This window comes from Notechis scutatus, chromosome 4, assembly GCF_049901735.1.
Source record: "Notechis scutatus isolate UNSWTSFEM ecotype Mainland chromosome 4, rNotScu1.2, whole genome shotgun sequence".
NCBI classification, from domain to species: Eukaryota; Metazoa; Chordata; class Lepidosauria; order Squamata; family Elapidae; genus Notechis; species Notechis scutatus.
This window is the reverse complement of record NC_142012.1, coordinates 12,730,317-13,018,674: the sequence shown is the minus strand read 5'-3', so window position 1 is coordinate 13,018,674 and position 288,358 is coordinate 12,730,317. Positions and strand designations below refer to the sequence as shown.

Here is a 288,358-nt window from a genome sequence, read left to right as displayed (position 1 = left end):
GTTCTTTGATAGTACAAGGTGGGCCATTATTAATCTGGCATGATTTCCTCCCTCCCTTCTTTTTGTATATTTTTTTCCCTCAGAAGCCACCACATTATCTAAGTTTTAGCCTATTGCAACCCAAATCCTCAGTTTATTAAGAAATGTCACATAAAAAGACAGGTTTTTTTTCCTTCTTCTTTTAAAGCAGTACGCATACTACCTTTGCAATGGCTGACAGTCAAATATTTTGCCTGTGAATTTTTTCATAGTGATATTTACTAAAACTCAAGAGACCTACATGCTTAAAAGAAAAAGAAAAGAATCTTGTGGGTGAAGTGAGATTAGAAGACAGCTGCCAGCAAGGCTAAACTTTCTGGGTCATTTTTTGTTTCTTTGAAAATATTTCTCCTGGACAAAAAAAAAGTGACCGAGAAAATTGTAGCTTAGGTCACACTGCCACAACGGGCATTGTGAGTTTCTCTTTTCAACCTTGGAAATTTCGGCAACTTGCCAGTAATGGAGGTGTATTAACACTGAATGCAACTTAATGGAATAGGTGTCACGTTCACAATTTACAGAAGCTCTTTCTAAAGCATTAAATTCAATTAGCCTCCTTAAGAGCTATTTGAGGTTGAAGTTAGTTTGGCTCTGAGGGGGTCAGGGGGTTGAGCAAGAAAGTCTGGAGGAGGAAGAAGAGGAGGGGTTATTTTTAGGATCAAAACGATATATAAATGGTTAACATATCTAAATGCATCCATTAGTGTATATGAATGCAATAAATGTGCCAAAGGAGCAATAACATGATTGAGAAAAGTCACTCTGCTGATATGGTCATTAAGGCTGAAAGGATCCCATTTATGGCCACAAGAAAAAAAAGTGCTATAAAACAATCTTTTCCCCACTATGCGTTTTTGATTGCTTACTGCGAACACAACTCCCTCATCTGTCTGTAAAGTGGAAGCATTGATTAAAATGGCATGACTTAAAAGATGAAGGAAGGTGTTTTGAAGATACTGTGCAGATTCAAAAGATACACAGTTTGGTCTTCAAACTTGACAGCTTTAAGACTTATGGACTTCAACACCCAGAATTTCTGGGAGTTGAAGTCCACAAGTCTTAAACTTGCCAAGTTTGAAGACTCTTGGTCTAGAGGTTAAGGCACCAGGCTAGAAACCAGGAGATGGCGAGTTCTTGCCCCACCTTAGGCATGAAAGCTGTCTGGGTGACTTTGGGCCCAATCACCAAGAGACGGTGAGTTCTAGCCCCACCTTAGCCATGGAAGCCAGCTGGGTGACCTTGGGCCAATAACCAGGAGATAGTGAGTTCTAGCCCCACCTTAGGCATGGAAACTGGCTGGGAGACTTTGGGCCAATCACTAGGAGACGGTGAGCTCTGGTCCCACCTTAGCCATGGAAGCCAGTGGGTGACCTTGGGCCAATCACTAGGAGACGGTGAGATCTAGTCCCACCTTAGCCATGGAAGCTGGCTGGGTGACCTTGGGTCAATCTCTCTCACAGCACAACTCACCTCATAGGGTTATTGTTGTGGAGGAAATAGGAGCAGGAAGGTGCTCCTATTGAAAGTTTACCACAGTGGTGGGATTAAAAATTTTTTACTACCGGTTCTGTGGCCGTGGCTTGGTGGGCATGGCAGGGGAAGGTTATTGCAAAATCCCCATTCCCTCCTCACCCCACTAACCTGCTTCCCAGCTCCGTTCTCCTGAGCAGGGCAACCAAAGAAGACCCAGCTGATCAGCTGGGACTCGGGAGGCAGAGAATAGATGAGTGGAGGAGCCAATCAGAGGTGGGATTTGCCGGTTCTCCGAACTACTCAAAGTTTCTGCTACCGGTTCTCCAGAGCTGGTCAGAACTTGCTGAATACCACCTCTGGTTTACCACCTTGAGTTATTTATCAACATAATAAAAGTGGGAATAAATAAATAAATAAATAAATAAATAAACAAGTGGCTTGATGGGTTAGGATGTTTGACCTGTCATCATAGATCTGCTCTTGAGCCTTATTGAGGTGTGGATGTAAGTATCCATAGGCAACGTAGACACTTCATCCAGAGATACGCTAGCCTCAAGTCTCACTACACAGGGGTTGTCCTTGTCTAAATAAATCATCTGACCGGTCAGAATTCCTTTAGAAATTTGAAAACTTTTGTACCGGGCTGTTTTTTGGGGGTTGTTTTTTAGGAGAATTCACTTAAATTCACCTTCTCCACAACTCTCAATAATGGGCAATAAGAATCCTTCTTTCAAAAATGTTATGCCGCCACTCAGGATGACCTACATAAGTTTTCCCATCCAGACGTGGCCATGCTTAGATGGGTTTTGTTTCAGAAATGTAACATCTGGTAGCTTCAGTCCATTGAATATGAATATCAGTCAGCAACCAGTTCTGATCTGTCCATCAGGAACAGATTAACAGAGTTGGAAGGGACCTTGTAGGCAGGGGTGGGCTTCAAAAATTTTAGCAAGGGGTTCTCTGAATGGTTGCTGGGTGGGCATGGCCATGGTGTGTGTGCCTAGTCGGCCTCCTGCACCATGGGGGTGGGTGGTTTGCCCTCCCTGGGCTCCGGAGGCTCTCTGGAAGCCGGAAACAGGCCCATTTCCGGCCTTCCCGAACTTCCGGGAGGCCTGTTTTTCGCCCTCCTGGAGCCTCCGTGTGCATCCTGCACTTACCTCCAAAATGGGCCACGTGGGGACACCTTGGAGGAGCAGGGCAGGGCGGGTGGGGCCAGCCAGGAGTGGGATTTGGGGCTTCTCCAAACTGCACAGAACCTTAGCTAGGAGCTCTCCTGAACCCCTGCGATCCCCCAGCAGCCCACTCCTGGTGTAGGTCATCTGGTCCAACACCCCCCCCTCCGCCAAAGCAGGAGACCCTACACCATTTCTGACAGATGGCAGCCCAATCTCTTCTTGAAAGCCTCCAGTGATGAAGTTCCCACTATTTCCAAAGGCAACACCTGTTCCATTGGTTGATTGTTCTCACTGTCGGAAAATTTCTCCTTACGTCTAGGTTGAATCTCTCCTTGATCAGCTTGAACAGGTTACGCTAATGGAATATGCAGGGATTCTCTACGAGAAGGAGATTCTGGATCTCCATAAGGAAGAATATGTAAAACACAGGAGGTACATGGACCATATCATGAATCTGAACTGCATGAACACATCTTGCCTGCACAAACCGCCATGCCGTGTCTGAATTTGGGATGTGGGCCAGGGCCTGCAATATAATACAGTTTAATTGCCAGTGTTAACAATGCACTTGGCACACTGTGCAACCTAAAATGATTTCACCGCTTTATTTTCTAATCTATACCCTTCTCCTTTAGCCTACACAGGATTAGCGCACCGCTGATTGGAACAATCAGACAAGAACAAAGCTGGCCCTTCCTCATTTAGGCTGATGGTTACAAATTCAGGCTGACCTTCATGCTAGGTTAAATGTCTCTCTTAACAGATCAACACGCCCGGGAGGCAGGGGGGCAGCTCAGGTATCGTGAACAGCCTCCAGAAATTGCAACCACCATGCAGAACCAACCCCACAAGATCAGAGAGTAAGTGTATCAAACAACCTGTAATTAAGTCATGTCATGCAAGCCCGGTTCCACTTGGAACATGGGGGGCTATGGGCAAGGGGGGGGGGAGAAATGGATGCCTACAGTAATTGCATTTAGTTCATTTCCCGATCATAACCGCTAATTCAATTGTGCACCCGCTCTGCCAGCTCATTGCCATTAAGCACACATTTAATTACTTGACGAAGGATTAATATGCAGCACACAAAAGAAAGAGACATTGTCCCGTGCCAAAGCACACAGCTGCCTAGCCATTTAGCTCCGAGATAAAAGAAAGAATATCAACCGGGCAGCAAATCCATGTTTCGCATCCATCATTATTAGATGAACATTTGAGACTTTTATTTTCGTGCTTGTTATTCTCCGCTCGGTGTGCCCGTATTTCTCTGGCCCAAGAAAGAGCCCTCGCCCGGGCGAGTGACAGCCCTGCTATTGTTATCTCAATCATACCGCCAAGCAAGATGCTCCCCCCTTCTCCCCTCCCCTTCATTAGCCTCCCTCCATACTTGTAAGGGTGTTCTTATCTTGTCTGCACGCAAGAGGCTGCAGCTACATTACAACATCCTGAGATAAGGAGCCTGTCCTGACATTATTCCAGCTCACCCAGCGAAGGTCTGACAAGCATAGCAACCGTAAGCTTTTGAAAGAGGAGGGGGGAGAGAGAGAGACAGAGACAGAGAGAGAAGAGACAATAAAGCCAACCCCCCCCTCCGCCCCCTACCCCTTCTATCATCCCAAGACAGCCCATCAATTCTCCAGTTTGTACACAATCATTATTGTAAAGGAAACAAAAGCCAGTGTCAATTGTGCCGTGTTAGAAAACAGTCCCTCAAATTAAAACCATGTACCTAACTGCATCTGATGGCAGAAGCTATTTAGTGGTGATATTTTACAAAAAAAAAAAAAAAAAGGTAATGAAAAGCAATAACAGCTTTATTTAATGTATCTGCTCGATCCAGCTGCCTTGCATGGGCCTTAATAGAAGCTGTCGATCAATGTCGGCGTCTTTGAAATAACGTTTATTGCAGGCTACAATAAACCCACAAAAGAAAAGAGAACTAAACCGGCCGATCTGCCCCTTTCTTACTTTCTTGGGCAATGAGATTGTCAGTTCTTTGTATGGCTCCTAACAGCAGTGGCTGATGGTTATCATGGTGGCCGTGTGCGGAGTTGCATGGATCAGTAATCTGGATTTCTATGGGCATGACATGGTCCTAATTGTACAAAGCACACCAACTCCATTGCACGTGGCTGGCCAGCAGGAAACAGATTCTGAAGACATGATCTATCCAGACACAAAGATTATGTTTGGGCAGATAATGGCTTTGAGAAGAGTACTCTTCCTGGTCTTGTTGAACTTCTCAGTCATGATATTGTTGATATCACTGGTCATGATATTCCTAACCTGGACCACTTTCAGGAGTTGGAGATGGAGGCATTGCTTATTAGGCTTCTGCTCTGTCCCCAGTGGGAAATTCCAATCAGTTGGCTATGAGTGAGAAGAGATTAGAGATTCTTTCTTTTGTAAAAGGCCAAGGATTTTTCTCTCCACTACTACTTTTATTTTAACAGAGTTGGAAGGGAACTTGTAGGTTATCTAGTCCAACCCCCCTGGCCCAAGCGGGAGACCCTACACCATTTCTGACAAATGGTAATCCAGTCTCTTCTTGAAAGCCTCCAGTGATGAAGCTCCCACAACTTGTGAAGGCAACTTCTGTTCCATTGGTTGATTGTTCTCACTATCAGAAAATTTCTCCTTATTTCCAGGTTGAATCTCTCCTTGATCAGTTTCCATCCATTATTCCTTGTCTGGCCTTTGGGTGCCTTGGAAAATAGCTTGACCCCTTCCTCCCTGTGGCAGCCCCTCAAATATTGAACACTACTATCATGTCTATCCTGGTCCTTCTCTTCACTAGACTAGCCATGCTCAGTTCCTGCAACCGTTCATCATATGTTTTAGTTTCCAGTCCCCTCATCATCCTGGTTGCTCTTCTCCGCCCTTTTTAACATCTGCAGGAAACACCTGGAAAAGTCATCTATACATTTGGGGTATGGTGTCTTCCAGTGGTGGGTTTCAAAAAATTGTATTACCGGTTCTGTGGACATGGCTTGGTGGGCGTGGCAGGGGAAGGATACTGTAAAATCTCCATTCCCTCCCCACTCCTGGACTTGAAATTCTAGACCTAGAAAACCTAGAACTACGCCGCCTTCAGTCCGATCTAAGTAAAATATATAAAACTATACGTTGCAATGTCCTACCTGTCAATGAATACTTCAGCTTTAACCATAACAATACAAGAGCACACAATAGATACAAACTCAAGGTAAACCTCACCAAACTTGATTGCAGGAAATACGACTTCAGCAACAGAGTGGTCAATGTCTGGAATACTCTACCTGACTCTGGTTTCTTCCCCAAACCCCAAAAACTTTAACTTTAGACTGTCTACTATTGACCTCACCCCTTTCCTAAAAGGTCTGTAGGGGCCGTGCATAAGTCAGTTCTCTGAACTACTCAAAATTTCTGCTACCGGTTCTCCAGAACTGGTCAGAACCTGCTGAATACTACTATCTCTGGTGTCTTCAATACAGCATGCTGATAATACTGAATTGTACATTGACAATTCCATATGGTGCAGGAGATAGTCATTTCACCCAGTGTCTAGAGTAGAGATGTCCAACCTTGGCAACTTTAAGATCTGTAGACTTGAACTCTCAGAATTCTTCAGCTAGCCCCCCTGGATCTAGAGGCTATGAAAGTCTGGATGAGATGAAACAAGCTGAAGCTGAACCAAGTCGATATGAAGTTGCTGATTGTCTGTTGCATTTTCTCACATCTAATGTTTCTTGAAAGGGTACCAGTGTCCTGAAGCAGCAGGGTCTACAAATTTATTCATTTATTCAATGCGGTTGCCACCCAACTCCGATAAATTCAGTGTCCTCCTGGATTCACACCTTCTACTAGAAGTACAGACAGAGGTCAAGACCTTGATGAATTTGGAGTAATGCTCCCATCACTACTTGCCTGGACTACTACAGTGTACTTTCCTTTTTTAAAAAAAAAAAAAAAACTTTATTGATTATAGAACTAAAATATCAAACAAACACATACACAATACACAGAAAAGAAAAAGAAAAAAAGAAAATGATTAAAAACTAACAATTCTACTATGGACAATCTATGGTTCCTTGTTTGTTATCAATATTGGTGATATATTTACAAATACATCTTATTGCGAATATATAATTACTACCTCTTCAGTGTACTTTCCTTTTAAAAGCCACCTAGAAGCTTCAATTAGAACAGGGTCTCCAACCTTGGCAACTTTAAGACTTGTGGACTTCAACTCCCAGAATTATGGGAGTTAAAGTCCACAAGTCTTAAAGTTGCTAAGGTGGAGACCCTGAACTACACCATGTCAGAGGATAGAACACAGAAAGTTTCCTAAATTACTGTGAAGTTTGTTACAGGGCTTGTAAGGAAATGTTCAATGCCATTCATAGTTACAATGGCACTGAAAAAGTGACTCCCAGCCATTTTTCACACTTACACGGTTGCAAGCATCCCCATGGTCACGTAGTCAAAATTCAGATGCTTGGCACCTGGTTCATATTGATGACAATTGCAGGGTCCCAGGTCGTTTGATCATATTGTGTGACCTTCTGTCAAACAAAGTCAATGGGGAAATCTGATTCACTTAACAACCGTGTTACTAACTTAACAATGACAGTGATTCTCTCAATGAGTGTGGCTAAACAAAGGTCGTAAAATGGGGCAAAAAAATCACTTAACAACTCTCTCGCTTAGCAATGGAAATTTTGGGCTCAATTGCAGTTGTAAGTCAAGGACTACCTGTATTTGTAGTTCTGGGCAGAAATGAGTTTTGGTGCTCTCTGAGCTTGGTTGTTTCCTTGCAGATGTTTCATTACCCAACTAGGAAGCTTGTCACTTCCTGTTTTTCAAAAATACCGGAAGTGACAAAACAGGCCTCGTTTGACCTGCAAAGCCTGCAAGCTTCTGCGAAGCCTTCCTCAAGCCTCTGGGAGGCCGAAAAAGGCCTCAAACCCGCCAAAAATCAGCTGTGAGGCGCAGTGCAGGTAAGGGGGTGGTGGGGGTGGGTGAGGATTGCACGCACATGCATAGGGGGCATGGGGGATGCGCACTGCCTTCTGGGTGCTGGCACACAAGCGCGAGCGTGCTAGCACGCGCACAATTTTTGGCACGTGAGCCCAAGAAGGATAGCCACCACTGACTTAGATCTATATGCCTATCAATCCTTAATATGTTCTTTCAAGACTCCCAAGTTCACTCATTACTACTGTCACTGAGCCCATCCCCAGATGAGCATTCATACAATGTGTCTGAAGTAGGATACCTGGAGCCTGATTATTTGTGCCTTGGGTGAGGTCAGTTTCTTCAATGATCGATCTGTTTTCTTGGCTGTCCTCACGGCGCTCAGGTGTCTTACCCAATACCAAAGTTCAAAGGCAACAGTATTCTATACTGACATTTTAACGTTGCCGTATTGTTTTATTATTTTAATTGCATGCAGCACTCTATGATCAATAGACCCAGGCTTTTATCTTTGGTTCCTTATTCATAAGTATGCACATTTTTGACCTTACATGTATAAATTTCTTCCAATGGAAAAGGAAATAGATTGTTCTATCATGTCTAAGTCTGAGCTGATACATATATTATATTTCTGTTATTTGAACTCTGCTGTGTCCATTACTACAACATGAGAGAGCTTTAGGTGACGGCACCAAAATGGCAAATGAGTTCAGAAGGAAGATAATCCAGATAACTGGAAGTGGACAGACATGGGGATTAGAGGTAGTAGTGTAAATGTGGGTAAAGAGCAGGCAGAATTGGCTTTATCAGGAAACTCTCAATTAGCCAATTTTGCCTTTGAAGCCCCAGTCCAATCTTTGCTTTCTTTCTGAAGATGTTCTGAGCAGCTCTCAATCAACGATTGGAATATTCTTATAGCATCTAGCTTGTAGCAATGGCCCAAGACCAGTGGTGGTATTCAAAAAATTTTATTACCAGTTCTGTGGGTGTGGCTTGGTGGGCGTGGTGTGACTCGGTGGGTGTGGTGTGGCATGGTGAGTGTGGTTTGGTGGGTGTGGCAGGGGAAGGATAAACTGCAAAATCTCCATTTCCACCCCACTTCAGGGGAAGGATACCGTAAAATCCCCATTCACATTTTTTTTACTACCGGTTCTGTGGTCGTGGCTTGGTGGGCATGGCAGGAGAAGGATACTGTAAAATCTCTAGTCAGAGGTGGTATTTGCCGGTTCTCTGAACTACTCAAAATTTCCTTTACCGGTTCTACAGAACTGGTCAGAACCTGCTGGATACCACCTCTGCTCCCCACCCCACTAACCTGCTTTCCAGCTCCGTTCACCTGTGCAGCGCAACAAAATAAGACCCAGCCGATCAGCTGGGACTCCGATCAGCTGGGATTCAGGAGGCAGAGAATAGATGGGGGCGGGGCCAACCAGAGGTGGTATTTACTGGTTCTCCAAACTACTCAAATTTTCTGCTACCGGTTCTCCAGAACCTGTCAGAACTGGCTGAATGCCACCTCTACCCAATACTCCTGGTTCCCTGAATCTAGCAGGGAACATTTCTGCATAGGTGACATAGCTTTCTACTTCCATGTAGAAGGGCTACTTTCTCCTACTAAGCAGTTGGTTTAGAAAAGAAAGAAAGGCTGAGAAAAAGAAGGAAAGGGGGAATGCAGATGAATATGGATAAAAAAAAAAATAGGCGGAATTGTCTTACAAACTGGTAATTCCGTAAAAGATTTAAGGAAGCTTCAAAACATTACAACAGAATAGAAGATAATAGGAGATATTTTTTTTAAAAAAAAAACTGAGCTAGTACATTTTTCAGTATGAAACAAAAGTTCACCTTGATGACAAAATCTTTCATTACTTGTAGCACTATTATGAAAGGATATTTCCAATTATCCATAACATGTCTTCTTACTGATAACACGAGTTTTTTCTCTATTTCTTTTCGTTCCCGCCCACATGTACAGCCTTTGCTTTTCCTTCAATCATTCTTCAGCTTTCCTGATTTTTTATCACATCAGAATCCTTCAAGGTTTGTATAGCATCCTATAATTCTAATTCTTCACCAGTTTATTCAGTACATCTTTTCTTTCTTTCTTTCTTTCTTTCTTTCTTTCTTTCTTTCTTTCTTTCTTTCTTTCTTTCTTTCTTTCTTTCTTTCTTTCTTTCTTTCCTTCTTTCTCAGCAGAATGAATGAACTTTATCCATCACCAATGAAAAGGCAGATTGCCTAGAAATTTATTCATTTAAGCACTCCTAACCCAGTGCTAAGGCCACACTTGCAATACTGCATCCAGTTTGGGTTGCCATGGTGTAAAAAAAGAGGTTGAGACTCTAGAAAAAGAGTGCAGAGAAGAGCAACAAAGATGATTAGGGAACTGGAGGATAAAACATATAAAGAATGGTTGCTGGAACTGGGTATATCTAGTCTGATGAAAAGAAGGTCTAGGGGTGACATAATAGCAGTCTTTCAATATCTCAGGGGCTGCCACAAAGAAGAGGGAGTCAATCTATTCCCCAAAGCCCCTGAGGGCAGGACAAGAAGCAATGGATGGAAATCAAGGAGAGAATCAACCTAAAAATAAGGAAAAAATTCCTATCAGAGAAAAATTAATCAGTTGAAAATATTGCCTCCAGAAATTATGGGTACTCCAATAGTGGAAGTTTTTAAAAATTGGATAATCTGAATTTATCTGAAATGGTGTAAGATTTCCTGCTTGAGTAATGGGTTGGACTAGAAGACCTTCAAAGTCCCTTCCAACTCTGTTATTCTGTTGTTTCCATTTTTAAAGGTAACAATAATAGTAATTTTTGTTTTCAAACCTCTGCTCCCTTCAGAGCCGTTTTAGCAGCTTTCTTCTTTTATTAGCTAAGATGGTAGACATTATGTGGAACCGGAACAAACCCTGGATTCTAAAAAAAGCACCATGGCCCTCTTCCATAATTTTTTCCATCTCCTCTTTAACACTGTTTGTCTTATAGCTGCAGTGAACTCTGCTCACATCTTCAGTGAACTGTCTTCAATTGACAGTGAAGTCTTTTGGTCTGAGTGACAAAAACTAATTTAGATCTGTAAACACAGACTCCAGTCAGTTTATCTTTCTTTAACAGGTATTTCTTCCTTGTTAAAATAGGGGATAATAAAATAGAGAGTCATCATGCTCAACTCTCAATTTGTTTACTTTGAGCTCACATTGAATATGATGTCATTACGATGATATTGATCCAATTTTTTTCAGATCATATTAGAATTCAGTTATACACTGTACCAGTTTTCTTTTTAAAATGTTGCAATTCACATACATATTTTTCATGTCTCCTTTTGGGGGAATCTTGTCTACCCTACCAACTGGGCAGCTATATTTTTTTTCCAAACAATATCTTTAAAAAAAATATTGTAAGGAAATTATAAAACCTTTGGGGCCATTTTTTAAAAATGCCTTACTTTTCCTTGCCTTTCCTGTTTCCCTCAGATCCCATGAACTACCAATCAGAGCATCTAACACAACATTTACCAAAATGTGTAATTTTAAACATGTTTTCAAAATATTTGTGTCTGGTTATTTGTTTCACAGGATATAAATTGTCCCACTCCATAAATTCTGGATGACATACAACAAGGGAAAAATAAAGGGGGGAAATCCAATACAATTAATAGAAATCTACCATACAGCCTTCAGAAACATTCAGTCCTGGTTGAAACCACGCTATTATTTTTATAGCAATCTTTATCCTATCTTCCTTCTCTTATCTATAAACAAATCCATAAAACATCATCATTTTAGTTCTAGTGTGGCAAAAGTCTTTTGTTGCCAGATATAGCAATATTGCCAACCATGAAGCTGGCCTGACTGAGGCCATTTTGAGACTTCAGTGCTAACACACTAGAGAAGAGGGATAGGTAGTGGGGAATAGAGATAGTTGGGTTGTTGTAGCCAAAACAAAATACTTTCTCATGAGAACCAAGAACATTCCTGCAGGTGCTCAGAAGGAGGAGACTGGAGTCACCTAGCAACTGGACAGTATCCTGATTGGACCATGTGACTGATTGTTTTGAGAAAGTGACAAACTTTCACTTTTTATTAGGTGAAAACCGCAGGAATATTCAGAGTAGGTTTTCACCAGCCTGTGCCAATTTGACATATCCAATAAACCTGTTCTTTGAGGAAGTTGTCTACCTCAGAGTTCTGTTTGCTATAGGTATGTTACTCGGAACCCTGACAAATATATTGTATCTGTTTTAATCTTGATCAAATAAACCAACTTTGTATTCCTTCCTTTTACTTCTCACGAACTTAATCATTAGTCCATTCAAGTAATATTGCAGAATTTAATTACTTTTCATTTCTTTTCTATCCTTCTCACAAGATTCATACAAGTTTTTCCAAATCTTTTTCATAAATTAAATATCAAAGAATTATCCAGTCACTGTCTTGGTTTATTTCCTTTTAATTTTTAAAGCATAATTTGATTTCTAATTAAATATCTTTTTTCCATATCATTCTTGCAGTTTGCCATTTGTACATCCATTTTTAGTGTTGTCTCTACCTTTGTTTCATCAGATAAAACTTGTTTCTGAAACAACTTTTGGACACAGTCTATCCATAAAAGCAAATATCACTATTGACATTGTTGAAATTCATTTCTATTCCACTTTTCAAAATTATCCTTTGGCATTTGCAATGTTATAATATTTTGCATCATTTTTTTAAACAAATTTTATTAATTTTTAAAAGCATACAAAACATACAAGATAAACATAAAACCTTTTTTCTAAAAATTTCTAAAAAATTATTTGAAAGTTTTACAACATTAACACATTTCCTTACAATCACATATTTTCCCTTTCTAACTTGCTTTATTTTCTTCTATCTTTCTCTCCATTGTCCTTTTCTAACCTTTCTCCAAGGTTTTATTAACTCATTCAAACATAAATACACAAGAACACAAAACATATAAACATAAAAAAAAAAATCTTTTCTGAAAGTTGCTTAATCCCGGGTCAAAACTCTTTGTACAGATACCAACTCAAATTCATATTCATTTTATATGCCATTCCATATCATTATTACCATTTTCAATTTTTTATATAGCTTCTTCTCTTTCTTAGATTCTCTTAATTTTATTTTATTTATCTCATATCAATTCAAATCATAATATTTATTATTCTTTGTCTGTTTATTTCCAGCTATCGATTTATTTTTCTTCTTTAAAAAAAAAAGCTTCTCCTGTACACTAATTGGAGTATGACGCCTTTACCTCTTTCCCCTACATTTATAATACTTAATATAAAATACCTAACTTACATTGGGATTCTATTTGGTACATTCTAAAATTATAATATTTTGCATCATTTTGTAGCTATGTTATTAATAGCTACAAAATGAAACAAAACATAACATTGGAAATGCCAAAGATAATTTTGAAAAATAGAATAGAAATGAATCCATGAGTTATATATTCTTCTTCTTAATTTTATATTAAAATCTTTAATTACCTCTAGTATTCAATTGTTAACATTGCTTAGCTCTTTTATGTTCAAAATAAGTTAACTTTCCCATGGGAAAGATTCTCATAATTAATTTCAAAATCTCATTTCAAATTTATCTGGATCTTTATATCCATTTATAACTTTCTAAAATCAAAGTCTTAATTAACTTTTCGCTGTTTATTTCAGTTCTTATTTTCTTTCATTACAGATTGAAGGCAGACTCACTCGGTGTTTTGTTGAGGCAAAGATTTCTAATAGCTGAAAAGTCATTAATTAGCAATGTCCGAACGTGATTAGAAAAGGAAGCATGTGATTGTTGTAGAAAGTTAGCACCCACCTCTCTCCTAGAAAAATGAAATATTCTAGGAAATATGAAAAAGGCAGAATGTTATATTTTCCCTAAAGGAGAAACATGTTTTTAAAGACATAAACTCAGAGTCTGAGCTCCTTGCCCACCCACCCACCCCCGGCAGATATTTTGGTGCCAACCTATCTACAAGAGAAAAGGCTGGGCCAGCTTATCTACAAAACAAAACACCTTCACCTCAAGACTGATAGGATTAGTCCTCACTCAAGATCCAAACCAGGACAAAGCTGTTAAGCCATAAAAGGCCCAACACCCTCTTCATTACATCATCACCCAGCAAGGTTCAACCAAGCCTGGCCCCATGAGAGTCTGACAGCCAATCAGCATACATGTCTTGCCACAGGAACAGAAAGCAAGTTCAAAGCCCAAGAGAGGGTATCTTTCTCTCTCACACACATCCATGTGCTTATTTGCCCAGGACCACAAACCATGTGGTCCTGTCCACCATTAAACCATCTTTCCAAACGGACTCCATTCCCAATGTCTTTCTCCCCACTTGGAACTGAACCCAGATGGGCATTCCTTCCAACACTGTATTGTCCTTTTAAAGGCACCAACTGTAGTTTGAGCAAGGTGACTGTTCCTTCATCACTTCCAGTGCTCAAATCCCATCAGAATCTTGCATTCTCCCCATTAAGAGCAGCTGTCTGGAGTCTTTATGAGTGATCTCCTGTTCTCTCTTTGTCCAGAGAAGTTTTAAGAGCTGGTCTGCTCACTGACTCTTCATTGTTCACTGTGATCATGGGCTCTGCTTTTAGCATATATCTTTACCCAATGGTTAATGAATTTCTGATGCTTACCATGGTCCACAAAGTGACAAATATGGAAAGGTTCACTAGAATTTAAAAGGATTGAATTCTTCAGGCTACCTAATGAGCCACATAGAATTGCTTTACCCCAAATTGCATGGACATCGAATTCTCTCTTCATATGTGTGTGTGTGGGGGGGGGATCAAATAAGGAAATAGGAAAGCATAGAATCCTTATGAATAGCAAGAAGAAACTGATGATATAATCCTTGAATGTATTTTGGCATAGGTTCCATTGAATTTAGTAGGGGTAACTTTAAATTATTATTTTTTTAAGTCAGTATTAACAATTTGCGTAACTATTCTTTTTTTTTTTTATGGATTTGATTTTTATTCTGCCTTTATTTTTACCACCTCGAGGTAAACTTAACCTATTTCAATACATTTTCAGAACTAAAACCATAATTGGAAACATAAAAACATAACAGGGCCTAAAACAATGCCTAACACAATGTCAACAAAAAACGCATGAGAATTATTGCAAACTCAAAATAATAATAATAATAATAGCCATTGCTAAACATATCACTGTATGCTCTAAGACATGACAGATACTTCTCTAGAAAGTTCTAAAAACATTTGGTTATTTTTTCACGTAAAGCCGAGTAAAGACATTTAACTTCTTGCCATCATCAAGACTGAATAAACTTCGAGGTGAAACAGTGAAACCATTTCTAAGCATAAAGCCAGATTTAGGTATTTAGCAGAAAAGAGAAATTTAGAGGAAGGTGACAGGCACAGAGGAGCGAGATTAAAATCACTTGAATGTTTGCTTTGGAAGGAAGATGGATAAGCAAGGTTGGGAACAGGGGATGCCATGTAATAGCTAGTGTAGGTGGTGTAAGAACTCGTTTATTTCTTTTCATTACACAAAAACAAGGAGATTTTCAAGGTCAAGAGAAGAGCACGAACACACCAGCAGTGAGTAGAAACACGTTTTCACTCAATTAACCTTGCCACAAACTTTCACCAAAGCTGAAACCTAAGTAGAATTTTTTAAAAAATGCTCAAAGCTTTAGCAGGAAACCTGTAACTATCCAAACTGTAGTTTTTTCACCCAAATTTAGAGCAGATTAACAATCCTTGTTTACCACCAGAGAATCCCAAATACTGTACCTTTATGAGGATGCTAGTCATAACAACAGCAAAGTGACTATTTGGAAACAACATAATTTGTTGGTACCTGTAAAGCAACAAAGCTGATGAAAAACAAGGTGATGGAAGGAACACAGGCCTTCAGGAAAGGGCTGGATCTTAATTAGGGCTTATTTGGGGGGTAGGCCTTATATTGGGTGCACATATAAAAATCAAGCTAGGACTTACTTTCAGGGTAGGTTGTATTTTTGGGTAAACGGGGTACCTGTACTGTCACAGATAGTAATTGGGATAGAAATATTTCAAGATAAATGTGTGCACATTCTTAGAAGTAAATTTAAAACTACTGTAAAAAGGAGCTCCTTGTGAATCAGAAATCCAGCTCAAATGGCTACGAAGATATGTAAGAAAAGGAACTTCTTCACTGTGCTACAATTGTACCATAATGATGTTCTGGCAAATGAACATAAGAAGTAAATTAAATTATTTTGAAAAGCAAAAGGTGCCTCCAAGAACTGATCATTTGAGAAACAAGAATGTAAGTTCTTTATTTTTCTTTCCTAAGAAGAAGCCACAAACTAATCAAACTTAATTCCCTTATTAATGGGGAAATTAAATACAAGCTTAACTATCCCTTGCTGAAATCAATGGGGATTTAAATTGCTTAATTTTACTTCCAAGAATGTTTGTCAGTTCATTTACAACATTCCAAACGAAATTAATTCAACACTTTTGATAAAAATGCTGTTTCTTTTCCAGCTATTTGAACCCTTTTGAAAAAAGAACGGCTTTTAGCCAGTTATTTTTGAGAAAAAAAGTGTTTTCAGAGGCATGCCACCTAGTGGTATTTGCTTCCATTTCACCTCAAAGGAGGAACAACAACAGACATTCCTTATCTATTGCAAGATACTACCTAGTCTAAACACTGATATCAAATGATTTCACACTTTATATTGAAGCTGGCTTCCAAATCTGGACAACCACAATGAAGAATTAGAGAAATCTAACTTTACCATTGCCATCTAGTGGTTAGGCAGATTTTTATGACTCCAGATCTTTGGATAGCACTCCTCCTCCTCCTCTTCTTCTTCTTCTTCTTCTTCTTCTTCTTCTTCTTCTTCTTCTTCTTCTTCTTCTTCTTCTTCTTCTTCTTCTTCTTCTTCTTCTTCTTCTTCTTCTTCTTCTTCTTCTTCTTCTTCTTCTTCTTCTTCTTCTTCTTCTTCTTCTTCTTCTTCTTCTTCTTCTTCTTCTTCTTTTTACAAAAATACCTTCCATTTCCATAAAAGACATTCCATTGGGGATCCCAAAGGTGCTTTTCCAAAAGGTAATTGGATTTTCTTGGGTTTTTTTTTCTTTGAAAACATTTTGCCTCTCATCCAAGAAACCCTCAGGACACTGCAATTGTCATAAGCACATGCCAGTTGCCAAGCATCCAAATTTGGATCACATGACCATGGGCAATGGAACAAACAAAATTTAAAAAGCTATGATATTTATGTAGAAAGGGAAGCCCCTCCCCTCCTAGAAGAATGAAATATTTTGGGGGAACATTAAGAGGCATTAAGAGGGGTGGGATTCAATTTTTTAAACAACTGGTTCTGTGAGTGTGGCTTAGTTGGTGGGCATGGCTTGGTGGTCATGTTATTGGCTGGGCATGGCCAGCTCAACACCACTCACATTGAGGCACACATCTCCTCGCCTGGCCTCTCATGACTGTGGGGATGCTGCAATAGTCATAAGTGTGAAAAATGGTTATAAGTCACTTTTTTCAGTGCCATTGTAACTTTGAATGGTCACTCCACACAAGCAAAGTACCAGCAAAGGAGGGGGGGGGGGGACTCCAGAGACGTTCCTCAGACCAGGTCTAGTCCTGCCAAGAATGTAATAAGGGTTAACAGAGAGGCAGTTTCTGTAAACAACACCAGAATGTTTCCTTCCTGCCTTCCTTACAGGATTAGGCCAATAATTTTTCTAACAACCGGTTCTCCGAACTGCTTAGAATGTTAACAACCAGTTCTAGCAAATAGGTGCGAACCTGTAGAATCCCACCCCTGTTTCCCCTTAAAGAGAAGGCAGACTCAATCTTTCTTATCCCAGAAGATATTTGTGCCCATTAAGAATGATTGGGCCAGCCTATTCACAAAATAAATGAACTTCAAGAATGGGATTAAAATTTACATTCTCCTCCACCCAAATTCTAAGAACCAGGACATGAGCCTTTAGGACATAATTGGATTAACTCACCACCATTTAGCAAAAGATACAAGCCCCTTCATTGCACAACCCCGCCCAGAACAGTCCAAACTTCAAAATCACAGAAACCTATAAAGATCTATCCACTCATTCAACCAGTTGTTCAGCTAACTGGGAATTGCATGCTGTCTTTGTGTGTGGTTCTGCTTCATCAACAAACCAACTTTTCCAATCAGCCTCCATGTTGTTTCCAGCATCTTTCTCCCAGCTTGAAACTGAACAAGATGGATTTTCCTTCCAACAGTACTGTTTTCCCAAAAATAAGGCCCTGTCTTATTTTATTCTTTTCCACCAAAAAGGCAACAGGTCTTATTTTTGGGTGGTACCCTGATGCTCCACTGTCTTTTACCCCTTCCATTTTGCTCACAATAATGTTCATGCCAAATGGACTTGGAAAATGCTTGGTGTTCTGCATGGACAGCACACTTGGAGCAAATATTTTGGGCAGAAAGCCGGTTTGGGATTATCATTCCACTGCAGAGAGAAATTAGCAGCAGCATTTCAGATTTGCTCAGCCGGGACCGCGTCTTGGAAAAGTCTTGGGAGACTGGTTGCATCATCTTCTCGGGTGTCTCTGCTGAGCGATAATAAAACATTATTTCACACTGTGTGTAATATTATGGCTGGAACCACCCCACACAATCCAAGGTCAACTGCAGTGTCAAAAATGGAATTGGAGTCTTGCTTTCTATTTCAGGAAGGGAGGGAACCAGCAGAGTGAATTAGGCACTGAAATTATTACAGAAAGGAGACAAGGAGACAGTGCTCCAGTGTAGAAAGAAGAAGTTGGCTTTCTCATAGTGATTAAGACAGAGAGGGAGGAAGGAGGAGGGAGGAGGAGGAGGAAGGGAAAGGGAAAGGAAATTAAAGGAAAGGAAAGGAAAGGAAAGGAAAGGAAAGGAAAGGAAAGGAAAGGAAAGGAAGAAAGGTGGGAAAGAAGGCAGAGAGGGGGAAGGGAAGAAGAAGGTAAGGGGAGGGAGGGAGGGAGGAGTGGGGAACAAAGAGGGAAAGGAAGAAAGGTGGGAAAGAAGGCAGAGAGGGAGGTAAGGAGGGAGGGGAAGGGAAAAGGAGGGGAGGGGAGGAAGGAAGGAGATAAATGGGGTTTGTGGAGAACTATCTAGGTCTAGAACAAGAGATTAGCCCAGCAGTTTGTGAGCTGAACATTCCTCTCAGACATAAAAATAAAGCTTATATAAATTCAGTACAATATTCAGCAAAGTCACGGTGGGACAAAAGGCTAAAATAATACTAAATTGGCACAAAATATTGCATCTTTTTTAATGCCTCTTTTTCTGACTCATCCCCATTTCTCCTTCTCTTTTTCTGGATCACCAGAGGTTGAGGATTCTGTGTAGGTGCCAATTCTTGATCCGTAAGTGACAGATTTTTCAGTGTTGTAACTCAAATCTTGTATATGAGAGGTTGGGGTTGGAAAGGCTCAGGTGTTGGATGGAGGGATAATTCTGCATGAGACCTCAGAACTCTGCTGACAGTCGGGATAAAAGTACTCTGATCTCACTCAACTAAACTATTTTCATGCATTCAGATGACCATATCCAGAGATGTCTACAGCACATGATCAAAAAGTATGGATGCAACACACACTAAAAAGAAACAAGTGGAGCTTCAATCACAGGTCACAGCTGCCATCTTGACTTATCTGACCATATGGGTATTCTTGGTAGAGTGAGTGGCAGAAAGCATATTATGTGTACATAAAGACAGGGACTGATTTATGTGCAAAATGTATAACTTGGTGCAATGTATACTGGTATTTTGATTTCTGAGGCTATAAATGTAGATGTATATGTAAAATATTACAAGCTTTGGCTTCTGGAATTCAACTGGCAATTAGTTCTTCTTGTAAAGCAGGGGCGTCAAGCACAAGGCCCGAGGGTTGGATCCAGCCTGCAATGTGGTCGGAACCAGTCCACAGGGCTGTCCTGGAAAATGTAATCTGAAGCACAGGGACTCGTCATAAAGTGTGAAAACTGGTCATAAGTTACCCTCTTCAATACTGTTGTAATTTTGTAGGGGCACTAAACAAAGGGTTGTAAGTTGAGGGCTACCAATTCCACTTAATTTTCCCTAGAAAATGGTTGGAGAAATATCTCCTCATCTGGATAAAGTCAGTGTTGGAATTCATTTTTGGAATGTATATGTATGCAACAACTACAGTTGTATTCAGCCAGTAGATGGCAGTGTTGACAAGTTTGGATCTATGATATATACACTATGCTCTTTTGTTCTAAGTAGAGCTTCCTGCTTCCTGTTACAGTTGAGAAGTAAAGCACATGGTGACTGTACTGTGTTTGTTCTGTGTGGTGCTGTATACAAACAGAATTTCTAACACAAAGATCTCCACCATTCGATTTCTCTGCCTGCTAACTTGATGGACAATATTGAAAGACTCCTTGTCCCCATTCTGCAAGTCAATATATGCCTGAATTGTGCTAGAGTAGCCTTCCTGAGGTGCTTTCCAACTCTTTCTCTTGCAACTTGAGAGGGAGGGATGAAATCAGAGGACAACTAGGCAGGTACAGAGGGCTCACTGAAAAGCTCAGAGGCAGAGTGGAAGGCAGAATAAAGAGAACCCTTGTTTCATCTCCTAACTAACAGTGCACAGTTGTTTCCAGACCAAGAACCACATCTGACAGTTAAGTGGAATATCCAGAGTCGTGCACTATGTGCTTCAATTTACATTAAAAATTCAATCGAAATGAAATGAAATGCAGTAAGATGACTCCCTGGGTATTTAATAATCCCCCTCTTCTGTCACACTGAAATATTTAATTCACTAGCTACTGTGAGATGGGCTTTAAAGGCTCCCCTCCTCCCAGTTTTCAGAGACTGGGCTTTGTACACTCTTGTGCAATGTGCAGAAATCAACACTTGCTGTGTGTCTGCATAGGACAAACATGTAGGTTCACAGTACATATTATTTGCTTAATCCCACTTACACAATCACCTTGGAAAAGCATTTATGGTGTAAAAAGGAAGTGGAAACACCAACTGAACATCATCATCTCTACTATCTCCCCATAGCTCTTCAGCCCCAGGGATGGAACTGGTGTCAAAGATTTAATGGGTTTTCATATTAGTGATGTCAGCACAAAATGGACCATCTTGTCTAAATAATTTATTTCCTCTCATGTAATATTCTTATTTTCCTTTCTCTCCCTTTCTTTCTCATTCTCTTTGGGCTTTTATGTCTACCTGTAAGGGAAATGACTGCTAGTCCTTTGAAATGAAGGGCCGAAAACCTTGAAGCATCCTTCCATCAATCAGTTAAAAAACACCTACCTTACCTCAAAATGTGTCAGACACAAAATATCAGGAGAACACATGAAATTTCAATTAAAGTGATTTATTATTACTCATACCTATGCACAGGAATCTACTCAACTAACGGGTAAGCAATATTTTGGCACTGGATAAGGGTCAATGAATTTCAAGAGGGGTTGAATTTGGTTCGTTTGTGGCAACATAGAAATTCTAGGCTGGTTCCTCTTTTGACTCTGCCCTCAGGTTCCGCACTCCTTCTCCTACAATCTGATTTGTATTTTGTTAATATAATTATCTCAGTGTATTCTTTTGTTACGCCCATAATGGCATTAGCCATTTGCTTAATGCTGCCTTCGTAGTTAGTCCTAGAAAGAGAAAAAAAGTTGGTTTAAGTGCAGAATTGCAGAATTGCCAATCTCGTGCTGGGAGCTCTCATTTTTAATTTCTTGATTATTTTATTTTATTATTTATTTATTTTTTATAGCAGCACCTAATGTACAACATTTTGCCCTTGAGGAGGTCCATAAGGTATTTAGAGTTTATACTTTTGCAAGTAAACTTGATAGTTTCTTCCTAAGTTTGCAATGGCAGGATAGTGAGTTGGATTAAAAGACCTCCAAAGTCCCTTACAGCTCCATATTTCTATGAATCTAACTATCTTTGGTTTCTTCCACAGCTTAGTTTCCAGGACATTATTATCATTCACAAATCTTTCATGTCCTCTCTTGTTGGTTTCTCATCTATGGATTGTCTATAGCGGGGGTCTCCAACCTTGGCAACTTTAAGCCTGGAGGACTTCAACTCCCAGAATTCCCCAGCCAGGCTGGGGAATTCTGGGAGTTGAAGTCCTCCAGACTTAAAGTTGCCAAGGTTGGAGACCAGTGGTGGTATTCTACCAGTTTGGCCCAATTCAGCCAAACCAGTAGTAAAAAATGTTACTGTTCAGCTGAACCAGTAGTAAAAAAACAGCTACTGGTTCGGCCAAACCAGTATTTCTTTTCTTTTTTTCCTCTTGACAATCAGCTGTTCCAACGATCAACTGTGCCAGGATCCCCCTTGCTGCCTTACTGCTTCACCCAGGAGGCTTCCCTGAGGCTGCATAACCCCACCCCAACCCCACGTTCCATTTTTGGAAGAAGAAGAAGAAGAAGAAGAAGAAGAAGAAGAAGAAGAAGAAGAAGAAGAAAGAAGAAGAAGAAGAAGAAGAAGAAGAAGAAGAAGAAGAAGAAGAAGAAGAAGAAGAAGAAGAAGAAGAAGAAGAAGAAGAAGAAGAAGAAGAAGAAGAAGAAGAAGAAGAAGAAGAAGAAGAAGAAGAAGAAGAAGAAGAAGAAGAAGAAGAAGAAGAAGAAGAAGAAGAAGAAGAAGAAGAAGAAGAAGCTATGCCCAGCCAGTCACATGGCCATGCCCACCTACCCATGCCCACAAGACTGGTAGTAAAAATATTTGCATTCCACCCCTGTTGGAGACCCCTGTCTATAGTCTCCAAATTCATGTCAACACATGGATCCGACCATAGATGAAATCTATCAGTAATTCATAATTTTCTTTCCGAATAGAGGTTATTGATAAATTAATTTCTAATTGATAAGGTATGAGCACCAAACATGAAAAGGTCAAGATAAAATGTCTTTTAGGTGCCCATTGCTGGGAATTGTAGTCTCAATTTGTTGAGAGTTATTATGCCTCCATTGAGAAAAGTTAACATATACTGTAAGGTAATAAATGCAGAGGACAAAAAACTACCTTCATTAGCAGAAGAGAGACCAAGCCAGTTTCATCGTTTATTTTTCATGAAGTCTTAGATAAACATGTGGAAGACCAAGATAATTTTAATAGCAAATATGCCATTAGCTCATACTGTAAACTTGATGATTCAAATTTGGTTTATGTTTTAAAATTTAGCTTACTGGGTAAAAATCTGCGGCAGAGTAAATTGGAATTACAGGAACTACTCTGAACATCTGACTGTTAATTTGTGAGTGCCTAAGATTAAAGCAACCAGCTTCACAATTCCTCTACTATGAATTTGGACATTGTGTGCCAAATAACAGAGTGAACACATAGCTACTGAACAGGAGAAGGAAGTGAAATACAAGGTTTGCAGAAGCGAAGAATGTTAAAAAACAAGCAGTTATATAAATAATGGTCCAAACAAACCACCCCTCAAGAATCCAATGAGGTCTGGACAAGCACGGTAGCCTTCAAAAATTATGGAATTCTAGATGTCAGCTGAAATTGAAAACAGAATAGCTGAATCACTAGGAAAAGTGAATCATTCTCCATGGTATCTGCACTGTTAGCAATACTAGTAGAAGATAATATTTATAGCTCAGGATTGAACTGCTGGTTCCTTGATGCCCTTTTGAGCTTGGTGATTACCTTACAGGTGTTTCATTACCAAACTAGGTAACATCATCAGTGTTAGCAATACCATCAGGAGTGTCCAACCATGTCAATTTTAAAACTACTGGGCTTCAACTCCCAGAATTCTGGAAGTTGAAGCCCGTCAGTCTTAAATTTGGCAGGTTGGACACCTCTGCTCTAGACTCTAGAACAGTGGTGACTAACATTTTTGGGCTCCTGTGCCAAAAATTGTATGCGCGCTTGCATGCTCGCGCTCGTGTGCCAGCACCCAGAAGGCAATGCGTGCCTCCCCACGCCCCCTACTCATGTGTACGCAATACCCACCCCTCCACCCCCACCGCCCCCTTACCTGCACTGCATCTCACAGCTGATTTTCGGCCGGTTTGAGGCCTTTTCAGCCTCCCAGAGGCTTGAGGAAGGCTTCTGCAGGCTTCTGCAGGCTTTGCAAGCTGAAAACTAGCCCCATTTTGTCATTTCCGGTATTGTCGGAAAAATAGGAATTGACGAAACGGGCCTAGTTTTTGGCCTGCAAAGCCTGTAGAAGCCTGCAGAAGCCTTCCTCAAGCCTCTGGGAGGCCAAAAAAAGCCTCAAACCTGCTGAAAATCAGCTGTAAGGTGCGCACATGTGCAGTGAGGTAAGTTTGCCTGCAGCTTGCATGCCGGCACAAATGGCTCTGCATGCCACCTGTGGCATGTGTGCCATAGGTTCGCCATCACAGCCCTAGAACAATACCATCAACATATTGGCCAGGGAATTCTGGGAATGGAAATCCACATATCCTAAAGTTGCTTTAAAAAAAACCTTAGGGAAAGGCTAAATGTTTGGAGTAAAGAGATACAGTATGTCTATGGAGATTCTCAGTCATCCAGGTCATGATTTTCCCAAAGATGCTTTTTCAAAAGGTAACCGGACTTTCTTTGTTTTTTTACCTTGAAGACATTTCGCTTCTTGGATGACAAGCAAAATGTCTTCAAGGGGGAAAAAAAACAAAAACAAAGTCCAGTAGCCTTTTGTAAAAGCACCTTTGGGGTTAATTAATTAATTAATTAATTCTTTATTGGCCAAGTGTGATTAGACACACAAGGAATTTGTCTTGATACATATGCTTTTAGTGTACATAAAAAGAAAATATACATTCATCAAGAGTCAAGAATCATAAGGTGCAACACTTAATATCGTCATATTGTACAAATAGACAATCAAGTCATACTAGGAAACAGTCAACATAAATTGTAAGAATACAAACAACAAAGTTACAGTCATACAGTCACAAGTGGGAGGAGATAGGTGATAGGAATGATGAGAAGATTAATAGTAATAGTAATGCAGACTTGGTAAATAGTTGGACAGCGTTGAGGGAATTATTTCTTTAGCAAAGTGGTCCCATTTACAACTATCTGTTAACCACCAATTTGCTGAAAGCACATTTCAAGGCAAAAAGAGATGTTCTGATAAGGCTAATCAAATCTCTTGAGAGAAAGAAAGGTTTATATATTTCTATGTTCTCCTTCAGTTCCATTGAGGAAATGCCTTGAAAGAAGCCCCTCCCCCCAAAAAAGGTTTTAACGTACACTCAAGAAACCATAAAGAGTTTAGGCATGATCCTAACTAAACATTCACATACTCTGGAAATCATCCTCCACAGTTTTCAGTTTAGAGGAGTGGTTTGTATTTCAATCATGTCTCAAGAAAAATCACCAGATGGTACAGGTAATCCTTAACTTACGACTCGATTGAGTCCAAAATTTCAGTCGCTAAGTGAGACAGTTGTTAAGTGAGATTTGCCCCATTTTATGACCTTACTTTCTGAATAACAGAGTTGGAAGGGACTTTGGAAGCCTTCTAGTCCAACCCGCTGATCAAACAAGAAATCCTATACCATTTCAGACAAACGGTTGTCCAATATCTTCTTAAAAACTTCCAGTGTTGGAGCATTTACAACTTTTGGAGGCAAATTGTTCCACTGGTTAATTGTTTTAACTGTTAGGAAACGTCTCCTTGATTTTAGGTTGCTTCTCTCCTTGGTTAGTTTCCACCTACTGCTTCTTGTCCTGCCTTCAGGTGCTTTGGAGAATAGCTTGACCCCTTGTTCTTTCTGGCAACCCTTCAGATATTGGAACACTGCAGTCCTGTCACCTCTAGTCCTTCTTTTCATTAAACTAGACTTTATAGGTTTTAGCCTCCAGTCCCCCAAATCACCTTTGTACTTACCCCAGTTGTTAAGAGATTCACTGCAGTTGCTAAGTTAGTAACAGGGTTGTTAAGTGTTAATCTGGCTTCCCCATTGTTTTTGCTTGTCAGAAGGTCTCAAAAGGATCACATGACCTCAGGAAACAGCAACCATCATAAATGGTTGCCAAGAGAATTTTGATCACATGACTACGGGGATGCTACGACAGTTGGAAGTGTGAAAAACAGTCATAAGTGTATATATATATATATATATATATATATATATATATATATATATATATATATATATATATATATATATATATATATTTGTTTTCTGAGGTTCTCGGGTATTTGTATGTGGATCTTTGGTTATTCGGGTTTCTCCGCGTAAGATTCAAAGTATCTAGGCAACGTTTGGCGAGGTCCCACTCGCCATCTTCAGGCTGGTGCTTTCGGCTTAGTGCCAGTGCAAGCAGTGTGTGACCGGAGCTGCCATCTCTCTATATATACAAGTGGTGGGGATGGTGTGCTGGGCTGGTTGGCTGTGCTGCAGCCTCTTGATTGGTTGATGGAGTTGATGTTGGTATAATGGGCTGTGTAATGGCCTTTTGTTGTAGAGATATCCTGGATCTTGTGCTGTCATCTCCTGGGTCGTTAGCCTCTTGTGTTTTAACGGCTTGGGTAATGGGTTGTGTGATGGGCTTGTGAGTTCTTTTGTTGTGGTATCCTGGGTCTTGCGTTGTAATCTCCTGGGTCGTTTGTGTTTTGATCTCTTTTCGATTAGCCTCCTGTGTAGTAACAGCTTGGATAATGGGTTGTGTGATGACCTTGTGAGATTTATTGCTGTGGTATCCTTGGTCTTGTGCTGTGATATCCTGGGTCATTTGCTGTGTTGTGACTTCTTGAGTTCTTGAGGTGTAATTTCTTGAGTTTTCTGATGTGATGTCCTGAGCGGGTGGCTGTGATGTAGCATTTTGGGTTTTTAATATGGCTTTGAGTTTGGGGTCTGGGTCTGTGTTCGTTTGGCTTCGAGTTCGTGGTCGTGCCACATCTTCATGGTGGGGGTCAGTTCGCTTCATGTATGGTTCAGAGGAGTTTGAAGTGGGTAGTGATGCAGCTGCAGTGCGGCTTCTGGTCTGTGGTCGTGTCTCATCTTCTGTGTGGGTGTGAGTCTGATTTTTACGTGGAAGTGTGGTGGTGACATCTTGTGTGGCCCTCATGGGTGTGGGTCTGGTGTCATTTATCATGTTGGGTACTCGTCTGTTCATGAGGGCGGGTTTCCAAATGGCTGGTAAGCGGAGGTGTCATCTCTTTTATTCATGCTGTGTGGGCGTTTTTCTATCTCTATGGCTTCTCTGATTATTCTGCTGCTGTGGTGTTCAGTTTTGGCGATAGTTCTGGTATTTTTAAGGTCAATCTCATGTCCTGTGGCTTTGAGGTGTTGGACCAGGGAAGAGGTTGGTTCTTCTTTTTGATTGAGTTCTTATGTTCTTCAACGCGTGCACTTATTCTTCTGTTAGTTTGTCCAATGTATGTGGTGAGGCAGGCAGTGCAGGGGATTTCATATACTCCTTGGTTTTCTAACTCGATTTTGTCTTTAGGGTTTCTTAGGATGGTGGATATTTTTCTGTTTGTGCAGAATGCTGTTTTAATGTTGTGTTTTTGGAGGATCTTGCTGATTTTGTCTGTAGTGCCTTTTATATATGGGAGGAGGGCTTTGCCGTTCTCTTGTTCTCTGTCTTGGATTTTGGTTGGGGTTTCTTTTTGGATTAGGTGGGTGATCTTCTTTCTTTGAAATCCATTGGCTGTTAGTACGTTGGTGAGAGTGTTTAGTTCGGTTTTAGGTGTTGTTCATCAGCTAAGCATTTTGTTCTGGAGATGAGTGTCTCAGCTACGGAATTGATCTGTGCTGGGTGGTGGTGTGAGAGTGCGTGTAGATAGCGGTTTGTATGTGTTTTCTTTTGGTAGATGGTGTGTCCTAGGGAGCCATTGGGTTTTTGTATACCAAGACATCTAGGAATGGAAGTTGATTGTTAGTTTCTGTTTCCATGATGAATTGTATTTTGGGGTGTAGGCTGTTGAGGTGTGTGAGGAAGTTGTTCAGTTTTTCTTTCCCGTGTGGCCAGATTATGAAGGTGTCATCTACGTATCTGAGCCAGAGTTTGGGTTTGTGATCATATTTTCTAGAGCTTGTGTTTCAAAGTGTTCCATGTAGAGGTTTGCGATGACAGCTACTAGTTAGCTTCGATGTCATATCCCTCTTCACCCAAGTGCCAATAAAAGAAGCCTTGACAGCCATCCAAAACAAATACAACCCCCAAGCACATCCTAGATCTGACCAACCACTGTCTATCCAATACATACTTCACCTACAATGGACAAAAATACAAACAAATAGAAGGAGCACCCATGGGATCACCCTCTCACCTGTCATCGCAAACCTCTACATGGAACACTTTGAAACACAAGCTCTAGAAAATATGATCACAAACCCAAACTCTGGCTCAGATACGTAGATGACACCTTCATAATCTGGCCACACGGGAAAGAAAAACTGAACAACTTCCTCACACACCTCAACAGCCTACACCCCAAAATACAATTCATCATGGAAACAGAAACTAACAATCAACTTCCCTTCCTAGATGTCTTGGTATACAAAAACCCAATGGCTCCTAGGACACACCATCTACCAAAAGAAAACACATACAAACCGCTATCTACACGCACTCTCACACCACCACCCAGCACAGATCAATTCCGTAGCTGAGACACTCATCTCCAGAACAAAATGCTTAGCTGATGAACAACACCTAAAAACCGAACTAAACACTCTCACCAACGTACTAACAGCCAATGGATTTCAAAGAAAGAAGATCACCCACCTAATCCAAAAAGAAACCCCAACCAAAATCCAAGACAGAGAACAAGAGAACGGCAAAGCCCTCCTCCCATATATAAAAGGCACTACAGACAAAATCAGCAAGATCCTCCAAAAACACAACATTAAAACAGCATTCTGCACAAACAGAAAAATATCCACCATCCTAAGAAACCCTAAAGACAAAATCGAGTTAGAAAACCAAGGAGTATATGAAATCCCCTGCACTGCCTGCCTCACCACATACATTGGACAAACTAACAGAAGAATAAGTGCACGCGTTGAAGAACATAAGAACTCAATCAAAAAGAAGAACCAACCTCTTCCCTGGTCCAACACCTCAAAGCCACAGGACATGAGATTGACCTTAAAAATACCAGAACTATCGCCAAAACTGAACACCACAGCAGCAGAATAATCAGAGAAGCCATAGAGATAGAAAAACGCCCACACAGCATGAATAAAAGAGATGACACCTCCCGCTTACCAGCCATTTGGAAACCCGCCCTCATGAACAGACGAGTACCCAACATGATAAATGACACCAGACCCACACCCATGAGGGCCACACAAGATGCCACCACCACACTTCCACGTAAAAATCAGACTCACACCCACACAGAAGATGAGACACGACCACAGACCAGAAGCCGCACTGCAGCTGCATCACTACCCACTTCAAACTCCTCTGAACCATACATGAAGCGAACTGACCCCACCATGAAGATGTGGCACGACCACGAACTCAAGCCAAACGAACACAGACCCAGACCCCAAACTCAAAGCCATATTAAAAACCCAAAATGCTACATCACAGCCACCCGCTCAGGACATCACATCAGAAAACTCAAGAAATTACACCTCAAGAACTCAAGAAGTCACAACACAGCAAATGACCCAGGATATCACAGCACAAGACCAAGGATACCACAGCAATAAATCTCACAAGGTCATCACACAACCCATTACCCAAGCTGTTACTACACAGGAGGCTAATCGAAAAGAGATCAAAACACAAACGACCCAGGAGATTACAACGCAAGACCCAGGATACCACAACAAAAGAACTCACAAGCCCATCACACAACCCATTACCCAAGCCGTTAAAACACAAGAGGCTAACGACCCAGGAGATGACAGCACAAGATCCAGGATATCTCTACAACAAAAGGCCATTACACAGCCCATTATACCAACATCAACTCCATCAACCAATCAAGAGGCTGCAGCACAGCCAACCAGCCCAGCACACCATCCCCACCACTTGTATATATAGAGAGATGGCAGCTCCGGTCACACACTGCTTGCACTGGCACTAAGCCGAAAGCACCAGCCTGAAGATGGTGAGTGGGACCTCGCCGAAACGTTGCCTAGATACTTTGAATCTTACGCGGGAGAAAACCCGAATAACCAAAGATCCACATATATATATATATATATATATATATATATATATATATATATATATATATATATATATATATATATATATATTCTTAAGTTTTCGTGGTACTTACATGTATGGTATTCGGCTTGTTCGGATTTTCCTCACGTCATTGTAGTTGTTCTTTTAAAGTTGTAGCAACGTTTCAGCAGAATCTCATTCTGTACAGAAGCCTGATGATGGCAGATGAGATTCTGCTGAAACGTTGCTACAACTTTAAAAGAACAACTACAATGACGTGGGAAAATACTATCTTTCAGTTATACAGTGTGTCAGTTTGGTACATATATGCTGTGCACAATATCTATAATCTTTTCCTCTTAACATTACATTCATATTATATTAATTAACTTTCCATATCATAATATATCATTATTGTACTATCATTAAAATTTTAATTTCAATTCCAAGGTATCTTTAAGAGCAAATCTCAGTTTTTACTAAATTGTGTTCATGACATAACTTATTCAGAAATAATCAGTTATAATATATCATTACATTAGGTTATATTTCAATTTCTTACTTTTCTATCTAACCATTGGTAAAATAAATCCCAATAATACTCGTTTTCTTTTTTATCTCTAATTGCTAGTGTTAATCTACTCATTTCTGCACATTCCATTATTTTCTTAATCATTTCCTCCTTCATCGGAATTTTCTCATTTTTCCAATTTTGAGCAAATACAATTCTGGCTGCAGTTAAAACATGAATAATCAGATACGTTATTTCTTTATTCACTTTTTTCAGTGCTGTTGTAACTTTGAACGGTCACTAAATGAACAGTTGTAAGTCGAGGACAATCTGTACCACCTTCTGGCATAATTAACATATCATGGAGCTTAGAACAATAATCTCAACCATATCATATTTACATAGATCGTAGTACCAACATAACCATTTCTGCCTCTTGGCTCATTGGTCATTAGGAAGACTCCTTAAAGCTAAACGAAGGATATTCACAATATAGTTAAGATGCCCAGAAGACTTAACGGTGCCCTTTATTCAATTGGCACACTGCATAGTTAGCAAAAAGTGGCCGCTGGAGAAATGAGATGCCAAGTTGTTATTGATTCACTTTCAAATAGTGTATAAACGGCCCTTTGCAAAGATAATTACCAAAATTTCTGTCCAAATAAAAGCCCAGCACTTCATCAATATCAGATTGCCTTAATCACTTAAATATATATGTGTGTATATGTGTGTCCCATTTGCCTTAAATTTATAAATATTATACCTTGAACACTGAATCCTCTGTTAGAGAATGTCTTCATGGGCCTGCCCAGATGTTGAGCTTTAAACACTGATCTTTCCTACTAAGAGTAATTCAAACAAACATCCCTCTTACTTCAGCCTTCACACATAAACAAAGCCGTGCCACACGCAGTCTCTGAGCAGCCCAGGGAAATGTGCAAACCAAAGATGGAAAAAGGGATTTTATCTAGTAGGGCGATAGACAGAAGACAAGGGAGTATCTTCTGACCTTGCTGATGGTGCAAACTAGGGATGTGTAAGATATACTCCAGCATAACATGGAATGGTTTTAAAAGGTAAGGATGCTAAAACTTATAAAGAATGATTGCATCCACTGCAGGGGTCCCCAACCACCGGTCCGCGGACCGTACCGGTCCATGGAACAAGTCCTACTGGGCCGCTGGCTTGCTGGGCGCCGCCATCTTGTTTTGATGAAAAAGTGCTTCGGTGAGCTTTTCCGGTAGAAAGCCATTTCTACCCGGAAAAGCTCACGAGCGCATGCCGCCATCTGTTTGATGAAAAAGTGCTTCCGTGAGCTCACCAAAAGCACTTTTTCATCAAAACAAGATGGCGGCGCCCAGCTGATGTCAGTACCGGGCCACGCCATAAAAAAGGTTGGGGATACCGGGCCGCGGCGTAAAAAAGGTTGGGGATCACTGATCCACTGGGTATGTCTAGTTTAGTGAAAAGAAGGATAAGGGGCGACATGATAGCAGTGTTCCAATATCTCAGGGCCACCATAAAGAAGAGGGAGTCAAGCTATTCTCCAAAGCACCTGAAGAACCAATGGGTGGAAGAACCAATGGGCGGAAACTAATCAAGGAGAGAAGCAACCTAGAACTAAGGAGAAATTTCTTGACTGTTAAAACAATTAATCAGTGGAACAACTTGCCTCCAGAAGTTGCCAATGCTCCAACACTGAAAGTTTTAAAAAAAGATGTTGGATAACCATTTCTCTGAAGTGGTGTAGGGTTTCCTGCCTAAGCAGGGGGTTGGATTAGAAGACCTCCAAGGTACCTTCCAACTTTGTTATTCTGCATTTCAAAAAAAAAAAAAGGAGGGTGCTATGTTTAGACTCTCTGCAGAAAGGGAGTCACACATAAAAAAGACATCACGTTGACCACAAACGTGCAGATGAAGCCTTCTTATTATTTTTTTTAAAACTGTGTCAAGATGGGAGTCCCAATCATTCAGTTGAGGCAAGCAAGTCTTCAATTGAAGGTGGTTATTAACTTATTACCATCCTGACTTTTCGATTTTCAGTGGAGAATCTATGTCTATGTTTATGGGGTTATGGGACCTATGGGGATTCATTCTTTTATCCCATTATGCCAGCTAGTCTTTTCTCAGGTGGCCATTTTCTGTGAGATTGCAGTTAATATGCAGGGTATGAGATATTGATTTTCCTACAACTTAACACCTGAGAACCTTGTAGTCAAGGATAGCCAGGTGTGATCATTACAAAATGTAACAACTGTTGCAACTGTTCGAAGTTACAACGGACATTCCCAAAAATGTTCTTGCAACCTGTTTCCAAAGTTCCAATGGCAGCACACACAAACCCACACACACTGTGCTCCCACGTCCACATTTGGAGCACTTGACAACTGACTCACCTTGATAGCCAGTTGGAGTGTTGCATATTTGCATGACTCAGTCTACTATATTTTTTTCCTCAAAAAAACATCTTTGGGGGCTGGTTTCACCCTTGTTCTTCTCTAAACCAGAGCTTTTGAAATGGTTTTTTTCATTTGGTACCGGTAGTGCTCAACTTATGACCACAACTGAGCCCAAAATTTCTGTTGTTGCTAAGTGAGTTTTGCCCCAGTTGTTAAGTGAATCACTGCAGTTGCTAAACTAGTAACCTGGTTGTAAGCAAATCCGGCATTCCCCATTGACTTTGCTTGTCAGAAGGTCATAAAAGGGGATCATGTGACCTTGGAACACACCAACAGTCATAAGTATGAACCAGTTTCCAAGTGTCTGAATTTTGATCCCTTGACCATGGGGATGCTGCAAAGGTTGTAACTGTGAAAAACGGTCATAAGTCACTTTTTTTCAGTGCCGCTGTAACTTTGAATGGTCACTAAATGAACTGTTGTAAGTCAAGAACTGTCAAGAACGACCTGTATTCTTTCCTTTGTTTTTTTTAATGGAATGTTTCTTTCAATAACTTTTATCACTCATCCAGGCTCATAAATGTGAACACCCAAATGGTTTTTACCTCAGACTGAATGGAGAAAGGAAGGGAAAGCAATGGGACAGCCATATTGATTCTCTGGCCATATTTCTTATTTAGACCAACAGATGTAAGTTTTGTTTGTTGTTTAATTTATTTTTGAAGAAAAAAAATTGTATGGACGAGAAAGAGAACGATTAATACGGGGTTTCCATACGTATGTATATGTGTATGTGTGTATGTGCACACGTGTGTGCACAGGTTCTGTGATGTTTCCTTTCTTTTTTTTTCTTTCTTTTTCTTTTTTAATTATTTCCACACCCTATGGCTTTTCTGGTGTAATCGTAGCAAAATGAAAGGACATTTCTTTCACCCCTGATCTATCATAACATCCCAACCAACCCATGGCTAGCTGGCCATGAAATTGTATGCATCATTTAAGACTTTGATGCTGAACTGACTTCATCGTTCAGAATGTCTTGGCAAGATGGCAACCCCTGCTGTCCAAATTGGAATTCCAATTTAAAAGATCTCTTTCAAAGGAGATTGTCTTTTTTCACTTTGACAACGTTCCTCCAGGTTTTTGTTTTTTTAAAAAAAAGAGGGGGAAAGACAGCAATTAAAAACACAGTGTGGATTATTCTCATAATTTAAACAGCCCAAAGACGAGCAGAGGTAGATGCAAGCATTTCATATTGACTCATCAGTACCTACATTACAATAACATGGTTAAAATCAGTCTCAAATATTATTATTCTCATAATGTCGGTCAAGGATCCCATTCCAGAGTTCCACTCGAGCTCTATGGAACTCACCTCTGTTTTCCTTCTAATCAGGGCTGGGCTGCTGGGGGTTCGCAGGGGTTCAGGAGAACCCCTAGCTAAGATTCTTTGCAGTTCAGAGAACCCCCAAATCCCACTCCTGGCTGGCCCCGCCCACCCCATCCCACTCCTCCCAGGAGTCCCCACACGGCCCGTTTTGGATGCAGGTAAGTGCAAGGCTCAGGGAAGGGGAAAAACGGGCCTCCCGGAAGTTCAGGAAGGCCAGAAATGGGCCCGTTTCCGGCTTCCAAAGCACCTCGGGGAGCCCATTTTCACCTTCCCGGAGGCTCAAAGAAAACCTCCGGAGCCCAAAGAGGGCAAATATGCCCCGACCCCCGCCGTGGTGAAGGAGGTCGACTAGGCTACGCCCACCATAGACACGCCCACCCAGCAAGCGGGCAGAGAACCTTTGCTAAAATTTTGGAAGCCCACCCCTGCTTCTAATCACAGATTCCAGCATCATTGCCTTTGTGGGTAATGCATAAAAAAAATTCCTCCATGGTGCCTGTGCTTATTTCTCCTCAAGGCAGCCAAAAAAGCTCAGTTTCTCGTGCCAACACTGGTATTTAAAAAACAAATGCAGGATAGTCCTCAGATAATGATTATTGGTTTAGCAAGCATTCAAAGCTACAACACAGCTAGAAAAAGTGACTTACGACTGTTTTTTTATTATTATTATTAGTTTATAACACAAAAATGCAAAAGAAAATAGTAGGAAAATAAGGGAGGAAAAAGAAAAGGGAAAAGTGTGGGGCAAAGGGAAAAAAGAAAGAAAAGGTGTTGACTTCTGATTTCCTTTGGTGCAGTAGAATAAGATAATAGCATCAAACCTCAATTTTTACTTTTACATGATAATATAAATTAGCCATTTCTATAACAATAATTTATTTTTTTATTTGCCTTTTAATGACCCCACAATCCCTTGCATCAGCGTGGAGTCGACGCAACTGAATGGAGCTGAGTGTTTACTGGCCGGATGCCCTTCCTGTTGCCAATGTGGAGTTCTCAGCAGATATATTCTCATAGTGCCCAGAAAGAGAAATACTTTCCTCTACCTAGGATTGAACTCACAGCCTCCTAATTGTGAGGCAAGAGCTCCACCTCTAGGCTACCGCACCACTCAACAACAAACTTATTAATCAGTAAAATCCAAAATCAACTTTTAATTTTTTTTTCTACCTCAAGCACTTGCAGTTACTTTGATTTTTAAAAAATGTATATTTGGTTCAGAAATTTTTATGGGGGGCAAAAGAACTTTTGGAGAAGTTTTCATGGGCAGAGGGTAGCTCCCCCTATTTAGCAAAATGATGTATAATTTTATGACTAGTAGTCACCGTTTTCTTGCCTTCTCAGATGCCTCAATTCGGTCCTAAAGGAATACCTCACTAGAAAACTCTTCCCGGAGGTTTTTTGAAAGGCAAATTTTCCTGACAGTAAGATCTGAAAAACAGAGGAATACTTTCCCAGTGGAAATTGCAAACTCCCCATCTCTGCAAGTTTTTAACGAAAAGGTTCAACAGTGACTTCTCAACGTGTCACCATAATTGAGCCAAAACGTTCAGTTGCTAAGCGAGACAGTTGTTAAATGAGTTTGATCCCATTTTATGACCTTTTGTGCCACGGTTGTTAAGTGAACAAGGGAAATTGTCAAGTTAGTAACATGGTTGTAAAGTGAATCTGGCTTCCCCGTTGACTTTGCTTGTCAGAAGGTCACAAAAAGTGATCGCATGATTCTGGGACATGTCACCGGTCATAAATATGCACCAGTTGCCAACCTCTGAATTTTGATCATGTGACCCTGGGGGTGCTGTAATCTATATATATAAAAGCGAAATACCACTCAGGCATCATCACAAAATCTCCAGAACCGTAAAGACTACAAACTTGAAATTTGGCTTCTAGGTGCTCACTAAGGAAGGATTTTTGGAAATGACCATCAGAGCGTTAGTATTTCATATATTATTATTAACATGCTCTGATGCTAAGGAGTTCTACTCCCCCTCCCCACCTGAAAAGAAATCTCTTCCATATGCAAAACACAAGCAGAGGAGAGAAGTTTCAGTTTTAGTTTCACAACAGTAACCAACTTTTGAGAACAGAACAGTTGAGCTAAGCCATGCCCAGGCGCCTTGCTGTCTCCTTCTTGCTCACACAGCAAATACTGTTTCACTTTCCAAACAGCCCTCAACTCTCTCACACACTGACAGGACGCTAACCAAATGAATACCAATTGATCCTGGTAGACAGAGGCATAATTTTCTTTTCCTTATTTTCCTCCCAAAAAACTAAGCCCAACCACATAGTTTCGTAGCAAAGGATGGGTATAGAGCTAGTGGTCCTATAAAAAATAGTCATAAGACTTTTTTTTCAGTGCCGTTGTAATTCTGGTCACTAAGCAAATGGTTATAAGCTGAGGAACTACCCTGTATTTTCTCTGGGATATTGTGAACAATTGGACTTAATGACCCTTGTGGTCCCTTCTAACTCTACAATTCTTCTTCAGTAGGGATCACTGTGGGAAAGTTCTACCTTTGAGGAGACGTTGGATTTCTCCCCGCCCTTCCTTTTCAAAAATTGGAAAAACCATCTCTACATTTTTTTTCTCCACATATTTGGGGGAGAATTTCAGATAAGTGTTTGAGTCTACCTATTTCAATGGCAGAATAGACCCATCTGGAGTGGGTGTGAAAGAGAATGTGATAAGAGACTAAACAGAGTAGAGATCTTCAAGGATGAAGGCAAATTCAACAAGAAAAGCACTGATGATGTTACCTAGTTTGGTAATGAAACATCTGCAAGAAAACAAGCAAGCTCGGAGAGCACCAAAGACCTCGTGTCAATCCTGAGCTCCAAATATTCTCCTTTATCAATAGGAAAAACCTTGGCTACAGAATAACAGAGTTGGAAGGGACTTTAGACTCTTTTAGTCCAACTCTCTACTCAAGCAGGAGACCCTATGTTGTTTCAGATATATAGCCATCCAATCTCTTCTTAAATACCTCGAGTGATGGAGCAACCACAACATCTCAAGGCAAATCATTCCACCGATTTAATTGTTCTCACTCTCTTATTTCTAAGTTAGTTCCCTTGATTAGTTTCCCTCTATTGCTTCTTTTTCAGGTGCTTTAGAGAATAGATTGACTCTTTGCTTCTTTGTGGTAGCCCCTTAGATGTTGGGGGACGGCTATCTGTCAGCCCTAGTCCTTCTTTTCATTAGACTAAACCAGCCCAGTCCTTGCCACTGTTTTTGGTTGCTCTTCTCTGCACTCTTTCTAGAGTCTCAACGTCTTTTTTACATCATGGTGACCCAAACGGGATGCGGTATTCCAAGTGTGGTCTTACCAAGGCTATTTTATTTCAAACCAACAAATATTGGATTTTACCTTAATTTTGCTTCAGTCATCATTGTCCTCTAATGCCGCTTGTGTAAAACTGACTACAATGTCTGTAGAAATACAGACCTTCCTATTTTTTGTTGGATTCCTGTCATTGCCTTATTTCCTAATCTGTTCAGTTTTTCATCTCTATGTTGCCTTGAGCTTGGCCAACCCCAAAGCAGATTTGCCAGGAACCACAGTGGCCTCTAGCGGCCAAGAGCCCCAAAATGCCAGCTGGGTTTGAAGGAGGTGCACAAAAGCTGTATTGCTTGATATACACAGCAGTTGCTTCTGTACTTCATTATATAGAATCATTCTGATTGAAGTGGTGGAAAGCATGCCTGATTTATTATCATTTTAGGCTCAACGATGGCTAAATAATTGCAGAAAACACTATCAATCACCAGTGTGCAAGTTAGCCTCCTCTAATTTTTATATTTTTTGAAGCAATAGCTACGGCAAAAATGATTTGCCCTTTGAATTTTTTCCCCAGACTTTCCAGCACAGTAAGAAAAAAAGCAAGCATCTTAAAAGAAAGCTACTCTCTTGCAATGCATATACTGTGATCATGAAAATAAGGTCTGAAAAAGACATGATGAAACAAAAACTATATCTCCTTGAAAAATTGCAAATGCGTTTTGAGAAAGGTAGGCCAAAAGAAACATATATTTTAAAGCAAGCTTTTTTAAAAATAAAAAAATTCAAATCCAACAAAAAAATTCAAAATCCAACTTGATAAATCTACAAAAATGGAAGAAAGCTAAAATGCATATATTCTTATTAGTCCTTGTAGCATTACGATGTAAACATTAGCAGATGGTCTACATATTTTTGTAGATTTGGTCTTTTTCATTACAATATATGCATATTGTTTACCACTACTTTATGCTTATTTGATGGTGTTTATATTTACAGAGTATCTTTATTTTTTATTCTCATGCTGCAAGCCAAACAGGTACTTTTCATGGAAAAATAGAAAAGGAAAAATCTCAATGAATTTCTCCAATAAAAAAAATATAATTTCTCAGTGGTAGGATCAACATTTGCAACAATACCAGCAGTCTCTCTTTTTCTATCTATATATTACAAAAATGCTTACAGTGTTTATCTGTTTTCTGTTTGTAGTTTAGGCCAAATGGTACATTATACCACACAACAGTTTTCGAATCAAGGTACCTCAAGTCTGCTGACTTAAAGAATGGAACGCATAAAAATCAGGGACTTATTACTCCAGCAAAACTGAAATGTCCACGATCTTCACATCAGGGTTATTCACAAGCTAGTAGCCACTGCAGTGTCCTCATAGTCATGTGGCCATGATTTCCAATGCTTCCCTCCAGCTTCCCACAAGCAACATCAATGGAGAAGCCTGCAGGAAGTCAGAAGTTGCTTCCATTACCATTCCTTTTTCTCTGCCCATGGTCATTCTGTTTAGGTAAGTAAATATTGTCTCATTATTAAGTGGAAGAAGGTGGGGACAAAACAACAGGAAATGGTCATGTAAACCAGGCCAGTTTAACAAACAATATTATACTAGGAAAACACTTGGAAATACTAGGAAAATCAACAGGTGAGGAAAGCAACCCCTTCCCAGAAGAATGAAATGTTTTAGGAGATATTAAAAAGGCAGGATATTATACTGTATTTCCCTAAAGGAAAAATAGAGAAACATGCTCTTGTAGACAGAAAGCAGCTCTTAAGTCTTTCTTAATAGCCCACAGCAGATATTTTGTGCCCATTAAGAAAAACTGAGCCAGCCTATCTACCAAACAAAAGATCTTCAGCTCCAGGATGATGGGATTAAGACATGATCCCTCAGGACATAATATGATTAACCCTCTATCATCTAGCAGCAGAGCTCACCATATCACACACTCTCCTGGGGACATTACATCATCCTCCAGGCTTCAACCAAACTTAGCTCAGACAACTTACAGAGCCAGCTATGACCCCTATAACAGTAGAATACATGTTCTTGCACAGGAACAGGAAGCTCAAGTTCAAAGCCCAAGAGAAGGTATAAAAGCCCCTCACTCTCAACTCCATGTGGTCAGCTACCCAGAATCACACATGCTTGGTGGTTCTGCTTCATCATTAAACCATCTTTCCAATCAGCCTCCATGTTTCTAGTGTCTTTCTCCTGGCTTGGAACTGAAGCAGATGGATAATTCTTCCAACAGAAGTATAACAAAACAAGCCCCTGTGAGGAAGTGAAATAACAGTCAAGTTACCCTTATTGAAGAAGCAACTTGCTTTATTTCTAAACATGGAAAAAAACCCAAGGGGTTTCTTTGAAGTTAAGTTGGTAGCCATGGTGAACATCACCCACAGGTTTCCCATAAGTCAAGATTGTAAGCAGGTAGTCCTCCAACTTATGATGTTGCATAATGACTGTTCTGTCCTCACTACACGTTAGTCTGTGTGCAGTTTGACATGCAGCTAAATCCACCTATCCTCCAATAAAACAGACCGTGTGTATAGATCTGAATGCTGAAAGAACAGGACATGGTGAAACTGGGGAAAATAGGGATACATACAATGAGAACCAACTACAAGATAGACAGTATTAAGTTACTGCTGAACATAACAATAAATACAAACAATTTAAATCCCACTAGTGATACTCTGTGGAATGTGGATTTGTCCTTGAATGACCATGTGCCACATATTAAGATGGATGTGTGCTTCTGCCTTCTCCAAATGTTAAAGGAAATGGAGTCTGGCTTCCCAGCATGCACTTGTTTTGAGAGTGCGGGATGATGGGTAAAAGGGTTGGATCAGCTTCAAAACAATATAAGTGGTGTTTGTCCCTCTGGCCACTAGATGGGGCTAGAGAGCAACAACAGTATATAAAGATTATATGTTGGGGCATGACAATGACAATTCAGAGTTACAATAGACACCCAAAAGTTACCTACGACCTGGTTCCAAAATTCCAATGGCCATCCCCTTCTCCATGGTCTCATGACCCACATTTTGGTTGCTTGGCAACCAGCCCTCATATATAGCCATTTGCAGCATCCCTCAGTCACATGACCCCGCTTTATGCTTTTGTCAAAAGCCGGCGCTGACTTCAGGTTTTCAGGAAAAACACCCCATGGTGAAGAACGGGTTTACTTTACAACGTTCACTTAATGACCATCACAAAATAAATCATAAAATTGAGTCCGATCATGTGATGACCTACTTTACGACTGTCATGATTTACGACAATAATGGATAGGCTGCATTGCAGTCAAAAGTCAAGGACTACCTGTAGAAGCCTGCTTGGAGTTTTCTTGGCAGCAGCGTAGAAGTGCTTTGGCATTGACCTCTTCCAGTATGATTTGTGTTAGGGATATACACCCTAGCAGAACGTGCAACGGCAGTCTAGCAGACAGGCAGATATGTGTGAGATAAAAACGTTGTTGTAGCTTACACTCAGTAAGACAGATACACTGTGCAAGTTAAATAGTTTTTATTCCAGCAAGAGTTATAGCATAGTCAAAACAGTCCATATATCATACACTAAGTTCAGTCCATCTGGGGGTTATTCAGTTTGCAAAGTCCAGTGTCGAAAAAGAGGTCAGTAAACTTACAATCAATCAGTCCAGTGATATATCTCTTTTGCAGTCAGAGATATGAAGAAAATCAAACCCCTTTTCTTCTTTCAGCAAACAAGCAGTTTATCACCATCAATCCTTCATTGTCAGCATTCCAGTAAAAGCCAAGCAAACAGTGAGCTCTCTTGCTCCCTCTTATGGTGATTTTACAACCGCACCCAAAAACTTGGTTTACAGTTTAAAGTGATACATACACTTAAACTCACTAACATAGTTTATATATTATTCTACCCAAACTAAGTTAGGTAACCAATGTTATCCCTAACAATTTTGACTTCTCAGTATGGCCTCCTGTGGTCTTTGGTATTGTCCCATCCAAAACAATCCTAGCCCAAGCCTGCTTAGCTTCTGAGCCTTAGTCAAAAATCAGCTGTCTGCTGCCACCTGCTGGTAAAAGAAAGAATAGCGCAGAAACAAAGAGGTCCTATCAGGATAGATGAGTTCCTGTTTGATCAGGATTAGGAATCCAAAATATAGGGTGTGGAAACAATAAAATATAGAAATAGAATAACAGAGTTGGAAGGGACCTTGGAGGTCTTCTAGTCCAACCCCCTGCTTAGGCAGGAAACCCTACACCACTTCAGAGAAATGGTTCTCCAACATTTAAAAAAAAAAAAAAACTTCCAGTGTTGGAGCATTCACAATTCCTGGAGGCAGCTTGTTCCACTGATTAATTGTTCTCATTGTCAGAAAATATCTCCTTAGTTCTAGATTGCTTCTCGCCTTGAATAGTTTCCACCCATCGCTTCTTGTCTTGCCTTGAGGTGCTTTGGAGCATAGCTTGACTTCCTCTTCTTTGTGGCAGCCCCCGAGATATTGGAACGCTACTATCACATGACCCCTAGTCCTTTTCATCAGACTAGACATACCCAGTTCCTGCAACCGTTCTTCATATGTTTTATCCTCCAGTCCCCTAATCATCTTCGCTGCTCTTCTCTGTACTCTTTCTAGAGTCTCAACATCTTTTTTACTTCGTGGCAACCAAAACTGGATGCAGTATTCCAAGTGTGGCCTTACAAAGTGGCACTAACACTTCACATGATCTTGATATAGGGAAAACAATGCAGTTTCTAGGCCAGAGGTGGCAACTTTACGACCTGTGGACTTCAAATCCCAGAATTCCTGAGCCAGCATGGTGTAAGAATTCTGGGAGTTGAAGTCCATAAAGGTTGCCATAATTGCCCATCCCTGGTCTAGGCTAAAACACAGGTGGCCCTTGACTTTCAGCGGTTCATTTAGTGACCATTCAAAGTTACAATGGCACTGGAAAAAAGTGACTTATGATCGTTTTTCACGCTTACGACCGTTGCAGCCTTCTCCCTCCCCCCTCCATGGTCACGTGATTTACATTCAGATGCTTGACAATTGACTCACATTTATGACGGTTGCAGTGTCTTGGGGTCATGTGATCCCCTTTTGCAACCCTCTGACAAGAGGTCAATGGGGCAACCTGATTCACTTAACAACCGTGTGACTAATTGAAGAACCACAGCGATTCACTTAAAGAAATGGGATGAGAAAAATCATAGTGGGGGGCAAAATTCACTTAATGACATAAATCCTAGGCTCAGTTGTGGTCATAAGTTGAGAACTACCTGTATTGAATTCAGCAGGTTCTGACCAGTTCTGGAGAACCGGTAGCAGAAATTTTGAGTAGTTCGGAGAACCGGCAAATCCCACCTCTGACTGGCCCCGCCCCATCTAGTCTCCGCCTCCTGAGTCTCAGCTGATTGGCTGGGTCTTCTTTTGTTGCCCTGCATAGGAGAACGGAGCTGGAAAGCAGGTTAGTGGAGTGGGGAAGGAATGGAGATTTTACAGTATCCTTCCCCTGCCACGACCACCAAATCATGCCCACCAAGCTACAGCCACCAAGCACGCCCACCAAGCCATGCCCACAGAACAGGTGGTAAAAAAAATTGAATCCCACCACTGCTTGAATTCCTGTAATTACACAGTACTTTTGCTCAACTTCGAGAAGGTCCATTTAACCTTTTCCGATGCATAGAAATGACAATATTGGTGAATGAAGTATATCTCAAAGGGAGGTTTATTAAATTAGCCTAATGCCTTAATGCATGATCAATGACAATGTGTTTATTTATTTTTTTTCCCTGGAGGGCCCAAAGTGACTTTTCATTAGGCATTCTGATAGGCTTAGGAATGAGCAGCTATCCATTTGAGCGTCATTCCTAGCTTTGTATGCTTATGGAAGAAAAACGACTCCTTACCAGTCCATAGCTGGGTCAGTGATTTGAGGGCGATCCGAAAAGCTTTGGCATCAGCGTTGGAAGAAACTGCACTTTGTAACGCTCGTCAATATGGATTGCTTGGCTTTTAAAACCACATGCCAATCGCTGTTAGGTAGTCCTGGCTCTATGTTACAGCAGGGCCTTTCGAAGGTTTCATCTCCTGGCCTTACATAAACGCATATTAACATTTGCTAGGTTCTACGGGTCATCCTCGGTTCACAGCCACAATTTAGCTCAGAATTTCTGTTGCTAAGTGAGACATTTGTTAAGAGAGCTTTGCCTGTTTGCATTAACAGAGGGACATGATCAGGGGTAGGCTTCAAAGATTTCGGCAAACAGTCCTCTGCCTGGCTGCTGGGTGGGCATGACCATGGTAGGTGTGGCCTAGTCAGCCTCCTGCACCATGGCGGGGAGGGTGTTTTTGCCCTCCCCAGGCTCTGGAGGCTTTCCTTAAGCCTCCGGGAGAGTGAAAACTTGCCTCCCCGGGCTCCAGAGGCCCTCCGGAGGCCGGAAACAGGCCCATTTCCAGCCTTCTGGAGTCTCTGAGAGGCCTATTTTCATCCTCCTTGAGCCTCCATGCAGGCCCTGTACTTACATGGCATCCAAAACAGGCCTCATGGGGACTCCTGGGAGGGGTGAGTTGGGGTGGCCAAGGCCCTGGGAGTGGTCGGGTGGGATTTACTGGTTTGCTGAACTGGTAATTAAAAATGATAAAATTACCTACCGGTTCATGTGAACCGGGGCGAACCGGTAGCAGGCCACCTCTGGGTATGATCAAGATCACCTGAGGTACTAATACCATTCTACAAAGCCTTAGTAAGACCATACCTGCATCCCACAGTCCCAGTTAAGACCCACAGAATACTGCATATAGTTTTGGTCGCCACACTATAAAAAAAGATGTTGAGACTCTAGAAAGAGTGCAGAGAAGAGCAACCAAGATGATGAGGGGACTGGAGGCTAAAACATATGAAGAACGGTTACAGGAACTGGCCTTGGCTAGTGTAATTAACAAATAATAGATAATCAGACTTGGAAGGGACCTTGTAGGTCATCTCCCCACCCAAGTGGGAGACCCTACACCATTTCTGACAAATGGCAGTCCAATCTCTTCTTGAAAGTCTCAACTGATGGCGCTCCCACAACTTCCGAGGGCAACTTCTGTTCCATTGGTTGATTGTTCTCACTGTCAGAAAGTTTCTCCTTATTTCCAGGTTAAATCTCTCCTTGTTCAGTTTCCATCTATTATTCCTTGTCTGGCCTTCAGGTGCTTTAGAAAATAGCTTGACTCCTTCCTCCCTGTGGCAGCCCCTCAAATATTGGAAGACCCCTATCATGTCTCCCCTGGTCCTTCTCATCACTAGACTAGCCATGCCCAGTTCCTGCAACCGTTCTTCATATGTTTTAGTCTCCAGTCCCCTGGAGTGAAGAGAAGGACCAGGGGAGACATGATAGCAATCTTTCAGTATTTGAGGGGCTGCCACAGAGAGGAGGGAGTCAAGCTATTTGTTTTATCTATATTTATATTTTGTATTTCTTAACTGCCTATCTCTGTCAGAGAGGAGCTCTGAGAAGTGTGCAATATAATCTGAATAACAGAATTGGAAGGGACCTTGGAGGTCTTCTAGTCCAACCCCCTGCTCAGGCAGGAGGCCTTTTATTATCTCAGACAAATGGTTGTCCAATCTCTTCTTTAAAAGCTCCAGTGACAGAGCACTTTAAATATTCATCAATAAAATTAACATTAAAATCAGAATTAATTGAAGATTTAAAAGTTATAAAGTTATTAAAATATCATTATGAATCCAGAGAAGGCATATACCATACCACTTGTCTATCACACTTTTTTCAAGCATCATTTCTTCTAACCACCTCAAACCTGAAGTTGTTATTATACCTGGTTTGGAAACCTATTTCCAGCCTTTGCACGATAAGATTCCACAAACCACAATGCACAATTTATGTGGTTATTTAGAATGTCCATTTTTCAAATGCAATGAGGCAAAATTCACCTGTCTTGCTTAGCAATAGAAATTTTGGGGCTCTATTGTGGTCATGTTGAGGACTACTGATACATTATACAGGCAGTCCTCAACTTATGACCACAATTGAACCCAAAATGTATATTGCTAAGTAAAACATTTATTGAGTGAGTTTTGCCCCATTTTACAACTTGTCTCGCCACATTTGCTAAGTGAATCACTGCAGTTCTTCAATTAGTAACATGGTCGTTGAGTGAATCAGGCTTCCCCATTGACTTCGCTCATCAGATGGTCCCAAAAGGGGATCACACAACTCCGGGACGCTGCAACCATTATAAATGCGAGTCAGTTGTTAAGCATCAGAATGTAAATGCTGGAAGTGTCATCAAACACTGGGAACATACTAGCATATGTGGTGGACTTGTATAGAAGCTAAAAGATATTGGACAGAAATATACACATGGTTGGAAAAAAGGATAAAGCAACACATAGACTTGAAACCTGAAATATTTTTATTAGGAATGGTACCTGAAGGTTACAGTAAAGAAAAAACATATTTAATCAAACATGTATTAACAGTAGCTACAATTGTATTTGCTCAGAATTGGAAAAGCGATAAGATACCAATAGAGGGAAAAGTAATTGAGAAAATATTTGAATGTGCAGAAATAACAGATTAACATTGGTAATCAAAGAAAAAGAAGAAATGGAATATTACATGGTATGGGATTTATTTTATCAATGGTTAGAAAATAAAATCAATTAAAATGGACTAGATGAATATATAAAGCAATAAGATAAGATTGTTAAAAAAATAGATATATTAGATAATACTTATAAGAAAATGTGACTATTGTTATATTGGTAAGAAAAGAATTAATTATAATTGTAAGCACACAAAATATGTACTTAGTCGACACATGGTTGAAATGGAATGGAATTATTGTATATATAAAATTTAAAAAAAAATGGGGGGGGGGGGAGAATGTAAATCACATGACCATGGGGATGCTGCAATGGTCGTAAGTGTGAAAACACGGACATAAATCCCTTTTTGTCGGTGCCATTGTAACTTTGAATGGTCACTAAATGAGCTGTTGTAAGTCGAGGGCTGTAAGTTGGGGTTGGACTAAATGACCTATAAGGCCCCTTCCAATTCTGATTATCTGTTATCTGTAAGACTTATGAACTTCAGATCCCAGAATTCCTCAGGCTACCTGTGTTGGAGAGAATGCCATCCAGATCTTTATTTGAGTCCTTCATTCTCTGAGTTCTCCCACCAGACCAGTGGTGGGATTAAAAAATTTTTACTACCGGTTCTGTGGACATGGCTGGGTGGGCAGGGCAAGGGAAGGATACTGCAAAATCCCATTCCCTCCCCACCCCACTAACCTGCTTTCCAGCTCCGTTCTCCTGTGCAGGGCAACAAAAGAAGACCCAGCCGATCAGCTGGGACTCAATGGGAGGCAGGGAAGAGATGGGGGCAAAGCCAGTCAGAGGTGGGATTTGCCAGTTCTCCGAACTACTCAAAATGTCCGCTAGCAGTTCTCCAGAACTGGCCCGAACCTGCTGAATACCACCTCTGCACCAGACCTTTGCCCGATAAGACATTGGTGGCTGCTCTCGGGGACGAAGAGCTGCCTGAAATCAGAAGCGAAGCAGTTAAAAGGGGGAAAGAGGCATGTTTACTAAAGTTGATAGCCCCAGAGAGGCTCGGCTTTCCATCGCTCCCTCTCTCCATCTTCTCTAAACCACACCGAATTGATGGAATGGCCCGGACTTGATCTTCAGGGCAATATGTCTGATGGCATTGCTGGATTGATAAATTGATTCAAAACTATTACCATGGTGAAAAAAGCAATAAGGTCATAAAAATTGCATCAGCTGGCTAAGTAAATCCAGGCATTTCATGACAAGTAATGCAGAAGAATCGCAAGAGGAGCCGGGCATGAGGCTGAATGAGTGAGCGAGAAATGACTTTGGAGGGCTCATCTTTGTCAATCTATTCTTCCTGCCGGCGATTCATGCCTTCGCATAGGGCCACTTCATTATGGGGAAATAACTGTACACTTCTAGCATATTCCTGGCCGTCCCTGGCTGCCCCTGGAGGACCCTTAGCTGCTTAATACCTCATCATGGGCTCCATTGAACACTTTAATCTGCACTTGTGTGATCAATAGAATACTGGTGTAAATTAAAAGGACCGTTCCGTGTAATCAAGACGGTTAATGCTCATTTTGAAAACCATTATTTGTGGAAGGCGTTTAGAGAGGAAATTACCACACGGCAAGGCCCGAGACCGATGCAACTCGGCGCTGATTTGAAAGGAAGCTCCCTTTCTTAGGCATCTCCCGGCCACCCCACCCCCCATTATTCTCCTTTTCATTTCTGTGATTTTTATACGGGCGTGGGGTGGAATGGTCATTAGAAATTATAGAGGAGGAGCGGGAGGGCAGGGAAGGGAAGGGAAGGGACCGAGAAGGCCCGAAAGAATAGATCTGCCTCTTTGCCGTGCGAAAAACCAGCCTTTGTGCCGGCAAGAAAATGAAATTTCCCACTGTTCTATTTCGGTGGCAAATTCAATTACTGTGGGGACTTGTTCAAAGGGGTATAACTTCCAAGAGGCAGAAATTGAAAACCTGGCAGCTAATGAAATGGCAAATGACTAGTAAGTTCAGACAAGGGCCGTCTGTCAGAGCAAATGACTGCCGAAAAATCACCCTCCCCTTTTGGTATCAAACCCAGTTTCTTTCTCTCACGCCCAGCACCCTTATGCCCTCCCCCCCCATATGTTGATCATTATTTAGGCCAGGTGCTACTTCCATCATTCTTTGTTTTACTGTAGGACAGGGGCGTCAAACTCAAGGCCCGTGGGCCAGATCCAGCCCTTGGGGTGCTTAGATCTGGCCCATGGGGCCACTCTGGAAACAGTGAGGGACCAGCTTGTGATGCCTCTGCCAGTGAAAACGGAGCTCGGGAGGGCCGCACATGGCCCTCCCAAGCTCCGTTTTCACTCGCAGAGGGTTGCAGGAAGCCATTGTAGTGTTTGAAAACTGCCCATTTTCAGCTCTAATACTTACCTTCTACTGCAGCCCCAGTGAGTAAAACAGCTGAGGCGCGGCAATTTGCTGTGCCGCGCAAATCCGCTGAGCTGCAAGACACGGAAATAAAGGACAGATTAGGGCAGGTGTAGGTGGGCAGGGCCAAATGATCACCGGAACTACTGGTTCACCCGAACCGATCCGAACCGGTAGAATCCCACCCCTGGACAAAACTGACTTAACAACTGTCTTTCTCATTCTTAAAGATCCATCTCATCCTGGGCAGCCATTTTTTGTTTTGAACTATTACCATCTGACAATAAAGATTGTCAGATCCAATAAAAACAAGGACAAATAGGGTGAAAAACATCTTCTATCCCAGGGCAGTAGCTCTATTGAATTCTACTGTATAGTGCAATATTAATGCAGTATCGGGTTTTCAATTCAATTGTATAGAATGTGAAGGATGTGTTCTGTTTTATTTTTTTAATGTGTAATGCACACTAAAGATGGCATTTAATTTCATTGTACAAGGTGCAATGACAATAAAGTAAACTAATTCTCTTAGGCTCTTCCCAGCCACCCCTGCCTAACCCCACCTCCATTTTGGCACAATTTTGGCTCAAATGTGATTGTAAGTTGAGGACTACCTTATCTGAAGACTTGGGCATGGTTCTTGCAGTGCCGTCATGCTAATGTTGCTCAGGAATAGCCCTACAAATAGAATAAATCATACGAATTAGCAGTGCATATAAAGCTTCCCCAAACAGAAAATTTGCATAGATAAAATGTTCTCTTGCAATGGACTCAGAAGTCTCAGGGTGGTTATGTGTTCTGACCTCGGCTTCCCCAAAAAGCACTAAGCAGACTAATTGTCCTGGCAAAACCCCTTTTATTAAACAAAGGTGAATTTCTTGCATTCATTTTCAGCCAAGGGCCTGGCAAACAGTCTTTCAAGGGTGTAATTAGGAGCACAGACCTTATCTAGCTTGGAGAGCTGCCAAGTAAATATTTTCAAATGCAGTGCTGACAAGGAAGGGCTCAGCACAGAGTCTCTGAGATGCACAGGCAGATCTTAACATTGCTGCAATGAACGAATTGTTCCCTGCAAAAGCCCCCTCCCTTTTTGCTCTTCTTTTAATCCCTATGGGAGGGGCCATTCACCGTCCACCTGTGGCCTTACTCCCACATCGACCCTTAGTTCGTAATTGTTCTTTTCTTTTGGCAGCTCTGCGCGTGCGCAGGCTGGGAACCAGCTCCAGCTGTTCCCCCGCCTCACTGCTGTCCAACTCTGAAGGCAGCTGATGACAGCCAGACTGCCCTGGCCCCATCTCTACCTCTGACACAGAGCCCTTGTCCGAGCCTTCCTCAGCCTCCACAAATGTTCCTCCTCAACCTCCTCACTGTCCGACTCTGCTGCCAGCTCTGCTATCCACTAGCAGGCCACAACTCTGCTGCCAGCTCTGGGGATAAAAGGGACGAATAGATGTGGACAGACTTGTTAGCCTGTGTTGAGAGAGAAACTTTTTTGCCAGAACTGCTGGTGTTCCTAATAAAGGAATCTTTGAGTTAACTTCAGAGAGTTTGTCATGTTTGGGGAGCTGGGTCAGAACAATAACATAACATAACAACATAATATAAAACATAACTCATACAACACAGCAGACATCTTGAAGAATAGAATCTTGGATTGCATTTTAGCATGGCTACTTTTTTCACCTCTAAATGTTTGTTTTAGTGCTTCCCTTCCCATTAACTGGTCCATTCTAAACTACAAGAAATAAATAAACTCAGAAAGGACAAGTATTTTGGAAACGCCAAGTGACCAGAGATCTCTCTCTTAGGTAGGCTTCTAATAGACTTAAAGTCGTGTTTTTATGGGGTCTTAAGAAGAATGATTCAAGGCAGTCCAGAAGCTGTTATGAGGATGAGGCATTAAGATATGATGACACTCCTCGAGGCTATGATAAATGTGTTTTCCAGCTAAATGATCCAGTTATTAGCATATTTTTCTGCTGAACTTCTTCATGTGCTTATAAAATCATTGATTTTTCAGTATAATATATACACCTTTCTGCCTCTGGCAGAAACCTGACGATCCACTTCTTGAAAATTCTCTACGAGTTAGAAAATGGCACAAATTGCAGTGGTGCATTTCTGACCCTTAGGTTGATGGACATCCTGCTGCCTTTGCTTGCTAAGAGCTAAAGCAGGGGTGTCAAACTCGATTTCATTGAAGGCCGCATCAGGATTGTATTTTACCTCGGAGGGCCAGAGTGGGCGTGGCCAGAGTGGGTGTGGTCAGCTCGACAACACTCGTGGTGGCCCGAGCCCTCTGCCAGAGAAAACAGGCTCCTGAGCTCCGTTTTCGGCTGCAACGGCCTCCTGTAAGTAACCCTCTGCCAATGAAAACAGAGCTCAAGAGGGCCGTGTGCAGCCCACCCGAGTTCTGTTTTTGCTGGCAGAGGCACCGCAGGCCAGTCTTTCGCCGTTTCCAGGGTGGCCCTGCGGGCCAGATCTAATCACCTCGCGGGCCGGATCTGGTCCCCGGGCCTTGAGTTTGACACCCCTGAGCTAAAGCAACCCTAACAGGATATGTAGAGAATGTGGTTTCATGCTGAAGGCACTGGCATCTAGATGTAATGCTAGAGAGCAGCTGCCAATCTCTATAATGATCAGCTAGGTTGATTTCATTGAGAGCCGCATCAGGGTTGTGCTTGACCTCGGGGGGACTGGGTGGGTGTGGCCAGGCTGGGCGTGGCCAGCTCGACATCACTTGTGTCAGGGACACCTGTGGTGGCCCTCGATCTCTGCCAGAGAAAATGGAGCTCGGTGCTTCCCCGTTTCCAGGGTGGCCCTGTGGGTGGTGGTGACAGAGGTGGTATTCAGCAGGTTCTGACCAGTTCTGGAGAACCAATAGCAGAAATTTTGAGTAGTTTGGAGAACCAGCAAATACCACCGCTTACTGGAGATTTTACAGTATTCTCCCCCTGCTACACCCACCAAGCCATGCCCACAGAATCGGTAGTAAAAAAAAAAAAATGGAATCCTACCACTGAGTGGTGAGATTCAAAAAATTTAACAACCGGTCCTCTGCCCTAATGATTTCTTCCAACAACCAGTTCGCCAAACTGCTCAGAAAGTTAACAATCGGTTCTCCCAAAGTGGTACAAACTGGCTGAATCCCACCATTGCCTGTGGGCCTGATCTAAGCATCCTGAGGGTCAGATCCAGCCCACCGGCCTTGAGTTGGACACAGCTGAGCTAGGTGGACAAAAGGCTGGTTTAAGACAAGTACCTATATTTGTGATTGGCACTGGCAGAAAAAGCCAGCTGTGGGCATAGCTGAACAACTGCTAAAATCCTAATATTTACCATTGGCATCTACATATTTTTTTTTAAAAAAAAAACCAACAAAAAGCAAAGCAAATCCAGTCCAGAATTGTGCAAGTTGAAGCTTCCTGGCAACGAACCCAGAACAATTGGCAGTCCGTGATTTACATGACTTCAGACCAGTCGCTTCATGATTGTTCAAAGTTCCAGTGGACTCAAAAAAGGGGACTCCGTGCAACCTGGATACAAAGTTCTGACGGTCACCCAACCTTTGGCAGTCACTTCAAGTGCTCAGCAACAGAGCCAGATTTACAGCCATTTGCAGCGTCCTGTGATCACATGACCACTTTTTCATTTTCTCCTCTCCTCTCCTCTCTTTTCTCCTCTTCTCTCTTCTCTTTTCTCCTCTCTCTTCTCTTTTCTCCTCTCCTCTCTTCTCCTCTCTTCTTTTTTCTCCTCTGCTCTCCTCTCTTTTCTCCTCTCCTCTCTTCTCTTTTCTCCTCTCCTCTCTTCATTTTCTCCTCTCTTCTCTCTTCTCCTCTTCTCTCTTCTCTTTTCTCCTCTCTTCTCTTCTTTTTTCTCCTCTCTCTTCTCTTTTCTCCTCTCCTCTCCTCCCTTCCCCTTGCTTGCTATTCAAAACATTCCATGACAATAAATGTCATGAAAACAGCAACTCTGCTTGAAAATAGAGTTTGGTGGCTGATAAGCCTCAGTGGCTAGGACAGTTTTAATCCAACAGCTCACGTCAACAGCCTAAGTCCTCCTTGTCATTCATACACTTGACTGGCAGGCCTGCTTCATCAAACTATTATCGTGCCGAAGTAATGAGGACTGCCATCTGACGGGGTTGGGGGGAGGCTCAACCACTGTCACTTTGGCAATGTCAGCCATTTCACCGTTACCTATCATAATCATAGCAATTGCAACAGAGCGACAGGCAGAGAGCGAGAGTGACTGGAGAGGAACAAGAAAATGAAGGCTGTATTCTCCAGTAACAACACAACTTCATTTAACCTTAACAGACCAGGGCCTGCTATCATTCCTTCCTGACACTTGGGTGTGATTATGGTGTCAGAACAGCTTCTCATTTGCAGTGTATGACAATTTCCTTGCATCTGGAAAGACACTGCCATAAGTCAATAGACTATAAATTGCCCTTTGAAATGGGATCAACTTCACTCAAGCTCGCCTGTCCTTCTCTGAAGATTTTCCAGCACTTTCTCTCTCTCCCTCCCCCCTCTATCCCTCCCCCTCCCTCTCTCTCTTCCCCTCCTTCTCTCTCTCTCCCTCCCTCTCTCTCCCCTCCCTCCCTCTCTCTCCCTCATTCCCTTTCTCTCTCCCCCTCCCTCCCTCTCTCTCCCTTACTCCCTTTCTCTCTCTCCCCTCCCTCCCTCTCCCTCCCTTACTCCCTTTCTCTCCCTCCCTCCCTCTCTCCCTCCCTCCCTCTCTCTCCCTCCCCCTCTCCCTCCCTCTCTCTCCCTCCCTTTCTCTCTCTCCCTCTCTCTCTCTCCCTCCCTCCCTCTCCCCCTCCCCTCTCCCTCCCACTCCCTCCCTCCCTCTCCTTCCCTCTCCTCCCTCCCCCTCCCTCATCCCCTCTCTCTCTCATGTTCTTCTCTTTCTCCCCTTTCTTTCAATAACTTTTATGTTTAGGCATTTCGTCAATTTTACTCTATACTTGTAACAGCTACAGCTGAAACTATCAGTCTGTGTTGGTGTCATGCTATGATAGCGCAGGTTATTAAACAGAGGGTGAAAAAAGTCATTAACATTCACTAGGATGTTCCATCTTTTGTGGATCTATATGCAAACGATTCATTTTATTTCTTTATGATTAAAGATAAGGAGACGCTGCACTCAATAACAGCAATAGCACTTAGACTTACTGTATATCCTGCTTCATGGTGATTACAGCCCTCTCTAAGTGGTTTTACAAAGTCAGCCTATGGCCCCCAACAATTTGGGTCCTCACTTTACCCACCTTTGAAGGATGGAAGGCTGAGTCAACCTTGAGCCTGGTGGGATTTGAACTGCCAAATTGCATCCTCAGGGTCACCTGAGTAATGTTCCTGCTTCCTGTAGTCCACTGAGTAGGAGCACTACTCAGGTGACCCTGATGACACAGATAAATCTCCAGGTGACCTTAACGACCTGCTAAATGGATTCAAATGACCAGTTGTCTGCAAGGAGTATAAATCCTCCCATTCCCCACTATCCTGTCAGAGCTGAAGAAGCTTCTTGGGTGAGAAGCAAAACGTCTTAAAAGAAACAAAAAAAAACAAGAAAGTCCAGTTGCCTCCTAAACAAAAAAAAACAAAAAACTTTGCGACAACCATGACCTGGAGGAATGAGAATCTCTACAGACTTTTAGTCCCAGGACAATGTTGCCGGATCCAATTTGGGTCTGTCAATGGGATCAGAGGTTTAGTCTTCCAAGTTTTTGGACTTGTGCTGGAGCCCATTCTCAGCAATGGAGGAATTCAAACAAATTTACCACCGGTTCTGAGGGCATGGCTTGGTGGGAGTGGCTTGATGGGCGTGGCAGGGGAAGGATACTGCAAAATCCCCATTCCCTCCTCACCCCACTAACCTGCTTTCCAGCTCCGTTCTCCTGTGCAGGGCAACCAAAGAAGACCCAGCCAATCAGCTGGGACTCGGGGAGGCAGAGAATAGATGGGGCGGGGCCAATCAGAGGTGGTGTTTGCCGGTTCTCCAAACTACTCAAAATTTCTGCTACTGGTTCTCCAGAACTGATCAGAATCTGCTGAATGCCACCTCTGATCCTCAGGGAATTTCTCTCTAGCAGAGTGTCTTTCTCTCACAGAAGTTAACATTTTCCAAAAAAAAAAAAATGGTGCACAAAAGAGGAGTATGTCAGGATCTGGTAGGAATGCAAAGTTGGGCTGAAAGTCTTGTAAGTAAATAGTTTGTTAAACAATATTAGCATAGCAGGAAAGAAGAACAACTTACATAGATATGTCAATAAACACCCTAGGAATTACACTCAATTCAAAGGAGACTGTACTTGCCTCGAAGGGTGGAGGGTTTTCAACATCTCTCTCTCTCTCTCTCTCTCTCTCTCTCTCTCTCTCTCTCTCTGATTAATACACAAACTAGGTTGGCTGCTCTTTCCTTCTCCTTCTTTCCTTTTTCATGCTGTCAAATCCTGTCAAACAGACAACACATGGTCAAAATTGGGAGCATCCTATCAAATTCTGTACCTGTCAACAGTGGTGTCCCCCAAGGCAGTGTTCTAGGACCAACTCTTTTTCATACTCTACATAAATGACCTTTGTGATCATATCAACAGCAACTGTGTTCTCTTCGCTGATGATGTAAAGCTATTCAACACCACAGGCAATACTGCTACCCTTCAAAATGACCTTGACTATGTATCAGAATGGTCAAACAAATGGCAACTTCAAATCTCAACAAATAAATGCTCTGTCCTACATATTGGCAAAAAAATCAGAAAATAAAATACAGGCTGAATAGTCAAGACCTTGTTGATGATCCAAACTCTGTCAAAGATCTTGGAGTACTCATCTCAAATGATCTAAGTGCTAGAGCCCACTGTAACTACATAGCCAAAAAGGCATTAAGAGTTGTTAACCTAATCTTACGTAGCTTTTTCTCTGGTAATATTACACTACTAACTAGAGCATACAAAACATTTGCTAGACCAATACTCGAATACAGCTCATCAGTCTGGAACCCACATTACGTATCTGATATTAACACAGTTGAGAAAGTCCAGAAATATTTCACAAGAAAAGTTCTCCACTCCTCTACTCGTTGCAGAATACCTTATGCCACCAGACTCGAAATTTTAGACCTAGAAAACCTAGAACTACGCCGCCTTCGGTCCAATCTAAGTGTAGTATATAAAATCATACATTGCAATATCCTGTCAATGAATACTTCAGCTTCAACAATAACAACACAAGAGCAAACAATAGATACAAACTCAAGGTTAATCGCACCAAACTTGATTGTAGGAAATACGACTTCAGCAACAGAGTGGTCAATGTCTGGAATACTCTACCTGACTCTGTGGTTTTTTTCCCCAAACCCCAAAAACTTTAACCTTAGACTGTCTACTATTGACCTCACCCCTTTCCTAAGAGGTCTGTGGGGGCGTGCATAAGCACACCAATGTGCCTACCGTCCCTGTCCTATTGTTTCTTTTATATATTTTTTATTTTTCTTATATGTATTTATGTATTCATAACTATGTTTTTACTTATACCTATTATCTTGTAAGCAATTGACAAATAAAATAAATAAATAAATAAAATAAATAAATAAATAAATGCAAGAACATCATCATCCAAAGATGTTAAGGCATAGCTCTAAATGTTCGGGGGATGATTTTTTTTTTTTTTAAGTGTAATTTTAAGGTTGGCTAGTTTCCGCCTGCTGTTAATTAATAGTAAAAGGTCACATTAGTTTTTACTCCAGGAAACATTAAAGAGGAGTCTTGAGCAGACAAGCTCTTTCAATAAAAGGGAGATCAGGGGTGGACTGCAGCGGGTTCGCATGGGTTCGGGCCGTCCTCTAGCAAAGATTCTGTGCAGTTTGGCGATCCCGCAAATCCCACCCCTGGCTGGCCCCGCCCACCACGCCGCTCCCAGGAGTCCCCACACAGCCTGTTTTGGGTGCCAGGTAAGTACAAGGAGCCTGGAGGTGGGAGGGAACGGGCCTCTTGGAAGTTCCAGAATTTCCAGAAGGCCGGAAACAAGCCTGTTTCTAGCCTCCGGAGCCTGGAGGAAGCCATTTTTGACCTCCCAGAGGCTCGAAGAAAGCCTCTGGAGCCTAGAGAGAGTGAAAAATGGGCCCATTTCTAGACTCTGGAGGGCCTCTGCAGCCCAGGGGAAGCCATTTTCATCCTCCCGGAGGCTCAAGTAAAGCCTCCAGAGCCCAGGGAGGGCAAAAATGTGCCCTCCATGATGTGGGAGGTCGACTAGGCCATGCCCACCATGGCCACGCCCACTCAGCAACTGGGCAAAAATTTTGAAGCCCACCCATCAGCAGGCCCTGCACTTGCATTGTGATTTTTCTCCCACCGTGAAATTTCTTTGCAAGGTAAAGGAATATAAAAGTTATTTGTTTGTTCATTCGTGAAATTTGTCGACAGCCTAAAGCGAAGTCACTTTTAGGAGAGGAAGACTGGAGAACTATAGGTAGTCCTCACTTAAAGACCTGAATTGGGACAGGAATTTCTGTTTGCTAAGTGATGGGGTCCCAAAGGTGCTTTTTCAAAAGGCAACTGGACTTGGTTTTTCCTTGAAGACATTTTGCTTCTCAGAGCTTCTTTAATTCTGAGTCAGAGTGGAATTAAAACTGAAGAAGCTTCTTGGATGAGAAGCGAAATGTCTTCAAAGGAAAAAACAGAAAGTCCAGTTGCCTTTTGAAAAAACACCTTTGGGACAACCATGACCTGGATGATTGAAACTCTCCAAAGAGATTAAGTGATGGGGTCATTAGGAAAAATAACACGGGACCACATAGCTTAGCAATGGCAGGTGAGTTAGTCCCTGTTGTGATCATTAGGCCAGGACTTCACGCTTCTCCTGCCATGCTCTGCTGGCCTCCACTTCAACCCACCTAAACCTACCTCTTCTCTGATTGTTTCCTAGGCAGCATCTCTTCCCTTCTTCCTCAAGGTCATTGTCATATTCCATTACAGGTGGGCTTACTACTGAGCTGCCTCTGTAGTTTTTGACCATGAGGGATGCAATATCCAGTTTGGTCCCATGTGTCACACAAATCCAACAAAACCACTTCCAGGAATGCAGTTGCCCTGAAAAATATGGAGCCAGCTGAATAGAATCAGGACAGAATAGAATTCAACAGAACAGAACATATAATAAAATTGGGTAGGGTAGGAGAATGGAATGGAAAGGAATGGAGTGGAGTGGAGTGGAGTAGGATAGGGTAGGGTAGGGTAGGGGAATGAAATAGAAATAGAAATAATAGAAATAGGGTAGGATAGAGAAATGGAATGGGATAGAAGTAGAAGTAGAAATAGAAAGAGTAGAGTAGAGTAGAGTAGAGTAGAGTAGAGTAGAGTAGAGTAGAGTAGAGTAGAGTAGAGTAGGGAACAGAATAGAATAGAATAGGGAACAGAATAGAGTAGAGTAGAGTAGAGTAGAGTAGAGTAGAGTAGAGTAGAGTAGAGTAGAGTAGAATGGAATGGAATAGAATAGAATAGAATAGAATAGAATAGAATAGAATAGAATAGAATAGAATAGGGAACAGAATAGAGTAGAGTAGAGTAGGGTAGAGTAGAGTAGAGTAGAGTAGAGTAGAGTAGAGTAGAGTAGAGTAGAGTAGAGTAGAGTAGAATATAGGGTAGAGTGGGAAAATGGAATGGAATGTAGTAGAGTAAGGTAGAGTAAGGTAGTGTAATATAGGAGAATGGAATGGAATCATAGGGCTGGAAGGGACCTCGGAAATCTAATCCAAATCCCTTGCCCATGGCAGGAGACCTTATATCATCCGGGACAGCGCCAGGGGACACTAGAAAAAGGCTGAGAATCATCTCTACCCTCTGGATCAAAGAAATTCTTCTAAATTCCAGCAGGTCCATTCTTCTTTTGTCTCCTACGCTATTTCTTTTCCTACGTGGATGTAGGGCAGACCAAGAAGGCCTCCCTCTCCTTATTAATGGGGCCTCACTGGGGTTTACTGTCCTTAGGGCACTGAAGAAGGGTGCATTTACGGCAATTCCGGCACTTAATAGAAAAAGGTCAGGGAGGGTCATATTCAATTTCCACACGGCAGAGAGAGGAAAACTGGAAGCCATTCATTTGCACAAATTTGAATAATTCTTTCTCTTCTTGGGCTCAGATCTTTTTTTTTTTTTTTCTTTTACCTAAGCTGGTCTCTGCAAGGCTTTTTCAATCCTGAGGGTAGCTCCTTTGGAAAGCTCTGTTGAAGGCCAAGAGGTCCTAAATATTCTAGGTGTGGCCAAGTGTTGCCTGTTGCTCCCCACCTTAGCTCTGCTCCTTCCTTCCTCCACCGTTCTCCTTATCCAAGGGATCAGCCACCGCCTCTAGCAAGCTCTTAAACTTATCATAAATGTATCAAGATGGCTGTGGGCCATGAAACAGCTGTAGACAATTAATCTTTCCACAATTCTCCGGCATCAGAATTGCTCTCCCCGCAAAGTAACATCTGTCGTGCCGAAGCGATTATTCACAGGCAATGGGTGACACCATAGTTTTATGCATAGAGGCATCAGTGGCAACGAAGCAAAATTTATAGTTTTCCCTGGTTCAGTAAGAATAACATTTCAGCTATATTAAAACATCATCCATCAGTATTGTCCCAAAGCATAGGGTCTCGTTTCATCTGGAGAAATTAAAAAGTATTTCTTAGCATGCTAAATTGTGACCATGTGTCTATGTGTGAAGAGATGTCTGTGCACACGCATTCCTCTGTGTGTCTGTGTGTGTGTCTGTGTGTGTGCTTGTGTGTGTGTGTGTGTGTGTGTGTGTGTGTGTGTGTTCAAAAGGATGAAACAAAGGTTATGCGGTGCAGTCAAGCTGAGGATTAAATGTTCTACCCAATAGTAATGATATCGGCCAGCGTCTTATTTATTCATAACCCTTGAATGCTTAATCAAAATTCTTTGAATCAAATATGGCAGCTAAAGAGGAAAAGTTATTTTACCGAGACAAGGCAATTCTTTGGATTGAAAGAAAGAACCCGAGGAAAGGAGGAGGGGTGGGGAAAAATCACACGAGAGAAATCATGAATCACTTTAGGCTCCAGAAATGCAGTAAGGCAACACAAGGTCTCTAAAAAAAAAATTTATAAAAAAAAAACAGGCTTTCTAAGGAAGCATTTCAAATTTCTGTTAAAATATTTATTATTCAGATAAAATGAGTTTTAGTAAAAAGAAAAGAACCAGCCAACCCCTTTTTTAAAAAATAAAATCAGTGTTTATTTTTATCAAAAGAAAAAGTGGCTTACCATATTTTTAAAGAATTAAGGGCAAGGGCTAGTTTTTTTAATAATAAAATTATTAAGGTGATTAATTATTTTACCTCCCCACTATACTGTTACATGGAGGTGTTTGCGCAAGAGTGTGCACATTCAAGCAACCACATGTAGATTTCTGTGCATGATCAGATTGATAGGTTTTATCTGTATTGACTGAAAAAAACTAATTATGAATCATCAGATCTGATTATCAAACATAATTGCTGTAATTTTAAACTGGGAAGCTAAATGGAGCTATATTTGTTCTGAAGTTGTAGAAGCCACTTTTCATTGTGGTTTGAAATGTTAAGTCTGGAATATAGAATGGCAGATTTTCAAAGCACAAGCATTGATTGATGTCAAAACTTCTTATATCTCATTTTTAAATATCCATGTTTTAGAACTATAATTTTGTTGCATTATATAATTCAACATTATATTGAAGATATATAAAAGGTAAAGGAGTCCTTACAGATTTTATTCCTCTAGTTGCTGCTGACTATAGAGAGTTCATATCTGTTTCAATGCCACTGAACGAGCTGTCTGAAGATATTTCACGTGGCCGGCATGACATCACAGAGCGCTGTTACCTTCCTGTTACCGAAGTGGTACCTATTTATCTACTTGCATTTGCATGCTTTCGAACTGCTAGGTTAGCCAAAGCTGGGGCAAGGACAGGAACTCACCCCGTCATATGGCACTCAGGTCTCGAACCTGTATCCATGCCAGTGTTTCATTCATCAGGCTAGATTTCTTAATAGGTTAGACCGGGGCTGTCAAACTCACGGCGCGCAGCCCTGATGCACCCAGCGCTGGCCACACCCACACCCACACCCAGTTTAGCAAAAGAGGGGAAAGTCGCGATACGTCACGTGACGACAATATGACGACGTGAGTTTGACACCCCTGGGTTAGACTGAGCAAGAATATTTGCACTACTGATTTATTCTTACAAAAAAAAAAGTCATTCCACAAAAGTGAAAGTAATCAATTCTTTTTTTTTCTTGGATAATTAGATGCCATGCATATTATAGAAATCGTTATTTCCAGTGAAGAAAGTTAGCATTTAGACAAATGCCATAAAGAATCATTTTATTAGAAAAGATAAAGTATTATTATACAAACAACAAAAAGAGTAACGAAAAAGCTGATGAAAAGCTGCAATCATGCTAAAGATGAGAGATGTTTATTTCGCAGTTGTGACTAAATACAATTGGACTAAGTTCCAAGACTGGGGACAACCCGCCCAATTTTGGAAGATCAAAAAAAAAATTAGGTCTTCAGAGTTCATGAAAGTTGCATTGTTGTAGCTGCTGGTCAACCTGTTCCAATGTTAAGCAGATGTCTCAGTTAATAAATCAGAAGGATCAATTGATGGTTTCATCAAACAAGAACTCATATGAATGGGGTGAATGTTAGGAATATAAGTCACCTAACAGGTATTTGGGTTAGAAATATATAAACCAAGATAAACATTTTAAAACTGTATCTTTAAGAAAATGAAAAACTGTAATTAGGTGTGGTTTCTCAAACGGCCATAAGATGGAGCCAGAAACCTGGTTTGTCTTAGTCTTAGTCTCAGAAGAGAGTGTGTCTCAGTGTATCTCTGTTTCCTTCTGTTGGAAAGTATTGCCATTCCTCCATTTTTCCTAATTGACTGATATTCCTGGATTTGATGTAAGTCTGATACTGAACTGTTTTTGACACTGGAATTTGATATTTGGATTATCCCTGGATTGAAAAACTGACTGATTTACTTGTGAATTATTTTGGACTGATTGTTTTGAACTTTGCCTAAAACCTTTATTGAAAGTTTAAAAAAAACCCTACTGTACAGTGCATCTGTGTGCTGTGTGTGTATTATTCAAACACTATTCTCTATACGTCTCCCTGTATGTGCTCGTTCTCCTAACAGGGAATTACCTCAACAGTGATTGCCTAACATGGTAAAATGAGAAAATTCAGTATGAGTCAGCAGTCCATATTCCTCTTACATACGGTATCTGGAGGTCCTGTATTGGCTAATTTCAGAAAGGCATTCAGAAAAGAGCCCTAGCTAGTCTTCAAGCAATGTTATATTTATTCATAAATGTTCAGTGGCATCAAGCATAATTCATAAGTATTGTCGAAAGGTGTCAAAATGCCTTTCTTTCGAGGATTCGATTTTCCTGCTGGGAGAGCTCCGGCGCAAGGATACGGACAACTGTTTGAAAGCTGGATCTTTTTATTTTTCAGGAAGGCGGAGAACAGCGAGAAGTCTGCATTCCTGGGCTAGCTAGCTTCTTATGGTAAGTCCCTGGTTTTTATACCCTTTTCTCCCTTTGTAAGTTGATTTTGTGTGAGTGTTTGTATTTGTGCCTAATGTTTAAAATCCTGTTTTTATATATATATATATATTTATTGGTTTTAAAACAAACATAAACAAACAAAATATAAAAACATCAAATCATCTTCCATATACAGTGTGCTGGTTGGTTTACAAATTGTTTTGTGCTTCCATTTCATAGTCTTCAATTATAATTACATTGTATATAATCTCGTATTTTCAATCAATATATTAAATACATTAATATCATTATTAATCAATCATTTGACTATACTTTTATTCATTCATGTTTTCCAAAATGATCATATTTTACTTAATTTGTTTTATAACAATTGTATCATCGTCCTGATCTATCCTAGAATCATTTTGTAGGTATAATAAGAAAAGAATACATCTTTATATATTTATTATTTTCTAAAAGTCTATTCTATTCTATTCTACCATTTCATTCCATTCCATTCTACCCAACCCTACCCTACACTGTTCTATTCTATTTTATTCTATTTCTATTCTACTATTCCATTCTACCCTACCCTACCCTACCCTACCCTACCCTACTCTACTCTATTCTATTCTATTCTATTCTATTCTATTCTATTCTATTCTATTCTATTCTATTCTATTCTATTCTACTATTCCATTCTTCCCTACCCTACCCTACCCACCTTAACCTGTTCTATTCTATTCTATTCTATTCTATTCTATTCTATTCTATTCTATTCTATTCTATTCTATTCTATTCTATTCTATTCTATTCTATTCTATACTATTCTATTCTATTCTATTCTATTCTATTCTACAATTCCATTCTACCCTTACTCTATTCTATTCTATTTCTATTCTACTATTCCATTCTACCCACCCTACCCTACCCTACCCTACCCTACCCTACCCTATTCTATTCTATTCTATTCTATTCTAGTCTATTCTAGTCTAGTCTAGTCTAGTCTAGTCTAGTCTATTCTATTCTACTATTCCATTCTTCCCTACCCTACCCTACCTTAACCTGTTCTATTCTATTCTATTCTATTCTATTCTATTCTATTCTATTCTATTCTATTCTATTCTATTCTATTCTATTCTATTCTATTCTATTCTATTCTATTCCTATTCTACTATTCCATTCTACCCTACCCTACCCTCTATTCTATTCTATTTCTATTCTACTATTCCATTCTACCCTACCCTACCCTACCCTATTCTATTCTATTCTATTCTATTCTATTCTATTCTATTCTATTCTATTCTACTATTCCATTCTTCCCTACCCTACCCTACCTTAATCTCTTCTATTCTATTCTATTCTATTCTATTCTATTCTATTCTATTCCATTCCATTCCATTCCATTCCATTCCATTCCATTCTATTCTACCATTCCATTCCATTCTACCCTACCCTACCCTTACCTTTATTCTATTCTATTCTATTCTATTCTATTCTATTCTATTCTATTATTCCATTCTACCCTACCCTACCCTACTATACCATACCCTGTTCTATTCTATTCTATTCTATTTTGGGTTTGCCAAGCATGTTCTAAAATGACTAGTCAGCCCTGAGAGACAGAAAGAGTTGCAGGTATCATATTTTCTTTCTCCAAAACAAATATTTCCCGAGTAAATACAAAGAGGTACCAAGGAGGGAGGCATATAGTATGGGATTATTAAAAAGAAATGCAAGCGATTCCTTTTCATTAAAGCTTGCAAAAGAATTGTTATTAGCTGCAGTGCAACCGCTAGAGCTTCTTGCAATAATGTGAATGAGGATCCAACTGTATGAATGAGCATTTCAAGTTAATTCACAACCGTGCCATTAATAAGCCCCGGAGGAGTCAATGGGACGAAGTGATGCTTTCCGCTTCCTCAGCTGAAATCAACAGGCTTCCCTTTGGGGTTCCCTATTCAAGGAGTCTTGTGATCATTGGGGTGTTCTCAAAGGGCTGAGATCTTTTCTGCTTGGTTTTAATAGATACAATGGTTTATTACATCCAGCGTGGTTGTAATCAAAACTCAAAGAGAATCTGGACTACCTTTTCGTCTAAAACATTACAATTGTCAATTCATGGGGCTTGTTAGGGATAACATTGTTTACCCTAACTGGTTTGGGTAAAAATAATAAATAAGGTATCATGGTTTGTTAGTTAAAGTGTGTGTAACTTTAACTGCAAGAATGTAATTAAGGGTGTGGTTGTAAAAGCACTATATAAGAAGCGAGGCATTTGCGGCTCGCTCTCTCTGGCTTACTGATGGATGGATTGATGACTGCGTTCTTGCTGAAACGGGGAGTGAAACAGGAGTGTTGATATTTCTCAACAGAGAGAAGATAAAGATTGATTTATTGTAAGTGTACTGACATTGGCTATTCAACACGGACTTTGCAAATAGAGTATCCCTGACTGAAATTGATATATGACTAATGGACCGTTACATTTGACTATGCTATAATTCTTAAATGGAATAAACTATATTTTTGATAGCACAAGCGTATCTGTATTTTTACTACGTGTTAACTAGAAAACTTATCTCACACATTTACCTGTCTTCCTATCTGACTTCGCTGCACATTCTGTTTAGTTTGTTTTCCTTAACACCTGTTGGGGAATCCAGGCTTAACAGGGCTATCTACTTTACATGCAGCGGAGGGCTGCTGGGGGCTTGCAGGTGTTCGGGAGAACCCCCAGCTAAGATCCTGTGCACTTCAGAGAACCCTCAAATCCCATTCCTGGCTGGCCCCGCCCACTCCACCCTCTGAGGTTTCCCGCAGCTTTCATCTAATTAGAAGTAAAAGTTTTCCCCTTCCTCCCGAATCACTGGTCACGCTGTCCAATCCAGGTGCTGGCTGGTTGCCGGGCTACCGGCTCCTCCTCTGGCCAGCCCCCTGTGAAAATGTCCTTGGTTCCCCTAGGAAGATTTTATTGTTTTGGCTACAAATCCAATCTAACATTTTCCCACCTCCCACCGCTGTGTGGCAACCCTGAAGCCTCCAAGATGGCTTCAGCCAGGCTCACTTCAGAGTTGACATGTAGCTCACCAAGGCTAATGCCTTTCAAAAACATTAATTAATCTGAAAAGGTGCTACCAGATTTCTGATTATTACTTCTGACATGAAAAATCCTAAACCAGCAGCTACTAAGTACACTCTAGTTTTTTTAAAAAAAACTAGTCCAAGTAGCTTTTGTTTGAAGAACATCTTTATGTCATGTTCAGGCTTTTCTGATATTAGAGCCATTGGTGGTGCAGTGGTTAGAATGCAGGCTAATTCACTGCCCACTGCCAGGAGTTCGATCCTGACCAGCTCAAGGTTGATTCAGCTTTCCAAACTGGGAAGGACCCAGATTGTTGGGAGCAATATGATAAACACAGATAAACCTCCAAGTGCCCTCAAGGACTCTCTAAAAGAATGCAAATCACCAGGTGTCTAAAAGGAATTTAAATTCTTCCATTCCCCATCATTCAGTCAGAGCTGAAGAAGCTTCTTGGATGAAAAGCAAAACGTCTTCAAAAAAAAAACAACCCAAAGTCCAATCGAAAAAGCACCTTTGGGACAAGAGATAACTAAAAATCCCCATATATGGTCTCAGTTGTGATCCTAAGTTGAAGACGTTCTTACCCCTTTGGGAAACTGCTGAATATCCTTCTTGATGAGATCTTTTTCAATGTCTTCTTGCTTTGTTAATTTTGTTTCTTTAAAAAAAGAATTTGGAGTTTTGTATTTTAACTTCTTTTGAATAAAATAAAAATAGACTAAAAACAAGATCTTTTTCTGTGCAGATGCCATGTCTCAAAAGAAAATTTTATTGATTGGTGGGTTGTTAAGACCACTAACTTCTACCTGATACCCATCCTTTTTCTTGTTATCCCAAAATGGTCATAGCTTAAACTACCATCTTTCATACAAGGAAAATAAAGGTGAAGAAGAAGGCCTTTGGATCTGTTGGAAGGAAAACCCAGTCCGGTTCCAAGCTGGGAGAAAAATGCTAGAAATAAAATGGAGGCTGACTACAAGGAAAGGTCTCTGTTTATTTGATTTTCCAGAAACTTCAGTGATAGCAGCACATTTCTGGGATGGCTGAGTGAGTGGATGGATTTTTATAGGGTTCTGGGGTTTGGTGATTGAGATGCTCCAGGGGGGTTGTGCAATGTAGTGAGCCTTGTGTCTTTTACTATTCTAATGGTGGTGGGTATATCCTATTATGTCCTAGAGGTCATGTCCTGTCCTTGGAATTTGGGGGAATGTAAATTCTTAACCCCATCACCTTCAGCCTTCTGTGGGAGCTGTGGCTGAAGGCATTTTATTTATGAATAGATTGGTCCAGTCTTCCTGAATGGATACCGAATCTCCATCTCTAAAGACTTTAGGTTTTTGCTTGAGGCCATGGTAGGAAGACGGGGGCTGCTTTCTGCTTTTGTTAAGATTTTCTCCATTTCTCCTTTGGGGAAATATAATATTCTTTTAATATTCCCCAAAATATTTCATTCTCTAGGAGGGCGGGCTTTCCACAAATCAAAATTTGGGACTTCCTTCCACAAAGGTCTACCCCATTATGCTTGCATAATATGATGCACAATAAATATTAGGAGCGTTGAAACATTGAGTAGTATATGTATTCATCTTTCTTCAGTTCCACTGTCAGACCATTCACATCAACAGTATGTACTTGGGTTTGCCTTCTATTTGGGATGCATCTGAAGGTGGATTTTGTAGGCACAATCAGCAACCAGCAACCAGCAACTAGGAATCGAGATGCCTAGTTCCACCCTTACATTCTGCCCATTAGATCTACCCATTTGGAATACTGTATCCAGTTTTGGTCACCACGATGTTGAGACTCTAGAAAGAGTGCAGAGAAGAGGAACAAGGATGATTAGGGACCTGGAGGCTAAAAGACATATGAAGAACAGTTGCAGGAACTGGGTATGTCTAATCTGATGAAAAGAAGAACAAGGGATGACACAATAGCAGTGTTCTGATATCTCAGGGGCTGCCATAAAGAAGAGGGAGTCAAGCTATTGTCCAAAGCCCCTGAGGACAGGACAAGAAGCAATGGATGGAAACTAATCAAGGAGAGAAGCAACCTGGAATTAAGATAGTGAGAATAATTAATCAGTGGAATGACTTGCCTTCAGAAGTTGTGGGTGCTTCAACACTGGAAGTTTTTAAGAAGAGATTGTCTGAAATGGAGGGTGTCCTCTTTGAGCAGGGGATTGGACTAGAATACCCCAACTCTGTTATTCTGTTAAATATGAAAGCTAAGTAAATATATTACCCACTTGTAAGTAGTAGACTTCCTCCCACAGATATTTTCACTCCACATCTAGTTTTCATAAAAGACGGAAACTTTTATTACAGACTTCTAATGTTAACTTCCCCTGCACATCTGTTCCTATTAAGATATTCCTTATTTGTCCTTTGTTGTTGGTTTATTTGGATTACAGAGGCAGCATGCTAATGAATTTTGATAAGATTTGAGTAAACAAAGCATCTCTATCTCACAGAAGACATTAGAGGGAGAGAAAAAAACTTCAGACTGTGTTTAGACCTGGACATGTATTGTTAAATGTGACATGCTCAATTTATCATTAGTTATGAAGTGAAAACGGATGAATACACATTCAATTTAGTTCAGCTGCTTTCTTCATTTATCACACTCTTTCATCGTCCATCATTCCTCTCTCACCCTTTTGATTTCAACAAATAACACACTTTCATAAGTTTAATCTAATTAATCATAATTGTAAGGTAATGTTCCCTTAATGAACCAGACACGGGGCTTTATAAAGTTTACTGCAAATTTTAATAAAATCAGCTTGAGATAGAATCTGCAAATGATTGTATTTTCACCCAAACTACCATTCCTCACCGTCCTTTTCTGTTATTGGTTCAGGCTGATAGTAGTAATGATGAATCAATCTCTCGAGTGAACAAGAGTTTCAGCATATTGGAAAGTGTTCATCATTTTATGAGACGAGATATATTTTTAAGGACAAGTTAATTGAAGCAGAAGCGGTGAAGATGATCTATCCAATGGATTTTTCACATTAGCACTGTGGGGGGAAAAAGCAAAACTTTCTTTATCTGAGGAAGCTGTCATAGCTGTGGAGGATTGAGGAACGGGGAAGAGAATGCAACTATTGGGAAAAAAAAGAAGGGTTGTAATACTTATTAATTTCTCATTCAATGAAATGGAAGGTTTAATCTCCTGATCTCCTAGGACTTTGATCCTGAAAAGCTGCTTATTTTAAAGGATAGTGAAAGTCGATGGGTGCTTCTTCATTTCCTATGAGATTAAAACATTTTATGAGAATAACAGAGCTGGGAGGAACCTGGGAGGTCTTCTAGTCCAGCCCCTGCTCAAGCAGGAGAACCTATACATCTCAGACAAGTGACTGTCCAGTCTCTTCTTAAAAACCTCCAGTGATGGAGCACCCACAACGTCTGAAGGCAATCTGTTCCACTGGTTAGTTGTTCTACTCACTGTTAGGAAATTTCTCCTTAATTCCAGATTGCTTCTCTCCTTGATTAGTTTCTGTCCGTTGCTTCTTGTCCTGCCTTCAGGTGCTTTGGAAAATAAATAGGTTGACCCCTCTCTTCTCTGTGTAGCATCTCAAATATTGGAACACTGCTATCATGTCACCCCTAGTCTTTCTTTTCACTAGACTAGACATACCCAATTCCTTCAACTGTTCTTCATATCTTTTAGCCTCCAGCCCTCTAACTGTCTTTATTGCTCTTTTCTGTACTCTTTCCAGAGTCTCAACGTCTTTTTTATAATATGGTGATCAAAACTGGATGCAGTATTCTAATGTGGTCTTACTAAGGCTTCGAAAGGATAACTTCATAAGGATGTGTATAAAACAGTTCCCTGGGCATCTTTATGGCATGGTTAGGGAAATGTGGAAAATAAATTTGACTTCTCGTATCTCCAGTTCTTACCCCTTTTGTTCAGTTGTTAAGTCATGTCCGACTCTTTGCAACTTCATGGACTATAGCATGCCAACCTCCCCCATCTTCCACTGTCTCCCAGAATTTACCCAAATTCTTGTTCATTGTGTCGATGGCCTTATCTAACCATCTCATCCTCTACTGTTGCCCTTCTCTTTTTGCCTTTCATCTTCCCCAACATCAGGGTCTTCTCTTCTCATTTGGTGGCCAAAGAATTGGATCTTCAGCTTCAGGATCTGTCCTTCCAAAGAACACTGTGGTGACTCGGAGTGTTAACACAAACGTAACAAAATCCCAAACGTAAATAAATGTCCTTTAATGCCTCCAACTTGGCCCCACTGTTCCATAATTCTCAGTTGGAGATAAAACTTACTCAAAAATAGTCTTTAATGAGCAGATAGAGGTGAAATAAAAAACCCAAAACAAACTACAATGAAGGAAATTCCACAACGGACCAGGATAAGTAATTACCAACTTCAAGGAGATAAGAAGGCACAGTTTGTTGGAAGGATGCCAACCAAGATAACTTCAGCCCAAAATAACAGGTCTCTCTTATATACTAGTCTCCCCAGCTGCAACTAATGAGGGGGATCATGGCCGCTTCCTCTCTCATAAGCCAAGTTGTTGCCTTTTCCGTTCCTCCCTGCGTGTCCTAGGATGAAGAGGGGATGAGCCTGGGTCTTCCTCTGACTGCCCAGCCGGCCTCTGCCCTTCCCCAGCCTCCTCCACAACCTCCAGAGCCACACCTCCGCTTCCTGTCAGCTGTTCCTCCTCTCCCTCAGCATCCGACTCTAACAAGGGCATGACAAACACTCAGGATTTATCTCCTAGATCTTATCCCTTTGTTTACTTTAATTCTGCTTTTCTGGTTACTTCAGTAATTTCCCCCCAACTTTATGCTAGGCAATCTTGTCGGTGACATTGCGCTGCTCAATTTGTCCTACATTTCTCCTTCTCATCCTTGGGTGGAACAGAAGAGATCCTTCAAATTCTCTGACGCTGTTACGTTCCTTGGGATGTTCGTGGTTTTGGCTCTGTAATTATGGAAGTATCATCCTAAACATGCTCAGATGGTATCTGTTTGGCATTGGTCTAGCCTTGGGAAGAAACTTTTTTGCAGAAAGGCCTGTGCTTCTAATTAGCCGCACCCACCAAGCCAAGCCACGCCCACAGAACCGGTAGTAAAAAATGTTTGAATCCCACCACTGACTGGATACAATGAAATTCTAGGTCGGTGATGGCTAACCTTTCTGTCCTCGCGTACCAAAAGTGCCAGCACCCATAAGGCAATGCATGCTGGGGCCCCACACACCCCATGCCCATGTGCGCATGAACCCCGTGTGTGGGGCCCGCGTCTCCCGCATGCACCCCACCCACCCACTCCCGCACATGTGAGGCAGCTACCCGATGATCCGCTGGTGGGCGGACGGCACACGTGCATGCGCTGTAGACCTACTCCGGGGTGACGGCTTGCATGCCAGCGGAGATGGCTCTGCATGCCACTTCCAGCCAACGTGCCAAAGGTTCGCCATCACGTTTCTAGGTAGTCCTCGACGTACAACAGTTTGTTGAGTGACTGTTCGAAGTTACTACGACACTGAAAAAAGTGACTTATGACCATTTTTCACTCTTACGACCATTGCAGCACCCCCATGGTCAGGTGATCAAAATTCAGATGCCTTGGAAACTGACTCATGTTTATGACGGCTGCAGCGTCCCAAGGTCATTTGATCCCCTTTTGCAACCGTCTGACAAGCAAAGTCAATGGGGAAGCCAGATTCGCTTCACAAGCGTGTTACTAATTTAATAAATGCAGTGATTCACTTAACGACTGTGAAAGAAGAAAGGTCGTAACAGGGGGACAAAATTCACTTCACAAATGTTTCACTTAGCAATGGATATTTGGGGCTTATTTGTTCATCGTAAGTTGAGGACTACCTACTGTATAGTTCAAAGGGGCCAGGGAGGAATTGAAAACTATGCTACTGCTTAGGATAGGACATCACATACTAATTGGAAAATATCAATAAAGTTTTTTTAAAATTTATTTATTAAATTTCTGTGCCTCCCTTTTCACTATCGAGCGACTCTGGGTGGCATACACATTTAATTTAAAAAATGAACAAGTTTTATTTTCCAATCATTGTGTGATAGCATAAAGGTAAAGGTTCCCCTCGCACATACTCGCTAGTCGTTTCCGGCTCTAGGGGGCGGTGCTCATCTCCATTACAAAGCCGAAGAACCAGCACTGTCCGAAGGCATCTCCATGGTCGTGTGGCCGGCAGGACTAAATGTCGAAGGCGCACGGAACGCTGTTCCCTTCCCACCAAAGTGGTCCCTACTTTTCTGCTTGCATTTTTCTACATGCTTTCGAACTGCTAGGTTGGCAGAAATACTATTTATTTATTTATTTTATTTATTTATTTGATTTGCCAATTGTTTACAAGATAATAAGTATAAGTGCATACATAGTTGTGAATACATGAAATGGGTACATATAAGAAAAATAAAAGAAGAATAAGAGAAACAATAGGACAGGGACGGTAGGCACGTTGGTGCGCTTATGCACGCCCCTACAGACCTCTTAGGAAAGGGGTGAGCTATCCCAAACAGTGGCATAAAAATGATATGTAATCATATTCTTACAAATATTGTACAAATTGTCCAGGAACCTCCCCTGGTTCAGAAAGCTAGGGAAATTGAATGGAAGTGGATAGTCCCACCACAAGCGGTACATTTTACGGTAAAGTAGATCAAGGTTTTTGAATAGAGGAAAGGTTTTACTTGCTATTCCATCAACCTTCTCTTCAAGCCAGCAGATGTACACTCTAAAGCTCACCCCATGGGACAGTGGGGTGATGACATCATCTAGGTCGCTGCCGATTGCTGAATACAAGCATAATTAATTTTTTTTTCCCACTCCAACAAAACAGCCCTGGATCTTACCACAAATCAATTGGCTCTCCTAGCCAAAAACGCACCGACTCTATTTTTGAGCTCAATGAAAACAAAATCGATGTAGGCCAATTATGGCCCATCTCATTAGAGTATGCAAATGCCGTGCAGTACAAATCTAAAGCTTCCCTCAACCTTCCCTCTTTTCACCCTTCATTGTAGCAGGACAGGACCCGATGTTGTGTTTCAGCAGCGGCAGAAGGAAAGGAAATGAGATGTGGCAAGGCTGCCCTCTAGCTGTGGTGGGTAATATTGGCGCATGCTGGCAAGTTTTTTCCCCTGCTGGATTCCAAAGAAATGACAAGAAGGTTTTCCAGAAAGAGTTGATGGACAAGCAAAGTTTGCTTTGCATTCTGTCCCTGGGTAATCCGGATATTTTTGACTCTTGAAATGTGTTTCAGTTGGGATTGTGTGTTTCCTCTTGTATGCCATTATCCTTCCACTGCCACGCACAAGTGTATCGGAAACATATTTCTGCTATTCTATAGTTAGGGGTGTCAAACTCAAGGCCTGTGGGCCAAATCTGCCCCAGAGGGTGCTTAGATCTGGCCCATGGGGCCACTCTGGAAACAGCAAAGGACTGGCCCGCAGTGCCTCTGCCAGCAAAAACGGAGCTCCTCCCAAGCTCCATTTTTGCTGGCAGAGGGTTGCAGGAAGCTGTCGCAGCCGAAAACGGAGCTCGGGAGCCCCTTTTTGCTGGCAGAGTGCCCCCAACACAAGTGATGTTGAACTGCCCATGCCCCCTGGCCCAGTGATGGGATTCAAAAATTTTTACTACCAGTTCTGTGGGTATGGCGTTGCTTGGTGGGCATGGCTTGGTGGGCATGGAAGGGGAAGGATACTGTAAAATCTCCATTCCCACCCCACTCCTGGGGGAAGGTTACTGCAAAATCTCCATTCCTTCCCCAGCCCACTAACCTGCTTTCCAGTTCTGTTCTCCTGTGCAGGGCAACAAAAGAAGACTCAGCCAATCAGCTGGGACTCAATGGGAGGCAGAGAAGAGATGGGGGCAGGGACAGTCAGAGGTGGCATTTGCCGGTTCTCTGAACTACTCAAAATTTCCGCTACCGGTTCTCCAGAACTAGTCAGAACCTGCTGAATACCTCCTCTGCCCTGGCCACACACACCCATACCACTGAGGTCAAACACAACCCTGATGTGGCCTTCAATAAAATCAAGTTTGACACCCCTGCTATAGGTAGTCCTTGATTTATGACTGTAGTTGATCACCACCCCCCAAATTTCTGTTGCTAATCCAGACAGTTAAGTATGTTTTGCCCCATTTTTCTTGCCACAGTTAAGGGAACCAATGCAGTTGTTAGGGGAATCATACAGTCATTATAAACAAATCTGGCTTCCCCCAGTGATCCTATGAGCTGAGACAATGCAACTGTCATAAGTACATGCCAGTTGCCAAGCTTCCTAATTTTCATTCTGTGTTCACGGCTAGCCGCAATGGTCCCAAGTGTGGAAACTGGTCGTTAGTCCTCTTTTTCTGTGTCATTGTAACTTTGAATGATTATTAAACAGATGGGTGTAAGTTGAGGATTACCCAGGATATTTAATTAGAAACCATCTTGCAAATCAACACATTACTGCCTATGTCCTGTAAGCAGGAGGTACATACAATCACTGATATACACTCATGGTGCACTACGCAGGTTTGGGTGTGTGTGTGTGTGTGTGTGTGTGTGTCTTTGAGTCATTGTTGACTCTTGCTAACTGCCTCGCCAGTTGCCAAGTGCTAAAAATGTGGTTTCCTGACCACAGACAGGTCAGCTGTTGGAACTGGGCTAAAAGTAACTTTCAAGGTACTTCAACAGTTGTAACTTCAACAGTTGCGACTTACAAGTCTCTATTATTGAAATCGTAGCTTTCAAACTACTTGAATGGAAGCTGGGATTGTGACCCAAATATCCAGCTGTGTATTGCTTAGTATCTGAAGAAGCAAATCGGAGAAAGAAGCAGTTGTCTATGAAATGCCATTTTTTTTGTCATCATGCTGCTCATCTTCATTGAACTTGACAATCCCTTAAGTATTGTAAGTATACACTTTTCATATGCGCTGTCTCCGACGTACTCTTGGCATCACCTGGCATGATAAAGTTTCTAATAGCGCAGTCTTGGAACATGCTGGAATTTCTAACGTGTATATACTATCGAAACAGCAACGTCTACTTTGGCATGGGCATGTCGTGAGGATAGCCGATGGGTGGACTCCGAAAGACCTCCTTGCATGGAGAATTAGTGCAGGGAAAGCACCCTAGAGGGAGACCACAGCTGCAATATAAAGATATCTGCAAGAGGGATCTAAAGGCCTTAGGAATGGACATCAACAGCTGGCAAACCTTGACCTCTGATTGTTCAGCTTGGAGGCTAAAGACACAGCATGGCCTTCTCCAATTCGAAGAGACACTCATTCAACAGGATGAAGCAAAGAGGAGGTCCCAGAACCAGCGAAATCTGGGGGCTGGACAGAGGGCAGACTGTATCTGTCCTCAGTGTAGAAGGGATTACCACTCTCAAATTGGCCTTTTTAGCCACACTAGATGCTGTTTTAGGACCTCTTTTCAGAGCAAGATACTATAGTCCTATTGTTTATTTATTTATTTTAATTTTTCTTATATGTATCCATGTATTCATAACTATGTTTTTACTTATACCTATTATCTTGTAAGCAATTGACAAATAAAAAAAATAAAAACAGTCTCTTGAGACTGAAGGATGCCAATTAATTCTTGAGTACCGTATTTCGCCAGACGACCCACCTTGAAAAGGAGTCCTAGGATGTTTTGAGCGCATGTCATCAGATTAAGCCCCACCCACAAAATTAGCCCTAGTTAAGATCCTCCCCACCCCAGGTTGCAGGGGGTGGGGCGAGGCACACAGGTAAATAAGCTAAGGTGTGGGTGGAGCTGCCCTACTTACCAGGCCTCACACACCCTGACACATTCCTTGCCTTCTTCTGTGGCCACTTGCCGCCATTCACACTCATTGCCCTGGCCTCTGTTTCGCATTCAGGTGCCTTCTGGCAGGCGAAACAGAGGCCAGGGCGATGCGTGCAAGTGGCAGCAAGCGGCCACAGAACAAGTGGGCCAGCAGCAGGCTCCTGCTGGGCAGGGCTGTCAGTGCCACCACCGCGAGGTGAGTCAATAATTAGAACCCTCCAAAAAGAAGGCTTAGCCGGGTTTTTTTTGGGGGTCCAAAAGAAAATAAGACCCAGCCTTCTTTTTGGAGAAACACGGTATGTGCATGCTCATCTTTGGACATGAATAAAATCAGGTTGCAACACCCCCATCTAGTGGATTTATTCATTTTTATGTCGTGCTGTGAGATTTCTACTTAAAACATTTGATCACGTGCTTTAATATCATGTAGATATTAATTCCTCTTTCCAAATACTGCATACATTTGTCAAATGTTAAACACACCCTATTGGTGAATTGTGTGCCAAATGTATAGCAATTTCAAAAGAACTCAAAAGTCTAGTTTATTTAGATCAAGAGTTGGGACCTTGTAGGTCATCTAGTCCAATTCCCCCACACATAAGCAGGAGACCCTACACCATTTCTGACAAATGGCAGTCCAATCTCTTCTTGAAAGCTCCAGTGATGAAGCTCCCACAACTTCTGAAGGCAATTTTTGTTCCGTTGATTGATTGTTGTCAGAAAATTCCTTATTTCCAGGTTGAATCCCTCCTTGATCAGTTTCCATCCATTATTCCTTGTCTGGCCTTCAGGTGCCTTGGAAAAGAGCTTGACCCTTTGCTCTCTGTGGCAGCCCCTCAAATATCGGAAGACTGCTATCATGTCTCCCCTGGTCCTTCTCTTTACTAATCATGCTCAGTTCCTGTAATCATTCTTCCTATGTTTTAGCCTCCAGTCCCCTCATCATCCTGGTTGCTTTTCTCTTCAATTTTCCTAGAATCTCGACATCTGTTTGATGAACAAAGCTTGGTTTTTTCCAACAAGATGGAACAAAATGGAAAGATTCATCTACAGGGTTCAATGATTATCTTTCAACTGTGTAATTTTCATTTCTCCTAGGGAAGTCAGTGGGGGAAAATTCCCCATTAACGCTGAGGAGGAACAGTGGGATGCAGCAAAACGGGTACCAATTATTTTAACTGACAGTAGCATCCATAGAACGCAGAGGTAATTGGTTAAAAGTTGGAAAGATGTCTGAAGCAATAGAGCTACCTTCCCCACCTTCACAATAACCGTAGCAGAAGGTTGACATCACGCAGTGTTCATCCTAGCCAGCAGTTCCAGATGCTGATGCTGCTGAAGGCCAAAGGAGTTGGCTATATTTAACCTGGAAAAGAGCCAGCCTTATAGTTGATGGCCATCTTCAAACATTAAGATGAGCTGCTGCACAGATGCCACACCCAGTTTGATTTCTGGACAGGACCCAACCATTGAGTTATACAACTAACTGTTGAGAAGAGTACCTCCAGAGCACTCATTCCATAGTAAGCATAAATGTTTGGAACTGCGATTCTGTTAGGTGTCTAGAAATTGGTAAATCATTGAATTTCCAGTTCAGTTTGTATCCAACAGTCTCCTTATATCCAGAAAAGCAGAAGAACACATGCCACTCAGCTACCCAAAAAGAGGTTTATTTATCAAAAATCAAAACAGTTAATTGGCAAAATGGGGCAGAAGGCAGGGAAGAGACATAAGTAACAGACAACAGATTAAAAAAAAATAGAGGACGATCACAACAATCTACATTACTATATCTATAAACCAAAGGGCACAGAACTTTTCAGAGCCATTAGAAACAACAACATGGACAATACAAAGGGAGTAGCTTTTGGTTATTTGAGATTTAACCTGTTTACAGACAATGCCATCTCATCTTGTTTCAGACCCCCTACGGATATCACTGGTTGTAAGTCACCAGTTCACACAATCACACACATCACACAAACTTTTTGTACGGACACATAAGCTCAATCCTAGGAAAAAACAAAGTTACTGCTAGTTAGAAATATAGAATTTATTTCAATGTACAGTAAGGCAACAAGTCATATTTCTCAAACAGTAAGTGACAAATATACATAAAGGCTGCCAACACAATCCAGGAAAGAAAAGCATTGCATTCAATATTTCTTTTGACTGGTATTACATGTATGTAGGCATATTCTATCCATCTTTTAATATTTTACTAATCAAGGGAGCAGATAGATCTGCAGCCTGGAGCTTGTTAAGTCCCCATTTTCTTTTTAGGCAAGATGAAAAGCAAAGAATTGTTCAGTTTTAGAAGCATCTTTTGAAAAACAGCTATGGGGAGGGAATTATAAGTTTCTCACTCCAACTTCTAAGCACACTCTTAATTATTCCTATGATTTATTCCTTCCCATGAACATTTCATTACCAATACCAGCAACAAAAACACAACTCAGCAAAATGAGTTTGGAAATGCCTGACCATCTATTCAAACAAACACACAACAGCCCAGTGTAGCCAGGGAAAACTATTTGTTCAAACATTCTCCAATCACTTAAAAAGATAGAACCATTATTTGTACAATTAAATAACTTGATTTTTAACATCGTTACATACATTCCCTTTGGACAGGAATTGCACCCATTTTAGCTACTGGGATTTTTGATTCTGATTCAAGCTGGTTTTCCAGACACCAAGAGTGGAATTCACTGGTGAGCATCAGAAAAGCAAGAAAAATGCTTATCGTTGGTTTTTTTTCTCTTTTTGAATTGCCCACGCTTTAAGTTTTCTTATTTATTTACTATAGGGGAAAATCCACCCTTTCTGACAGTGAACAAATATGAGACACATCCGCTGAGAGCTCAGCCCGAGTTTTTTGTGCCATTTGATGGTGTTCCGTTTCCTATGATGACCTTGCTGTAGTTTTTCTGCTCCTCTTCCTTAAAAGTTTCCTTCACTTTGGCTCTTTTCAATCCTCCATCCCTTAAAAGAATGAAAGGGAAAAGCAATGAAATACGGTCATCTACCTAAAACAATATGCTATTGAGGAGGTTTGGTTGGCGTCACAACTCTATGAAGAAGGCAAGTCTAGCTAAGATGTCGATCATCCATCTCCAGTTTGGTCACATCTGTACGAGTCTACTGCCATTTGTTGTGATGCCAGGCTACCCGAGAGGAGTGTTCAGTAACTGCAATTATTGCAAAAGAAGATGGCTTCCCGGTATGCTTTGGCTACTGAGATTAGCGGCATATAAATTAGACAGACTATAAATAGTTGGATGAAAGATAAATGGATGATAAATAGATGGATGATAGCCAGATGACTACCGGTAGAAGATGGATGATGGATGGATGGATGGATGGATTAGATAGATAGATAGAGATAGACAGACAGATAGACAGACAGATGATAAAGACAGTGATAGATATAGACAGACAGACTATACAGAGACAGACAGACAGAAATAGAAAAGGCAGACATGGATGAATGGGTGGGTAGATGGATGGATGGATGAGACACAGAGACATAGATCTGCCCCATTTTATGACCTTTCTTGATTCAGTTGTTAAGTTAGTAACAAGGTTGTTAAGTGAATCTGGCTTCCCCAATGACCTTATCGCAAGGTCAAAAAAAGTAAACATACAATCCCAAGGACACTACAACTGTCATGAATATATGTCATTGATCACATGACCCTAGAGATGTTGCAGCGGTCATAAGTGTGAAAAATAGTCCTAAGTCAGTTTATTCAGTGCTGTTGTAATTTTGAATGGTAACTAAACAAATGGTTGTAAGTCAAGGACTACCTGTACAGTAAAGTCCAGCTTTACCAGACCATACAGTCAGAGGACCTGTCTGGTTTTCCCCGAAGTCCAGGAAATATAGAATTACTTTGTTTACACCAATATGACATCATTATTGAAACTTTAAGAGCCGTGATGGCACAGGGGTTAGAATGCATTATTGCAGGCTGATTCTGCCCATTTCCTAACAGTTCGATCCTGACCGACTCAAGGTTGACTCAACCTTCCATCCTTCCGAGGTGGGTAAAATGAAGACCCAGATGATTGGGGGCAATATGCTGACTCTGTAAACCGCTTAGAGGGGGATGTAAAGCACTATAAAGCGATATATAAGTCTATGTGCTATTGCTATTGCAATCATTTGTATAGTAACGCAACTTGCAATTGTCTAATATGTTAAGTTTCACTTACAAATCTTAAATGCCTTATTTACTCTGCAAGTCTGTTATTCTGGGAGTGTTTCTGAATAAAAATGCCTGTGCTTCATACCTAAAATCAACTAAATGTGAATGTTAAATAAAGGCTTCTTAAGAATGATACAGAAAATACGAAGTTTCTTGACAGTGTCATTCAGATCACTAGATTAATATCCTTCTATCTGTAAGCAATCTTGATTTATGATCTCCTCATTTTACATCCTCCAAAGCATCTCTGGATTGTTCCACTCAACTCAGAAATGGTCAATTTATGATACACAAATATTGCTTGCTGGGTTAAAGTAAAGTTGGGTAAATACTGTACATACTATGTATGTATCTGCATTTCTAAATTTCTAATTTATAATTGTAGCCAAACCCACAAATAATTGGATGGCAGAGGGAGATTTGCATGAAAAGTTTCATCCCATCCTTCTACTGGTGTAATTATCATCACTGTCCCAAGATCAAGAATGTTTTTTTAAACAGTAAAGTTGATCCAGAAAAGGCTGTCCAACCCAGGGTAAGGGCATCACTCCTTCTCTAAAACTTCTTTGTTTTCCATTAAAACAGCAGAATCTTTTTCCTTACCAGGGTAATTCGGTAAGGCCTCCTTGGAGAGCAATAGCAGATTTCACCCGGTTGGCAAATTCAACAGCATCTTCTCCTTCCTATATATAAATGAACAAAAGACGATATAATCCAATTATTGATGCGATAGCAAAAAAGTAATTCGCAGCCAAGAGAAAGTAGAGCTCAGAAAGCAGAAAGGTTTCTGGATGGGTCACTCTCATAAGCTGTCGTGACCCTCAACAACAGAAATGGGACATACCTTTCTTGTCACGGGTGGCAGGTACCACACCTGGCACACAATGGCCCAGCTAGTCATAATTCGCAGGAGGTAACTCACAATGTTATACTTGCTGCTGTTCCAGAAGGCGTCACCAAACCGTGGGTCATACTGCAACAGAAAGGAGAGCTTGAAGGGTCCAACGTATACTCAATGCCATCATATAAGAAGCTGCTCCATAACACGTCCACCAACACGACAACTACAGCACTTCTGAACTGTGTGCTTGAGAAATAAACAAATAGCTAAGGGGTCTTTGGTGCTCTGTAAGCTTGGTTGTTTTTCTTGCTGACGTTTCATTACCCAAGCTAGTAATATCATCAGTGCTAGCAAAAGAAAGGGGTTTGCTCTCATTTTATATTCTAGTGGCTTGCCCTGTCACTGTTGGTGGGGGTGGTCTTGGAGGTACTTTGGTTGGGCTGTTTACTATAAGCATGTCTGGCAGCTCCTTGAACCTGCAAGATCACTCCTCCCACCAACACTAACAAGCCATAGAGTATAAATGAGATTGACAGGACCCGTAGCAAGCCTTGCATTCCTGGTGCACTAGGTAGATGTAATAGGCGAGAGAGGCAGTTCTTCTAAAAATCCCATGTAGGCAGGTAGACTAGATGAAGAAATGAACTCCACAGGAGGACTAAGATAGAGCCAAGGTGGTGCAGTGGTTAGAGTGCAGTACTGCAGGCTACTTCTGCTGCCTGCCGACTGCCTGCAATTTGGCAGATCGAATCTCACCAGGCACAAGGTTGACTCAGCCTTCCACCCTTCCAAGGTAGGTAAAATGAGGACCCAGATTGTTGGGGGCAAGAGGCTGACTCTGTAAACCGCTTAGAGAAGACTGTAAAGCACTGTGAAATGGTATATAAGTCTAAGAGCTTTTGCTATTGAGATTGGCTACAATAACGGAATCTTGCAAGTCTGATTGTGCAGTACCTCTTCCTCCTCCTTACATTTCAATGAATTAGGGAGATACCGTCTAAGTCACTTCCAAACTTTATCTGGACATTCCTAACTTTCAAACTGTTTTATCCTTCAGCCTGCATATTTCCCTCCTGGTCATCCTCCTTATTCTCTTCACATACCTTGATTGCTACAGGATAGATGGTGGCTCCTATTTCAAAGCTCCCCTTTTTGAACATCATAACTGAAGTATTGTTTATGCAGGTGCCTGGACAAGAGAGAGAGAGAGAGAAAGAGAAAACGAGATAAACAAGTGCTTCATGTCAAAATATATGTAAATAATTAATGGCATAATTTGAGACCTAGCTTCTCTCGAGATGCTGCATCATGCAGAATGGAGTTCAAACAAACACAAATTCAGTTTTCCTCTGGACCACTAACTGAAGGTGTGGAGGAGAGGGAGGGAGGGGGGAGGGAGGGAGGGAGGGAGGGAGGGAGGGAGGGAGGGAGGAAGGAAGGAAGGAAGGAAGGAAGGAAGGAAGGAAGGAAGGAAGGAAGGAAGGAAGGTTGCATGCATTTGTATTCCACTCTTCTACCTAGTTTGAAATTCTCCATACCTCTATATGAACTTCTAAACTGAACTCATGCTAACCTGCCAATATCCAGTGAAGGGACAGCAAGCACAAGATCAAATATAACACTACTAGGATGCTGAGTTAGTTCCTCATAGTTGATATCAGTTTTTGCCCCCTTTTGTGAAAAACCGACAGATAAATGTTTTAATTTTATCCTTGCCTCTAAAAAGCTGCAAATATTCCCCTTCCCCCAATCTTTTCTTTCTCCAAAGCACAAGTGATCGCATAACATTAAGGCGTGCATATGAAGGGGGGAAATCATTCACCCAGACTTGATTATAAACAACCACCCAGAAAGATGTGGAGGAGAAATGTACGTTCTGGTCTTTGGATTTTACCTTCTGGAAATATTAGGATGGGCAATTTGTCCTTGTTAGAAATGTGTTCCCTTAGTCTAAAAAAAAATGTGAGAAATATATTAGGCATTCCCTGAGAATACAGGAGAGACTTTCATAATTCAACAATCAAGAGACCCCAGCCCGTTCCAATTTCTTCTTCCTGCCTTTCAATTTCCATACAAGGCAGACAGAGAGAGAGAATGCAAGTTACAAAATGAAGTCCAACATATAACTCTTAATTTGGGAGATTAATATAGTTCTTGAGTTATAACCAGGATGAGAACTAGAAATTACAATATTAGAAGCAAAGAGATGAGACTCGTGGCTGCTGTTTACCATAACACAGAATGAGAAATCAGAATAACAGAGTTGGAAGGGACCTTGGAGGTCTTCCAGTCCAACCCTCTGCCCAAGCAGAAAATCCATTTCAGACAAATTGATCTTCTTGAAAACCTCCAGTGATGGAGCATCCACAACTTTTGGTGGGAAGCCATTCTACTGATTAATTATTCTCACTGTCAGGAAATACCTCCTTATTTCAAGGTTGGAGCTCTGCTTGATTAGTTTCCATCTTGTTGTTCTGCCTTCAGGTATTTGGAAAATAGGTTCACTTGCTCTTCTCTGTGGCAGTTGCTTAGATATTGGGAGACTGTTTTCATGGCACCCCTAGACTTTATTTTCATTAAACTAGGCCCAATTCCTATACCCAGGACTTACACCCAATCATTCTTCATATGTTTTAGCCTTTATTCCCCTATTCCAGGGGTGTCAAACTCAAGGCCTGGGGGCCAGATCCAGCTTGCGGGGTGCTTAAATCTGGCCCACAGGGCTGCCCTGGAAACAGTGAAGGACTGGCCCCTGAAGTGCCTCTGCCAGGTAAAATGGAGCTTGGGAGGGTAGCACACGGCCCCCTCCCAAGCTCCGTTTTCACTGGCAGAGGATTGCAGGAGGCCATCGCAGCCATAAACAGAGCTTGGGAGCCCTCTTTCGCTGGCAGAGCACTCGGGCACCTTGGACACAAGTGACGTCGAGCTGGCCACACCTACTCTGGCCACATACCTCCTGCCCCCGAAGTCAAACACAACCCTGATGTGGCCCTCAATGAAATCGAGTTTGACACCCCTGCCCTTTTCCAAAATTCCTTTTTTTTAGCACTTCAAAATGGGCAGTCTAACATGTCCTTCGCAACCTTTCCCTGGGCTTCCTGAGAGCATTTTCTGAGTTTGACGGATTAGCAGGGAGGGAGGGAGGAAATAAACTCTTTACCTTTTTGTCACCAGGTGGCGATCTTTCATTTCCGAACGCTCAAACCATACATGAGGAGAGGCCTTAACTGTGGCTCTCTGAATGACACCCATCAAACCTCCATGAGCCTGTCCAACCTGGAAATTCATCCATACCAAACAAAAACAAAAAGGAACAAATAAATAAAAATGGCAATTAAATAGCACAAGTTTCTTCAACTCCTTAAGAAGTACAGCTACATTACAGGTAGTCTTCAACTTACAACCTTAGTGACCGTTCTAAGTTAGAACAACACTGGAAAAAAGTGACAATCATTTTTCATACTTACAACCATTGCAGTCTCGCCATGGTCACGTGATCAAATTTGGATGCTTGGCAACTGGCATGTATTCATGACAGTTGCAATGTCCCGGAATCATGAGATCCCCTTTTATGACCATCACACAAGTAAATTCAATGGGGAAGCCAGATTCATTCAACAACTGTATTACTAACTTAACAACTGCAATTTAAAAATTATGGTTAAAAAGGTGGTAAAATGCGGCAAAACTCACTTAACAACTGGCTTAGCAACAGAAATGTTGAGCTCAATTGTTTGTGGTCGTAAGTTGAGAACTGCCTGTACTATACTTGAAGGCACCCAATTTAGAGAAAGTTGTAACATTTGGAGCTGCCTCATCTGGGAAGCTCTGGAGACAATAAATGGGATCGTTGTGGAATAAATAGGAGGCAGGAAGATTAGATGTTTCCCCACTTTGAGTTGACCTGTGTGTGTTTTTTTCATTTAGTGACCATTTCATGTTATAATGGCACTATGGTCTTCGCACATATGACCATCATAACATTCCCGATGGTCACATGATCCCAAAATTTCTCCAACTCCCTACATCTACTTAAGACAGAATAATTAAAAGGAACACATAGAACTCAACTGATCAATCTGTTAATCACTTTCAATGATAAAATCCTTAGAATTTGCATATAGTGCTCTAATTAAATTCCACACTCCTTACAACTGATGCTACCACCTCAATTTCGTTTGTATAAAAATGTTAAACTGTAATCAGGGCAGTCTGAACAATTCGCAAGGCACGCTGACAGTTGCTAAATATAAAATAAAGAGTCAAATATTTCTACCCAAATTGGCCAGCAAATAAAAACACAAAGTGGTATATTTCATATCATTGCTACATTTCCTTTACATAATTTATTTAAGCATCACTCCCTTTTTCCCCATATTTTCCCCTCAATTCTGCGCAATTCTTGGAAACCAGTAAATGATTAAGAGTTGTCGATTTTCTATTAAGTTTGCAGTGACAAGATATTGTGACATACCATTGCATAACAGCCATCATTTGTCAAGATTATAACATCTATCGGAGACGTGTGATTGGCTACACAAATTCCACCCTTCTGGGGTCGGTTCTCCCTGCAATGACAGGACATGTGATTCGCAACAGTGTAGTAAAACAGCCATCCCATAACTCCTCTACATTTGAGGATTCCACTGCTACTGCTCACTTAAAAAAGAAAAGTGTCATTTTTCATGTTTTAAGTAGTTTCTAATGCTTTTCCTGTGAAAAGAAAAATTTGAAGAAAGTAAATGAGTTCACTTTGATGATGTACAACTTTTCTTTCCACTTCTCAGAATACATAAATAATAATTTCATGAAATTTTAGATAACCGGATTCTAACCGGCAAGTCCAACCAGTACCAAGAATGAGAATTTCAGTGACTTTGGGGGGCGGGGGAGAGAAACTAGAGGAGGAAGTTTATGTATGTCACCTTAAACTCTTAGAGGAAAGACAAGATTTAAGCCAATAAATAACAAACAACAGATTAATAAATAAACTCTATTGAATTCTACTGTATAGTGCAATATTAATGCAGTATCAGGAGTTTTTCAATTCAATGTATAGAATGTGAAGGATGTGTGTTTGTGTTTATTTTTATAGTCATAATGTACACTGAAGATGGTATTTAATTTCATTGTCAATTGTGCAATGACAATAAAGTAAATTAAACTAAACTAAACCTGTTCAGCAAGTGATAGCCACCAAAAGAAAGATACAGATGTATTTCCTTTTATAATGAAGGTGAACTGTAACTAGATATATTGTTAAAGAAAGAAGTTCTGATTGAGCTGTTCAGGTACAGGTCGTCCTTGACTTACGAATTTTTGTTGTTAAGCAAGAGAGTTGTGCCCCGTTTTCTTGCTATAGTTGTTATGTGAATCACTGCAGATAGTCGCAACAGTTAAAGTGAATCTGGCTTCCCCGTTGTCAGGAGATTGCAAAAGGTGATCACATGACCCCTGGACACTGCAACATAAATTCATGCCAGTGCCAAGCATCCATAGTTTGACCACTTGACCATAAAGATGCTGCAAAGGTCATAACTGTAAACAGAGGTCATTTTTTTCAGTGCTATGGTAACTTCAAACGGTCACTAAGCGAATGGTTGTTAAGTCAAGGACTACCTGTAATCCAATGCAGCAGCGAAGAGGGAATTTTTCAGGACAAGTTCTGAAACAGCCCGGTCCATCGCTAAGAATATGTAATAATATAGAGCCACTGCCAAAAACAATCTTTTACATCACCTGCTTATACCTTCAATGAAGTAGTACACCACAGGTTCTTCTGAATGTCTCTTTTGCCCCAACTATCATTGCTGAGGAATTAACTTTCTCTCTCATTTCGCTAACCTATCACCGGAGGCGTGAAATGGGTTCTCCCAAGACACAGAAATACCAAATTGAAAGCTCCCATATTCAACTATAGGTAGTCCTTGACTTATGAATGGTTGTTTAGTGACTGTTAAAAGGTTAGGGTTAGGGTGAAGGTGAGGATACAAAGAGGTTGGATTTTCACTGTCTCCTCTGCAAGCAGAACAGACAAGAAGATTAGGGAACTGGAGGCTAAAACATACAAAGATGGTTGCAGGAATTGGGTATGCCTGGTTTAATTAACAGAAGGTCTAAGGGTAACATGATACCAGTGTTCCGATATCTCAGGGGCTGCCATAAAGAAGAGGGAGTCAAGCTATTCTCCAAAGCACCTGAGGGCAGGACAAGAAGCAATGGGTGGAAACTAATCAAGGAGTGAAGCAACCTAGAAATAAGAAGAAATTTCCTGACAGTCAAAACAATTAATCAGTGGAACAACTTGCCTCTACAAGTTGTAAATGCTCCAACACTGGAAGCTTTTAAGAAGAGATTGGATAACCATTTGAAATGGTATTTCAGGGTTTCCTGCTTGAGCAGGGAATTGGACTAGAAGACCTCCAAGGTCCCTTCCAACTCTATTATTCTGTTATAACAAGGCAAAAGTTGCAATGGACGCACTGGGGTGCCTACGACCTAGATTGTAAGTTCTAATAGTTGGCCCTTTCCCAAAATCACATGACTATATAATCAGACTGAATTTACAACCACTTGCAGCATCCCATGGTCACGTGGCCATGGTTTATGACTGTTTTGCCAAAAAGCGGCACGTATTTCCAGTTTTGGGCAAAACCGCACCCATAGATTCGCTTAATGGTTGCAGCCTTCACTTAATAATGGGTTTGCTTAACAACCAAGGTGATATGGTTAATAGCTATTGTACAAAAAGTTCAAAAAATTGGGTTGGTAGTGTCAATGATCCAATTTATGACCATCACAAGTTATGACTGCAATGGTCAGGCTTGAGGACTGTCTGTGTAGTGAGATAGAATCAGCGGACAGGCATCACCGTCATTCCATTGTAGCATCACACGAGAATCCTCTGCAGAGGCCCAGGAGGTGCCACAATACACCTGAGTCTCTACAACAGGAGTGGCAAACACAAGGCCCGTGGGCAGGATCTGGCCCGTTATGTAGTTGGATCTGGCCCACAGGGCTGTCCTGGAAAATGTAAAGGGCCAACCCGCGTGGCTTCGGCCCGATCTACCCAATGTGAAGAGGAAACATGCCAGCAGTTTGGGGAGTGGTGTGAAGCTGGCCACGCCCACCCAGTTGGCCACACCCACCCAACCCCCTGAGGTCAACCACAGCCCTGATGCGGCCCTCAATGAAATTGAGTTTGACACCCCTGCTCTACAATAGGCAAAGGAATGTCAGAGAGTAACTGCTCAATAGGAAAAGGAATTTCTGCAATTGGGACATCCCCATGATTTCAAACTGCAACATTTATTTATATATTAAATGTATAGGTCTATAAATCCTATTGACTGGGCTGTAATTCAAGAATAACAGCTTTTTTTCCCCCAAGTGGTTTTTCTTTTTTCAATATCGTCAAGGTCAAACTAGGAAGACTTTAGGTTTAAGAAACAGTGCACTAAACAAGTCTAGATGTTGTCACATCACATTACAGTGTTATATTTTACTTCTGAAGCCACATCTGGTCACTTGGTCACAACTGTATATTTGGGTGGTTTGGGTTTTTTTTTTTTTTTTAGTAAACAAGTTTTCAGAATGGAAATGAACCAACTGGAGGACCCCAATCTTTTCCCCTTCATCCAGAACTAAAAAATTTGAGCAGCCAAAAGATTAAGAATTTCTGCAGAGTTGTCACAAAACTTCATCTAGAAAGGAACTCCACAGGAAACTGAAGATAGTTAAAAGAGTGAGAAAAATACTCAAATCAATAGCTATTAATAGAGGCTCTAGTTCAAAGGTCGCCAACCTTTTGGATCTCAGGGACCACCAAACTCATAATTTTAAATTCCGAGGATCAGAGACTCTGGGAAAATCCTAAAAAAAGTCTGCAGGAAAATCCCCCATCCCATTTTCCTACCGATTAATCATTCTTTATTTGGGATCGCAGGATACCGTCTCCAGCTCCTTTCTCAGGGGGAGAGAGAGAGAAAGAGACTTTTGGCTTTGTGCAAGGAAAGCAGCAGAAGTCTGTCTTTCTCTCCCACAAACTCCACCAGAATGGCGCAGCCTCTTGGAGCAGGATGCCGTGCAGGGTCCCAAAGACTCATTTCTGGCAGAGTTTCGGGGAGAGAAGAAAGACTTTTGCTGCTTTCCTTGAGTGCAGCCAAAAGCAGAAGAAGCAGAAAGAAGCAGTCTGGTGGCCAGGCCAGGCGCATGGGGCGAGTTTTCCCCTCTCCACCCTTTCCCCCCTCCCCTCACTACCTCATGTTGTTCGCAATGCAAGCGATGCAAGCCTTGTGTTCCCGTGGGCCATGTGGGCAGCGCAGCCTTGTGTTGCTGCATAGCCTGGATTAATTGCTTTGGGGGGTGCTTTGAGGGTGACATTTCTCTGCGGATCACCAAATTTTTTTCACAGACCTGTGGTCCCCAGCCCTTTGGTTGGCGACCACTGCTCTAGTTTGACTCTGCTTACTCCAGCTTTTCCCCATCAAAACAATAATTTAAAAAAACAAAGATATTAAGTAGTATAATACGGGAGGCAAACATGAATTGCACTTTGATTAAACCAAATATCTAAATAAAGCTGGGGGGAATTAAAAAAAATAATCACCATGTGCCACTCAAAAATTTTTGGAATTGTAAGTGAGGAAGGCTATTCTTTAATATTCTCATAAGTAAACATGAAAGCCGTAACCTTTGAATAACAGAAGCCACCCTGTTAAAGAGAAATATGTCACAGGGATAGCCAAAGGATTTAATTATTGCATTTATTTTATCCCACCTTTATTGTAAGAACTCAGTGACCATATCTAGTATTCCTTCCTCTTCCTCTTTTCCCCACAACAGCCTGTGAGGTAAACTGGGCTGAGAGAGTGACAGGCCCATAATCCCCCAGATGGCTTTCATGCCTAGAACTCACAATCTCCTTCTGATTGGTCCAAGGTCACCCAGCTGCTGCACTGTCATGCCTAATATGTGGGACTAGAACTCCCAGTCTCCTGGTGATGGCCCACAGCCACCCAGCCAGCTCTCATGCCTAAGGCAGGATTATAACTCCTCCCAGTCTCCTGGTTTCTAGGCAAGCACCTTAACCCTCAGGATCCCTTGGCTATACTAATCCAATCCAATTTGCATAATCTGTTGGCTGGGTTTAATTCAACAACACAGCAAGAGAGCTTAGCTAATTACAGCACCTACGTGCTTCCACTCACCTGTTGTGATAACGAATGCTTCCAGAGAGTGCCCTGACAAGGATTCGGCAGCAGGTGAGATGGACAAGATCACTCAGCCAGTCTTTGGTTCTGCAAAACAGAACATCAAGCGGAACAGGTTTAGGAATCTCTTCATCGGCAGATTCTCCAAACCACAAATTCAGTTTACCGTCTAAACAACAACGGAGGAGCCCAGATGTATCAACTATTAGATTAGAAGGACAGCCCGGGCCTGAAAGAATCCTAAAATAAGAGGGGTGTGTGTGTGTGTTACAACTTTGCAACTTTAAGACCTGTGGACTTAAACCTGGAAACTTTAAGACCTGTAGAATTGAATTCTCCGTCCAGCCAACCATGAAAGGAATGAAATCAAATAATACAGGTAGTCCTCCTTAACAAGAGTGATTTGGACCAGAAATTCCATCACTAAGCCACATGGTCATAAGGTTGCCATTACAGATAATCTCGACTTACAATAGCAATAGCACTTAGACTTATAGACCCACTTACTGTCCATTTGGCAGCTGTCCTACCAAGGTAGTTCCCACAATCATGGTCATGATCCCAATGGCTGCCAAGGTAATTCTGGAAAAAAAAACACCAAAAGTCCAAATGAGATCAGTGCACTTTTTGTTCTGGCGTATCCTCTCTAGTAACTTTTTTTAAAAGCAATCTCCAGATCTTGTTTATTATATATAACATAGTAATATATTAATATACTACGTCAGTGAGTTTTTTCCAGGTAGAACTGAGATAAATTACATCAGGATTTTCAGAGGTCTCCTATCCAGGTATAGCTGAACAACTTCATCAAGGAGACTGGTAAAGAACATTTAAAATGAAGCTATGTGGATATGGTCTTTCATTTCTTTTCTCTTTTCTTTTGGTATCTTTGAGCCAGTCTTGGAAATGTTTTTCAGAAATGTTTTGCTGTTGTCCCCTTCCCAGGGCTGAGAGAGAGTGACTGGCCCAAGGTCAACCAGCTGGCTTTGAGCATAAGGCAGAATTCAAACCCACTGTCTCCTGGTTTCTAGCCTGATGCTTTAACCAGTACATCAAACTATCTCCTGTCTTTCTATGAATGTCAGGATTCAGTACAATTATTCAGATTACTCCAAAAGGCCAGCAAGCAATTAACAGCATTCCATATAAATTAGAACATGCCTAACTAGACAACTCCTACATAACATTTTTTACATTCTTTAATTTTAATTAGGCTCACTAGCATCCTATTTTTAATGACTTGTTATTCTGGATACAATTTTGTCTGCTTTGATCTGCTTGCAGAGTAGAAGCTGCTTAGCCAAGTCAAAGGGATACACACAAAAGGTGTTGTTTTTTTTTCCTAATTCACAAAACCCTAAAATTAAGAATAATCATCTAAATCACAGTTTCAAAGGGGGGTGGTCTAGAGATTCCTGGAGTCCATAGGTCTTAAAGTTGCCAAGGTTGGACACACATGCACACCCCCGATGTAAAGGGTCCTCAAGCCAAAATCTTTGACAAGCAATGACCCAAATCAGAGGTGTCAAATGCAAGACCCTGGGGCCGGATCTGGCCCGCGGGGGCTGCCCTGGAAACAGCGGCCTGTGGTACCTCTGCCAGAGAAAACGGAGCTCAAGGGGGCCATGGGCAGAGGGCTGCAGGAGGCCGTCGTAGCCAATAATGGGGCCAGGAGGGCTGCACGCATCCACCCCCAAGCTCCATTTTCATTGACAGAGGGCTGCAGGAAGCCAAAGTGGCTGAAAACTGAGAGAGCCTGTTTTCGCTGGTGGAGCACTCAGGCCACCACAAGCGCCCCCAACATGAGTGACATCAAGCTGGCCACCCTCACCCTGGCCACGCTCCCCCTGCTCTCCTCCCCCAGGTCAAACACAACCCTGATGCAGCCCTCAATGAAATCGAGTTTGACATCCCTGATCTAAATCAATGACTGTTTTTGCTTTAAGCTTATTCTGCCCCATCTGGAGAAAGCCAGCTTATTATACAAGCACCCTTTTCAGTACCTGACAAGCTATTATAAAAAATTAGAAATCGTTAACACAAAGGCATTCTCAATGAGAATTATGCCATCTGAACTTTTATGTTATAACCACAATGTTTGCATTTTGTGGCTCCCCAAATGGCAAGATGCTGACGCAAATACTAGCAACTGTGCCAATATAAACTTGCAGTTAGGTGTGGCATATCCTTAAAACTGTTAGCTGTGGCATAAACACACCAGCCGAAGTTTTAACTATTTCTCTAAAGGCATTCAAGGTGGGTTCTTTGAATGTGTCCCCTTGTGGAGGAGATGGGTGGCATATTTTATTTTTTCCAGATTTTGTTCAATTGAACTTTATTATTTTATTTGATTGTTTTGTTAGTTTTTTATTGTTTTTTATTTTTATTTTTTTGTTTTAAATATGGTTTTACATTGTGTAAACCACCTCGAGTCGCCATGGGCGAATACGCGGCAATATAAATTAAATAATAAATAAATATGAATTTAATAAATAATAACAAAATAATGTGTTCAATAGAAATGGAAGCTGGCTAAATTAGCGAAGAATGATCTATAAAGGAATAAGGAATAGCCCTTGACTTAAAACAGTTCATTTAGTGACCGTTCAAAGTGACAACGCCACTGAAAAAAAAACAATAGCAATAGCCCTTATATACCGCTTTCCAGTGCTTTCCAGCCCTCTCTAAGCAGTTTACAGAGTCAGCATACCGTCCTCAACAACATTTTACCCACCTCGGAAGAATGGAAAGCTGAGTCGACCTTGAGCCTGGTGAGATTCGAACTGCCAAATTGCAGGCAGCTGGCAGGCAGCTGAAGTAGCCTGCGGTGCTGCATTCTAACCACTGTGCCACCGTAGCTCAAAAAAGTGTCTTATGACCTTTCACATTTATGACAGTTGCAGCATCCCCATGGTCATGTGATAAAATTTCAGACACTTGGCAAGTGATTCACACTTATGACAGCTGCAGTTCCCAGGGTCATGTGATCCCCTTTTATGACCTTCTGACAAGCAAAGTCACTGGGGAAACCAGATTCACTTAACAACCTTGTTACTAACTTAACAACTGCAATGATTCACTTAAGCAAGCGTGGCAAGAAAGGTTGTAAAATGGGACAAAACTCACTTAACAAGTGTCTCACTTAGCAATATAAAAACATTGGGCTCAATTGTGTTTGTAAGTCGAGGATCACCTGTATTCAGTACTAGGTAACAGCATGCTACGGTAGTATATATAAATATACAGCAAATCCAACATTTACTCACACTGATGTTGCCAGTGTGGTAACTAAGCAGTGAAATATTTGACATGGACATTTTAAGTTGTAGTTTTATATTGCTGTAAGCTACCATAAGTCTTTCAGACTGGGCAGCATGCCAATTTAAACTACAAGAGTAAAAACAATCCTTCTCCTGATAGTTCACTTCAGCAAGATATGATATAGAAACTGCCTTTGATGGATTTAAAAATTACTTTTGATCAGTTCACGGAACTGCAAATATTAGAAACATGAAAGTGTGAGTTACAACACCACACCTCAAAGATGGCTCACTTCTGACCTACATACATGTTGGCTAATATCAGCATTCTTTCAGCCATTTGGAGTCAAACGTTAAGTTTGGAGGAAAAAAAGCAAATCGTACCCACCTAGATCACATAAAACTATGGACCTATGATAAGAAAAGCACAGTGTCAAGGCTCATGTTGTAGTAAACTAGGAGTCTCCAAGCTTGGCAACTTTAAGACTTGTGGACATCAAGTCCCAGAATTCCCAAGCCATCCATATCCTGGCTGAAGAATACTGGGACTTGAAGTCCACAGGTCTTAAAAGTTGCCAGGTTTGGAAACTTCTGTATTAAACCATTCCTGGCAGGGATGTACAAATAGTCTTCGATGTACGATCACAATTGAATCAAAAATTTCTGTTGCTAAGCAACGTTTTACATTTTCTTGCCACAGTTTTTAAGTGAATCACTGCAGCTGTTAAATTAGTAGTATGGTTATTAAGTAATCTGGCTTCCCCATTGACTTTTCTTGTCAGAAGGCCGCAAAAGGTGGTTACTACATGATACCAGGACACTGCAACCGTCATAAATACGAGTCTGTTGCCTAGTGTCTCAATTTTCATCACTTGACCATGCGAACGCTACAGCGGTCATTAAGTGGGAAAAATGGTCATAAATCACTGTTTTCAATGCTGTTGTAATTTTGAATGGATACTATGTGAACTGTAGTAAATCAAGGACTACATGTCTAAAATGCAACTACCTAAAGCAGGGGTGTTTTAAACTCAAGGCCCACAGGCCGCATCTGGACTCTGGGGTGCTTAGATCTGGCCAACAGGGCCCCCCTGAAAACAGCAAAGGACCGGCCCGCGGTGCCTCTGCCAGCAAAAACGGGCTCCCAATCTCTATTTTTGGCTGGGATGGCCTCCTGAAACCCTCTGCCAGTGAGAATGGAGCTCTGTTTTCACTGGCAGAGGGTTGCAGGAGGGCATCCCAGCCAAAAACGGAGATTGGGAGCTCGTTTTCGCTGACAAGATTATTCGGGCCACCACAGGCAACCCTGACACGAGTGACATCGAGCTGACCACGCCCATCCTGGCCATGTCCCTCCAGCCCCCCTGAGTCAAATACAGCCCTGATGCGGCCCTCAATGAAATCGAGTTTGAAACTCCTGATCTAAGGAAGGTGGAACATCCCTTTTACATCAGACCAGGATGTTTCAGTCATTTTGACGGTGGTCCTACATTAAATGTGCCAAATCAGGAAAAACCGTAGTTTGTGGGCTACATCCAGAACATTACAAACCCTACAACATTTGGTTTCCGCGGTCATCTATGTTGGTAAGTCTTGAAATGGAGCATATGTTTTGTGTACAAAAGATCTCTGGCATATTCTCTATGAAACTATGGACTTTCAGACCAGATGGAGAATGTCACTTTAAAAGGAGACCAACATTTGGGCACCCATAAAAAGCCACAAAGATGTCACATATATCATAACATCATCACACAAATGAGTGCGTAGGTAGGTTCTTGACCTGCAATTCTCAACCACAAATGAGAAGAGAATATTCCTTTTAAGTCATTGTGGTCATACGTGACGGGATCCAATCTGACAACAGTCCGAAGTCAAGTCATGCCGTTATAAAAGCAAATTCAGCTTAACCAATGGGGTTGGGTTTGTTTGCCTTTTTTTTTTGCTGGAAACTAGCAAAAAATGTCACAAAATGTGATCACTGTGGTATGATGCCACTGGTTAGTCGCCAAGCACCCAAATTGCGATCAAGTGACAGCGGAGGCAGTGCTACGGTCATAAGTTCGAATTTGGGTCATAACTTACTTTTTCATAGGCTGTTGTTAATTCAAACTATTGTTGAGTGAATGGTTTTAAACCGAGGACTACCTTTAATGGTGCACTTTGCATCCATTGTATCTTGATTCATGTCATTTGCATGACAGCACAATGAGGCATGAATGCTTCCCTTGCCTCTTCCTGCAGACACTGATGGACCAACAGTTCAATTCGTCTACAACTATTTCCTAATGCCACCAAAAACTTAAACTTACCGAAGAGGAAGCAAGAAACAGTAACGCATAAAGACGCCGATCACCCACACAATCGTCAGTCGTAAACTGATGTAATGGAAGTTGACATTGGTCCTGGTGAGGAGGTTCCAGGATACCAGCTCTTCCGAGGTGAATCTTTGGGTGACTTCATCTTCTACAATGGCTTCGAAGCCCTTCTTAGTAAAATAAAAGACATCTGAGAGCTCAAAGTCTCTGCAGCCATTGCCAGCAATCTCCTTCTCCATGGTGGTTTGCTCTCTCTGAATGATCACTTCAAAATAAGGGAAAAGAGAACGCAGCTGAGTGAGGAAGTAAAGCTAAAAAAAGGCAGATAATTAACAACAATTCACCATGCATGTCCAGGAAACAACGGGTGTGACTTTCATTGATGCAGAAAGTCCTCGACTTATGACCACAGCTTGAGCCCTAAATTTATTTTGAGACATTTGTTAAGCGAGTTTTGCCCCATTTTGTGACCTTTCCTGACACAGTTAAGTGAATCACTGTAGTTGTTAAGTGAGTCACACAGTTGCTAAGTGAATCTGGTCTGCCTGTTGGCTTTGCTTGTCAGAAGGTCGCAAAAGGGGATCACATGATCCGAGGACACTGAAACCATCATAAATGTGAGCCAGTTGCCAGTTGTCTGAATTTTAATCATGTGACCACAGGGATACTGTAATGGTCCTAAGTGTGAAAAATGATCATATGTCACCGTTTTCAGTGATGTTGTAATTTTGAATGGCCACTAAATGATGTTGTAAATTGAGGACTACTTGTACTCTAACAGAAGATAAATCCCAGTGAATACATAGGTTGTTGTGGTGGCCTCGGTTGCTATTGATATGGGAAGCTTCTGACATCTGGTTTGAGTTGACTCAACACTGATAAATTATGTAAACCAGGTTCTTGCGATAATATTTGCTAAAGAAGATGACTGACATTGCTGTAGGATGAGTCACTACCCCAGAAGTCACACAATTCACAATGAGAAGTGGGACAGGTTTTAGACAAAGATACCAGGAAAGTATCAATTACCTTACTCACTGCCTACTGTATGTTTAGTCCTGCGAGAGGGAGATAAGAAAGAAAAATACCACCAAAACGAAGTGTAAACTAATGGACAACCTTCTCAGCACCTAGATTTGGCTGTCCTGAAAAGCTCCCAGATTCTTAGCAATTTGTGGTTTGCAGGTAGCCTCTGACTTAGGACCTCAACTGAGCTCAAAATTTCCATTGCTAAATGAGACAGTTGTTAAGTGGATTTTGCCGCATTTTACAATCTTTCTTCCCACACATTTTAAGTGAATCGCTGCAGTTGTTAAGTTATTAAGTGAATCTGGCTTCCCCGTTGACTTTGCTTGTGAGAAGGTTACATGACCCCGGGAGGGTGCAACCGTCATAAATATGAGTCAGTTGCCGAGTGTCCGTATTTTGATCACATGGCTATGGGGATGAAGCAATGGTTGTAAGCGTGAAAGCTGTTGTTAACTTCAAATGGTCACTAAAGGAACTACTGTAAGTCAGGGAGTACCTGTACTGCTTTTTCATTGCCAGGAGTGTGCTGGCTTTTTGCCTCCTGGATTAAACTAGCCAAGCGGGAAATGATGTTTCTTGATTTGCATGAATTTCAAGCAATAACATCTCCAATTCCATTACAGTTCCTGTAAGAGCATAATTACTTTCCCAATTTCAACTATGGCCTACTTCTTAGTTACATAACATGTCTAAAGTGCAGACAGACAAACCCTTATTTCAACACCTAGATAAAAAAGAAGCAATGTTAGGCAATTATATATCAGGACAAAGTGATAAATAGTAAATATACTGTATATTAACAAAGAAATACTGGAGTAGGATTCACATAGTAATACAGAAGATTCTTAAATATAAAGATAAAACCAGCAGCTTTTCTTTTAGCCATAATGGCCAAAAAAAATGAAAAAAATGTGGAACTTTGAACTAATATATGCTGACATCAGCAAGAATGTTTTATGCACAAAAAGATGCTTTAATTAAAACATTTTAAAAGATTCTTTAATTTCTACAACAGAAGAAAAATTCTTCTAGATCACCAGATTTGGTTAATTGGGACTAGGTAAATGTCAGATATTGTTAAAAAAAACATGCAGATACCAAGCCCGTTGGCCATTGTGGCCAGGAGAGCTCTTAAACATTTTGCAAATTAAATAGAGATTAAATCTTTTGTAGTTTGATAGAACTAAAGGTGAACAATATGTAGCACTGAGGTCCCCATTTACAGAATATTCAGCAGTGTAGAATAAATCAGTGTTTCTCAACTTTGGTCACTGGAAGATGTGTGGACTTCAACTCCCAGAATTCCTAGGAGCTGAGTGGCTGAAGAATTCTGGGAATTGAAGTCCACACATCTTCTAGGAGGCAAGGTTGAGAGAAAGCACTCTAAAAGCATTTCTCAGGTCTTTATTTCTCTGAACAAAAAAAAAATACATTAAACTGACAATTCAGGGCAATTCCTTCAGATTCTTATTATACCGTTATCTATAATTTAAAACTGTAATCAAGCAACTTACCACTTGAAGTATGAGATATTTGTTTCTGTTCTCTTTGGATTCCTTTCTGAATTCGCAGTGTGGCCCACTATTTGGAAAAAAAATCAGAGGACACCAGCTTTTAAAGAAGTCTATGTGTACTCCTGCATTATTTTCTTTCATTTACTCTCTGAACGCTTGGCTTAGACAATTTTTGGGGCCAATTACCTGCCCTGAAAATTGCAGCCTTTTTCATTTTTAAAGTACTTCTATTTTAAAATACGGGTAGCCCTCCAATTACAATCACAATTGAACCCAAAATTTCCACTGCCAAGTGAGACAGTTAAGTGAATTTTGCCTTATTTTATCATCTTTATTGCCACAGCTGTCAAGTGAATCACTACAATTGTTAAGTTAGTAATATGTTTGTTAAGGAATGCAAGGCTAGAAAAAAACAGGAGTCTGTTTCATATCAGGGAATCCCAAACATTTTGCTTGGGGCACATCTGTAACATGACAACCTGTTCTGGGAGATGGCAAAGGAGATACTGTAGTCTTCACTCATTCAGAAAGCAGCTGCTGTAGGGAAATTTAACTTGTTACAATTGTACCTGAATGCTATCAGCCACCTGAGCTATTCTTGTTTCTAGCCAGACAGTCCAACAAAGGATTGGACTGCAGCCACTCATGAAGCTGATGGACTTCAGAAGCATTCCTGGATGCTAGAGGCATATTCTGTTTTGAGCATGCTATCTCTCTACTTTTTAATAAAAACATTGTAATGGAAAAAGTATCAGGTAAAGCAAATATTGCCTAGGAAAGTGACTATAGGTACACTCATGCCTTTAGTACCATCAAGGCAACCTCAGAGTAGGTAACATGATAAGAATTATGTCTTCTTACTATAAAAAAGCACAATGTAAGGAATGTAGTCTCTAATGCCATTAGATTTTCATATAAATTTAATAAATAAATATCAGCCTGTCATTGTTAACAGTACAGGTATTCTTGAATTACAACCATTTGCTTAGTGACTGAAGTTACAACGGCACTGAAAAAGTGACTTATGACAGTTTTTTACGCTTACAACAGTTAAAATATCCTCAGCTAAATAATCACATTAAATCTGTGACTTATGTATTGGCAAAATGGACACTGGGACACAGTATTAAAGGCAGGACACTATAGCACATTGGTGGCTAACGTTTTTGGGCTCCTGTGCCAAAAATTGTATGTGCGCTGGCGTGCGCGTGCTCACATACCAGCATCCAGAAGGCAATGCGCACACACCCCGCCCCCTGCGCACGCAATCCACCCATCCCTGCCCCTGCTTACCTGCACTGCACCTCACCTCTGATTTTTGGCTGGTTTGAGGCCTTTTTCGGCCTCCCAGAGGCTTGAAAAAATCCTCTGCAGGCCGAATAGGCCCGTTTAATCACTTCTGGTATTACAGGAAGTGATGAAACAGGCCTATTTGGCCTGCAGAGGCTTTTTTCAAGCCTTTGGGAGGCCGAAAAAGGCCTCAAAGCAGCTGAAAATAAGATGTGAGGCGTGAGGTAAGTTTGCCTGCAGCTTGAGTGCCGGCACAAATGGCTCTGCATGCCACCTGTGGCACACGTGCCATAGTTTTGCCATCACGGCTATAGCATATCTGGGGTTTTGGTATCACCACTCTTTACTGCGCATACCATTGGTGAACCCACTTCCAAACAAAGGAGGTTGCTGACAGTCGTCTTTAAAAAAAAAAAAGCCTACAAGTGACCAAAGAATTCCTAGGAAACAAGGTGAAAATGCTAACTTCCCATTTAATTTCTCAAAACCTGATCACTTTTTTTAAAAAAAAGAGGTCTGTAATCTGGCCAGATCCCAAAGTATTGAACCAAGATATTAAACACATGGCCCAGCCCACAATAGCTTATTGAGTGAATTATGACTTGGCAATATTGACCAGATTTCAAACACTTGGCAGGAGAGGCACTCTGGAATTAATACAATTCCCTATATCAGGGGAATAGTAGAATTCCCTCTATCAGGGATAAAACTATGGCTGGCTCAGGAATTCTGACACTTGAAGTCCACAGACTGTAAAGTTGCCAGAGTTACCCACCCTGGCCCTATATTCTTCTTCTGAGCTATTATCAGTGTCATGTCTCCAGTATAGTTTGTGTATTTTATGTACTGTTGTTATTCTCTGGCATGTATCGAGCCCCATATACTGGCCAGGGACAAGCTTTCATTTAGAACAGGGCTCTCCAATCTTGGCAACTTTAAGACTTGTAGACTTCAACTCCCAGAATTGCTCAGCCGGAGGTGAAGTCCACAAATCTTAAAGTTGCCAAGGTTGGAGAGCCCTGGTTTAGAATGTAGGCTTTGGTGGCATTTTTGAAGCCAGACTCCATTTTGTAACGTTCTGAGCTAACAGAAACATCCAGAAGAATCCAGATTAGTCTGAGACACATGTTCTTTTGAAGACAAAATCTATATCCCCTACATGGTATCGCTGTTTCACCCCATCCTGTTCTTTAATAAAGTATCAAGATCTACATTTACAGTCTGATTTATTGAAGGACAGGAGGCTTTAACTGCATGTCAAGCTACACACAGGATAGCATGGAATGAGGATCAAACAATCAGGTTCATTCTCTTATTCTTTTTAGCCCAAGTCAAGCTGCACAACAATATCTGCACTGATTAGCTGTCAGTGGATCCACGGGTGAATTATTCATATACCATTTGCTGTCTCATTAAACAAACAAGACATGAGAAGCCAGGGAATGAATCAGGAGGATCCATTCATTGAATGATAATCCCGCCACTGATTCTCATTTAAAGCTCTTTCTTTAAAAATAAATAAATGTCGTAAGTGTGAAAAAATTGTCATAATGGTCACTTTTTTCAGGACTCTTGTAACTTCGGACGGTCACTAAATGAATGATTGTAAGTCAAGGACTACCTGAATAGATAGAAAAACAAACACACCCAAGGAGTTCCATCTGTCTTACCTAAGGCTTGGAAAACCAATCATATCTTCAAAGGCTTTATATAGATCAGATTAGAACATCAACACAATGAGAGTAACCAAGATTTCACCCTGAAATCTGGCCCATACATATCTTGCTTAAGCATAGCTACTAGGTATCTGTTCATGCACTGCAATAATGCCAGAAAACATGGATGGGTTTGCATACCTCATCAACTATAGCTTTAACCATAGTTGATGCCACATTAGAGCTAATATGACTTAGTGTCATGTACTGTACTGAAAACTACAAATCCAAGAATTTCCACACAGCAAAGTAGTGGGGAAAGTTGAAACCCAACATAACCAAGAAAAAGGTCTATGCTATGGGTGGTTCACACTACACCCAAAGCCACAATCAAGCATTATTATTATTATTATTTTTGCTTAAATGAGTATCTTATTCCAGAATCTAGCTCTGAAATTCTGGGATGTTAATGTCTACAAATTCTAAAGTTGCCAAGTTTGAGTTGTCCTAGAATATTATTCCAGCCAACAGCCTCTGATAGCAGTGTTCCAATATTTGAGGGGCTGCCACAGAGAGGAAGGGCTCAAGCTATTTTCCAAGGCACCTGAAGGCCAGACAAGGAATAATGGATGGAAATTGATCAAGGAGAGATTCAACCTAGAAATGAGAAATTTTCTGACAATGAGAATAATCAACCAATGGAATACCTTGCCTTTAGAAATTGTGGGAGCTTTATCACTGGAATTTTTTAAGAAGAAATTGGACTGCCATTTGTCAGAAATGGTGTAGGGTCTCCTGCTTGGGCAGGGGGTTGGACTAGAAACCTAAATGACAAGCAAGGACCTTTTCCATTAATGACTTTGCTTGTCAGAAGATTGCAAAAAGTGACAATGCAATGGTCATAAATATGAACCAGTTGCCAAGCATCCAAATTTTGATCATGTGGCCATAGGGATGCTGCAATGATTGTAAATATGAAAAACGGTCATAAGTGGCTTTTCTTAGCGCCGTTGTAACCTTGAGTGATCACTAAACGAATGGTTGTAAATCAAGGACTTCCTTTAAATCTAAATGGAGGTTCAATTCTACAATAGCGCGTCGATGATTTTACGATCAAGACTATCAGAAGGAAAAAGAGGAATGTAAAATTGATTTGTTTGATCAGGATTACAATAAAATATATCTATAAAATTCTTGAAACCCTCTATTAACTTTTTGATACTTGGACAGAAACCATAATCATTTTGGGATTTGTGAAATGGGTGTTGTATTTATGGGAGGAAGTAAATTATGTATACACAGTAATTTTGTAGGGTGTGTGGAAATATTAAATTTGCCTGCACTTGTTGCAGAAGACAATTGTGAGTCTCTCTTTAAACATTTTTTCTATTTTTTATTTTTTGTATTCTATATTTCTTTCCTTTCTCTTTCTGATTTTAGTTTGCTTTATCTTTTTATATTATTAAACTCTCCAACAAAAAATATTCTAAAAACAAAGAAGTTGCTACTACACAGACATCAGCCTACACCAGTTCTAGGCATGGATTTTGTTTGACTCATACCATAAAGGATGCAAAATTTTGGGTGTCAACCACAGGAAGGAGAGAAGGCTAATTGGAAAGCTTGCACCATAAGCATTCTTCAGCTAGTGGAGTATGAGAAAGCAGGACAACTTTCTTGTGTTATGAAACAAGACTAAAAGTAATAGTGTACACAGTTCCTTGACCCATTTCACTGGATGTTGAATTAGTGGCAGGAGACAAAAAAGGAACATATAGGACAGAGTTTCTTAAAATTCCCCAAGCCCATCTCAAGGATCCAGAAAAGCCAGCATATGTTTTAAAAAAATATAAATATCAAAATCCCATCAAATAATTTGAGAAATAACAGCTGGAACAGTGGGGTTGTACCATGAACCAGAACACACAATTGTAGATTGATTGATTAGTTCCTGCGTGAGGCGATCTGTACTGTGATTGGTTGCTAGGGGTATGGAGGGGGATGTTCCGCCTTTTCCCGCCTTTTTTTCTTCGGTGTGCCATGTGTGCTATTCTGAGTTTCACTTGATGATTTACCTCATGATGTAGTGATGTGCCTTACTTTATTTACTGCAAATTTAAATATTAAATATGTATTTACTAGCAGGGTACCCGTGCTTCGCTACGAAACTATATAATCGGGCAAGTTTTGGGGGAGGAAAATAAGGGGGAGGAATTGTGCCTCTGCCTACCAACATCCATCGATGTTCATCTGGCTAGCATCCTGTCAGTGTATGAGAGAGTTCAGGGCTGTTTGGAAACTGAAACAGTATTTGCTGTGTGAGCAAGAAGGAGACAGCAAGGAGCCTGAGCGGGGCTTAGCTCAACTGCAGTTGGAAGATATTTCTTTTCAGGTGGGGAGGGGGAGTAGAACTGCTCAGCATCAGAGCATGTTAATAATAATATAGGAAAGACTAATGCTCTGGTGGTCATTTCAAAAAATCCTTTGTTGGTGAGCACCTAGAAGATAAGAGGAACATACGTGCCCAATTTGAAGTTTGTAGGCTTTACAGTTCTAGAGATTTTGTGATGATGCGGGAGTGCTATTTTGCTTTTATATATAGAGATTTATTTATATAAAAATTACAAGTTTGTATCAAGCTCTCTGAATTCATTTGGACAACTGCTATGCAATTCCCTGATAATGGCAATTGGCCATCTGCATTGGATGGACAACACTGGCGGAGAAAGTCCTTAACTGACCAGAAGACTTGGATGATGGATAGGGGCAGCAGGAGGGATAACTGACATGCGTCCTGTGGCTGACACCAGACCAGCCACATAGTCCAACGACCATCTCAGTTGTTTCCCCTTGGTGAAGGATGTGCAGCTGTGATCATTTCACATTTGCCTACATTGTACAACCATATTTTAAAATAAAATACAGGTAGTCCTCAATATACAACCATTTGTTTAGTGACTGAAGTTACAACGGCACTGAAAAACGGATTGGATGACCGGCTTCCACATGCATGACTGTTGCGGCATCCCTGTGGTCACGTGACCAAAATTAGGTTGCTTGACAACCAGCATGTACTTATGACAGTTGCAGTGTCCCGAAGTCACGTGATCACTATTGATAACCTTCCCAGCTGTCTTCCAACAAGCCAAATCAATGGGGGGGGGGAGCCAGATTCACTTAACAACTGCAAAATTCACTTAACAGCTATAGTAATTCACTTAACAATTGTGGAAAAAATAGGGCACAACTTACTTGTGCTTAGCAACAGAAATTCTGGGCTCCACTGTGGCCATAAATCTAGGACCAATTTTCATTTTTAATGCAGTCAATATCGATCACTATAACTCTCAAACAAAAGCTCTTTGGGAATCCTCCATAATCTTCAAAATTGGAAAGGGTTCCCCAGAGGGGGGAAAAGTTTAAGGAACACTGTGGCAGAAAAGTAGCTATTTTCATTAAATATATGAACACAAAGAGGTACTGTATTCTTTGTGAAGGAAATTCAATTTTCTCCAGATATTCTACCTCTCTATTTGGAGAACAGATCACCCTGGGAATTATTCTATCTCATCAGAACAAGGCATCTGGAAATTAAACAATGGAACAATTCCGTTTCCCAACAGATTTTATTTATTTTGAGAAGACTGTGTATTTTATCAAGGTTGAAGATGTAGCCAGCCTTGAATTTCAAAGAGAAGGCTGCGAATCAAAAACAGTATCAGATTTAATAGGAAAGCAAACATGTGTTATCTTTCCAATTTTAATCAGAGGTTTGCCTCATGTGTAAGACTGCAGGAAAAGGACTAACTATATTGTTATTGCCAGATGAAATAATCTGAATATATTACATAACAGCAACCCAACTATCTGTATGAAAAAGTCAAAGGTAATATATTTTGCAAGACAAGAAAGAAACAAAGGTCAGGATATGTTGGCTGAATGTAATCTCCTTTCCTTTCAGACCTGTACAATACCTGGACCTTACAGAAGATCCCAAAGGCACAGCATTTATTAGTCAGAAATGGTACTACCAAATTCCTGCTTTTTTTAAAACTAGGAACAAGGTGAACTCTTTTATCATACCTGGATTTTGAAACAGAAGCTCTATCTTCAAGCACTCTAAAAATATTCAAGAAAAGTAACTAAGAAAAAAACTGCTTGTCCAATGGAAGTTTATAAATCACCACTCTGGCTATAAGACACCCACTGAAAGGAAGTGTCCCCTTCAATGCAGATGGCATGGTCTCTCTTGAATAAAACATAGTTGACTCCATCACCAAAGACTTTCTTTGTATGAGAAGAAATCTGAATTTCATTACAAATAAATTCAGAGGTTAGATGGTGTGGTCTCTTGTGAATAAAACATAGTTGAACAACCATCAGTGCAGACTTCCTGACTGTAAGACAACATCTGAACTTCATTACAAATAAATTTGGAAGTAAATATAATCAACCTAGTTATTATAAAGCATATGGATTCTAAACTAAGATCTGTCAAATCATGAAACCAACTGATAGCATTTGTATGTCCCACAGAAACTTTCCACCATGGGGAGTAGGAGGGGTGTGGAGAGGGAATGGCCGAAGGGTCTGTTCATGTTGCTGGTTTTTGTAGGTCTGCCCAGATGACATCAGGGTAGCCTCCACAATATATAGTATAGTGGCCAAGATAACTCTGGTATGATGTATACATATTTTTTTTCTACATTGCATTGGTGCTTTTCAAACAAAATTTCTGTCATTCTTGTAGATTCTTTACTGCATTTTGATGAACTCTTTTAAACTATTGGTTGCCCTGTTAACTGCAGCAGGGGGAAATTTTTCTGCATTAATATCAGAGTTGCCCTCACCTCAGGAATGGAGTACTTGAAACATACTGTAATTGGAGCTACCCTTGAAGAGTGTCTGGAAGCTTCAACTACTGCAAAGTGAAACAGGAGTTATGTGTGCTCCCAGGAACACTTCTGTTCTGCAAACTGCATTGGTTCCCAGTTTGTTTCTGGGTTCAATTCAATATGCTGGTTTTCATCTTTAGAGTCCCAAGTGGCACAGGGTCAGGTTATTTGAGGGACCATCTCTCCTTGATTACATCTACCTATCCATCAGATCTAGCAGATCATGCTATGGGTCCAATCTGCTAAAGATTTTTATCTGAAGGGATGCAGGAAATGGACTTTTTTCTGCATTAGATTTGCCCTGTAGAACACCAATATCCCCCAACCCACCCAAGGTGAGATTAACCTGACCCTATAGTTCTTCCAGAAATCTCTCTCTCTATATATGTATATTTTCAGCAGGTGAGAATCCCATGGGAATAAGGAGCCACAAAATGGTTGTGAGATTTTGGTGCATTCTCTCATGAAGAGATTTATGTTATTTTAATTTCATGTTATTTTAATGGTTATGTAATATTTGTTTTGTTTGCTTTATTGTACACCCGGAATCCCATCAGGCAGGTAGGCAACTATATAAATTTATACTATTGTGAAGGTCACCTGGGTCCTTCTAACCAATACACATTTCTGACTGGATACTACCCTTTAAATAGAAATTTTATTTTTGATCCCAAGACTGACAGGTGGATAGGTTGTCAATCTTTACAGGAGGCAAACAATTTCACCAAAGTTATTCATGCAGCACTGATCTACAATGCAAATTCCAAACAACTCACACGTGTGAGATATTACTATGCTTGTTTGCACCTGTGTGGTGCAGTGGATTCACCATGCATTTCCCAGCAGTAGATTGCCATGCTTAACTTTTCAAAGAGGAAAACAACAACAATTCTGCACCTGATTTTTAACGCCTGGACAACCGCCCAAAGCAAAGCAGCAAATATTTCAGCAGGTCACAAATAAAAATCAATAACCCTAGCTCCTTAAAAGGCACTAAACCAGCTAGCCCAGATGAAATGCTTTCGAGATGTGCCAGGCAGCTTTGCCCTGGCACAACCCAAGCTTTTTTTGGCAGGCGTCTTATTTTAAAAGCGCCCGTTCCACCCGAGCTCCCCACCCCAAAATGCGCCCATTCTTCCACCTGGCCAAACCGCTTCCCCGGGAAAGAATTGGCCTAATAAATATAATCCTTCGAGAGCGGATTCCGTACTGAAGGGGTGGATTTTTTTTAACAATCCTTTTAAGTCCTCCAATGGGAGCAACGCAAAGAGGCTGCGGTTCGCCCCAAGATGGTTTGCAAGTCAAAACAACCTTGCTCCCGCAGTTCCTCTCCCTTACACGGAGGGCCCCGATCCCCCTCCCCTGGCCAGGCCCAGGACCCATTTAAGGTGTGTGTGTGGGGGGGGGATGAGTCTCGCCTCCCTCCGCCGCCGAAGAGATCGCTGAATCATGCGGGAAAGATCCGCTTTCGGCGAGCTTTGCAAGTGCCGGCAAAGCGTACCTTTGGCCAACCTTTCCTTCAACACTCCCCATCATCCCCTGCCGATTGGGCGGCGTCCCCCGGCTTATCATGAAATCGAGGCCGGGGTGGGAGAGAGAAATAAGCTGCGCCTTTGCGCCGCCCTCCTCGCACACCCCTCCGGGAAGCCCTCCGACTCACCTCGAGGATCTTGACCAGCACCTGGAGGTAGAACTCCGAGATGCCCAGCGACACGCCGAAGACGGACGGCAGCACGATGAGCAGGAACGCCAGGGCGAACCAGAAGCTCAGGAGCTGCAAGAAGGCGCTCAGCAACGCCTCCATGCTGAGGACTAGGGCCTGCGCGAAGTCCCCGGCTCTCTCGTTCGCTCGCCGGCCTGCACAGGGACAGCAACCCCCCTCCGGGCGCGCTGGCTCACTGGCAGCGCCTCTTCCGAGCTGGCTCCTTTTTCCTGACCTCCCGCAGCTCCACCCCCTTAACTGCTTCAGCAACGCCGGGCCGCCTCGGGTGCTGCCTGCAGCCGGGGACTGCGCAGGGTGGCTCCTGGCGGGGAGCCACGGCTGGCGCGCTGTGACTCAACGTGGCCCGGGGGACGGGCAGGCGGCTGGATCCCCAACGAAGCTCGGCCTTGCCTGCATCTGCCACCGAAGCCGCGGGTAAAAGGTGCCTTCGGCGCGCAACGCGGGGGCGCCAGAAGCGCCGCCTTTTCCATTGTTCGCTCCCGGCGGCATTATGCGCTCAGCTCCACGGGAGCGAACGCGGGGAGAAACGGATCAGCCCGAATTAGATGGACCCGGGGAAGGAGGGAGGAGTCCGGGGCGGCGGAGCTGTTCTGGAACTGTGTGTGTATGCTACTCGAGTTGGATGCTTGCCGGACCGAACCTGGAATTCGGACACGTCTGGACTGCAAAATCCGGGTGGCTCCAGTACAAGATGGGAGCAAGGAGATGGAAGAAACTTGATTGCCACCTAGTGCTCATTCAACTGTTTAACCGGGATCCCCGGTGGTTTTTTTGCACACATTTCATTACCCAAACTAGGTAAAATCCGTTTGGGTCATGGATTATCTGCAAGAAAATAATCAAGCTCAGAGAGGACCCCTCATTTCAACCCTGAGCTACAAATATGCTCCTTTATTTGGAGTGTTTACAGCCCAGATATGCCAGCTCTCTAGCCTAGGCAGGAGGCAACCCCAAAAAGAGCCTATTTCATGCACTGAGAATTAGTGGCTCATATATTTAAATAAGTACTGAAAGTAATACTTTTAGGTATGCTGCAAAGTGCAATAATTCATGAGCAAATAGTGTCATCCAACCAAAGCCACGTGTGTCATTTGGTGCAAAGTTGCAATTTGTGTGATGACAGAGGCTTAAGTAAACCTAAATGGATTTAGTCCTTAATTCAAATTGCCTTTTGCGTATGTTGGTGGTGGGAAATTTTAGCCCTTGTTCTGTATTCCTTAAAAGTATTTTCAGAAAAGAAACTATGGTCATCTGCTTGTGGCACCCAGTCATATGAATAAATTATATAAAGTCTAATCCCCAAAGTATAATGATCATATAAAGTGGCACTATAAATGGGTGGCACTTAGCTATGCGCACAAATCTGTACATCTGGCTGAGCAGAAACCTTTTACAATGTCATGCTGAAAGCTGATAGAACTCCTGAGAATGGCACAGGTTCACAACTGTTAGGTAAAAGGCAGACCAAGGAAGCCACATGAATTACAGGTAGCCCTTGACACAATCTGAAGGCTCTGGTGGACTGGTGCAATAAAATAAATAGCCTGGTTAATAAAACAAAGGAGATAATAGATTTTAGAAAGAGCCGGCATAGTCCTACTCCGCTCAGTATCAAAGATGCAGCTGTAGAGATGGTCAACAGTATTTAAGTATCCGGTGGTGCAGTTAACTGGTCTCTCCACACATCATCCTTAGTGAAGCATGCAAACCATCTGAATTTCCTGTGTTGGATGAGGAGAGCACATCTTTCCGCTGTCCTGGCCACTTTTTACAGCGGCGCGATCGAGAGCATTTTAACAAACTGCATCACTGTTTGATTTGGTGGCAACAGTGCCTCAGACAGAAAAACCATGCAGTGGTAAGGACAAAGGTTTACCTTCGGGACTATGCAGAGAAATTTGCAAGACATCTGATGGAGAAAATACATGCACATACCAATACAAAAAAATGAAAAGAGTGGCTTCAAATGAATGATTTCTACATGCAGAGCACTAAAAGGTACAAGGCCAACATCTGTTAAGAATTTTAACTTGGGCTGTAAGATGTCTAGTACACAGCTAGAAGAATGCTAATCTGAAGTTTTAATCATCCACTTGTTGGCAAAACTCTGCCATAGAAGATACTAAAGTTCATTACTTGTACATTTATCTGCTTCCTCATCAAAATATAACTGGTTGTAAAAACTGCTGATTAAACAAGCAGTTATTTCTGTACCTTGGCCTTTTTTCTCTCTCTCAGTGGCAGATTTTCTTCTTGTGATCCAGAATTTAGCCTCCCAATGACCTTCCACCAAGGAAAGACTGAAATTCCATGCTTCTTTCTCTGCTAAATATCACAGGATATCATTTCAAATAAATAAGCACACATGAAAGCAATTCCTATATACATGGTTATAGTAAATGCATTGTCCATTTTTTCCTAAATCTGCATATAGAACTCCAGAGTCTACTTCTTATGAGAAGATGGGCTATCCTTTTATTTCAAATAAATATGGGTAATCCTGGGCTTAAGACAATAATTGGGACTAGAACTTCTTCATTAAGCAATGCAGTCATTAAATGAGTCACACCCAATTCGGATCCCTGATATATACAAAGTTATAGGCTGATTTCATTGTTAAATACTGATTACAAAATATTTACTTCCATTATAGCAAGTAGACTAAAAAGAATGTTAAATGAGCATATACATGAAGACCAAAATGGATTTCTCCCGACCAGACAAATCAGGAATAATTTAAATTATATATTATCTAAAGATGTTACAATAGATGCATAATACATAAGTTAATCTTAAAGACATTCCTCTCTATTCTGCAGAATGTTGCAGTTCTATTGCAAAACTAGATATAAATGCTTGTTCTCAACAGATTCTATGGAGATTCTCAGTAATCCAGGTCATAGTTGTCCCAAAAGTGCTTTTTCAAGAGGCAACTGGACTTTCTTGGTTTTCTTTGAAGACTTTTCACTTCTCATCCAATCAGCTTCTTCAGCTCTGACTGGATGGCCGGGAATGGAAGGATTTATACTCCTTGAAGACAGCTGGTCCTTTGCATTCTTTTAGAGTCATTGAGGCCACCTGGAGTCACCTTAGTGCAAATGGGTTGTGGAGCCTTCTTGAAAGTATTGAAAGGACTGTGTTGTAGACTGGAGATAGATTATTCTCAACGAATTCATTTCCATGTATGTAGTAATTACACAGAATTGGGTATATAGGGACTCATTTTATATTATGCACTGTTATTGTTTGTTTAGTTGCTTTTCTTCAGTGAAACTCAATGTTCCCCAATTTTATTAGTAATTTGTAATGTATCTTCAAGACCTTGTTTCATGTAATGGGTTAAGGCAGGGGTCCCCAACCACCGGTCCGCGGACCGGTACCGGTCCGCAGAACAAGTCCTACCGGGCCGCTGGCTTGCTGGGCGCCGCCATCTTTTTTTGATGAAAAAGTGCTTCTGGTGAGCTTTTCCGGGTAGAAAGCTCACCGGAAGCACCTTTTCATCAAAAAAAGATGGCGCCAGCGCTTCCGGTGAGCTTTTCCGGGTAGAAAGCTCACCGGAAGCACGTTTTCATCAAAAAAAGATGGCGGCGCCCAGCTGATGCCGGTACCGGGCTGCGGCGCCCAGCTGATGCCTGTACCGGGCCGCGGCGTACAAAAGGTTGGGGATCACTGGGTTAAGGAACCAGTCTGGAAAACAGATAAGCACAAAACCACCTGGGTGTCTTTGGCCCACAGGCACTTTCTCTTCTGGCTTCAGTTAACAATGACAAAATGAAGTGAAAATCTTGAAAACTTCAGGAATTAGTTCAGACAAGTTCCCCGGGGGGTCAAAGGCATCAAACCCCACCACCACCAAAAAAAGGTGTTTTTGTAGATTCCAAATTTTTGCCAATTTGATTTGGGCGTTAGCCAGTGGTGGTATGCTACCGGTTTGGCCCGGTTCTGCTGAGCCAGTAGCGGCGATGAGCAGCAGAGACCAATCCGATTCTCTCCGCCACTCTGCTGTTGGGCCCACCTGCCCTCCCAGGCTCACCTTTATCTTCTGCTTTTGAAGCGCAGCTGCTTTGCGCGGCACAGAAGAGTCCCGTGTGGCAGCTGCTGAAGCGACCGGGAAAGTTCAGGCTTGCAGTTCAGTTGGAACACCTCTGCGCCTATGCAAAATGTGTGCATGCACGCAAGGCACGCCCACCAAAACGGTGGTAAAAAGTTTTTGAATCCCACCACTGGTGTAAGCTCTATTGAACCATGTGATTCACCTCTATGAAAATGTAATGCACTATGTTATGGACTGCATAAAAATCCAATATGGAAACCGTAAGACTTTTTTAAAAGTCCGATGACAACAAAGAGCTACATATGAAAGGCTTCAAACATGCAGCTGTGTCTACCATCTTGACTTGAATTTTGACATCTCTGCTCCTAAGCTGATCGTAGCATTTCCAGTCACTAGAAGGGGTTTGCATCCATGTGCTGGTGTAGGAAATTATCACCCACCCCTCTCCTAGAAAAATGAAATATCCTAGGAAATGTTAAAAAGGCAGAATATTTACCCTAAAAAGAGTAAACTCAAAAGCAGAAACTCACCTCAGAAGCAGAAACTCAGCCCCCCGCCTTTGCTAATGGGCCATTACTCTGGCCTAGGCCAGCCTATTTTACGTAACAAAGATCTACTCTAGGTAAAGCTATAATAGAAATTGCCCAAAGCCCTTTCATTACATCATCATCCAGCAAGGCTCAACCAAGCCTGGGACTTAGGACAGCCTACAGAGTTGCCCCTGCATGGCCCCATGGGAGTCTGACAACCAATCAGAATACAAGCTCAAATTCAAATCCCAACAGAGGACATAAAACCCAGGCACACTCAGCATATCAGCCCTTCCTTCTTTTCCTTCATCTTGAAGCATGCGATCGTCCTTTTCACTTTGGAGCTCCAAGCCATGTGGTCTTGTCCACCATTAAACCATCTTTCCAAGCAGTCACCATGTTTCCAGTGTCTTTCTTCCCACTTGGAACTGAACCCAGAAGGATATTTCTTCCAACACTGGTTTATTCAATCCAATGGGTTGCATTCAGATAACACATTCAGATAAAAATTGAGCCACATTGGATATGTTTGCAAACCACAGTGAAGCCCCAAACAATAATCTTTTACTTTAGCACTTGTACAAATCCAGCCAATGAATTCAGCTTAAGAAATCAGCAAAATTTACAAGTAACAGGCCTGAGCCATTTTATAACAGCAAGAGAAACATCACCAAATAGATTTAAAAAGCAAAACCTGAACGGCCTCTGCACAGAAAATTGGCATGACAGAAAACTAGCTCCGGACTTTATATTCCTGGACATGTTTGCAAATGATTCAGGCAAATGATGGATAAGACAATTGAAAAATTCTACCTCATTGGTTTCAGATCAGACAATCTAGGAAAAAGTTGCATTCTCTCTTTCTTGAGCCATATTTTTTTCTATGCTTTATCTTGAACTTTATAAACATTTTTCTAACCTTCATTCCCTATCCCTTCATGAGGAGTCCTATTTTGGAGTCATATTAATCACAACATACAGCTGATTCACCTATCACAGCTGAAAAGGATAATTCTGGATTGACAGAGTGACATATTATCAAATCAATAAACAACAGGGATACAAAACCTGTTAGAAACTAGAAGAAAGTTGAGTTGTGGTCCAGCTGGCACTTTCAGCCCAATCTACCTCACTGGGTTGTTATTCTGGGGAAAACAGGAGCAGGAAGGAGTATTAGGTATATTCACTACCTTAGGTTAGTTTTAAAAATAATAGTCGGGATTAAAATAAATAAAGACCCTCAGCTCATTTTCTCAGGGAGGGGGGGGCATTAAACATAGTGAACTAATAAATAACATGCCTTAAACCCTGACTAACATTACAAATAGTCCTGGTGTTGACCACAGTTGAGCCCAAAATTTATGCTTGCTAAGTGAAACATTTGAGTTTTGCCCAGGGGTGGAATAAGACAGGGTTAACTACCAGTTTGGGATTTACGAGCTTCTTTGCATGCTGCGAGCTGCACACCTGTAAATGGTCATCAGCACCCTGCGAGCAGAGAAGCAGCCTTTGAAACAGCCCTTTTCCTGCTTTTTTTAACTGCAGCTGTGCCTTGTTTGGCAGCTGAAGTTGAAAAATCAGGAAATAAAGATCAAGAGCCCAGGTGGGCGGGTGGGCAAAAACATCAGCAGACACAGAACCGGTTCTATGTCTGCTGCTCTTCAGAGCTACCGGTTCTACAGAGGTGGACAGAACGGGTAGAAACCCACCCCTGGTTTTGCCCCATTTTATGACCTTTCTTGACACAGTTAAGTGAATCACTGCAGTTTTAACTTAGTAACACAATTAAGTGAATCTGGCTTTCCCCACTGACTTTGCTTGTCAGGTCGCAATAACCCCAGGACACTGCAATCGTCATAACTATGAGTCAGTTGCCAAGCACCGAAATTTTGAGCACGTGTCCATGGGGATACTGCAAGGTCATAAGTGTGAAAAACAGTCAGAAGTCACTTTCTTCAATGCCATTGTTGTAAATTGTCCCAAAGGTGCTTTCCCCCCGCCCCCCAAGAGGCAACTGGACTTTCTGGTTTTTCTTTGAAGACCTTCCATTTCTCACCCAAAGAAGCTTCTTCAGCTCTGACTGGATGATGGGGATTTACACAAAGAATGCAAATGACCAGCTGTCTGAAAGGAGTATAAATCTTTCCATTCCCCACCATCCAGTCAGAGCTGAAGAAGCTTCTTTGGGTGAGAATCGAAATGTCTTTTTAAAAAAAAAAAACAGAAAGTCTAGTAGCCTCTTGAAAAAAGCACCCTTCGGGCAAACCACGACTTGGATGACTGAGAGCCTCCATAGATATGTTGTAAATAGAGGACTACTATCCTTATATTTCGTTCCTCGTTGCTTCCCTCGAAGTTATTCTTGCTCACATCGTTGCCTCCTTTACGGCTACGCGTAGCAAACCCCTAAAGTCCTTTTCCATCAAGGTTTATCGTTCGGTGAGATGTAATAAACCTAGACAATAGTAGTTCCCCAGGTTGAACCGTGGGTTGGTGGGCCGCCTCAGCCGAAGCGAGGACGGGGCGAAGCCAGTCTGGTGGGCCCTCGTACCACAAGCGCGAAGCTGGACGCGGAGAGCCAGCGGCGCCTTCCTCCCCAGCGGCGCGCAAAGGCGGCGGCGGCGGCAGGGCGCAGTGCTGCGCTCCCTTTGGGCGCTAGAGGTCTCTGCGCGCTCACCTCCTCGCTAGCGGGCCAGGCGCGGCCATTGTTGCTCCGTCCTTCTTTCCCAACGAAGGAAGGAAGAAGCCCAGCCGCCCGGAGAAAAGCCGAGGGGGGAGGAGAAAGGCGGCTCGCTGGGGATGGAGGGGGAGAGCACCACGGCGTTGCTGCCGGGCTTCCTCTTCGGCTCCCTCGCTTTCCACCACCTCAGCACCGACTCGGATTCGGTAGGTAAAGCGGCCCCTTGGAGAGGTTCCCATGCGCGCGCCTACGCCTGAAATCGGGGTCCTGCTGCGCCCCGGATTGAACCCGCCTCGCCCCGCGGTTTTTTTGGGGGAGGGGGCGGGGGAAGAGGTAGCGCGATCCGGATGCCAAAAGGAGACTGGACACCTTTCCAGCGCGCGTTATTCTTTTTTGGAAAGGCTTAGTTTCAGTTTCATTTCAGTTTCATTGGAGCCGGGTATCCCGCCGGCATTTCCCCAAAGTCTTCCCCCCCCCCCAAAAAAAATTTGGACTGGAGAGTGAGGGGGAAATGGTGGACTTCAGCCGGCTCTTTCCTCTAGGAGTTCCAAGCGGGCTCTTTGCCTACTATGGTTTCCCAACAACAACCCCGCGTGGTTAGGTGGGAAGGAGCGCGCAAGTTTGGCGCAGTCCCCCCTCCGCCCCAATCCATTCCCACGGTTGAGCGTGGATTTGAATTGGGATCCTGCCTGGTTTTCCATCCAAGATCCTCAATGCTCCCAACTTATAAATACGGCGGGTTGTTTAAGGCTTAGCCGCCCTGGCTGAGAATCGTGGAGGAGTTTTCTCCGAGGTGATTTTGCAAACACCGAAGAGCGTTGGCTCCAACCGAGAGTTGCTGCCAACGGACCCGGGGATTTGTTGCAAAAGTTGAACGCGTTAGGAAAACCTTGCGCGGGTGTTTCCAACCCGTGGAGGATTGATTCGTGCCCGCGCCTGGCGTCCCTGTTAAGATCGCCCGTTGTGAGCAAATTTAGTTTGTTGCTCTGTTCTCGGTCGCTGCTGCGCGCAGTGTTATTTTGAATTTCCCTCTCCTCAAATGCTGCTGAAGAACAGCCTCCGCCGACGCCAACTCTTCCCACTGAAGAGACGGGTTTGTTTCAGTGACTTTTTAAAAAAATAAATTTTATTCATTTCCTTTTTTACTGCATTTCTTAGTGCTTAATAAGCATGGTGTTGTCTGGGTCTTTTAAGTTGCTTAACAATACAAATTCCCTTCTGTAGAAAGTTAGAACCCATCCCTCTCCTAGGAGAATGAAATATTCTAGGAAATATTTAAAAAGGCAGAATGTTGTATCTCTCTGGTTGAGAAAAAGAGAAACATGCTCTTGGAAAGCAACCCCCACCTTTCTTAATAGCCCCAGAAAGACTGGTCCATCCTATCTACAAGACAAAAGGCCTTCAGTTCCAGAGTGATAGGATTAGCCACTCAAGATCCAAACCAGGACAAAGCCATAATAGGAATTGCCCAACACCCTTTCAGAACACAACCCTCTTCATTATATCATCACCCGGCAAGATTCAACCAAGCCTGGGACACAGACAGCCTACAAGGTTAGCTATAGCCCCCTAGGAATCTGACAACCAGTAGGATACATTTCTTGCACAGGAACAGGAAGCTCAAGGACTAGGCCCAAGAGAGGGTATAAATATTTCTCACTCCCCACTCTGTTCTGCTCCATTAAACCCTCTTTCCAAGCAGTCTCCATGTTTCCAGTGTCTTTCTCCCCGCTTGGCATTGAACCCAGATGGACTCTTCCAACAGTTCTTACTCTTCCCCCTTTTTTCCCCAACCATTAGTAAAATAAATTCCACATATGATAATATTCTGCTTCCTTTGCATGAAGCAGTGCAATGCCATACCAAGGCTTCAGTGAGTCGCCCAGCTTTCCTAACTAGGGCCCTTTTTATGTCACTCATTCCCCCCAATTCTCACAAAAGTTTAATTTACACAGAGCTGAAGAATAAAGATGGGTGATCCTGTCCTGTACATTTGCGGAATGTAAAACAAAATAGAATGAATTAAAGTGTTGGGCTTTTGTAGTTGATCCATCCGGCAAGGCTGCCAGGGAAGACCACAGAAAAAGGATGCTTTGACCAAGTGAGGCTGTAGCTAGTCTTCAACTTACCATCACAATTGAGTCCCAAAATTTATGTTATGTGAGAAATTCGTCAAGTGAGTTTTTGTCCCATTTTACGACTTTTCTTGCCAAGTTTGTTAAGTGAATCACTGCAGCTGTTAAATTAGTAACACGGTTGTTAAGTGAATCTGGTTTCCTCATTGAGGGCTTCTCAAGGTTGCAAAAGGGGATCTTGGGACACTGCAACCATCATAAACATGAGTCAGTTGTCAAGTATCCAAATGTAAATCATGTGATCATGCTACAATGGTCCTAAGTGTGAAAAACGGTCATAAGTTACTTTTTTCAGTGATGTAACTTGAAACAGTCACTAAATGAACTGTTGTAAATTGAGGGCTACCTGCATAAGGAACACACTGTCAGGTATCACCCATTGGTTAGTTTGCAAAAGTTAAGATGTTTCTTTTGTTTCTCATCTTGCATTAATTACAACTCATTACAGACTTACCTCATGAAAACAATGTAAGTTGGTTGACTGATTATGAATACAAAGTAGTGCTTGACTTATGACTGAATGGCACCCAGAAGTTCCATCCTAAATTATGACAGCCATAAGTCGAAGCACTTACATGATCGGACCAATTTTGATTCCTTTTACAGTCGTTGTTCAGCGAACCAATTGTGGGTGGGTGTTTTTTCCTGAAAACTGGAAACTGTCAAGAAATGTTGTAAATAAAGATGATAAAGGTGAATTAGTTGCCAAGTGCCCGAAATGCAGTAATTTGACCACAAAGCTGTACCCAACTGTTAGAAATTTGTCATAACTAGCTTTGGGGGGTACATCATAATTTCAAATTGTTGTTAAGCAACCGGTCAAAAATTGAGGCTTACCTGTACCTGTGATAGATGTTGCATCTCCTGCATGAAGGAGACTTTCAAATATTGGGTAAGAGTAAGAATTTGCATTTATTTCTGAACCTTATTGCTTTTAAATGAATTATTTGTTTATTCATATTGAGTGACATACGTATTTTTCCATATAAAATAAAACAATGTTTCCTTTCTAAAAAATATTAACCAAAATCTGTTAATGAATCCTCATTTCAGTTGCTTGGCTCTCAAGCCTATACATGGATAAAATAGACCCTTGCTTCCAATTTTATGACAAGAGGAATAAAAATGAAGCAATAGAGAGAGCAAGACACTTAAAAAAGAATATGTGTCATCTTTTTGAAAGTTAGCAACCTGCTGCTATTCTACCACAGAGCATTGTCTTTTAAAAAGTCGTCTTTTCAGCTTTTTCAATAAAAATAAATAAAAAGATCTAGGTTTACATTTGAATTTAAAGCTTGGGATTTCCTAATATCGTCTTGGTTTGACACGTGTTTCCATTTTCCTCACAGGAAGGTTTTCTTCTTGGAGATGTGAAAGGTGAAGCCAAAAACAGCATTACCGACTCTCAGATGGATGATGTTGAGGTTGTGTATACAATTGGTAAGTTGTACACCAATTTACAAAATAAAGGGTGCAAAATAATTCTCTTTTGAATAATTTCAGGCATAAAATTTTGGGGAATACCTGATTATAAAGTGCAGAAACTTGTTTCCAGCATTTTAGTATAGTCTTCAGCTTGAAACAGTACAGTTGCAAGCTTGAAAGGATCCATTTTATTTAGAGAAGGCATGACTCAGATGCATATTTAACCATGTTTAGTCACATATGAATGAAAGATTTTGCACACCTGAATAAGTTTTGCAAGGTTTCCCCACTATCACCACCATCTGCCTTCTAAGATTTCTAGGACCATAGAATCATTATATAGTAACAATAAAATGAAAATATGTGCTATTTTAATGTAGCTTTCAGAAAGAACAAAATGGAACACAATAATTTTTCCCATTACATATAATTTCCTATATATTTCTTCCATTTCTGAAATTATTCCAAAATGTCTTTCCCTGCTGCATAAGAACTATAAAAGCAAGGATACAAATGGGTTTTTCTACACTGAAAAACTATCCAAGCCTTTAAAATTTGCCACCATTCCCATAAATGTTGATTTTCATTGATTTTTGAAATTAATTATAATGTTTCAAAAATCCACTTCATGCTGTCCTTCCAAAGCTTGACAATATGACTTTTAGCTCATCTGCACTTATAGTAGAAAAACTGAAAGGTGTTACGTGAAATACTAAATTAAATGATTTTTCCAGGATTTACAAATCTCACATGATTATAATACAAAGCCATGTAATGAATAATGTATGTATCATACATAACTTTTATTTTAAATATGAACATAACAAAAGCATATCTACATTACACTTTCTGGAAGAAGTAATATAATATCTTACTTTATTTCAGATATACAAAAGCATATTCCATGTTATCAACTCTTCAGGTAGGTAAAAAAAATCAATATTTTTTTATAAAGTGTAAGATGATAAATTTATACAGTGCAGAAGGGTGGAATTAACTGTGATTGTGAATTAGAATCACATCTGCAGGATAATCTCAAGTTCACAGAAGAATTAAATGGAAGCATCTGTTTGTACTGTGAGCATAACTAAGATCCTAAGATAGAAATGTCAAGAAAGGAAACTGCAGCCCTGTAGATTATTCCAATATAAACTTGATTGAGAGTAATGTGAGTTTTATATGGAAGTGAGTTCCATTTTAAAAAAGATTAAATCACCTTAATGTTACATTTTAAAGGAATTTTCCCCTAGATTCTATAAACCTCTTTACAATGCAGCCAATAGTCAATTTATTATTTTTCAATGAAGTTACATTGACAATGGTTATTTTATATTGGCCCTTATCTCTTTACAAATCAACCAGAGAAAAAAATATAGATACAGCTCAGATTTTACTGTCACCAAACAAAATTCTAATTCAAAAATTTTGTAGGAAGAAGGAACATTTATGATTATAAGCTTTTGATTTCTGTATTACTTTATTTTTTATTTCCTATTAAATCCTCAGGGGAAAAAATTAAAAATGACTAGAAACAAACATTTGCTTTAAAAAATGCTAACTGCAGATATATTTAACTCAGTATTTGTATTCCTTCCCATTTCATCATTTTTAGCTTTTACAATGCAGCTGGAGAACTGAATAAACCAATGCTGAAGAAAATATTATCAGGATGCAAAAAGGTATTTTGTATTTAGATTTAATAGTATTGCATAAGCGTATTCAGAAACAATTTTATTTAAAGACATCCCCAGTACTCCATGTATGATTGATTGGTGTGATTAGATTGAGCTTATAAACAATGTTGCCTCAGCAAGGTTGGTGGGACTTGTTTCCAGATATATATGCCTAAAATTACAGATATTTGATCTATTTGTACAATTCCTCAAAAGGAATTGTATTTGACACAACTATCAGAATTTTTGTACTTTGATCATGGAATGGACCATACTTGTAGTCCTCGACTTGCGACCACAATTAAGGCTAACATTTCTGTTGCTAAATAAGAGAGTTGGGGTTCGCTGGCAGCAGGAACGGATGGCTGAGGTCTTGGAGAGTGAGGACTTGGACGAGGGGCCTGTATGTGATGCAGAGATGGGGCCAGGACTATCGGAGAGTGGGGTGCTACCTTCGGAGGTTGTGGAGTCTCACAGCAATGACGAAGGGGACTCTGGGAAGCCTGTGCTCAGTGTGCATGCACTCAGTGCTGCTCGAAGGAAAGAGCAGCTGAAGCAGCACTGGCGACTCAGGAGTAAGGCTGGAAGGTGATGGCCCCTCCCATAAGGGATAAAAGCCAGCCTTCGGGGTTGGCTTCGTTGCAGGAAGCAAAGAAGTTCTTTCTACTCAGAGTTCTCATCGAAGCCCTGCTTACTCTGGTTTATTTTTGGAAACTTCTGGCTTTGGATATTTATCTGCAATTAGTTTTTTGTTCTTGGCAGCCTTTCACAATCTTGAAAGGACTTGCACTTATCTGGGACAATTAGTTTTGAATGATTCTTGGCTGTGAATGCATAGAATTCACAGCTCCGCATTAAAAGGGTTTGCTTTTATTCATACTTTGTGTTTGATTTGAACAAGGCTTGGGTCAGAACAGTTGTTCAGTGAGTTTCATCCCCACCCCACCCCAATTTTACCACCTTTCTTGCCACATTTGTTAAGAGAATAACTGCAGTTATTAAGGTTGTTAAATAAATCTGACTTCCACATTGACTTTGCTTGTCAGAAGGTCGCAAAAGGGGATTATATGAGCCCAGGGCACTGTAACCATCATAAATGTGAACCAGTTGCCAAGTGTCCAAATTTTAATCACATGACCATAGGGGTACTGCAACAGTCATAAAGAAACTGTCACTTTTTCCAGTGCCATTGTAACTGTTGTAAGTCGAGGACTAGCTGTATTTAACTGCTTCTGAATTAACACAGACTAAGCAACCTGATTCCCTAGATTGTGTACTTCTACAAGCTGTCATGGTTCCGAGAAATGCTGCCAGTCAATTCAAGACTCTGAGGCTGTGGCTTTTCTCAAAGATCCTGTACATCATATCAGCATCTTCAAATATGAAACCAACTCTGAATAATTCCCGCGCTTTGGTATAATTAAAGAATAGATATTGTCCACCTGCTCGGTGTCACAAGTCATGTTAACCAACCAAGCAGGCGACAAACTTCTCATCACTCCTTCCTGCCGTTGCTAGGGCACGTTCAACTGACCTTGGTTCTCAAGGGCCTTATCACTGTTATGTCTGGCACTGTAGAGGAAAACATTCTACATTCTTCACATCCTCCTCACATACATGGCAACTTAGAAATGAAGCAAAGTCAAGTATGGCTTCAGTTAGACTCATTTCATGAATTGATACAAGCTTCTTCTTACCCATAATAACCATTATATTTCTTTGGCTGAATTTTTGTCCCATATATAATTTTTTAGCATCCTTAAGTTAGAATCTAAGTTAAAATGTGTATGTATAAAATTAAAAAAGGGTGACTTTGAAATAAGTATTGTTAAAAATAATTACAAATTATAACCAGTCTTAAAATAAAGGCAGGCATAAAAGCTGGGGCTTTTATGTGAGTCAGTTCCTTATATGATGCAACAAATTGCTTTGAAACTTATTAGCCATTACATGTTTTTTACTCTCATAAATTTTGCGTTTTGAGTTTTTTAGATTTTATGTTAGATGCAAAGTCACTGTTGAAAGATGAGTAGCTATATAAATAGATTGGGGGAAAAACATACATGTATACCATGTTTTCCTGAAAATAAAGACCTGGTGTTATATTTTTTGGGGTTCCAAAGTAAGTACTTACTTTGGGGAAACACAATTTCAGGGTGATCAGCCCAGCTGGGTGCCACACACACCCCTAGTGCGTGCCTCCCCCACTTCTGCCTCCGCCTGTTGCTTGGACAGGTAATCAACTCACCTGCACTGCACGGGCTGCGGCTGCTGCCAGACACCATCGACCCCCACATGCACCCCTGTTCGCTAGGGCTTTTGGGGGGGGGGGTCTTATATTAGGTGCACTTTAAAAAAAATCAGGCTAGGACTTATTTTCAGGGCATGGCTTTTGGGGAAAACATGGTGTGTGTGTATGTGTGTATATATATATACTCAATTGCAAAATATAAATAGGAAACTAGGCAAATTAGTACATTTTTAGAGCCAGCAATTTTTGTGAATTTCTTTGAAAGACTGAGTTAGATATTTATAATTACTGGATTCATTTATCCTAGCTGTATTATTAATTCTTGTGGTGACTCATGGATTAAAATGTTAAATCGCGGTTCTTTTTCTTCATCTTCTCTTTGAAATAATAACACATTTATGTGTAGCTTTTTTTTAAAGAATGTGATAGGTTGGTACAAGCTCAGGCGTAATACTGACCAGACAATGACGTTCAGAGAACAGCTTCTTCACCAGCACTTACAGTCACACTTATCAAATCAGGATCTTGTGTTCCTGTTACTCACTTCCAACGTAACCTCCTCAAGTTCATCCACTTACAAATTTGAATATGCCTTGCATAAGCCACAAGAGGGGTAAGTAACAAACCTTGCACAATTTCTTTTCATTCGGTTCCGCATTTATTCTGGTTAGAAATAGCATATTTCGACACAATAGCATGATCTGGGATTGATATGATACCGTGTAACTCAAGATAGAGAACTAGATCAGTGCAATGATTAGAGCACAAGGCTAGAAACTGAGTTTTAGTGTGAGTTTTAGTCCTGTTTTAGGCACAAAGCCAGGTGGGTGACCTTGGTACCACTCTCTCAGACCAAAGACAAGGTAGAACACTTATGAAAATCCTGCCAAGAAAACTGCAGAGACTTGTCCAGACAATCACCAGGAATCAAGACTGACTCGAAGACCAGTTGTTCCCCCCCCCAGATAACTTAGATCTATGCATTCCCTGTTTGAAATTATAACGAAAATTACTCATTTCAGTTAACACTTTCATATTTTACTTTTATCATCTCTGGTAACAATAATCATCTGACTTATTACAAAAATTAAAATCATAAATGATGAAATAAAGCCTGTAAATTATTTTATCTGCCTATAACCAGAGTCCAAACTTGGCAACTTTTTAAGACTTGTGGAGTTCAACTTCCAGAATTCCCCAGCCTTCTCGTTATCAAGGCCTCCTATGCCCTCTTGCCATTGTTATAGGAGCAGCCAGTTACTTTTGTTGCTATGCAAAAAAACCAAAAAGTTTTGGTCCCCAAAGGTAGAAAAGAGTTTGCAAAACTCCCATGGTCCTTGGAGATAAATAACAAATTACACATGACAAATAGTAATTTTATTTATTACTGAATAAAATCTCCAGTATCTCTAATTATGTACTTGGGGTTTTCTGTAGGCTTTTTCAGAAAGTGCCAGTCGTTGTAGCCAATCTAGGAATGGCAGAACAACAAGGTTATCGAACTGTATCTGGTTCCTGTATCTCTTCAGGCCTTTGTAAAGTGATGGCAGAACACAGGTAGGAAAACAGCCTTCTCCTCTTTTGCATGGTATTCTCAGTTATACTTTACATAGGTTTCAGAATTAGGTAGTTTAAAAGAAAATGTACATCCCATGGTGCCATTCCATATCATCAATAGCTGTGATGGCGAACCTATGGCACATGTGCCACAGGTGGCACGCAGAGCCATTTGTGCCTGCACGCGAGCTGCAGGCAAACTCACATCACTGCGCACGCGCCTCACAGCTGATTTTCGGCTAGTTTGAGGCCTTTTTCGGCCTCTGCAGGCTTTTCAATTAGGCCCGTTTTGTCACTTCCTGTTTTTCCGGAGATACCGGAAGTGACAAAATGGGCCTAGTTGAAAAGCCTGCAGAAGCCTTCCTGCAGCCTCTGGGAGGCCAAAAAACCTCAAACCGGCCGAAAATCAGCTGTGAGGCACAGTGCAGGTGAGGGGATGGGAATTGCATGTGCATGCGTAGGGGGCGTGGGAAGGCCGCATTGCCTTCTGCGTGCTGGCACATGAGTGACAGCATCCAAATGCGCGCACAATTTTTGGCACAGGAGCCCAAAAAGCTTGGCCACCACTGATCTATAGGATTTGGTCAAAATGTTCTAAATTTGTAACAAGAAAACTTAACTTAACTTTTGTTATGTTGATGATAGCCTTTAACTGTTTTGTTTTTAACTTGACTATTTTGAAAGCACCTGGTGGCAGTTTCTTGTTTCAAATAAAGGTTTGTTAGCCTGTATGATTAGATTTTGAAATATCCTCATTTCAGTACTGTATTTTCTGAAAATAACAGATTAAAAATAGTACATGCTAGGTCTTTTTTTATATCAAAGGTCAGAATTCTTTAATGAAGATGGGTCTCTAAAAGAGGTTCATAAGATTAACGAAATGTATTCTTCTTTGCAGACAGAATTAAAGGTAAGTTATGAATACCTATTTTGTGACTTTTAAGTAGCAGGGGAAAATTTGAAACACAATCGTTAATTAATCTCAAACAAATATTCAAGAAAATATTACTTATTAGGATATCATAGATAAGGAAAAATCCAAATACATGTATTATAAGTTTTGCCAGGTTCAACTCATCATTGACTTACAACCAGTTGCTTAGCAGCCATTCAAAGTTACAATGGATCCCCTTTAACATGTACTCAAGACTCAGTGGCCACTCCCCACACAGTCACCTGACTACAGTGGGCGCTTGGCAAGCAGCCTGCATTTACTTCCATTTGCAATGTCCTGCAGTCACATGACCTTAAGTTATGATATTTTTTGCTGAAAAATGGTATTTATTTCTGGTCTCCAGCAAAACCACCCACAGCAAAACAATGCGCTTGCTTAATGACCACCACAAAAAAGGTCATTAAAAATGAGCAGGTCATGTGATGACTGTTTTACAACTGTCGTGACTTATGACCATAACTGGCAAGCTCCCTTACAATCATAAATCAAGAACTACCTACTGTATATGACATTGTTTTGAAAATACAGTCATTGTGCAAAAACACGCCCATAATTTAAACAAATTGTGGTAGTTATGCAGCCTCCAGGCTAAAAAGATTGCACATTCCTATGAAGGATATAGGAATTAGGGTAATGTAGAATTAGAAAGCTACGCTTAAACATGTTTTGATTGCTGATTTTAAAAAACCTTGCATTCCATAGAGGTTCTTTTTCTCTTGTTCTAGAATCTGTGCAATAAAGTAGCGGATAGTGAAAAATCAGTAGAGAATCTATTATCACAAATAGATCAGCTGAGACAAGAAGTAAGAAGCAAAAAAGAACAAGAGAAAACTACAGGTAAGGTAGCTTATTGTGCCTAAAAAAGCTGAAGTCCTTCAGGCCTTTAAAACATACTACCGTGTTTCTCCAACAATACGCCTCCCCCCAATAGGAAGTCCCAGCATGTTTTCTAGGCATAAAATGAAATGAAGCCCCGCCCCCAAATTTAGGCCTATTTTAAAACATACGAAATGGGGAAGGGCGGGGGGGACTTGCAGTTAGAGGCGCCCCGCGGGCAGCCACGCCTCACCATGAGCCGCTCCTAATGGCCGATCATGGTGGAATGCGGAGGGCTTCCTACCCCCACCAAGCGCTTTTGCTGCAGACCCAGGTCAGCGGGCGGGCGGCGGTCGCATGGATGTCTGCTGGCAGCCTCCGTAGCTACCACAGTTCCTGCCGGCGCTGGCGCCTGTCTTGCCAGCGCCATCTCCCAACAACAGTGTCTGAATCACTGCCGCTTTTCCCCCATCCCCGTCCCCGCAACAACAGGGGGAAAAAAAACATTTTTAGGTAACTGGGAACGCCGCGCGGTGCATTTTCGTTTAATCCCGAGTTGGGCGTGAGAAGAGCTGAGCGTCTCTGCCGCTGCTACCCTTGGTGCTCCAGCCTCGGGCTCTGCAAGTTTCCAAAAGTCCTGGTGCGCAGCCCGTTCCTGCATTCCAAGCGTGCCCAGGCCGAGCTGCAGCTGGCCCTCTTGCCAGCGCCATCTCCAACAATAGCGGCAGCAGCGGCAGAGATGCTCACTCGGCTCTTCTCATGCCCAACCAGCCGCTCGGAATTAAACAAAAACGCACTGTGCGGTGCTCCTAGGTACCTAAAAATGTTTTTTTTTCCCCTGTTGTTGCAGGGACGGGGATGGGAAAAGCAGGAGCGACTCAAAGACACTGTTGGAGATGGCGCTGGCGAGAGAGGTGCCAGCGGGAACCGTGGAAGCTACGGAGGCCCAAGGAGCAGCTGAAACACTGCCAATGGACATCCCCGCCAACACTGCCCGCCCACTGACCTGGATCTGCAGCAACGGTGCTTGGCGGGGGTAGGGAGCCCTCTGCGCTCCGCCATGATTGGCCGTTAGGAGTGGTTGGTGGTGAGGCGTGGCTGCCCGCAGGGCGCTCTAGGTGAGGGTGCGCAGGGGGGAGAGAAATTAATTCACCCCCGAAAAGATGTCCTAACCGTTTTTCGGGGCTCAAAAAAAATAAGACCCGGCCTTATTATATGAGAAACACAATATAAGTTTACTGTATAGAGAATTTTCTTAATTCGTCGTTATTTTTTAATGGTTTTGCTATAAAAGACCTGCATGGTTATCTCCCTTATTTTTCCTCAACAAAACGTGGACAAGCTGTAATTTTAAAAATTGTTATTTGATATTAAATAAGGCACTTCCAAAGATTGTTTGTGAAAAGAACCATTTTAATAAGCTCTGGTTCATAAGTTGAGATTTCCAGTGGCTTTTATTTTTATAAATCCAATAAAGGATTTTACAAATGATACATGGGTTTCTATGTGCATACAAACAATATGTGTGTATATATCACAAACAATGTAAGAAGTCAAGGGGTAGCCAGGTATATTGTACGTTCTGTAATATATAGCCAGGCAGAAAAATAATACAAGATTTCATTCTTTAGCTACTTATTACATGTAATCAGAAAAGTGATTTAAAATAAAATCTTGATTTGTTAAGGAAAGTAGAAAAATAATTTAAAATGTTGAAATTGGTTTGGCAATTTCTACAGCATTTTAAAATTGTCGTCAATTGTTGAACAAACTTAAGTTCAAATTACAATTCCTGTCTTGCCAACTAACGAGGAAACTACAATATTCCAAGTCAGTTGGAAAAAGTCAAGGAGATCTACATCCTCACTAAATAAAAATAGCTTTATCTGAAATCCCGTTCCTTCATACAATATAACCTATGTTCTTATTTGGGCATTAATATACATTGTTTATAAGGGGGGAAATTGCTGCTTTTCAGTTGATATATTCAGCCTTTTTTGGTCTTTCCATCTAATGAAAATATCCTCTCGTTTGACTTTTTTCTCCCCGCTTTCTCTTTTCCTTTTAGGAAAGGATAGAAATCACTCAGATGAGCCGAAAGAGAATATTTTTCTCTGTCAAGCTTTGCAGCACTTTTTCCCAAATTCTGGGCTGCAGACAAACACAGTTACATTTAAAGGAAGGCAGATTTCTAAGCAGGGATGCACTGCTGATCACAATATCCAAATCATGGACCAATTAACTTTAATGATCAAAGAAAATAATTTCCCTGAAACGGAAACTAGGCAAGCATCAAAGCGAAAAGCCATTGTGAACGCAAGTGGGCCAAAGGCATGCAAAAGACTGCGCTCTTTCCACCTTAATCAAAAACTATTTCAAGAAGACCAGGAAAACAGTGACCAAGAATTAAATGTTAAGAGTAACAACAACGCAACTGAAGATGTGACACCTTGATGGGCACATACTATCTTCCAACTCTTTAATCCCTTCCAGTGGCAAAGGGTTTTATTTCTTATTCTCACCTCATCAATGCTGCTGCTTTCATTAATACATGGAATACTTGAGTCAACATTTTGGAAATAAAACCTCACCCTTTTAAATCATCGTTCTTACAACATGGATCAAGTTTCAAGTTGCTTTTTCCTCACTAAATCTTAAAATTGCTTACTCTCTTGGAGGGTATAGCAGGAAACAGCAAAGACCGAGAACCTATCTGTTGTTTGTAGTAAAAACTTTATTAAGAATGCAATGTTATTTTATTTAAATAGCAAAGCTGGTTTTGAAGTGAAGCGTTGATCCCAGAATCAAACACTTTAGGGAAAAAGACCAATCTATGAATTCCATTTAGTTTTCGCTTTACACTGTGTTTGAATACTTCGAATTTCTACAACCTTATTACGTATTTCAGCTAAAATATGTAAGTAAAATTTGGGTTAGGGAATGAGCCCAAGAGATGCTAATTCAAAGTAGGGATACAGTATTGGTAGGTTAAAAGGTTTACTTTCTATGCTGTATCAGAAGCAACTGCATTCTGATAAGTTCAAAAGACCCCATACAGGTTGAAGCACTACAAAGAGACATTCTCTCCTGACAATGCTACAGTTTATGATCAATTTGTCATCAGAATGAATGAAATAATACTCTCATCATGGACACATTGATAGCTCATTTATTAACATTCTAAAAATATAGTCTAATTACAAAAATGGGCTAGGCATAATTGATACAATTTATTCTGGATATTTAATATTACATATTTTGGGGTCATTGCGAAACACTGGGTCCTTATGCATAACCGACATAAATCCTGTAAAAGAATAATTAGGTTTTAAAAACAAAATGTTTTTATAAATCATCCAAAGGTATGACTATTTTATAATACTTACCCATGCAATGAGCTCTTTTAATGGCTTTTGCCATTTCATTTTGTTTCTTTTTACATAAGCCTAAGAAGCAAACAAATAATCATTCAAAAAATAATTTCAAAAATATTGCTTAATTTCATTACAGACTTAAAAAGTATTTTAAGTAAGTTTTACTTTCTTATTTTAGAAAGCATATACTTTGGCCGGTATAACTCAGAATGAGTATCAATAATTTAACATTCTTATGTTAAAAGTACTGAATGATATTTCATGATTTGGTTTCGATATGAGTAGTTATAATTCTGCTAAAACTGTTTTTTTTTTTTGTACATACCTGTTATATGATGACCAAATATGTGACCAGTGTATGGCGAAATAAACTGTGATAAAAGCTGTTGGAGAAAATTAGTTGGTTCAGTCTTCAAAGCAGTAAGAAAATTAAATAAAATTAATACTTTTGGTAGCAAATATTTGCAATTGGATAATATTTCCTAGTTGTTTAAACAAAATGACTGCATTGGTGTAAACTCATATTTTATTTGAAAATCTAAAACCATAACTTTTAGTTGTTTTAACTATTTAGTCATGTCTGACTCTTGACAGCTTCATAAGCAAGTCTTATCCATGCTACCCTGTCCAGCACAAATTCTTTCAGTTGTTGGATGTTCCTCTTTGTATCAGTTTTAATGTTATCAATATTAGGAGTCAAATTGTTGGGGGCAATATGCTAACTCTGTAAACCACTTAGAGAGGGCTGTAAAGCACTGTAAAGCAGTATACAAGTCTAAGTGCTATTGCTATCAAGCCAGTGTGTTCTTTGCTTGCCCCTTCTTGTTCCACTAACCATTCCTAGCATCATTTCCTTCTCCAATGAAATTTCCATGCATGGCATGGCCAAAGTAAATCAGATGTAGTCTTACGATTTTAGCTTCTAGTCATGCATCTGATTTTATACTGCTCTGTTAGTTCCTATGGCTGCCCATTGGTATACACAATAACTTTTTACCTGCGTAATTAAAATATGCAGTTTGATTTGGAACATTGGGGTCGATTATAGCATAGAGGTTTGTTGTGGGTAAAATGCACCCTATCAAACTAGATACACAAGTGGCAGCAGAGTCATATTCCATTGTTTTAACCATAGTTTTCTGATTTAGCAAAAATTGTCAAGCTAATTCTTAATAGTAAGAAAGTGGGTACACATTGGTATAAGCCTTAAGAGTCACTACATGTAGCCAGCAAGAAATACACACACATATATATATAAGAAAACAATAATTGAGCTATGGCAGTTATTAAGTGGGTTGCCACATAGCTGCACTCCAAACTATGTCCTTTTTTGCAGCAGTCATTAGGTGAATGCTCTGGTTGTTAAGTACACTCTTTTTCACCAGTGGGCAATTTTTGCCGGAAACTAGAAGTAAATGCTGGAAGCTGGCAAAAACTATATAAAACTGCAGTCATGTGACTAGGGTGTGTGTGCACGTGAGCTTGTGCAGCTGTTAGAACTTTAAAAAAAAAAACAGGTTATAACTGGAGCGATCTGTCTTAACTTTTTTTAACAAAGTTATACACACACACACACACACACACACACACACACATAATTTCAATTGAACCGTGCGTTGCCTGGATACATGTTATTTTAGAAAATAATGATCAAAATATTTACAGCAATAGTCATTACATTGATATTAATTCTATAGTAATAATGTTTAATCTGAAATGTTTACCAGGCAATTGGTTGTTTAGCAAGGTCTGCCTGCATTTGTTATGCTACAATACATGGTTTGTCTACCATTTTTCATTTGTACCCAGATTTAAATAGGTTTTTTTAATTATTTAAATTTATTATACCCATCCCAGCACATCCTGCACTGCTTACAAAATATAATACTAAATTAAAATAATTAAAAACAGACAAAAGAACACATGATAACCCCTAAGTAAAAAAATGAATAAAAGAAAACATGAAGAATATCCAGAAGCTTCAGCTGGTGCAGAACACAGCTGCATGGACATATATTTGGACGGTGGGGGCTGTTGCTACAATGGCCCATGTTACACCATTGTTTTGCGAGCTGCACAGGTTGCCAATATGCTGCTGGGTACAATTCAAGATGCTGGTTGCCGCCTTTAAAGCTCCTCGTGGTATGGATCCAAGTTACCTGAGAAACCAACTCATACATATGAGGTTAGCCCGTCCCACCCACACCAGCAAAAGAGGTATGTTAGGGACCCCATCAGCCAGGTCATTTCAGCTGGCAGGTTCCAGAAGACAGAAAGTGACTGGCCCAAAGTCACCCAGCCAGCTTTCATTCTTGAGGTCTAGAACTCCCAGTCTCCTGGTATCTAGGTCAACACAATCTTGAAACAATTTTACCTGTTTCCTATAACACACAGCATCAAACACAAAGTTATTAATTTACCTGTATATTCTTGTAGTCAACAGTTACACCACATAAGACACACTTTTTAGGAGGCTCCTTATAGGGGTTTTCCATTGAAACAGGCTGAAATGACAGAAAATTTAGTATATTTTTTTTCAGCTGTTCTGAAGTCCTTCAGCATCTTTTTGCACAAACTGTGCCAGCCCCACTAGATGGACCAGACCAGGAAATCAATCCCACAAGAGGGATAAAACTACTTTCATTTAGACTGGCTATAATGCCACAATATTGAGGTTGCAAACTGGTGTAACTATAATGTCCTATATGTCCTTTTTCAATGTACTTATCTGCAATAACCTTTTAAATTTAGGACCAACTTTTCACAATTTTATTGGAAGAAATCAGAAACATATCCCCATTCTATTTGTAGATATTTTATACTGGTCCCTATGAGTTATGGAAAGTGCAACCAGATTTTTTAAAATTAATAACATATTACAAGCACTTTACTGTATTAACTATATTCTGACATTCTGTCTCAAATATTTAACAATACATGGAGTTTAAGTATGTTATAGTAATATCTTACCATATCTGCTTGATTGGATTCCTGTTCATTATTTGAACTACTCTCTCGTCTCCATGATCTACCTGAAAAGAAATACAAAAGTAGAAACCTGTTAAACAATATGAATCAGCCAAATAACTGAACAGAAATGCCTACCTTTCTGAAGACCTCTTTCCTTTATGACCTGCAAAAATACAATCTTGTCATCAATACTAAAAAATTGAGATGGACACATGAATGATGTATTTGAAACTAGCAAAAATGCTGAGAGTTCAGGCTTGCATTTAATCATATGGATAACTCCATAAACAAAAAGTAATCCCATGCAAACTAGTGGAAGAATAGCCTGCAAATAAGTAAGAAGCTTATCAGAGAAGGTTTGGCTTGCTCTGCTCCCAGCCATATTGAGAGAAATTCCCCCCAGAAGCATTATTAAAAAGATACAGACTGATGGAGGAAGAATTGATAGCTGTCTTCACTACAGATACCAGGCTCATAGTGTGTGATCTAATTCTCTTCAGTAAAGCTGATAGTCAGAAGGCAACTTTTAAAAACTAGCCAAAATTTTTACAAAGCTTATGTTTCAAGACTAGGCATAGAGAAGTTTGTGTCTGTTCCTCCAGAAATAGCAACAGAAATGGTTTACTTCATATTAGGCTTCCAGAAAAATTACTAACAGCTTTTATGGACAAATTAATGACTGTGTTATAGTAGCCATTTACTGTAAAAATGCATAACCCAAACAATATAGTTGAAAAATAATAGTATGTGAAATAAGAACAGTCCTTCTTGATCAATCCAATGTATGCCATGTAAAAAAAAAGCTGTGGAGGACAGAGAAAAGAATATAATATAAACTGCATAGTAGACCATATTTACAAACCCTATTAACAATAAAAGCTATTTTATTATTCTATTACAAGATATGCCTCCTGAAAAAGCTCATAACATCCAAACTAGATAATTGTAACAGGTGTCATTTTGATGAAGTAATTCCCAAAATTCACATTTGGCTCTTTTTTATTTACAGTATCTGTAATTATTTATTATTTCATTTTTTTAAACTGCCCAATAGCCTAAGGAATCTAGGCAGTCTGCAATAAAAAGATACACTTTAACTACATATACATTAAAATTAAATGCAATGCAAAATGAAAATGACAGTTGCCAAGATGGTCATTCAAAATAATAATAAGGCCAATTAAAAAGCCTGAAAAAATAGAAAAGTAGTGCTGAAATCATGCTTTAAAGCCAGAAATATTCATGTTAGGTATAATACCAGAAAGCTATGATACATAATATGTATTGGCAGCAGCGAGAATTGTATTTGCACAACATTGGGAAAATGAAAACACCCATCAGACAAAAACATAATTCGGAAAATATTGGACTGTGCAGAGATGGATAGATTGGCATTTAAATAAATGATAAAAGAGATACAGAGTACTACTCAACATAGGTTTTATCAATGGTTAGATATAAGAGATATAAGAGATAGATGGTTAGATGAAGAAAGATTGTTATGTGCATGTAAAAGATGAACTAAGACTATAAGCATGCTAGTATAATTAACGTGACCATAAATAAGCTAATATAACTATAAATATTTCTATAACTACTATGGATATTATCACTATCAGTATATGTATTTTGGCAAATTGAAATGCCTGGACAATACACTGTTTTCGAAATATTTATATATATAAATAAAAAATACAAAAAGAAGAAAGGATGAGCGAGTGAAACATCTCTTTGCTCAAATGCCTGAATTCTTTCGTTATCCTATCCTATCTTACATTAATTACATGGAAAAGATTATCGTTATCTTCCTCGCAGGTTCCGCAGGGCTGTTCTTCGCTTACCCGGGCCAGGCGCACAGTTTCCGTTTCTTACAGCGGCGAAGAGATAATAAAATCTCCCCGAAATCTTGGGAGAAGAAACCAGACTAAGCACAGAAGCCATCTTTTTTTTTTCCCCTTTGCAAGCTTCCGGGTACGAGAGTAACGTCCAATCAAGTCCCCCTCACAACACGTCCGGCTTGAGGAAAGAAAAGCCTTAACCGCGGCTTGCTACAAAGGCCAATAGGATTTGCTTGCGGTTAGCCAATCCTTTCAAAGAAGTTCAACCAATCCGGCGGTCTTTCGTCATAACAGCACGGGATTCATCCCAGTTCTCTGTACTGTTTTTTGTTCGAACCCAAATCCATCAGACCTTTGCCGACATGGCCGCCCAATGCGAGGAATGCCGGGAGTTGTAGTTCACTTATCCGAAGCTCATCGGAACCTTCAATAGGGGCGTGAGGGCGGTTAGTGCCTTTTCGGGGTCCCGGGTTAATGAAAACCCTCCACCCTTTTTCTAGTAGATGGTACAGTCCTCGCTCAGAGGCGGACGGTTCCTTTCCCGAAAAAAGGGGGGAAATCAGAGAAAATGGAGTTGCTGCCTCTCGTAAGAAGCGGCTCAATTCTGAACCTGCCCGCCTGGGGCAGTACCGGCTGACCCGGGAGGGTTGAGCCCGGCGGCGAGGGCTATACCGCTTTTCCATGGAGGGCGGTGGGGCTGTCAGGAGAAGGACACAGGAGCGAAGGAAGCGGCGGCGACAGCGACCGGGCTCAGGGGCGGATTCACCCGGCATAAATTGCAGAGGCAGGTCCCGGTCGACTTCCCCGCCGACCCGCAAGAAACTGAACTCGGACGAAAGCGAGGAAGAGCTCGAGGAGCCGAAGCCGGAGGTAGATACACAGCAGATTTGAGGCTGAGAGGCTCCATTATAACAGAGGAACAGAGTTGGAAAGGGACCTTAGAGGTCCTCTAGTCTAACCTCCTGCTCAAGCAGGAAACCCTACCCCATTTCAGACAAATGTTTGTCCAATCTCATTATTTATTATTATTGTTGTTTTGTTATTTTTTTATTTTATTTTGTATTTTATTATTGTCATCATCATATGGCGCACATTCAGTCAGATGTTCAGCCTGGATTTGGAATGATTGGCATTCTAAATAATTTTGTTGTTGCATGCTTGGAGTACAAGGAATTTATCTTTACAGAGGATAGGGCAACTTTAGGGGAAATTCAATGGGTGTGTGATGTCTTTTCAATCCCTTATATGAAAGATCAGAATTTTGCTCCTGCTCAAGTTGGAACTTTATTGAAATAGCTGGCTCTTTCCAATATCCTTTTTCCTCATCTCCCCTTAAGCTACTATCACTGAGCATCAAATCCAACTGGCACACCAGCTCCTCCCTGGCTCAAGTCTGCACGGTTTGCTTAGTTGCATAATAAAATTAATGATGATAATAATAATGGATAACCGGAGCACCACTTGAACACCATAGGCATTGACAAATTCACCATCAGTCAATTACAGATGGCCGCTTCACTCAGACCAGCTTACATCTCTTAACACTATTGGAAGAAATAATCCATCTGTTTGGGGACGCTGTGGCTCAGTGGCTAAGACGCTGAGCTTGTTGATCAGAAGTTCGGCAGTTCGAATCCCTAGCACCGCGTAACGGAGTGTGCTCCTGTTTACTTGTCCCAGCTTCCGCCAACCTAGCAGTTCAAAAGCATGTAAAAATGCAAGTAGAAAAATAGGGACCCCTTTGGTGGGAAGGTAACAGCATTCTGTGTGCCTTCGGCGTTTAGTCATGCCGGCCACATGACCACGGAGACGTCTTCGGACAGCACTGGCTCTTCGGCTTTGTAATGGAGATGACACCTCCCCTAGAGCTGAGAACGACTAGCACACATCTGTAGGGGACCCTTTACCTTTTTATCCATCTGGTCTGTTCCATGTAAGGGAGAAAGACACTGGAAACATGGAGACTGATTGGAAAGATGGTTTATTGAGGGACAGAACCACATGCGTTTGAAGTCCTGGGCAGCTGATCACATGGAGTGGAGAGTGAGGGTTATTTATCGTTGTATTCTATTGGTTGTCAGACTCCCGGGGGGCTATGCAGGGGTCATAGGTAACTTTTTAGGTTGTCTGAATAAAGTTTGATTGAAGCCTGGACTCTGAGATGATGTGATGAGGAGGCCTGTGTCCTGAAAGGGTGTTGGGCCATTCCTATTGTGTCTTAATGGCTTTCCTGGTTTGGAGTGTGGACTGATCGTACCATTCTACCCAATTCTGCCTCTGTTCAAAATATCCTGTCTTGAATGGATTACCAAATCTACATTTCTAAAAGCTGGTTTCCGCTTAGTATCTGCTTGGGGCAGGGAACCGTGGCTCTGAGTTGCTGTTTCCTTTAAGATTTGTTTCTCTTTTTGGGGGAAATATAATATTCTGCCTTTTTAAATATTTCTCAAAATATTTCATTCTTCTAGGAGTGGGGTGGGTGCTAACTTTCTACAACACCATAAAACGTCACCTGCCTATCCCAGATCCTTGGGAAGGACTCTGTAAGTGGGTAAAAATGACAAATCTATTTCATCCTCATAGTTGCATCTTTTGCCAGAAGAATGAATATTTTATCATCCGAGATATAAATGCTTAGTATTAAGAAGTCTCATTCACCTTTTTTTCTTTCTTTCAGTACTTTGACAGCGATGATATGTTTGCCGACTATGACAGCTTTTCTGCCAACAACTCTTTCTTAACTGAAATGGATGGTTTAGAGCAAAAGCACATGCACTTTAGTAAGGATACTCTGGATTCTGACAGTTTAGATTGCAACCTTGCTGCGCGGCCTGTAGGTGGAGGTACTCAGATGACAAATGCCAGGAACCTGGCACAGGTATTTTCGGAGACAAACTCTGCGATTAGCTCCAGAGGCATACGAGAATATGATTCTTGGGAAAGGATGAAGGTGCAGGACAATAGCTCAGAGCCTCAGGATCCTGATTTAGATAGCCTTCCGTCCTCCCAGCTTTTATTTCGTCAGCGTTCAGAGGAATGTTCTCAGAAAGAAGCGGTCATAAAAGAAATACCCTGTCAGCTGGACTTCTCACATCTGCCGTACCGCAGTGATTCAGAGAATAATAAACAAGATTGTAAGTCGGTGAGAACTGCTTTGTTTGGCCCAGGTAGGCGAAAGAGTCTCAAAGACTATCTCAAAAGTGCCATGGCTGGGAATGCCAGATCCTCTGCTTCGTTGGTTTCTAAAAGCAAACAGCTGAAAGAAGCTATTGTAACTGAAGGAATGGCCGTTGCAGAGACAACTGGCAGCTTGGCTTTTGTAGACATTGGTCCTTTCTACGGTTTACCCACGAAAGTCAAGGAGCTACTGCTACAAATCAGAGGAATTGAGAAGCTTTATGGTAATATCACCAATCTCTGCTGTGATCTTTGCTACTGTGATGAATTCCAGTTCAGGGCAATTTTTGCTTGTTCTATTTCTGAAACCAAATTATTTTACACATAGTCCTTGACTTACAACCACAACTATGATTACAGTTACACAGGTTTGTCATTGCAATGTCAGTCACATTTAAACATAATACTGATATTAATTTCATCATCATCTTTTAACGACCCCATAATCCCTTGCAGGGTGGAATCTGGGCAACTGAATGGAACTAGCAGAGTGTTTACTGGCCGGATGACCTTCCTGTCACCAATGCGGAGTTTTGTTCAGCAGATATATTCTCATTGCGCCCAGAGAGAGAAATATCTGTCTCGACCTAGGATCAAACTCGCAGCCTCCTGATTGTAAGGCAAAAGCTCCACCTCTAGGCCACTGCACCACTTCCACATTAATTCCATAATACTGACATTAATTTCATATATGTACTACAGTAATGCTTCAGTAGTTCTTTTTAAATGTTTCCCAGGTACTTATAAAATAATACCGTTTATAAGTGAGTTTTTGTCAAAGGTCCTGAAGTTTGCCAAGTTTTCTTAGAGTCCCCAAACAGATTAATTTTCATCATGAATCACTGTGAATGCTAACCCAGAAAGGGAAGACTATAAGAAATGTCTTTTTAATTTTACAGACTGGCAGCATGATTGTTTAACGTTTGAATCCCTGCAAAAGCGAAAGAACTTAATATATTCCTTGCCAACCAGTGGTGGAAAAACCCTTGTCGCTGAAATTTTAATTCTTCGAGAATTACTCTGCAAACAAATGGATGTTTTAATGATCCTGCCTTACGTGGCTTTAGTCCAGGAGAAGGTGCGAAAACCAGCTTTGATATTCATCTACCTCATGGCATTTGATTAACTCCCATCCACAGGGCTCCAGTTGTGGTAGGATAAAATGCTCGGTTTGCACAGCTGAGATTTCAATTTGGTAGTACGGGTAGTCCTCGACTTAGAGCTATTCATCTAGTGACCATTAGAAGTCACAACGACACTGTACAAATGGACTTACGGCCATTTTCCACACTTACGACTATTGCAGTATCCCCATGATCAAATGATCAAAATTCAATTGCTTGGCAACTAACTCATATTTATGATGGTTGCAGTGTCCTGGGGGCCATGATCCCCTTTTGCGACTTTCAAAGTCAGTGGGGAAGCCATATTCACTTGACAATCATACTTAACAACTGCAGTGATTTCACATAACAGCTTTGGCAAGAAAGGTCGTGAAATGTGACAAAATTCACTTGCTTAACTGCCTTGCTTAGCGATGGAAATTTTGGGCTCCATTGTGGTCGTAAGTTGAGGACTACCTGCATTGGAGGTCGGGAGGCTGACGACCGAGGAAATGCCTACATTTCATGTACTTGTATCATGAAATTGTATCATTGTAAAGTTAGCCTCGGTGGCGCAGTGGTCAGAGTGCAGTACTGCAGGCTACTTCGCTTATTCCCAGCTGCCTGCAATTTGGCAGCTCGAATCCCACCAGGTTCAAGGTTGACTCAGCCTTCCATCCTTCTCAGGTGGGTAAAATGAGGCAATGTGCTGACATTGCAAACTGCTGAGGTGTAGTGGTTAGAGTGCAGTACTGCAGGCTACTTCTGCTGATTGCCGGCTGCCTGCAATTTGGCAGCTTGAATCTCATCAGGCTCAAGGTTGAGTCAGCCTTCCTTCCAAGGTGGGTAAAATGAGGATCCCTGATTGCTGGGGGCAAGAGGCTGACTCTGTAAACCACTTAAGAGAAGGCTGAAAAGCACTGTGAAACGGTATATAAGTGCTATTGCTATTATTTTCTTCATATTCTAGGTTGGGAGTTTGTGTGGTTTTGGAATGGAACTCGGTTTCTTGGTAGAAGAATATGCAGGAAGTAAAGGAAGGATTCCTCCAATCAAGAGAAGGCAAAAGAAATCCGTGTACATTGCTACTATTGAAAAGGGACACAGCCTGGTGAATGCCTTGATAGAAGCAGGAAGAATTGACAGCCTGGGTCTAGTTGTAGTTGACGAGGTTTGTTACCTAAATAATGATAAAAACATTCTATTTCCAACTTCTTTGTACTCAGTAAATTACCTTGCAGCTTTGTGATTTTTTTTAATATCTTTTTCTCATTTAAAGTTGCATATGCTTGGAGAAGGTGGTCGTGGCGGGATACTAGAAATGACCCTTTCTAAGGTTTTATATGCAAGCAGTAAGTTAACTCTATAATATCTGGAAAGTCGTCTTGTGAATTTCCTTTACTGTGTACTTATAGGTTAGTTATGACTATTTCAAAAAACTACAAAAGAGACGCTGTTTGTTTACTTATTTATTTATTTATTGAATTTATATTGCCGCCTATTCTCCCATGGCGACTCGAGGCAGCTTACAGAATGTAAAACCATATTTAAAGTTAAAAAACAATAAAAATTAACAAAAAGAATCAAATTAATAAAGTACAATAGAACAAAATCTGGAAAAAAAAATAAAAAAAATCACTCCCAACTCTCACCCCCTGCCCCGACGACAGCAGATCACACAAGCCATTTGATGGGCTCCATCCCGTTCTGGGTTCCCCAAATACCATGTTTTCCCAAAAATAAGACCCAGTCTTATTTTCTTTTGGGCTCTGAAATAAGCACTAGGGCTTATTTTTGGGAGATGTCTTATTTTTTTTATCCTCATGTATGGGAAGCCCACTTCTTGCTCATGGCAGGGCAGGAGGCCACGCGGTGTGTCAGTGCTGCTGCCATGAGCAAGGGATGGACCTGCCCCACGTGCCCTGCACCAACTTACCTCAGGGCCCCCACAGCCAGGCCACCCATGCCCTGACGACTGTCTCGCCTTGCAGCAGCAGTAGTTCTGGCAGCCCTGTCCAGCAGAACACGGCTTGGCCACCAGCCCACTTCTGCTTGCTCGTGGCCGCAACGGAGCAGGAGGCCAAACGACACGTCAGTGCCATTGTTGGAACATGAATGGCCTGGTGGTGGGGGCCCTGAGGTAAGCCGTTATGGGGTGCATGGGGCAGTTCCATCCCCCCACCTCATGTAGGCATCACAAGCAACCAGACAGAATGGGCAGGTGGGCGACTGCGCAGGCATTTAAATAGGGCTTATTTGGGGGGGATAGGGCTTATATTAGTTGCATGTGTAAAAACATGCAAGGGCTTATTTTTGGGATAGGTTTTATTTTGGGGAAAACAGGTAACATGAAAGGATTATCTTTAATTTCCTGAAATTATTGTAAAGGGAAAGTGGCAGTTTCAAAATCCTACAAAGAGCTACACAATGAAGAAAAAAATTTTTTTTCCCAAATAACTCCAAGGGGTTATCTTAAATATGTTGAAATACTGGTGCCAAATGTGGCGATAAGTTGAGGATTATCTATAAAGTGTTATAAACAGCATTGGTCAGTTTCTGTCTTGCAAACTGTGCATGGCTTATCATTTTTTTCAAGAACAAGGAAATACAATTCTTAAAAAAAAACAGCCTCTTATATATTTATGCATCTTGAAATTGTTTGATTGCCACTTTATGGATGCAGAGAGAAGTTGCATAAAATGTATGGATACTCCTATGACTTTATATTCAGAAGTTAATTCACATTGATTTCAGTAAAACTTACTTATCGTTGACTACTATTTGAAGTTTTCATTGTATGCTTTTAAGAATAAATAATGTTTGTCCTCTCAGAGGCTTTCAGAAATATATTTCATGCTGTTTGTATTGGAACAGCATTCAATATAGTTGAAAAAAATACACTGACCTTGAGGTGATAGTATAATGGTAATATTTTTATGTAAGAAGTTCTAGGCATTCTTTGTTTGCAGTATGGATTCTTGTATATTTTAATTCTTAAGCACATATATTTAGCATTTAAGGTTGATTCTGTTTCATTTTTGCATAGAAACAACTCAGATCATTGGAATGAGTGCAACATTAAGGAATGTTGAAGACTTACAGCAGTTCCTGAAAGCAGAATTCTACACAAGTAATTTCAGACCTGTATGTTACTGAATGAAAAAATGTATTTTCTAAGAAATAATTGTTACATAATAACAGAGGTGAATGAATAGTTCTCAATAGTTCAAAAACATTCATTATGAATTCTGTATAGAGAATTTTATAGAGAATTCTATGTGAATTCTCCATAAAATTCATAAATTGCATAGAGAATTTGGTGTATTCACCTTACAAAAAATAGAGAAATTGATTTGAAAATGTAGGTTTGCTCTGTTTTTAAGTCACTGATGTTTACATTGATTTGTTGAAAGACCAGGAAATATTTTTACTTTCTTGTGCCGACTGTGTAGAAGAAGAAACATAAAGGAGCAAAACTAGCTTAACACATGTCTCATTTAACAGCAGAAATGTTGGGTTCAGTTGTGGTCACAAGTGGAGGACTACCAGTACATTCATGGTCTAACCCAATTATTCTATGTACCTTTCCACAATATAGGTTGAATTGAAAGAATATGTTAAAATACAGGACAGCATCTACGAAACTGATAGCAAAGCAGAAAATGGACTTACGTTTTCACGGCTCCTTGATTTCAAGGTAATTCAGCTAAATGCGGAGGTTTTTCCTTTTCAGTTGGCAGCTTCAGTTTCAAACACAGCTTTTTCAACAACCATTTTCCATGTCATTCGTTATTGCTAAGCACCATAACAGTCTCTAAAATGGAGCTTCCCAAAGTGTGCGGCACACCTTCCTTGAGGAGGTGTAGACAGTGTCCAGGAAGTGAAGAATCTTTTAATGGTACATTGATGCCATAAATTTACTTTCCCCCAAACATTTCAAATGAGTAACATGGTGCTGGAAGAGGCACAATCTTTGGCTTTTTTTTAAAAAAAAAAAATGTCTTCTCTATTAAAATAAAGCTCTATTGTATTGTTTTCATTGTTCATTTGTGTTTTTAGGGGAAGTGTGTGTAAAGATTACACTAAAGCAGTGATTTCCAAGCTTAGCCATTTTAAGATGTATGGACTTCAACTCCCAGAATACATTGCTGGCTGGAATCTTGTGGGAATTGAAGTCCAGACATCTTTAAATGGCTAAGATTGGGAAATGCTGCATTAAAGGAAAATATGACGGTAAAAAGTTTAGGAACCCCTACTCTAAAATATCATAAATAAATAATACATACAGGTAGTCCTTGACTTACAACAGCTCATTTAGTAACTGTTGGAAGTTACAACAGCACTTTAAAAAGTTACCTAAGTCCAATTTTCACACTTATGACCATTGCAGCATCCCCAAGGTCATATGATTTACAGTCGGATGCTTGACAGTTGACTCACATTTATGACGGTTGCAGTATCCCGGAGTCACGTGATCTTTTGCGACCTTCTGACAAGCAAAGTCAATGGGGAAACCAGATCCATTTAACAGCCCTGTTACTCATTTAAGAATTGCAGTGATTCACTTAACAAATACGGCGGGGAAAGTCGTAAAATGGGGCAAAGCTCATTTAACAAATTTCTCATTTAGCAACGTAAATGTTGGGCTCCATTGTGGCTGTAAGTTGAGGACTACTTCATTTTCAAAGTATTTCCTAACTTTTTGTACGTCATTTAAGTGTGATCCTTTGCTGGTCTTGATTCTACTGCCTTAAGTGGGAGATGTAAAACACTGAAGAATTAAATGCTTATCTTGTATTTCTTTTTAGAAATTATTTGGGAGATGAAGCACATCGAAAGCAAGTATTAAAAACTCAGTTATGAAGTAGGGATAGTTTTGTAATTTGCCTCCTTTGTATCCAATTAGAGGTATTGAAGCTTAGAATGAAGACTTTGACAAATTGAGATTACAACAATTTGCTTCCATTTAGAAATAACTCTGCTTAATATTTTAGTATTCTAGTGAACTGCAGAAGGTAGATCCTGATCATCTTATTGCATTGGTCACAGAGGTTATTCCCAAGCACTCCTGCCTTGTCTTCTGTCCTACTAAAAAGAACTGTGAAAATGTAGCAGGCATGATATGCAAACACATAAAAGGGTAGGTCTCCTACGTGCACTTTAATTGCTAAATCACTGTTTCTCAACCCTGGCCAGTTTGACTTATGTGGGCTTCAGATCCCAGAATTCCTCAAGTCAGCCATGCCGGCTGAGGAATCCTGGAAGTTGAAGTCCACAGAGCTTAAGGCAGCCAAGGTTGGGAAACGTTACGCTAAATAAACATTTTCACGGATCTCCTGGTGTCAGTGTTAATTTGATGCAGAAATGTTGCATTTGCATGCTAAGCAGTGGTGGGGTTCAAAAAAAAAATTACCACTGGTTCTGTAGGCGGGGCTTGGTGGGCACGCTTTAGAGAGTTTGCTACTGAGCTTCTCCTGCAATCCTGCACTCTCCCTGTGTCCTCTCTCTCCTCTTTGTGCGGTACAGCTGACGCGCAGCAATCCGCTGTACCACACAAAGCAGCTGAGCTTGAAAACCAGGAAATAAAGGTCAGAAAAGAGCTGGGGCAGGCCGGTGGGCCAGCCCAGCAGCTGATCGTCGGAGTGAACCAGTTCACTCACAGATAATCCTTGGAGCTACCAGTTCGACCAAACCAGTGGAATACCACTCCTGATCCTAAACAAATGTAAAGCATTGCAGGGTATGTTTGTCTTAGTATGTCAAAGAGTTGCAGCAAGGGCATATAGCAGGGGAGGTCTACTATCACATTGGTCGCTAAGCGAACAGTCAGAAGTCAAAGACTACCTGGACATTTGAACTTTTGGTGCGTGTTGTAATTGATCGTTCCTTGTTCATCCTAGATGAAAAGAATAGTTATGTTTTCCACAAAATCCCAAGGAAGGGTATACCCATTGTCTAATGCTACCTTTTTTTTCCCTAGAGACTTTAAAAAGGTCAAGGAGAAAGAAAAACACAACCTTCTAAGAGAGTTAAGAAACATCTGCAGTGGAAAACTTTGCCCGGTTTTGAAACAGACTGTTCCGTTTGGAATTGCTTACCACCACAGCGGTCTCACCAGCGATGAGCGGAAATGTATAGAAGCAGCTTATTCCTCAGGCCTCCTCTGTCTGCTAACCTGCACATCTACGCTTGCTGCAGGAGTGAACCTGCCTGCTCGAAGGTTGTAGTACTGGCTTCTCTTTTTAATGTTCATCGTGTGAAATGTGGTAAAAATTCATTCACTGAATCCACCAAAATTGGGCATGACCCAAGAGCTAAGCGATGCTCCTTAAGTATCCGTTGGCTCTCTCAAGCAGCAGCTACGGAAATTCTAATGATTTGGTATTTCTTTTTTCTTTTAAAAGAAGAACTATCCATACTTATTAAAAACTAGGGTTTAGAACCAAATCTTTCCCTAAATGCTATTTTTCTCTTTCCAGAGAATTATTTACAAACAGACATTCAGTCATGCGAATCCCACCCAAAGTCTGAAAGAATATAGTCTAGAAGAGGAGTGTTGAACACAAGTATTTTCAAGCACTTTTGCTTAATGAGGAAAGAAAAAAAATGGATATAAGTGAAATAATTAAAGTACATGTTCATGGATTCCACAGGGTAATTTTAAGAGCGCCCTATGTTGCTACGGACTTCTTGAAGAAGAACCAGTATAAACAGATGATTGGTCGAGCTGGCCGAGCTGGCATTGACAAGGCTGGTGAAAGTATTCTGATTGTGCAAGAGAAAGACAAAAAACTGGTAACTTAAGTGAAAAGGATGGCCAATTTGAGATTTCTAAGTCATCGGGATTAATTGATTAAATAGTAGTGGGAGGAGTGATAATAAGGCCTTAGTCTGAACTAATTCATTTCTTCTTTTACTACGTACATTTAAAGATAGCTTCACTTTAGAAGGACAAATAAATTCCTCATAATTGTGTCACTGCCAAGTAATATCATAACCTAAGTTTACAAGTGTTTGCTTCTTTGCTTTAGTAGAAAGTGTGCCCTCTTTTCGTCAATTTAGGACAGGATCGTGGCATTCAAGGACAATTGTATTTATTCATTAATTAAAACAATTAAGCTATCCCACATCACAAAAACTTAAAAACAAGTATTTTTCTTATACCCCCACATCTTCTTGAATAGATTGGTATTACAATGCAGTCACTATAGAGCAACTGTGAATGCATAGTTGTATATTTTGAGGAAAAAATACTGCAAAAACATAAGGCTACCTCTGAGAAGATAACATTCCCAATGATAAATGATTTGAATTGGTGAGACAATACAGAGCAAGGCTTTAATTGCAAGAAATGATAGAATTAAAATAATGCTCAGGATATAATGGAGCAGGCATTTCATAAGACACATGTCAGAATCATAACTTTTTTTTCACAGTTATTAATACATGCTATACCTTTGTTTTAAGGTTCAAAATTTAATAACCAGTCCCCTAGAAAGCTGTTACAGCACTCTTCTTGAATCCAACAAGGGCATCCGAAGTTTACTCTTATCGGTGGTTGGCTTAAAGGTTAGTAATTCTAAAATGTTACGTTTCAGCTACAATACTTTAATGATACATCAAAGAGCAGTATGAAAGAAGGAACTTAGATGTAATCGTAATAGCACATTTAAATACCACTTTACAGCCCTCTCTAAGAGGTTTACAGAGTCAGCCCATTGCCCCCAACAATCTGGGTCCTCATTTTACCGACCTCAGAAGGATGGAAGGCTGAGTCAACCTCGAGCCATTCAGGATCAAACTCCAGATTGTGGGCAGTTTGCTTGCAATACTGCATTTTAACCACTATGCCATCAAGGCTCCTTTTACTCTCTTAAGTAAAACAACTAATGATAACATTCTCTTCTGTCATGGCTGTAATTGTTTTTCTCTCAAACTAAGCCTTTAGTCTCAGTTTAATATTTGACCCTCGATATTCTATTACAGATAGCAAACAATCCTGAGGAAATTTACCAGTTCATGAGTGCCACCTTGCTTAGTATACAGCCCCAGCTCCTGCCCAACAAGAGCCTGCGGGATGTAACAATGGAAGCGTTACAATGGCTGAAACACAATAGGCTGCTAAAAGAGAAAGAAAATGCAGACGGTGAAAAGAACTGTCAGAATAATCTCGGGATCACTCAGTTGGGCCGAGCTACCTTCAAAGGTAAAAGATGTTTGGGTTATTGATTAAAATGAAGTTAAGCGGAAGCGGCCTTACCAATTAAGCAGGACGAAGTGGTTACCTGTAGAAGTATCCACAGGAAGGTCACGGGGGTTGAGGGAGGAAATGATGAAAGCAACAGGACAGTGCAAGCTCCACCCCTTTGGTGCATGCATAAGAAAGGGTGGAATGTACAGCTTTCGTTGTTTTAGGGTCGGATCCTGTGGATGCCTCTACTCACCTCAGGATGCAGATTGCATGTAATCTTTAATTTTAATCCTATCTTAGGTTCGGTTGAATTGGCACACTGTGACACCCTCTACGCAGACTTGAAGAAAGGACTTGAGGGACTAATACTTGAAAGCTACCTTCATTTGATCTACCTGATAACACCCTATGATATGATTCCCCAGTGCAGCCCAAATTGGATGGTCTATTTTAAACAGGTAAGATGCTCCCCAAAAAAGCATCCTTGGGTATCTCCTCCCTAAGCTTAGAATAATAAGAGAGGAGTACTCTTAACAACACCAGGATAATTAAAACCCTGTCTTCCGTGGTACTAAATTTCATTGGGAAGGTATTTTTGCTTGCTTTTTTTTTTGTAGCTTCTCTGTCTGCACAAAAATTGTGTTTTTGGTCTCCTTGGCACTCCCATTACAGTATAAATGAAATTGATTGATTTGTACATATGCTACTGACAAAAGGCTAAATAAAAAAGTTAAAATCATGCAGATACAGGATTTAGATCTTTTGAAAGTTCGTTTGCCGTTGGGAGATATTTTTTTTGTCTTATAAGTTAAAAATTAAGCGCTTTTATGCAGAGATCCAGATTTTACCAAATACATTGTAAGTGCTTTTATTTGCGGGGAAAACATATGTGAAGTACTAACTATATTTAACATGTGTTCATTTATTTAATACATGTGTATATATACCAGTCCCGTACAATCATATTTAAAAGCAGTGTGCAAGTTAAAACAACTGAGATACAGTGATTAAATGACACAATACTGCCATGAAACCTAACTTCATTGAAACAATCAGGGTAACATAAAAGAGTAAAAACTCAGATCATTTATTAAATGGTAGCATAAAATCGCCCAGGGGGGAGATCTAGGTCTTTGTTATGCACCTGAGGAAGTGGGATAGACAACTCAAGAAGGCTTACCTACAGTATTGGCACTTTTACAAGGGGCCATTTTCAGTAGCTTCCCCTATTGTGTGTGGAAATCCCTCTTAGCAGAAATGCAGTCTGTTTCACCCCTCTTGAGCTTCAGGAAAATGATACAAGATTATTATTTTTTGCTCCATCTTGCTTAGGAGGTGGGTGTATTACAGCTGAAGGTGACGTTTGCTGGTACAGGTTTCATAAGTTCTATAATACATTTCTGGGTAGTATGTAATGTTGACATTGTTAGCCACCTATATCCTTCCCACCAGGATGCCCATATCTTTGCATTCACCCCTACTTGAAGCTGAATAAATACTGCAGCTCAAGTTTTAGCATTTGTCATGTAGAATAGGATAGATTGTTACTATCTGCTTAACTTTAGCTGATTATAATTTGTTTGTTTTAGTTCAATCAACTCAGTCCAATAGAACAACAAGTAACCAGCGCTGTTGGAGTGCCAGAGAGCTTTATTACCAAAAAGGCATCTGGACAAGCCATCAAGAATGTAAGAGCAAGATTTGTTTATTAAACATTCTTATCTGAATGACCGCCGGAAAAATACACACGTGATTTATTTATTTCAATGATTATAAGTTTCTCTTCTTTCTCTTCCCCACTTTCTCTTGCCATTTAAGCTCCTTGTTAAAGTAGCAACAGCTAAATAAGAGGATTTTGAAAATATTGCAAGAATTACTGAAATACTGAAGAATCCCATGTTGAAATCTCCATGCCGATGTATCATAAAACACATTGAGTGACACCCATTGGGGATTGTCATTATTGCTCTAGCTACAGTTGGTAGTCTGTGGGAAAGAGAAAAAGCTGTTACGTTGTCTTTACTTCTTTGCCACTGTGGCGCAGTGATTAGAATGCAGTATTGCAGCTAATTCTGCTGACTACAGGCTGCCAGCAGTTTGGCAGTTCAATCCTGACCAGTATGCATCATCTAATGATCAAAATTTGGATGCATGATATAAGAATCGTACAAATACAAAAGAATTATATTAATTGTATATATTGGATAAATCAGCAGGAAAATGTTTTTAACGGTAATCTCAGAATCAGCAGAAAAATTCTACAGTTATATTTCCATTATTTATATTGCAAATTCTAATTTGGCAATGAGTGTAACTATGTGCCTTAGATACATGCTTCATTGTTACTAAGTTGTGAAATATACTGTCATTATTTAAGGAACTTAAAGAAATAGAAGCTTGCAAAAGACTTTTTTATGTTGTTTTCAGTTTCTTTATGAACTTGCTATTTTCTTAGGAACTGGATAGTAATACTGTTAATAGACTTTACCTGTCCCTCATCCTTCATACCTTGTTAAGAGAGACCAACATATGGGACGTGTCAGAAAAATTTAATATACCGCGAGGATTTGTTCAATCTCTTCTCAATTCAGCGGCTTCATTCTCCTCTTCAGTTTTGCATTTTTGTGAGGTAACGTACAACTGCTAAATAATTCACTGCAAGGCAAAAACATCATTCATTGCTTTACTTTGGGGGAAAAAGTTATTATTTCTTTAGTAATCGTCTCATATAATTTCCGTTCTTAAATTTAGAAGCAATTATCAGTGTATTACTTGGCTCCCCTGCTGAACAGTTTTCAAATTGAAAATAACAGCTCATAGACATCTTATAATTTTGTATATCTCATTTTGAAACTAATCTCTGGTATTTTATTTATATGATTGATTGATTGATTGGAATTTATATGATTGCCCACTCACTCTCAGTAACTCTGGGTAGCTTGCAAAATTAAAATTGCCCCTTAGCAAATATGGTAATGTATTGACATTCTCCAAGAGCTGGTTTTTCTTTTGTTATCCCAACATGAAAGATGTTACGTTATCACATTGTAACATCCAAATATATAGGGCCTGATTTAATCCTTTTGGAAATCTTTAGATTCAACTAATGGATCCCAGTAAGAGAAGAAACTGAGCAGGGTTTGATTGATAACTTTCTAAATAAAATTGACCAACAGAAATGTGGCTAATGTGTTTTCTTACAGGAGCTGGATGAGTTTTGGGTTTATAAAGCTCTCCTGCCAGAACTTACCAAGAGACTAAACTATTGTGTTAAAGCAGAACTTATTCCTCTTATGGAGGTGGCAGGAGTTTTGGAGGTTAGTAAAGTCTAGTTTGACGGTTTATACATGAATTCTTTTTACAAATAGGTTAACTGAGGGTTTTCAGAAAGCCAAGCAGAATGTAAGAATAACTTCTAAAATTTCTTCCAATTGGTCACCACAGAGAGTTTTTCACACTGATGACCATTGCAGCATTCCCATGGTCACATGATCATAATTCAGATCCTTGGTATTTATTTATCGTATTTATGATGGTTGCAATGTCCCAGGATCATTGCAACCTCCTGACAAGTCAGTGGGGAAGACAGATTCATTTAACAATAGTTATTAACTTAACAACTGCAGTGATTCACTTAAAAACTGTGGCAAGAAAAGTTATAAAATGAAGCAAGGCTCACTTAAGGAATGTCTCACTTAGCAATAGAAAATTTGGGCTCAATTGTGGACATAAGTCGAGGACCACCTGTACTTCCTAGTTGCAGAGAGGAATGGCACATATGACAGATGTCTTCAATGTAAATCTCACGCCTGAATTCAGAAGTACTTTCTTTGGGTGATTTTCCTTCAACTTTTGCCTGATTAGCTACTGGAGATCAAGTTCTGCTTTGCAGATCTGGGTGAAGATTGATACTAGCAGCTATTTGTTTTTCAGCAGATTGACACATTGTGGGTGTGTTGTGGTTGGGGAATTCTGGGAATTGAAGTCTCCAAGTCTTAAAGCTGCCAAGCTTGGACATTCCTGATGTGTAATGTCTTGATCCATTGTTTAGCTCTCTCCTTTAATTAGCTTCTCCACTGCTTCACAGGCTCGAGCCAAGCAACTCTACAACTTAGGCTATAAAACTTTAGCTCACTTGGCCAATGCAGATCCAGAACTTCTAGTCAAGAGTGTTGTACATATGTCCAGAACTCAGGCCAGGAAAATAGTTTCATCTGCAAAGGTAAGTAAAGCAGTAGCAAGACACTCTGGAACAACTTCTGTTTTAAGTAGGAAGAGGTTTATATAGTCCTCGGTAGAAATCAGGATGAAAATAATCTCCATCTTTGGCAAGTAGCCATTTTGTCACTGTTTACATAGCTAATCTAAGTCTTATGGGTGAGGGCAGTTGGGATGAATTCCAGTGCTGCTGTTGAGAAATATATATTGATACCTGTGATGAATTGTGGGGGTTGCTTAAAAAACCAGAATCATTCATTATGAGGATCAGTAGTTTGAATCTTAGATGATGTTAGGATCTGAGTGCACTGGCACTGATTGTGGATGAGGTATAAATACGTGGCAGATTTTGCCTTTGTTGCAAATAAAGCAGGTGCCTTGGTGTGTTTTAAACCTAAATGCTTCGATTGATCTGGGAGAAAATAAAATTGGAGGCCTCAGAAGCATTAAGATTCAGTCTAGTCTCTGCTCCAGAGAGCCTCCTAAGAAATGAATGCTGTCCCAAAAGTGCTTTTTTTTTTTCCAAGAGGCAACTGGACTTTCTGTTTTTTTCTTTGAAGACGTTTTGCTTCTCATCCAAGAAGCTTCTTCAGCTATGACTAGATCAGGGGTCAGCAACCTGTGGCTCTGGAGCCGCATGTGGCTCTTTCATCCCTCTGCTGCAGCTCCCTGTTGCCAGTCGGCTCCACAATTGACAGGGCTTTTTGGTTAGGACAGGTAGAGGAAAAAGGATGCTGTGCTAGGAGGAGACTCTATGGTGGGGGAACCGCCATAGAGTCTGGTCGGCTCCAGAATTGAATGTGTGTGGGGGTTTCCGGTTAAGACCTTTGTGGCTCTTTGAGTGTTTAAGGTTGCCAACCCCTGGACTAGATGGTGGGGAATGGAAGGATTTATACAAAGAATGCAAATGACCAGCTGTCTGCAAGGAGTATAAATCTTCCCCACCATCCAGTCAGAGCTGAAGAAGCTCCTTGGATGAGAAGTGAAACGTCTTCAAAGAAAAACCAGAAAGTCCAGTTGCCTCTTGAAAAAAGCACCATTGGAACAACCATGACTTGGATGACTGGGAATTTCCCTCAGACAAATGAATGCTATAGAAGTTACTGAGATGACCCGGGGCTTGGCATAAAAGCAACAAAGTCACAAAAGTAGGTAAAGTCCCTTTAATTCCTCCAACTTGGCCCCCGATGTCCAGTTATTATCGGCTGGAGAAAAAACTCTCCTAAGAACAGTCTTTAAAGGGAAGAAATTCAGTCCGAACCCAAAGTACATATAAATTATAAATACAAACCAACACAAACCACAGCTGCAGCAATTAACGAGACAGGGCAGGATAAGGAATTGCAGACTTCAAAAGATAACGAAACACACACTGTTGGGAGGACGCCAGAACCCAGACAAGACTTGCCAAACAAAGATAATGCACGCTTTGCTTCCAGCAAGGTGCTGTGCGCAAATGCCCTTTTTAAATCCTGTTTTCCCAGCTGCAGCTAATGAAGGGAATCAGGGCCCTTTTCTCACCCGTAACTCACATTGCTCCCTTCTCTGTTCCTCCCTGCGTGCCCTAGGGTGAAGAGGAGGTAACCCCGGGTCTTCCTCTGAAGGCCCAGCCAGACTGTGCCCTTCCCCAGTTTCTTCCACAGCCACCAGAGCCACACTCCCACTCCCTGTCAGTTGCTAGAACTCCCCCTCGGAATCAGATTCCAACAGGGGCATGACAGTTACCTTGGGAGCTATGGGGTCTCAGATACACAGTAAATACACTACAATAAAAAGTTGTGTGACCTTTTTTGCCTTTGAATGCAGATGCTCCTGGCTGAGAAGACTGAGGCTTTACAAGAAGAAGTTGAAGAATTATTGCGAATACCTACGGATGTTCCATGAGGCTTTTTATGTTTCTGTAAATCCAAGAATCAATAGATTATCTCCTGCCTTGATCACTGCTTGTACTTATTGTATATATTAATGAAATAAAGGTTACACGTCAGAAAATGTTTTGCTAAAAATCATCAGCATGTTTTGTTTTGTACATAATGAAATTACATTTTTTGCAATCCGCATTGTATTTTATCTTTCACAGATATTGCCATTAATGACATAATTTTGCATTTCATTTCAGTGTCACTATTTTTTATTAAATTTCTTCATGACTCTTAACAAGATCATCTTGGAAAATTAAGTTTATTTTATTTGAAATCTATTTTAGAGATTATGGGGAGAATTATAATGGTATAATTGACATGGCTTGTCTATATTTGCTAAATTATATATGAAATGTGTTTTCAAATTGTCTCTCTGGGTAAATAACTCCCTGGTTATGTTCACACCATATATTAGTGCCACAAATTAGCCAACCATATTTTACTGTAGCGTACCATGCCAAATCATGTCTAATGGTTAATTCATGATTTGGTATACTGTGCCAATTAATTGGTTTTGAATATATTTTTTAACTGTGGTTGTTAAAAAAAATAACCCAACCCAAAGAAGACTGAAAAATACATAACCAAAATGTAGAGTTATTAAAAGGTAGCCATTTACACGCATAGGCAAAACCACATACCCACGGAGGCTCTAAACAACACATACACTATCATTATTAATCACAGTGGCTCATGAAAAGGCACCCACACAGTGGCTAGATATGATGGTCTGGTTCACATAACAAAGATATTTGACTTTGTTTTCTTAGGGAATATACATTTGTACAAAATATATTTTTAAAAAAGATTGAAATGAAAGCACAGGAAGATTGCTGACTAAAAAGAAAGCCAAAGCTAATAATGAAAGTAGGTTTGAGTGGAGCAATCTCTGAAGCATTTAAGGAGACAGTTGTAAATGTTGGCAAGGCTGTGTAATAGCTGGATGACGCTCAGGGAGATGTGGAAGGAAACAACTGGGATATAAGCTTTATAATATGATAGATGCAAATGGTAATAGGTAATACCTATTCTTATCTTGCCTGTGCTTGGGCCATTCAAAATGGACAGGTGCACTTATACATGGACAGATACTCTCATGCTTCTCCCTAGCCCCAAATTCTGAAAATCATGTCTCTTTCCATGATTCTCTTGTATTAGTCCAGCCCAAACTTTCCTTTTCCTGAAGCATCTATCTTATAAATCTGTTTTAAACTGTAGTCTTGGTGTCATTCTAAAATATTGGGCTTTCCTGCTTCTATCTCGCTTCCCGCTATTTGCAACCTCATCCTTCCTCAAGACTTTCAGAGAAAACCCAATGTTTATTTCAAGTATATTGTGTATGGCAGTTACTGAGAAATGCATTAAATGTTCTTGCAAATTCTGAAACTTGTGCCTGAGTTCTGTGCCTGGGTGGCTGTGATATTTTCATGCGTAGTCATTGTAAAAGCAAGATTCCCTACTGGAAAAAAAATAAAAGTTGTATTTAAAGGCCATTAGATTTCACAGCCACCTCAATTCTGGTTTGGGTGGACACTAGGATTACACACTTCTGCAATTAGCCAATACTTGAAAAACCTGTTGTAGATAGTTTGTGACTTGGTTCTTCTCTAGTGTAGATGGTGTCACAGTTCTGCCACACTGAGGACTGAGTAAAATCAGAGTAGCTTCCTCCAGCAACATTTACACAACCGTCGTTGCTTTATCAAACCATTTTCTCCCTTTGCACAACCCAGCGTTGCATATCACAGTTTAGCCAAATGCAAATCTTTAAATAAAACAGGTATGCATTTGTCCTAAAATACAAAAACCAAAAAATTTGTGCTGAGTAGCACAAATTGGGCACCAATACAATGGCTGGGTTCATCCATCCTTCAAAGGAACTGCTTAACTGGTTAGTTGAACCAAAGTTACAATACAATGTAACTTTGTTGATTACTGTTCAACAAAGATGTTTGTACCCAGGCAACACACTGTTCAACTGAAGATGGAATTATATTAAAAATTTTAAAAAAACCTTAATTAAAAACTGGTTAGTTGAACAAACCACAATGACTTTCATGGCATGCTAAGCCAAAATATAATAAAACACATGACTCAGCCAGTTTTTTCCAACTTGACAACTTCCAGATAACGTAAAGCAACTTAGAATTCTTATCAGTAGCCATGCAATCTAAAGAATTGTTGGAGCTGTTAGTCCACAGATCTGGAAATGGTTGGCAAACAGGTGTGTTAACAATATCTGAAGCCAGTAAGGAATACATTTGTTTTCTCCCCCAAGCCGCTTCGTAAATTGAAAGTTGAAGGGGGCTCCAATTGTATCACGCTGCTTAAAAATTAGGTAGAATGTCTGATTAAGATGCGTCAAGCTGTCATCCCTTGTTCCCTAAATGTGTTGGAAGTGCATCTCCCACAATCTCCAGCTAAAAGAGTCAAATCCTGGGAACTCTGTAAGGTGCACTCCCAATATATTTGAAAGATGTCAAATTGAGGGAAGGGTGTGCTTTAATCAGAGACCACTGGATTCTCCCCATAAGATTGTACAGAGAAGATCAGGCAATTCACATTGTATGCTCACCCTTAGTTCAGGCATCTTCAAATCTTTTGGACAACTGTACTTGTTTATAACACACTAGCTCTATACCTGTGCTTTGCTACGGAATTATGTGGTCAGGCTTAGTTTTTGGGGAGGAAAATAAGGAAAACAAAATTATGCCTTTGCCTACTAGCATCTATCGGTATTCATCTGGCTAGCGTCCTGTCAGTGTGTGAGAGAGTTGAGGGCTGTTTGGAAACTGAAAGAGTATTTGCTGTGTGAGCAAGAAGGAGACAGCAAGGAGCCTGGGCATGCCTTAGCTCAACTATTCTGTACTAAAGCTGCTTGCTGCTGTGAAACTGAAACTGAAACTCCACTCCTCTGCTTGTGTTTTGCATTTGGAACAGATTTCTTTTCAGGTTGAGTAGAACTCCTTAGCATCAGAGCATGTTGATAATAATATAGGAAATACTAATGCTCTGATGGTCATTTCGAAAAATCCTTTCTTAGTGAGCATCTAGAAGCCAAGAGGAAAATACGTGCCAAATTTCAAGTTTGTATATATAATATGGTATTCAGCTTTGTTCGGGTATTTTCCCACGTCATTGCAGTTGTGCTTTTAAAGTTGTAGCAACGTTTCGGCAGAATCTCATCTGCCATCATCAGGCTTCTGTATTGTGTTCGTCTGTGAGTCAGACTATCACAGCCATTTCAGTTTTAAATTTGGGGCAGCCTATTGCTGTGCCAGAATGGTTTTTTCTTCATTAGCTGATCCAATTGGAACTAAGGAGTCACGTAAATACAAAATGGCTGTGATTTGCACATGCCCCCAAAACAGGGTGCAAATTTCCTACTTCCAAAATGTGCAAAATTAGCAAAATGCATATATATGTATGTATGTATGTATGTATGTATGTATGTATGTATGTATGGCCTTCGACTTTGTTTGGGTATTTTCCCACGTCATTGTATTTGTTCTTTTAAAGTTGTAGCAACATTTCAGCAGAATCTCATCTGCCATCATCAGGCTTCTGTATAGTGTTCGTCTGTATATGTATATGTATATATATACATACACACACACATACATTTATGTCATGACCATGTGCCACTAAATGAAAGTCTTCTAGACTGGCAAGGGTTGGATTCAGGCCAGGGCTGCAAAAATATCTCAGCTGTGATCATCTCAAAAGGCTAAAGCAGCATTTTATTTATAAAAGGGAATAGTTGTCATTCAGGGTTGAAATGAACACTGATGATGTTATAGAGCAGTGATGGCAAACAGTGGTGGGATTCAAATATTTTTACCACCGGTTCTGTGGGCATAGCTTGGTGGGCGTGTAAAATCTCCAGTCAGAGGTGGTAGTTGCCGGTTCTCTGAACTACTCAAGATTTCCACTACCGGTTCTCCAGAACTGGTCAGAACCTGCTGAATGCCACTTCTGATGGCAAACCTTTTTGTTGTGGTGTGCCAAAAGTGTGTGCACACCCACGTGCTGGTACCCACAATGCAATGTGAGCGTCTTTCTCCCAGCTTTGAACTGAACCAGGTGGGTTTTCCTTCCAATGAAATGCGGTAAATCGAGGACTGCCTGTACTCCGTTGGAAGGAGAAAACCATGAGGGAAAGCCGGGGGGAGGGGCACCCAATGAGAGGGAAACTGTCGCAGAAAGAGGCAAGAGCAAACTGCAATCCTGCGCTACCAAAAAAAAAAAGCGCCATCTGTGGCGTCCCTGAAGCCACTTTTGCTTTAGTGAGACTTTTGTTGTTGTTCAATGCTTCTCCCGGGATGGTTTTTGGTGAAACGGTGGCTGGTTTTAACCATGGTTAGTGGCTTGTTTTAATCACAGTTAGTGGCTTGTTTTAACCACTGTTAGTAACATGCTTTAAACACGATTAATAGCTTGTTTTAACCATGGTCAGTGGCTTGTTCTAACCATGATCAGTGGCTTGTTTTAACCATGGTCAGTGGCTTGTTCAACCATGGACAGTGGCTTGTTTTAACCAGGGTCAGTGGCTTTTTTTAACCATGGACAGCGGCTTGTTTAACCAGGGTCAGTGGCTTGTTTTAACCCGGATTAGTAACTTGTTTTAACCATGGTCAGTGGCTTGTTTTAACCAGGGTCAGTGGCTTTTTTTAACCATGGACAGTGGCTTGTTTTAACCAGGGTCAGTGGCTTGTTTAACCATGGACAGTGGCTTGTTTTAACCCGGATTAGTAACTTGTTTTAACTTGTTAGTGGCTTCTTTTAACCAGGGTTAGTGGCTTCTTTTAACCAGGGTTAGTAGCCGAGCAAGGAGGGACGAGGAGCGCACACCTCAAGCAGGGCGTGAGAGCCGCAGCTGGGCGTCTCCTTCCGCCTCTCCTCGCCTCTTCTCAGGCGGCGGCAAGCGCTGGACGTCGGGCGTCCTTCACTCGCGGGAGGCCGAGCTCCGCAGCGGCTGGGTTAGGGACTAAACCGCGCGCTCGCCCTTCTCCGGCGGCCGAGCAGAGGAGAGCCGAGCCGGCACCAAACGAAGCGTTTCTCTCTCTCTCTCTCTTTCTCTCTCTCTCTCTCCGCCTGCCAAGATGCCGCCGCCGCTGCTTTTCCTGTTGCTGCCGCTGTTGCACCTTTGCGGCTGGCCGGTGCGGGACGCGGCGGGGTCGAGGGCAGCGCCGGAGCTGGGCCGAAGGGAAGACGGGGCGGCAGAGCTGAACTTCCAGCTGAGCCTCCGGCCGGCGCGCAAAGTCAGCCCGTTTTTCCTCTCCGTCACCCTCGACTCCAACCTCATCACCGACCCCAAGTACATCACCTTCCTCGGGTAGGTAAGCCAGCGCCCGCGGGCGACAAGCGGGGAGCTCTTACCGACTGACCCACCGCCAGCCTCTCCCGCTCAGCCTCGGGCGCTTCGGAAAGCGGCACCTGACCCAGGACTGCCTGCCTGAGGCGTCGGAGCCCTAAACGCCTGGTTTTGGGGGGGTTATTTTATTTTATTTTATTTTTGAATGCCGGGGAAAGCTAAGTGTTTAAACTCTACTGTAACCGGGGGGGGGGGGTAACCGGATAACAGAGTTGGAAGGGACCTTGGAGGTCTTCTAGTCCAACCCCCTGCCCAGGTAGGAAGCCCTGCACCACTTCAGGCAAATGGTTGTCCAACCTCTTCTTAAAAACTTCCAGTGTTGGAGCATTTACAACTTCTGGAGGCAAGTGGTTCCACTGATTAATTGTTCTGTCAGGAAGTTTCTCCTTAGTCCTAGGTTTGCTTCTCTCCTTGCTTAGTTTCCACCCATTGTCCTGCTGTGAGTTTGATCCTAGGTAGAGGCTAATATTTGGAATAGACTCTCCTGCTCTAGGCAGGGGGTTGGACTAGATGACCTCCAAGGTCCCTTCCAACTCTGTTATTCTGTGTTCTATGTCCTGCCTTCAGGGGCTTTGGAGAATAGGTTGACCCCGTCTTCTTTATGGCAGCCTCTTAGATATCGGAAGACTGCTATCATGTCACCCCTATTCCCCTCGTTTTTATGAAACCAGTTTCAGTTCCAGCAACTGTTCTTTTTATGTCTTAGCCTGCGGCCCCACTCATCATCTCTGTCCTTTGTTAAATAGGAGAGCAGGAGTGGTGACGATGGAAATTATGAACGAGTGTATTGCTGGATGCAAGAAGGTTAGATATGGGGTGTTATGTGAACCCACTGAGAGTAAAGCAGAGCTTGTTTAAATATTTTGCGCTCCGTGGGCTATTTCAACCGTGCTACCTTCCACTGATGTGGTAAAACATGAGATGGTCATCCATTGTAACTTAAATTCCTTGGGTGAAGGGCAGCAATAACGGATGAAAAATCCAAACTTGAATGTCTTCTTTGCTTTTCATTCTTTTCCCCACCCTTTCAGCTCAAAAGAACATGCCCTTAGTCCTGTATAAGCATTCTGGTTACTTTGTAGGTTGGAGGAGGTTGCTAAACTAACCTAAAATATGTCGTTGTCTAAGCTCCTGGGTGTTGTGCAAACCCAGGAAATTGAGCTGATTCCATAAATCACAGGTAAGTTAGGTCGAGGTGAGAGTTACCGCCTCGTGCCAAAATATTTCCTGTTTGAAAATCTGGTTAAAAAAATACAGGTAGTCTTCAAGTTACGGCCACAATTTGAGCCCAAAAATTCTGTGTCTAAGTGAGATGGTTGTTAAGTGAGTTCTGCCCCATTTTACAACCTTTCTTGCCAAAGTTGCTAAGTGAATTACCAAAGTTGCTAAGTTAGTAAAACGGTTGTAAGGTGAATCTGGCTTCCCTGTTGATTTTGCTTGTCAAACGGTCACAATAGAATAGAATAGAATAGAATAGAATAGAATAGAATAGAATAGAACAGAATTAGAACAGAATTAGAACAGAATAGAATAGAATAGAATAGAATAGAATAGAATAGAATAGAATAGAATAGAATAGAATAGAATAGAATAGAATAGAATTCTTTTTATTGGCCAAGTGTGATTGGACACAGAAGGAATATGTCTTGGTGCAAATGCTCTCAGTGTCCATAAAAAGAAAAGATACATTCATCAAGAGTCAAGAATCATCAGGTACAACACTTAATGATAGTCATAGGGTACAATAAGCAATCAAATCATACTAGGAAACAGTCAATATAAATCGTAAGGATACAATGGCTGCCAGAATAGCTTACGCTCATTGCTGGAAGCACAACTATATTCTCCCAGAATGAATTGATCATTTATGACATGTGCTGAAATGGACAAAATGATCTTAATGTTACAAGAAAAATATGAGTCTGAATATTACAAAATCTGGGGAAAATGGTATAATGGGATTGAATTAGACAGATGGAAAATGAAGGAATTTAAGATAAGCAATTTATAGAGTAAATATATATATTTGCACAAATTATATATATTTGTAAATATGCACAAAAGATAGAATTGTATAAGATTGATGTCACAGAAATGTTAATGTAATGATTATCTTTTTGTTTTTAAAAGACATCAAAAACTAATAAAGTTTATTTAAAAAATTGTAAGGATGCAACAAGGTTACTTACAGTCATACAGTCACAAGTGGGAGGGGATGGGTGGTAAGGAGTGATGACAAGATTAACAGTAATAGTAGTGCAGACTTTGTAATAGTTGGACAGTGTTGAGCGAATTATTTGTTTAGCAGAGTGAAGGCATTTGGGGAAAAAACGGTCCTTGTGTCTAGTTGTTCTGGTGTGCAGTGCTCTATAGCGTCGTTTTGAGGGAAGGAATTGAAACAGTTTATGTCCGGGATGTGAGGGGTCTGTAAATATTTTCACAGCCTCTTTTTGACTCATGCAGTATACAGGTCCTCGATGGAAGGCAGGTTGGTAGTAATTGTTTTTTCTGCAGTCCTAATTACTCTCTGAAGTCTGTGTCTGTCTTGTTGGGGTGCAGAACCAAACCAGAGTTATACAAAAGGTGATAAACTCCAATCATCATAAATATGATTTGTCAAGCATCTGAATTTTGATCATGTGACCATGGGGACGTTGCAATGGTCATAAGTGTGAAAAATGATCATGTTACTTTTTCAATGCCATTGTAACTTTGAATGACCATTAAATGAATGGTTATAAGTCAAGGACAACCTGTACTCTTTATTCAAGTGTCAACTTTGCTGCATTAGCGTAGGAGTAATGAGTTGACAACATCCTTTATAATTATCTTTCTGGAACAATTGCCCTCTTAATTATCTGCTTGGCTAAAGAACTCGCGTTGCCATTTCCTGCAGTTCCTTCCTGGTGTTTTGGCTGATGAGATAGATGCTGGAGAATCCTGCTGTGCCCAACTCTGCCCACTGTTCTTAGCTCTCTGACATCGCTCTTAAATGAATCTAGCAAGAAATATATTCTTGGATGACATATGCAATTCTTAGTCAGAGCAGTAGCGTTTAGACTTACCTACCACCTCACAGTGCTTTACAGCCCTCTCTAAGCGGTTTACACAGCCTATTGCCCCCAACCATCTGGGTCATCATTTTACCCGTCTTGGAAGGATGGAAAGCTGAGTCAATTATTCTCAATAGACCTGCCTATCCTGAGACCAGTTTATCTCTGGGCACAGTTGCATGGTGCAATTTTGGTTCAATTATCCTTCCCCTACAGTGCAATCCTTGCAGACCAAAAAGAGTGTATTTCAGAGAGATACGAAAGCTGCTAGGCCAATATCTTTCAGATGCCACACTGTAGCAGGCAATACTTGGCAAGAATGCAGGAACATATCTTCACCCAAATGAACTAATTGTCTCCTGCAACAACCTCATTCCTCTTTCACTCCTCTTTTATTCTCTATGGGAGGGGCCATTCACCGCCCACCTGTGGTTTTAGTCCCCAGTCGATCCTTGTTCCTTAGCTGTTCCCTTCTTCTGGCAGCTCTGTGCATGTGCACACTGGGAACAGGCTCCAGCTGTTCTTCTGCCTCACTGATGTCCAACTCCGAAGGCAGCTGATAACTATCAGACGGCTCTGGCCCCATCTCTGCCTCCAACGCAGAGCACTCGTCAGAGCCTTCCCCAGACTCCAGGACTGGCCCAGGTTCTTCCCCAACCTCCTTACTGTCCAAATCTGCTGCTGGCAGGCCATAACAGCTTTGTTACATTTAGAGCATGGTTGGATTAGACCATGGTTTCTCCAATTTGTTAGCTTGAAGATGTGCAGACCCCTATGCTGGCTGGGGAATTCTGAGAGTTGAAGTCCATACATCTTCAAGTTACCAAGATTGATAAAGACTGGACTGGACCATCCTTTACACATTCTTAGAAGATTTCCCCAAAATATTGTTAGGTTTCTGTCTCGGGAGCTCTGGATGGGGAACATAGTCCTTCCTATTTTTTCTCTATAAATAACATCCCTGTTAGGTAGGTTGATATCTATGGAGATTCTCAATCATCCAGGTCATGATTGCTCCAAAGGTGCTTTTTTGAGAGGCAACTGGACTTTCTTTTTTTTCCTTGAAGATGTTTCGCTTCTCATCCAAGAAGCTTCTTCAGTTCTGATTGAACGGTGGAGAATGGAAGAGTATATATTCCTTGCAGTCATCTGGTCATTAGCACTCTTTCTGAGAGTCATTGAGACCACTTGGAGGTTTATCAGTGCCCTCAGGCTCATGTGAATAGTGCAAATGGGTATGGATGGGTTTTAAGGTCACTGCATCACTGTTTGGCTTGGTGGCAACACTGCCTCAGATAGAAAGTCCATTCAGAGAGTGGTGAGGACAGCAGAGAAGATCATAGGAATTTCACTTCCCATTATTCAGCATACTGCTTATAAGCGCTATGTGTTTAGAACTCAAAGCATTGTTAGAGACCCCACACACCCACTTTCCGGTCTGTTGCTGTTCCTCTGCTCTGGGAGGAGATTTCAAAGTATTTCTAGGACTACCAGATTCTGTTAACAGCTTTGTTCCCTGTGCCATCTGGTAAATTCACAAAATTCATTTTTCTCGCCATGTACGTATCTACATCTGAACTAGACTGTGTTGTTTCTCTGTGTCATATAATATATGTGGGTATAGGCATAATTTTATTTGGTCATGTTTATGTAGTGTATATTGGATGTGGTGACCCTTTCAGAGTTGTATGCAATGAAATTTCATTTTAATGTATGCTGATTAGTGTACATTTAAAGTGACAATGAAGTTATTCTAAGTCTAGGGATGTTAGGTAGGTTGGACCAAGCAAGAGGGACAGAGAACTTCTGTGGCTGATGATGGATTTAACACCTTAAGCTCTGCAGCATGCTAGCTTTCTATATAAAGGCCTATCCTCTGGCGGTCTTTCAAATAGAAAGAGATGATGGCCCTGGAGAGGAGACTGTGTGATGGACTATAGCAGAGGTCTCCAAACTTGGCAACTTTAAGACTTATGGACTTCAACTCCCAGAATTCTCCAGCCAGCATATCCTGGAGCTGGATAAGAGGCAGAAAAAGAGAGTTAGAATAGCCACTCCCTAGAATCTCTCACGATATATCCATTAGACTGAGAGTAGTAAAGGTTTACTCTGGCAAGATTCTGTCTGTTGTGTGCAAACAGATAAGGAACTAAATATTGACTGGATTGTTCTGCGTTGTTATTGGTCTTAGTCTGACATGCCTATTCATCGCAATAGCTATTATTTGGACAACAGGTTGAACCAAGTCAATGAAAGATCTAGCAGACATACAGATAGTCCTTGACTTACGATCACAATTGAGCCCAACATTTTTGTGGCTAAGTGAGTTTTGCTCCATTTTATGAACTTTCTTGCCACATTTGTTAAGCGAATCACTGCAGTTGTTAAGTGAGTAACACGGTTGTTAAGTGAATGTGGCTTCCCCATGGACTTTGCTGATCAGAAGGTTGCAAAAGATGATCACCCGACCCCAGGACACTGCAACCGTCATAAATATGAGTCAATTGCCAAGCATCCGATCATGCGACCCTAGGGATGCTTCGACAGTCGTATGTGTGAAAAATGGTCATAGGTCACTTTTCAGTGCCATGGTTACTTTGAACGGTCACTAAATGAATTGTTTTAAGTCGAGGACTACCTGTATTCACACAATCCAATAAACTTGGTTAAATTCAACCTTGGAAAAGATACTCATACCAAGTTACATGAGCCCAGCCCTTGTCCTGGTTTATGATTCAATCCATTGTAGGAACCCAGGCAGTGGCTTAATTTAGTAAGTTTGTGACAAATTTTAACTATGGTTAAATTAACCCACAGCCGGGATTTTTACAATGGACTGTTATCTTGTATTTAAATAGTGAGGGTTGAGAATTGCACACAGATACTTTGGGCGGTAAAGGCAGTATGTTTGCTAGACTAAAGCCCAGGAAATAATAGAGGAGATTTTCACCTGTATCCATCTCTTCTGCCTAACATGCCAGGTTGCAGGAATGCAGGAATATGTATGAATTGGGGAAACTCCCTGGGAGCTGTGTGAGAAGAAGCACCGGCTCTCCAGCAAATAACCATAATCTGGCATAAAGTTCTTTAAATACATTTCCATTTTGAAACGTAGGCATATTTCAGAAGTCATATATAGTTGTAGCCGAGGAGTGGTGCGGTGGCCTAGAAATAGAGCTCTCTCGCCTCACAATCATGAGTCTGTGAGTTCGATCCTAAGGAGAGGCAGATATTTCTGTCTCTGGGCACATTGAGAATATATTTGCTGAACAAAACTCTGCATTGGTGACGGGAAGGGCGGCCAGTCAGCAACTAAACAACTAAACTCCATTCAGTTGGCCAGACTCCACCCCGCAAGGGATTATGGGGTCATTAAAAGGAGACGATGATAGATAGTTCTAACTGAGAGAAAGGAACTATAGTGGTGAATTTGTGGACATCTGCTAGCTGGTTCCCTAGCCTATGGGCTTATCTGCATGAATATACAAAATTGACAAAGATCCCACTCAAAGGATACCATTTTTATTTGGGCATATGGACAAAGAGGCTCAGTGTGCCAAACAGCTAAATATCAGCGGCTGGGAAAAGACGTTTGTGTCAAATCCATCTTTTCTATAAAAAAAAATAGCACCTATATGAGCATGTCACACTACAGATACTGTAATTCTGGACGTAACAACCACAGTTGGAACCAGAATTTCTGTCTCTAAGCATGGAAATGGTTAAGTATCCGATTTACATCATGCCTGATTCATGACCTTTTTTGGCACGGTTGTTTACCAAATCACTGTTGTTGTTAAGTGAAACGCAGTCATTAAGTGAATCTGACTTCCTCCATTTACTTGGTTGGCTGGGAAGGTCGCAGCTGGCCAGGCCCCTTAATTTTGATCACATGACCTAGGGTTGCTGGGGATGGCCCATAGGTGTGACGATCGGTTGTTGTCAGTAAGTTTTTTTTTCCAGTTGCGGTTGAATGTTTCCTAAATGAATGGTTCTAACTTGAGGACTACCTGTAATTGCAGGTTATAAAAAGAAGCTGCATCATCGTGAAGATCAGGGATTTTAAAAGTTGAAAGTAGATATATTAAAGATGTTTAACAAGTACATTGTATGCTTTTGGGGTAGCTTAATGTGCTGAACATGCTTCGCTCACCAGTCTGTCTGCCTTCTTAGAATAGTTACTGATTTTTATTTATATAAACAGGGAGTTCACAGTCATAAATATTTTCATACAAGCATCCTGCATGGCTGGTGTGTGTGTGTGTGTGTGTGTGTGTATTCTATGTTGATATTTGCTTAGTGACATTCAACCTTGAAGTTCAAGGGCAAAGTAGATCAGGAAACAAACCTATTGTTTCAAACTTCTTATCAAATATCTGAGGGTTTATTGCTCTAATAAGGAAACAACTTGATTTTTAAGGGAGTATTTTTTTTAAAACTGAGACCTCCTGCTGAGATGTAATGCGGTTTATTTCTTTTTGGTTTGTTTTATGACTAAACCATTGTGTGCTCTTGAGAACCAAGCTATATCACAAACTACGTTTGAAGAAATTTTGATGTAGAGCCTCTGCGAATCGAATTATTCTGGCTTCCTTATTGACTTTGCTTGTCAGAATTGCAAAAAGTGACCACATGACCCTGGACGCTGGAACTGTCATAAATATGAGTCAGTTACCAATCAAAGTCAGAACTTTGATCATGGGACCATGGGACTGTGCAATGTTCGTAAGTGTGAAAAGCGATCATACGTCACTTCAGTGCTGTTGTAACTTTGAACCATCACGAAATTAATTAATTAATTAATTTGATTTATTTATTTGATTTGCCAATTGTTTACAAGATAATAAGTATAAGTGTATACATAGTTGTGAATACATGAAATGGGTACATATAAGAAAAATAAAAGAAGAATAAGAGAAACAATAGGACAGGGACGGTAGGCACGTTGGTGCGCTTATGCACGCCCCCTACAGACCTCTTAGGAAAGGGGTGAGGTCAATAGTAGACAGTCTAAGGTTAAAGTTGTAGGACGAGGGCTACCTGTACTGTAAGTAGGAAAGTGAACCTAACCGTCCTACCAAAAAAGACATGTTTCCATCCCAATAGACCCCAAAGTGGTAGAAGAAAGGCCCTGCAATGTGATCCTTGATTTCAATATAAATAGGATTCGCTGGCATTCTTTCGTAATAACTTCCTTCCTTTTTCCTTAGTTAAAACTATCTGCAACCTACCTTTGTCCAGTCATATCCTGTCAAGGGAAGGCCAGCACTCTGCACAAGCTCAGTGGCATTCTTTGACCTTGGTTCATCACTGCAGGGCAGCCCTTCCCCAGGGAAGAAAAAGGAAGCATATCGTTTAAAATAGACAGCTTCAAAACCAGAGATGTGTGTGTGTGCTCAGCTTGACAAAACCTCGGCGCATGCCTATGCAAATCAGTAATTTAAATAGAAATGTAATTCTTCTCAGCACCAGGAGAAAAATGGTGTCTTCGTAAACGATGGTTCTGCTTAGTCTGTTGCCCTTTCTAACTCTCGATGGGCAAATTTCAGTCCTTGGATTTCTTATTGTGCATTCCTTGTCTTGAAACCACAGATGACTTAGAGCAGTGATGGCTAACCTTTTCGACACTGAGTGCCCAAAACATGTGTGCACGTAAACCCCCAAAATGCAATGTGTGCACACACCCCATGCATGCACCCACCCCCCACGCATGCATGTGCGTCCCACATGCATGTGGTCCCCCCAACGTATGCGCGCATGTCCCTCCCATGCTCCCCGCCACTACTCATGCACGGCAGAGATCCAAAGACCAGCTGGCTGGCGGGAGGCGCAGGTGCATGCACGGCAGAGCTGAGCTGGGGTGACGGCTTGCGTGCCCACAGAGAGGGCTCTGCATGCCACCTCTGGCATACGTGCCACAGGTTCGCCGTCACGGACTTAGTCACCTCCTTCAAAACAGGGGACGTTTTTAGACAAGAGGTTTGTCTTTTTGCATAGCACTTCACATTAAGGACCTTAACCCAGGGGTGGGATTCAAATTTTTAACAACCAGTTCTGTGGGCGTGGCTTAGGTGGTGGGCGTGGCTTGGTGGTCATGTGACTGGGTGGACATGGGCTGGTGGTCATGTTATTGGCTGGGTGTGGCCAACTCAACATCACTCACATCGAGGCACGCATCTCCTCGCCTGGCCTCTCATGATTGTGGGGATGCTGCAACAGTCATAAGTGTGAAAAATGGTCATAAGTCACTTTTTTCAGTGCCATTGTAACTTTGAATGGTCACTCCACAGAAGCAAAGGACCAGCAAAGGAGGGGGGAAAAAATTCCAGAGAGGTTCCTGAGACCGGAAGTCTAGTCCTGCCAAGAATGTAATAAGAGTTAACGGAGAGGCAGTTTCTGTAAGCAACACCAGAATGTTTCCTTCCTGCCTTCCTTACAGGATTAGGCCAGTAATTTCTTCTAACAACCGGTTCTCCGAACTGCTTAGAACGTTAACAACCGCTTCTACCAAATAGGCGCGAATGGTAGAATCCCACCCCTGCCTTAACTCTAACCTTCTGTACAATAGAAATTGTCCAGCCTTAATTCATGAAGAGCAGTCAGTGGGGATGAAAACACAGATAGCCCTCGACATAAAATCATTCATATAGTGACCAAAGTTACAATGGCATTGAAAACAGTGGCTTATGATTGTTTGTCACCTGACTGTTGTAGCATCCCCATGGTCATGTGGTCAAAATTCGCGTGCCTGGTAACAGCCATGTATTCACGATTGTTGCAGGGTCCCAGGATCATGTGATCATATGCCAAGGTCCCAGGGGTGGGCTGCTGGGGGTTCACAGGGGTTCAGGAGAGCCCCTAGCTAAGATTCTGTGCAGTTCAGAGTACCCCCAAGTCCCACTCCTGGCTGGCCCCACCCCTCCCAGGAGTCCTCATGAGGCCTGTTTTGGATGCAAGTAGGTGCAGGGCACGCACAGAGGCTTAGGAAAGGCAAAAAATGGGCCTCCCGGAAGTTCAGGAAGGCCGGAAATGGGCCCGTTTCTGGCTTCCAGGGAGCCTCCGGAGTCCGGGAAGGTCGTCTTCGCCCTCCCAGAGGCTCAAGGAAAGCCTCTGGAGCCCGGGGAGGGCAAAAACGCCCCTCGCTGTGGTGCAGGAGGCCGACTAGGCCACGCCCACCATGGCCATGCCTACCCAGCAACCAGGCAGAGAACCCTTTGCTAAAATTTTGGAAGCCCACCTCACCCCTGCAAGGTCCCTAACCCTGAGGAACCAGGCTGCAGAAGGGGTGGGCGAGCATGTGCAAAGCTGAAAGCAGTGGCGCATGCACGAAAACCATCCCCTTCCCCCCCCCAACCCATTTCCACAGCCCCCTCTGCAGTCTGCCAAGCCAAAAAGGCTGGAGACCACTGCCTTATGCGACTTTCTGACAAGCAAAGTCAATGGGGAATTCAGATTCACTTCACAACTAGGTTACTAACTTAAGCAACCGCAGTGATTCACAACTGTGGCAAGATGTTCGTAAAATGGAGCAAAACTCACTCAACCTCTGTCTTGTTTAGCCACAGAAATTTTGGAGCCCTTTTTTGTCATAAGCCGAGTGCTACCTGTATTACAGAGCAAAGTAGACTGAATTCTTAAATCCTCATTCAGATGAACCTGTAAATACAGGAAGTGTTTACTCTAGCTATCCTTCAATTAAAGGCAAGCTTTTCCTGCCACTCTATCATTAGGGTGACCTGACCCTCCTTCTTAAAAGTAGTGTATATACTTTGGTGCTTCAGAATGACTCCACCGTGTCAGCTCTTAAGAATCTGGTCTGCTTCCCTGACTTGGCAGGTAAATCCGTTGTGATCATGTGATTTGCAAATTGCTGGCGTCTCTTTGAGTTTTTAAAAAAATCTTGATTTAAGAGTTTGAAGTGTTGCGTGCCTGAAAGTTTACACAAGTAGCTGGAAGCTGCATTAGTTAGTCCAACTTTTTGCATGTTGGGGAATAAAATAAAATTTGGGATATGTTTAATTTACAATGAATTCAATTACTTTTGGGAGGGTTAAGAGTTAAAAAAAAATATTTAGGTCTCAGGATCCCTGGAACTAGACCAAAAGCATTGCACACCAGAACAACTAGACACAAGGACAGTTTTCCCCCATGCCATCACTCTGCTAAATAATTCATTCCTACACTACTGTCAAACTATCTAGTAAAGCTGTTTTCTATTATTCTTCTCATCTTTCCTACTACCTATTTCCTTATTGTCTTTTGACTATAACTTTTTGCTTGTATCTTACAATTTATATTGTTTACTTGGTATCCTATATCAGAGGTCCCCAACCACCAGTCCGCGGACCGGTGCCGGTCCAGCGGAACAACTCCTACCGGGCCGCGGCTTGCTGGGCGCCGCCATCTTTTTCATGAAAAAGTGCTTCCGGTGAGCTTTTCCGGGTAGAAAGCTCACGGAAGCACGTTTTCATCAAAAAGATGGCGGCGCCAGCGCTTCCAGTGAGCTTTTTCGACCCGGAAAAGCTCACGAAGCGCGGCGCCGCTATCTTTTTGATGAAACGTGCTTCCGTGAGGTCACCGGAAGCACTTTTTCATCAAAAAGATGGTGGCGCCCAGCTGATGCCGGTACCGGGCCGCGGCACCCAGCTGATGCCGGTACCGGGCCGCGGCATCAAAAAGGTTGGGGATCACTGTCCTATATGATTTATATTGATTGCTTATTTAGTACCCTATGACTATCACTAAGTGTTGTATCTTATGACTGATGAGAATCGTATTTTTAAGATGACTATGATCATGATTAACACTTATTGCTTGTATGTACACTGAGAGCTTATGTTCCGGAGTCAAATTCCTTGTGTGTTCAATCACACTTGGCCAATAAAGAATTCGGAAGATAACATTGATAGTTTTTAGAAGAAACTCTGATGGAGGTTTTTTTTTTAAATCCAATTTCCTTATTTTTGGATAAACAATTATTTTAATTTTCTATAATTACTTAGGCCAATTAGACTTACTACATTAAATTTGTTCATTGCCAAAGAAAATTCATAAGCATTGCCATATTTAAAAAGTTTGCAGACAAAATTTACGAGTGTGATTTTCCAGTTTCTTGGAGGCCTGCACATATGTTGGCCCCATAATGACCCCATAATCTCTTGCGGGGTGGAGTCTGGCCTACTGACTGGAGCTAGCAAAGTGTTTTAATGGCCGGATGCCCTTCCTGTTGCCAATGTGGAGTTTTGTTCAGCAGATATATTCTCATTGTGCCCAGAGAGAGAAATATCTGCCTCGATCTAGTATCGAACTCACAGCCTTCTGGTTGTGAGGCGACAACTCCACCTCTAGGCCACTGCACCACTCCACGTATGTTGCCTACTCCTAAACTAAATTAATTACAATGAATTAAAGCCACTGTTTGGGTTTGCACAGTATGATAAACCGTGACTTGCTTATTGTTTATTGAATAGATCATAGCTGACATGGGTCGCTCGATATACCAATGCATAAATCAAAATAAGTCAAAATGCAGAAATGTGCTAAACCAAAACCAATCAAAGGTATGCAAGATGTGATGTTTGGTTGGAAAACCACGGCCTTACATCCCTGGAATTGATTTCCCCAGCTCCACAAAACTCCGTACGTTAGCAAGAGGCTTGTCTCCTGCCTTCTTGAGGTTCGGTGGCACCAAGGGAGACTTCCTAATCTTCGATCCTCAACAGGAGCCAACACCCGAGGAGAAGATTTTTCAGGATTTCCTTAGAAAACAAGGTAGGATGCTATTCAGCTTATTAATGGCTACCTTTTCGCTAAATACAGTAGAGCCTCGGGTCGCAACCGTAATCCTTTCCAGGATTTCGGCCACAACCCAATTTGGTCATGACTGGAAGCATGACCGTCTGCGCATGCGTGGATCCCAAAAAATTGCGCCGAAGGGAAAATTGGCCAATTTTGTTCACCACCCGATTTTTTAATCGTGACCCGATTCAAAAATTGGGTGGATTTTTTGTTTGCCACCCGATTTGGTCGCGAACAGGAGCATTCGCGACCCAAGGTTCCACTGTATTGCTTCATGTGATCCAAACTTACACCAACCCTGAAGACCAAAAACAATTTTAACAATTTTAAATCAGATACTGACACAACCCAGTAATCATCCATGGGCTGTATGAAACTTTAGCCTGTGCTGTGCCTAGGGAGGTTCTCAGCCATCCAAGTCATGGTTGTCCCAAATGTGTTTTTTTTTTTCAAAAGACAACTTGACTTTCTTGGATTTTTTCTTGAAGACGTTTCACTTCTTCTCTAAAAAGCTTCTTCAATTCTGACTGAATGGTGGAGAATTCAAGTGACTCTGAGGGTATAGAAAAAACCCCAAGTGGTCACAAGGAGTCTTAAGAGAACTAACAATCAACCTTTCAGAGTGCTGAGGACCAGATGATGCAAAGAATATAAATCCTTCCATTCCTCACCATTCAGCCTGAACTGAAGAAGCTTCTTGGATGAGAAGTGAAATGTCTTCAAGTAAAAAAAAAAAAGCAAGAAAATCCCGTTTTGAAAAGCATCTTTGGATTCAGCCTGTGCTCTCTATGGCCTACAGAACTCCAGAAGCATATCTGTTTTCTATTATTGTTCTTGTTAAGAATTTGTTCAATTTTTGATTAAGTTTATTAAAAGTGCCTCTAAGGATAACACAACAACAGGGGACAAAGTCTCATTTGTCACTGCCCCTGTGGCCTCTCCTGCTCTTCAAGATAAGGTTGATAGCTGGTTAGCTTTCTCTCAGGATCTTTCTCTTTTGAATTTGTACCGTACGCCACAGATGCTGTGTGCTAACAATCATTTTTGGTCTTCTGTTGTGAGCTGTAACAATAGGGTAGAGCCTGCTCAGCAGTTTATACAGTTTGTTCATTTAAAAATAGTTGTGCTTGTGTTGCTAGAAGAATAGGAGGAATCTAGTTCCTGAACTGGGAGAGAAAACATTTAATTTTTACAAAGTACCGGTAGCTTTTTTTGCACATATCCACAGTACAAAGCGCTAAATATTTCAGGCAAAGTGAAAAGTATTTCTTGAGGGCACAAGGGTACAGACACAAATGATACATATGTATAAGTTTAGGCACTAGAAACAAATTTCTTGTTGTGTCCAATAATACTTGGCCAATAAGCTATGCTATTTTGTTCTGTTCTGTTCTATTCTATTCTTCATTCCATTCTATTCTATTCTCTATTCTATACTCTATTCTATACTCTATTCTATTCATTCTACTTCTATTTGTGATGCATCGGAAAGCAACAATTAAAGATTAGACATGTGAAAAGACAGGCACTCTTAACACACACTTAGCCCTTCACTTAGGACTGGTTACTTAGTGACAGTTCAAAGTTATGACGGACCTCCCCAGAGCTCCCCAAATGACCCAGATTTGAAATTCGGATCACTGCCCCACTGATCATCTGATCATATTTTGGGTGCTCAGCAACCAATCCCCATTTACGGCCATTTGTATTGTCTCATCTTCACATATCACAATTCACCTCTGGTTTTTTTCTGGAAGCCAGTGTTTAACTCTAGTTTCCAGCAAAAATGGCCCATTGCGAACAAGGGATTCATTCACTTAATGACCGCAGCTTTTACTTATCAGCTGTCAGGAAAAAGGCCATAAAATTGGCAGCTGACCTGCTAAACAACATGACTTACAACCAGAATTCCAGGCTCAATTATACGGTAGTTGTAAGTCAAAAGGCTACCTCAATATTGCTTCTTTCCCAGGTTGATTATGCTCTGTCTTACAACATGATTTATGTCTCATGAATAAAATAAATGAGAAAATGGTGATTTAAATTATTTTGCTCCAGAATCCAGAGAAGTACATTAACTGGCTCTGGAAGAATGGAAGCACAGGTGGAAAATAGGGCTGCTAGATCTGGCTTGCAAAAATCCAAATGGTAGCAGAGAATTAGGAGGAGGGGGGGAACTTTGTTGTCATCTGATAGTTTACAACACATACACATAGATTAAACAATAGGTGTTTTGATAAATAATTTTATTCCATCACCATTTAAATCAGGGAGAAATAGCTATTCTTTTTAAAGGTGGAATAAATTTCAAAGTTCAGGAGATTTTGAAAGGTAAGGAAGATGCCTATATAATTATAGAAGGGGAAGTTTATAATAAAACATTACCTATAGTATCTATTCCTGTTTTAATTAGGGTCAGACCAATTACTCACAAAAATTATGAACAAAAAAAGTATTACATATAATATTATAAAAGGAGGGCACTTCAGTATTTGAGTCATTAAAAACTCAGATTGGAAAGCACAAGAGATTTCAAAACTTAATGCATAGTCTTGGATCCTTTTCCTTTTGGCCTTGTTTTTCTTAAAAATGTGCAACACTCAAGGACTCCTGATATAGGTAGTCAGTCACTCATGACTAGTCACTTAAGTGACTGTTCAGAATTACAATGGACCGTCCAAAGGCACTTATGATCCAGTCAGCCATCCCTCATTGGTCACGTAATCACATTTTGGGTGCTTAGCAACCAGTTTGTGATTAAGGTCACGTGACTGTGTTTTACTTTCGTTTTTTGTTTTTGCTAGAAACCAGTGTTTATTTCCAGTTTCCATCAAAAGTGCTGTTGGAAGAAATATCCATCTGGGTTCAGTTCCAAGTGGGGAGAAAGACACTGGAAACATGGAGGCTGTTTGAAAAGATGGTTTAATGGTAGACAGCAGGACCACATGGCTGAGAGAGAGAGAGAGAGAGAGAGAGAGGGAGAGAGATTTATACCCTCTGTTGGGCTTTGAACTTGCTTCCTGTTCCTGTGGCAAAAAATATATCCTGATTAACCAATCAGGCTCCCATGTCAGACTCCCATGGGGCCATGCAGGGCTAACTTTGTAGGTTGTCTTGAGTCCCAAGCTTGGTTGAATTTTGCTGGGTGACGTAATGAAGCGGCTTTGGGCAATTCCTATTATGGCTTAATGGCTTTATCCTGGTTTGGATCTGAGTGAGGGCTAATCCCATCACCTTGGAGCTGAAAGTCTTTTGTCTTGTAGATAAGATGTCTTTGGTCTTTCTGGGGCTAATAAGAAAGGTGGGGGGGCTGCTTTCCAAGAGCATATTTCTCCTTTTCTCATCCAGGGAGGTGTAAGATTCTGCCTTTTTAATATTTCCCAGACCATTTCATTCTTCTAGGAGAGGGGTGGGTGCTAACTTTCTACAATGCCCATTGCAGACAACGAGCTTCCTCTAGTACTCTAGCATACTGCATGATAGTAGAAATGTAAGAATTCCATTAGCTGTTGATTTTTGCTGGTGACACTAAAGCAAATAGGTTTAAAAAGTAAAGTTTTGGAAAAGGGAGTATTTGGCCATTTTCTTGGCATGCTTCCACCCTTATACAATTTTGGGAATTTTCTTACAATTCTGATAAAATTGCTTCCCCATTGCTGTGCCTAATAAGAGAGAAGGCCCTGTCTTAAATCCTTACCACTTTCTTCTCCACAATCCACTAATACTTGAAGAAGGAAGCTCTAGCTTTCCAGGTATGATGGAACCCCTACCTTTATCAGCCTCAGAGACCTAACATGGAGGAATGCTGGGAGCTGTAGCTCACTATTTCTGGGAAACTACAGGTGCCCATTTCTCCTTAAACAAGAGTCACTTGCCCAACTGATGACGTTCTCTCCATGGCCCTTAAACCAGCCTCATCTCCAATTCAACACTGTAATGATGAGATCTTCCTGTTTCTTTGCCTCATGCTCTAGCAATGGTGGATATCTGTGCATTCAGAACTGCCCCTTTGGACTTCATAGCGCAATTGCAGTCTCAATGGCTTTTCGAGCAGAAACTCATCTTCCGGGAACAAGTAAAGAACAGGTATAAAAACATCACATTTACAGGTAAGGCTCGTGTGATCATGAATACTATTGAGAAAACCTATTAGGGGAGATGGGCTGCCATAAAGAAGAGGGAATCAAGCTATTCGCCAAAGCACCTGAAGGCAGGACAAGAAGCAATGGGTGGAATTTAATCAAGGAGAGAAGCAACCTAGAACTAAGGAGAAATTTCCTGACTGTTAGAACAATTAACCAGTGGAGTGATTTGCCATCAGAAGTTGTGGGTGCTCCAACACTGGAGGTCTTTAAGAAGAGATTGGGCAACCATTTGTCTGAAATGGTACAGGGTCTCCTGCTTGAGCAGAGGATTAGACTAGAAGACCTCCAAGGTCCCTTCCAATTCTATTATTTTGTTATTCTGATTTGGCACATGGAAGGAGCCAAAGACCATACTAGAGATCCTAAAGGTAAAGGATCTCTATATGTAAAGGATCTCTATCACCCATATGTGCTAGTCGTTTCCGGCTCTAGGGGGCAGTGTTCATCTCCGTTAACACAGCCGAAGAGCCAGCACTGTCCAAAGACGTCTCCGTGGTCATGTGGCCGCCATGACTAAATGCTGAAGGCGCACGGAACGCCGTTACCTTCCTACCAAAGTGGTCCCTATTTTTCTACTTGCATTTTTATGTGCTTTTGAACTACTAGGCTGTCAGAAGCTGGGACAAGTAATGGGAGCTCACTCCGTTACGCAGCGCTGGGGATTCAAACTGCTGAACTGCTGACCTTTTGATCGACAAACTCAGCGTCTTAACCACTGAGCCACCGTGTCCCTTACTAGAGATCCTACAGAGCCCCAAATATAACAGATTAACAGAGTTGGAAGGGACCATGTAGGTCATCCAGTCCAACCCTCCCACCCAAGCAGGAGATCCTACACCATTTCTGACAGATGGCAATATTTAGGGCCTCTTAATATCCTCCCCCATTTCCTGAAGCTGTGGTAAAATTTCCCATGTTCGTTGCATCATACTGAGTTCTGTGGCCAAAAATTATGCTATATGAAGAGAAACAGCTCAATAAAAGGACATTCCCCAGGAAGACTGGAGGGAGGAAAATTGTTAAGAGTAAAGACCAGGCAAAAGGGGTATGTAATCCAGCATATTGGGGCACATACTGGCCAGCATAGCTCCCTTTTAGTATTGCTCAATTAGTACTTACAATATTGAGATTCACAAGATAATAAATAGCCATCCGTTTTGCCAGCTGCATACTGGTAGTCCTCAACTTACAACAGTTCATTTAGTGACTAGAGAGGTACAATGGCCCTGAAAAAAGTGACTTATGACCATTTTTCACAGTTATGACCTTGGCAATATCCCCATGCTCATGTGATCAAAATCCAGATACTTGGCAACTGGTTCAAACTAAATGACCGTTGCAGAATCATTTGGGTCATGTGATCACTTTTTGCGGCCTTCTGACAGGCAAAGTCAGTTGAGGAAGCCAGATTCACTTAACAACCAGGTTACTAACTTATCAGCTGCAGTGATTCACTTAACGGTGGCAAGAAAGCTTGTAAAATGGGGGCAAAACTCACTTAACAAACGCCTCCCTTTCACATCAGAAATTTTGGGCTCAGTTGTGGTCATAAGTCAAGGACTACCTATATTGCCTGGTCTTCCATGAATTTGGCTAGTCCCTTTTTAAAACCATCTGAATTGGGAGCCAGGTGTGATAGCTCAGGGGTTAAAGACACACTAAGCTTGTCAGCTGGCTGACAGCCTAGGTTTGAAACCTGAGCACTGCACAACGGGGTGAGTTTCCTGTTCCTTGCTCTACTTCCTGCCCACCGACAGTTTGAAAGCATGCAACTGCAAGTAGATAAATAGGTACCATGTTAATGGGAACCTAACAGCGTTCAGTGCGTCTTTGATGTATAGTCACATCAGGGTTCCTCAAACTTTTTAAACAGGGCCAATTCATGATCCCTCAGACTGTTGGGGGCCGGACTGCTGGGTGGGTGTGGCTAGGTGGACATGTGACTGAGTGGGCGTGGCCAATTTAGCAGTCCATTAAAAAATACACACACATTAAACTTTAATTTGTTATGCTCCTGGGGGTGGAAAGCAGGTTAGTGAAGGGATGTGGCTGCCTTGGGGTGTGTATGAGGGACTTCTGTTTGTGTGTATGTCTCTCTCTCTCTCTCTCCCTCCCTCCCTCCTTCCCTCTTCTCCCCCCCCCTCTTTTTCTGGAGGCCAGGAAGGCCAAAAACGGGCCCATTTTTGGCCTCCCCAGCCTCCAGTACCACTCTACTACCCAAAAATGGGCCCGTTTTTGGCCTCCAGAAGGTGAGTAGGTGGGGCAATGGGCAGGGCAGTCTCATGGTCCTGTGCGGGCTGGATTAATGGCTTCGGCGGGCCATATTCGGCCTGTGGGCCATAGTTTGAGGATCCTGAGTCACATGGACCATGGAAATGTCTTCATGCAACGCTGGCTCCCTCGGTTAGGAAATGGAGATGAGCCGGACACAGCTCTAGGGGTCTTTACCACATCTGAAGACTGTGAATGTGCCAGTATAATAATATACATGTTGTTTTGATCCTGAAGGAGCCTTCCTGGGTCTTTAAACAGAATTTAAATTTGCAATAAAATGCTCTTTTGCATATATAATATTTGGAAATATTTCAGGACTAAAAACAGCATTTTTTAAAAAAATCACGGACATTTCATAGAAAAATCATAATAAGGCCATCGTTGTGGTGGAGTCCTTGTTAAAGAGGAGAAATTGTTCAAAGGGTGGATATTTCACCATGCAGGCAAAATACAGCATCACTTTCAAAATTCTGTAAAAATGAGAGGGGGGCGGGAATAAAAATGATTATCAAATTCATTGAATTGGTTTAGAGGATCTTCTGTGCACAAGTATCTTGAAATAACACGGCTTTATTTTCACTCTCTCAACAGGAAGTACACTGGATATTTTATACAACTTTGCAAATTGCAGTAATTTGCACCTGATTTTTGGTCTCAATGCCTTATTACGGAAAGGCCGAACCCAGTGGGACAGTTCAAATGCTCAGCAGATTCTAAATTATACCAATTCCCAGGATTACATCTTGTCTTGGGAACTCGGAAATGGTAGGTGTATGGGTTAGGGCAGGGATATCAAACTCGATTTAATTGAGGGCCGCATCAGGGTTGTGTTTGACCTTGGGGAGCCGGGAGCGTGGCGTGGCCGGAGGGGCATGGCCAGGGGGCATGGCCAGCTCGACGTCACTCATGGAGGCTCCGTTTTTGGCCATGACAGCTCGCTCAGGTTCCGCAGGGGTCTGCAGGAGGCGTTGTGGCCAAAAACAGCCTGGGCCGGTCATGCGCAGTCCTCCCGTGCTCTGTTTTCACTGGCAGAGGCACCCCAGGCCAGTCCTTCACTGTTTCTAGGGGCGGGCCCACAGGCCAGATCTAGCACCCTACGGGCCGGATCCAGTCCCCGGGCCTTGAGTTTGACACCCTTGGGTTAGGGATTTCATGAGCAAGTGTATTTAGGTAGTCCTCGACTTACAACCTGTCAGGGTTCCTGCAGTTACTCCAATTAAATCATGAGCCTCGAGCCACACTCCCAAAACTAAAGAGGATTTATTTGAAGCTACCATTCCACGTCCGGTACTAACCTGGATGTAGTCAACTCTGAGATACGTAATTCACTGTCACCCATGATCCTGCTTTTCCCCCCACCCCTCTGGGTGTATCATCCAACAAAAAACATCCATAGCCAAGAGTCATCAATCATGCTCTCCAACTAGATTTTTTTCTTGGCAGAAGCTTCAGCCATCTAATCAGCCTTTGAAGAAAATATGAATGGAATGTACTTTCGATTCCACACTGCCGCCTGCTCTTTGAAACTCCTCCCCACTTCTTTCTATTGTCAACTATAAAATGTGTATACAAAATGTTTCATGAGTTGACACAACTGTTCGTTTAGTGACCGAAGTTACATTGGCACTGAAAAAAGTGACTCGTGACTTTTTTCAGTTTATAAGAGTTTCCACTCTCATAACCTTTGCAGCAAACCCATGGTCACATGATCAAAATTAGGAAGCTTGGCAACTGGCATGTATTTATGACAGTTGGACTGTTCCTGGGATCATGTGATCACCATTTGTAATATTCCCATCTGGCTTCCAACAAGCAAAGTCAATGGGGGAAGACAGATTCACTTAACAACCAGTGTTTCACTTAATAACAATGGTTCGGTTTAACAGCTGTGGCAAGAAAACGTGAAATGGAATGCAATTCATTTACCCATGGAATGCCTTGCATAGCAATGGAAATTTTGGGCTCTGTTGTGGTCGGATCTCAAGGACTACTGGTCTTGATTTTGGGGAAAGGCAATGGACATCTTTATGTTAAGTCCAATACTGCCAAGCTATAAAACTGTGTTGCACATCAACACTTTTAACTCAACAATATTTGTGCATCCTTTTAAAAATAATAATAATATGGCACTACAGTTGGAGTGGAAACCTGCTACTTACCCAGTTTTAAAGAGTTGAATATGCATTTTGGATCAGCAGCAATCAAATTTGACACCATGAAAAACAAAAACATGAATGGGGTTGCCCAATATTCATATTTTTTGAAAGCCATACTTAAACAAAGCTAGAAATTGTGCTTTTCATAGCAAACATCAGCTGAAATGTTCTGAAATGTTCTAAACGTTCTTTGTAGTTTCCAAGTTTATCCATTAACTAGCTCGATACCCGTGCTTTCCTACGAACCAATGTGGTCGGGCTTAGTTTTGAGGGAGGAAAATAAGGGGGAATTTTTTTTGCCTCTGCCTACCACCATCCATCGGTATTTATCTGGCTAGCGTCCTGTCAGTTTGTGAGAGTTGAGGGCTGTTTGGAAACTGAAAGAGTATTTGCTGTGTAAGCAAGGAGACAGCAAGCAGCCTGGATGTGGCTTAGCTCAACTGTTCTGTACTAAAGCTGGTTGCTGCTCTGAAACTGAAACTCCTCTCCTCTGCTTGTGTTTTGCATTTGGAAGATATTTCTTTTCAGGTGGGGAGGGGGAGTAGAACTCCTTAGCATCAGAGCATGTTAATAATAATATACAAAATACTATACACTATACTAATGTTCTTATGGTCGCTTCGAAAAATCCTTTCTTAGTGAGCACCTAGAAGCCAAGAGGAACATACGTGCAAAATTTCAAGTTTGTAGGCTTTACGGTTCTGGAGATTTTGTGATGATGCGTGAGTGGTATTTTACTTTTATAGATATAGACTGGTTTTGATATTTTAGGTTCCATATTTGGGGTTGATTATTACCATTGTATAAACATTTAGAGAATTACCGTCAACGTGCTGGAGTTGGAATAGACATAAGCAAAGGTGGACAAATGCTTTTTTTATATATATTTTTTACAGAGCCTAACAGCTTTTTGCACAAGTCTGGAATAGAAGTCAGTGGCTACCAACTTGGTCAAGATTTTGTACAACTCCGGCAGCTTCTGAATAATTATATCCACTACAAAAATGCCAAAATCTATGGCCCTGACTTAGGAAGGTCAAGTCGGAAGCACAGTAAAATTTTGCTTAAAAGGTAAAATGAAAATATTTGGTGTTGTTGATGTGCTAAACAGCCAAACCAGGTGCAATATTTAATCATGGCTTGCTTAAGCTATTCTTTGCTGCTTTCATTGGGGTTTAGTTTCAAACTAGACCTTTTTTCTGTCTGTCAGTATAGGAAAAGGAGAAAAAAAACCCCAAATCTTTCCCCTTTTCTCTCTCCTTCACAGCTTAAAAATCTTCTTAGGGAACAGTGTTACTGTTTTTTAATAGTTTCAATTCCAGGGTACCTTATTTGTTGCTTTTGCTGTTTGACCCGGTCAACCAAAACTTTCTCTTCTTATCTTCCTCCTGCACATTCTTTTCTGATCGAGTTCTTCTTTGTGGTGGCCATTTCTGACCACTGCTGCAACCGCCTTCGGAAAAGGGAGTAATGGCCAGCTGGGGAGGAGAGATGCAGCTCTCCTCAACCCTGCAGGCAGTCTCCCCCCTCTTCACCACCTCTACGGGGTGGCTTAGCCCCAAAACCAGCCGGCTCAAGGCGCTCCAGCGGCGAGCACGGATTGAAGCCTCGCAGAGATGAAGTTTCGGTCTGTCGCTGAAGAACGTCTTTCCTTCTTCTCAGGGCTGTTTTTGATTAATACCTGATTTTTGCAACGGGTGGGGATTCCAAGACTGGTGACAGAGATTGTAAAAGGAAATGACTATCGAAATTGTCTTATTTTGCAGTTTTCTGAAGTCAGGAGGCAAAGTGCTTGATTCTGTCACATGGCATCAGTAAGTAAGTTCATATCTAGCAATTCAAGCATGATGATCTATTGGTTGAATGGGGAAGAGGGAAGGGTGACTCTGGTTTTTTTTTTTTGTTGTTGTTCATTTGTTTATTTAAGGGGAAATAGCATTGGGGAGACAGACAGGTTAAATTTAACATTTCACAATAGCATTTAGGCTTATATACCGCCCTGTAGCACTGTATAGCACTTTCTGGGCAGTTTGCAATGTGGAAGCATTATTTGCATATTGTTCCCAACAGTCTGAGTCCTCATTTTACTGACATTAGAAGGATGGAAGGCTGAGTCAACCTTGAGCCCTATGAGGATTGAACTTCAGGCTGTGGGTAAAATTTGCCTGCAATACTGCACTTAACCACCATACCACAACGACTCCTTACGCTAATTTAGATTTAGAATTAGAGTGTTTAGCCAGAGATTATGACTGACTGGGCAATTCTGAGTGTTGAAGTTCACACTTATTAAAGTGTGATTAGGATTGAGAAAATACACTATGTATGTCATGAATGAGTTTTAAAATACACTATGTATGTCATGAATGAGTAAGCTCTAATACTATTGGGAACAGATGGCAACTTGCAGCTGCCTCACTTCCATTCATACATTCAAAATATATATATATGTATATGTTCCCATATCTTTGTCAAACTTATTTTCAGAACACTAAGGGCCCACTGCTTCTGTGACACCATTCAAAGAAATGATCTAGCACGATTTCTTGTTTCCTTCATCTGTTTCTTCTAGGAATATTTATTATTACTAATTTCAAAAAAAAATCCTACATGAGCCAAAGCAGGCATAGAGACTCAAAAGGTAGCCACATATTCATCTGTCCATGCAAGCAGGTTGAATAACATTAATTCTTTCCAGGTCCCATCTTTAGAATTTTGTATGCAGGCTGGGGACTTCTGGGAATTGAAGTCCATATATCTTAAAGTTGCTAAAGTTGAAAAACGCTGCTCTCAAAAAAAAAAAAAAAAAATGAAACCTGACCAGAATCAGGTTTTCTGCTCTATCATTTATAAAATGGTTGGTTAGATCTATATCCTGCCTCTTCTCCGGGAGTTTAAGGTGATGTGCTTTAATATTCTCTCCTCCAGTTTTTCTTCACAATAATCTGAAGTAGATTGAGAGATTCTGATTCAAATCACCCAGTGAACTTTCATAGATGAGAATAGAGTCGACCCTTGGTCTAGCTCTATCATCTCCACGACCACAGAACACCATCTCTTGAACTTGTTACAATGCTGTAACAAACCTGGGACTGGAACAACTAATAACCAACAATACTAGACTTAACAACTGCCTCGATCTCATCTTCTGCAATAGTTTGAATTCAATTTACGGAATACAAATTAAAGAACCCTTTTCCAACAGTGACCACAGCATGATTGACTTTTGTCTCAACATATGTCCACACAAAAATCAACACAAATATGTGATCCCCAATTATAACTTCAAAAAAGGCAACTATGATCTTATAATCAACGATCTCTCATCCCTTGATTGGCAATTTCTATTCACTGGATGCAATACTGTTGAAGACCATTATAACATATTTTTGCTTGAAGTCAAAAGAGTCATCACACTATATGTACCAATAACAACTCCAAAAACCAGAAAAAAACAGATTACTCATAACAATAAGGAAGCTTCAATCCAAAAGGAGATCACTTTGGCGGAAGAACAAATCTGGTCACGTTGCCAACTTCAAAAGCCGATACAAAAATTTATGCCACCAGATAAAGACTGAATGCACCAATTATCACATTAAACAAGAGGAAAACCTTCTACGCACCAATTCCACTTGCGCTTTCTACAATTTTGTAAACAACAAACTAAAAGACTCAAGGTCCATCCCACCCCTGAAAGGACCTAATGGTAAAGACTGCAACGACGACACTATTAAAGCCAACCTCTTTAACATATTTGGCTCAGTATTTGTAAACAGCAATGGATCATGCCCAATATTTCCTAGTCGAACCACAGACAACTACAATGATCTAATAAATATCGATTTTACAGTAGACAATGTTGAAAAAGCACTACGCAATCTAAAATCTCTTATCTATTCGACCAGATGGAATATGTGCCTACTTCTAAGCATAATCTTTGAAAAATCTTTCAGGACCAGCTCCTTGCCAAAACTATGGTCATAAGCCACGGTCATCCCCATATTCAAAAAGGGAGACTCCAGCCTAGTTGAAAATTACAGGCCAATCTCCTTATGCTGCATCACCTGTAAAGTCATGGAATCAATTATTAACCAATCCATTATCCTCCACTTGGAGACAAACAACCTACTCTCTAATAAACAATTTGGTTTCAGAAAAAAACTATCCTGCAATCTGCAACTCTTACACTGCAAAAACATATGGACTACACAACTCGATCAGGGCAAAGCAATAGATGCAATCTACATAGACTTCTGTAAAGCCTTTGATTTAGTGGTACACGACAAACTACTCCTAAAACTAAAATCTTATGGTATCTGTGGACACCTGCATAACTGGATAGAAGCATTCCTGTCAAACAGACAATAAATGGTCAAATTGGGAGCGTCCTATCAAATTCTGTACCTATCAATAGTGGTGTCCCCCAAGGCAGTGTTCTAGGACCAACTCTCTTCATACTCTACATAAATGACCTCTGTGATCATATCAAGAGCAACTGTGTTCTCTTCGCTGATGATGTAAAGCTATTCAACACCACAGACAATACTGCTACCCTTCAAAAAGACCTCAACTATGTATCAGAATGGTCAAACAAATGGCAACTTCAAATCTCAACAAACAAATGCTCTGTCTTACATATTGGCAAAAAAAATCAGAAAATAAAATACAGGCCGAATAGTCAAGATCTTGTTGATGATCCAAACTCTGTCAAGGACCTTGGAGTACTCATCTCTAATGATCTAAGTGCTAGAGCCCACTGTAACTACATAGCCAAAAAGGCATTAAGAGTTGTTAACCTAATCTTACATAGCTTTTTCTCTGGTAATATTACACTACTAACTAGAGCATACAAAACATTTGCTAGACCAATACTCGAATACAGCTCATCAGTCTGGAACCCGCATTACATATCTGATATTAATACAGTTGAGAAAGTCCAGAGATATTTCACAAGAAGAGTTCTCCACTCCTCTACTTGTTGCAGAATACCTTATGCCACCAGACTTGAAATTCTAGACCTAGAAAACCTAGAACTATGCCGCCTTTGGTTCGATCTAAGTATAGTATATAAAATCATACATTGCAATGTCCCACCTGTCAATGAATACTTCAGCTTCAACCATAACAACACAAGAGCAAACAATAGATACAAACTCAAGGTTAATCACACCAAACTAGATTGCAGGAAATACGACTTTAACAACAGAGTGATCAATGTCTGGAATACTCTACCTGACTCTGTGGTTTCTTCCCCAAACCCCAAAAACTTTAACCTTAGACTTTCTACTATTGACCTCACCCCTTTCCTAAGAGGTCTGTAGGGGGCATAAGCGCACCAACGTGCCTACCGTCCCTGTCCTATTGTTTTATTTTTCTTATATGTATCCATGTATTAATAACTATGTTTTTACTTATACCTATTATCTTGTAAGCAATTGACAAACCAAATAAAATAAAATAAAAAACTCTCGTATATTCATGGTGGTGCATTGGTTAAAATGTAGTATTGCAGGCAAACTCCCCCTGCAGTAGTTCAATCCTGATGGGGCTCAAGCCTTCTATCCTTTGAAGGTCGGTAAAATGAGGACCCAGATTGTTGGGGGCAATATGCTGACATAATAAACTGCTCAGAGAGTGCTGTAAAGCAGTGGCCCCCAACCTTTTTTGTGCCACGGCCCGGTACCGGCATCACAAAATGATCCGCAGCCCGATACCGGCATCAGCACATATGACAAGGCAAGGCGAGCCGAGCGACCGGCCAGCCAGCTCACCCCCGCTTCTCGCCACCTTCAACTCCTCCTTTGTACCTTTGTCGATGGGCTTTGGGACGGCTTTGGGACGGTCGCTCGGCTCGCCTTGCCTTGGGTGCTGAAAGAATCCTCGCGCCTTAGCTTCATTCGAAGCTGCCGCCCCCCTTCGATGAAACTAAGGCGCAAGGATTCCTTCAGGACCCAAACGCTGCTTTCCAACCGGAAAAGCTCACCCGGAAGCACTTTCTCATTGAAACAAGATGGCGGCGCCCAGCAAACCTGCGGCCTGGTAGAAAATGTTCCACGGACCGGTACTGGTCCGGGGCCCGGTGGTTGGGGACCCCTGCTGTAAAGCACTCTGGGGCGGTATATAAGTCTAAGTGCTATCGCTATTGCTATGTTGGCTAGGGTTTATGAAAATTGTGTTGCCAAACATCTAGAACAGGGCTGTCAAACTCAAGGCCCAGGTGCCAGATCCAGCCCACAGGGTGCTTAGATCTGGCCCACAGGGCCGCCTTGGAAACAGCGAAGGACTGCCCGTGGCGCTACTGCCAATGAAAACTGAGCTCAGAGAGGCTGCGCAAGCCCCCCCTAGGCTCCGGTTTTGACCACAACGGCCTCCTGCAGCCCTCAGCCAGACAAAATGGAGGCCCGGGGAGGCCGAGTGCTCCATTTTCGCTGGCAGAGGGCTGCAGGAGGCCATCGCGGTTGAAAACAGAGCCTCGATGAGTGACTTAGAGCTGGCCATGCCATACTTTGGCCATACTCTCCCCTGTCTTCCTGAGATCAAACACAACCCTGATGCAGCCCTCAATGAAATTGAGTTTGACACCCACTGATCTAGAAGAATGGAAGATTTGGGAAATCTAGTTTAAGACTATTTCATTTCATTGCTTTTCTGAAAACTCTAGTCTACACTAAATATAATTTCTATGTCTCCTGGAGATAGTATACTTGAGTATAAATGAAGACCTGTGGACATTAGTCCTCAGCAGTGTCTTGATTTGTTGCAGTTACTACATTAATGGACGAACTGCCACAAGAGAGGATTTCCTGAATCCAGATATATTGGATAGCTTCAAGACCAATGCAGAGGAAGTGCTTGAGGTAAGCAGCATCTTAGCAATGCGGCAAAACAAATTGCAAGGTGATTGTGTAGAATATATCCCAATCAGAGAAGCATTTTATGGGGAAATACACCAGGGAGTCCTGCTTATTCTGATGACCTCCGGATATGCAGGTAGTCCTTGACTTAAAACTATTTGTTTAGTGACCATTCAAAATTACAATGGCACCGAAAAAAGGTGATTCATGGCCGTTTTTCATCCTTACAACCATTACATGAGCCATGGTGGTGCAGTGGTCAGAGTGCAGCACTTCAGGCTACTTCTGCTGACTGCCGCCCTGCCTGCAATTTGGCAGTTCGAATCTCACCAGGCTCAAGGTTGGCTCAGCCTTCCATCCTTCCCAGATGGGTAAAATGAGGACCCAGATTGTTGGGGGCAATAGGCTGATTCCGTAAACTGCTTACAGAGGGCTATAAGGCACTGTGAAGCAGTATATAAATCTAAGTGCTATTGCTATAGCATCCTCATGATCACGTGATCAAAATGCGGACACTTGGCACCTGACTCATATTTATGACATTTGCAGTATCCTGGGGGGGTGTCATGTGATCTCCTTTTGTCATGTGACCCCCCCTTTTGTAACGTGATCCCCTTCTGATAAGCAAAGTCAATGGAGAAGCTAGATTCACGTAACAACCATGTTACTAGCTTAACAATTGCAGTGATTCACTTAACCACTGTGGCAAGAAAGGTTGTAAAATGGGGCAAAATTCGCTTAACAAATGTCTTGCTTAGCAATGGAAATTTTGGGCTCAGTTCTAGTTGTAAGTCAAGGACTGCCTGTACTCGGCTTACAACTTCCAAGAGCACTGCTAAGTAAGAACTCTTGAAGCTGTAGCTCAGGTAGTTCTGAAAATTAGAAGGTTGAGGAAGACTTTACTACAATGTCTTACAATATATGAAATGGTTGTAGAAGTATCAACAATTTCTGTGTATCACACATGCTTTGTCTAACAAAACCCCTAAAACTTAGTTCATGCATTCCTTTCTGTATCATCTCCTCCTCCTCCTCCTCCTCCTCCTCCCTCCTCCTCCTCCTCCTCCTCCTCTTCTTCTTCTCCTTCCCCCTCCTCCTCCTCCTCCTCCTCCTCCTCCTCCTCTTCTCCTTCTCCTCTTCTCCTTCTCCTCCTCCTCCCCCCCCCTCCCCTCCTCCTCCTCCTCCTTTTCAAAATATCCTTTAGATTGTGAATAGCACAGTACCAGACAAGAGGGTGTGGCTGGGAGAAACAAGTTCAGCCTTTGGAGGTGGAACACCTACTTTATCGAATGCGTACATTGCTGGTTTTATGTAAGTACTATGCTTCTGGCTTAAAAGAAGCATCTCTTATCTCTAATTCCTAATATCACCTAGAAAATTATGTTGGCCAATATATGGTAGTAGCAAGTCTTCATTGACCAGATGGAAAGATATTGTTATGATCTCTGAGGAACATCAACACCTAATCATCAGACATATAGAGGACATGTATATTTATCATGATGACATGTGACCAAGTATAAGAAGGCCATTTTTCTACATCTGTAAAATGCCTCCCCTCCCACAAAAAGCCTGTTTCTATTCATCTGAAGTTTGATGTACAATTATACCATCTTTCAAGTTACACTTTGCTTCAGATTGTCATATATTTAAAGAGTTCTGTGAAACTCCATACAGTTAGGAAAGATGGGGTTGCTGATCACAATAAAGGTCAAACACTTAAGAATCAACTCCTTGAAGTCCTTCTGCTTCTCTCAACAGCTATTGGATCTGGGCTGAAAAAAATGCATTACCACTGAAGGGCAAGGAATATAATTTTCTATCTCTGCTTGCTGCCATCCAATTATTGTCCAGTGTTTTGCAGCCCCCACATTATTACTTATGTATCTCAGATACCATTACAATATGGTCAGTTACATCAGTGATCCCCAACCTTTTTACGCCGCGGCCCGGTACTGGCATCAGCTGGCGCCACCATCTTTTTGATGAAAAAGTGCTTCCGGTGACCTCACGGAAGCACTTTTCATCAAAAAGATGGTGCGCATCAGTGACTTTCGATGAGCTTTTCCGGGTAGAAATGGCTTTCTACCCGAAAAGCTCACCGGAAGCACTTTTTCATCAAAAAGATGGCGGCGCCCAGCAAGCCAGCGGCCCGGTAGGAGTTGTTCCGCAGCCCAGTACCGGTCCGCGGATCGGTGGTTGGGGACCCCTGAGTTACATCATGGTGATTAAACAATATCTAGAATAAACCTTTAATTCTGGTAAATGATTCAAGAATACCAGTTTAATTATATTGTTCTAGTTTTTTGGAAGCTATTTCTCTAAAACATCTTTCCGCTGTAGTTACAACAGTCCCATATCCCTTCATCTGAATTACCTTAAAACTATTTGAGTGAAAGATTTGTGCATTATTATTATTATTATATTCATTAAACATGAAACTCAGTCAACTGAACATTTAAAAATGTATCACAGATATCATTGACTGGCACTGATGGTTGATACGGGTTGCTGCCAGCATCCTAGGTAGAAGAACCCAAGTGTACTCGATGTTTCGAGTAGCGCAGTTTTTTGCCATTCCGCTGGTGTTGTTGCAGAAAGTTGCAATTTCTTATTTGGGGATTGCAGCTAAGGCACCTAACGATGCTATCTTTGATTCCTTATTATTATTATCTTGGCAGGTGGCTGGACAAGCTTGGACTGTCAGCCCAACTGGGCATTGATTTAGTGATGAGGCAGGTCTTGTATGGAGCAGGAAACTACCAACTGGTGGACGCCAACTTTGAACCTTTGCCAGTACGTAATCAACGGCATTAGTAGTTGGACATTAGTAAACCATTTGCCACAATAGCCCTGTATTATCTATTTTGTAGATATTCGGTCTTTCAATTCACTCCACTTTGACCTTGGGATCTTTATATGCAAAGTGTGTATTCAGCCATGAAGCCATATCTTCTCCCCTTCAGATGGATTCACGTTTCTTATGAATTTAGGTTGTACTTGCTGGCTTAACAAAATACCATTCAAGTCTCTCCATAACACAATGCTTCTGTTTCAAAGGAATGACCACGGAAACAGGCATCATCTAATAGTGATGAAGTAGTGATCCATGATTAACAGAATCAATCTAGATATAGCTGAATGAGTCTAGGTAGCTCAATTTATTTACAGCCAGAATGAGGGTGCAGTACTACACATTTTATCCTATTATGTTGTAGAAACCCACTTGGTATATTTCCAAAAGCAAGACCATTTAATGCAGGGGTGTGAAACTCAAGGCCCGTGGGCTGGATCTGGCCTGCATGGTGCTTAAATCTGGCTGTTTGCCGCCCTACAAACAGCGAAGGACCAGCCCACAGTGCTTCTGCCAGTGAAATGGAGCTCGGAAGGGCAACACATGGTCCTCCCAAGATCCGTTTTCAGCCACGATGGCCTCCTGTAACCCTCTGCCAGTGAAAACAGTGCTCAGGGAGGCTGCATGTGGCCCGCCCAGGCTCCATTTTCAACCACAACGGCCTCCTGCAGACCTCTGCCAGCGAAAACAGAGACCTGGAGGGCTGTGTACGGCCCTCCCTAGCTCCGTTTTCCCTGGCAGAGGGCTGCAGGAGGCTGTCGGGACCAAAAACAGAACCTCGATGAGTGACGTTGAGCTCGCCACACCCACTCTGGCCATGCCCTCTGACCCCCTGAGATGAAACACAATGAAATCGAGTTTGACACCCCTGACTTAGTGCTAAACAAATACAACAAGATGCAGAAGGTAGAAAGTGAGGGTTGGGGTGAGTGGGAAAGTTTTTCTGCAGAAGAGTTGACTTGCCAAGGAGATCTACCAACTAGCTCAAAAGTAGATCACCTGCTTTACAGGCAGCTCTAGATTCAATCCAAACATCTTCAGTTAAGGTTTGGAGAGATTCTTTCCTGAAACCATGGTGAACCGTGGTAGCATCCCCGCCAATGTGGAATTCCAGAATTCCAGGCCTAGGTAGATGAAGTTCCATCTAGAACACCTATCTAGAAAACCTGAAGTTGAGGAAGATTTGCATTGACGGTCCTGAAACAAACTGAATATTTACAGCTAAATCTCATATGATTGTATGGAAATGCAGGATTGGAAAAAAAAACCTCACTTGTGGTACTAGCCACTAAGCATTTATGGCATTATCCCAACTTGTAGAAAACTGGAATAACATTTTCCTTTTCAGTGGTTGAGCATTTACTGGGTTGGTGTGATTTTTCCAGAGTTGAAGGACTTTCCTTGCCAGACTTTTCTCGTCTGATCAGCTAAAAACACACATGCTTTTAAAAAGTACACGTGCTAATCCTCTTTATGTGGAGTTGGATGTGAGCTAATGAGTCTGGTCTCTGAACTATCCCCTTTTATTCCTTTGTATCTTCCATAGCTCTCAAGTTACTCTTTTAAGACAATGGTTCATAAAATAATGTCTCACCTTTCTTTAACTTGTTCTTTTTTAACAGTTTATATATTTTCACATTACATACATAAGTGAACATTGTCTGGATCAATTTATTTATACTTAGTAATATTTTCCCATTCCTAATTTCTACCTCTGCTATCCAACCATTTATAAAACAAGTACTGTAGTCCCATGTTCGAAAATGTATCTTCTTTTTCTTTTGTTTTTAGTATCAATCTGTCCATTTCTGCACGATCTAATTTTTTTTAATTACATCATCCTCCGTGTTTCCTCATTTTTCCCACTACTATGCAAATACAATTCTTGTTGATGTCAAAACATGTAATATTAAATACAGGCACAATACCTGAAAAGTATGATAAAGGAAACCTTTAAATTGTTCTTTTATGAGAGGTCCTATATCAATGCTGTCTTTTTTTTAAACACCTTGTAGGACTATTGGCTGTCCCTGTTGTACAAGAAACTGGTAGGCTCCACCGTTTTACATGTTGCTGTAACAGGAGTAGATCCAAAGAAGCTTCGAGTGTATCTTCACTGTACAAATACATACCAGTAAGCATTCAGTGCAACAGCTAGTCTGCTTTGAAGTCCTCCAAGACTGTGGTTTTACCTAAGTGGATATGTTCAGGTTTTGTCATGCCCCTGTTGGAGTCTGACTCTGAGGGAGAGATGGAACAGCTTGACAGGGAGTGGGAGTGTGGCTCCGGTGGTTGTAGAGGAAACTAGGGAAGGGCACAGGCCAGATGGGCATTCAGAGGAAGACCCAGGAGGAGCGGATAAGGGAGAAACGTGAGTGGCGTGGTCCACGGGGGAGGAAGGGGCCCTGATCCCCTTCATGGGATGCAGATGGGAGGACTGGTTAAAAGGACAAACTCTGCATGGCAAAGGTGCTGGAAGCAAAGCGGGCGTTCTTGTCAGACCTTGTCTGTATTTTGGCTTCCTCCCAATTGTGGTTGCTGCATTATCTGGTAGAAGTCTACAATTAATCATCCTTGCCTGCCGCAGTAATTCCTTCAGTGTGGTTTGTGTTGGGTTTTTTGTTTTGAATTAACTTTACTTTGGGTGCGGACTGTATTTATTCCCTCCGTAAACTGTTTTCTTTAAGAGTTTTGTGTCATATCCCGGGTCATCCACAGATTTACCTGCCAGAGTCTGTGCCCTAGCCTGCCATTCCTACTGAGGATAGCACTACCCAACACCCGGGAATATATTTGAATGAGTTGAGGGTAAAGGGGGATCCAGAATGAATGGATGAAAAGGAAAATTCTGACTGTGCAGAGGCCCTAACCGTTTTGTCCGTTCTGCACAAAGAAATGGCCAGTGATGAACCGTCAATTGCTTTGTGTGGGTGCATAAAGCAAGTTTCACATTGTTTTCCTCCTGAGTTCCTGTAAATGAGAGTTGAGCAACTCTGCTCGGTGGTCGGAGGTTGGCCAGATCCCAACTGTTCTGACCCAGCTCCCCAAACACGAGAAAACCTCTAAAGATTCCTTTATTAAGAGTGCCAGCAGACCCGGCAAAACATTTCTCTCTCACCGCAGACTATCCGTCCATCCGGAAGATGATTAGTTGTCTATCACACCGATTCATCTCTGCCCCTTGCCTTTTATCCCCAGAGCTAGGGTGGGGCTTTGCTAGCAGCGGTGGCTCTTCCTTCCCCAGGATCGATCAGCCCACGGATTTCCACGGCTCTCCTCTCCTCTCCTCTGCCTTCTGCGCAGCCACGCGTCAGGCCCTGGACCCAGCTGTTCCCCCTCTTCTTCATCAGCCACCTCCAGACTTGGGGGCTGTTGACTGTCCATCTGAAGGCTGACAGACAGCCCAGGCTCTGCCTCTGTCTCACTCTCTGATAGCTCCATTCTTCCTTCCCCCTGGGAGCTCCCAGGTTGCCCTGATGTTGACTTGACTCCCACTCCTCCTCCTCCTCCTCCTCTGATTTGGCTCCCGGCGGCCAACAGGCCACAAAGCCAAAACTGTTGCTTCCTAGTGGTACATTTTCACTCCACGCATCTGTGGTCTTTCGTTTAGTTATCCGCTGGGTGTGGGGTTGGGGTGGAAGATTTTTTTGCAAGCCAGGGAACGCCTTCTGAGTACACCACTGAATTTCACGGGTATTTTTTGCTGAAAAGTCAGGGATGCGATGTCCTGAGACGTTAAAAGCTGGAAGTGTGACAATTGTTGTGTAACTGCGAACCCAGAAAATCCTAGCCAACCTTATCCACTTTACATCTTCGCTCTGCCCACCCTGGACCCTTATCTTTTCCCAAAACAGTGCGCTCACCCTCACCCAAAGGAAACCCATCCCTGATATAGAAGATTGACAGATTTTATCCCAGCAAAAAGGACTAAAGTAAGAAAAGACCAGGCTGGGTATTTCACACTGTGCCCGCCAGCTTCCAATGAAGGACTGCCAAATTTTGCCCTTTTTTATTTACGTTTCAAATTCTGGCTGACGTGCATGTGCAGTTTTACTGCGCATATACCAAGGGAACATCCAGTCCCTGGGTTAATAAATACACCCTGTAGAACAGTGGTGGTTAACCTTTTGGGGCTCCCATGCCAATAATTGTGCGTGCGCTTACCTGCTTGTGTTCACATGCCATTACCCAGAAGGCAATGCACACGCGCCCCCATGCCTCATGCGCATACACGTGACTTGTGCAACTTACGCGACACACATTGCGTGCTTCTGCGCATGTGTAAGCAATCCTCCCATGCACGCCGCATGCTTCTGCACATGCGCGAGTGTTTCCTGCGCACCGCCACACCCCCGCACATGCACATTAGATACCCGACAATCAGCTGTCGGGTGTGACTACATGCGCAGTACACTTTTTCTGGGTGAGCGCTCGCATGCCGGCAGTAATGGCTCTGCGTGCCACTTCTGGCAGGCGTGCCATAGGTTCGCCACCACGGCTCGAGAGAATTCCCATTCAACCCACTGATGCCTTAACTTCCTTTGAGAGACAGCATAAATCCCTCTCCAGCATTCCTGTCTTGCAGCGTTTCTCAACTTTAGCAAAGTTAAGACATGGCTGGGAATTCTGCAGAATGCATGTTGGCCAGGGGAATGTTGGGAATTGTAGTCCAAACGTCTTTAAAATGGCTGAGGTGGAGAAACCCAGCTGTATTGTAACGTGCTTGCACTTACAACTTCTGTTAACCTGTTGGCTTTGTCATTCCAGCCCAAAGTACAGAGAAGGTGACATCACTTTATTTGCCTTAAACCTCTACAACACCACCAAGCACCTCTACATCCCAACTTACTTTTCCAAGAAGCAAATAGATGAGTATCTTTTACTACCTTACGGAGAAGATAATTTACTTTCCCGGTGAGTAGTTCATCTTGCCACCTCGTTCTAAACAGTGGTTTTGGAGGGATACATTTGGGTTTAAAAAACGAACACAGTTTATCTAAAAGAAGTTTACAATCCTGAAACATGAAGTCTGTTATGCTTATTAAGATTTGAAAATAAGTAACTCTGAAATTCTGCAGATAATTCTAAGAAATTCAAAGGGATTCACTCCTAGCAAGTTGTATGTACAGGTAGTCCTCAACTTATAACCATTTGTTTAGGGAGTGTTTGAAGTTACAACGGCACTGAAAAAATTGACTTACGTGTTCTGACCCAAACCCTTTTCCAATACGTCAGTCCAATCTCTTCTTGAAAGTCTCAAGTGATGGCGCTCCCACAACTGAGGACACTGAATAAAGCCAAACTCTAACACAGGGGTCTTCAAACTTGACAGCTTTAAGACTTGTGGACTTCAACTCCCAGAATTCCTCCTCCAGTCATGTTAGCTCAGGAATTCTGGGAGTTGAAGTCCACAAGTCTTTAACTTGCCAAGTTTTAAGACCTTTGCTCGAACACTTATTATTAAGACAGGATTTCTGTGAACAGTGTGAATCTCATTTTCCTCACAATGAGAAACTGAAGGGCGAGCCATCCTTTTTTCCAACAAGATATTGAAATATCTCCTTGCTAGTAGCTAATAAAACTTAGACATGCTTCTATTTCTTTTGTAGCCCTACAGATCTCTTTTGTAGCAAACAGTGTGGAATTGTAGATTTTCTGACTGAAAGCCCAGACCAATTTACTGAAACTTAACCATTTTAAGATGTGGGGAACTTCAACTCCCAGAATTCCACAGCCAGCATGTTGGCTGGGGAATTCTGGGAGTTGAAGTCTATACATCTTAAAATTGCCAAGGTTAAGAAACACCGGCCTTGATGAACCAAAACTGTTCCCATGGCTTACAGTATTTTTCCAGTTCAAATGTGTAATATATAATACGACACTTTCCTCTTCCAGGTCTGTTCAGCTGAATGGCTACCTCCTAAAAATGCCCAGTGATGAGATGCTACCAATTTTGCAGGAAAATCCTCTTATTCCTGGGCACAGCCTTGATCTCCCAGGTTTCTCATATGGATTTTATGTAATAAGAAATGCCAAAGTATTGGCTTGCATTTAATAAGTTAATACACATTTTCCAACCTGGAAGACAAAGATTTTATTGAGATTGACTACTTCAGCTCAGAAGAAGACAAACTTTTTTTATAAGATTTATACTTTTCCCCAAACACATGTTCAGTTATTCCCTTTTTACAAGTTAGCAAAGCTTTTTAATTTAAAAAAAATCCATACAAAAAAAATCATAAACATTTTGTAAAAACGAAGTCTATATTTTCTTGTGGGCAGTTACCCCTTGCTTTCTTTTTTTAAAGTGAAGGAACAACTTCACAACATGTGGAAAACTTCTGTGAGTCTTCTCATTTGCAAATTATAAATTAGGTTGGTTTGTATTTGCCCTCATCTTTATTCCAGGTAAAATAAAATTTGTCACAGACTCTCTCCCAATATTTTAGTGGCAGAAACCAAGAAGAAATAAAAGGTAAATCATTTACTTCACTCTCTACTGCCATTCAAGCTTATCTTTGAATTGTAAAAAAGGGTACAAAGCACTTTATTTCCTCAGATGCTATTTGAGGAACGAAGACTCTGGTATCACACAAGGAAATCGATAGCCAAAGTGTAGATTATAAAACTGCTGTGAATGAATAACAGAACAGGCCAGTCAATGTTGGGAAAAATCAACTGAAGACTATAAGAAAACAGGAGCAATCATGTTCCAGACAGAATCAAAATCAATTACTATATTATATATATCTGTGATCAATCAAGCTCTGTTTTTGAGTTGTTGGCAATCAGATTCTAATCTCAGGTCCTTGGATTTAAAGGCAAGGAAACCAAGAAAAGTTAGTTTCTCAGGAAGAATTATTTCAGCCACAGGTGCATTTCATTTATTGGAATACAAAGGTCTTCCAGTATGGCACATTTCACTTGTCAACATGCTAACTGTGAAAACCAGACATTGCCTTTGTTAATCAGAATATGGAGTTTTGCACTCCCAACAGTTCTGAATTCAGTCTCTGGCCTCTCTGTGTAGTGCTGAAAAAAATGTGTATTTTTACAACTCTAAACACTCCTGGCTGCTAATTGGGGCAGGCAGTGCTGAGCAAAATGGACTAGACTAAAGGGCCGATCTGGCCCTCTCAAGCGTTTCTAGACATTTGTATAAAATATATATTTATTTTCATTTGATGTGTGCCTCTATTGTTTTGGATTATTTGTATATTTTGAAATAAAGTTTTTATGTTGATACCATACATGTGCATTTCTTAGTTATTTACTCTGCTGTGCAAATAAAGCTTAAAGCTTAAAGGTAGATGAGGGAAGAAGAAACCACCACAGGAACAAAAAAAAAAAACACCTAAGTTCCTCAATGAACAAGTTCTGGTAGAAATATAAAATATCCTTTTTAATTGGGAAATAACACTGGTTTTCATGTGTTGCCAAACTGACATTTTGCTTTTTTGATAATAAGCATTATCTGGAGCATATTCCAAGAATATCTACACAATCTTTGAACATTGGCCCAAAGATGCCTCTTTAATCATTCTGGAAGAGCATATCGTCATGATGTAGCCTTCCTCTCCCTATAAAGTTAAATATATAAAATCATGTATTCAATTTTGATACCACCCAACTTCATCTGTCTGGTCATTATCTCATTCATACAGTAGCGAAACCATACCACATCATTTATAGAGCAAGGCTTATGTCGGCCAAAGCTAGAAAGTTGAACAATTTATAGTGAATTAGGCTTAGGAACAATTTTCCTACCACTAATTACTATTAATAAAGGTTACCATAGGGGAAGCCAATACATTTAAACAAAGATATTGCCATACAATTTTTATATTTTGCTTTATTGTTGTTGTTGGTGACTCAACAATTGATATCATTCAAATAAAAAACCAAAATAAATATGTAACTTGTCCAGCATCCTAAAATAAAGGGATTTTGCAGAAGCTTAGTGCAATGTTTCTCAACCTTGGCATCTTTAAAATGAATAGATCTCAACTCCCAAAATCTTCCAGCCATCCAGCCATCTTAAAATACTTGGTTGTATAAACAGGCATGGAATCAAAATCACGTGAAGTATTATAAATCATTTAGTAAGGCCACATGTGGAATGTGGCATCCAATTTTGGCCACCACATTACAAAAGAGATCTTGAGACTTTGTGGGGGAGAGGGGGAGCGCAAAGAGCAATTTAAGATGATTAAAGGACTAGACACTAAAACACGAACAGTTGAAGGATTTGGGTTTGGCTAGTCTAGCGGGGAGGACCAGGGGGGACATGATAGCAATATTCCAATATTTGAGAAGCTGCCACAAAGAAGAGGGTGTTAAGTTATTCTCCAAAGCACCAAAAGGCAAGACAAACAACAATGGGTGGAAACTAATCAAGAAGAGAAACAACCTGGAACTAAGCAGAAATTTCCTGACAGAACAATTAAGCAATGGACCAGCTTGCCTTCAGGAGTTGTGGGTGTTTCATCACTGGAGGCTTTTAAGAAGAGATTGATAAACATTTGTCTGAAACAATATAGGGTCTCCTGTTTGGGGGGTTGTACTAGAAGACCTCCAAGGTTCCCTTCCAGATCTATTCTGATTAATTAAATAACCCAACTCAGTGGAGATTCTCAGTCCTCCAGGTCATGGTTGTCCCAAAGGTGCTATTTCTGGAGGCAACTGGACTTTTCTTGTTTTTTTTCTTTTGAAGACGTTCCGCTTCTCATCCAAGAAGCTTCTTCAGTTCTGACTGGATGATGGTGTGGAATGGAAGGATTTGTATTCCTTGCAGACCGCCTGTCATTTGCATCCTTTTAGAGGGTCCTTGGAAGCACTTGGAGGTTTATCTGTGTCCTCGGGGTCATCTGAATAGTCCTCCTGGTTCCTTTAGCCTGCAATTTTTCCTCTGGAAATCCCTTCCTACTCCCACACTATTCGAAGGGTGTTCATCCCAAATTGTTATAGCTAAAAGGTGCTTTTTTTCAGGAGGCAACAGGACTTTATTGTTTTCTTTTGAAGACGTTTCCCTTCTCATCCAAGAAGCTTCTTCAGCTCTGACAGGATAAGTGGGGGATGGAAATTGGAAGCCTCCCTCCTGAAAAAGCACCTTTGGGATAAATAAAGCCAAGGTTGAGAAACGCCAGCCTTGTGCACATTCCTTGCAGCAGGTGCTTATTGCAACCGGCCCAAGAGACTCGCTGGAACCACAGGACCGTTTTGGCGGCATTTAGAAATAGAAGAACAGAGTTGGGAGGGACCTTGGAGGTCTTCTAGTCCAACCCCCTGCTTAGGCAGGAAACCCTATATTTCTGACAAACCGTTGTCCAATGTCTTTTTAAAGACTTCCAAGAGTTGGAGCATTCACAACTTCTGGAGGCAAGTTGTTCCGTTGACGAATTGTTCAATTTCTCTAGTTTTGCAAGGAGCCTTAAACCTGCCCAACCTGCTCCCAATTTTTCCTTTCGGCGCATTCCCTTCCACCTCGCTTCTTACCCCGGGGTAAGCCTGGAAGCGCCTCTTTCGGATAACGCGAGTTTACTCCAAACCCGCAACCCCGCCCCCGCAAGCAGAGCCCGAAGGCGACGCGGAGCCGGAACTCAAGGAAGGACTTTTCTTTTTTCCTCTCTCTTGGTGACGCTTCTGATTGGCTCCCCCCCGATGACGTCACGGCAGAGTGTGTTGTGGGCGGGGGGGGAGAATTTGGGCCCGGAATGGGGCTGGTGCGTCTGATACGCCGGGCAGCCCGGCCACTATGCCGCTTCCAAGCGCCCTTTCCCGGCTTCGGGAGGGCGGAGGCGGTCTGCCCCGCGGCCGCTCTCCGGACCCTGGCGGGACCCTCTTCGGGCTGGGAGCCGCCGCGTCCTCCGGGCTCGAGGAGCAGCCCAGCCGGGACGCTTTCCTCGGCGGCTTTGGTGCAGACGGCGCCGCTCTGGCTCCAGCCTTACCTGCGTCTCATGCGGCTGGATAAGCCCATTGGTGAGTTGGCACTGCCCTCTCTCTTCTCTCTTCGTTTGGGCTTTGCAAAGCGGGAGGAAAGAGAACCCTTAGCAGGCAATGTGCAGATAGTCCTCGGGTTAGGACCACAAGGGAGTTCCCCCCCCCCCAATGTGTATGTTGCTAAGAGAATCCTGGACCACAAGGGACCCCCCAATGTGTATGTTGCTAACTGAATCCTGGACCACAAGGGACCCCTCCAACATGTATGTTACTAAGTGAAACCTGGACCACAAGGGACCCTCCCAACTTGTATGTTGCTAAGTGAAACCTGGACCACAAGGGACCCCCCAATGTGTATGTTGCTAAGTGAAACCTGGACCACAAGGGACCCCCTCAATGTGTATGTTGCTAAGTGAAACCTGGACCACAAGGGACCCCCCCAATGTGTATGTTGCTAAGTGAAACCTGGACCACAAGGGACCCCCTCAATGTGTATGTTGCTAAGTGAAACCTGGACCACAAGGGACCCCCTCAATGTGTATGTTGCTAAATGAAACCTGGACCACAAGGGGACCCCCCCACACACGTGTCTGTTGCTAAGTGCAACGTGTGTTCAGTGAGCGTTGCCCCATTTTATGTCCTTCCCTGCCACGAGGGAATCGAGGCAGTTGTTAACATTATTCACCTGGGTGGGTAAGTGAGTGTGGCTTCCCCAAATTGATTTTGCTTGTTAGAAGGTGGCCAAAGGGGATCGATCATGTAACCTTGGGACATTGCAACCGTCATAAATAGGATGAACCGATTGCCCAAGCATCTGAATTTTGGTCGTGTGACCGTGGGGAATGCTACGACGGTCGTATATATGAAAAGCAATGGTCCTAAGTCACTTTTTTCAGTACTGTTGTAAGTTTGAATGGTCACTAAGTGAACTGTTGTAAAATGAGGACTCTGTGTTTGTCTGTGGAGATTCTCCCAGGTCATGGTTGTCCCAAAGGTGCTTTTTTCAAGTGGCAACTGGATTTTCTGGTTTTTTTCTTTTGAAGATGTTTCGCTTCTTATCCAAGAAGCTTCTTCAGCTCTGACTGGATGATGGTGGGGAATGGAATGATTTATATTCCTTGCAGACAGACACCATCCTTCCATTCCTCCACCATCCAGTGAAAAGCAACCTTAGGGCACTACCCTCCGTTTAAAATATTTAAACCAAGATAAATGCACATTTGTTCTTAAACCCTCAGAGACTGTTAATCTGAGAAGGCCTGGAAAAAAAAAAAGAAATGTGATAGAAAATTGCTTTCTGTGATGATTTTATTTCACTTTCGAATGCTTGTGGTATGCATAATTAGAAATACTTCTATACATATATCGCTATCTCATTATTATAGGTTAATACTTTCCTCTTATGCCTTATGGTATATAATTTATCTTTGATCAATCCAATTATACCAACAATTCCAACTATCATAATATAGTGAAGTATCTTTGTTTTTTAGTGCCAAAGTCAGTTTGTCCATTTCTGCACATTTTGAAATTTTATCAATAATCACTTCATCTGGTGGAATTTGATGTTGTTTCCAATATTGAGCGAAGGCTAATCTGGCCGCCTTTTCTTCCTTCTTTTTCTTTCTTTTTTCTTTCTTTTCAATCTTTTCTTTTCTTTCTTTTCTTCCTTCTTTTTTTCTTCTTGTTTATTTGTGTATGTATCGTTGGTTGTTTTTAATTGTAAAAACTAATAAACTGTTGTTGTTTTTAAACAAAAAATTTAAAAAAAATACTTCTGAAAATGTAACAGAATCAAGTATGGAAACGTTAATCTCTTGCAAGTGGATAGATGAAGCTTTTGATATTGAAAAAATATCTCTTTCCCAGTGTTTTGTTTTTATATTTCTTTCATTTGTCTGGGGATTACATTTATTGTAGGCCTGTTACTGAAATTGAATGACTTAATTTGGCCTCCAGAGGGAGTAAAATGCTTTCATAAACACTGTCATTGTCAAAAAAAACAAAAACCCTAAAGGCTGATAAATCCTGAGCAATTTTTCTGGACTAGCTGGCATTTTTTTCTTGCCTGGATGTTAGTTTTCCCTACTGAAGCATCCACTCTACTGCGTCTCACAATGAGATTAGGATAACATTTTTCACCCTAGACAAAAATGCCAAATAAAACATAAAAAGGTGAAAAGAATATCGAAGAATCAAACTAATTTAAGACTTAAACTAAGGAGCTGATTATTTTTGCATGCACCGGTTATAAATCCCTCTTTTTCTGTTCCTTGTCTGTTTTTTTGTTTTTGTTTTTAGGGATTTGGCTGCTGTATCTTCCCTGTACCTGGAGTATATCCTTGGCAGCTGAACCAGGTTGTTGGCCATCCTGGGATCTCTTGTTACTTTTCGGTGCTGGCTCAGTTCTGATGCGTGGAGCTGGCTGCATTATAAATGACATGTGGGATGTGGACTATGACAAAAAGGTAGAGAAGATTCAGAGCTCATCCTATTTGCTAATTTCATATCTAATAAAATGAAATTCAGTGTAGAGAAAAGTAAAGTCCTACACTTAGGCAAGAAAAACCAAAAGTACACATATAGACTGGGTGAAACCAGGCTCAATAGCAGTAACTGTGAGAGGGATCTTGGAGTCTTAGTGGACAACCAGCTAAATATGAGCCAGCAGTGTGCAGCAGCCACCAAAAAAGCTAATGCAATCCTAAATTGTATTGACAGAGGGATACAGTCAAGAACAAGAGAAGTACTAATACCACTCTATAAAGCCTTAGTAAGACCACACCTAGAGTACTGCATCCAGTTTTGGTCACCACATTATAAAAAAGATGTTGAGACTCTAGAAAAAGTACAGAGAAGAGCAACCAGGATGATTAGGGGACTGGAGGCTAAAACATACAACGAACGGTTGCAGGAACTGGGCTTGGCTAGTCTAGTAAAGAGAAGGACCAGGGGAGACATGATAACGGTCTTCCAATATTTGAGGGGCTGCCACAGGGAGGAAGGGGGTCAAGCTATTTTCCAAAGCGCCTGTAGGCCAGACAAGGAATAATGGATGGAAACTGAACAAGGAGAGATTTAACCTGGAAACAAGGAAAAACTTTCTGACAGTGAGAACAATCAACCAATGGAACAGAAGTTGCCCTCGGAAGTTGTGGGAGCGCCATCACTTGAGACTTTCAAGAAGAGATTGGACTGCCATTTGTCATAAATGGTGTAGGGTCTCCCGCTTGAGTGGGGGGTTGGACTAGATGACCTACAAGGTCCCTTCCACCTCTGATTATCTGTAATCTAATTTAAATGGTCATTATAAGGAACGTAAGTTCCTCCCCTTTCTCTCTCCCTCTTTCCCTCTCTAGAAATTCTCAGAGAGATAAAGTTTAGTTCAGGGGTGTCAAACTCAAGGCCTGATCCAGCCCATGGGGTGCTTAGATCTGGCCCGCAGGGCTGCCCTGGCAGGACCGGCCTGTAGTGCCTCTGCCAGCGAAAGTGGAGCTCGGGAGGGCCACAGGCTGCCCCCCTGAGCTCCATTTTTGCTAGCAAAGGGTTGCAGGAGGCCGTCACAGCCAAAAACGGAGCTGGGGAGCTCGAGCCACCACAGGCACCCCAACACAGATGATATTGAGCTGGGCACACCCATCCCGGCCATTCCCCACCTGGTCCCTCCCCCAAGGTCAAGTACAACCCTGTTGCGGCCCTCAGTGAAATTGAGTTTGACACCCCTGGTCTGGTTACCAAGGCACCAGGCTACAAAGTGGGAGAAACTCTGAGTTCAAATCCTGCCTTAGGCATGAAAGCTGGCTGGGTGACTTTGGCCCAGTCCCCAGGAGACTGAGTTCTAGCCCTGCCTTAAGTATGAAAGCCAGTTGAGTGACTTCGGGCCACTCACTTTAACTCAGTCCAACCTTCCTCAAAGGGTTGTTGTTGTGGGGGAAACAGGAGGAAGAAGATATGTTGGTTATATTCATCACTTTGCGTTATTTGTAAAAAAAAAAAATTATAAAGGCGGGATTCGAAGGCTTTCTATGGTTCCCTTGAATAACCTTCTAATACCAGCTACAGCTCTATTTTTTAGATGTCCATACAATGTCTTTAAACTTATTGAACAGAAAGTGCCCAGAAGTTAACTTCTCTCCAACGGTGTTTATATTTATTTATTCCAGCCCTGGATCTTTGTCCTAAAAGATTCATTTTGAATGAGGAAATCTGTGATACAGCTATAAAAATCTTGCAAATGCTAGCTTAGGTCTCTTATTTTACCACTTTCTCCCAACCTTTAAATATCTTAAAGTGATGCAACAGGTCTTTTCTAAAATGTCCATGCCAGATAAAATTTCCAGCATCCTGTTCTTGGAAAAGATAATAGTCCTGGGTAGAAATTCACAAACAGTCATAAGTGTTTGTGCACTCTGGGTTTCCAAGCAATTAGTATGAATGCATGCTTTCTGTGTATTTCTGGACACCTATAATCATCCTGACTCAATAGATAATTTGTTTATTCCACTTCTGATAGTTATTGTCTTTAGGAAAAACTGTATAAGGTTATTTAACTATTTATTTGCTGGGGTTTATTCAATGAACCATACTTAAATAAAGCTTATATAGTTTCTCCTGAAGTTATCTGAAAGTGTAATTTGAAATATAAGCAGTGAGTTAGAAAGACATAAAGACACAGGCATTCTTTCTACCATATTGGCTCATCATAAATCTGACTGGTGAAAACAAGCCAGGTTAAGAAACTATGATTTATTGTTCTCTCTGGGTTTGGGCATCACGCAAGTTGCAACTTTTTTGAAACAACAAAATATATTTGAACTGTATTCCCAAAAGCTGCGTAGAGTGAAAAGGGTGAACATGAAAACAAAAGCTTGTTCCACATACTATTTGATGCTGTTTTGCAAAAACGTATTTTAACCATTTATTCACAATGCAACTCCATAATGTTGTTTGTGTGCTTTGAATTATCTGATGTGTAAGCATGCCTCATATTATACACAAATCGCATCACTGTAGGATTACTCAGCTAACCATGATTTTAAATACGCTAGTTTAGAATATTTAAATAGCTCACTTCCTAAGGAGGGGGGAGTGACATACACTCAAAAACCAGAAAGGAAAAACATTACCATAAATATAAAGGAATGTAGTAATGTACCATAAATATAAAGGAATAGAAAGTAATGCTAGGAGCCAAAATGTACACCAAAAATTGTGTTTGGCTCATCTGCAAGCATATATAATAATACTTTTTAAATGTATTTAAATCCATATACCCACATATGCTATTATACAAACACAAACACAAATAAGCCAACGCTTGAATTTTTAACCAAAATACCATGAAAAATGTATAATTATCAGCCAATTCTGAAAATGAAAGCATACAAATTTTCAAAGGTCAGTTTATCTGCAGGTGGAGCATTTTTCACAGTGTTTTAATTAAGCATTTGAAGGCTGAATTATCTGTGGATGGGCTTATAGATGAGTATATACCGTATGCATGGGCTACAGAATAAATGGATCCTGTAACTGGTATATATGCGTAATCAGTAGTGGAATGCAGCCTCTGAAATAATTGTTTGTATTTTAGGTGGTGAGAACTGCAAATCGTCCACTGGCAGCTGGAGAGCTCACGCATTTTCAAGCCCTTGTTTTTCTCGGTACACAGCTTAGCTTGGCTTTGGGTGTCTTGCTGTGTTTAAATTATTACAGGTAAGTTCATTGTCAAGAGTTAATTGCATATAGACCATTGATGACAATAGGGGCCTTCTTAATTATGCGTTGTCCCAGTTTATCATGCTTGAAAACATGAATTCTATACACAAAAAAATCATTTTTCCTTTTATGGGATAGTTAGAGAATTCCAGGGTGAGCCAAGGCTACATCAAGGTATGTATGTATGTATGTATGTATGTGTGTGTGTGTGTGTGTATGTATGTATGTGTGTATGTGCAGAGATTTTACTTTGGTTGTCCTGCCCAAAGAAGTGTGTGCGAAGTATACTTAATACGGCCCCTACTTCTATTTTTATTGCAAAATATGTCCTTTTCTCCTACCCTTTATAGGCTACTGGAAGAAAACAGTGATTTGTCATTTAACGCTTCCTATTTTTTCACAGCATTATTTTAGGTGCTTCTTCTTTATTTCTTGTGGTGACATATCCACTAATGAAGAGAATAACTTACTGGCCACAGTTGTATTTAGGTAAGTTCAGCAATTTCCATTTCATATGAATGAATGTCAGCTTATACTGACTTAAGCTGAATTGAATTAACATGAAAAGTAATTTGTCATTCTTTCCTCCCCTGTGGGAGTTAAAATGTTTTATTCTCAGGCTACTGACTACTTCCAAAACATTTTTGTATTATAGTATAAAAAGCCAGTTTAGTCTAGTGGTTAAGGCACCAGGCTAAAAAGCCAGGACACAGTGAGTTCTACTTCACTTTAGGCATGAAAGCTGATTGGATGACTTTGGACCAACCACTAGGAGATTGTGAGTTCTAGTCCTGCCTTATGCATAAAAGCCAGCTGGGTGGCTTTGCATTCATCTCTCTCTCTCTCCTTCTGCCCCCTTCCCCTCTCCAACCCACCGAACAGGGTTGTTGTTTTGGTGAAGATAGGAGGAGAAATAAGTCCTGTGTGTGTTCACTGCCTTGGCTTATTTATAAAAAAGAATAAATGTAGGATAAAAATCTTAATAAATCAACAAATAACAGTAGGCTGTGCCATGCCATTTACAGGACATGTTCTGCAGAGACCATTTGCATGAATCAGACATATCTCTTTGAATTGTTGGGACAACTGTGGACTCACAGAACTTACTCCCTGTTGCATCTCCATAAACAGTTACCACCTTTGATTGGAAAGCAAGCCTCCTAATCTCTTTGTAATAGTGGATGGAAGATGGACGTTGTCTTCATAAGACTGTTTAAAGTTCTGCCATCGTTCTTCGCTTCTTCTCATCAAGGCGCTGATCAAGAGAAGTGGAATGAAAACGATTTGCCTTCTGCCCTGAGTCAGGCTTAGCGATGGGAGGGTCAGTCCTTTGTGTATTGGAAATTACTTCCTCATTAAGTTGGACTGACTCATTTTCCTCAAATATGATGAAAGAAAATAATGCACCCTTCCATAAAAATGGCAGCCTAATGCATATTCGTAATGCCTCATTAATCATTTATACACCTAGGAGGGCTAGAAAAATGGAAAACTCTGCTTCTTGGCTCTCTCTAAAAAATATTGAATACGCACTAGCCTAATCTTATTTAGAATAGAATACAGATAGAGTAGAATTAGAATTAGAATTAGAATTAGAATTAGAATTAGAAATAGAAATAGGAATAGAATAGAATAGAATAGAATAGAATAGAATAGAATAGAATGGAATGGAATGGAATGGAATGGAATGGAATGGAATGGAATGGAATGGAATGGAATAGAATTCCTTATTGGCCATGTGTGATTGGACACACAAGGAATTTGTCTTGGTGCAAATGCTCTCAGTGTACATAAAAGAAAAGATACATTCGTCAAGAGTCAAGAATCATAAGGTCCAACACTTAATAATAGTCATAGGGTACAATAAGCAATCAAATCATACTAGGAAACAATAAAAATTGTTAGAATACAAGCAATAAGGTCATACAGTCATAAAAGGGAGGGGATAGGTGATAAGGAGTGATGAGAAAATTAATAGTAATAGTAGTGCAGACTTTGTAAATAGTTGGACAGTGTTGAGGGAAATATTTGTTTAGCAGAGTGATGGCATTCAGGAAAAAACTGTTTTTGTGTCTAGTTGTTCTGGTGTGCAGTGCTATAGCATCGTTTTGAGGGTAGGAGTTGAAACAGTTTATGTCCAGGATGTGAGTGGTGCTTACGTACAGATAGTCCTCAACTTACCAGCGTAATTGAGCCTGGAATAACAATCGTAAGTCCTGCCAGTCATTAAGTGGGCTACCCTGTGAACAGACCCAATTTTGTGACCTTTTTTGCAGTGGTCATTAAGTGAATCGCCATAGTTATTAAGCAGAACTATTGTCCTTAATGGGCACTGTATGCCAGAAATGGAAGCAAACCTTGGTTTCTGACAAAAAACATGATAAATTGTGGTCACGTTGCCGCATTTGCCAAATGCAATCACATGAGCTGCTCTGTATCAAAGCTGTATCAAGAAATCCTTCTCACTGAGAATCATTTCAAGCAATTTTACCTCATAGATGCTGGGCAAATTCTACCACATGGCCTTGTAGGTGAATATCTGAGTCCTCTTCACCAAAATAACCAAAAAGTCACCCTAACGAAACCACTGGGATCGATCTGTAGATGCAGCAAGAGTAGAGAAGTATTTATATATTTCTATTATTATTTATTTATATTTTGCCTTTATTATTTTTTAGAAATAATTCAAAGGCAGCGAACCTTCCTCCTATTTTCTCCACAACAACAACCCTGTAAGGTGGGTTGGACTGACAGTGACTGGCCCAGGTCACCCAGCTGGCTTTCATGGCCAAGATGGGACTTGAACTCATGGTTTGTTGGCTTTCTAGTTCATGTGCCTTAATCACTAGACCAAACCAGCTCTTACTATACAGGTACTCCTTGATTTACAACAGTTCATTTAGTGGCCATTTGGAGTTACAACGGCACTGAAACTGATGACTTATGACCATTTTTCACACTTAACAACCATTGCAGCATTCCTCACGGTCATGTGACCTGAATTCAGATGCTTGGCAACTGCCTCATATTTATGACGGTTGCAGTGTCCTGGGGTCATGTGATTGCCTTTTGTTAACAAGCAAAGTCCCAGGGGAAGCTAGACTCACTTAACTGTGCTGCTAACTTAACGACTGAAGTGATTCACTTAACGGTGGCAAGAAAGGTCATAAAATGGAGCAAAGCTCACTTAACAAATGTCTCACTGAACAACATAAATGTTGGGCTCAATTGTGGTGGTAAGCCAAGGACTACCTGTATGCAAAAAATATTGAATATTGCCACTTCTCAGTGTGTGTGTTTGTGTGTGTGTGTGTGTGTGTTTGTGTTTAGCCAGCGATGATTATGACTTGCTCTTCCTTATTTTCTTTAGGCTTAGTCTTCAATTGGGGAGCCTTACTTGGTTGGTCTGCGGTCCACGGTTCTTGCAATTGGTCTGTTTGTTTACCCCTGTATTTTTCCAGCATCTGTTGGACTTTGCTTTACGACACTATTTACGCTCACCAGGTGATTCTTTTCCCATTTGTTAATGATAAGAGAGACTGAAACGAGAGAGTGTGGTTAAATGAGGTTGCTATGCAAATCTTGTTCCCTGTTGAACTGGAAACACGGGCATTTGAACGGCAAGCAATGCCTGTTTGCAGCTGCTTTTATTTCTTTCGGTTCTCAACGATGCCAGGAACTGTGTTGGTAGTCAAGGACTCCACCTGAACATTGGATGAACTTTGGGGTTGATTCCTGTTGATGTGGGGGAGAGATCTAACGTAAAGCCCCGTGATGGTGAACCTATGGCATGTATGCCAGAGGGTGGCATGCAGAGCCCTCTCTCTGGGCACGTGCGCTGTGACCAGCTGCTCTTTTGGTTAGGGTTAGCCAGCCAGCTGGCCTCTGTGGGCACCAGAGTGCTGGAAAATGGCACGAAAAACGGCCAAAAAACAAGCCATTTTTAAAGACCGTTTTTGGGCCTTTTCCAGGCCATTTTCAGGCCATTTTTCATTACCTCCCTTAACTCTCTTTTTTCATTAACACCCTTAAAGACCAATATTTTACCAGAAATAATATTTAACAAAGAAACAGGAGATGAAAAGCACAGGGAGCAGTACAAGCCAAATTTCTTTGGTTCTTTTCTATGTTTTGCTGTAACATTGCTTATATCAGGGGTCCTTAAACTTGGCAACTTTAAGACTTGTGGACTTTAATTTCTAGAATTCTCCAGCCAGCTATGCTGAAAGATGGTTGCTGCTGTACAGCTGTTCCTCACCTCAAGCTAAACTGCCTTTGTGGTTGGTGGTTTTGTTAATTAGCAACTTTCCAACTTTCTGTCTTAGGATAAAAGAGACGATCTTGCCATTGGTGTGAAATCTACAGCACTCCTCTTTGGGGAAAAGACCAAATACTGGCTCGCAGGCTTCAGTTGCACAATGCTCGGTGGACTAACGCTGGCAGGAATCAATTGCGGTCAAACCTTCCCTTACTATGCAGCGCTGGCAACTGCGGCCGCCTGTTGGGGGAACCAGGTTGGTTGAAGCTTGTGCTGCATTTGCAGGCTGCAGGGGAGGGTTCAGCATGGAATGGAGGGATAGACGAGGCAAGAACGAAGGGCCCAGTTGAAGGAAGAGGAAAAGGAATTCATAGAATCATAGACTCATAGGGCTAAAAGGGACCTCTTCAAGAATTGTAGTTCTTCGCGGGACAGGGGGGAGATGGAATGGACACCTCCTGCAACACTCTGCTGGCCAAAAACAGGCTGCGCAGAGGCCCTGCACGTGTCCCCCACCCTCCCAGCTCCTCATTTTCGGCCTCCAGCACTCTGTGGGCTAAAAATGGGCAGCGCGAGGCCCCTCCATGCGTCATTTTTGGCCTCCATGCCTCCTGCAGCACTTTGCCAGCCAAAAACAGGCCGCACGCAGGGCCCCCATGGCCTGCTTTGGCTGGCAGAGGCACTGTGAACTAGTCCTTTGATATTTCCAGGGCGGCCCCACAGACCAGATTTAAGCACCCCGTAGGCCGGATCTGGCCCATGGGCCTTGAGTTTGATACCCTTGCCTTTTACAATCCCGGACTAATGGCTGTCCAATAAAGCTAGTGCTTTTTTAAAAAAAAAAACAAATTTTATTAAATATATTATTTAAAAACATTGAACATGGTGAAATCATTTTTGACATATCCTTTTGTCTTACATCTTATTATATAAAATATATACCTTACATACATTTATACATATTGAATTTTTATACATTTAATGTTCTTTTATTACATTATCCGCCATCCTCCTTTTTAGTTTAATCACATGGTCTCGGATATCCCTCCTACAAATCCTATTTCTTGATAAAGCTAGTGCTTCAATGGTCGTCTGAGATAAAAGAGGTTCTTGATAGAAGACTTGACAGATTCTAAAATTTGAGGAGGGGCAAGTTTTGATTCATCATTTTGGTCTCTTTTCCAGATATTCCATTTGGACATTAACAATCCTAAAGACTGCTGGAACAAGTTTTCTTCAAACCGCAATCTGGGGATTTTGCTTCTCGCCGGAATTATACTTGGAAACTTAAGGAAAGAGAAAGAAGAAAAAAGGGATGCTTTAAGCAGCAACTAGAGCAGAAGAAAAGAAGGCTGTTTTACAAATAAAAACAAACACAAGTGGTTTTTTTTTTAATCTACCCCTTTATATTTAATAGATATGGTGCTTTATATTAAAATCCTAGAGTGATGGTTATTAGCTGCAGGTTTGATTGTTTTTGTGTTTGAACATATCTTGGCAGCCATTCTTCATAAATTGAGATTTCCCAGTAAAATGTAGTTCTGCGGGGCTGCATCTGAAGTTTTTGCACTGTAAACTTATAAGATTGTGAGGGAATTAAACAGGTAAAACCATGTAAAAAAAATCAATGGTGACCTTATACCACTGCACCATAGAGTATCTGCACCTCTGTATGGTTTGCCAATTGCACAGTGGCAGATAGGACAGCATTCCAGAGGGTTAACATCATTGCCCCAGAAGATCATGGGTTGCCCTCTCCCCTCTTTGGAAGAGCTTTATAGCTCCCGCTGCCTTAAGAAAGTTCAAAACATTCTCAAAGATCCATCTCATCCTGGGCACCCTTTTCTTGAACTATTACCATCTGGCAGACGGTACAGGGTAAGAAAAACAAGGACAAATAGGCTGAAAAACAGCTTCTATCCCAGGGAGTAGCTCTTTTGAATTCTACTGTATAGTGCAGTGTTGCTGCAGTGTCGGGGGTTTTCAATTCAATGTATGGAGTGTGAAGAATGTGTGTTTGTGCTTATTTTCACAGTCATGATGTGCACTGAAGATGGTGCTTGATTTTGTTGTACGAGGTGCAATGACAATAAAGTAAACTAAACTAAAATCTTCCAACACTAAAATAATACTACTGTGTAGTCAAAACTGTTTAGAAATGTAAACAATAAAATGATTGGTTTTATAGTATTGTCGCTTATGACATTTGAGAGTTCTATATTCATATATCACTCATTTTAAAAATGTATGTATTGGATAGAAGGGACATCTATGATATGAGAGTTCATGTTAATTTATCAGCCACCAGCAGCCTGAATATACGCAATTACCGTGTGCCCAAAAGTGCTTATTTTAGCGGCTTTACTTTCATCCAAACAGCCGACAGGGAGTGGAAGTGTGGCTCCGGAGGTTGTGGAGGAGGCTGGGGAAGGGCAGGGGCTGGTTGGGCAATCAGAGGAAGACCCAGGCCCATCCTCTCTTCATCCTAGGGCACACAGGGAGGAATGGAGAAGGGAACAACGTGGCTTATGGGAGAGGAAGCGGCCATGATCCCCCTCATTGGCTGCAGCTGGGGTGAATAGTATAAAGGAGGGGCGTTTAAAACACAGCGTTGCTTAGAAGCAAAGCGTGTTTTATTTCTGACAGGTTTACTTGGTTGGCCTTCCAACGGACTGCCTTATTATCTTCTTGAAGTTTGTAATTAATTATCCAGGTCTGTCATGGAAATTCCTTCAGTGCAGTTTGTTTTGGTTTTTTATTTCTCCGGTATCTGTTCTTTGAGTTTGGACTGTATTTCTTTCTTTTGGAGGCTATTTTGGAAAGAGTTTAATCTCCAACTGCGAACAATTGAACAGTGCGGCCAAGTTGGAGGCATTAAAGGAAATTTATTTATATTTGGTAATTTATTACGTGTGTGCTGCTTCCCGGGTCATCACACACCCCTTACAAAAGTAAACAATTCTATGCCTATAATTTTGCCTATACACTAATTTTGAAACTTCTAACCCAAGTTTTTGCACCCCCTGGAATATCGTCTCGCACCCCCAGTTGGGAATCCCTGTATTCAACGAACAGGGTTTAGTGGGGTGTATAAACTGGACCAGCAAAATAATTTTGTATTCATCCTTCTTTCAATTCACTGTACAGGTAGTCCTCAATTTATAGCCATTCATTTAGTGACCATTCCAAGTTATAACAGCACTCAAAAAAGTTACTTACAATCGCTCCTTGCCTTACAACTGTCACAGCATAGTCACATGATCAAAATTCAGGTGCTTGGCCACCGGCTTGTACAGGTAGTCCCCGAGTTATGACCACAATTGAGCCCATAATTTCTGTTGTTAAGTGAGAAATTCGTTGAAGGGAGATTTGCTCCATTTTACAACTTTTCTCTCCGTGTTCAGTGAATCGTGGTAGTTGTTAAATTAGTCACATGGTCGTTAAGTGCATCTGGTTTCCCCATGGATTTGCTTGTCAGAAGGTCACAAAATGGGATCCCGTGACGCCGGGATACTGAAACCGTCATAAATGTGAGGCAGTTGCCTAGCGCCTGAACTTTGAACCCATGACCATGGGGATGCTACAGGGGTCAAAAGTGTGAAAGATGGTCGTAAATCCATATACTCAGGGCTGTTGTAATTTTGAACGGTCGCTAAATGAACTGTTGTAAGTCGAGGACTACCTGTATTTACAACGGTGGCAGCATCCAGGGGTCATGTGATCTCCCTTTGCATCCTTCCCACCCAGCTTCTAACAAGCAAAAGTCAATGGAGGAAGCTGGATTCACTTAATATTCTATTCTGAGAAAGCGGCAGGGAATAACGAGGCGAGACAAGCTAATCGGTTGCCAACGGTTTATGAATGATAACAGGGAACAGCTCAACTGACCGTACGGCAACGACAAACAGGGCATTTGACAGCTCTTATATACTAGCTGCTTCGACCAGGCAGCCAATCAAGCTCTCAGGATAGAGTCCTCTGTCTGCTCCAGACTGGAGTGAAGACTTCGGACACGACGTCCCTTTCCACCTCGATCGCGCAGGGGTAGTCTTGTAAGTGTGCAGGCCTGCGCCGGACTCGATCTGATCTCCGGAGCACAGGGAACTTCCCTCTGCTGGACATTGGGGAGCTGTCGGCTGGACTTCCTCCTCGACTGGACTCTGCAATGCTGGAGTCATGCTCGGGGCGACAGGTAGGGTTGGTTCCGTCGGTGGTTCAGTCAGTTCTTGTGCGTCTGGCGTGCTTCCGGCCGACCAGGCTCGTAGTTTGGCAATCATGGGTGTGTCGTCTGGCTGGTGTGGTCTGGAAAACCCCCGCCTTCGTAATTGATCAAAATGCCACCTCCGTATTTGGCCATCCTCTAATTTCGGCCTTATAAGAGCACGGCTCAGTGACCACTACAACGCTGGCAGGTAGCCACCAAGGATTCCCTGTGAAATTCCTTGCATATAACCCAGTCCCCCCTCCCGAAACTCTCTTGTGGTTGTTGCAGAGTCTAGGGGCTTTTCTGGGGGGTACTCAGGATGGAGTCTGTCTAAGAGTCACTTAAAAACAACATGAGTCACTCAAAGAAGGCAACAGTTCACAAAGATTGTGAGCAGGATGGGAAGAGTCTCTGAGAAGGTGGTGCAACCTCCTCAAACAGCGAGATGCGAAGATCTCATCCAGGCTTGTAAAGTGAATCCAATGGGCTTTTCTTTTCTTTTTTTGCTGGAAACCAAAAGTAAAAGTCAATTCCTGGCAAAAAGCATCATAAATTCCATTCACATGACCCGGGAATGCTGTAAATGGCCATAAATGCAGGCCAGTTGCCAAGCATCCCAATGCAACCCTGTGACCTGGGCGTTGGGGTGGGCACTTGTCATAACCTTAAAGCCAGGTCATAACCTTAGCCTTGGGGAGGTCTGTTGTAATTTTGAATGGTCATAAGTCAAGGACTACCTGAAAGCTGGATTCCAATGCAAGTTTAAAACATAGTCTGAAATTTAACTGCAAGATCCTGTTTCATCAGAATCCATCTCTGCTCATTTCAATTTGGGCATTATAGAAGTCAGAAGGGGTCAGTGGTAGTTGCCTGGCTGGTTTGCTTGCTCAGTCAGAGGGTGGGATTCAATTTTTTTTTACTACGGTACCAGTTCAGTGGGCGTGGCTTGGTGGGCGTGGCAGGGGAAGGATACTGTAAAATCTCTAGTCAGAGGTGTCATTTGCCGGTTCTCCAAATTACTCAAAATTTCTGCTACCGGTTGTCCAGAACTGGTCAGAACCTGCTGAATACCACCTCTGAAGCAAAGGATTTCTCACCCAGACGCTTGATTAAATTCATTTGTCCAAACTGTCTCGCTCCTGATTTATCCCCTTGGGCCTGCCATTGATTTGCAATACCAGGAAGGCAGGACTGAAGCGCGTAGAGCAGGGGGTGTCAAACTCGATTTCGTTGAGGGTTGCATCTGGATTGTTTTCAACCACAGGGGGCCGGGATAGGCATGGCCAGGGTAGACGTGGTAAGCTTGATGTGTCAGGAGCGTGCAACAGGCTCCCAAACTCCGTTTTCAGCCACAAAAGCCTCCTGCCACCCTCTGCCAGCGAAAATGGAGCTCAGGGCCCCCGCGTTTTTGGCCGTGACAACCTCCTGCAGCCCTCTGTCAGCCAAAACGGATCTGGGGGTGGGAGGCATGTGCGGCAGAGGTGGTATTCAACAGGTTCTGACCAGTTCTGGAGAACCGGTAGCGGAAATTTTGAGTAGTTTGGAGAACCGGCAAATAGCACCTCTGACTGGCCCCACTCCCTTCTATTCTCTGCCTCCCGAGTCCTAGTTGATCGGCTGGGTCTTCTTTGGTTGCCCTGCACAGGAGAACGGAGCTGCAAAGCAGGTTAGTGTGGTGGGGAGGGAATGGGGATTTTGCAGTATCCTTCCCCGCCACACCCACCAAGCCACACCACGCCCACAGAACCAGTAGTAAAAAAAAAAATTGAATTCCACCATTGTGTGGCCCTCCCAAGCTCCGTTTTCACTGGCAGAGGAACCATGGGCCAGTCCGCTGTTTCCAGGGCGGCTCCACGGGCCAGATCTAAGCACCCCGCAGGCCAGATTCAATCCATGGGCCTTGAGTTTGACACCCCTGTCACAGAGTATCAGAGTTGAAGAAATTGTTCCAAACTTACCACCTCTTAAATTGCTGGCATCAGAAAGTCCTCAACCTGTATGTTCAGAGGGGGGGGGAAACGCATTGATTTCATGCACTCATATTATGTGTGGGTAACTGGAAGAAGCTGAAGCTGTATTTTTTTAAATATTTTTAAAGTTAATTTTTAAAGTTAGCTAGTATAATAGATTGCTAGGAATGCCCACTGACTGGATCATGGCTGCCACAGAACTACTAGCTGACCAGGGTCAAGCAATTCAAATTGGTCATCATATTCAAGACCAAACATTTTTTTTAAATATACGGCTATTTTTATACGCCTGGAGTCTCTGGCAACCATGAACCATACTGTTACTTGAATTATCTGCTCCTGCTTTAGGGTTTAAATTAAAAGCTCAGAATTAAAAACCCCGAGCAGCTAATTCCATGTTACCTTCAGCTTCTAGAAGAGAATCCAATTATACATATTTATTTTTAAAAGCTGCTGCTGCTTTTTATTTTAATTTTTTTACTTTATATAATTTGATCCTCTTCCCCAGACCATTTGTAAAACTACTGTAGGTACTTCAGACAGTCTTGATTTAGTGTCTCAAGATGATTAGGAGTATACATTTGCCGTAGTGCCTAAATAATGTACAACTAGATGAATTAATTTCAGGCCACATATGGTAGGAGTCACCCATGTGTGAGTTGAGTAGCAATATAAATGCACTTAATAAATAAACATTAAACAAGTGGCTTAATATTTGATGCCTTAATGACAAGACATGACTGGCAAATCTTCCAGTAGACAAAAATAGCAAAGTACAGCAGTCCTCCAAAGGTTTTGTTTGTGGGATTTTGCACTCACAAACACTGTTTTTCAAAGTATAATTGCCTATCCCTCCAGTCACAAAACTATGCAGCCTAACGAGAGTAGTGTAAATTGCACAATTATTCTTGGAAATAATATCTCCGTAGGGTGTGGCAGGTATGCTTCCAAGAGGTAATGTCTGTGGTATTAATTTCATTAAGGTTCCCCCCCCCCCCAATTCTTTGTTGAACTTGAATGATGTCCTCTGATAAATATGATGCCCTGCCTTGGATTCAGTTGACGCAAAGAGTAAAAACACTTTAATGCTTGCTAATTTTGTCTTTCTGGATTCGTTTCGCATGGATTATTTGCCAAGCCCAGTTTTGAATGGAGGAAGCTGATGGTGAATTCCCTGCCTTTCACAACTGCCCTCCTGTCACATCCTCTCTACAGAAAAAACAATAAACAAAATGTGACAGATTAGTATCAACCCAGAGCAGAATGCCTTTCTGTAGAGTGTGGCTTTTTGAATTGGTTTTCGTTTTTTAAAAAGCTTTTAATAGAGTAGAGTAGAGTAGAGTAGAGTAGAGTAGAGTAGAACAGAACAGAACAGAACAGAATAGAATAACAGAGTTGGAAGGGACCTTTGAGATCTTCTAGTCCAACTCCTTGCCTAGGCAAGAAACCCTGTAACCCTTTCAGACAAATGGTTATCCAATCTCTTCTTTAAAAACTTCTAGTGCTGGAGCATCCACACCTTCAGATGCTTTGGAGATTAGGTTGACTCCCTCTTCTTTGTGGCAGCCCTTCAAATATCGGGACACTGCTATCATGTCACCCCTAGTCCTTCTTTTCATTTGGCTAATTCCCAGTTGAGTTTTCCCCCTGGCATTCTCTCAGCTGAATTCCTACATTCAGATCACAGCAAGCGCACACCCCACTCAGGTCAGCTAGCAAAAATTATTGGTGGATAATTGGTTTTTTTTTAAACATCAGCAAAGATCGACAAGGATATTGATAAAATGAAACAAAGGGCAAAAGCAGAGAAGGAGGCATGAAGTACGGAGAGATTAACAGGTCAAAGTACTTAATGTGCTATCAGAGAATAGGTAACTCTATAAATAAAAAACAGAGAGAGTTTTTAAGGAGAGTGGCCTTTTGTTATTCTAGCTTTAATCCTTTGTGTAGCAGTAGCAGAACAGAGGTGGAAAGCCTTGGACATTTAACAGAATAACAGAGTTGGAAGGGACCCGGGAGGTCTTCTAGTCCAACCCCCTGCTTAGGCAGGAAACCCTATACCATGTCAGACAAATGGTTATCAAATATCTTCTTAAAACCTTCCAGTGTTGGAGCATTTACAGCTTCTGGAGGCAAGTTGTTCCACTGATTAATTGTTCTGTCATGGAATTTCTCCTTAGTTCTAGGTTGTTTCTCTCCTTGGTTAGTTTCCATCCATTACTTCTTGTCCTGCCTTCAGATATTTTATTATTAATGTGGTATATAGACAACAGGCTAACAATTTCTAAATAGATTTAGTAGTTGAGTAGTTTAAAATTCTTTTGGCCTGTTTTGTAAGGGGTGGGAAATTAATATTGACATATTATATTAATCAGCATTCAACTAGGGAGGATGTTATGTGTACGTGTGTCAGAATTTCTTTTGTACCATTACAACTGACATCTTGACTTCTTTGACCAAACCCTACAGAGATCTATTGTTGGTTCTACAAGAACAATAAAGCTTTCTTAACCCCATCTGTGGGCATTCAAAAGTTTAGTATCATTAAGTAACTTATCTAGAGACTCAATTTAGCAACACTGACCCATATTTTTAAGTTAACTGCTGAGAACACGTGGATTATATTTCTGCAGAAAGCGGGTGTTTCAGTCTAGTTTTCTGTACTTCTATTCTTATTTGGGGGCATTTAAAAGTAGATTAATCGTACCCAGTGGTGGGATTCAAATAATTGAACAACCGTTTCTCTGCCCTAATGTTTTCTTCCAACAACCAGCTCACCAAACTGCTCAGAAAGTTAACAACCAGTTCTCCCAAACTGGTGGGAACTGGCTGAATCCCACCACTGAATCGTACCAATGTATTTAATGTTTAACTTATCAGAGTAAATTAATTTAAAGTTAGATTTTTTTCTCCCAATAGCAGAACTGGAGGATCAACGTCTCTAAATATAGGAACACATTACTGCTGGTGTACAATACCATAGTGTGTGCGTGTGACACTAACCCATTCTATTTTTGTCATTATGCAAGGGAGAGTTGCCTCAACATCTAATTTACTATTTTGTCATACAGGACTAATGACTGTTTTTGCGCATTATCAGGTTAAGATCAATTAAAATAACCCTCAATTATCTTCACCCAAATATAAGCAGCATCCCATGATTTAACATCACATCAAGGGACCTTAGCCTTTTCATGTGCAGGTGACATATTGGTTAGCTTGTCTTTAGAGAAAGAAACTTCTCCTTGAGGGGTAATACAGCAGAAAGGTATGTGGAAAGGGTTTTTTTTCCCAGTTGATCACTCCAAAAGTTCTAAATGTATCTGGGTAAATACTAAACAAGTAATCTTTAACTTAGAACAGTAAATTAAAAGGCTGGGCAGGTTGGGGGAACTATGGAAGAATCCTCCAGAAAATTAGCTCTAGACAACAAGCTTCAAGACTTTTTAAATGGATTTGTTGATAATTATTAACATGCAATCTTGAATCAAACTAGTTCGAGATACTTTTACAATAATCTCAGCTTTCATTAGCAGGAAACCATATTTCATGAGGTCTATTTCCAGACTGGTGCTTATGGGCTTTCAGTCTTGAGCTTCATAAATTGAATGAACTGACTTAAGAATTATGGCTAATTTTTCAACATTAGCAAAGACAATTTTTTGTTGAGTTGTATCTTTAATCCTCTGTATTCCAAATGTGTATCAGAAATATAGAAATACAGAAAGGGAGTGAAATTACTTTAATTTAGTGCTTTTGAATGATTGCCTATATACATGAGAGGCTATATACTCAGTTGATGCAAATATCCAAATTCTGAATGTTTGCACTCTGTGCTACAGAAACAAGAAAGATTGTTTATTTAAATACAGTCATATTAAAAAGAACTTTCCTATATATTTTTTAAAATGTGGTAGAAGCCTGCAGAAAGGATATCTTATGGGGGAGTAGTACATGTATGATTTAATGGCTCTGAATTCAAATCTTTGGTACGCTTAGACAACGATAGGTCCTAGATTTAACAGGGACTTGTTTAAAAGCTGGTAAACTTGCTTCAGTGCCCTGATTATCTGTCCTCCAAGCTCTGCTTCATGTTCTGAAGCTGAGCCTTTAATCTTGCTGGTGAGAACAAAAGGACAGAGAATGGGCACAAACTGGGGCTTATCTACTTGGGTTTGAACTTCTAATAATAACTAGCTCTGGAGGTTACCATGAGGACGAAACAAACATCAGCATTGCTTTACCTGTGAATTGCGTTGAGGTTCCTGGCACCTAAAAAGTTGAGCAACCTTGCATGCTGGCTTTCTTGGGCTTCTTTCATAAAATTGTTTAGCCTTGAGTTGGGCAGGGTTTTGCTGCCTACACCCAGTACACAGGGAGAGGAGTTCCAAGCAGCAACCCCAGCAGTTAGATTAATGATTGCAAAACAGACAGGGTTGCACTATGTAGGTCATGAGGGGGGTCAAACTCAAGGCCCGGGGGCAGTATCCAGTCCACGAGGTACTTAGATGTGGCCCATGGGGCTGCCCTGGAAACAGTGAAGAACTGGCCCGTGGTGCCTCTGCCAGCGAAAATGGAGCTCACACAGGCCTCCCGAGCTCCATTTTCATTGGCAGAGGGTTGCAGGAGGTCGTTGTGGCTGAAAACAGAGCTCGGGAGCCCGTTTTCTCTGGCCAAGTACTCAGACCACCACAGGCGCCCCCCTGATACGAGTGATGTCAAGCTGGCCACACCCACCCTAGCCACGCCCACCCCGGCCCCCCAAGGTTAAACACAACCCTGATGCGGCCCTCAATGAAATCAAGTTTGACACCCCTGAGGTAGGTAAAGAGCTGTGTGATATTTAAAAAATTTTTTTTTATTCTGAGGTGAGAAGTAAGATGTGCGAGAATTCATGCAGGAGTGTATTTCTATTGTATTAAGTTTATTTTAGAATTTACAGTACAGTTGTCGTGTTTTCCACCTCAAAATCCCACACCCAGTTCCAGAAATCGTAAACAAGGGTAATTTCATAACTGCAGGTGACTGACATTGTCTATGGAGATTCTCAGTCATCCAGGTCATGGTTTTCCCAAAGAGTGCTAATGACCAGATGATTACAAGGAATGTAAATCCTTCCATCTGCCAACGTTCAGTCAGAACTGGAGAGGCTTCTTGGATGAGAAATGAAATGTTTTCAAGGAAAAACAAAGTCCCATTGCCTTTTGAAAAAGCACCTTTGGGACTGACATTAAGTGCTTTAATTCCCACTGATTTCAACATGCTATAAAGTGTCTTCTTAACCCTCTGTTGTGGGAATAAAACGTGTTCATTGTTGTCTGACTGGCTATTTCTGTGTGACCCTACTGATGAGAGTGTAGGATGGTGAACATTTACCATCATCCCTTGAAAAGAAAAGAAAAAAAGTCATTAGCAAGGAACCAGACCAACAAAAGCTAGGTCTGCATTAAATCTGCATAAGCTGTTTTAAATGCATGGGTGTGGATTTAGAAATGCAGAACATAATTTTAATATAAATGTGATGTGAATCTCATCATCAAATGGAAGACCGCCAGGAAGCTTCTACAGGTGCTAATTTTGTAGGACATTCCTTCAAACAGAAAGAACAAGTAGAAGGGAGTACCTGTGGCTCGGGGTTGAACTGTGGAGTCCATGGTGATCTTTTGGATGTTTGCTTACAGGTGTTCAATCAGCCAACTAATGTAGGTAACATTATCAATGATCAGTGTCAATCTAAAAGATCAGATCAGCACTGATTTAAAAGAATTAGAAACAAAAGGAATTTTTTAACAAGAAGAATACTTTACGAGTAATCCCAGCATTTTATTTCAAATTGATCTGAGTCTTTAGTCTATTTGTAACGTTCCAAAAACAAAGTTTTATCATCCTTTTGCTGTTTAATTAAAAAAAAAAAAATACAGTTCTTAAACTTGCAGTTAAAATTTCTTTTGCTAAGGATGGAGAGAAACTTGCTGTCAACATCCAGTGTGGCCACTTCTTCTGCTGGCTTGGTTTGGAACTGTGACACTCGCTGCTCTAAAAGTTGTTGATCCAAATTTAGTTTAGTTTACTTTATTGTCATTGCACCTCATACAATGAAATTAAATACCATCTTCAGTATACATTATGACTATGAAAATAAACACAAACACATGTCCTTCACACTCCATACATTGAATTGAAAACCCCTTGATATTGCATTAATATATGAAATATCAAATTAATATTGAATTCCACTATACAGTAGAATTCAATATATTTTTATTTTATTTATTTATTTTGTCAAGCAGTTATAAGATAACAGGTATAAGTATAAAGGTAGTTATAAATACATGAAATGGATACATATAAGAAAAATCCTGTTGAAATCTATTTTTGGGTGTGCTTACTTTACTAAAGTAGAAAGTTAGTATCCACCTCTCTCCTAGAAGAAATAAACATTTATTTTTATTTTTTTTATTTTTTTGTCAAGCGATTATAAGATAACAGGTATAAGTATAAACATAGTTATGAATACATTAAATTGATACATATAAGAAAAATAAAAAGAAACAATAGGACAGGAACAGTAGGCACGTTGGTGCACTTATGCACACCCCCTACAAACCTCTTAGGAAAGGGGTGAGGTCAATTGTAGACAGTCTAAGGTTAAAGTTTTTGGGGTTTGGGGAAGAAACCAGAGTCAGGTAGAGTATTCCAGACATTGACCACTCTGTTGCTGAAGTCGTATTTCCTACAATCAAGTTTGGTGCGGATAACCTTGAGTTTGTATCTATTGTTTGTTCTTGCATTGTTATGTTTGAAGCTGAAGTATTCATTGACAGGTAGGACATTGTAATGTATAATTTTATATACTATACTTAGATCGGACCGAAGGCGGCATAGTTCTAGTTTTTCTAGGTCTAGAATTTTGAGTCTGGTGGCATAAGGTATTCCACAATGAGTAGAGGAATGGAGAACTCTTCTTGTGAAATATTTCTGGACTTTCTCAACTGTATTAATATCAGATACGTAATGTGGGTTCCAGACTGATGAGCTGTATTCAAGTATTGGTCCAACAAATATTTTGTATGCTCTAGTTAGTAGTGTGATATTACCAGAGAAAAAGCTACATAGGATTAGGTTAACAACTCTTAATGCCTTTTTGGCTATGTAGTTACAGTGGACTCTAGCACTTAGATCAGTAGAGATGAGTACTCCAAGGTCCTTGACGGAGTTTGGATCATCAACAAGGTCTTGACTATTCAGCCTGTATTTTATTTTCTGATTTTTTTTGCCAATATGTAGGACAGAGGATTTATTTGTTGAGATTTGAAGTTGCCATTTGTTTGACCATTCTGATACATAATCAAGATCTTTTTGAAGGGTAGCAATATTGTCTGTGGTATTGAACAGCTTTACATCATCAGCGAAGAGAACACAGTTGCTCTTGATATGATCACAGAGGTCATTTATGTAGAGTATGAAGAGAGTTGGTCCTAAAACACTGCCTTGGGGCACCACTGTTGATAGGTACATAATTTTTTCCTTTTTCTTTTTTTGTATAGTTCAAAACTTCCAAATATGTCTTTTGGTAGACTTGTCCTTTAGTGGTATCTCAGTGGCCACTAATGTTGTCTAGTACAGAATGGGGATTGTAAATTGGCATGGAAGTTTAAAGCAGGTTCTTGTTGGTGCACAGCACAAATTAGTTATACATGCAGATGTAGTTTATTATTCATCTTGAGTTGTCTGCCTCATAAAATAATAGTTGTTCTGTTAACTAAATACCACTCTGTAATTGCAAAAGAAAAAAAGAAAAAAAGTAGTAGCTGTTGACATTCTGATTGCTTCTAAGTAAATACATTTTTAAAAAATTTAGTATTGTTGTCCTTTTAATAGGTGCCCTTGTAAAGTCAACGTTTCCCTTTTTTCCCTCTGGAAACCTTAACTTGTTGTGTTTTTGCCCTTTTGGGATCACGTCAGAATTTTGTCTCTTAATGTAATAAGTTGATAGAATTTCTAACAAGAGCATTGAGCAGCATGCCCTATATAATCATGATAATTTGATAGGACACTCCCAATTTTGACCATTTGTTGTCTGTTTGACAGGAATGTTTCTATCCAGTTATGCAGGTATCCAGAGATACCATAAGATTTTAGTTTTAGTAGTAGTTTGTCGTGTACCACTGAATCAAAGGCTTTACAGAAGTCTATGTAGATTGTGTTCTATGTTCTATGTTCCTGATCTGGGATAAAAGCTGTTTTTCAGCCTATTTGTCCTTGTTTTTATTATCCTGGACCATCTGCCAGGTGGTAATAGTTCAAAAAAAGGGTGCCCAGGATGAGATGGATCTTTGAGAATGTTTTGAACTTAAGGCAGAGGGAATAACTGAAAAGCAATTTCTGAAAATGATTTGAAAAGGAAATATAGAAACTTAGTGCCTTTTCGAGGGTATCAACCAAGGTTTGAGCAAAATGGCTATTCCCCTTTTCCCCAGAACATAAAAACATTCTGGAGATCACTATCTTGTGGTCTCTTATTGAGGAACAAATGTCTGGAACCCAAAAATTCCATGCAACATTTCATATATTAATTACGTACTAAAATATATTCTCCTGCAGCTAAAAAAAAAAATTACACTCAATACACCACAACTATAAGACACCAAACACTGCGACACATTGATGCCTTATTTCCTTTAAGAAGTGGAAGTAAAAGTTTAATGTTGAGGTTGCTTTTGAGGTAAATGTTGGGGGGGAAATCAAGATGTGTCCACTAGAATAGCATTGGCTGCCAATAAAATAACCAGGTTTTGGAGTAAAACTTCATAAGATGAGTTCAAAGTTAATGAAGGACTTACTCTGGAAGTATAGATACATTGGACTATTCAAGCAATTTCCTCCCCAATAATATCTTGGAAAAATGATGGTGGAGAAACTCCTAACTTATAATATAAATTGAGAGCAAACTCTACTTCTTACTAGCATTGATGATATTACCTAGTTTGGTAATGAAATGTCTGCAAGGAAACAACCAAACTCAGAAAGCACCAGGGACCCTCATTTCAACTCTGAACTACAAATATTCTTCTTTATCAATTCCTAACTCTGTTTGCATCAGGAGAAAGAGGGCAATCAAGAGATCTGTGAAGAGGTGGTATTCAGCAGGTTCTGACATGTTCTGGTGAACCGGTAGCGGAAATTTGAGTAGTTTGGAGAACTGGCAAATACCACCTCTGACTGGCCTCGCCCCCATCTATTCTCTGCCTCCTGAGTCCCAGCTCACTGGCTGGGTCTTCTTTTGTTGTCCTGCACAGGAGAACGGAGCTGGAAAGCAGGTTAGTGTGGTGGGGAGGGAATGGGGATTTTGTAGTAATCTTCCCCCGGGAATGGGGATTTTGCAGTATCATTCCCCTGCCACGCCCACCAAGCCACACCATACACCACACCCACAGAACTGGTAGTAAAAAATTTGAATCCCACCACTGGATCCATGGGTACTTTCCTTGCATCACAATTTAATTCTTTAAAGATAGGGCGTTGTTCTTAAACAAGATTTTAATGAGGTCAAAGCAGTGATAAGCAAAACTCCACAGCAGGAAAGGACATCTGCATGAGGAGGTGTTTCTAAATAAAGAGTAATAAATGCAGTTGTAAGTTTCTAATTAAAAAGCACTATCACAGTGAAATTACTTTTCACAAGTAATAGCATTGTGTTAAACTTTCAAGGAAATTATAGCTGTAAAAGTCATTAGCAAATGGCCTTTATATGAAAATAGGTTTGAAATATTGGACAGATCTATGCACCCCACAGGCCAGATTTGGCATGCAGGCCTTGAATTTGACACCCCTGCGTTAAAGGATTTGGAATGGTAGCCAATCTTATTTGCTGTTCCAATTTTTTGGAAGAACATGTAGACCAAGAGTATTGGCTTAGTTCCCTTACTCAGCCTACTTTATAAGATTTTCAGTAAAGCTAAGCACTTTTTATGTTTTCCGGAAATCCATGGGTTATTCACAAGGCAGTCCTGCGCTCCTCAGCATAAACAACAAAACAGAAAGCATTTCTTTTTTAAAAGAGCAAAAACTTGGAAGAAAATTAGGAACTCAGATGAAGAAGTTGGGTCTTTCTTACTTAGCCAGATCGAAGACAGAGGCTGCGACAAGAAGAATAGTTCTAGAAGTAGGTCAATAAAGTTCAAATCATTTTAGTAATAAAGAAGAAGATAGTCTGCATGATAATTGCTAACACCTTCACCAAGGGGAATCCCCTCCTATTCCTAAAGTCACCACAGGAAGAATTAATATGGTGAATCTCCACATAGGTTAGGAATGCAATTCTCTTTAGCCATGCTAGCCAAGAACTCAAGCTGAGGAAGGCCCCATCCTTCCAAAGACCAAGGAAAAAGAAGTAATTAAATCAGTTAGTGACAAAAGCCAACAGAGATCATGTAGTTAGGTAACCATGATAACGTTACGACCTGAGGACTTCAACTCCCAGAATTTCTCAGTCAGCAAAATGAGACATGGTCAAGTCAAGGTTTTTAATCAACAATCAAGGTTTCAAAGGTTGAGCTTTAATTATGTTATCAGATCAAATGAGGATCGGAGAGAATTTAAAGAAATCCTTCTGGAGTTCTTGGCAGCTTTCTTGTGCTTTCCATCATCTTGAATGATGTTTTGTAACTTGGATAACTTTATTTGAAAATGGCTATACTTGTATATGTGTCAAACATCTACCACACTCACTTCGGATGGTCAGACAAGGGGCATAGTTTCAGTACACCTTCTCAACTTGCAAATGAATTCCACATGAATGAGATACTTTTGCAAATAGCAAGGATCTGAGCCTTAAGACTCTATAGGAAATTGCTAGCACTTTGAATTGGACCCAGAAGCAAACCAGCAGCTAGTACAGCTTACACAATATTTGTGCTATTCTGCTATAACAGCTTCTTCCTGTGAAGAGATGTACTTTGCATCAGCTATAACTTCCAAGCAGCCTTCAAGGGCAGTCCCAGATGGAGCAAATTATAGTAGTCCAATGCAAGATGACACCTGCAGGAGCCATTGTAGTCAGGTAACAGATAATCAGAGTTGGAAGGAAACTTGTAGGTCACCTTCCAACCCTCTGCCCAAGCAGGGGACCCTACACCATTTCGGACAGATGGGAGTCCAATCTCTTCTTGAAAGTCTCAAGTGATGGCGCTCCCACAACTTCCAAGGGCAAGCGGTTCCATTGGTTGATTGTTCTCACTGTCAGAAAGTTTCTCGAAAACTAATGCAATCCTAAATTGCATTAACAGAGGGATATAATCAAGATCAAGTGATGTACTAATACCGCTCTATAAAGCCTTAGAAAGACCACACCTAGAATACTGCACCCAGTTTTGCTCACCATGCTATAAAAAAGATGTTGAGGCTCTAGAAAAAGTGCAGAGAAGAGCAACCAGGATGATGAGGGGACTGGAGACTAAAACATATGAAGAACAATTACAGGAACTGGGCATGGCTAGTCTAGGGAAGAGAAGGACCAGGGGAGACAGGATAGCGGTCTTCCAATATTTGAGGGGATGCCACAGAGAGGAAGGGGTCAAGCTATTTTCTAAAGCACCCGAAGGCCAGACAAGGAATAATGGATGGAAACTGAACAAGGAGAGATTTACCCTGGCGGCACATCTTACTCCAGAAAAGACTCCAACCAAAATGGAGTGAAGGTTGAGTGATTCCAGAGAGGGTGTGGAGAATGAAATAATGTCCAATTTGATTGTTTTTACAATGTTTACAATTTTATGCTGGTAGAATTTTGTATGATTCCGCTCCTGCTGGGAACATTTTATTTGAACACTTGTGTGGCTTGAAATTGTTGCAAATGGCTTGGAGTTTTGGAAGGAGGGAGAGGGAGATCAAGAGAGAGAGAGAGACATTGTTCTCTTGGACAGGACTTCTATCTGTTGATCCAGCAAGAGTGATACATCATAGAGTAGAGTAGAGTAGAGTAGAGTAGAGTACAGTAGAGTAGAGTAGAGTGGAGTGGAGTGGAGTGGAGTGGAGTGGAGTGGAGTGGAGTGGAGTGGAGTGGAGTGGAATGGGAATGGGAATGGGAATGGAATGGATTGAAATGGAAATGGAAATGGAATAGAATAGAATTTTTTAATTGGCTAAGTGTGATTGGACACACAAGGAACTTTTCTCTGATACATAAGTTCTCAGTGTACGTACAAATAACAAAGTAATATAAACATAAGATACCAGTAGGAGAATTTAGTAGGAAAGATGAGAAGCATAATAATAATACAGCCCCATTACATGGGTAAACATCCTTAAACATAGGACAGTGCTGTGGGAATTAGGTGTTCAGTGGAGTGATGGCGCGAGGGGAAAAACTGTCTCTGTTTCTAGTTGTTTTGCCATGCAATGCCTTACAGTGCCATCCTGAGGGAAAGAGTTGAAACAGTTTATGTCCAGGATTTGAGGGGGTCTATGGATATCCAGGAGAATTCCCAGATTGGATATCTGCAACTACATAGCCAAAAAGGCATTAAGAGTTGTTAACCTAATCCTACGTAGCTTTTTCTCTGGTAATATCACACTACTAACCAGAGCATACAAAACATTTGCTAGACCAATACTCGAATACAGTTCATCAGTCTGGAACCCACATTACATATCTGATATTAGCACAATTGAGAAAGTCCAGAAATATTTCACAAGAAGAGTTCTCCACTCCTCTACTCGTTGTAGAATACCTTATGCCACCTGACTTGAAATTCTAGAACTAGAAAACCTTGAATTACGCCGTCTTCGGTCTGATTTAACCATGGTATATTAAATCATACATTGCAATGTCCTACCTGTCAATGAATACTTCAGCTTCAACCATAACAACACAAGAGCACACAATAGATACAAACTCAAAGTTAACCGCACCAAACTTGATTGCAGGAAATACGACTTCAGCAATAGAGTGGTCAATGTCTGGAATACTCTACCCGACTCTGTAGTTTCTTCCCCAAACCCCAAAAACTTTAACCTTAGACTGTCTACTATTGACCTCACCCCTTTCCTAAGAGGTCTGTAGGGGGCGTGCATAAGCGCACCAACGTGCCTACCGTCCCTGTCCTATTGTTTCTCTTATTCTTCTTTTATTTTTCTTATATGTACCCATTTCATGTATTCACAACTATGTATACACCTATACTTATTATCTTGTAAACAATTGGCAAATCAAATAAATAAATTAAATAAATAAAATAAATATCTACTCCTTCAAAAGGAGCATACCTCATTTAGCATCCCAGATTAAACTAATTTAGCATCAGACGTGAACTGCATGGACAAATGCCATTCAAATATCTTTCATCTCAAGCAGTCTCATCAAAGCCTCCATGCAATTGGTCAATGTTTCCCTTGCACGTCTTGCTCAGCCTTGGATATACAGTATAGATATACAGTATATTGCTATATACCGCATACTGGTGGATGATTAATCTCTCTATGGTTAGATGTAAATGTTTAAAAATGGGGGAGATGAGGCACTAAGCAAACTTTGTACATGGAGCAGAGGTGGTATTCAGCAGGTTCTGACTAGTTCTGGAGAACCGGTAGCGGAAATTTTGAGTAGTTCAGAGAATCAGCAAATACCACCTCTGCCTGGCCCCGCCCCCATCTATTCTCCGCCTCCTGAGTCCCAGCTGATTGGCTGGATCTTCTTTGGCTGCCCTGCACAGGAGAACGGAGCTGGAAAGCAAGTTAGTGGGGTGGGGAGGGAATGGCATTTTGCAGTACCCTTCCCCCAGGAGTGGAGAAGGAATGGAGATTTTACAGTATCTGTGATGACCCAGGCTAGGGATGCAAAATAAACACAGTCACAAAAACCCGGTGAAGCCCCTTTTATTCCTTCACTTTGTTTCCAAGCTCCAAATATCCTTGACAGAAGACAAAAAACTCCCACACAAGCAGTTACAAGAAGGAGGGGGAAAACAACCAGGCAAGATAAGGGCTGGAGGACGTCCACAGAAAACACACACTGGGAAGGACGCCAAACTCAGAGAGGAACCATAAACTAGAGATATTTCCATGCTTTGTTTCCAGCATTTGCCTGTACTCATGTTCGTCCTCTTAATCAGTTGTCACAGCTGCAGCCCATTAAGAGGATCAAAGCCCTCTCCTCCCGAGTAGACCACATCTCTCCCTTATCCTCTCCTCCCTGCTTGCCCTAGGATGGAGAGGGGATGGGCCTGAGTCCTCCTCTGACTGCCCAGCCAGCCTCTGCCCTTCCCCAGCCTCCTCCACAACCTTCGGAGCCACACTTCTACTCCCTGTTGGCTGTTCCTCCTCTCCCTCGGAGTCAGTCTCCACCAGGGGCATGACAGTATCCTTCCCCTGCCATGCCCACCAAGCCACACTTACAAAGCCATACTCACCAAGCCATGCCACGCCCACCAAGCCATGCCCACAGAACAGGTAGCAAAAATGTTGAATCCCACCACTGCACTGGAGGGGGCCACAAATCAAGGTCTCAGAGGCCAGTTTTCAGTCCCGGGACATCAAGTTGATGGTCCCTAAACTAGCTACTAAGTTTATTCAGAAAAATGGGATTGAAAGAGACCTAGTAAATGCCCAATGGCATTTTGGCAAATCTTTAATGGATGTTTACTTTTCCCCGCTAGATTGGAGCACCTCGCCACAAGTGGTACAATGGAGATGTCACCTATTGTCACTCAACCACAATGTCACAGTACTACAAGGAGTTTTGAGTGGCAGTCTGAGCTCTGTGACTGTGGCGACGACTGTAACATCTGTGAGTAAATTCTTACGTGATGGAGTTTATCCTTGGTAGCTTGGTTCCTGAATTGTTCTTCCTTTAAATGTTGATCCAGCTCTGGGAGCAAAGACTTTCCACACTCGTTTCCTGTCAACATGTGATGGAATCAAAAGTTCAAAACAAGTTAAATCAATTAATTAGGCGTCATTAAGTGTCAGTTTTTAGCAACTACATAAATAGATTTTCTCCAGGGCAAACTGTCTCCAACTAGGTCCTTCCAACAACATACTCATACCCATAGTCTGTCCATCTTCTCTCAGGGGTTCCCAACTTTGGAAACTTTAAGATGTGCGAACTTAACTCCCAGAATTCCCTAGTCACCATGTAAGAAGGACACAGTGCCCATCCTGCTGATGAAGAAGTTAATTGGGGTCTATAGTAAAGAAAAAATGTATCTGATTATTCACACATTAACAGAAGCTAGAATTGTATTTGCCCAAAACTGGAAGAACAATAAGACACCTACAGAAGAAGAGGTGATTATGAAAATATTTGAGTGTGCAGAAATGAACAGATTAAATTGATTGGAAATTAAAGAACAAGAAGATACAGAATATTATGTGATATGGGATGTATTTTATAAATGGTGGGAAAACAAAGAAATTGAATGAATGTAAGATAAGAGGTAATGAGAATACTATAATGATAAGAGAAAAAAGATGAAACTTTTAATGTGAATGTAACTTTAATGATATTATAGCATGAAATATATATCAAATGTGAATATGTGCACAAGATATATATGTACCCAGTTAACACACCATTGAACTGAAAGATGGTCATTTTGTAAAAGAAAATTTAAAAAATTTTAATAAAAGAAGAGGAAGAAGAAGAAGAAGAAGAAGAAGAAGAAGAAGAAGAAGAAGAAGAAGAAGAAGAAGAAGAAGAAGAAGAAGAAGAAGAAGAAGAAGAAGAAGAAGAAGAAGAAGAAGAAGAAGAAGAAGAAGTTGTTAATTGGAGTAACTGCTGGAATCCTGCCAACCTCCTTGCAAAGCTTCTCCTGGGTCATTGCAATGTAAGAATTATGAAGCAACACACCCGTTAGTGTGACATACCTGTTGCTAACATGTAATAATTCCAGATATTAATAAGCAAGAGCTTTAAGTCACAGACACCTGTTCAATTTAGAAAATGGTGACACAATGCAGTTGGAAATTTCTGGTTCACGGGAGGCTATTGTGAAAGTCTACTGTTCATTTAAATATGCCTTCCTACATGGCTTCTCCAACGTTTAGTCTTCCGGAAGGGTGGGGATGACAACTCTTGCAATTCTGAGACATCGCGGTTACTGCTATTAGCCATGTCTACATATTTTGTAGTCCCCACCCTTCTGGAGAATTCTGTTGTCAGAACAAGCAGAGAAGCATTCCTTTGAGCCGCGGTAGGGCAGTGGTCAGAGTGCAGTACTGCAGGCTACTTCTGCTGATTGCTGGCTGCCTGCAATTTGGGAGTTCGAATCTCACCAGGCTCAAGGTTGACTCAGCCTTCCATCTTTCTGAGGTGGGTAAAATGAGGACCCAGATTGTTGGGGGCAGGAGGCTGGCTCTATAAACCACTTAGAGAGGGCTGTAACAGCACTCAAAAGCAGTATATAATTCTAAGTGCTATTGCTATTGCTATTGAGGTTATAAAGATAAGCTTTCTTCGATTGCTTCCCTAGGTCTGTGCGGAACCTTCTGCTACTGTTGCCTGGGGTGCAAAGTGGCCAAAGACATGGACGAGTGTTGCTCTTGTGGTCCTACTGTGGCCATGAGGACAAGATATCGCACTTTGTACAGGATTCCGGTAAATTCATTGATCGTCGTGATGGTTCCCTTTTTCTTTTTTCCATTAATTGTATTTTTTTTTAAAAAAAGTTTTTTTTGCAAAGTAAAAACAAAACAAGTTTAGACGTAAAAGAAAAGTGATGAATGAATAAGAAAAAAGAAAATGAAAAACGAGAGAAAGAAAAATACAGGTAGTCCTTGACTTGTAACCATTCAGTTATTGACCATTCAAAGTTACAACGGCACTGAAAAAAAGTGACTTTTCACATTTACGATTGTTGCAGTATCCCCATGTCACGTGATCAAAATTCGGACACTTGGCCACTGGCTCATATTTATGACGGTTGCTGTGTCCTAGAGCTGTGTGATCCCCTTTTGAGACTTTCTGACAAGCAAAGTCAATGAGGGAAGCCAGATTCACCTAACAACCGTTGTAACTAATTTAATAACTGCAGTGACTCACTTAACAAGCATGGTAAGAAAGGTTGTAAAATAGAACAAACTCACTTAACAGCTACCTTGCCTAGCAACATAAATTTTGGGCTCAGTTGTTTTGTAAGTCGAGGACTGCCTATATATACAAAGGAGTGGCTTCTAATGGTTTTCTTTTTAAGTCATAAACACGTTTACATTTTATCCAATCTCTTTAAGGTTCCATTGTGCCTCTCTTCTTTCCATATTCTTCCCTTTCTAATCACCAAAGCCATAAATCATAATTTCATTTTTTTTTCTGCTTTCAGCAAACATGGAATCCATAAAGGGTTAGCATTTCCTGACCATGCCGTTTCCCTTTCTCATAAAATTCAGGAACTTAAGTTCAATTTGCACTTTAGTTTATTATTCTTCAAAGCTTAAGGGTATCCTTTAGGATATGGCCAGAAGTATTGTTTTCAAGACTGACGCATTTATTACAATACACTTTTTTTTTATTGTCGTTTGAATGGTTGATTTGGAATGTACTATAAAGTTATTTGGGGACCAGAACTGTGAGTTACTCTAGTTAAAAACAGCAAATGAACTTTCACTTTAAAAGACTAACAAATATACTCAAGCTAACAGTTAAAAACTAACAAATATATTCAAACAAATATATAAAGATGGCTCAGTGGCTAAGAAGCTGAGCTTGTCGATCAGAAAGATCAGTGGTTCGAATCCCTAGAGGCACTTAATGGAGTGAGCTCCCGTTACTTGTCCCAGCTTCTAACAACCTAGCAGTTCGAAAGCACGTAAAAAATTGCAAGTAGAAAAATAGGGACCCCTTTGGTGGGAAGGTAACAGCATTCCGTGTGCCTTTGGCGTTTAGTCATGCCAGCCACATGACCATGGAGACGTCTTCGGACCGCGCTGGCTCTTCGGCTTTGTAATGGAGATAAGCACTGCCCCCTAGAGACGGAAAAGACTAGCACACATGTGCGAGGGAAACCTTTACCTTTACCTATAAAGTTATTGGGGGACCAGAACTGTCAGTTACTCTGCTTAAAAACAACAATGAACTTATATTTGTGTAGATCATTGTCCACACAATGAATTGTATTTTGATCCATAACAGCTTACTTAATGACACATGCATTATTTATCACTTGGTTCCTAGGTTGCAAAAGATTCCTGTGGCTACTTTTATGAAAATTATATAAAGTGAGAAAAATTACTGTGGTTGACATAAGTGCTAGAGACCGAGCCGGTTGATAGCCTAGTACTCAAATTTCTTTAAAATTTAAGGGGGATGGCCTGGACAGCCAATACTCTTAGACAGGAACCAATAAAAGAGAATATTTGAAGGGTTGAAATCTGGGGTCCTTGTGTTCTCTGAGTTTGGTTGTTTTCTTTGCATTTCATTACCCAAGCACTGGTGATGTTACCTAGTTTGGGTTATGAAACACCTGCAAGAAAGCAGCCAGATTCCTTGACAGGTGTTTAGAGAAGAGGACAATGGGATGGTTAGAGATGTATGAAGAAGGGGGCAGATGTCCTTCAATGGTCCTTCCACGGTTCCCTACCACAGACCATGGCTAAAGAATGCTCCATAGAACCACATAGGAATTGAGACCAACAGAATGAACAAGGTTGAGACGAGTCCACTCTTGTTTGGCTTTGTAGAGTTGAAGGACAAAGTGTCCCAGTTTTCTGTCCCCTTCAACCTCACTGTGACCAGAAATTAACTACGTCTACCATGAGACACTACAAAATGGCTCCACCCATTTGTTTCATTATCGGTTTCAGTTTCAGGTGTTATAAAAGTCATGGTCTGGCGATTGTTCCTGCCATAAACATATATACAACATGTGCCACAGTGTAATGGTTTACATAAACTTTGGAATATGAAGATATAATCTCTCCTCGGATGAACTTGACTTCTGGAGATCTTATGTGTTTCTAAAAAAATTGTCAGGTTCTTTGGATAGCAATATGTAACTGGTTTCCCATTTCCTTCTTGTTGGAAACCTACCAAATTATTTCCTTTACAAAGAGTGCAGGGTGGAAGAGGGATAGCCTGGTGTCCTATTTTCCACCTCTGTTCTGCTACTGCTACACAAAGGATTAAAGCTAGAATAACAAAAGGTCACTCTCCTTAAAAACTCTCTCTGTTTTTTTATTTATAGAGTTAACTATTGTCTGATAACATATCAAGTACTTTTCTCTGTTAATCTCTCCATACTTCATGTCTCTTTTCCTGCTTTTGCCCTTTGTTTCATTTTATCAATATCCTTGCCGATCTTTGCTGATGTTTTAAAAAAAACCCATTATCCACCAATAATTTTTGCTAGCTGGCCTGAGTGGGGTGTGCGCTTGCTGTAATCTGAATGTAGGAATTCAGCTGAGAGAATGCCAGGGGGAAAACTCAACTGGGAATTAGCCAAATGAAAAGAAGGACCAGGGGTGACATGATAGCAGTGTCCCGATATTTGAAGGGCTGCCACAAAGAAGAGGGAGTCAACCTATTCTCCAAAGCATCTGAAGTTGTGGATGCTCCAACACTAGAAGTTTTTAAAGAAGAGGTTGGATAACCATTTGTCTGAAAGGGTACAGGGTTTCCTGCATAAGCAGGGAGTTGGACTAGAAGATCTCAAAGGTCCCTTCCAACTCTGTTATTCTATTTTATTCTGTTCTGTTCAATTTGATTTGATTTGATTTGATTCGATCGGACAACCATTTGTCTGAAATGGTATCGGGCCGTGAGATGGCAAACTTATGGCACACATACCAGAGGTGGCATACAGAGCCCTCTCTGTGGGGACGCACGCTGTCGCCCCAGCTCAGGTCCACCACGTTTCTCTGTGGAGTTTTTCACCGTCATTCATCAAACAACGAAACAGAATCTCATGGAAGAAAAAGATTGCGCCTCTTGCAGAGCTGCCGGTGTTGGAATGCCCCGCCTCCTGCCGACCAGCTGGTGTTCAGGTTTCTGGCATGCTCACGCCTTCCGGTTTGGGCACTCAGTGCCTAAAAGGTTCACCATCACTGGTATAGGGTTTTTCACCTGAGCAGGAGGCCTCCAAAGTCCCTTTCAATTCTTCTCTTCTCTTCTCTTCTCTTCTCTTCTCTTCTCTTCTCTTCTCTTCTCTTCTCTTCTCTTCTCTTCTCCTCTCCTCTCCTCTCCTCTCTTCTCTTCTCTCTTCTCTCTCTCTTCTCTTCTCCTCTCCTCTCCTCTCCTCTCCTCCTCTCCTCTCCTCTCCTCTCCTCTCCTCTAGATTGGACAGCCATTTGTCTGAAATGATATAGGGGTTTCCTGCCTGAGCAGGGGATGGACTAGAAGACCTCCAATGCCCCTTTCCAACTCTGTTATTCTGTTAAATGTCCAAGACTTCTGGGATGTTGTTTGGGTTTCCTCAACCCGTCTTCAGCCAACTTACTCCAGGTCTGCTCAGTCTTTCTGCTATCTGCCAAGATTTCCTAGGTTTTGCTTTCTGTTGTGATACTTTGCTTACCTCAAATCTTTCAAACATGTCCCGGCTTGCTCACTCCATCTTTTAGCAATGTTTATGGTATGTGTTGACTCAAAACTTTTTCCAAAGTTTCTATTATATCTCATATCAGCTGCTTTGTCTTATGGCCCATACAGTTTAATGAGTTTGGACTATGTCTTTTGCATGTTTCACAGAGAAACAACATCAGCTACACCTAAAAATATGACAGGGAATACAGAAATCTCCATATAAATACTGTTTGTTTCGGTTTGTTTTCATTGTGTACAATAAACCATAATTTAAAATATAGGACTGGATTGAGGATTGAGTTTCTCTTTTGTTTTGCTCCTCAGGGATCGATCTGCTTAGACTGTCTCACAGTCACTTTCTGTGGTCCTTGTAGCCTTTGCCAGCTCAAGAGAGATATCAACAGGAGGAAGCAATTAGGGATTTTCTAGGTAGGTGTGCAAAAACTTACTACCGTGTTTCTCCGAAAATAAGACCCTGTCTTATATTTTTTTTTGCCACCCAAAAAGGCACCAGGTCTTATTTTGGGGGGATGCCATCCACTGACTAACCTCACTTGTGCGTGTCGGCCCCCCTCCGGCCTCCTTTTTTCCTGTCAGAGGCCTTCAGGAACTTCTTCTTCTGCAGCCAGCAAGGCTTTCCTGAAGGCCTCTGCAGACGATAACAGAGCTCCGGATCGATCCAGAGCTTTGATATCAGCTACAGAGGCCTTCAGAAAAACCTTGCCAGCCTTGCCAGCTGCAGAAGAAATGGGCTGGTGAGGCAGGTATCAGGGTGTGTGAGGCTTGTCTACAACTGTCCAAAGGAAAGTAATTGGGCAGCTCCACCCCCCCTATCCCCACCCTATCTTAATTTTTACCTGTGCACCCTAGAGTGGTCGGGATCTTAATTAGGGCTTATTTTGGGGGTAGGGCTTATATTGGGCACATGTGTAAAAATCAAGCTAGGACTAACTTTTGGGGTAGGTTGTATTTTCGGGGAAACAGGGTATCTGTGGAGATTGGGTGATTGGATAATAAAAATGAGTAATTTTCTAATTGTAATCCTTGTCCTTTTCTGCTAGATTGGTCAGAGAGAAGCAGGAAACTTGAAGAAGGATGGGTTCATGCTCAACTTCTCAGGACCTTGGAGGATCTTTTGCAAAGTTCTTCATCATAGAAGCTCCATTTTCACCACTGGCAGGATTAGCGTTGTGTGGTTTGCAGATCGTAATTTATACTGTGTCCGCATGTGGTTTTTATTCAGCAAATTGTGCCTTATTTAATAAAACCAGAATAACCTGTGAGGCTGTTGTCCAGACCTAGGAGTTCAAACTCTCTTTGGGTACAATGTTGCAAGTGCATAGGATGGAAGAAAAGCCATTAGAATAAGCTGTCGGGCATTCATCACAAAAATGCATCTTCTAAATGAAAATAAGAATAATTAAGATTCGTGTAGGAGATAACCAGGCTGAGTCCAAGGGAAGGTGCACTAGTTACTGGTACTTAGCAATATCATACCACCCCACATTAGAAGATAAACAAATTCTCATTCAGCTGTGGTCAAGGATGCTGTGCAACAACAGGTTCTTCCTGTTCATTAGGACAATGAGCAGCCCATCACAAGATTGAAATCTTGTAAGCCAGCTTGGAAAACAACAATTCATTTAACGCCTACCTAGAGAACCTTGAAGTTTCCAAGATGGCCTCAGCCAGGTTCCCTTCAGGGTTGACACCCAGAGGAGATAGTAGATAACTAAATTGGACATCCGGTTATAAGGCCACCGCAATACCCCCATAGAAATTTTACTTTTAATTATGTAGACTTTGTAGATATGCTTACTTTTCTTCTGTCATGTTCTCATCATATGCTAAATAATAATAAAGCCTGAGGGAAGGGTCAAGCATGTCATGAGTTTGGCATCCCTTCGCACCCACAAATTGACCTAAGTCCAGACCTCCTTCCATTCTGTTGACATTTATCAACCACCAATTTGCCTTGACCGTTAGTACAGGTAGTCCTTGACTTATGACCACAACTGAGCCCAGAATATTTGTTGCTAAATGAGACAGTTGATAAGTGAGTTTTACCTCATTTTATGACCTTTCTTGCCTCAATTCTTAAGTGAATTATTGGAGCTGTTGTTAGTAATGCAGTTGTGAGGTAAATCTGGCTTCCCCATTGACTTTGCTTGTCAAAAGGTCACAAAAGGTGATCACATGACCTCAGGACACTGTCATAAATATGAGTCCCATTGTGTTTTGTTGAAATACATTTAGTGAAAACTAAACGATCTTTCAAAGAATAAAAGTCAGTTGGAATGTGAAAAATTCCTCACAAGTTGTGAATGAATTTGAGGATCACTTAATAAATTACTAGGCAGGCAAAATTAGACTTTCTTGAAATAATATTAACTGTTCTTGCTGTTTCACCCAAAAGGAAGCATAGCTTATACTAGTGTAATCTTTCGTGGCCGGCATCAATGAACCAATGAGGAGTTTTTGGGTTGAATGTGAGTGAGCTGTTTAGTAGTGCTTCATCACAGGATTTTTGCCTGTGAGCTGGCAAAAGGTATACTGCAAAACAGCTCATTCTGCTCCTGAAGATACTTGCCACAGCTGCTGGAGAAACATCAGGACAAAAAAACAAAAACAAAAGCAAGCAACAACAACAAAACAAAACAAAACCTGAACGCAGGACAAGAAGCAATGGGTGGAAACTAAGTAAGGAAAGAAGCAACCTGGAACTAAGGAGGAATTTTCTGACAGTGAGAACAATTAACCAGTGGAACAGCTTTGCCTTCAGAAGTTGTGGGTGCTTCAACAGTGGAGATTTTAAAGGAGAGACTGGAAAATCACTTGTCTGAATTGGTATAGGGTCTCCTGCTTGAGTAGCAGGTTGGACTAGAAGACCTCTAAGGTTCCTCCAGTGCTGTTGTTCTGTCAAAACCATGAGCCTCAGTCACTTTTCAGTCCCGAAGCTCATCACTGCTTCCTAATTTAGACTGGACTGAATAACAACCAGAATTTCTTTGGATGAAAATAATTTGTTTCTGTCCTGTATCCCCTTGGTTCATCAGAGAAAAGAAATACCTGGCTATTCTGAAGCTTTTAAATATATGCCAGTGGTGAATGTGCAGGGCATCAGAAAAGCTTGGGAGAAGAGTTGGGAAAGGAAGCCAAGAATACGCCCGTTTCTTCCAATTCAGTCTGAGAAATGTTTCCAGCCTGGGCAGGGGTGGGATTCAAATATTTTAACAACCGGTTCTGTGGGCATGGCTAGGTGGGTGTGGCCATGTGAATGAGTGGGTGTGGCATCTTTTTTTGTAGCATTCCGCCCCCCCCCCCGTTTTTTTCCTCTTGGGCCTCAGGAGGAAGCCTTCTTTGGGGGGGGGGTGTTTTTGCTCCCAGGAGGCTTCCCTGGGGACAAGGAAGGCAAAAAATGGAGCGTGGGGATGGGGGCGGCACACAGCACCACACCACCCCTGCCCGCGTGCCCCCTTTTGCCTCCTGGGCCTCAGGGAAGCCTCCCGGGCAAGCGGTAAGACAGCGAGGGGGATCCCAGCACGGCTAATCATCGGGATGGGGGTTAAAAAGAAATACCTTAAGGAGTGACTGGGGAGGAGAGAACACAGTCAGCGATGTTGGGCATGCACGCGATGTCGCACATGCGTGATAAGGACTCACTGGCGGGGAGGGGCAGGTGGAGAGGGGAAGGGCCAGCCAGGGGCACAATTTGCTGGTTCTCCGAACTGCAGAGAATCATAACAACCGGGTCTATAGAACCGGTCTGAACCGATAGAATCCCACTCCTGAGTCTGGGTCTTTTTCACAGCTACTTTCCACACCACCTTAAAACAATCATATATCAAGCAACACCTTTCCACCTGGATGATGCACAAGACCCTGTGAATTGGCTTTTTTATTGTATGCAACTCGAAGGCACTCCTATTACTCTATACCTGCCAGATGGTTTTTATTGTTCTCCTTTAAGTTAACTTCAGCTTCTGATGTATCCTTCGAACAAACAAGGATGGGAGGAGGAGAGAAAAGTTTATAGGGGGAGAAAAGTCAACTTTTCAGTGGCTAGTTGCCAAATTTTTCTATTAGCTTGCTTTATTGGTATAAAATCCAGAATACATACCGTATTTGCCGGCGTATAAGACGACTTTTTTGCCCTAAAAAACATGCCTCCAAGTGGGGGGGTCGTCTTATACGCCGGTAAATACATTGTCACTCGGTGCAAGAGCGACGGGGGCGGAGCTCCGCAACTTGCGGAAGCCCCTTCAAGCCCAGCCGAAGTCTCTCTTCCTCCTCCTCCCACCCACCCACCCACCCACCCTCCGCCCGGCTCGGGCGCTTGCGAGGCCAATCTGGAGGTGGGGTGGGGTGGAGCGGGAGGGTCTCTGGCGGGGCCGCTTCGCCCAGCCAGCCCCGAGCCGCGTAATGGCCCAGGGAGTGGGGGGGGGGAGAAGGTGGTGGGGGTGGACTGTGGCGCCCCTCCTTCTGGGCAGCGGGCGGGGGCGGCAATTTGCTCCTCCCGCTTCTCCCTCCCTCTTTGAAAGACCGGGAGGGCTGTGCTTGGGGCGGGGGGGTGTCCTCAGGAAGTTCCTGATGGGACCCCGCTGGGCAGGGCCACCCGGCTCCCGAGCTGCTTTCCAGGGTCCCCTTGGGAAGAAAAGGGTCCGGTGGGCGGTGGAAGAAGGCGAGCGCCCTCCTCCCGCCCCTGTCCCGTCCCGTCCCTCCTCTTGTCCCCTCCTCCCCTCCCCGCTTAAGAGAGAAAGATCTGCCTCCCCTGCACCGAGCTTCCACCCGGCGCCGCGTCTCCCGGCCAGCGCGCGCTGCGACTTGGGAACCGGCCAAGCGACTTTAAAACCGAGCGGAGGCCAGAGATAGCCGGAATTACCCTCCACACCACACACACACACACACAGAGAGAGAGAGAGAGAGGGACAGAGACAGAGACAGAGACAGAGACAGAGAGAGTTGGCAGCTGTCCATCCCCCACCCTTGGAGTCCCGATGGCACGCACGCGGGGGCTGTCACAAAGAAAGGGAGAGGAATTGAGTGCCAGCCTGAGAAAGGCGAAGCTGCCTCTCTAAAGCATTTTGGTGGCTTTGTAAGTTTGGGGGAAAGGGGTTGGGGGTGTCAATCAAGAATTATATCCAGAATACCCCAAGTGTTACAACTTACCGTATTTGCCGGCGTATGAGACGACTTTTTTGCCTTGAAAAGCATGCCTCCAAGTGGGGGGGTCGTCTTATACGGTGAGTATATAACAAAAACTATATTTTGAGTGGAAATGTTGGGGGCTCGTCTTATACGCCCAGTCGTCTTATACGCCGGCAAATACGGTAGCTGATTTCCAGAATAAAAAAATAAAATAAAAGCTACATAAAACCATTGAGACTCAGGTCTCCTCATACTTATTTATTCTCTTCTTTCTCCTCGGTGGATTTTTCTCAGGAAAGTCAAAAGCACGAAGGAATTGTGGGAATGTGAGGTTGTGTTCCACTGGGAATAAAGGGCAGCCATTCTATCATTTCAGACCACCTAAAACTAATCCTGGATAGTAAAGAAAGGAAAATAATTACAAAAAATAGGCTAGTTACAGCAACGAGCAACCTGAGAGCTGGACACTTAAGAATGGCTGGTTGAAAAGGAACTGAGGCCTTTGACCTATGGTGTGGCAGAAATTATTACATATAAAATGGACAACAAAAGCAACCAACAGCCAGGTGCTAAATCATTTAAAACCAGAAACATCACTAGAAGCCAAAACCATAAGACTACGTCTGATTTATTTTGGCCATGTAATGCATGTGAATTCATTGGAGGAGGCAGTTGTGCTAGGAATGGTTAGTGGAAGAAAAAGCAAGGGCAAGCAAAGAACTCGCTGGCTTGATACCGTCAAATCTGGTACGAAGGTGAACATCCAACACCCAAAAGAATTTATGCTTGACAGGGTAGCATAGAGAGCCCTTGCCTAGAAAGTCACCAAGAATCGGACATAGCTAAGTGGTTAAAAGAACAACAAATGCATTTTCTCAGAGTAAGGAAGGAAAAGGGAACTAGTCATGTTCAAATCAGAGTTTAATCCAAAGTTCACATGTGAACTACTGAAAGTCCTTGTTTGGGTAAACCCAGAAATGGTTCTCAGCAATCATGCGATCAAAGAAAGGGGAAGGAGCCAGACCAAGAAACAGAAATAACAGGGTTTCTATATGAAATAATCAAAGTTTCTATATGAATTAACTATTTTGAAATACCTAGTCTCCTTGAGATGCAAAGAAACATGTGAATTAACCACTGTTTGATAGAATCATGGTATTACCGTTCAGTATTTGTCTGCTTTATATATGCAGCCTTGATGTGTGTAATTAAATATTTGAAAAATATAATATCTCCCTACCATCAGCACAGACACCTCAGGTAAATAATATCAGATTATTTTTTAAAAATAAATACGATAACTAAGCTTTAAGGAATTGGGTATGTCTAGTTTGACAAAAAGAAGGACTAGGGATGACATGATAGTGTTCCAATATCTAAGGGGCTGCCACAAAGAAGAGGAAGTCAAGCTATTCTCCAAAGCCCCTGAGGGCAGGACAAGAAGCAATGGATGGAACCTAATCAAGGAGACAACCAACCTAGAAATAAGGAGAAATTCCCTGACAGTGAGAACAATTAACCAAGAATTAACTAGGGGGGACATGATAGCAGTATTCCAGTATTTGAGAGGCTGCCACAAAGAGGAGGGGGTCAACTTCAGAAGTGGTATTCAACAATTCTGACCAGTTCTGGAGAACCGGTAGAGGAAATTTGGAGTAGTTCGGAGAACCGGCAAATACCACCTCTGACTGGCCCCGCCCCCATCTATTCTCTGCCTCCCATTGAGTCCCAGCTGATTGGCCGGGTCTTCTTTTGTTCCCCTGCACAAGAGAACGGAGCTGGAAAGCAGGTTAGTGGGCTGGGGAGGGAATGGGATTTTGCAGTATCCCCTGCCATACCCACCAAGCCACACAATGCCCACCAAGCCATGCCCACAGAACAGTAGTAATTTTTTTTTAATCCCACTCAATTTATTTTCCAAAGCATCAGAGGGCAGGACAAGAGACAATGGATGGAAACTAATCAAGGAGAGAAGCAACCTAGAACTAAGGAGAAACTTCCTAAGGGTGAGAACAATTAATCAGTGTAACTGAAACTGTGCCTGGCTCAGCCGTTTTAATATTGAAACACTTCCTCTTTGCAAACCGCCTGATTCAACTGTCTTATCCTGAGACCGAGACTCTGTCTTTAGCAATCCCAAGAAACCAGAATTGCATCCCATGGGGCTGAAAGCCACACGTTTCTCTTTGCTCCAGATCCTGCCTTTGGAAGTTCCTTTGTTATTCCCCAAATCCCACCCATGTCCCAACAGGTGTGTCTTTTCACCTCTCTCCTATTTACCCTAAAACTGTAAAGCTTTTTACATTGGCTGTCAGTGATACTGAAATCATGTTTTGTAAAAAAGAAAAGAAAAAAAAAACTTCTGCAGCACCTTCCCTTTACTCTCTGGGGTAAATTCTCTGCTTTCATCACAGTTTCCTCCTGCAAGGATAGTGTGGAAGTGATCTCACAATTGTAGGCAATGCAGCAACGATTCTCAAATGCTTCCAGCTTTGTTAAAGCTTTCTTTTGGGTTGGGCATCTGTTCATGTATTAGTAGAGGATCAGCAAACTCTCTATAATTGGACACACTTTCTCATTTAAGATTTCCTCCTGTTTACATTAACCTTTTGGAAACAGATCACATTCCTTAATGTTCTAATGGGTTTTCCTTCACAATTCAGCAGGCAAGTACTGTCGTTGTTGAGGTCACCTTCCCAAGACACTAAGGTGTTGATCTCAGGATGAAAGGATTAAAAAGTACCAATAAAGAAGCATAATTGCAGTACAGGGTTGAAATCAGTGGTCCTTGGTGCTCTCTGAGCTTGGTTGTTTTCTTGCAGACGTTTCATTACCCAGCTAGGCAACATCATCAATGCTGGAGCAGTACTTCATCAGCACTGAAGATGTTACCTAGTTGGGTAATGAAATGTCTGCAAGGAAACAACCAAGCACAGGGATTAAAAAAATCCAAGCTCATGATAAAACATCTCAGCTAAAATTCTTCATGAATTTTAACATTATTTCCCATGGAACAAACTGAGATCAGAATTTGTCATTATGCTATACCGTATATCTTAATTAGCTCACCAATCTTGCTTTATCATTCACTAACTGCTTTGGGAAAAGCCAGAGGGATCCAATGCTAAGAAACATGGAATATACATTTTATGATTTAAACATGAAATTAATTATTCAGACAATATCATGTTTATGTTTGCTGGACTCATCAAAGAATTCTGGAAGGAGTGATGCCTAAGATGACCTTTTATTTATATACTCTTTGGATCTTAAAAACCTTTCTAAAAATTATTTTCCTTGCAACTTCTATAGTAAATCTTGTGTACAATAAATCATCTTGGTTAATTAACTTCTGCATCTTGATTCCCAAGACAAGGTTGGCACATCATTTCAAATCATGCTTTGTTTAATCATAATTCATTGGGTGAGTTGGGTGAATTCAGGTAAAGGCATAAACCAGAGGTCCCCAAACTTGGCAACTATAACAGCATATCTGGCTGGAGAATTCTGGGAGTTGAAGTCCACAAGTCTAAAAGTTGCCATGTTTGGGGACCCCTGGCATAAACTATAGTTTCCAAATGTATGTTAATGGGACTCAATTGTCCTTTTTAATCCTGAGCAGAACTGCAGATGACGTTGAGATGCTATCTCTCTCTATGCCTGGAGGCTGTGAGAGTCTGAATGAGGAAAAACAGGCATGGCCTGAACACCATTACAGATTGAAGGTCTTCTCAAAAGCAATCTTAGAGAAGAGCAACAAAGGTGATTAGGGGACTGGAGGCTAAAACGTATAAAGGACGGTTTCATGAAGAGAAGGGCTAGGCCCCAGTGGAGATATGATAGCAGTGTCCAGTATTTGAGGGGATGCCCCAAAGAAGAGTGGCTCAACCTATTCTCCAAAGCACCTGAAGGCAGGACAAGAAGCAATGGATGGAAACTAATCAAGGAGAGAAGCAATCTAGAACGAAGGAGAAATTTTCTGACAGTTAGAACTATTAATTAGTGGAACAACTTGTCTCCAGAAGTTGTGGATGCTCCAACACTGGAAGTTTTTAAAAAGAGACTGGACAACCATTTGTCTGAAGTGGTATAGAGCTTCCTGCATGAGCAGGGGGTTGGACTAGAAGACCTCCAAGGTCTCTTTCAACTCTCTTATTCTGTTGGGGAGAGGTATGAGAAAAAGTAGCAATTAATAAGCAGAAAAGCCAATGTTAACACTAATATAGTAATGCTGTCAGGCCCATTCTAGGACACATTTCCATATAGAAGATATTTTAAAAAATGAATCACACTGTTAAAATAAAGGCATGTTGTTTTTTCCATGATAAGATTACTGCCTTTCCAACAGCTAGTTTGTGTATCAAAACTCAGCCAGAAAAATGTAGGTCTTCCATTTCAGGGCAAGGAATTGTATCTTGTTCTATTTTTGTGTAGAGTAAAGCCAGAGCACCCTTCTTTCACTCATGTTGTTTCATCCTATTACACCTCGTTTCCAACTGGTACGCCAGTCACACTGATACCTGGATCAGGAGACACTGCTCTCAGTAACTCATGGCCTGGTAACCTCCAGGTCAGACTACTGCAACACGCTGTACATGGGCGTGGCATGGCTTGGTGGTCGTGGCAGGAGAAGGATACTGCAAAATCTCCATTCCCTCCCCACCCCACTAACCTGCTTTGCAGCTCTGTTCTCCTGTGCAGAGCAACCAAAGAAGACCCAGCCAATCAGCTGGGACTCAATGGGAGGCAGAGAATAGATGGGGGCGGGGCCAGTCAGAGGTGGGATTTGCCGGTTCTCCAAACTACTCAAAATTTCCGCTACCGGTTCTCCAGAACTGGTCAGAACCTGCTGAATACCATCTCTGGTCTGATGTGAATGAGTGGCGGTCTCGAGATATGTCAACTCTGTTATGACCCATTTCCTTGGAGAGAAGTCAGTTCAACACAGGATTTGGACACAGGGGAAACAGGGGAAGGACAGGGATTGGAAATGAGGACAAGAAATGTCATCCATGTTAAGTTTGGAGAATAAGGAGACCAGACATCTGACCAGTGACTTCAACTCTTTAATAATAACAGGAATCAGAATGGGACAGAGCAATGCTATGGGCAGCAGTAACCCTTTTATAGGGTTAGCTGCTGCCTTATTAACCAATGAAAATGTGCAACAAGTTCAAACCTCTGACCAATAAGGACAGTCCCAAAAGTGGCCAATCAGGGACTGGTTCTGGCCCAATCCCAAGTTGTTGTATAAGGACCAATCAAGTGTGCAGGTTTTCAACCCCTAATTTGCATTGAGGTTATTCACTTTTATTGATTCACAACACCCCTCCCCCTTGGGTTCCGTTTGAGGGGAGCTGTGATAAAATCCTCAAGATAGGCAGGCCGTTTGGTCTGCCTGGATGATTTCCGGGTTTTGTCCAATGTCCGGTTCCGGTGGAGCGTTTGGATGACCTTTGTTAGATTCTATTTCGCTGCACGGCGATTCCGTGCTGCATTCACTGTGGTTGTCTCTACTACTGCGTGTTTCTTCGGGTTTTGCAGTTCGTTTTCCCCCGTATAAAAGTTCCCTGAAGACGTCAACTCCCTCCCCGCTTCATGTTCCGGTGCTTCGCTGGGCTGTAGGGCTCCTGTTGACCTGCTATTAGTTGTATCAAAGTCAATTCCCTCGATACTCCCTCCCCCTTGAGTTGGTGAACCGGGGAAGTCATGGCCGCTGGGTGGTAATCTCGATCGGAGCTGGTCTATGTGGCGTTTCCACACCCTCCCATCGTCTGTTAGCAGGCGGTAAGATCTAGGCCCGTGAGGTGGGTAACGTTGCGGGTATCCATAACGGGTCGCCGGAAAAGTTTTTGGCAAAGATTAAATCGCCTACCTTAAATTCCGGCATTTGCTGCTGGAGCCGGAAGGTTTTTCGGTGCGAAAGCAGGGTGGAGCCGGTCAAGGTGCGATCGTATTCTCCGCCCCATAAGAAGTTCAGCGGGTGTTTTGTTGGTCACGCTGTGGGGCGTGATGTGCTGCAATAAGAGGATTCGATTGATTTTCTCGTCGATGTTGCCAAATTCCATTTTGTGCAGGGTCTTCTTCACAAATTGTACCATGCGTTCTGCACGTCCATTCGCCGCAGGGTGCGCGGGCGAGGTTAGCGCATGGCGGATGCCCCGATCCGCAAGATATTGTTCAAAGGGCAATGCAGTGAACTGTGGACCGTTGTCCGAGACCAACACGTCCGGAAACCCGTGCGTGGCAAATAGTCTGTTTAATTTATTAATAACTGAGTCAGTTGTAGTTGTGTGCATTCGATGAATCTCGAGCCAGTTAGAATAGGCGTCGACAGTAATCAAGAAAGTGTGACCTTTGGTAGGCCCCGCAAAGTCAATATGAATACGGGACCACGGTCCCCTCGGCGTTTCCCATTCGGTTGGGCTTGCTTTAGGTGGGGCGTTGCTGACCTCCTGGCAACGTTGGCACGTAGCGACCCAGGCCTCGATTCTTTTGTCGATTCCCGGCCACCAAGCATAGCTGCGTGCGAGTGATTTCATCCGCACAATGCCCGGATGTCCCTCATGCAATACCGCCAACACAGTCTGTTGCAATTTGTCAGGGATTACAACTCGATCGCCCCACAAGATACAGCCTTTTTGGGAAAACAGCTCAGTTTGGCGGGCTTTGAAGGGCGCCCATTCAGGTGCAATTTGGTCCGTCGGCCACCCCCTTTCAACCCAGCATAGTATGTGTTGCAGAACTGGGTCACGTTTCGTTTCAAAAGCAATGTCTCTAGCCGTCAAGGGTGGTGCCTGTAGAGCTTCAATCTGTAGTGTTGAGAGGGTTGGGGCTGGATCCACAACAGCGTCTGGGAGCGGTGCTCTGCTCAATGCATCGGCGTGGAGAATCGATTTCCCCGGGCGGTGTTGCAAGGTGTAGTTGTAGGCCGCCAGGAATTCAGACCAACGGGTCATTCTGGGGGACAATATATACGGGGTTGGTTTATTACCCGCAATGATCCCCAGTAGCGGTTTATGATCAGTGATTATTGTAAACGCACGGCCATAAACATATTCGTGAAATCTTTTAACTGCAGCAACAATAGCTAAAGCTTCTTTGTCCAGCTGACTATAATTTCGTTCAGCTTTAGCTAAGGTTCGCGAAAAAAGCGCGATGGGGGCCTCCGCTCCGTTTGGTAACACGTGGGCCAGAATTGCCCCAACTCCAAAAGGTGATGCGTCACACGTGATAGTGAGTGGCAGAGTCTCGTTGTACTGCATAAGTACTGAATCAGAAGTTAGCAATTTCTTTACTTGTTGGAAAGCATGTTGTTCCCGTTGTCCCCAAACCCACGTTGCTTTTTTGTCTAATAGTCTATGCAATGGTTCAGCTACTGTTGCTTTGTGGGGTAAAAACACATTATAGAAATTGATAAGTCCAAGGAACGCCTGTAGGTCTGCCTTGTTCCTCGGAGTGGGTGCCTTTTTAATTGCTCGTAATTTGTCTTCGGTGGGATGAATTCCTTGGCTGTCCAGGAGGTATCCCAAAAATTCTACTTTTTCGGTACATAAGTGGCATTTATCTTTTTTTACTCTGAGGCCTGCATTTTGGAATCTTCGTAAAACCTCTCTGAGTCGTTTTTCTAGGATGTCTTTGTTAGGTGCAGCGATGAGTACATCGTCGAAATATGGGACAACGCCTTTTATCCCTTGTAACAACCTTTCCATTAAGCTCTGGAAGATTCCAGGGGCGACGCTTACTCCGAATTGGAGCCGGTTGCATTTAAATGCGCCCCTATGTGTTACGATCGTTTGCGCCTCGGCTGTGGTTGGGTCTACAGGCAATTGTTGATACGCCTGCGCTAGATCTAGTTTGGCGAAAACTTTCCCGCCGCCCAGGGAATGGAGTAAATGTTGCACTACCGGTACTGGATAAGCACTTTGCTGCAGTGCGTGGTTTAATGTGGCCCGGTAGTCTCCACAAATTCTTAGGGACCCATCAGGCTTGATAGGCGTCACTATCGGGGTTTCCCAACGGGCGTGGTCGGTGGGTTCCAGTACGCCCTGCGCTATGAGCTTATCGAGTTGTTCATCGATTTTAGGTTTTAAGGCGAACGGCACCCGACGCGGCTTAAGGCGGATGGGTGCTATTTCAGGGTTCAAGTTAAATGAGATTGGGGTCCCCTTATACTTGCCTAGTCCGTTCACGAAAACGTCTTGGAATTCTTGCACGAGTGCTTCTTCCCAATCGACGCTTTCGGCCTTGTGGACTCTGGCTACAGTGATTCCGAGCGGCCTGAACCATTGGAGGCCTAGAAGACTAGGCCTGTCGCGATCCATGACAGTCAGTGGTAGTGCGACGGTGCGGTCCTTGAATGAGACCTGGAATCTGTGGGACCCGACGACGGGAATTAGGTTGCCCTGATAGTCTTTGAGTATAACCCTTTGAGGGTTAAGGTCTTGGCGGCGAATCGTTGGAAGGAGCTGTTGGAGCGTTTTCCACGACACCATCGAGAGGGAAGATCCCGAGTCTACCTCCATCACGCACGGTTTGTTTTCGATGGCGACCTTTACTCGGATTTTCCCAGCATCAAGGGATGTAGCGTGGCCTATGGTGATTGTTTGGTGGGTCTCTTCCCGCCGGGTTTCTTCACGCCTGGTGGAAGTGGTGGACGGTTTGTTTCTGTAGGAGTGGTTTAATTTTTCTTGGTGTGTGCCGAAGAATCCTGAAGACTGGCATTCGGCCTGTCGGGGTTTGGAGTTTTGTTTGCTTCTGCAAACCTTTGCGATGTGACCTCGTCTCCCGCAATTTCGGCAGAGCGCGTCGAGGAATTTGCAGCCGGATCGTGGGTGATTGGATCCACAACCGGCACACGGTCAAAAGGAGTGTTGCGTGGACTGATCTCGCTCCGTTCGCAGTCGGTTGAGCTCTTCCCCATCGCTGTCGGACGGGGACTCTAGGTCTTCGTGGTGAGTTGATACCGGGTGTCTCTCTGTGCGAGGCGAGGTATCCGTGGCGAGTTAACATAGCGGTGCGTTGGTGTGGCGCATTCGGGCTGCCGACTTCTTGGTCGCCTCTGCTGCCAAGGCTTCTTTAAGGGCATCGGTGAGACTGATGTCCCCCTTAGCCATAATTTTACTTTGGATCGTGCCGTCTTCTAGGCCCAGAACCAAACGGTCCCGGAGAGCTTCTTCTAAGTCGGCGAATCCGCAGAGGCCTCCAAGGTTTCGGAGGTCCGCGATATAATCAGCGAGGCTTTCACCTTTCTGTTGGTCCCTCCAGTAATATTCGTGTCTTCTGACGAGGGTTGGCACTGTGGGCGCGTAGTGAGCCCATAGTAAAGGCTCGAGGATGTCCCAGTCCATCTCTTTTACCTCTGCTGGCTTGGCAAGTGACTTTGCCATTTTAAATACGGTAGGGCCGCAATGGGTTAGAAATATAGCTCTTTTTTTCCCAGCTGTTGCATTTTTCAAATTGTTGGTCTCCAGAAACATCTGGAACCTATCCATATACGACTCCCAGTCTTCGGTCTCTGGGTCGAATGGAGCGGGTGGTACGACACCACTGGCCATGTTGCCGTTGATGGTCCGTGTTCAACCACGTGCTCTGTTAGTTGCTCTGTAGGTTAGTCAGCTCTTCGGTCTCCGCATCCCATCCTCGTCGCCAGTGTTAAGTTTGGAGAATAAGGAGACCAGACATCTGACCAGTGACTTCAACTCTTTAATAATAACAGGAATCAGAATGGGACAGAGCAATGCTATGGGCAGCAGTAACCCTTTTATAGGGTTAGCTGCTGCCTTATTAACCAATGAAAATGTGCAACAAGTTCAAACCTCTGACCAATAAGGACAGTCCCAAAAGTGGCCAATCAGGGACTGGTTCTGGCCCAATCCCAAGTTGTTGTATAAGGACCAATCAAGTGTGCAGGTTTTCAACCCCTAATTTGCATTGAGATTATTCACTTTTATTGATTCACAACAATCCAGGTATTATTTTTCACAGACTGAAGGATAGATGGCGGGCAGTTGAATTCAGCAAAGAGAAGAGCTTTACTGATATGCTTAAATACACCAATATAGTCACCAATCTCACAAATGCAATTCTGGACAGCTAATAAAAATTAAAGCTTCAACATAACCCAAAGGAGGGAAAGGTCACATGATTTTCTGACTCTAAACCAAGTTTGTAAGACTTGTTTGTAAGTTAATCATCTGGTTTTTAACTGTCCCATGAATTGAATGGAGCTTTCTCGAACTGGTCATACAAATTCCTTCCTTCCCTTCCCTTCCCTTCCCTCTCTTTCTCTCTCTAGCTATATCTCTTCATGAAATGTCTATTTCCTGCTTTTATTCATATGCTTTTCTTTCCATATGAATACTATTGGATCTCAAGGTCTAATGAGATATGAGTTATCTTGCAAAACAAAGCAATTCCAACTTCCTGCTAATTACAGTATCAGAAGTTTAAAAGGTTGGTCAATCACATAACTGTTTCTCTAGTTGTTGTTAACTTCAAGGAAGCAAGATCTTGCATTCTCTTCTAAGCACAAGGTAAGTGACATGCATAATACCTCTGTCAATCTTTTTAAAGATTATTTTCTGTCAATGTTTAAAATAATTTGAGAGTTGACTAGAATTCTTCCTGGAAGGAAATCTACTTATACTGTAACAAAGCTTACTTTATAAAAATTGTAAAATTAAAGACAAGCCTGGGATTAATGTTGTTTTTCTATACTATGTATCATTTTAAAGGTGCAGCCATACAAATCCATACCAAAAGAAATATTTGGGTTTCTTAAATATTTTGTGTAAGTTAAAAAAAAAAGTTACAAACAGAGATGGGAAAATGTTTTACATATTGTAACAGCTTAGCCGCAAAAGAAGGAAGTGATATATAAAATTTAGGAAGAACCAGGATTGAATTTCAAGTAATGTTGGACTAAAGTCACACCTATGTCATACCTCTTTGTGTAGAATTTAAGTGGAATTTACTTGTGAATCACAGTTTGGCCAATTATGCTCAGAAATTTAAAAGGTAGATACCGAGAAGGATGAGATTTTTTTGAAACTTAGTTAAGTGAACCTTTGTCATGTAGCAGTTCAATCCATGTGAATTCACTGAAAGATGTCAATAAGCCCTGATGTGCTAGTCATGAACAGGTGAAACCGTCCACTAATTTTGGGATTCTGTTTTAGGCTACAGGTAGAGTCCACTCTGAGAAATCCCTCAGGTTGCTGCAATAAGCTTATCCTGTTTAGAAAATCATTCGTTGTCTTTATATGTGCAAATATTAAGCCTAGCTTTAAAGAGAGCCATTTTGGTGCAGTGGCTAAGGCATCAGGCTAAAAAAAACACAGAAGACCATGAGTTCTAATCTTGCCTTGCACCTTTGGGCCAGGTTCTTTCTCTCAGCCCTAGGAAGGAGGCAATGACAACCCCCTTCTGAAAAACCTGGCTAAAAAAACTGCAGGGATTTTGTTCAGACAATCTCCTAAAATCGGACATGATTGTGTGGAGGAAAGTAGCTATGTGATATAGGGGAATTTGTGCAAACCATGTCTATTAGTTAGAGCGAATGCACTGTGCAAAACTAGAAAATGGATTGTCTCTCTCTCTCTGACTAAATTAAGCATATGATTGTCAGATGACACCTTTTTTGCCCCAGGTTTGGGGCAAACTATATATACTGAAAACTATATTTTTTCTTTTAAAACTAACTAGATGATCGGTGGAGATCAAAGTATGTTTATTCGATCCAAAGTTGTAGCTTTGGATGGGTGGCCATGCTAGGCCCGCCTTTTCAGCCCCTTTGTATAAGTCTTTTTGTTTAAAGATTTAGCCAGTCATTATCAATGAAATACAATGGAACAAAATGTGTTAGCTTATAACCATAGTTCCATTTTTTAAATTAATTAATGTATTTATATTTATTTATTTGATTTGTCAATCGCTTACAAGATAATAGGCATAGGTATAAACAAGAGTAAGAATGCAGGAAATAGGTATAAACAAATGGAGACAATAGGGCAGGACGGTAGGCACAATTGTGCACTTATGCACGCCCCTTACAGACCTCTTAGGAATGGGGTGAGGTCAATAGTGGATACTTTAAGATTAAAGGAGTGGTGGTTAGAGGATATAACAAGAATCAGGTAGTGCATTCCAGGCATTGATCACTCTGTTGCTGAAGTCATACTTTCTGCAATCAAGTTTGGAGCGGTTTACATTGAGTTTGTATCTGTCGTGTGCTCTTGTATTGTTGCAGTTGAAGGTGAAGTAGTCATTGACTGATAGGACATTGTAGCAGATCATTTTGTGTACTATGCTTAAATCCAACTATAGGTGGTGTAGTTCAAGGTTGTTCAAGCCCAAAATTTCAAGCCTGCTGATATAGGGTATTCTGTTGCCAGCAGAGGAGTGTAGTACTCGGGAAATATTTCTGGACTTGCTCAATTGTATTTATGTCCGATATACAATGCGGATTCCAGACAGATGAGCTGCATTCGAGTATTGGTCTAGCAAATATTAGTTAGTTAGCAATTCAATATTACCGGAGGAGAAGCTTCGCAAGATTAAATTTACAACTCTTGATGCCTTTTTGGCAATGCAGTTACAGTGAGCTCTGGCGCTTAGGTCGTTTGATATAAGTACTCCAAGGTCCTTGACAGAGTGAGAGTCATCAACGAGGTCCTATCCACCTAGCTTGTATTTGGTGTACTGATTTTTTTTTTACCAATGTGTAGGACAGAGCATTTGTTGGTCGAGATTTGGAGTTGCCAATTGTTTGACCAATCAGAAAAATAATCAAGATCGCTCTGAAGGACAGTAGCATTGTCAGTGGTGTTGAATAGTTTTACGTCATCCGCAAAGAGGACGCAGTTGCTTATAAGGTGATCGCAAGGGTCAATATGTAGAGTATAAAGAGTGTGGGTCCTAGAACGCTGCCTTGGGGGACACCGCTGTTAACTGGAGCAGGGTTTGATATAGAGTTCCCTATTTTTACTATTTGTTGCCTGTTTGAAAGGAATGCAGTAATCCACTTATGAAGGGATCCAGAAATGCCGTAAGAGTTTAGTTATAACAGTAGTTTGTCATGTACCACTGAATCAAAGGCTTTGCAGAAGTCTATGTAAATTGTGCCTATTGCTTTACCCTGGTTGAGTAGAGTAGTCCATATGTTTTTGCAGTGTAGGAGTTGTAGATGCAGGACAATTTTTTTCTGAAACCAAATTGTTTTTTGGAGAGTAGGTTATTTGACTTCAGGTGGAGGGTAATGGATTGGTTAATGATTGATTCCATGACAATTGTTCTGTAGTTTTCAACCAGGCTGGGGTCACCTTTTTTGAAGATAGGGATGACCATTGCTGAGGACCATAGGTTCGGTAATCACCATGAACCTTTTCCTCTTGTGTAACCTTCCTTCTTTCCATATTTCGTTAAATCCTGTTTCCTTAAAGAGTGAAAGCAGATGCCCCTTTATTTAAACACATGTCTCTTTATCTAGAGCTCATGGGTGTTTTATCTTTCTTACATATGTGTTTTCTATACATACGTCTTCTTTTACATCCGTATGCTATGTGATCTTTTTCTTGTTTCCAATGGAGAAGTCGGCTTTTACCGTGAAAATGCTGCCTGTATTCGAAGATTTCCTTTACCTTAACTAATGAGAGTAGCGGACAGCTAACTCCGTGGACTTCCATTTTAATTTCCTTCAAAGCCTTGATAGCCAATATTGTTGAACTACAGGCAGTTCAAAGTGCACTAGTGAGCATTCAGAGTTACAAGAAAAAAGTGACTTTGGACCATTTTTCACAGTTACGACCTTTGCAGCATCCCCATGCTCGTGTGATCGAAATTCAGATGCTTGGAATCTGGTTCACATTTATGACCGTTGCTGTGTCCCAAGGTCACATGATCCCCTTTGGAGACCTTCTGACAAGCAGTCAAAGGGGAAGCCAGGTTCACTTAACAACCATGTTTTTAATGTAACCACTGCAGTGATTCCCTTAATTATTGTGGCAAGGGGGGTCATCACATTTCACTTGCCTTGCTTAGTACTGAAAACTATGCTCAATTGTGGTTGTAAGGCGAGGATGACCTGTACTATTGTATTCCCAGAGCTCAGTTGTTGGAAGGAATTGTTCAGAAGCATGCGTGAATCTTATCTTTCCTTCTCCAACCATTGTGGAATATTAAAATACAGCTGCTAGACCGAAGTGAAGGAGATGCCAGTCTACCACCACTTGGCAGGGAACTAAAAGCCAGACAGAAGCCAGAGAGCTATTCAAGAAGTTCATATAGCAGGGATGTCAAACTCAAGGCTTGGGGGCCGTATCCAGCCCGTGGGATGCTTAGATCTGGCCTGCGGGGTTGCCATGGAAACAGAGAAGAACCGGTTTTCACTGGCAGAGGGTTGCAGGAGGCTGTGGCAGCCAATAATGGAACTCAGGAGCTGTTTTTGCTGGCAAAGTGCTCGGGCCACCACAGGCGCTCGTGACACAAGTGATGTTGATTTGGCTACACCCACCCTGAGCACGCGCACCATGGCCCCGCAAGGTCAAACACAACCCTGATGCGTTCCTCAATGAAATAGAGTTTGACATACCTGTCATATTGTAACACTAGTTCGATAACTGTACTTCGCTACGAAACTATGTGATCGGGCTTAGTTTTTGGGGAGGAAAATAAGGGGGGGAAATTCTGCCGCTGCCTACCAGCATCCATTGGTATACATCTGGCTAGTGTCCTGTCCATGTGTGAGAGAGTTGAGGGCTGTTTGGAAATTGAAATAGTATTTGCTGTGTGAGCAAGAAGGAGACAGCAAGGAGCCTGGGCGTGGCTTAGCTCAACTGTTCTGTACTAAAGCTGCTTGGTGCTGTGAAACTGAAACTCCTCTCCTCTGCTTGTGTTTTGCATTTGGGACAGGTTTCTTTTCAGGTGGGGAGGAGGAGTAGAACTCCTTAGCATCAGAGCATGTTAATAATAATATCCGAAATACTAATGCTCTGATGGTCATTTCAAAAAATCCTTTCAGTGAGCACCTAGAAGCCAAGAGGAACACACGTGCCAAATTTCAAGTTTGTAGGCTTTACAGTTCTGGAGGTTTTGTGATGATGCGTGAGTGGTATTTCGCTTTTATAGATATAGATTAGTCACTCAAGTCTTCCTAACATCTCCTCTCTTCTAAAGCAGTCTCCATAATATCATTCTATCTTCAACTACACTCAGGGGGTGGGATTCAACCGGTGTTACTACCGATTCGGTGACTATGTTTTGCGTGAGAAAAATTTGGTGGTCCGCAGAAAAATTATTGGCATTTTTTATATTGCACTAAATCAGGGGCCGGATACATGCAATGAACGTTTGTGTTGCTGCAGAGAGTGTCCCCCTCTGGCTTGGGGTCTGCTTCAGCCTCCTGGTGGGGGGCTTTGGGTGAAGGCTGGAGGGAAGTGCCGCTGGTGGAGAAGAGCCGGAGGGCCTTGTTCCAGTGGGACTGCATCATGGCCTGGAACTGGCTGACCACCTCAGCCCACTGAGCCTCCAGGCACCTCTACCTGGCCTTGCACTCCCGCAGGTCTTCCCTCTGCTTGGAAAGCCTATGCTGTTAGTCCTCAGTGAGGTGCTTCTGCTGAGCCTCCTTCTCGGTCAGATCCAATTTGAACTGAGCCGGCTGTTTTGCCAAGTCTTTCTCATGGTGGCTGCTTAGCTCCAACAACTGCTTCCTGTTGAGGCTCTAAGGAGCTCGGGCAGGCAGGCGAGGAGTGGCTGGGAGTGGAGGGGTGAGTAGAGGCCGGTGAGGCACCCCTCGACATAAGTGACATCAAGTTGGCCACGCCCACCCAGTCACATGACCACTTAGCCACGCCTAGATATAAAATCCAAAAAGTTTTTATTTTGTAATTCCCCATACTCTTGTTGCAACAAACCCTCAGCGGCAACACCGACAGCTGATGTTTGAAAGAGGGAAAACTCCCCTGATAAAGAAGCAGAAATGTCCAGAAGCTGTGAGCTCTCTACCTCAGCTTGTTAAGTCCCATTCCAGTGGATCATATCTGTTAGAAAGGCTAATAAGTGAAGATGATAATTTATTACTTGCGACCGTTGACTGAATATCATTTAAAAAATCATCCATTTTAAGTTGTTTGGTAGGGTTGCATAAGGACTGTGTAGCTGAAAGAGGACGCTCCCTCTTCTTCCGTTTCCCGTTGCTCATGGTTGCTTCGAGACCTTGGTTTAAGGACTGGTGCACGTGTTAGGGAATCCGCTGTCTGCCCAGGGGAGCGTCGCTGCCAGCGGTCCTAAGAACACAATATATTGAACAAATTGGTGTATCCTGCAAGGGTGATCTATTATCCGATTTCTGACTCCCTGGTTTTCCACATATGTTTTCATTACTGTATTCTTATATATCTAACTTATCTGTATTTTGTTTTGTTATATATTTACGTTATGTTATTGATAAGGTCTTATGACTATTCAATTAAATAAACAATACCAATACCTAGCTACGCCCACGCAGCCGGTCATTAGACAGATCGTATTAGTGGTCTGCGGGATTTAAAATTACGAATTTAGTGGTCCCTGAGGTCCGAAAGGTTGGTGAACCCTGCTCTATATGATGTGCTAGAGTAATTTGCAACCATTAGCTCTTACCAGATACAGAAGTCGTGGAAGATTTCGTCCATCTTTCTCAAAAGCTATTACTCGTGGGAATATTCGTTGCAAGTGATGGACTAATAGATTCCTTGTCAAAAAAAAATTTTCTTCAGCTTTCCTGCCCAAAACATAAAGCCAGTTTAAAGTGGATTAAGCACACTTTTTAATCAATTTTAAATTACCTGTATTTTTTGCACTATGAGACACCCCAGGCTTTAAAAGGCACCTAGCATTTGGGGAGGAAAACAAGGGGGAAAAAATCTGCCTCTGCCTTCCAACAATTTGCCTCCTTGCAGCAAACAGCAAATAGCCTGGTCATCTTCAGCACAGCCTGATTTAGCAAGAGCCGCTGATTGGCAGTTGGATCGACCACACGGAATACCACCAATCAACTGTTTCAGGCTGCAGGGATTGCCGCCACCCATCGCCGCTGCTGCCGCCCATCACCACTGCCACCTATTGCCGCCTCTGCGCCCTCCATTTTCTGCTTCCGCACGTCCCATTTTCTGCCCATTCCAGGCGGTGGAGATTGCTGCCGCTGCCGATCGCTGCCAATCGCCACCGCCTGGAACAGGCCAAAAACGGGACACACAGAGACCGAAAATGGGGCATGTGGAGGCCAAAAATGGGGTGCATGGAGGCCAAAAACAGGATGCACGGAAACCGCCAACCAGCTGCTCGTGCTAACTCAGGCTGTGCTGAAGCTGACCAGGCAGGCAAATTGCTGGGAGGCAGAGGCTGAAGGGTGGGCACCAGCTGGTAGATGGGACTTTTGCAACATGTGCCATATAAGACGCACAGACATTTCCACTCACTTTTTTGGGAGGGGGGAAGTGCGTCTTATAGTGCGAAAAATACGGTAGGTTCTAATCAGGATTAGCGCTGAGCCGAAAAATTCTGCCACATGCCTACCGTGCCTAAAATATGTTTGATTTTGAATTGTTTCATTTAAGAGACTTTTGGAGAAATGTTCACAGATGAGTGCCGTATTTTGGCAATTGGATGTTCATAGGTTGGACAAGGGGTATATATAAATAATTTGTGTTTCACTCTGCGGAAATCTCTGCCATTGCAAGCAAACTCCTTGACATCCAGTTTAATTCCTGAAAAAGTTTAGGAGTAGAGTTTAGAAGAGTTATAGTGTTCTTTTTTCCCCAACAAGAGAACTTATTAAAGGAAGACCCATCCTTGAAAAACTGGAAATATTCAATTAAATTAGATAATCACCTGGTTTCTCTTCCTGCCAACATCCAGAGGCTCTTTTGCAAGATGGAAAACTGTCTTTTTTATGACAGTCCGTTTACTTTATTCCTCTAGTTTGCAAGTTATAAAAGAAATTAACTTTTAGCAAAGATAAAGAGGTCGAGCACAGGGAGTACAATAACTTATGATTTATTTCAAGCAATAAAGTAATTACTCTTATTGTGAATTAGGTCAGGGAAAAGAATTCCTTGATTAAGGTTGCTAAGTTTTCAGCTTTTTGAATACTTTCAAGGTTATGATTTTCTCATGTGAAATAGCCATATCTACTTTGTATGGACTATGTACTGATTTGTTGACAGTATTTTTTGTCTAATAAATTGCTGAAGATCACAATTATTATTTACTTGACTAAGACACTGGAGGGATGGAGAAACAGAAGAGAAGTGGCATAATATACAGGTAGTTCTTGACTTACAAAGCCAATTGGTACCAGGATTTCCATTGCTAATCGAGGCAGTTGTTAAGTGAGTAATACCCAATTTTACGACCTTTTTTACCAAGTTTATTAAGCGAATCAATGCAGTTGTTAAGTAAATCATGCAGTCATTAAGAAATTCTGTCTTTTCTCATTGATTTTGTGTATCAGACGCCGGCTGGGAAGGTAGCAAATAATGATCATGTAACTTTGGGACACAGTTGATCCTACATACGTGCTGGATGACAAGCACCCAACTTTTCATCAGGTGTTTGCAGGGTTGTTGCAATGGTCACAAGTCCGAGGAGCAGGGATATAACTTCTTCCACTGCCATTATAACTTTGAACAGTCGCTAAACAAATGGCCACAAGTTGAGGACTATCTGTATAGTCCACATACATCTGTATGTGTCTAATCTGCAGAGGTTTCAAGGGGTTCAAAAAAGTCAAGATGGGGGCAATCATCTTCATAAGATTTAGTGCTCCAGGACAAATTCTCATCTCATCTATTTCTCTCATTGGTCAAATCAGTTTGGGGGTGGAGACAAAAAGTCAAACTCAACTGCACTGTGAGGAAATGCCAAGAGGTCAGTGTTAATTTGGCCTATCCAGTTTCAGAGTAAGGATGCCATGTGAAAGATTGAAGTGGACACTTGCTGGGTGTCAGGCTTGTCCCAATTTGGTTCTTAGGAAAGAAAGACCCTCGACTCCATGGTTGAAGGGAAAGATTCAGACCCCTCACATCCTGGACATAAACTGTTTCAACTCCTTCCCTCAAAACGATGCTATAGAGCCCTGCACACCAGAACAACTAGACACAAGGACAGTTTTTCCCCGAACGCCATCACTCTGCTAAACAAATAATTACCTCAACATTGTTCAACTATTTACAAAGTCTGCAATATTATTACTATTAATCTTCTCATCACTCCTTGTCACCCATCCCCTCCCACTTGTGACTGTATGACTGTAACTTTGTCGCTTGTATCCTAGTAGGATTTGATTGCTTATTATATCCTATGACTATCATTAAATATTGCACCTGATGATTCTTGACTCTTGACGAATGTATCTTTTCTTTTATGGACATAGAGAGCATTTGCACCAAAACAAATTCCTTGTGTGTCCAATCACACTTGGCCAATAAAAAAGAATTCTAATTCAGTTTTACTAAGTTTAAGTGGTTACAGCAGAAGCAAAGCTGGATCTGAATATTCCCTTGCAAAGCCTCTTCCCTTCCCCCTCCCCTTGACCAGTCTACTAGAGTCCAGTCACATTCATTTTAGATGTTTTGGGAGTGTCTTTGAGTTTTGGAAAACAGCCTGTTCGATGTAGTTTCACATTCTGCTTTCATGGTCTGTCCCTGGTTGGCTGGTTTGTTCCAGTTCCTCTGGTTCCTGTCTCTCTGTCATTCCCTCCCTTCCTCCCGTTGCCAATTCCCACTTCCCCATCTTCCTCCCCCTTCCTCTGCATTTTATGGCAAGATGCCCACTAGCAAAACAAGATATGCTGAAGATAGTAGGCCTGACCCTGGGTTTTGGCTAAGGAAACCACTTCCTAGACATGGGATTTAGTTGGTTGCTGGGAGATAATAGGCCATGTTTTAATTATTTGGAAGCTCTGTTTTTTTAACCTCCTTTAGCAAACAGGGTGTCTTACAATTGGAAAGGACTGTAAAAAAAAAATACAAATGAACTAAAAATAAAACACAGTGAAACTTGGAACAGTAAATAGAATTACAGAGTAGGGGAATAAAGGTATAACAAAGCCAATCATTACATAAACTGTTCAGAAATCTTTCTTGGCAAGTTCATGCAGAGTTCAAGAAATTTGGCCAGAGGGAAAACTAGGCCTTCAGGGCCCTGCAGAAGTCCAACAGGGTCAGGACATCTAAACCTTGGAGAAAATAATTAATGTCCCATGAGTAAGGCTTTGAGACAGAGAAACAACGTTTCCTGGATTCCACAGAAATGTTCCTAAAAAGGACCTGAGCTTGCTCATCTTTCCAGATCTCATGGAACAGGTAGAGACGATTGGAGACAGGTATCCCCACAGATAACTCTGCCCTGGGCCATGAAGAGCTTAATAATAACCGATAATTTAAATGGTCTTCAAGGGCAACCTCATGTAAAGTACACTGGAATGATCCAAAAAGAAGATGACCCGGGTATGAGTGACTTGAGAATGATCCTTTGATCTGGCACACATTTTGCACACAAGGAAGATTTGTGTAAAGGTTCTCCTGACCCCCTACTCTTCCATCAGGAATAGTGAACATAAGTCAATCCCTAAACTATTTGCCATGGTGGCGCAGTGCTTAAAGTGCAGTACTGCAGGCTACTTTTGCTGACTGCTGGCTGCCTGCAATTTGGCAGTTCGAATCTCACCAGGCTCAAGGTTGACTCAGCCTTCCATCCTTCCGAGGTGGGTAAAATGAGGACCCAGATTGTTGGGGGCAAGAGGCTGACTCTGTAAACCACCTAGAGAGGGCTGTAAAGCACTGTGAAGCGGTATATAAGTCTAAGGGCTATTGCTATGTACCAGTTCTATTCTGCGGAAGGGGAAGGAATTCTTTAATTTAGAATTAAAGAAATAGGTTTTTAATGCTGCAAAGGTTAAACACCCCTGCTCCACCCATATCAGATAAAACTTTCTTCCTACAAATCATAAGGTTGAGTCTTGATGAAATCTGAGCGTATTTATTCATTTCTCATTATACATCCTTTAACAAATCTTAGTTTATCCCTTGTTTGCATTTATTTCAAGTTTTCTGGCAGTGACTTCATTACAAAGCCACTCACTTTTCTTCCATGGTGGCTGAGCTTCTCGCTGTCGAAGTGACCCTGGACCGTTTACAAAATGATTTTAAAAAAAGGAGATAAGCTATAAGGCAACTGAAATTGAACAAGATTACATAGAGACTGAAAACCATGAGGATGGCCGACACCATGGTGGTAGGGTTATCCCTCTCTATCACATGGGCCACGCCCAACAAAGACCAACCTCAACAGGGCCCCAAGATCTTCCAGAAGGCCAAAGGCAGTGGTGGGGGAATTTATTTATTTATTTATTTATTTGATTTGCCAATTGTTTACAAGATAATAAGTATAAGTGTATACATAGTTGTGAATACATGAAATGGGTACATATAAGAAAAATAAAAGAAGAATAAGAGAAACAATAGGACAGGGACGGTAGGCACGTTGGTGCGCTTATGCACGCCCCCTACAGACCTCTTAGGAAAGGGGTGAGGTCAATAGTAGACAGTCTAAGGTTAAAGTTTTTGGGGTTTGGGGAAGAAACTACAGAGTCGGGTAGAGTATTCCAGACATTGACCACTCTATTGCTGAAGTCGTATTTCCTGCAATCAAGTTTGGTGCGGTTAACTTTGAGTTTGTATCTATTGTGTGCTCTTGTGTTGTTATGGTTGAAGCTGAAGTATTCATTGACAGGTAGGACATTGCAATGTATGATTTTATATACCATGCTTAAATCAGACCGAAGACGGCGTAATTCAAGGTTTTCTAGTTCTAGAATTTCAAGTCTGGTGGCATAAGGTATTCTACTACGAGTAGAGGAGTGGAGAACTCTTCTTGTGAAATATTTCTGGACTTTCTCAATTGTGCTAATATCAGATATGTAATGTGGGTTCCAGACTGATGAACTGTATTCGAGTATTGGTCTAGCAAATGTTTTGTATGCTCTGGTTAGTAGTGTGATATTACCAGAGAAAAAGCTTCGTAGGATTAGGTTAACAACTCTTAATGCCTTTTTGGCTATGTAGTTGCAGTGGGCTCTAGCACTTAGATCATTAGAGGTGAGTATTCCAAGGTCCTTTACAGAGCTTGGGTCATCAACAAGTTCTTGACTATTCAGCTTGTATTTTATTTTCTGATTTTTTTTGCCAATATGTAAGATAGAGCATTTATTTGTTGAGATTTGAAGTTGCCATTTGTTTGACCATTCTGATACATAGTCAAGATCAAGGTGAGGTCAAGGTGAGGAATGGACCTCACCTTGACCTTAACATGCTTTGCACATTAGAAACCCATAGAAAGGAGAGATAAATGGCACACTCCACGCTTGGTGGTTTTTTTCTGCAGACATTTCATTACCAAACTAGGTGTTGTGGTTCACCGGCAGCCTGTGCAGACTGCAGCGGGATCGGACTGTGGGGAAGAATGGGGGTCAGTCCGGGAGTCTGAAGAGGACTCGGACAAGGGTCCTGCATCCAATGCAGGGATGGGGCCAGGACCATCTGGGAGTGGGGTACTGCCTCCAGAGTCTTTGGAGTCTGGCAGCAGTGAGGCAGAGGACCCAGGGGAGCCTGTTCCCAGTGCACAGAGCTGCTAGAAGGCGAGAGCAGCTGAAACAAAAGGGGCGACTTGGGAGTAAGGCTGGGAGGTGATTGCCCCTCCCATAAGGGATAAAGGACAGGCCAAGATGATGAATCCTTTGCAGGAAGCAAAGTAGTTCATTCGGTTCAGGATCATTCTTGAAGCTCTTTGTACTTGAGTTGGGTTTTTTTCTGGTTCATTTGATACTTCTGTTATTGGCAGCACTTCACAGAAAAGAAAGGTGAGTGCTTATCTCGAGGGACTATTTGAGATTCATTACTGGCTGGGAATGAAAACAATTCCCAGCGTTGCAATAAAATAAGACTTGTTTTTAAAATAAGCATGTGCGTAATTATGGTCTAGGAAGCCTTGGTCAGAACACTAGGTAACATCATCAGTTCACTAGTTGGATAATGAAATGTCTGCAAGGAAACCATCAAGTTCAGAAGGCACCAAGGACCTCATAACCCTGAACTACAAATATTCTCTTCCATCAATAAATGGTACATTTTATCTAATCTCCACTCCACTTCAGTTCTGTTTTAATATCTCCGGATTATTTCTACCAATGTTTAAATTGTAGTGCAAACTTTCCTTGGAAGTATCAGCAATAAAAAGATGTGTGCAGTAGGTCAGTGGTAACTCCTGCAGGAATTAATGTTGCTTCAAGATATCTCCTTTCCTAGACATAGAGTTATTCTACACTATCATCTAAGTAGGGTCTAGTAATCGGGGGAAATGAAAATCCCAGCCACTGTAGTTTATCGATATACCCAAATCCGGTACATACATGCCATTTTCCACTTATTTAATTTAAAAAAACGAAGCAAGGATCTCCCTATTAGATCTTGCTTCTTGTTCTTCTGGTTGTTATAGTTTTGTATTTATTTAGGTGGGGCTTTGTTCTTGATTTTGTAAATAGTGCTGAAGTTTGCTATAGGATGGCTTCCCAAGAATTTAAATAAAACAAATACTAAACAAAGGTGATTTATAGACAAAAGCATATTGCGTTTGTTACATTTTTAGGCAACTGGTTCTTAGCAGCTGTTTTCCATGCCCACAAGGAACGCCACGCTGGCGATATTCTTGGGATATCATATATGTGGGTTTCTTGACTTTTAAGCTGTTCACACTCTAACTCCAAGTATTCTTGGATCGGCATGCTGACTAGAGAATTCTGGGAGCTGATGTCCTCTCAAATCAAACTTGAGGGATAGATTAATATAATCATAATATGGTTTAAACCCAACACATTTCTCAAACAGGTATAGCCACCACTCCTGGTAACAAAACATCTTTAGATCTTCTCAAAAGTGTCTACATGGTTATGAAGTGGATTCCAGTGGTGGGATCCAAATTTTTTTACTATTGGTTCTGTGGGTGTGGCTTGGTGGGTGTGGCAGGGGAAGGATACTATAAAATCTCCAGTCAGAGGTGATATTTGCCGGTTCTCCAAACTACTCAAAATTTCTGCTACCGGTTCTCCAGAACTGGTCAGAACCTGCTGAATACCACCTCTGATTCCTTGGATTGAGCTAGCAGCTCAAGGGTCTCCAATCTTGGCAACTTTTAAGACTTGTGGACTTCAACTCTCAGATTTCCTCAACCTGACTGGGGAATTCTGGGAGTTGAAGTCCACAAGTCTTCAAGTTGCCAAATTTGGAGACCCTTGAGCTAACTAGCACCTTAGGATATTGTTGGAATTATTGATTTAACTTTAAAATATCATGTTCTTTCTCTTCTTCTGAATTAGGAACCCTCAAGATGAATCCTCACACGGTTATAAACCAGCCACAGATGACAGTGACCCAACATCAAAGCTGTGAATGGCAAACCGACTTATTCGATTGTTTCAATGACTGGGGAGTGTGTAAGTAGCTATGTATATATCTCAGGGTGGAGACAGTTGTAGACTTGTTGGAATTCTTGAGTAAATCTTGGACCAAATACTTCTCCAAACTGGAAGATTGTTGTCGTGAAAATACATTTTCACAATTTCAGTCACAAATTAACTTCCGTGGACCTTACTTCATACTTAAGTGGTCAGTAGAGGGGGCGTGCATAAGTGCACTAACATGCCTATTGTCCCTGTCGTTGTATTTTTATTCTCTTATTCTTGTGCTCATTTTTGTTTGACAAATTCCAATAAATAAAATAAAATAAATAAAATTGTGATTATGTTTACTAAAGGTAGGTGTCAACTCTAAAATATTTCTATAGTCTTTTTAGAGTTGCCAACAGAAAGGAAGGGGTATTGGTATTCAACTGGTTTGCACCGGATCGGGCGAACCGGTAGCAAGAATTGGGCGTGGGTTGTCAAACCAGTAGTAAGTTCTGGCTGGCCACACACCCGATCCAGTCGCCCTCCCGCCCGATGCTTGCTTACCCCGCCAGCCTGACATTCACCTAAGGTATTTCTTTTTTTCCCCCTCCCGACAATCAGCTGTACATAGATCAGCTGTGCCGGGATTCCCCTTGCTGAGGCCCAGGAAGGCAAAAAATGGAGGGAGGAATTCAGCCTCCCCACTCCAGAGGAGCTTTAGGGGAGCAAAAATGCCCCCCCCCGACTCTTCTGAGGCTAGGAAGCTCCCAGAAACGAATGGAGGCTGCAAAAAAAGCAAAAAAAAAAAAAAAGCCACACCCACCCAGTTACATGGCCATGCCCACCAAGCCATGCCCACAGAAACGGTAGTAAAAATTTTTGAATCCCACCACTGGGGGGGAAAGGGTTTGAAAGAGCAGTGTGGCAGCTTGGAAATTGGAAGTGCATTCCATAAATAGTTTTCAAAGATAGTAGCTAGGGGATTGAAGTTTCTGCTGTGCAGAATTCTAACTGGAGAACATGATTGATGACTCTTGGCTATGAATGTGTCTCATTGGAGAATATGAATTACGATACACCCAGGGGGTGGGGGGGGAAACCAATAGATGGGGCGGGGCCAGTCAGAGGTGGCATTTGCTGGTTCTCCGAACTACTCAAAATTTCCACTACTGGTTCTCCAGAACTGGTCAGAACCTGCTGAATACCACCTCTGCTTCAGGGCCTTGTGAAAGAATGTCAAAGTGGGATCCAGTCTAATTTCTGCAGGGACAATGTTCCACAGGGAAGTGGCCACCACGGAGAAGGCCCTTCTTCTGGGTCCAGCCAGATGTATCTGCTTAGGAGAGGGGACTCACAACATCCCCTACCTCCCCATTCTAGTGAGTCCAGTGGATGCAATCGAGATGGTCCTTCAGATAACCTCATCCTTACTTGAACTTATAGTTGTTGGCATTTTGTTTCATAAAGAGCGTGTGGTATTCCCTGGGAGAGAACTCTATGGGGTGTTCTTATCATGTATAAACTCACCCAGATGGCATTTGCAAAAGTTTCTACTTCTACTTTCTAGGTTTCTGTGGAATGTGTTGTCCCCTGTGTCTGGGATGCCAAATTGCCTCAGAAATGGACGAATGCCCTCTTTGTGGCATAACCATGGCCTTTAGAACTCTCTATCGGACAAGATATGGCATTCCGGTGAGTAGAGGCTCTCTACAGTACTTCCTTCCTGTTTTCATTTGGGTTTTGAAAACATCTTTAACCTGGTTGTCAACTCATAAAATATTTCTATGGTCTTTTTAGAGTTGCCAACAGAAAGGAAAGAGGGAGTAGTGCAGTAGCTTGCAAAAATGAAACTGCATTCCATAAATGTTTTCAAAGATAGTAACTAGGTGACCGAAGTTTCTGTCACACAAAATTCTAACTGGAAAGCATGATTGATGACTCTTGGCTATGGATGTGTCCCATTGGAGAATATGAATTATGATATATCCAGGCAATGCCAGACCTTTTAACTCCCAATAAATCCTTTTGAAGTTTTGGAAGTTTGGCTCAAGACTCATGATTTAAATGGGGTTAAGTGCCGGAATCCTGACACTAATTGTCTATGGAGATTGCCAATCATCCAGGTCATGGTTGTCCCAAAGGTGGTTTTTCCAAAAGGTAACTGGACTTTCTTGGGGTTTTTTTTCATTGAAAACATTCTGCTACTCATCCAAGAAGCGTCTTCAGTTTTGGAGAACTGAAGAAATTCTTGAATGAGAAGCAAAAGATTTTTAAAGATTTTTAAAGAAAAAAAAATTGTTTAAAAAAACATTTAAAAAAAAAACTCCCAAGAAAGTCTAGTTGCCTTTTGAAAAACCACCTTTGGGGATTTTAACTTGGTTCTTGAATTAAATCTTTTCTGAATTTGTACTATGCATTAAATGGCAAAAAAAGCAGAGTGTGGATTTGCACAGCAGTTGGAGAAGAGATGCCACAAACAGCAAAGAAATGCAGGGGGTGTGATTCTACTCATTTCAGTTTTCATTGTTAGGATCCTATTCAATTTGATTTTTGTAAGGATTTTTTTTTTCCTGACTCAGATTTGATTTGCTGGATTTGAATTTTTTTAGGTTTTTACCAAAATGACATGTTTTACCAAAATGACATGTTAATCTATATATATATATAAAAGCGAAATACCACTCATGCATCATCACAAAATCTCCAGAACCATAAAGCCTACAGACTTGAAATTTGGCACATATGTTCCTCTTGGCTTCTAGGTGCTCAATAAGAAAGGATTTTTCAAAATGACCATCAGAGCATTAGTATTTTGTATATTATTATTAACACGCTCTGAAGCTAAGGAGTTCTATTCTCCCTCCCCACCTGAAAAGAAATCTGTTCCAAATGCAAAACACAAGCAGAGGAGTTTCAGTTTCAGTTTCACAGCACCAAGCAGCTTTAGTACAGAACAGTTGAGTTAAGTCACACCCAGGCTCCTTGCTGTGTCCTTCTTGCTCACACAGTAAATACTGTTTCAGTTTCCAGACAGCCCTCAACTCTCTCTCACACACTGATAGGACTCTAGCCAGATGAATATCAATGGATGCTGGTAGGCAGAGGCAGAATTTTCTTTTCGTTATTTTCGTCCCCAAAAACTAAGTCCAACCACATAGTTTCATAGCAAAGCACGGGTAGTATTTCTATAAATGTACACCAACCCAGTTTGTGTACAGAATTTTCCTAATGGAATGTGTTTTATATAGACTTTCTCTAAGTTTACCTCTTTTTTCATCGGTGAACTATATTGCCAAATTAGAAAAAGGGTGGATTTCATAATGATAACTTTTGACCTGTGTGTAGGTGTGGAAATTCAGAAACCAGCCAGTTGGCATACACATACTGAACAAAAACTTAAAAAATTGTCTTCCTCACCCCTAAAAGATTAAATATCTCTGAATATAATCAAAGCTGCCTTTTTTGGGGATGATGTATGTTAATTAATTAATGGACGACTCCTTCCAAAATTGTGAAATTCAAGTCTGAGAATTCTTAGCAGTGATTATCTTGGCCGGGGACTTCTGAAATTTGAAATCCAAAATGACGAGCCGTTGGACAAAGGGTGTTTTACATTCTGAAATATTGATGCGTGCCATATTTGACATGTGAACAGCCCTCGCGCACGTATAATGTGACTCTCTCATCTACTTGCAAAAGAATTGTTCTGCTTTTAACTTATCTTTCTGCTTAACAGGGATCCCTCCTGAGTGACTATTTTGCAACAGCATGTTGCACTTTTTGTAGTATTTGCCAACTCAAGAGAGACATCAATAAACGAAAAGACAGGGGAATCTTCTAAAAAGGTTGGTGTTTACTCACTGGACATGCTAAACCTAATTTTTTATTAGTTACATTTTTAGTGCTTAATAAACATCATCTGGGTATTAAATTTGTTTACCAATACATATTACATTTTTAATCTCCACCTCTTTCTTCCAACCACTGTTAAAATAAGATTCCATATTTGGTAATAGTCTATATCTTCTTTCTGTTTCATTTTTAATGTCAATCTGTCCATTTCTGCACACTCTAGTACAGAGGTGTCAAACTCGATTTCATTGAGGGCCACTTCAGGGTTGTGTTTGACCTCAGGGGAGCTGGGTGGGTGTGGCCAGGGTGGGTGTGGCCAACATGACATCACTCATGTTGGGGGAGGGCACCTGTGGTGATCTGAGTCCTCGGCCAGTAAAAATGGGCTCCCATTTTCAGCTGTGGAGGTCTCCCGCAGCCCTCTGTCAGTGGGGCTCCTTTTTTGCTGGCAGAGACACCACGGGCTGGTCCTTCACTGTTTCCAGGGCAGCCCTGCAGGCCAGATCTAAGCACTCCACAGGCCAGATCCGGCCCCTGGACCTTGAGTTTGACACCCCTGGTCTAGTATCTTCTTAATTATGTCTTCATCTCGTGGTGTTTCTTCATTCTTCCAGCATTGCATAATACAGTCCTTGCTGCTATCAAGACTTACAATATTAAATACATACTTTTCTTATCAAGTTTACCTGTTATTATACCTAATAAAAATAGTTCAGGTTTAAAATCTACATGCTTTCCAATCATCTTTTCTAGCCAATTATGTATTTTTTCCCAATTTATTTTTGCTTTACCACAAGCCCACCACATATGATAGTATGTGCCCATTTTTTGATTACATTTCCAACATTTGCTAGACATCTTTTTAAACATTTTAGCTAACCTAGCTGGGGGTAAGTGCCATCTAAATAAAAATCATTACATTATTTACTCCTGCACCGCATATTCAATAAAATATGCCTCCAGAACCCTGTGTTCTAACTGTGTATTACAGGTAGTCCTCAACTTCTAATTCACAATAAGGACCAGAAAATTCACTGTTAAGCAGTACGGTTAAGTGAAGCACCATGGGACTGCACCGATTTTGCAGCCGTTTTTGCCATGCTTATTAAATGAGACATCATGTGATTATGATTTGCAGCTTCCTGCCAGTTTCCCATTACTTGACGAAAGCCGGTGGGGAAATTTGTAAAACAATATCACATGACTGCACACAACTACAATTCCCATAAGTGTGAACTGATTGTCAAGTGCCCAGATTGTGATGACTTGCCCACAGGGATACTGCGATGGTCATAAACGGGAGGTGTGGTCGTAAGTCCCTTTTTTCAGCACCATTGCGACTTCAAACAGTCTCTAAATGAATAGTCATGAGTCAAGGACCACCTGTAATTAGATATGCTCTATATTTGTATATAGAGTACAATATTTTCAGCAAACAGAGTAAAAATGATTTAAAAAGTAGAAAAATCCCTCCTGCCCACCTCACACACACACACACACACACCCAACTAAAAGAATTAGAAATGTTTGACTTTGTCTGAATTTTCTGTTTTCTGTTTCAGGTTTGGCTGTATTCAGCAGTGCATGTCCTACTATCTCAAATCCATTTTATGCTTCCCAGATTATCTTTCATAATCAAACCAAATCGTTCTTTGAAATGATCCCCAGTAAATGAGTTCTGTGAAAGATAATACACCGGATACAAAATAATACAGCTTTTTAAAGAAAGATATTGTGTGCAGTTTTCTTATTGGAAATTTATTAAGAATGAAAACAAAATCTTATTGCCATTTACGCACCCTCAGGTTGGCAGAAATACAAGTATACGTATATGTATATTTAGGCAATAAATTTGCTGTCTTATAGAAAATCTGTATATTGCCTCAGCAGGGGTTTCAATTTCAAGGCCCGCGGGCCAGATCTGGCTTGTGGGGTGGTTAGATCTGGCCCATGGGGCAGCCCTGGAAACAGCAATGGACCAACCTGCAATGCCTCTGCCAGCAAAAATGGAGCTCGGGAGGGCCACGTTATGAGAGAGAGGCAGGGTCTGAGGGAAGTCCTGCTTTAGCATTTGGCCACCACATGAGCCCCCGACATGAGTAACGTTTAGCTGGCCACACCCACCCTGGCCCCCCCCAAGGTCAAACACAGTCCTGATGTGGCCCTCAATGAAATCAAGTTTGACACCCCTACCTCACAGCAGGGGTGGGATTCTACCAGTTCGCACCTATTCTCTAGAACCGGTTGTTAACATTCTAAGCAGTTCAGAGAACCGGTTGTTAGAAGAAATTACTGGCCTAATCCTGTAAGGAAGGCAGGAAGGAAACATTCTGGTGTTGCTTACAGAAACTGCCTCTCCGTTAACCCTGATTACATTCTTGGCAGGACTAGACTTCCTGTCTCAGGAACACCTCTGGAGTTTTTTTCCCCTCCTTTGCTGGTACTTTGCTTGTGTGGAGTGACCATTCAAAGTTACAATGGCACTGAAAAAAGTGACTTGTGACCATTTTTCACACTTATGACTGTTGCAGCATCGCCACAGTCATGAGAGGCCAGGTGAGGAGATGCGTAGCTCAATATGAGTGATATTGAGTTGGCCACACCCAGCCAATAACATGACCACCAAACCATGTCCACCCAGTCACATGACCACCAAGCCATGCCCACCACCTAAGCTACTCCCACAGAACTGGTTGTTAAACAATTTGAATCCCACCCCTGCCTCACAGCAATTTTTGGATGCTATTGTCTCAATTATGGTGAAATGAAAGCAACTCAAAAGATTTCCATACATTTAAAAATAATTTCCTATCTATGCATACATCAATAATCTGCCTGGAAGAAAGAGGAAGCATTGTAACTTCTCTTTTTCCCCTGATGATCTTATTGCTGATAACGGTTCCCACTCAACGGTTCCTACCCACTTCCCATTTAGCAATAGGAAAGCACCAATTGTCTTCTTTGTGTCAGGAAATGGGTACTAGCAGGTTAAGGGGATCCTCTTCTGCATTAACCTTCTACAGAGGATGGGTTGAAAGATTAGAGGGGAAGCCTTTGAGATGAAACTATGATTCATCCAACTGGGAAGAAAAATATGTGTATATGGAAGATTCCAGAACAAGCGTATTGAATTTCTCTGGATTTCAGAAGAGAAACTGCTGCACAATGAATCTGTTTGTTAAAGAAGGAAGTTGGAACTGAGAGAGATAAATATCTCTAGAATTGTTAGGGCTTACTTAAATGTAATATAACCATTACTGGAATAGATACCACAGCTCAGAAAGGTTCCTCCAAATAAAGGAGGATGTCCATCATAGTTAGCAATAATGAATATATTAACAATAGATGCTTCCAAAACTGAAACACTGGTCCAAATGAATAACAAGGATTACAAAAAGAACACAATTCTCAAAGTGAAGACAAATAGAAAGCAAATAATTCATAAGCTTCTGCAAATTCTTGTAAGAAAAAATCTGAAAATATATATATGTATATTTTTCTCAAAATACATTTGTAATATACTCTCTGTCCCTGTCATGCCCCCAGCATAGAGTTTGTGTATTCTTATTGCTGTTGTTCTTTAAAATGTATTGAGCTCCATCTGGTGGGCAAACACACATTTTTCATTGTTTGGAAAGTTGGTTTCGGTGGTGTTTGAGCACCCATTCTCCCATCATTCTGGAAAAAAGATGCGTCCTGAGAAGCCAGACTCCATTTTGTAGCATTGTGAGGTAACAGAAGTATCTAGAAGATTCCAGATTAGTCTGTGACACATGTTCTTCTGAGGACAAAATCTATATCCCATATATGGCATTGCTGTTTTACCTCATCCTGTTCTTTAATAAAATATCAAGATCTACGTTTATCGTCTGGTTTATTGAAATATACAAAGATTTAGCTGCATATTGAGTTACACACAGGGTAACATGTAGTGAGGACTGAACAGTCCCAGGGGCTGGAATATAGGCAAAAGAAACCCAGTTTTAAAATGGGATTCAGAAAATCCAAGAAACTGCAGGAAAGAACACCTTCAGGACAATTACTCCAGAAAAAGTACCTGAAGAAAAGAAGTTCCATCTCATAATGCTTTTTGCTTTTTTTCCAGGATGCTGTCAAATGGCTGCCTTTAGATACAGCCTTTTGAGATGTTCAAAAGGTTTTCAATAAAGCCTAAAATCAAGACTCTAGAGCAAAGTTAGCAGTGCTGGAGGAGAAATAAGGGTAAGGTTGTCCAAAAAAATTGTTCTGGGATGACATTTCCTAGGACTTAGCAAGTTAATCAAGCCAACTGGTAATACCAAACTATTTAGGGTGGTTCAAACTAAAAAGGATATGGATGTGATCTCAGAGTAAATACACAAGGGTAAAATGATGTCACTGGGCACCAAGAAAAGAAAAAAAAAGAAGAGAAAAGAAAAAGGAAAGGAAAGCTTTCATGGAAAAACAAAGTCCAGTTGCCTTTTGAAAAATCACCTTTAAGACAACCATGACCTGGGTGACTGAGAATCACCATGGACAAAAAGAAAGGAAAACAGAGAAGGGAAGAGGAGAGGAGAGGAGAGGAGAGGAGAGGGGAAAAAAACCCAAAGCACCTGGTGGTGTGTAAACAAGAAAAGGATCTTGTAAATATCAATCCAATTATCAAATGACCTTAGGAGACAGGAGGAAGACCAGGCAAAGGTCAGATAAGAGGCAGCTGAGCCCACAGACAAAATGGGGCATGGCAAACATCTCAAAATTAGTTTCATTCATTTTTTTCCCTTTGACTCTAAAGGTAGGAGGAGGGAAAGATGTACTTGCAGACTGGGAAGATTCTGTTAATGCAACCTTACAATAAAGAGAGAACTGATACTCCTGTATTTGATTCTTGTCTGGACTGCCCCGCAAGGCTCACACAAATACTCTATTAAGAATCCTGAGAATGTCTTGTTGCACATGGAAAATAATTCTATCTTGCTTTGTGTTCTGAATATTAAATTAGGCCGTTTACCAGCTTTAGAAAATCTGGAAAGATTTCAATACTTCCTCACAAAGTACAGGATTCCATCTCCCTAAAATGTAGCATTGGAATAATAGCAATAACACTTAGACTTATATACGGCTTTATAATGCTTTACAGAACTCTCTAAGCAGTTTACAGAGTCAGCATATTGCCCCCCAACAATTTGGGTCCTCATTTTATCCAACGCTGAGTCAACCTTGAGCCTGGTGGGATTTGAACTGCCAAATTGTAGGCAACTGGCTGCAGAAGTAGCTTGCAATACTGCACTCTAACCACTGCGCCACAGAGGCTCTTTTTGTATATATAATATACAATATATATAATACACCTTTTGTAGGCCAGAAGGCTAGTTAGATACGAGAACCTGGTGTGAAGAAGCCAATTTCTGCACAAGATCAAAGAAAGACAAAACTTTTCTTTTTTAATTTCTGTATAGAAGCAGAAGAGAACACCTCTGGATTTCATACCTAAACGACATGCTGAAAATCAATCTGAGTTATTTGTGTACATTTACCACAGGAAACAAAAATACGAGAATTGCTGGTTGATTACACAGTTATATGACAGACACCCATGCTCACAAAGCAAAGCTATCCCATAATACTCTATTGACTTTTTATTCCTATTTCCTTGCCAGAGAATAGAATAGAGCAGAACAGAACAGAACAGAACAGAACAGAACAGAATAGAATTCTTTATTGGCCAACTGTGATTGGACACACAAGGAATTTGTCTTGGTGCATATGCTCTCAGTGTACACAAACAAAAAATAAAATATATTCATCAAGAATCATAAGATAAAAACACTTAGTGATAGTCATAGGATACTAATAAGCAATCAATACTAATAAGCAATCATACTAGGAAAATAAAAACAATATAAGTTGTAACGATACAGCAAATGTATATAGACATAAGTGGGAAGAGATAGGTACTAGTAAGGATGAGAAGAATAGTAATGCAGTCTTAGTAGTCAATTTGAAGTTGACTATCCCTTGGTGTGTGTTTTTACTATGCTAATAAACTTTGTTCATTTCCGGATCCTTGTCCCTAATCACTGCTTGAACTAAATATCATGTCATCTTCCTTAATTCCAATAATGGCCTCGACTGCATTTGTAACCAGTCTACAGATGGTCATTCACTCTGGTTCTTGCTGACAGAAAATGTTACTTCTTGCAGGCAAACTCATGGCTAATCTAGCTGAAATTAATTCAGAGCTTAGAAAAGTCCCTATTATTAATAAAAATAATAAAATAAAGGACAACTCGCTTTGGCCAACTCGCTGCAGGACAACTCGCTTTGGCCAACTCGCTGCAGGACAACTCGCTTGGCTAACTCGCTGCAGGACAACTCGCTTTGGCCAACTCGCTGCAGGACAACTCGCTTTGGCCAACTCGCTGCAGGACAACTCGCTTTGGCCAACTCGCTGCAGGACAACTCGCTTTGGCCAACTCGCTGCAGGACAACTTGCCATGGCCATCCCACCTTACGATAACAGGACAATTCAACAATTCAATTTAAGTATTTAAAATAATTTAAAAGCATATTTTATTTTTTGACATTCATATTTCATTTTGTCTCTCTTTTTGCATCCTTTCCTTGATGATTCTATTCCACCATTTATTTGATATTAGCGGAACTCTTATCCTGCAGTGAATTGGCCTCAGAGAGTTGGCCATGACAAGTTGGCCACACCGAGTCATCCTAGACCTGAGCCAATCACCAGGACATAGAGAATTCTAGTTCCACCTAAGCCATGAAATCCAGCTGGGTGGCTTTGGGCCACGCCATGCACTCTCTCCCATCCCATAATCTCAAGTTCAGGTGACAAGCTGGTCAGTCAATTCACAATCAATGGATTGACACTAGGCTGATCTGGAAAAGACAAAAAAAAATCTAACCCTGTGCTTGTGGGAAAATGCTAGGAAGATTTTTATTTTTTTTGTAAAAGCCTGTCTTCAATCAGCAGAAATCCACTTCAGTATTTTTGACCTCCAGGTACTTTTCTTTAACATAAACATCTAATTACTTTGCTGGGAAACGGCACGGGTTTCCAGATGCTATGCTGAAATACCTCTGTAATTATCATTTGATTTGAGAAGAACACTCCACAGCTGTTTCTAAGTGCTTGGTTAAGTGGCAACGGTGTCACCTAATGTACCTCTCCGTAATATTACAAGCTAATAGGATCTAAATAGGAAGCCTTGAAAAATTGGGAGCTCCCTTGAAAACAAACAGGAAGGTAATGTGATCGTTATTTTTCACTTTTCAAAAACAGAAGATGGTGACAAGAAAGGGTTCCTAGCAGAAGAAGACTCCTAACTCCTCAAAAGCATTACCACAGGTCAGAAACAGAATTAATTTATCTGATTTTTTCCCCCCTAATTTGATTTAGTTGCCAAAGATGGACTGATGCAAAATGCAGAAGATGCTGAGAATTAGAGGACAGAATTCAGGGGAACAATCTGGCACATAATAATGGCCCACATTAAAATGATAAGGATGGTTTCCTGAAGTAATTCAATATTGTATTTTTAATATGTACTAATCATTTTGGAATAAATCTTAATATGACTTGCTTTAAAACTCATTAACTTTAGAGCACATCTGCTTTGTAGACTATTTTTTTCAGAAGGCTTGAAAATAGGTCTTCATAGCAGGGAAATTTATAAAAACTTTAGAATTTGTAGCTATAGAACTCAGACAGATTGAGTGAATACCGATTCTCCAGGTCTAGTCTTACTTTACTATCCTTTATCATTGCTCCCTCTGATTATCACAGAGTAGCACTTATTTCTAAACTGTCTTAGATTTGGGGGAATTACAAAGCCAAGCCATTTTAATGGGCAAGATAGCCTTTTTAATAGAGTTCATCTGAATGCAGAGTCAAAGTCATAAACACGGCACGGGTGTGCAATTTGCAAAACATCATGCAGGTTTGTTTTTTTCACAAGGAAGTATAATTTTAACACATGCACCCTCAGTTTCTTCTATCTGACTCTTTAATTTACCTGGCAGGATTTGCAGTGGGGGTATTTACGATTTCCATCCTGGGCCAGTACTGGAGATCTTTGTCTATGGAGATTCTCAATCATCCAGACCATGGTTGTCCCAAATATGCTTTTTCAAGAGGCAACTGGACTTTATTTTTTTTAAAAATAAATTTTATTGAATAAACCAATTGAACACAGTGCAACTTTCTTGGTCATCATTTTGGCCATACAAACTATGGTATAGAGATACACATAAGTTAATTTCCTTTTTCCCTTATGTTATTAGTATAGTGCTAGCTGCATATTATTTCTATTTACATTTATCTACAATTATCTACAATTATGTACATATTTTCAACCATCTTTTATACTCGCGCATTCGTATCATCTCATATTTGTCCATTATATTCCATTCTCTTTGGTTTACAAAACTTGAACTTTCATTCATATAAAGCGTCAACCCTTTCTTTCTTTCTCCTTGACTCCAGCCATTGATACATTTTACTTCAGACTTCATACTACTCTGTCTCACCCTTATCTTTAATTTCTAGAGACAACTGGACTTTCAACTAGGCAATTGGAATTGAAATCTACCAGTCATAAAAGAGCCATCGTTCCCCAACCCTGTTGTAGATGGTTAGCTGATGCCTGGTTGATTTTGTCTTTATTTGGAAGTTAAAAACTATTTCGGGTTAGGAAACTGGATGAGAACCCTCTAGTCCAGGGGTGTCAAGCTCGATTTCATTGAAGGCCGCATCAGGGTTGTGTTTGACCTCAGGAGGCCGGGGTGGGTGTGGCCAGCTCAACATCACTCATGTTGGGGGCGCCTGCGGGGGCCTGAGCACTCTCAGCGAAAACAGGCTCCCGAGCTCCATTTTTGGCTGCAATGGTCTCCTGCAGACCTCTGCCAGCGAAAATGGAGCTCCATTTTCGTTGGCAGAGGGACTATGGGCCAATTTTTCACTGTTTCCAGGGTAGCCCCGTGTGCCAGATCTAAGCACCCGATGGGCCAGATCTAGCCCACAGGCCTTGAGTTTGACATCCCTGCTCTAGCAAATAATAAGATCGGAGATAAACAGGAGACTGCGGGTACAAGTTTGTCCTGAGCCGTGAAAGCCAGCTGGGTGTTCTGACCAAGGCTTCCTGAGACCGTAATTAAGCACACGCTTAGTCCAAACAACTCTCGAGATAAGCACCCACCTTTATCTCCTTTGAATTGCTGCCAACAAGTAAAGTGCCAAATTAACTGTAACAAGCCAAAATGAAGTACAAAGTCCACACAGAGCTTCAAGGTTTAATCCGAACAGAGCAAACGACCTTGCTTTCCTTTATACCTTATGGGACGGCCAATCACCTCCAAGCCTTACTCCCGAGTTGCCCCTTTTGTCTTAGCTGCTCTTGTCTTCTGGCAGCTCTGTGCAGGCACATTGGGAACAGGCTCCCCTTGTTCCTCTGCCTCGCTGCTGCCAGATTCTGGAGGTCCGGAGTCAGCACATAACTCCCAGATGGTCCTGGCCCCATCTCCGCATCAGATGCAGGACCCTCATCTGGGAGTCCTTCCCAGACTCCCAGGCTGGTCCCTGTTCTTCCACACTGTCCGATTCTGCTGCCGTCTGCACAGGCTGCTGGCGAACCACAACATTGGGTGACTTGGGCCAGTCTCTCTCTCAGCCCAATCCAATTTACAGGGTTGTTATTGTGGGGAAAATAGGAGAAGGAAATTGTGTTTGATATGCTTGCCGCCTTGAATTATTTGTAAAAATAATAACAAAGGCAGGATACAAATAAAATAAAATGGTCAGTGGTGTTGGAGGGTCAGAAATAGTGAGGGATCTGCTATTTGACCTCTAGAATCTGAAACAGAAAAAAGGCAGAAATATCAGAATTGTTTCTAAAGATGGAGCAAGGAAGAATTTATTTAAAGATGATTTCTAAGCATTCCAATCATAACATTTCATGATTTCATCTAATCCAAGTTTTGTTCCTCCTCCCACCATCTCTTTTGTTTTTTGTTTTCTTAAGTTTGTTTGTTTTTCACTTGACTGAAACAAAAATTACTTCCTCATTTAAAGCAATATCTGGCCAATTGTCTAGTAGGGTAATCCCCTTTTGGTTTTAAACCACAAAACCAGGAGGCAGCCAATGGGCAGAGTTTATTACAGCTCAGCAAAGAGAAGCAGGAGGAGGAGGAGGAGGAGGAGGAGGAGGAGGAGGAGGAGGAGGAGGAGGAGGAGGAGGAGGAGGAGGAGGAGGAGGAGGAGGAGGAGGAAGAAGAAGAAGAAGAAGAAGAAGAAGAAGAAGAAGAAGAAGAAGAAGAAGAAGAAGAAGAAGAAGAAGAAGAAGAAGAAGAAGAAGAAGAAGAAGGCTTGATATGTTGCTTTGTGTGATAAAGCAAAGAAATATTGGAGTAGGATTCATGTCCTAATACAGAATATTCTTAAAGTGAATATAGAAAGAAAACCAGAGATGTTTCTTTTGAGTTTAATGGAAAAAGACTTGGAAAATGTTTTTGGAAATTTGATGTTATATATGTTGATGGCAGTAAGATTACTTTACCCACAGAAATGGAAGGTCACCTCAATCCCCACAATGGATGAATGGCTGCAAAAACTGATGGAGTTAGCAGAGATGGCTAACTTGACTGCTTTGTTCAAAGAAAAAAATGCAAATACTTTTATTACTACTTGGAAATCACTTCTGGACTTTGTGCTTGAGGTAGAAAACAATGAAACTTTGATTTTCGGTTTTACCAATTAGATAGATTTGTTGTTATAGAAATGACTAATTTATACTATTATGTAGCAGTAAAAAGTTGAGGTTATCTGTTAATGCCTTATTCTACTGCACCAAAGGGAGTTGGAAGTCAATGCCTTTTTTTTTTCTTTTTCCCCTTGCTTTCTCCCACTATTTCCCTTTTCCCTTCCCGAATTTCCCTACTATTTATTTTTGTATTCTCTTTATATGCTATATTATAAAATATAAGTTTAATAATAATAATAATAATAATAATAATAATAATAATAATAATAATAATAATAATAATAATAATAATAATAATAATAATAATATAATTGGAAGAAGAAGAAGAAGAGGAGGAGGAGGAGGAGGAGGAGGAGGAGGAGGAGGAGGAGGAGGAAGAGGAAGAGGAAGAGGAAGAAGAAGAAGAAGAAGAAGAAGAAGAAGAAGAAGAAGAAGAAATCTTGTTTTGCTTGAAATCCTTCTGCCTTTGCTTTTGTATTTATTCTAAACTAATACAATTTTCCAAGTTTTTATCACCCTGTATCCAATCTGCTTGTTAAAAGACCCTCTTGTGAAATTTGTATTATATTACAGAATGTGAAACCTCTTTTTTAAAAAAAAAAATTGGAAAAACAGATTCTAAAGTAACACATGTTTACAGAGGAACAATAAGGAATAATAAGGAGAAATTAAGCATTTCATTTCTAATTCTCACCCTTAGAGTTTCCCAATGTCTAAATTTTGAAATGCTTGCTTATTTTTATTTATTGAATATCTGTACTGTCTACTACAATTTATAGAGAAGAAACAAAAAGAAAACACAGTTTTTCTATGGCCGTGAAGAATCCCTCCTGCTTGCAATACAGCTGATACAGTACCAGAAAGAAAGACAAGAAGCAATGGATGGAAAGTGTTGACCATTGGTCAACTTAATTAGCTTTCAGAAATTGAGGTAAGCCAATGGCCTGCCAGCAGTCACCCAGTTTCCAGATCACAAATTTCAGGGACGAGAACCAAGGGAGGAAGAAGCAGTTGGCTGAGTGCAGCGGGAGCCACTCTTTCAAAATGACAGAGGACAATTGGACATTCAGTATGACTTTGTCCCAGGTTGAGAGTTTCAGATTCTCGCAATACTAATTTGTGTATCAGAAAGACTTCATCCAGAATCGAATCTAACAAACAGATCCCATTCTGTGGAGTTGGGACTGAGATCACCTTCTACCATGTCTCTTCATTGATCTCTTCTCTTTTTGACTGTCTTCTTTCTTTTTCTTAGAATATTGCCCACAATGGATGTTCAACCAAAGGTTGTCACTCAGCCACAGGTGGTGGCGACCCAGCCCAAGACAAACAATTGGCAAACGGACGTATGTGACTGCTTTAGCGATTGTGGAGTCTGTAAGTGACCCAGCCAGTAACTGAAAGTGGGGTTCTCAAAACCTTCTTGGGAAGATTGGGCTGAATATCCTCCCAGACTGGATAGGTTGCAGAAATCAATTGTACCTTATAATTTGAGCAATAGATGTTTAATTATTGAACAGCCTATTGGATTGGAATTAGGATGGCAGGATATAAAAGGAGACACGGCTTCTATGCTATTAAAAGTTGTGCATGGAACTTTTTAAAGTTCTACATGAAGGAGACGAGCAGGCTGAGCCCGAGGGTAGGGTTAAACACACCATCAGTTTGGAGTCACTATGCTCCCAAAGGAGATCTAAATCAGCCTCCCCCCAATGATTTCTGTTGACTCTTAATTAGCTCCAAACTGCCTTGACCATTAGTAGATCTGATTCTTGTATAAAGCATGAGGTAAACTCTATTCCGGTGCCTGGTTTCTTGCGCCTGATGCTACACAACTGAAGAATTATGCTAAAAGGTTTTTTTAAAGAAAAGAATATGATGTTCTCCAGAGATTTTGATTTTTAATTTTCATAAACTTGCTGTTTTTGGAGCTTGGTTGTTTTCTTGCACATATTTCATTACCCAGGTAGGGAATATCATCAGTGCCAGGACAGCAGCCATGCTAGTACTAAACCTTTAATTATTTGGGTAAAGAATCTTAATTTTCATGAACTTTTCGGAGTGTGTTGTTTTCTTGCACATGTTTCATTACCCAGGTAGGGAATATCACCAGTGCTAGGTCAGCATCACTACTAGTACTAAAGATGTTACTTACTTGGGGAATGAAATATCTGCAAAAACAACCAAGTTCAGAGAACATCAAGGACACAACAGCTCAAATGGGAGTTATAAATATTCTCTTCCATTGGTAATTGTCAGGCACAATCAACCCATATGCAAAGAATTCAATTAGCTATTTTATTACTCAAGCCTATAACATAGGAATCTTCTCAGATTGGCAGTCCCCACCTGGGTCAAACTAGATAAGGTTAAACAGCATTCAAGGAAGATCAGACTTCACTCATGTACGGATTTCAGACTAGTTCCCTGTTTGACTCCTCTCCCTGACTCAGACAGTTTCTCTCCGACAGTAATTTCCTTGATTCTTTTTCATAACAGTTGGGAACATCACTATAGTGAAAAATGCAATGGGCTGTGCTTTTAATTTAATGTGGTTTGTAAATTTTTCAGCACTCCCTTCTCCTAGCTGATGTTTTAACTAGCATTTTCACTTGCAGTTTTGATGTTGCAGTAATTGTATAATTTGCACTTTCTGGGCCATAAATCTTATGCCATTCAACACTGTGCCAAAATCTTTCTACAAGGGCTTTTTCTTCCTCTCTATAGGTCTCTGTGGAATGTTCTGCTTCCATTGTTTGTCATGCCAGGTTGCTACAGCTATGAATGAATGTTGTTGCTGTGGTGCAAGTGTGGCCATGCGAGCTGTCTACAGGACAAAATACAATATCCCTGTAAGTAGATTACCTTGCCCCAAACTAGACAAACTTCAGGTTTATAAACTCTAGTTAAAAACAAACAAACACACAAACTAGACTCTTAAGAAGAACTTAAGACAGAAATACCAGCTCAGAAACGGGCTGGGGCAACTTGCCACAACCCACTTGCTGCAGGATAACTTGTCATGACCAACTTACCAAGGGAAAATTCAACAATTCAATCTAATTATTTAAAATAATTTTAAAAATAATTTTAATTTTTGTCATTCACATTTCATTTTGTCCCTCCTTTGTCATCTTTTCTTCATTGATTCTTTTCAGTGCTGGGATTCAAAGATTTTTACCACTGGTTCAGTGGGCGTGGCATGGTGGGCATGCTTTGCGCATGTGCACACACTTTGCTTACACGCGTGTGCCAAACGCGCACAGGCGCAGAGGCATTTGCGCAGGCGCAGAGGCATTCCAACTCACCTCCTGCGAGCCCTGCACTCTCCCTGACGCTTCAGCAGCTGCTGCGCGGCACTCTGCTGTGCCGCGCAAAGCAGGTGCACTTCAAAAGCAGAGGTTAAAGGTGACTATGGGAGCCCAGGTGGGCCAAACAGCAGAGCGGTGAAGAGAGCAGATTCAGTCTCTGCTGCTCATCGGCGCTACCAGGTCGGGAGAACCGGGCCGAACCGGTAGAATACCACCACCGATTCTTTTCCATCATTTTTGCATTAGTGTAATTTTTGTCACATGGCAAGTTTTCCCGCAGTGAGTTGGCCACAGTAAGTTGGCTGGGGCAAGTTGGATGTGGCAAGCTGTCCTCAGAAAGGCAGTGCATAAACAATCCAGAAATTTGTGAGAGGGAAAAAACCTGACCTGGGAAGTGAACAGATAATTCTTCCATTTGTTATCTGCAGCAGACCACAATCTTTCAGGCTTATAAAAATGAAAATAAAATGATATTTTTTTCACACCAAACATAACTATCACCTCTACTTGGCTCATAAGGATGAGAGGCAGAATGTGTCACAAGTCCCATCTATTAGGGATTGTCATCTGTGGGATCATGAAAAACAGGGTGGTAGCCCCTGGGTGCCCCCTTAGCGTGCGCTTTGTAACTTTGAACGGTCACTAAACAAACTGTTGTAAGTCAAGGACTGCCTGTATTTTGCCATCCAACACAGAGTTAGCTTTTCATGATTCCATATATCTACATCATGATTTTATTGGAAAGGTTACAGATTAATTTGGTTTCTTTTCTTTTCAACAGGGATCCATCTATGGGGATACCTTCATTGTGGGGTGTTTGCCCGCTTGTTCTCTCTGCCAAGTCCAGAGAGATATCAAAAAAAGGAAAGAAATGGGGATATTCTAGAAGACTTCCTCCTAAACTCCTTGACATTTGCCCTTTTTTCATTAGAATTCTGAGAAGCAAGATGCAGCAGAGTAGTTTGTAGGAAGTATTATTATTTGGAGGCACCCTTGCTTTATTCTTAACCCAAAGATTCCATTTTAGCACTGATTCAGAGGTCAAACGCTAGTCGCGCAAAAACTTGCTCCTTTTTGTCCTGTCCTTGTCTTTGTTCTTCCCATTTCTTTTAAAATGGAAAACAAAACATTTTGGCTGCTGCTGCTATTAAACAATTTTTTTTAAAAAAAAAAAAAACCCTACTAGACCTTTGAAGATTTACCAGTGGATCTACCATTCTCCCTTTCCTGTTTTAAAGCTACTGGTGATTTTGGTTTGTAAGGTGTAGTAACTGGAGAATATAAGGTAAAAAGAGCCATAACTAACTTACCTGAAAGTGCTTGCTCTCCAGAGGTGGATGACTAGAACTATTGTGTTTCCCAGCCATCACACCTTTGAATTAAAAGAGATCGAAAGCAGCATATGTGGCGAGCACCATCTTAAGAAGAACTAGTGTTATTTGATTGTTTAGCTAGTAAACGATGTTGTTCTTACTCTCCTACTGTAGCTAATAGAACAACCTTTCCTAAAGCTGATGTGCGAAACTGCCAGGCAGGCTGGAGGGAGGAATCAAGTGAGGGCCTAGCTTGGAGTCGTTGAGCAGCCAATCCTATCCTTAAAGAGAGATAGGTATGTGAGTTACTCTGGAAGCTAGACTTTCTTAGGACAGAAATATCTATGGAAATTCTCAATCATCCAGGTCGTCGTTATCCCAAAGGTGCAAAAGGAAACACACAGCCCAGTTGCCTTTTGAAAAAGTACCTTTGGGTTGGGAGTGAAATGTCAATTATGTCAAAAATCAACTGGCCTGATTTGCCATTTTCTCCTCTCTACTAATTTGACTTTGTAACCTTGATTGTCTAAATGTCTTTTCTTTTTGTAAAAAGTTTTTTATTTTTTCACATTTCAAAAACATCTTTTTTAGTGAACAGCATGATTCCAGGTTTTCACATTTCCATACAAACATGACCTTGATTACATATTCATCTTTCACATTTGATTTCATATCATATCATTACATATTTTCTACAAATTTTCTCAAATACTTTTCTCAAACTTATTTTTTATATTTTCTATTCGTTTCTTATTTCTTTTTACTTTAAATAATTGTCATATCTTCATATTCATTATACTTTATACTTTTATCTGTCACATTTGCAATTTCATTGCATGTTCTTATTTCATTATTCCAAAAATTCCATTCCTAATTCAAATATTACAAAGTTTCCCCTGTAATTACTAATTTGAGTGTACTACCCCTTTACCTTATACATCATTTAATTAACTCCTCTGTAAATCCTAATAATAATTTATCACTTGTCTAAATGTCTAACGATAATATAATCTGACTTTGCTAAGGGCCTTTATCTGCTTAATAAAATCCTAACAACAGGTAGTTCTTGAGAACTGAACCCAACATTTAGGTTGTTAAGTGAGAAGTTTGTTAAGTGAGTTTTGCCCCATTTCACGGCTTTTCTTGCCACATGCGTTAAGTGAATCACTGTAATTGTTGAATTAGTAACACTGCTGTTAAGTGTATCAAGCTTTTCCGATGACTTTACTTATCACAAGGTTGCAAAAGGGAATCACGTGATCCTGAGATACTGCATTTGTCATAAATATGAACCAATTGTCAAACATCCAAATAGAAATCGCGTGACCATGGGGATGCAGCAACAGTCGTAAGTGTGAAAAATGGTCATAAGTAACTTCAAACACTCACTAAACGAACTGTTATAAGTTGACCATCACTACTGAAGAAATGGAGGCCTGCTTATTTACTTTGTTTCTGTTCTTTCTTTTTTTAAACCATCTTAGTGTCTTTAGTTGCACTGAGAAAATCACAAAAGTTAAAAGTTATGTTGGCAAAAATATAAAACATGGCCCTGAAAGTTGTTGGCTACTTCCTGTAAGATCTGCCTAGTATTTGGGTTTTAACCAGCATCATAAAAATACTGTATTCACCTATGCTTTGTAGGCTGTTCCATAAAGCAGCTTATGTTAAATCCAAGGGACAAAAGTAAATTATTCAATAAAGTGATTTCAGCAGCCTTAAATATAATAAAAATGCATTCTCTTTTTAGCAACTTGGATGCTTTAGAACAGGGGTCCCCAACCACCGGTCCGTGGACCGGTACCGGTCCGTGGATCACTTTGCACCGGGCCGCAAAGAAAATAAAAATAAAATAAAAATGGTGGCTTTCTTCGCCTTCGGTGAATGCTGCTGGGATCAGGGATCAAGGACACAAATGAAAGAAGGGGAGGGAGGAAGCAACCAAAGCCTGTCCTGCTCTCTGGCTCAGTGGCTTCGGTTTCCTCCCACCTCGTTCCTCTCTCAGTCGCTCTCTCGCTCCTCCACCAGCCCAGGAAGAAACTGCTTCAAAGCCGGCAGGGTGGCTTTTCCTGTCGGTGCAGCTCCCCCGAAGCGCCCGTTCACCCCCACCCCGCCGCCAATCAATCCAGGTTCAATCCAGTTCTCCGTTCTGCCTGCCTGCCTGCCTTCGTTTGTTTCGGAGCAGCTTCAGCTGAGAATAATAACTATTCGCCTCTTTTACTCAGCCGAAGCTACTCCGAAACAAACGAAGGCAGGCAGGCAGGCAGAACAGAGCACTGGATTGAACCGCGGGCGGCGGGGCGGGGCGGGGGGGAACGGGCGCTTCGGAGGAGCTGCGCTCCAAAACCACCAGAAACGAAGGCAGGCAGGCAGAACGGAGCACTGGATTGAACCGTGGGCGGCGGGGTGGGGGTGAACGGGCGCTTCGGAAGAGCTGCGCCGACAGGAAAAGCCACCCTGCAGGGTTCTTTGAAGCAGTTTCTTCCTGGGCTGGTGGAGGAGCGAGAGAGCGACTGAGAGGAACGAGGCAGACACCTGAGGGATCAGGCTAAGGGAGGGAGGGAGACACCTGAGGGATGGGGCTGAGGAAGGCAGGGCCAAGAGGCGGGGCTTCTCAGCCATCCTGCAGGGACTATCTGTCGCTCAGGGTTGCAATGAGGAGGCATTGGCGCTCCCTGAACTTGGTGGATTGCTGGCAGACGTTTTATTACCCGACTAGGTAACAACATCAGATGTTACCTAGTCAGATAATGAAACATCTGCAAGCAAACCACCAAACTCGGACTCCCCCGGGTCCTTGAAAAAGTGTTTCTGCGTGAAACTGGTCCCTGGCACAAAAAAGGTTGGGGACCACTGCTTTAGAACTTTGCCTATTTCAGAAATACATGGGCCAGAGCCACGTGGGAGAATAATTGATTCATACTTTATATGATGGCCCAAAAGCCCATCTTACCATTAAGTAATATTGCGATTAATTTTGGAAAACCGAAGTCTGGGAAATATTACAGTTTGCTCAATTATATTGAACATGCCATTCTGTATGGAGAATTTACCTTGAGATTAATAAAAACCCTAACCCTAACCTTGTGTTTCTTATTTCAGTTTTGCGCGTTTCAAATATTATTCTGCTCTATGGAAAAGCAGTATGTGTTATTTCTTCAGGCTTTTTTTATGGTGTAATGGTTATTTTATTAACCTAAAGGCTAAGATTTTCATCTGTATGGGACAGGACGATATGGGCAAATATTTTATTTTTGTACTGGAATTCCACAAATAACGTAAATTGATGCAAATGTCACTTAGCATTTGCAGTGGTTTTCTATCAGCACAATGGAAAGAATGAACAATCTGATTCTGTGGTTTTGTTTTAATTCCCTTTGAGGCAACGTTGGTTCTTGGCAACTGTCTTCAGAAGCGGTTTGTCCTTGCCCTCCTTCCTGGAGCTCAGAGGTCTGACTGGCCAGCGAGCTTTGTGCCTAAGGCAGGAGTAGAATTCACAGTCTCCTGGTTTCTAGCTTAATCAGTAATGGTAAAGGTTCCCCTCGCTCATATATGCTAGTAATTTCCGGCTCTGGGAGGCAGTGCTCATTTCCGTTACAAAGCCGAAAAGCCAGCTCTGTCCAAAGACGTCTCCGTGGTCATGTGGCCGGAATGACTAAACGCCTAAGGCGCACAGAACACTGTTATCTTCCCCCCAAAGGGGTCCCTATTTTTCTACTTGCATTCTACAGTACTTGAACTTACTCCGTTACGCAGCACTAGGGATTTGAACTGCCGAACTGCCAACCTTTTTTGATCGACAAGCTCAGCATCTTGGCCACTGAGCCACCACATTCCTTTTGCCTTCATCATTACATAGTTCTAAATGAGCCTTTCTGGGAGTGAAGGAGTACGAAGTGGACAGCATCCGAGATTCACACCAGTTGCAGGGCCGATTTCAGTATTTCGTGGCATGGAAAGGTTATGGACCAGAGGACTTCGCCTGGGTCGATGCCACTGATGTTCATGCTCCTCGTTTGGTCCAGGACTTTCATGCTCGGTTTCCTTAACATCCTCGTCCACCTGGTCCCGGGGGAGGGGGCCCTGAGGGGGGGATAGTGTCATGCCCCAGGTGGAGACTGACTCTGAGGAAGAGCCAAAAGGGAGTGGGAGTGTGGCTCCAGAGGTGGTGGAGGAGGCTGGGGAAGGGCAGAGGCTGGCTGAGCAATCAGAAGAAGATCCAGGCCCATCCCCTATCCATCCTAGGGCACGCAGAGAGGAGAGGATCAGGGAAAAGTGAGGACTACTCAGGAGGAGATTACCATGATCCTCCTCGTGGCTTGCAGCTGGGAGCTATGTTTGTAACTGCGTAGTCAGAATTGCTGGAGTCAAAGTTTAGTGTTTCCTTTGAAAGAGGTTTATCTTTGTTGGCGTTCTTCCCATGGACTCTCCTCGGTTATTTTCCTGGAGTTTATGATTAGTTATCTTGGCTTGCTTCGGAACTCTCGTCAATGCGGTTTGTTTTGGTTTCCTTTTGCCTCATTATTTACTTTTGTGACTTTAAACTGTGCTTAATAAAACAGTGAAGTTAAGCTGAAGGCATTACCAGACTTTAATGTATGTTTTGGATTTTGGGTTATTTTGAGAGACTACACGTCATCACACACTGTAACATTGAGTGTTGCTAAATCAATGCTTCTAAGTCAGGGGTGTCCAACCTTGGCAACTTTAAGACTTGTGGACTTCAAAGCTGGCTGAGGAATTCTGGGAGCTGAAGTCCACAAGTC

The 288,358-nt window shown here is 41.5% G+C and overlaps 9 protein-coding genes across 10 annotated transcripts; 7 read left to right on the top strand and 2 right to left on the bottom strand.

Annotated features, from left to right (window-relative positions):
• Positions 1 to 76,848: 76,848 nt before the first annotated feature.
• Positions 76,849 to 107,359, bottom strand: GPAT3 (glycerol-3-phosphate acyltransferase 3). The gene is made up of 12 exons (XM_026687142.2): positions 106,696 to 107,359; positions 97,196 to 97,262; positions 94,647 to 94,917; positions 89,582 to 89,656; positions 89,072 to 89,161; positions 84,337 to 84,430; positions 83,023 to 83,138; positions 81,757 to 81,812; positions 80,966 to 81,051; positions 79,866 to 79,994; positions 79,625 to 79,704; positions 76,849 to 77,795 (listed from the first exon to the last, which is right to left on the bottom strand). The coding sequence occupies exons 1-12, from the start codon at positions 106,837 to 106,839 to the stop codon at positions 77,675 to 77,677; spliced, it is 1,329 nt and encodes a 442-aa protein (XP_026542927.1). The 5' UTR covers positions 106,840 to 107,359; the 3' UTR covers positions 76,849 to 77,674.
• A 6,458-nt stretch (positions 107,360 to 113,817) lies between these two features.
• On the top strand, positions 113,818 to 128,667 carry ABRAXAS1 (abraxas 1, BRCA1 A complex subunit). The gene is made up of 9 exons (XM_026687143.2): positions 113,818 to 114,228; positions 117,507 to 117,597; positions 118,468 to 118,504; positions 119,195 to 119,261; positions 121,926 to 122,119; positions 122,944 to 123,063; positions 123,889 to 123,973; positions 124,744 to 124,855; positions 126,903 to 128,667. The coding sequence occupies exons 1-9, from the start codon at positions 114,142 to 114,144 to the stop codon at positions 127,286 to 127,288; spliced, it is 1,179 nt and encodes a 392-aa protein (XP_026542928.2). The 5' UTR covers positions 113,818 to 114,141; the 3' UTR covers positions 127,289 to 128,667.
• On the bottom strand, positions 127,981 to 133,207 carry MRPS18C (mitochondrial ribosomal protein S18C). Its single transcript, XM_026687144.2, has 6 exons — positions 133,020 to 133,207; positions 131,179 to 131,240; positions 130,629 to 130,712; positions 128,534 to 128,591; positions 128,221 to 128,280; positions 127,981 to 128,141 (listed from the first exon to the last, which is right to left on the bottom strand). Exons 1-6 carry the CDS (start codon positions 133,117 to 133,119, stop codon positions 128,065 to 128,067), a joined length of 441 nt encoding a protein of 146 aa, XP_026542929.1. The 5' UTR covers positions 133,120 to 133,207; the 3' UTR covers positions 127,981 to 128,064.
• Positions 133,208 to 133,330: 123 nt separating this feature from the next.
• On the top strand, positions 133,331 to 152,714 carry HELQ (helicase, POLQ like). Of its 2 annotated transcripts, XM_026687146.2 has the most exons (18): positions 133,331 to 133,886; positions 135,694 to 136,417; positions 137,093 to 137,271; positions 138,267 to 138,467; positions 138,576 to 138,648; positions 140,343 to 140,440; positions 140,895 to 140,993; positions 142,291 to 142,436; positions 143,277 to 143,516; positions 143,950 to 144,091; positions 144,764 to 144,865; positions 145,283 to 145,502; positions 145,788 to 145,945; positions 147,077 to 147,175; positions 147,943 to 148,116; positions 148,691 to 148,804; positions 149,575 to 149,709; positions 151,512 to 152,714. In XM_026687146.2, exons 1-18 carry the CDS (start codon positions 133,698 to 133,700, stop codon positions 151,587 to 151,589), a joined length of 3,171 nt encoding a protein of 1,056 aa, XP_026542931.2. In that variant the 5' UTR covers positions 133,331 to 133,697; the 3' UTR covers positions 151,590 to 152,714. The 2 variants fall into 2 exon arrangements, with proteins under 2 accessions (XP_026542931.2, XP_087818914.1); XM_087962788.1 differs by lacking the exons at positions 148,691 to 148,804; positions 149,575 to 149,709; positions 151,512 to 152,714 and having other exon boundaries at positions 147,915 to 148,076.
• A 3,827-nt stretch (positions 152,715 to 156,541) lies between these two features.
• HPSE (heparanase) lies at positions 156,542 to 195,402 on the top strand. The gene is made up of 12 exons (XM_026687151.2): positions 156,542 to 156,962; positions 169,680 to 169,825; positions 173,827 to 173,961; positions 176,863 to 177,036; positions 179,324 to 179,498; positions 180,194 to 180,241; positions 185,194 to 185,287; positions 186,489 to 186,595; positions 187,966 to 188,080; positions 190,154 to 190,272; positions 192,906 to 193,052; positions 194,034 to 195,402. Exons 1-12 carry the CDS (start codon positions 156,730 to 156,732, stop codon positions 194,191 to 194,193), a joined length of 1,653 nt encoding a protein of 550 aa, XP_026542936.2. The 5' UTR covers positions 156,542 to 156,729; the 3' UTR covers positions 194,194 to 195,402.
• Positions 195,403 to 197,803: 2,401 nt separating this feature from the next.
• Positions 197,804 to 210,240, top strand: COQ2 (coenzyme Q2, polyprenyltransferase). The gene is made up of 7 exons (XM_026687152.2): positions 197,804 to 198,116; positions 200,379 to 200,545; positions 203,668 to 203,789; positions 204,196 to 204,281; positions 207,163 to 207,296; positions 208,118 to 208,306; positions 209,236 to 210,240. Exons 1-7 carry the CDS (start codon positions 197,852 to 197,854, stop codon positions 209,383 to 209,385), a joined length of 1,113 nt encoding a protein of 370 aa, XP_026542937.2. The 5' UTR covers positions 197,804 to 197,851; the 3' UTR covers positions 209,386 to 210,240.
• Positions 210,241 to 217,314: 7,074 nt separating this feature from the next.
• On the top strand, positions 217,315 to 237,035 carry LOC113425151 (placenta-specific gene 8 protein-like). The gene is made up of 5 exons (XM_026687153.2): positions 217,315 to 217,492; positions 228,879 to 229,009; positions 230,694 to 230,818; positions 235,058 to 235,162; positions 235,795 to 237,035. Exons 2-4 carry the CDS (start codon positions 228,907 to 228,909, stop codon positions 235,160 to 235,162), a joined length of 333 nt encoding a protein of 110 aa, XP_026542938.1. The 5' UTR covers positions 217,315 to 217,492; positions 228,879 to 228,906; the 3' UTR covers positions 235,795 to 237,035.
• Positions 237,036 to 250,135: 13,100 nt separating this feature from the next.
• LOC113425147 (placenta-specific gene 8 protein-like) lies at positions 250,136 to 269,939 on the top strand. The gene is made up of 5 exons (XM_087962787.1): positions 250,136 to 250,416; positions 264,291 to 264,407; positions 265,927 to 266,051; positions 268,096 to 268,204; positions 269,774 to 269,939. Exons 2-4 carry the CDS (start codon positions 264,302 to 264,304, stop codon positions 268,198 to 268,200), a joined length of 336 nt encoding a protein of 111 aa, XP_087818913.1. The 5' UTR covers positions 250,136 to 250,416; positions 264,291 to 264,301; the 3' UTR covers positions 268,201 to 268,204; positions 269,774 to 269,939.
• Positions 269,940 to 275,375: 5,436 nt separating this feature from the next.
• LOC148130659 (placenta-specific gene 8 protein-like) lies at positions 275,376 to 283,975 on the top strand. Its single transcript, XM_087962811.1, has 4 exons — positions 275,376 to 275,559; positions 280,224 to 280,345; positions 281,696 to 281,820; positions 283,061 to 283,975. The coding sequence occupies exons 2-4, from the start codon at positions 280,237 to 280,239 to the stop codon at positions 283,163 to 283,165; spliced, it is 339 nt and encodes a 112-aa protein (XP_087818937.1). The 5' UTR covers positions 275,376 to 275,559; positions 280,224 to 280,236; the 3' UTR covers positions 283,166 to 283,975.
• The last annotated feature ends 4,383 nt before the right edge of the window (positions 283,976 to 288,358 follow it).

What these genes read in the sequence shown, in the direction of transcription:
- MRPS18C (XM_026687144.2), bottom strand. Translation starts at nt 133,119, where the DNA reads ATGGCTTCTGTGCTTAGTCTGGTTTCTTCTCCCAAGATTTCGGGGAGA. An exon ending in AAACTGTGCGCCTGGCCCGG is followed by an intron (nt 131,241 to 133,019) that starts GTAAGCGAAGAA and finishes ATTTCTTTTCAG; the next exon opens with GTAGATCATGGAGACGAGAG. An exon ending in AATCCAATCAAGCAGATATG is followed by an intron (nt 130,713 to 131,178) that starts GTAAGATATTAC and finishes CTGTCATTTCAG; the next exon opens with CCTGTTTCAATGGAAAACCC.
- ABRAXAS1 (XM_026687143.2), top strand. Translation starts at nt 114,142, where the DNA reads ATGGAGGGGGAGAGCACCACGGCGTTGCTGCCGGGCTTCCTCTTCGGC. An exon ending in TGAGGTTGTGTATACAATTG is followed by an intron (nt 117,598 to 118,467) that starts GTAAGTTGTACA and finishes ACTTTATTTCAG; the next exon opens with ATATACAAAAGCATATTCCA. An exon ending in TATTATCAGGATGCAAAAAG is followed by an intron (nt 119,262 to 121,925) that starts GTATTTTGTATT and finishes TTTTTTTTAAAG; the next exon opens with AATGTGATAGGTTGGTACAA.
- LOC113425151 (XM_026687153.2), top strand. Translation starts at nt 228,907, where the DNA reads ATGGAGATGTCACCTATTGTCACTCAACCACAATGTCACAGTACTACA. An exon ending in TGGCGACGACTGTAACATCT is followed by an intron (nt 229,010 to 230,693) that starts GTGAGTAAATTC and finishes TTGCTTCCCTAG; the next exon opens with GTCTGTGCGGAACCTTCTGC. An exon ending in GCACTTTGTACAGGATTCCG is followed by an intron (nt 230,819 to 235,057) that starts GTAAATTCATTG and finishes TTTGCTCCTCAG; the next exon opens with GGATCGATCTGCTTAGACTG.
- COQ2 (XM_026687152.2), top strand. Translation starts at nt 197,852, where the DNA reads ATGGGGCTGGTGCGTCTGATACGCCGGGCAGCCCGGCCACTATGCCGC. An exon ending in ATGTGGACTATGACAAAAAG is followed by an intron (nt 200,546 to 203,667) that starts GTAGAGAAGATT and finishes TTTGTATTTTAG; the next exon opens with GTGGTGAGAACTGCAAATCG. An exon ending in CTGTGTTTAAATTATTACAG is followed by an intron (nt 203,790 to 204,195) that starts GTAAGTTCATTG and finishes ATTTTTTCACAG; the next exon opens with CATTATTTTAGGTGCTTCTT.
- LOC148130659 (XM_087962811.1), top strand. Translation starts at nt 280,237, where the DNA reads ATGGATGTTCAACCAAAGGTTGTCACTCAGCCACAGGTGGTGGCGACC. An exon ending in CTTTAGCGATTGTGGAGTCT is followed by an intron (nt 280,346 to 281,695) that starts GTAAGTGACCCA and finishes TCCTCTCTATAG; the next exon opens with GTCTCTGTGGAATGTTCTGC. An exon ending in GGACAAAATACAATATCCCT is followed by an intron (nt 281,821 to 283,060) that starts GTAAGTAGATTA and finishes TCTTTTCAACAG; the next exon opens with GGATCCATCTATGGGGATAC.
- GPAT3 (XM_026687142.2), bottom strand. Translation starts at nt 106,839, where the DNA reads ATGGAGGCGTTGCTGAGCGCCTTCTTGCAGCTCCTGAGCTTCTGGTTC. An exon ending in TGCTGGTCAAGATCCTCGAG is followed by an intron (nt 97,263 to 106,695) that starts GTGAGTCGGAGG and finishes TTTTCCAAATAG; the next exon opens with TGGGCCACACTGCGAATTCA. An exon ending in TCTATCCTGTAGCAATCAAG is followed by an intron (nt 79,995 to 80,965) that starts GTATGTGAAGAG and finishes TTTCTGTTGCAG; the next exon opens with TATGACCCACGGTTTGGTGA.
- LOC113425147 (XM_087962787.1), top strand. Translation starts at nt 264,302, where the DNA reads ATGAATCCTCACACGGTTATAAACCAGCCACAGATGACAGTGACCCAA. An exon ending in TTTCAATGACTGGGGAGTGT is followed by an intron (nt 264,408 to 265,926) that starts GTAAGTAGCTAT and finishes TCTACTTTCTAG; the next exon opens with GTTTCTGTGGAATGTGTTGT. An exon ending in GGACAAGATATGGCATTCCG is followed by an intron (nt 266,052 to 268,095) that starts GTGAGTAGAGGC and finishes TCTGCTTAACAG; the next exon opens with GGATCCCTCCTGAGTGACTA.
- HELQ (XM_026687146.2), top strand. Translation starts at nt 133,698, where the DNA reads ATGGAGGGCGGTGGGGCTGTCAGGAGAAGGACACAGGAGCGAAGGAAG. An exon ending in TGGCTTTAGTCCAGGAGAAG is followed by an intron (nt 137,272 to 138,266) that starts GTGCGAAAACCA and finishes TTCATATTCTAG; the next exon opens with GTTGGGAGTTTGTGTGGTTT. An exon ending in ATATGCAAACACATAAAAGG is followed by an intron (nt 142,437 to 143,276) that starts GTAGGTCTCCTA and finishes TTTTTTCCCTAG; the next exon opens with AGACTTTAAAAAGGTCAAGG.
- HPSE (XM_026687151.2), top strand. Translation starts at nt 156,730, where the DNA reads ATGCCGCCGCCGCTGCTTTTCCTGTTGCTGCCGCTGTTGCACCTTTGC. An exon ending in TAAAAACATCACATTTACAG is followed by an intron (nt 173,962 to 176,862) that starts GTAAGGCTCGTG and finishes CTCTCTCAACAG; the next exon opens with GAAGTACACTGGATATTTTA. An exon ending in ATGCAGAGGAAGTGCTTGAG is followed by an intron (nt 185,288 to 186,488) that starts GTAAGCAGCATC and finishes AATATCCTTTAG; the next exon opens with ATTGTGAATAGCACAGTACC.